At 43.5% G+C, this 288,358-nt stretch overlaps 4 protein-coding genes across 8 annotated transcripts; 2 read left to right on the top strand and 2 right to left on the bottom strand.

Moving 5' to 3' along the window:
* The first annotated feature begins 29,276 nt into the window (after positions 1-29,276).
* On the top strand, positions 29,277-152,421 carry ST6GAL1 (ST6 beta-galactoside alpha-2,6-sialyltransferase 1). 3 transcript variants are annotated; one of them, XM_079767403.1, is made up of 9 exons: positions 29,277-29,599; positions 57,615-57,747; positions 117,724-117,857; positions 119,192-119,259; positions 122,498-123,155; positions 131,653-131,750; positions 145,666-145,764; positions 146,853-147,027; positions 149,522-152,421. In XM_079767403.1, exons 5-9 carry the CDS (start codon positions 122,549-122,551, stop codon positions 149,761-149,763), a joined length of 1,221 nt encoding a protein of 406 aa, XP_079623529.1. In that variant the 5' UTR covers positions 29,277-29,599; positions 57,615-57,747; positions 117,724-117,857; positions 119,192-119,259; positions 122,498-122,548; the 3' UTR covers positions 149,764-152,421. The 3 variants fall into 3 exon arrangements, with proteins under 3 accessions (XP_079623529.1, XP_079623528.1, XP_079623530.1); XM_079767402.1 differs by lacking the exon at positions 119,192-119,259 and having other exon boundaries at positions 29,280-29,599; XM_079767404.1 differs by lacking the exons at positions 29,277-29,599; positions 119,192-119,259 and adding an exon at positions 30,008-30,162.
* On the bottom strand, positions 54,310-55,671 carry LOC307094379 (cytochrome b5-like). Its single transcript, XM_079763156.1, has 2 exons — positions 55,382-55,671; positions 54,310-54,956 (listed from the first exon to the last, which is right to left on the bottom strand). The coding sequence occupies exons 1-2, from the start codon at positions 55,667-55,669 to the stop codon at positions 54,840-54,842; spliced, it is 405 nt and encodes a 134-aa protein (XP_079619282.1). The 5' UTR covers positions 55,670-55,671; the 3' UTR covers positions 54,310-54,839.
* A 38,386-nt stretch (positions 152,422-190,807) lies between the features above and the next one.
* RTP1 (receptor transporter protein 1) lies at positions 190,808-193,305 on the top strand (the record flags this gene model as incomplete). Its single annotated transcript, XM_079763879.1, has 2 exons — positions 190,808-191,079; positions 192,786-193,305. 2 exons carry the CDS (start codon positions 190,808-190,810, stop codon positions 193,303-193,305), a joined length of 792 nt encoding a protein of 263 aa, XP_079620005.1.
* A 13,220-nt stretch (positions 193,306-206,525) lies between these two features.
* MASP1 (MBL associated serine protease 1) lies at positions 206,526-265,130 on the bottom strand (the record flags this gene model as incomplete). Of its 3 annotated transcripts, XM_079763324.1 has the most annotated exons (16): positions 206,526-206,716; positions 207,174-207,273; positions 209,919-209,986; positions 211,983-212,168; positions 213,017-213,130; positions 216,209-216,346; positions 225,618-225,692; positions 226,547-226,684; positions 232,865-232,943; positions 233,958-234,076; positions 235,160-235,307; positions 236,634-236,830; positions 238,948-239,079; positions 240,286-240,463; positions 258,627-258,858; positions 264,953-265,130. In XM_079763324.1, 16 exons carry the CDS (start codon positions 264,955-264,957, stop codon positions 206,526-206,528), a joined length of 2,100 nt encoding a protein of 699 aa, XP_079619450.1. The 3 variants fall into 3 exon arrangements, with proteins under 3 accessions (XP_079619450.1, XP_079619449.1, XP_079619448.1); XM_079763323.1 differs by lacking the exons at positions 206,526-206,716; positions 207,174-207,273; positions 209,919-209,986; ... (1 more) ...; positions 213,017-213,130; positions 216,209-216,346 and adding an exon at positions 218,925-221,351; XM_079763322.1 differs by lacking the exons at positions 206,526-206,716; positions 207,174-207,273; positions 209,919-209,986; ... (2 more) ...; positions 216,209-216,346; positions 264,953-265,130 and adding an exon at positions 218,925-221,351 and having other exon boundaries at positions 258,627-258,869.
* Positions 265,131-288,358: the final 23,228 nt, after the last annotated feature.

Below are 288,358 nucleotides of genomic sequence, written 5' to 3' on the forward strand. Positions count from 1 at the left end.
AAAATAGATCCAGAGACATAGAAGCATTGAATAGATCGTCCAACCTCAGAGGGAAGGCAATGGATGGGAGCAGGGAGATAAGAGATCAATCAAAGAACTTGAATGCATGCATATAAGCATAACCTCATGGACACAGACAATAGGGTGGTGAGGGCATGTGCTGGGGGGTGGAAATGGCCAGGGAGAGGTCAATGGGGGAAAAAGAAGACATATGTAATACTTTAAACAATAAAGAATTTTAAAAAATCTAATTGCAAATGTGAAAAAAAAAAGTGACTGAAAGGGTCAAGGAAACAGGGAAATCAAATCCTGACAGGAATAAGCTTTTGTTTCTTGTAAGTCAGACTAATTTTTTGAGGATTCTCCATACTGTTTTCCATAGTGGCTGCACCAATTTGCAATCCCACCAGCAGTGCATGAGGGTTCCCTTTTCTCCACATTCTCATCAACATTTGTTGTTAATGCTACCTAATAAAAGAGTAACATGCTAATTGACTGTACCTTCGAGACACCCACCAGCCAATCAGGAGTGAGTATGCAAATTAACCCAACAGGAATGGCGGGTTAATTTGCATACACAGGCGCCGAGCGGCTGGGGGTGGGGCAGGATGCTTGTATTGTCGCCATGGCTACTACGCAGGCGTTCCACACCACCCCAGCTACTTCCGGTCTCTGGGCAGGCGGCTCCGGGCCGGAGTGGAAAGTAACTGCTGGCAGCCAGGGGAAGGAAGTCCCATTCTTGCATGAATCTTTGTGCACTGGGCCTCTAGTTTATTGATAATAGTCATTCTGACAGGTGTGAGGTGATATCTTACTGTGGTTTTAATTTACATTTCTCTGGTGATTTGATGTATCATTAGTAAATATCTTCTCCCAATCGGTAGGTTGTCTGCATTTTGTTGATGGTTTCCTTTGCTGTGTAAAAACTTTTTAGTTTAGTGTACTCCCATTTGTTTATTTTTTCTTTTGTTTCCCTTGCCCGAGGAGATATATCAGAAAAAGTACTACTAAGAGCAATGTCAGAGAATTGACTGTCTATGTTTTCTTTTAGAAGTTGTATGGTTTCTAGTCTTATATTTAGGTCTTTAATCCATTTTGAGTTTATTCTTATATATAGTGTAATAAGGTGGTCTAATTTCATTTTTTTGTATGTATCTGTCCAGTTTTGCCAGCACCATTTATTGAATAGACTGTCTTTACCCCATTGTATATTTTATCTCCTTTGTCATATATTAATTGTTCATATAGGCATGGGTTTACTTCTAGACTCTCTATTTTGTTCCATTGATCTGTGTCTGTTTTTTAATTGTTGTTAATTCTCACCCAGGGATATTCTTTTCATTGATCCTTAGAGAGAGTGGAAGGGAGGTAATGAGGGGAGAGAGAGGAGAAACATCAGTGTGAGAGAGACACACATCAAGTGGTTGCCTCTGGCACACGCCCCAAGGGTGGTTGAACCTGAAACTCAGGTACTTGCCCTTGACCAGGAATTGAACTTGAGACCCTTTGGTGCACTGGGCAATGCTCCAACCACTGAGAAAAACTGACCAGGGCTATTTGTCAGAGTTTTGGGAGCTAGAAGTCTGAGATCAAGCTGTCACAGGTTTGGTTTATTCTGAGGTCACTCTTCTTGGTTTGTAGATGGCCATCTTTTCTTGATGTCTTCACCTGGTTTTTCTTTTGTGTCTGTCTGTGTCCCAATCACCTCTTTTTATGACATCAGTCATATTGGATTAGGACCCACCCCAATGACCTCATTTAACCTTAATTACCTGTTAAAGGTCCTATCTCCAAATGCAATCACATTCTGAGGTACTGGGGTTAGGGCTTCAATATATAAATTTGGCAGGGGTGGGGTGAGGAAGTGGGGAAATAACACAATTCAGTCCACAACAATAAGGTACACATGTACTATTTTCTATGCCTCTAGTAGGCTATATAGCCAATGGTGACCATCTTTGATTCTATGGGGCCTGGCTTGGGGAGGGGAGGACTGTTGGACCAGGAAAGAGGTAAGGAAAAAGACATATTTTGCATCCTTTTGTACCTTGTGAAGTATCCTATGCAGGTAATACCTATTTAAGAATGTAACTAGGTAAAAATAAAGGGAAAAATTGGAGTCTCACAATCTTTCATTTTTGTCTGCATTTTAAACATTCTTTTTTTTCTTTGCAGAAGATGAATCGTTTATGCATAAAAGCCTGAAAGATCTGCATCTTTTTGTATTTCTCTTGCCTAAGAAAGCTTTTGTTCTCTGTAATCCCTAGCAACAACCTGCTGAGACTTGTCCCACATAAACTATATAATCTATCTTTGAACATATTCCTTTACATCCACCATATAGAAGGGTGGTAGAAATTCCTCTCAAAGATCCCCTATCTTAAACAGTATAAGCCCTTTAAAGTCAGATCCTATCACTTCCCTGTTTAAAACCCTGCAAAGACTCCGGTTTCACTGAGAGCAGAAGCAAACTCTGCTACAAAGCCACACAGCCAATGTGTTCTGCTCCTTGTTCAATGTGACCCCTCTGTGCTCTCTGCCCCTTGCGCACTGGCCCAGACACCCTGGCTCCTGCTGCCCCTGAAGAGACGGCTCCAGAAACGCCTGCCTCAGCTCTGTGCTGCAGCTGTGGGGCTGCTCCTGCCAGAGCTCTGCTGCAGCTGTGGGAATGCTGGCTCCTAGATGTCCAGCAATCTTTACCTTTAAGATTTTGCTCCATGCCACTTCCTCAAGGACACTTACTAACCTTGGCCATTGTATTTACATTTGTAACCTGCTTCCCTTCCTCCACCCTGCTTACCCCCTCAGTTCTGATCCCCCTTAAGGCTCAACTCCTACGTTATTTTTCTGCAGCATTCACCATCTCCTAATATGCTGTATATTTTTATTGTCTGTCTTCTCCACTAGAATGTGAGCTTTAAAAAGGTAAGAATCTCTGCCTGTCTTGTTTACATGATATCTGTCACATAGCAGGTACTCAATAAGTATCTTGAATGAATGAATAAATAAAAGATGAGTAACAGTGTACCTTTCTTTGTGCCTGAGAAAAGAACCGAAACTGGAAAAGTCAGTGTTCATGTTGCCTGTCACTACTGGAACCAATAAGTAGAGACAAGGATTGAATCTTTATGGGCACTTTATTCAGAGAAGATGGCTAGAGACCTCTTATATCTCATCTCAAGCCAACCTTTTTATGAGAAGAAAATGTAGGTAAAGGGTTTGAAATTCAGGAAAAAGTAGGTAAGGGGTTTGGAATTTAGGGTAAAGGTAAATCAGATCTCAGTTCCTGGTAACCATAGTGTTTTACCTGCAATAATTACCAAGCCTACTGACAATATAACTAAAGCTAAAATTTTTTAACTTCTTGAGTTCCCCATCAGAACCTCTGTGACCCATGCCTCATTGCCCCTTCTCTCCCATTCTCCCCCTCTTCAGTGAAACACAAGCCGTTATTTATTATGCTGAACAAGCACAAGAGTAACCTCACCTCAAGCGTCAGGCCTCCTGCTAGGCACTTGACCTATTGTCGCTTTAATCCTTCTAACGCCTTGTGATGTGTGTATTAAAAATATGCTCATTTTACCAATAAACCTTATAAATAATAAGCAGTTAGCTCAGGGTTACCAATTTAGGAAGAGTCACAGGATTTTACACAGACTTTCTGGCATAAATTGAGACTTTTCTGAAAGTGCCTCTGTCCTTCCCTAATCTTCTCTCTCAGTCACTAACCTGCCCATCACCTTCCTGAAAATAAAGTCTGCTTTGCCCTTGAACAGGAATTCAATGAGTGAGGGTCTGATGGTTGACTGCGAGCTGTGCTCATCTCAGATCAATTTCATGATAGAATCATATTCCTGCTGGGCCCCTGGCAACATGTTGTCTCTACATTCTTAAGATGACACTCAAGGAGACTTATAGATAAACATAAAAATAACACCTCAACCCCCACTTCTAGTTTAATTCAAGTTTTCCTGGGCAAGGGCAAATCTGGTTAGTGTTAGCCCCAAATCTGAGTTAGAAAGAAGGTGTCCAAGGCTCAAGAAGGCCCCATCTTGTTAATGGTCAGTGCTCATAGTTTTAGGTTATTTCAGATGAGGGTGAAAAGTCAGATACAGTTGACAGATACAGATATAGACAGCAGAAAAATCTCCAACATATCTCTTGCCAGTAATGCTGTTATGCAACTTCTTTAGAAGTAAATTCACCTTCCTAATTATGAATGCCTGGGGCTACAGTTACAGATAAAGAGCATTTGCAAAGTCTAGAGTGTTTCCTGGATTATCAAATTCTGCAGAGGTGGGCAAGGCAGGCTGGAAGGTACAGGCTTAACTATGAAGACCTGAAGCTGGAGGGGAATGCAGGATGGCAGCCACGGAGATGCCTTGTCTAGACCGCCTTCTAAGGAGGCTTGCTACCCAGCTGTGGGACTGATCAGCAGACAGGCTCCAGTGCTCAGCTCTATCAAATTCTGCCTCAGCTGCAGAGTATCCTCACAGGTGGCCATGTCCTTTCTGGAGCATCCTGCATCCTGGAACTGAGGGAAGTGGAGGCACAAAGCCCTGGACTGCTGTGCCTGGTCTGAGACACTGACCGACAGCCCTGGCTTCAGAGCTCCCCATCACGCTCATGATTTATCAGGCCTGCATCACAGTTCAAGTTGTTCCTGGGCCTGATCCTGCTTCCTCCCTCTTCCTTTTATAGATGTTGATCCCTAATACACATAGTGCATCCCAAACTCTACTTCAGTGTCTGCTTCAGGAAAATCCAAGCTCAGACAATGGGTCAGGAGATGGGGAGTAGGACCCACAGTGGATCCTATAGAAGAGGGTCTCCATAGCAAAGGTTAGCCCACAGTTGGCCCTCGGGCTTGAGTATGGGATGTTCTAAGTGGTGGTCATGTTACTGGAAAGGGGACCTGGCCCTGAATGGGTCTGCCTAGGGTGGGGCGGTAGTATGTGGTTTCTTGACTTTGTGTAGGAAAGATTTTACAATATGAGTCCAGGTGATTTTGATACTCTTGTAATTAACCTACCTATTAATAACAGGAAAGGAGCAAGGGGAAGGCCAAATATTGTGGGCATGCTATTTGTGCAGCTTTGCCAGGAAGCTGGAGTTTGACACTTCCAGAAGCCTCTAGTCTACTCCCCACAGATCGCTGGGGGAAGGGGCTGGACAGGGGAAGAGAACAGGCGCATGCCCAGTAAAGTCTGAGTGAAACAGGAAAGGTACTTGCTTGTCAGTCGCACCTGGGAACAGGTCACTGGCCAGTGTAGGTGTGGCTACTGCAAGCACAGGAAGATTTGGAATATTTAATCCCTAAGCAAAGGAGTTTGTTCTCTTGGCTCCTGGTGCTCTTGGTTCATGCTCTCTTGGCTCTCACTCCCCTGCATTTGACCACATGGCCCACAGCCCTGTGGACCCCCGACACACTGGACAAATGGACTGCAACTAGCCTGATGCTGTACCGGACCCAATTCCAAGATGGAAAGGAAACTCTGGACACTGGCTTTGCTTCTAGCCCTGCTGAAGCCCCAGTTATACCTTTTCCAGGACTGAATTAAAGGAAATGAAACTTTAGAAACCTAGGGATGTAATTCTACACGAATAAAAATCACTCATGCTCCCATTTGAGTCTCAGAAAATTCGTTTTCTTGAGATATTTTAAGGACACCACCCCCAGCATTCAGTGGGGAAAGGGATATTCCACTTCCACCGATAGCAATTTTAGAGGATGTTTATCAAAGCTGGGGACAGCGAACCAGGAAGTGCCTAGGATAGAAGAAGCAACAGGATGGAGTAAGCGGGGAAATGAGCCAAGGCTGGGTTGCTTTGGCTCACTAAGAAATCAGAGAAAAGGGGGCCTTGGAGACAGGGTCAGGGGGTGTGGACGAAAAGAGGCAACATACTAAACTTTATAAGCTCAGGGAAGGCCTGCGTGGCAACCTTATAAACTCAGAGACCTAAAGCAACTACATAGATTGGTCTGAAATTAAACCTTTTTAACTAAAACTTTATGGTGGGTAGTCAGATTCGGTCCTAGGCTAGAATCTTCCCTGAAAAAACTCAATCTTTACCTTAATTTAGCCTGTCAATTGTCTTTTGCATTTATGGTAACATACCTTTGGAATGTCAAGGTAGCTTCCCTTTTTCCAGGTACAACCACCGCACCAGAGCAGAGACCGCAAATCTCCTCACTGTTATTGTTATCATGCTAATTGTTGACTGTTAACTATCTTATACCCACTTCTATAAAAGATGTACAGTATAAGTCTATCGTTTTACTTTTTATCCAATCCCAGACGTTTCCCTACTTCTGCTTTGCTTTCTCTCACCCCTCTAATCTATCATCAGTGGATTTCATGTTACCCACTTATGTCTCCTCTTTTTTATTGTAATGTGTAAAACAAGGTGCAAAACTGCCACTGTCAGGAGTATTTTTGCAATGCGTAGAGATTTTGCTTCCTGGCAATTGTCATCAGTTTGGTTCAAATAAACTCATAAAAATCCTCCTCAGGTTTGAACGTTCCTTACATTGACAGGGGCTAGCCCAGGACAAGCTGCCACTGCCCAGTGCTCCCTGATTGCAAGCCTCGGTGGGGCCCCTTAGAATTTAGGAGATGCATGCATGGGGAGGAAAAAGAGGAGGAAGGAGAAGGCCCCAGGAGGGAGAGCATACTGGGTCCTCCTTCCTAAAAGCTTTTAAGGGTGGAGAGCTTAGGAGAGGTCCCAGGGGAGGATCTCAATAGAATATTCATCAGCTTTCTAGGTGGGTCCTTTCAGGGTCTTGGTCTCCACTGATAGATTGGTTGGCACAATGGCAGAGTGTCATTATTCAATGCAGCTGGTCTGGATGTCAGCCATGGGGTTTTGCTGCTTTTCTGGGCCTGGAGCTTAAATACAACTGAGACCTAGATGTTATCTCCAGGGTGGAAAAGCCAGGGGAGGCAAGGTTACCCTGGGGGCGAGGTCCTTGTTTTCCCAGTTTTGTCCCTTGTTAGGCACCTGGAGCTTTTCATCCTGGTGACCTTCTGTATCTGACTGTAAATTGCTCAGCTAGTTTATTTTGCAGCTATCTATCTCAGTTTCCCTATTCCACTTGCCAAGGAATTTTCCTAGCTTCTTACTAATCTGCCTCAGGCAGAGCACTGCAATGGCACACAGATGTGCCAGCAGTGCCCTGAGCCCAAGAAGGTCTATCCAGAGGGAGACCTGCATCCTTACTCTGGGAGGACTCTTCACCATCACTCCAGGTGCAGACCCTTACCATTTTCTAGTCTTGACCTCTGTTAGGGTCGCTGAAGAAGGAACGCAGGAGGCCAAAAGTGGTAAGGGATCATAAATTTATTAGATCATCTGCAAACCAGATGGGCTGCCCAAAATGGCGTCAGCATCCAGGGACTGGGAGTCTGAGGTTTGAAAGGACTGTAGGCGGGCTTTTTCGATGGGAATTCTGTGGGCAGGTCCAGATCCTGGACAAGTCTGGAGAGGAAATGTAATGATGTTAGCAAATGGAATGTGGTCTAAGTGAAAAAGAATGTCGGCTGCAAAATGGTCTGAAGGTCAGTTTCCCAGGGGAGGGGGTATCGATTCAATTATTTGATCAGACCTAACAACCTCCCACCAGACTGATTCTTCTGAAACCCTTATATGATCGTGCCATTCTTTTCAAGTAAAACCCTTCAAAGACACCATGAAATTCAAGATCAGGCTAAATTAGTTCACCTAAATTATCTATCAGTGCCTTGAGATCTGGCCAGGTATGATTTTCTAAGCTCATGTCTTTGCAGCTCTGAGCTAAGCCAGCACCTACCCACTTCTCACCAGCTATCTGACAGGCTGAGAAGGGGTTTTCCTGTTTGTGGCTTTAGGCACCAGGGCCTACAATTGAAAATAACAGGTGGTAGTACTCCTCCCCTTCCTTCTAAAGACAGCTGCCAATTTAGGTACAGCTGCCTTCCTGGGGCTTATTAAGATGTGGCAGAACCAGCCCTGTTGCCCTTAGCAACCACCACAACCCCCACCCCTCACCCCAAGACTGGAGAAATAGGGGATTGTCAAAGGCAAATAGCAGAGTATCCTGCTGATGATGGTGAAGGTCAAGTGAAGGTTCCTTGTTGGCTCCTCCCCTTGGGAAGGCTGTGTGTTGTGCCCCTCACCCAGCAGAGTGGCAGACTGATGGGGGCAAGCGGTAGTGGGGTGGAGGCAGTTGAGCCAACCTGGATCTCCCATATGGGGGCCCTCAGAATAGTTCTCAGATGAGTGCACAACCGCCTCAGCACTTGGACATCTACCACACAGGGGACAAGTAGGCCAGCCAGCATTAGTCAGAGAAGCAGCAGTAACAGCAGACCAAATCACACAAGGGCTGGGTAGGGAGAGTGACATTGTCTCCTCTCCCCTCCCTCCTGGCCATATCTCACTGGAAGTGGTGCTCATCATCAGAAACCCAGCTCCAACCTGTATAAGTGAGTTTGAAGTTTTATTTTATTTATTTATTTATTTATTTATTTATTTATTTATTTATTTTATTTAATAAATCTTTATTGTTCAGATTATTACAATTGTTTCTCCTTTTTCCCCCCATATCTCCCCTCCACCCGGTTCCCACCTGCCCTCTGCCCTTACCTCCCCCCCGCTGTCCTCATCCATAGGTGTATGATTTTTGTCCAGTCTCTTCCCGTACCCCCCACACAGACACCCCTTTCCCCCTGAGAATTATCAATCCACTACCATTCTATGCCCCTGATTCTATTATATTCACCACTTTATTCTGTTCCTCAGATTTTTAATTCACTTGACTTTTAGATTCACTTGTTGATAGATATGTATTTGTTGTTCATAATTTTTATCTTTACTTTTTTCTTCTTTTTCCTCTTTTTAAAGAATACCTTTCAGCATTTCATATAATACTGGTTTGGTAGTGATGAACTCCTTTAGCTGTTTCTTATCTGTGAAGCTCTTTATCTTCCCTTCAATTCTGAATGATAACTTTGCTGGGTAGAATAATCTTGGGTGTAGGTTCTTGCTATTCATCACTTTGACTATTTCTTGCCACTCCCGTCTGACCTGCATAGTTTCTGTTGAGAAATCAGCTGTTAATCCTATGGGTGCTCCCTTGTAGGTAACTAACTGTTTTTCTCTTGCTGCTTGTAAGATTCTCTCGTTGTCTTTTGCCCTTGGCATTTTAATTATGATGTGTCTTGGTGTGGTCCTCTTTGGATTCCTTTTGTTTGGGGTTCTGTGTGCTTCCTGGACTTGTAAGTCTATTTCTTTCACCAGGTGGGGGAAGTTTTCTGTCATTATTTCTTCAAATAGGTTTTAAGTGTCTTGCTCTCTCTCTTCTTCTGGCACCCCCATAATTCTGATGTTGGTATGCTTGAAGTTGTCCTAGAGGCTTCTTACACTATCTTCAACTTTCTGAATTCTCTTCTCTTCTTGCTTCTCTGGAGGAGTGTCCTTTGCCTCTTTGTATTCCAAATCTTTGACTTGATTCTTGCGTTCCTCTAGTCTGCTGTTGGGTCTCTGTATAATATTTTTTATTTCAGTCAGTGTATGTTTAATTTCTAGTTGGTCCTTTTTTATATCCTCGAGGGTCTCATTAAATTTATCGGCCTTTTCCAGGAAATTCTTGAAAAACCTTATAACCGTGATTTTGAACTCTATGTCCAGTCATTTGTTCTCTCCCATTTCTTTCGTTTGTGATCTGTTTCCTTGTCTCCTCATTTTCGCTGCTTCCCTGAGTTGGTAGGGTAGCTTTGTGTACTAGGTGTCCTATTGGTTCAACGGGTCAGCCTCCCAGTTACCTGAGGTGGACACTCTTGGTGCACCCCTTTGTGGACTGTGTGTACAGCCTTGTTGTAGTTAAGTCTTGATTGTTGTTGGTGTCACTGGGAGGAATTGACCTCCAGGCCAATTGACTGTGAGGACCCGCTGTGTCTATAATGGAAGAATTGCTGTGTTGGAGACACGTTTATGGGGCAGGACTTGGTACAGTAGGGCTTTGGTGCTCACTGAGTCTGCCTTTTGAATGTGACCCTTATGAAAGTAGTTGAAATCTGGTGTCATCTCACACCGACCACTAGATACACTAGTTCTGGATCTCTAATGGGGTGCAGGTCAGCTACTGTCTGAGGCCACCCAGCAGGAGCTACAGCAAGAACTACAGTTTTCTCCTCTTTGCTTGGGGTTTGGCAGTTTTGGAGCAGTCTGAGTGGAGCTGCAGTTTATTTGGTTGAGCTTCCACAGAACAGGCCATTTATATGCAAGAGCCGCTGTGTGGAGCCTGGGTGGGTTTGTAGAATGTGCGGTGCGGGGCGGGATCTGAGGGTGTCACTAGGCTAGGGCATGGCAAACGGCAATCAGCTGTCTCTCCCTCTCCGCGTTTCCAAGTCCCTGCGTCCTGCGCTCCAGTGCAGTAAACAATGATTGCTGGGTGCACCTCTGCAAAAAAGTCACTCACTTTCCGACCCGATGGCCGAGAGTCCAGCTTCTCCCCGTAGGCGTCTGGGTCCCCCACATGTCCCCAGAAACTGGATTTCAGAGTGATCGGGAGCTTGTCTCCCTTCGGGTTGAAAAAAAGCCACGTGCCCAGTCGCCCGCCACCAGCCCGATTCGCGCCTCCGTACCTCAGCTTTTCAGCGTTTGTGCTCCTTTCTCTTTCCTTCTTAGTTGTAAAACTTCCACTCAGCCAGCTTTCTTGTGGTTCTGGGTGGTAGACATTTTGTCTTTTAGTTGTAGTTTTGAACTTGTTGTTTGAGGCGGCAGTTTAGTTGTTTACCTTTGCCGCCATCTTGGTTCCTCCCTGAGTTTGAAGTTTTAAACTACCTTTTAATAAACCCAGAAATAAGGGAATTTTAAGGTTTGAGGGGCAGGAAATGGGAGTCAGAGACCAAGACATGTTAAAGAGGAGGTTTATTCCGCACTAACGAGCAACATTCATTACAGAGGTGGTAGAGAAACCAGGATTAGAGGAGGGGGAGGAGAAGAAGGAGGGACCCAACCGGGCTGACACCTAGATGGAGAGAGTACAGCAACATGTGGAGCTGTGGAGACGCCTTTTGAGGGGAGGAATAGGAAGGGGTTGGGCCCAGGGCGGAATGGGAAGGGGTGGGCCCCAGGGCATTTGACACACGCTGATTGGTGGTTCAATGTCTCAGGGATGTCCCAATGGCAGATGCAAGTTACGTCATACTCCGCCCACCAGTTGGGGAGAGGGAGGATCTATCAGGAATGGGACAGAGATGAGGGAAGGGGATGGGCAAAAGTTCTCTTGTCTCTTAAAAGGGCACTAATCATAGGGGGCCTACCCTCATTCATGATCTCATTATTTCCCTAAAGCCCCACTTCTGAACTATCACATTGGGGGTTAAGAGGGGATTAGAGTTTCAACATAAAAATACTAAGAGGATACAAACTTTCAGTCTGGACCAGATAGTTTAGTTCCAAAGTCATTATCGGCTTGCCTTCTACACCCCACTGTCTACTGGGCACTTGAAAGTCCTATCTTCTGATCCTCTAGCCTTCTTGGAGGGACTTGTCCTGTGGTTTCTACCTCCCTTTTCTGATTTTGAATTTCTGTTCTCTGGCCTTCTTCTCACTCATCATGTAAATATGACTCTTCTAACTTCCACCAGATCTTAGGCTGGTTACTGTCGAGCAGCTCATGCCTGCTGCCTCCATGACTTTTCTTCTTTCTCTAGACGGCTTTTAGTTGGTCAATAATTGTCTCCCTCAGTTGTTAGTAGGGGTGGATTTATCTATCAGAATTTTCTGAGACTCAGATGGGAGGATACAATATAGTAGAAAGTTTTATTTCCATGGGATTACATCCCTGAGTTTCCAAGGTCCCATTTCCCTTTGTCCAGTCATAGAAGTGTAGCTGGGGCTTTAGCAGAGCTAAAATCAGAGTCAGTGCCCAGAATTTTCTTTCTATGTTGGAGCAGAATCCAATCCAGCATTAGACTAGCATAGTTTGTATTCCCTGACACAGTCTATCAGTTAATTGCATGTCAGGTCTGCAGGGCCACATGGCTATGGAGGAAACATGGGCAAAAGTAAGGAAGCCAAGAGAGAGACAAGAGCACAAGAGAACCAACAGTCACAAGAGAGAGACCTCCTTTGTTTAGGAGATTATGTATTCCCAAATTTTTGTGCACTTGCAGTTGCCATGCCCATTCTGGCCAATCATCTGTGTCCCCAGGTTTGACTGACAGGCAAGTAAGTACCTTCCCTATGTCACCCCATGATGAGTCTGTCTTCCCTTTGTTGGATTCCTTCCCCCAGTGTCTTTCAGGGAATATGCAGGTGGTTCCCTGGGGAGTGCAAAGTTGCAGCTTCCTGGTGAAGCTGCCCAAATGACATGCCTGTAATGTCTGGCTTCCCCCTTTGCTCCTTTCCTATTATTAATAACTAGCTAATTACAATGATATTATAGTGACTCCAATGATAGCTTATAGTATTTGCTGCTATTGATCCTTCCCTTCTTGAAAATTCTGTCTTGCTTCATTTTTGTGACATCCCTTTCTGCAAGGTTTCTCTTCTCCACGGACACTCTTTTTCTTATTCATAGATTAGTTTCTAGCTGGCTTTCTTGTTATACCTTAATGTTGGTATAACCCTGAACTCCATCCTGAGCACTCTTCTCAGGGCAGTTATCTCCCTTTGTGATACTATGCTTTCTTGGGCCTTCAATTGCTGTAGCTATGTGTAGTTAGAAATATTTATTTATTAAAAATTAAAACAGAAATTTTGAAATATTTACTTAAAATAACAGTAGATCAATCACATATTAACACAAATAAGATATTTTTATGAAACAACTCCATTTTCAAAACAAAACAAATTAATGAGAAGAATTGCATTGTTTTACATTTTTGCAAACCTTTTAAATGTCAGCTTAATATAAGACAGCTGGATGATCATATCTGCCTCTGCATTCAATCTCTTCCAAAATGTTATTTTGGTTGAAATATTTGGAGAAAACCCAACTTCACACTGATAATAGTTAGAAAAGGGAGGGTGTTTTTTTTGTTTTGTTTTTTTTTAACAGCCTTTTCAAATAATTGTATATTGCTTTTTTTGATACTACTCCAATGTACAATAAGTATTAGTTTCTTAAAGGTTAGTGGCAACTGAAACCTTATAGTGAACTTTTAATACTTTCTTATATGAAAACTAGAGGCCCAGTGCATGAAAATCATGCACGGGTAGGGTCCCTAGGCCTGGCCAGTGATCGGGGCCAATTGGGGCCTTCTGGCTGCCAGCTGGGGCCTTCCTTCCACGGCTGCTGGCCAGGGCCTTCCTTTGCTCTGCACACTCCCTGGTGGTCAGTGCACATCATAGTGAGTGATTGCATTCCCAGTCTCCCGGTCAAATTCCCAAGGGGACACTGCACATTAGACTTTATATATATAGATATATTGGTCTATTTTACAATTTGAATGGATCTTTTACACATACATTATTTTGTAAAATTATACACTGGATTTTTTGAAATATTGGTTCACTGAGTTATGTACATTTTTCAAATGTTGATGCATTTCCTTTCACAATCAAATAATCACATTTGTTGTTATCACCACTGTGATAGGGCTTCTGAAACAAAGCAGTACAAATGGGATGGCTTAAAAAAACAGAAATTTATTCTCTCACATATTTTAAGGCTAGATGTAAAAAAAATGAAGGTGTTGGCAGGGTTGGTTCCTTCTTGAGGCACTGAGGGAGAATGTGTTCCATGCCTGTCTCCCAGCATTTGGTGGTTGCACCAATCCTTGACATTTCTTAGTTTGTAGCTGCATCACTTTAATCTCTACCTCCACCTTCATATGGCCTCCTTTCATGTATGTTTCTGTGTCTGTTTACCCAAATCTCTCTCTCTCTTTTTTAAAACCTTACCTGAGGATATGTTTTTACTGATTTTAGAAATAGAGGAAGGTAGAGGGAGAGAGATAGGGAGAGGGAGAGAGAGAGAGAGAGAGAGAGAGAGAGAGAGAGAGAGAGAGAGAGAGAGAGAAACATCAATGTGAGAGAAAAACATTGATCAGTTGCCTCCCATATTCACCCTGACTGGGTATAGAACTCCTGACTGGAAAATGAACCCGCAACCTCTCAGTGTAAGGGACAATGCTCCAACCAATTGAGCCGCACCAGCCACGGCTACCCAGATATATATTGTTTAAATATATTTGTATTGATTTCAGAGAGAGAAAGGGAGAGGGAGAGATAGAAACATCAATGATGAGAGAGAATCATTGACTGGCTGCTTCCTGCATGCCCTTAGGCGACCCTGCTAGCAGTTCTCAACCTGTGGGTTGCAACCCACAGGTTGAGAACCGCTGCTGTAGAGCCCAAGACCATTGGAAAACACAGATATTTACATTATGATTCATTAACAGTAGCAAAATTACAGTTATGAAGTAGCAACGAAAATAATTTTATGGTTGGGGGTCACCACAACATGAGGAACTGTATTAAAGGGTCACAGCATTAGAAAGGTTGAGAACCACTGGACTAGAAGATATGAGTTTGCATCTCTGCTTCAAGGTATATAAACTTAAGCAAGTTTCTCATTTTCTTTTCTCAAAAATCTTTGTTTTTTACTAAAGTGGTAGACATTATTTAGAAAAGTACAAGGAAGAAAGCAACAAGTGACCTTCAAATCTCACCATCCTATATAATAAAAGGCCAGATCATAAGCGTAATGACCAGAATGATCACTCGACCAGTTGCTATGAGGTGGGGGGCCTGTGAGGGAAACCAGCTGGCTGGCAGCGGCAGCGGTGGCCAGGGACTGGCAAACGGGCAGAAAATGGTCCTGATTGCAGGCTAGGCCTAGGGACCCTAACCGCATATGATTTCTTGCGCTGGGCCTCTAGTTCAGAAATAAAAGTATTGGTGAGCATGATTATAGATTTTTCCAAGTAGTATATTAGAATGATACATGAAAATATAAAAAATTATAATCAGAGGATTATTCCATATTATATTGTTTAAAAATAAAAAAATATATAACAACAACAATTAGTAACCAGTGAAATTCAAGGGATTGCTGACATTCAAATGTTTCTTCACCACAAGGGATATTGAGATATTAGCAGTTCCTTTAAATCCTTCTAAAGCCTGAGACCAGCAGGCTGCATATTCACCCAAGGAGGCACTTTGCTTGGCTGCACACAGTTTATTTAAAGAAATAGAAGCTGAATGCCTTGATGGGGGCAGGGGTGCACACACTCTAATTTACAGGATACCTGCCCTTCCTTATTGTTTACTTCTGGCAATTTCTCATTCTCACTGAGCCATGAAAAAGAGGGGGTGAAGTACATGGGCTGGGAGACTGGATGTTTGGTTTTGAATTCTGATTCCTTAACTTGCTAGTTTTAGTTTAAAGTTTCTGTGTTTTATTTCCTCTTTCATAAAATGGGGTTAGTAATAAACTCTACTTCATGGGACTATTGAAGGGGTTAAATAAATTCATATGTGTAAAGAACTTAACCTTTTGCACTCGGATGTCGAGTGTGACTTGACACGGTTAGCATTAGAATAAAGGAATCGAGAAAAAAGCAAGCGAGTGCAAAGGGTTAAAGCAGTAAGTGTATGGCAAACACGCAGTAATATTTGCTTTTAGTATCTAGCTCCTGTGTAAGGTTATGGAAAAAATGAATTATAAAAACCATTAAGAGTTGGAGTTACTATGTTTCCAAAAACATCATATTTTATTTTTAGATACCACCAATTGATGGCTTACTAGAAAACATGAGACTAGCACTATTATACTTCTTCCAACTCCTTCTCCCCTCCTACCATTTTTTGTTGTTGATGTTGTTGGTCAGTATTATTTCTTTGTAAAGATCACGCATTCTTCTCCTATCATTTCTCCTTTTATTTAACTTTGCTTTGATATCTACATGGATTTGATGCTCACTACTGTGGGTTTTTGTTTTTTTTTTTCTCACTAGCATTTCTGAGCTTTTTTATTCTGATTCAACTCTTGATCAGGTGGAGCTTATGTTTTCAAGAAGGGCTCATGCATGCATGCTGCATTTCTTGAGTTCTTACATATTTGAGAATGTCTGCCTTTCGCATTTATACTTGAACTAGAGGCCCGGTGCACGAAATTCGTGCATGGAGTGGGGGTGTCCCTCAGCCCAGCCTGCACCCTCTCCAATCTGGGACCCCTTGAGGGACCCCTAAACGGGCAGTCGGACATTCCTCTCACAATCCAGGACTGCTGGCTCCCAACCGCTCGCCTGCCTGCCTTCCTGATTGCCCCTGCCAGCCTGATAACTCCTTAACCACTCCGCTGCCAGCCTGATTGATGCCTAACTGCTCCCCTGCCAGCCTGTTTGCCCCAAACTTCCCTCCTCTGCCGGCCTGGTCACCCCTAACTGCCCTCCTCTGCAGGGTTGATCGCCTCCAACTGCCCTCCCTTGAAGGCCTGGTCCCTCTAAACTGCCCTCCCTTGCAGGCCTGGTGCCTCCCAACTGCCCTCCCCTGCTGGCCATCTTGTGGTGGCCATCTTGTGTCCACATGGGGGCAGGATCTTTGACCACATGGGGGCAGCCATCTTGTGTGTTGGAGTGATGGTCAATCTGCATATTACTCTTTTATTAGATAGGATAGAGGCCTGGTGCACGGGTAGGGGCCAGCTGGTTTGCCCTGAAGGGTGTCCCGGATCAGGGTGGGGGTTCCCTTGGGGCGTGGGGTGGCCTGAGCGAGGGGCCTGTGGTGGTTTGCAGGCCAGCCATGCCCCCTGGTGACCCAAGTGGAGGCCCTGGTATCTAGAATTTATTTACCTTCTACAATTGAAACTTTGTAGCCTGGAGTGGAGCCAAGCCTCCTACTCGCTCCATGGCCAGCAGCCATTTCTTTTGGGGTTTGTGTACCTTCTATAATTGAAACTTTGTAGCCTTAGGCAGAGGCCTAGGCTGGCCAGGGTGTGTGGAAAGCTTTGCTTCTTCCATTGCTAGGGGAAACCTTTGCCTCCTGCTCTTTCCAGCTCCGTAGCTGCCGCCATTTCTGTTTGGATTTGTTTACTTTCTATAATTGAAACTTTGTAGCCTTGAGTGGAGGCTTAGGCTAGCAAAGGCAGGCAGAAAGCTTGGCTTCCTCTGTTGCCCGGGAAACCCAAACCTCCCTCCCGCTCTCTGTGGCTGTAGCCATCTTGGTTGGGTTTATTTGCATATTTGCTCCTGATTGGCTTGTGGGCGTGGCTTGTGGGTGTAGCGGAGTTAGGGTCAATTTGCATATTATACTTTTATTAGGTAGGATGACATATTAATGGGATGTAATATGTTGGAGACCCTTTAATCTAAGTGTCATTTTGCCACCTCATCCAGAAGTTCTCTTGTGCAAATGTCTTATTCTTTGAGCTTCAGATTTATATTCTGTAAAATGGGGTATAAATAGTCCCTTCTTTGTAGAGTTGTTGTAAGAGTTGAATGGGAAAGTGCAGGCAAAGCTTTTTAGCATAGTATTTGGCATTTAATAAGATTATTACCGTTATCTTTAGTGTCAGTATTGCATCCCTAACACATAGCCTGATATATAGTAGGAGGTAAATAATGATTGCTGAATAAAGGAATTAGATGCATGAATATGGAGAAGGAAGAGAATGAAAATAAGAAATAATGGAATTACAGAAAAACCAAGGAGGTACATCAAGGTTGGCATTTCCTCCTTGGACCTGGGTTCGTAACAAAAACTCAGGCCTGCAACCAGGTGGCTCTTCTCTCCAGCCAGGCTTCTATTACACAAGGTGTTCTCTCTAACTTGTGGTGATCCATTACGCAAGCTGCAGAATGAGACCAAGCCTTCAGAACTAGGTGAAGACTCCCCACATCCTCCTTTTTACACTTTTCAGGAAGCCCAAGGTAATTTTGGGGGATTCTGAAGCCTGAGGGGCACTCCCCTGAATTGTGAGCATTGGAGGAAATGCCTGGAAACTGCATGTGTTTGGAGCAGTATCAGAGACCAAACGAAGAGGCTTGGAAATGAAGGAGGCCCTTCATTGTCTAGACATGACAAGCATGTTAACGCCTTGACTTTAGGGAGGAATTATTCCTTACACTGGGGGGCCAAATTGCCAACCCTCAACTGGCAGGTACATGTTCCAAAATCATAACAGTGTTTACCAGGGCAAAGGGGTCGGGTGTGCAGGCATCAGCAGTGGCCATGCTTCCTTCCACTCGTGGTGTCTGTCAGTCACTCTGAGAGGTCTACAGTGTGGATGAGGTCCTAGGCCTGGGGTTCTTCTTCACTTGAGAAAAACACAAGAAGATTTAAAAAAATATTATTAATTAAACTGTACACCTAAAAATTGTTAAAATGGCAAAATTTACCATGATTAAAAATAAAAGTAATAAATAATACACGCCCATTGTAGACAATTTGAAAAATTAAGAAAGATTTAGAGAGCCTTCAATCCACAGGCCGATGCTCTATCCACTGAGCCGAACAGGCTAGGGCTGTGCTCACACTTTCTAAGTATGTTACATAGATGATCTCATTTCAGTACTATCTATGATTCACCTATGGGAAAGCTGAGGCACAGAGAGAGTAGGTTACTTGGCCAAGGTTGCCCAGCTATTCCCTGGGTGATCTGGGATTCAGAGTCCATTGATTGCATTAACAGTTATACAGGTTGCCCCAGCTTAACTGCTCTAGGGACTGGCAATGGATCATTAAACAAAGCAAGTACACCTCCTGGACTATGGAGCTTTTCTTGGAGCCAGAGCAGCCCTGCCTTGGCTCAATCCTGTTCCTAAGATTTCGCTCTCTCTATCCAAAGCCCTTTGTCCAAAATGTTAATAAACTTACTCTCACTTTCACCTGGACTTGCGTCTTAAAATCTTCCCTGCATGAGTCAAGAACCTGCACATCCCAAACAATGCTGGGGCAGTATTTACATGATGCCTGGTACTGCACTTAATAGCGCAGAGCTGATCTTTATTGTGATCCTTCAAGCACTATAGTAACCCCATTTCATAGACTTAAAAGAGTTAAGAGCCTTGCTCAAAGCCACCTGCCTAGTAAAAAGCAAGGCAGTGATCAAAGTCTGTTTTTCTTTGCCCCAAAGCCTGCTGAAACACCCTTACCACATTGAGTTAGCTACTCTCATTAGTTATTTAGGGAATGAAGAGGCCCATCACAGAGGCCTGGCCTTGTAGTTTTATTAAAGACCTTGGAGGGGATCCAAAAGGAAAATGTCAACTAATAGGAGTAAATCTATTTCCAGGACATGGATGAACCAGGAAAAACCCACACTTCCCTACCAATGTGACCCTGGGTCCAAATTTGTGGAATGGCTAAGTGAGGAGAAAAGGTTCTGAACTGATTCAATTAAAATCTCTTAATCTATTAAAGAAAATTTGTCCCTATTTGTGGATTTATTTACATAAAACAAAGGGTGTTTCTATTAAATGCCTAATATATTTATTTAAAAGAGCATAAACACCAAACCTCTCCTGGCCAGTGTGGCTCAGTGGTTGAGTGTTGACCTATGAACCAGGAGGTCACAGTTTGATTCCTGGTCACATGCCTGGATTGTGGGCTTGATCCCCAGTGTGGGGAATGCAGGAGGCAGTCAATCAATGATTCTCTCTCATCATTGATGTTTCTAATTCTCTCCTCCTTTCTTCTATAAAATCAATAAAAATATATTAAAAACAAACAAATCAAATCTCATTTAGTTATATATTTAATGAATGAAAAAATTAAGGTCTCAGAAATTCTGCAAGTATCTTTATTTATTTAATAATTCTTTATTGTTGAAAGTATTGCATGAAAATAATGAGCAGGTCCCCACTCCAGACCTTCAGCACCCTATTTTCTTTGTCCATGGGTTATGCATATATGCATACAAGGTCTTTGGTTGATTACCTCCCACACACCACTCTCCCCTACATTCCCTCTGAGATTCCACACTCTGTTCCATGCTTCCATGTCTTTGGATCCACTCCATTTATCAGTTTATTTTGTTACTTAGATTCCACATGTGGGTGCAATCATGTGATACTTGTCTTTCTCTGACTGACTTATTTTACTTAGCATGATATTCTCCAGGTCCCTCCATGCTGTCTCAAAGGGTAAGAAATTCTTCTTTTTATTGCAGCATAGTATTCCATGGTATAAATGTACCACAGCTTTTTTATTCACTTACCTACTGATGGGCACTTGGGCTGTTTCCAGATCTTAGCTATTGTAAATTACGCTGCTATGAACTTAGGGGTTCATACACTCTTTCTGATTGGTGTTTTGGTTTTCTTAGGATATAATCCTAGAAGTGGGATCACTGGGTCAAATGGCAGTTCCATATTTAATTTTTTTGAGGAAACTCCATATTGTTTTCCATAATGGTTGTACCAGTTTCTGCAAGTATCTTTAAAACTTTAGAGAAGGAAGAGATCATTTTGGACTCACAGCTTCCTGGAGAAGCTTAGGGTTGAACTAGACCTTAGAGGAGGAGTATGTTCATATAGGCAGAGTGAGAAGAAAGGGGTCATTTGAGAAGAATAAAAAAGCAGAAGTATGTCCTAGTGACAGAAATAATGGGGAGATGCATCAGGTGATCCTCACATTACTTTGTCTCCAAGTACAAACTGATGAGCATAGCGGTTAAAGAGTGGCTTTGAAGTCATACACATGTTAGTTCAGTCCCCTGCTCTGCCAATTACAAGACACCTGGCCTTTGTCCAGTTATTTAAACTTCTTAAGCCTCAGTTATTTATGTTCCAAATACAATTAATGATGCACACTTCACAGGGCCTTTGTGAGGATTAGCTATAGTATAGTTCAGTTCCTGGTTCAGTAATTTGAGGAAGTCATTATTATCTCTCACATCATTCTGGAATATCCAGATCATAATCTTAACACACTCTATTTTGCCTCAGTAGTCAATAACTGAGAATTACGATTTCTTCTAGCTCATGAGATCTAAGAAGCAGTAAGGCTGCAAGAACTTCACTCTTTGTGCCAAAAATGCTGGAGTGAAGGAAATGCCTTATCAGAGGCCCAGCCTCACACAAAGCTATCTCAGATGGGTGACTTCCTTCTTCACAGCAACAACAATAGCATTCCACCGGGCTTCTGGTCATTCCCCACAATCTCCCCTTATCGCTTTATATATTTTTCTTAGCCCTTTGAAGAGACAGGCTGAAAAGCCAGGCTAATAATCCCTGATCACTATGAAAAGTCAGAAAATAATGAGCAGGTCCCGATTCCTCTCAGGGGCCTCATTAGGTGAGGCTGGCCCACAGCAGTTTCTGTTGTGGTTTTTTTTTTTTTTTTTTTTTGTGTGTGTGTGTGTGTGTGTGTGTGTGTGTTTTAATCAAGTCTTCGTCTCTATATTTTCTGGCTGCCCTGTGGTCCCTTTATCAGCATTAACATCTGAGTCAGAAGATGTGGGCCTTAGTCCAAACTCTGTCACTTATTAGCAAGGGTTGGCAGGGTATTTGAGTGTCTAAGCCTTAGTTTATTTATCTATGAAAGAGAAATCAATTGAAAGATGTATAGGAAAGTGCCTTGAAAGTCTTCTAAATGAGTAACATATATTAAAGTGGGTAGATTAAAATCAAGCAGGTGCACTGTGACCTTTTTTCTTAACCCCACCATCAGAAGAGTCCCAGATTCTGCAAATACAAATCCATCCTGTGAAGTTCACTCTGAATGTGAACTTATGAACATTGCAGAAGTTCTTATTTTGGGCAAGGAAATGAGTTTCCTAGTACCCACCCTTCCTGTAAGTTTGAAAAGGGCATCCCAGAGAAACTGGTCAAAGAAATGTGATAGATGGCATCCCTTTGCTTCCTGGAATTACAGACCACTTGATGGACGCCCAAGCTGATTTGATGCAACCCTTTTAATGCAATGGCATATATTTCACACAAGTGCCTGTACTCTCCATCCCCAAATCCTCACACAAACACACATCAGACTTCTGCCTCAGCCAGCCTGTGTTTCTACCTTCTGGATGGAGTCATTCTGAGGACTCCAGGTTGTGGCCTTGTGATGTTCTGAGGCCTTTTTGGTTAGGGAGGTGCAGGCTGTTATCATAAGCCACCTATTTGCCAACTGAACTGGATGGTTGAGTGCTTTATGATATCACCAAGGAAGGCTGTACTAGATAATGCTGCATCATTCAGGGCCTATACCCTGCACAAAACCTTGCTAGTGCTCCCCAAATGCCTATCTTATTGCACACATACTTAGACTTTAGCAGAGCTGGTGACTGGTTAATTCAAATCACCAGTTTCCTCACCAGCTCCTGGTAGAGAAATGCAGGTTTCTCATGGGAAACTACCAAGGTTTTGTATTGTACCTTATACAGAGAGGGGTTGGAAAACTGAAGTAGCTTCCCAGGAGACATTTGAACCTTACGAACTAGTCTAGTGTTGGGGAAAAGTGGCCTTTTCCAAATGCTATTGACCAGCTCCTTGTGGTCAATTAACTATTGGCGATGTTAGCTAACAAGAAAGTGGCTAAGGTAGCAGCCATATTTCAGCTATCTACAGCTCGTAATCCTTAGGCAAAGGATCCCTCATTAAGGGCAGTCCCAGGAGAGAAGGCTCCCCTGGTCATGGAGTACCACATGCTCAGGATGGTTGGTGGCTTTTTACCCTGTGGATGAACTTCTCTGGGTCAACCTAGAAACAGCCTTAGAAGTAACCTAGTGATTTATGTACAAATCCTCCTGATCATCAACATTTCTTGGGGAATGTGTTAACAATTACAGATAGCCCTAGCTGGTTAGCTCAGCAGATAGAGTGTTGGCCTGTGGACTGAAGGGTACCGGATTCAATTCTGGTCAAGGGCACATGCCTGGGTTGTGGGCTTGATCCCCAGTAGGGGGTGTGCAGGAGGCAACCGATCAATGATTCTCTCTCATAATTGATGTTTCTATCTCTCTTCCCTCTCCCTTTCTCTCTGAAGTCAATAAAAATATATTTAAAAAAAACAACAATTACAGATAGCCAAGGTTGGAGCCTGGAACCACAAGGGGGAATAGAATTTATACTTTATATAAATTCTGCAGGTGATTCCAAAGGTGAGCCATATTTGCAAACAACTTATTTAGTCCAATTGACTTCATTTCATGAAGTAGTAAAGAGGAATTCCCTTGGCTGAGGTCTGCAAGCTGGACCGTGAGAGTTGGGCATAGAATTCAGGCCTGTTGACTCCTAGATTAGGGCACTGTGTGTTATGTGGCTTTCTTTCATGAAACATTAGCTCTCTTTGGGGGAGATATGTGTAAAATACATACGGGCAAAGGACAATAAAGAGTGGCATGATCCTTCAAATGTGTAAGTCACCAGAATCTTAATACTAGCCCTTAGCTTACTGTAATTAATCAAATGCCTTGGTTAATAATCCAGCTTTACTACTTATTACTTGTGTGACTCTGGTTGAGTCATTTACCTCTTAGTTTCCTATTTATAAAACATGACTAATAAAATTAATAGTATCTACCTAATAGAGTCATTGCAAGGGATCAATGACAGAATATTTGAAAAGTACTTGCTTGATGTAGTGCCTGACCTGGGACAAGTGTTCAGTAACTGTTAGCTATTATTTGTTGAGCATTAACTATGTGCCAGACATTATACTAAGAGCTTCATAGATGCCACCCCTAATGTGCACAACACTTCTGTGAAGCAGGCATTCTTTTTTTTTTTTAATGTGTTTTTATTGATTTCAGAGAGGAAGGGAGAGGGAGAGAAACATCAATAATGAGAATCATTGATCCGCTGCCTCCAGCATGCACCCCACTGGAGATCGAGCCCGCAACCCGGGCATGTGCCCTGACCAGGAATCAAACTGTGACCTCCTGGTTCATAGGTCGACGCTCAACCATTGAGCAACGCCAGTTGGGCAAGCAGGCATTCTTGATCAAGTCTTCCCGATGAGGAGAGAAAGGAGGACTGACTGAGTTTGTACCACTTGCTGTATTGGTCATTTGAAATTAGGCATTTTGTAACCTCTGTGCACATAGGTGATATGTAGAAATATGTGATGGTGAAATTATCTTTCTGGAGGCAACATTTTGAAATTTTTGAAAATCTTATTAAAGCTTCTTGAGATTGAAGCCTGTCCCTTGTGCATCTTGGTGTCTTCTATTCATCTTCATGATCCCTGACATAGTCTAGATCCTTTCTTCACCCATAATGTTCAGTTAATGTTTGTCAAATAGAATTAGAGATCATCTCTTCAAGTTGATCAGATGCCTCCTCCCTGGTCATTTATCCTTTCCTCCCTTCATGAGTGCAATGGATAGTTTATTGAAGGACTATTTATGCTAGTGGAAAAATTGAAAACAACCTTAATGTCCAGCTACAGGAGAATGGTTGAATAATTAATGATGCACTCATATATTGCTAATAGCTATCACTTACACTATACCATGTATTTGTTCTAAGCAATTTTAATGTGATTAACTCGTTTAATCTTTAGAACCATGTTGTGAAGTAGATACTACTATCCTCATTTTTCAGGTAAGAAAAAAGAGCCAGAGAGGCTAATTAATTTGTCCAATGTCACACAGCTTGAAGGTAGTAGTCAGTATTCAAACTCCAACAGCTTGATTCCAGAATCTGTTTTCTCAGCCACTGAACTAAACTGTCTCCCAGAGAGAAAATAAATGGTGTAATAAACCAATAGTAACTTGTCTCAGAGTAGTATTTCCTTTGCCTCTAATAAGGGCTGAAGTGAATGAATACAAATATAGAGAAAATGCTTATAATATACTCTAAATAGGGGAGAAAAGCAGGATATAACGTATATACATTATTATCTCAACTATGAAAAGTTCTAGAGAAATACACAGGAAATGAGAAAGAAAATAGTCCAAAAAGTAAATTCTGCTTGTGGCCAATTTTTCCACCTTACTTCTTTATACTTGTCTGACTTTTCTAAATTCCCTAAAGCAAACTTTATCAGTAAAATCAGTGGGGAAAACTACTAAACATAGATTTTTAAAAAAACATGAGACTGTATAGAAGCAAGTTTAGAACAAATACCAACTGGTATCAAACACTGGTTCTCCCTGCTGCACTAAGAAAAATCTGTTAATTACAAAGAAGTTTCATTGACCAACATCTTCTCTTATGCAAAGCCTGACCATTACTGCAGGTTATCAGATAGTCATTCTCAGGTCATGGACACACAGTAGGCAGCTTCCACTTTTGTTCTAATAGGTGTCCCTTGAGAGAAACCAATTTTTTGGATCTTTTTGAGATAATTTATTATAAGCATCTTTGATTCCTCAGAGTCCATTTACCCCTGTATTTCCTGCCATTCCTGGTGCATCTGGTCTCCTGGGCATAGCTTATGAGTTGTGCCCCCAGGCAGCAGGGCAGCAGTTTTGGCAGCTGCAGTCTGTGAAGTGTCAGTGACATTTGATAGGCTTATTTAGCCTTTTGCAGCCTTGGGGCCAGAAATGGCATTAAAAAAAAGGAGGCCTTGGTCTCAACACACAGCACAGTGCAACACTCACTAATAGAGTTTAAGCAATTCACTTTACCCCTAAGCCTCAGGATTTTTAGCTGTAAATGGGGATGATAAAGAACCTTACCTGCATGGATCAATGGTTGATCTTCGACCTATGAGCCAGGTGGTCACAGTTCGATTCCTGGTCATATTTCTATCTCTCTCTCCCTTCCTCTCTGAATCAATAAAAATATATTGTTTTACAAAAGAAATTTACCTACCTCACAGGTTATTGAGAGTCTGAAGAGGACTCAAGTGAAATAATGTATATGCAAGCCATTTGTAAATGGATTTATATTCTTGTGAATTCTCTTTATTTGTAGCTTCCCACTTTTTCACACCCTTTGGAGTCACTGAGAAAGTCTAATTAAAATGAATGGAAATGAACTTAATTAACATTAAAATCAAGGAGACTGTCTAGAGGGAAGAACCTTGATGGGAAGGGAGCTGGAGGAATATTGTGGGGGATTGAGGGATGTTGAGGAGACAGGGGTAGGAAAGTGAGAGGGTGACTGTCAGGAGTAGAACTTTGCAGAAAAGGATGCTGTAGGTGGGTGCTGTAAGTCTTGCTCATGATGTTTGGTGTAACACCATTTTGCCTCCTTAAGAAACCATCAGTAAAGCTTCTCTCATTTTTTCTTGGAGTGAGGTTTGTAGTCATCCCCCTGCCCCCATGCATTAGCATTAATCTCATGCTAAGATTGGCCTTAAGGCCAGAACAGGAAGAGCTCAAGATGACTTAAGTGCACTAGGGTTCTAGAATGATCCATCCTCCCCCAAGTGAGGATTGAATGAGAACATGCACATAGACTGCTTTGTACACAGTACTAGTAGATATTCAGTACATGGTGATTATTATTATTATGAACTGGAGAAATTTTGCTAATACACAAGTGATTTGATAATGGAAAGTTGGTTTTTCCTTGTATTTCCTAGGACAGGGCTGGACACTGAAGCTGATTGGGTGAAGGGCAGTCCAACCACACCTGTGCCCACACAATAGGTCCAGTTCTCTGACCTATCCTGATCACACCGTTGCTCATACCTTACTCTGAGGTCTTGGAGCCACCAGGACACTGCTTGCTCTACTAGAGTCTATGTGGCTGCCATGTGGTCCTACCATGAGGTCTGTGTCTAGTGTTAAGCCTCTGCCTTCTAGTATCCTCTCCTGCCCCCACTCCATGCTCCACTGGCCCATCTGTGCAGGGACAGTAGGAGCAGTCCCTGGGTGCTTAAATTAGAGATGCTGTTACTATATTTTTATTTTCTGACTTAGGTTCTATAGACTTAGCTGTCTCTAGGTATCTTTATTCTTGAAGCGGATAGCACTGAGGCCCAAGGTTGGACAATAGGTGCTGAAAGCATGCAGAGGAGAACTGGGAAGGTGATATAAGGGTTTTGATGAGCATCTATAGTGGAGTGAGAAGAAGGGTCTGAGAGGACACTTTCAATTGCCTGCACCTCATCCCCCCCCCCCCAAGACTTCAATAACACCTCCAATTAAAGAGTGCTATGAAAATGTTGTTGTGGGTAGGTTGTTGTACATTTACATTATAGAGTAGGGCATTATTTGTATTAGCCAGTACAGTGTCTAAAATGATGATGGAGAAACGCATTACCAAAAATATTATTTATGGGCAAAGACTGAGGTTGTGAGGGGCTGAGATAGTGTCCAGAGGGAAAGTAGGTATTTGTACTTCTTAAGGGGAAAAAAAACTTGTCAAGGCAGGAGCCCCAGAGACAATAGGTATGGAAGCCTCATAAATAGGCTAGGGAGGACAGAACTGTCCCCCAGTGAATGGTTCAGCCTCCTGCCTCTCACGTCTAGGTCAAACAGCCCCAACTGACCAGACAGCAAGCTTGAGGGAGCAGCCCCTAAATGGAATAGCCCACAGCTGCTCCCATCCCGGAAGCTTGCCGGGAGTACTCCTACTAGCCTGTTCTTCTTCCTCAGAGTCCCAGGAACTTCTGGGAGTTATCATGTCATCTGTGTTCATTTAAAATCTGCAAGTCAAGAATACACAATAAGCGTGTTCATTGCTTCCCCCATCATTTGGTTAGAGTGCTGATAAAGACAACTATGGAGTTAGGACTTCACAACATTCTACAAAATCCTCTCTGTTTCTGGTTCTTGACACAAAAGTGATACAGAAGAAGAAAATGATGAAGGCTTTCAATGAATGTCGAAGGGGGTTTGAATTTCGACTCTCCATTTCCGAGGTGACTTCAGTTTTTTCAACTATACAGTGGGGCTAAGGCCACCACCTACCTTATGATGAGGAGAGACAACATAATCAGCAGAGTGCTTTTGCTCTGAAGGGTAGGTATTATTTGGGTGTCCCCTTTTTTCATTCCCTCTGTCATTGCCATCCCTCCTATTATATTTCCGCCAATGGGCGCTTCCAAGTTGGTCTCTGCACTCCATGCTTGCAGTCTCTGCTTCTGCCATTCATTTTTCAGTATGCTGCTGGAGAAATTAGCGTGAAACACAAAGATGCATGTCATGCCCCTACACAAAATCTTTTAATAGCTTCCAATTTTTTTTCAGAATAAAGTCTAAAACCTCCCCAAATAGTCTTATGAGTTTGTCAGCTTCCACTCAATCACACCTACATTTTACTGTTGGGAGCACTTTCTGTATGCCAGATACTCAGCTAAGTGCTTCAGAGACGATTTCACATAATTCTGGAAACAGCATTGTCATTAATATCTCCATGTTACAGACGAGGAACGGGAGGCTCAGAGAGGCTAAGAAACTCACACCAACACACAGAGATTTGAATTCAGTCTGCTTGTCACTCTCCAACTGGAGCTCTTTGTACAGAGCAATAATGTTTCCACTGCAGCTGGGAGGGGCCAGAGACAACTGTAGGGGTCCAGGATCTGGGGAGGGAGGAAGCAGTGTTTGGAAGAGGGTATTGGGATGAGATGAGGATGCTACTGGTGGAGGGGAGTGGCCACCTTGATTTGGACAGAGTTCTGGGCCTGGGCTTCAAGCACGGGCAGAGTGTGTACCCCACCTCCTGTGTCCAGAGGACCTAGACTACCTTCCACTTTCCCGTCCCTCCTCCCCTGCCACACCACCTTCCCTCCAAGCTGAGTCAAGAGGGCGCTCTAGAGGCATCTGGGAGATGATTACGGCCTCAGGTGGTCACACCCTTTCTGCCTTAGCTTGCTCAGCATGCAGTTTCCTCTCGCTTTCCTCTAGCAGCCCCAGTGAAGGGAAGGAAACTGCTCCCTTCCTTCCGGACCCCCGTACCTGAGGCCGCTGGCCCACGGGCCTGCAGATACCTTGGAGTGGAAGTCTCACTGTGCGCGGGGATTCGCCCGCACCCCTTCCTTTCTGTCTAGAGCACCGAGTACGTGAGACGCTGGAAGTTGGGAGGTTCTTGCCTAACCCCGTGAAAGAGGTTTTGTTGCTTCATATTCTACATAAGAAGAAATAGAGGGGTAGAGAAGTTAAGTGACTTGCTCAGGGTCACGCAGTCAATCGGTAGCCCAGGCAGGATTATAGTCCCGTTTATTAGGATGAAAAGAGGGAGAGTGCTGGATTCAACCCTCAGGACCTGGGGTAGAGCCAGCATTTGGGGATCCTAGCCCCGCCGCGTTGCCCCTCCCCCTTGTTCAGGCCTGCCCTCCTGCCCTCCTCTGGAGGAGGCAGGGTCCCAGCATCACGCGGTACCCTAACCAGGCACCCCTAATCCTGAATCTTTGCTCTCTGGCGACCTCCGGAGGGCCAGATCGGTCTGGGGCTCCGCGTGGCGGGGAAACACAGTCTTCCTGACTATTTGCATAACGGAGACCGTTCGCTTCCCCGCCCCTCCACCACGCTCCTCTTCCCTTCCTCTCCAGTCCCCTCCACCCCTCATCCCCTGCCTCCCGCTCCCCTCCCCCCTGAAGACCCTCCTCCCTTTGGGGACTCCGGCGTGGGGCTCCCAGCCTCCGGCTCTCGCCTCCGGCCCTGGACAGAGTCCTGAGCACCTGGGGGAGGGGAGTCCTGGTTTGGGCCGGCCGGGGAAGACGCCTGGGGCACTGCCCAGCGCTAACAAAGGGAGCCAGCCGCCGGCCGGCTGGGGTGTGTGCAGGCGGAGCAGCCGCGGCTTCCACGCCGCCAGCACGCAGAGTGAGTAGGGGTGCCGCGGGGCACTGCGCAGCCCGGGGCGGGGGGCACCCCGGGGAGGAGGGATGCGTAGGGTTTAAGGAGGGAAGGGGAGCGGAGGCCGCCAGGCGCGCCCAGGGCGCAAGGAATCGGTGTCCAGCGCCGCCTCAGCCACCTTCGCTGCGGGCCGGCCACCTTGGGGCCGGGGGTGCCTGTGTTTTTGTCCCGGGAGAGGGACCGCCCTGGTTTCTCCCCCGCTCCATGATCGGGGGACCCACAACAAACCCACGTGCGCTCGGCCACCCGGAACCCTGCTTTCTCCACTGCACTGTCTGTAAGGAAGGGTGGGACGCCCTGCAGCGGCTGGGTTCCTTTCAGATCCCGCCTGGTAGGTTCAAAGACCAGGAAACTGAGCTTCCCGGCGGGGGTGGGGACACGGGCACCATAACAAACGCACGTGCGCCCAACCCAGGGCTGCCAACCTTGAGGAGCCGCCCCGCGGAACCCGGCCATTGTCTCAGCCACAGCACAGAGAGCAGCTCTGGGGGCGCCACTTGCTGGAGGAGGTCGACAAAGACGTTTAAGAGGTACCACCTGGGCATCAGCACAAACTGCCAGACTTAAAAGGGAAAAACGAAACAAGAAAGCAGCTACGAAAAGATTACCGCAGGCTGAGTCTGTCCCGGTGGTGGTGTATTACTTGACGTGATCCGGACAACCCCTCACTTCCACCTCACGGAGGTTTCTTAGAGATGGGGTTGAATTAAGGATCTATGGGTCCCCTCCCAAAAAAAGACCGTGCCTGGTACACCCTTGTCCCTGCGCTCTGGTGGGAGGTCGCGAGCACCTCTGCAGCCTGCGGGAAGAACGGTCCAATTTAAACAGCGCCCAGCGTGGTTTCATTTGCGCTTTGCTTTGTAGGTCCATGTGTCTAGCCTGCCCGGGTGTCATTGGCCCCTTTTGACTTGTTATGCATTTTTACTAGCAAGGCCAGCCGAGGCCTCCTGTACGAGGTGGGGGCGCTATTATTTTCAGTTCGATTAGAGTTTGAGAGGAATTCCGAGGTCGGAAAGAGAGGCCTCTCTGGTTTGTTTCGCTTACATGTGCTCAGCTCAGCTTTGCAGATTTTGGTTAATCAGAGCTGTTCAGGCAGCAGCAAGATGTTTGGGAGGGTGACTTGGCCTTTTAGGTGTTGGTGTTGGTGCAGGAGTAAACCCTGAAGATGGTGGGAGTGGGAATGTAGGCACCACTGCTTCAGTGTGCTTGCTGAGCCACCGGGTTGTGGCTTCACCTGGGCTAGTGCCGCTGGAGAGGGACCTGTCTCTGGGGAGAACTGGGGATCCTTCAGCCCCACACCACTTTCATTGAGAGTCTGGAGAGCATCCAGTGAGCCCTCTTATTTTATAGGTGGAAAACGGAGACCTGTTGAGTTCAGCCACTTGTCCAAGATTAAACCGAAATCAGGACAGAGACACAGGACTTGAGTATGGGTCTCCCAGCTCCCACAATGCACAAGGCCAGGCTGACAACTAAATGCAAAACTAGGATCCTGTGTTTGGCTTAAAAGGCAATGGCTTTAGGCAAAACAGAGTTAAACAAAGAAAGTAATTCAGATTGAAAGGTGCACCCTTCCATTATCCCTTTCAAGAGTTCTTTATTCATTGGAGAAAAGGATAGATTTAGTAATTCCTTATTCTTCATCTGGCCTTTCATAAGCTTAGTTATTTTTCTCTCCTGGCTGCCCCTCCTTTCAAATTGGAATAGGGCCAACTGTGGAGACTTAGATGTTTTGCCTCTCATCCCTGTGCCAGAAGGCCTTTGTTTGGGCATAAGCATGGGCTGTTGACACCAGCCCGGCTGGGAAGAAAGTATCTCTTAGAATGCTTCTCCAATGTTTTGTGGGAGAACAAAACATTGCTTTCATTGATTTTATTTAATTTAAAAATTTTATGAAAGTTCCATGTAAGTAGCTGCTTATTTTTGTCTTTGGCAGAGAAGAAGTTGGAAAACCCAAAAAACTTGGGAATCTGGGTTTCCCTAAAGCTAACATGCTGTTTTGCCCTGTCCCTGTTGTCTCCTGGCTATATTTGTTTATTTTCTTAGGGTTTCCAGGGTGTCTCATTTTCATGGTGATTCCACTGGACATAAGGAACTTCAGGAATCAGCTGGTCAGACCCTTTTATTTTTTAGATAGAAAAACTGAGGCCCAGAGAGGAGAAATTACTTGCCTAAAGACACTCAGCAAGGTGTCTGTTTTTACTGACTCTTTTTAAAAATCCTTACCCGAGGATGTGTTTATCTATTTTAGAGAGAGAGGAAGAGAGAGAGAAACATCAATTGTTTGTACAACCCCCCTTACCCCAGAAGGGGGATCAAACCCACAACCTAGGTTGTGCCCTGACCGGGAATGGAACCCACAGGCTTTTCTTGTATGGGGCGATGCGCCAACCAACTGAGCCACCTGGCCTGGGCTAGTGCCTCTCTTTGCATAAAGGAAACTGTTGCATCAAAGGAGTTTTGGTTGGTATGTCACAGTAAAGTCAAAGTTATGATGGTTGTTATAATAACAACCTTTAAGTAAGATAATGAATTCCTTAAGGATTCGAATAGGCTTTGGTTATTAAACAAAGCCATAGATCCCAATGGTAGATCTGGTGAGGTTATCATTGGGGATCAGTTTTCTTTAGTGTTTACTAAATGGTTCACTTTACTCTTGCTCTGGGCTCCCACAGACTCCTTTTCCCAGTAGGAAGCTGCTTTGAGTATAATCATAAAACAAAAGGCAGCAAAGACTCAGAAGAGAGAGACCCCACTTAGCCCTGTGCTACTGAACGTCTTGGGCCCTAGTTTCCTTCTTTGTGCAGTGGGGGTACCTTCTGCCCAGGTTCTAGTGAAGTGGAAGATGCTCAGGCCTTAGAGTCTGAGGAGCAGGCTTGGGTCATCCCTTCTCTCCCCAAGTGCCTTGAAAACCAGCAGGCTGCATCCACATTGTATAATGTGAGGGGAAGATAACGCATGTATCTCCTGTGGTTTTTGGGAGTATTAAGTCATGGGACTCATGTTTAGGACTCTTCAGACCTTTTGGCAGGCTTGGGTACCCCCCAGCTTTTTAAGTGGCAGAGAATGATGGGGGGCAAAATAGCCCCGGAGGGTAAGCCCAGTGCTCAAGGAGATCCTACCTAGTCACAAAGAGGTATGGATGTTTGCCAAACTGTTCAGTGGGCTTTGGGTAGTTGTGATGTGCGTGTGACTCTAAAGTAAATAAACTTAGTAAAAAACAAATCAAAAACAAAACCAGAACTTTCAGGCCCAAGTGAGTGAGACCTAGTCATTCCATTCATTCACTTCATATTTACTGACAAGCAGGTGGGTTGGGTGGGGGTGTCCTGTGCTGAGCCTGGAGTTATAAAGAACATGACCTATTCTCTACCCCACCACCCTTGCTCAGAACACATTTTGGTCATCCCTTAGAAATTGCCTTCAGAAAATAGAGCTCATTTATCTCAATATTGACCTGGGCTTAAGGGGTGGGGGGTCAGCGAGGGGGGAGGTTCCTCTTTCTTCATGAGTCAAACAAGAGCAGATGGTAAAATGAGAGAGTGGAAGAGGGAAGGCTTCAAAGAGAATGTGGCTTTCTACAAATGTGAGGATTGGTAGCATTAAAAAACGACAGCAATAAGTCATTAATGAAATTCATAGTAATCTTCTGGAACATTAGAGTCCTGAGATTTCGCTCAGACCTGATGTCAGTGATTTGTTCAATAAGAACTGAATGGGGGGGGGGGGGGGAGAGAAGCATTTTTCTTGCTTGTCTGCATGTATACTACACGTGTTCTGAGTCTGGTAGATGTACTTTTCATGGGTAACAGGAACATAGTTTCACATAAAATACTGAGACTGGTGGGTGTACTTTGCATGGGCTTATATGTAACAGTAACATAGTTTCACATTAAATACTGGGGTATTTAATGAATCCCCATATGCAATCACTTATCCACATCTTCTTTTCTAAATCATTACTTGAAGGGTCAGGTTAGCCTTCAGAATTAGTTTGGTGATTTAGATTTTGTTTATCATTCTTATTATAAGAACAAAGCATGTCCATTGAGGGCAATTTGGAAAAGTAGAAAAAAAGTATACAGAAACAGAAAAAAATTCCATTATTTAAAGACAATGACTGTTAACATTTGGCAATTTTCCTTCCGGTCTTCTTTTTATGGATTTGCTTTTCTCTAAATGGTTGAGAGCACATTGGATGTACTGTTATCTCTTATCTCTTGCTTTTCTTGCTTAACCTTTTCATATGTACATCAGAGTTTACAACTGCATTAAAGCTGTGCCTTTCATTCATCTCCAAGGTCAGGTGGCGGTATTTCATCTTTTCTTGTGGCTGAGTATTATTCTATTGCATGTAGGTAGCACATCTTCTTTATCTAATCATCTATTGAAGGACACTTTGGTTGTTTTCATGTCTTGGGCACCATGAGTAATGCTGCAGTGAACATAGGGGTGCATATATCTTTGTGAATAAATCTTTACAAATTTTTGAGTAGATACCTAGAAGAGGAATTGCTGGGTCATATGGTAACTTTATTCTTAATTTGTTGAAGACCCTCCATACCGTTTTCCATAGTGGCTGTACTAGTTTACATTCCCACCAGCAGAGAATGAGGGTTCCTTTATCTTCACAACCTCTCTAAAACTTGTTAAAACTTGTTGATAATAGCCATTTAGCAGGTGAGGTGTTATCTCACTGCAGTTTTGATTTGCATTTCTCTAATAGCTAGTGAGGTTGAGCCATTTGCATGTCTTCCTGGGAGAAGTGTCTGTTCAGGTCTTCTGCCCATTTTTAAATTGGACTAGAGGCCTGGGGCACGGATTCGTGCACTGGTGGGGTTCTTCAGCCTGGCCTGCATGGATCTGGCTGAAACCGGCTCTCTGACATCCTGTAAGGGGTCCTGGATTGCGAGAGGGCACAGGCCAGGCTGAGGGACCCCAATGGTGCATGATCAGGGCTGGGGAGGGACCGTGGGAGGGCTTCAGGGGGTGTCCGGCCCATCTCACCCAGTCCCAATTGGCTGGACCCCAGCAGCAAGCTAACCTACGGGTCAGAGCGTCTGCCCCCTGGTGGTCAGTGCGCATCATAGTGACTGGTCTAACGGTCAAAGGGTTGGACACTTAGCATATTAGGCTTTTATTATATAGGATTATTTGTTCATTTGGCAAACACAAGCCAACCATTTTTATTTTAGAAGAAGTCTTAAGTCTGAGGTGGAGGGGGAAGGGCTCTGCATATGGCCTTGGGTTCTAGTCCTGCCCTTGTGACCTCCAAAAATGTACTTTAACACCCCACTTTTCAGTTTTTATATGTGTTAAATATACAACTCTAGGGTCATTCATTCATTCATTTCTCACATATTCAAATGCCCATTCTAAGCCAAAGGTGCACAAAGACAGCTCAGAGTATGATGGAGGGTCAGGGTAATAAGAGACTAGTTCAGGATGCTGTGGACCCAGCAGAGGGCAGCTCCCACCCCTGGAGCAGCGGGAAGGAAGACTTCCTGGAGGAGGGCCACTACTGGGTAGTCAAACACTTGTTATTTTTTCCCGATTGTAATTGACTCTGAGATTAACATGTTTGTGAATGATCAGATAATTTCCAAAGGATAGAATCCTAAAGTTGGAATTACTGAGACACACTTTAAAGGGTATTAGCATTTAAAAAAACTTCAAAGGCTTAGCCCCAATCCTATATAATAAAAGCATAATATGCAAATCGACAGAATTGCGTAATGATCTGCTGAACAACCAGTCGCTATTATGCACGCTGACCACCAGGGGGCAGACACTCAACGCAAGAGCTGTCCCCTGGTGGTCAGTGTGCAAGTGCTGCTCAGCCAGAAGCCAGGCTCACAGCTGGCAAGTACAGTGACGGTGGTGGGAGCCTCAGCAGGCAGTAAGGAGTGGGGGCTGGACTGCAAGAGGGCACAGGCCGGGCTGAGGAACCCCCCACCCCCCCACCTACACCAGTGCACGAATCTCATGCACCAGGCCTCTAGTTACATATAAAGTACCAAAGTACCTAAGTGTTATATATATCTTGTGGGAACAGTAGAAATAAAAAGCACAAGTAATTTAGGATTTAATAAATGATCCTCGGTGTAGAATTGGGCAAGGTCCTTAAACTCACCTCCTTGTCTCACTGGGCCATTGTAAGGTTTAAATAAAATTATAGCTGAAGAGTCCACGATAGTGCCAGATACATAGGAAGTGCTCAGTAAATTGTTATAATTGGGATTTTTCACAAGTGGCAGAAACTTTTGGTCCTGATATTTTTCTTACCACAATAGCAGGCAGAAAGTTAATTAAAATGGAACCTCCTACCAGGTGACAAATTGAGAGAGAAATGATCACTCACATGATACATTTAAAAAGTCTGACTATGAAAAATTTCAAACATACAAAATGGTGTAATGAATCCCTATATACAGTTTATCCTCAAGAATTACCAAAACTCACGACAGATCTATAAAACTATACTCCACCCAGATTACTTTGAAGCACATTGTGATATCAGCTCAGTCATAAATATTTCACTGAGTCGCTTGATGTATATTTGAGGTATTGTACAGCTCCTGGAGCCTGTCTCTGCTCCCATATGGGACCCTATGTGTGTGTGTGTGTGTGTGTGTGTGTGTGTGTGTGTGTGTGAGAGAGAGAGAGAGAGAGAGAGAGAGAGAGAGCCAACCAATCTGAGAACTTCTTTTTAAAAAACATTTTTATTGACTTCAGAGAGAGAGAGAGATAGAGAGAGATAGAAACATTAATGATAAGACAGAGTGGCTGCCTCCTGCTGGGGATCTCCTAACTGGGGATTGAGTCTGAAACCCAGGTATGTGCCCTGACCTGGAATCCAACAGCAATCTCCTGGTTTAAAGGTCGACTCTCAACCACAGAGCCACACTAGCTGGACCCAACCTGAGATCTTCTTAAGTCAGTGATGGCGAACCTATGACACGCGTGTCAGCACTGACACGCGTAGCCATTTCTGATGACACGCGGCCGCTGAGGTGGCCGCATGCCGAGGATGAAACATTTGCTGCTCCTGAGGATGAAACATTTGCGAAATAATGTTTTTTCCTCAAAGTGACACACTACCCGAGTTATGCTCAGTTTTTTGGCAAAGTTTGACACACCAAGCTCAAAAGGTTGCCCATCACTGTCTTAAGTTTTACTGCTCAAGTGAGTTTTTCTGCCAGGTCCTGTGTCCCAAAGAGACAGGGTAGAGGGAGCACTGAATTTAGTCAGGAGACCTGATTTGCAAAAGGGCTCCACTCTAGTTGTAGGCTTTTGGCAAGTGACTTCTGAACTTTGAGCACATTTATAAAAATTTGGTGAGTATTGAATGAGGTAATCCATGTGATAGCCCAGCAGCTCCGCGTTAGTTGGGCATGAATCGGACTTGGAACCAGCCTCCTCTCCCTCAGAAGCAGACTGTCCACATGGAACTGAGCTCACAGGCTGATGGCCCCTCCTCACCAGGATGCATTCGGGTAGCGTTATCACAGGTCTCTCCATCCGAAGATGTGGTCATGGCTCAGATGAGTGCCTAGCATGCCAAGCACCCCAGATTTGCAAATCTCTCTCATTCCCTCTCACTCTGCCCCTTACCTCTGATTTATGGCTGAGGGCAAGGAAGCCCAGAGAAGGTAGGGCCCTGTCAACTGTGTCTTTCATCCATGGAAAGAGACAGGCTCTCCTGGCCCTCTCCAATTTGGATGAGTCTTGGTCTTGCCTAACTCACTGTTGCACCCAAGTAGGATTTTTTGACTCAACGAACAGAAAAATGTTGATTTGATTTAGTAATGAAATCAAAGCCCTCTCTTTAATCCACCAGGACTCTCATTATGTGAGGGCCTGCAATGTGACTTGTGTTCTCCTGCTGTCGCTCGCTGGCTGTGTGGCCTTGGGCAGGATGCATGCCACCCTGGGACTCAACTCTCAGCTCTTTAGGCCTTTCCAGCTCTGAGATCATCAAAAGGCAAAGGGTGAAAGATATAGGTCAGGGAGCTTCTTCACACACATAATAAATGAAATCTGTTTGCTTTCAGAATCTTCAAATCGGGTAAAAAATCACCCCCCCCACCTTTTGCCTTCATTCCCCCCAATCCCACTTCTTTCTGAAGTGACTGCTGTTTACAGTTAGTTGTGGGTCCTTTAGCCCCTTTGGCAAGCATTTATGTTGTATTCATGGTTATGAGCAGACACATTTTAAAAACTCAGTACATGAATTACATTATGACCGCCACTTTACAAACTTGCCCTTTTCACTTTATCAGAGATATTTACATATCAGTGTATACATATTATTTTTTTTTTCACAGCTGCATCACATTCTATATTATGGATGTGTTTGCTTCACCAGTCTTCTGTTGATGGACATTAGTCTATTTTCATAAAAATATATTTCTAAGTGTACTTAGACCTTGGCCCTACAGAACAATGGTTTTAAGTATCAGTGGCAAAACGAAGCCAGTCTATCAAGGTCTGGAAAGGGTGGCAAGAGAATGGGTGCATGCACCCTGAAGACCACACCCTGGAAATCTGGAATAAAGGGCTCCCAGGAAGTTACTAAGAGGCTGACTGTTTGGATGGAAGACTATTTTTGGAGACAGCCTGCCTGGTTGGGTGCCCTCGGCTGCCAGGGCAAGGAATCGAGCTGCGTCATCACTTCCTCCACTTTCCACTGTCTCTGGCACTTCCAAATTTGTTTCTATTCTCAGGGTCACTGGGGACCTACTGGGAGGACTGGAACTTGAGTGAGGGAGGAGAGAGAAGCCAAGAACAGGAGTATTTGATCTCAGGCTCTGGAGAAAGGACTGTGCCAGTTCTGCTCTACTCTGTCAGGTGGTGCATACCCATTTGGAGTGTTATGTGTCCCGGGGTCCCATAGAGATCATGATAAAATGAAGCATCCCAAAAATGGGCTTCTTAGAAGCTGAAGTTTCAGACACCATATTGGAGGTGGAATAAATGTGGAAACCGGGAGTTTCTAGCCTGCAGGAGATAAAGTAAGAGTCACTTCATGTGGAAGAAGGATTCAAGCCACATCAGAGTGGCTGCTGTGAAGGGAGAACCAGTCCAGGATGTGGGAGAAGTTGCAGAATGGCAGATAAGGGAGAACTTGCTCAGCTGAACTGTCTGACCATGGAACAAGCTATGTCACAAGGCAAAGGGCTTCCTGTCATGGGAGTATCCAACCAAAGTTGCAAGTGAATGTCTTTGCCCTCCAGAGGATTCCAGCTTTGCAGAAAGATTGACCTGAAATGCCCCTTCCAACTTTGAGAGTCTAGGACTCTCTATAGGGCAAGAAGCAGAAAGATGCAAAAATCAGCCTGAGTGGGTGGGACAAGTTATGCCCCATGTAACTGGAGTGCTTTCACCTGCTCTGGAAGGGTAAAACAAAATGGAAACCTTCAAAGGAGGCTCAAACATTGTTTCCCCTGGGTCTTGGCAAGCCTCCTCCTGTCTGTCCTTGGCTTCAACTCTTCTGGACTCTATATTCATAAATTATTTCCACAGGAATAAATATATCACATACACTTTAGATGACCAGGAAATCTGGCAACCAGAAAAGAACTACATGTCCCAGGAGGATAATTGTACATTTTTTCCCCTCTCATTACAGTCTTTCTAAATTTGCATCCATCTCCTGGTTTCCCTAGCACAGTGCTGAGATGCCACTCAACTTTAATTTTAGGATTTCTCTACCCTTTGCAGCCTCTGGGAGGGTCTCTGAGCTGGAGTTGATAGCACCCACCTTGTTGAATGCTTGTGCCTTGTTTTTCTGCGGATGAGGAAGAGCCTCTTGGACCAAGTCTTGGTGAGGGAAACATGGCAAGTTTACCATCTTCTGGCTTTTGCTGTGCGCCTGGGCCTGAGGAGGCACTGTGTGTGCTCTCTCATCCATTTCCCACGGCGATATTCGGTGAACTGATGTCATAGCTTCATTTGCAGTTGAGAAAACTAAGTTTCAGAGAAGTGTGATGTCTTAATTAAAGCTGAATGACGTCTCAGCACTGTGCTAGGGAAACCAGAAATATGGATGCAAATTTAGAGAACTACCCGAAGATTCACTGTTGCTAAGGAGTGAAGCTGGTATTGGGTGTAGTTCTTTCCTGTATCATGTTATATAGGTTTTCTCACTGCTAATAGTACTCAGTACTTTGCGTCTGAGAAGAGCTTTGTCCTTGAGTTTCACTGGGGGCTTGGCTGAATTCTTATAGGGATTATGGAAACTTTCTATCATTTCCCTAAGAACATATGAATGGAAAGAACACAATGGACAGTCACAGTCACAGGAATAGCAGGACATTTGAATCCAGCATACATTTGCGCATTTCCTTTTTTGGTAAGGGTTATTTGGATCAAGTTTGGTTTGCCCCCCTCCCCCTCCCTTTTTTTTGCGTGGCCTTTAAAACTCTGATACCCACTTGTCCTCATTATTTGGTTATGACTGGGAATTAACACTGGTAGTGAGCATGGCCACAGATTGGTGGGTATCACTGCTCAGCTACCTTTAAATGCCTTTGGTTTGTCAATGGAACTCAACATCAACATTGTTAAGGGTTTATCTGGCAGTTGTGCTCCTAGGCTCTTAAACAATTTCTTCTTTTGTAAAGTTTATTTAATATCATTTTGTTTATCAAATATTTATCAAGTGCCTATTATGTGCTAGGCATTGGGAATATTTACATAAACACATACACATCATAGATATGCACACACATACTCAGTGTGTTTAGTGGGGCCTTGCAAGTTAGTGGCGGATAAATTTCCTCTCTCACCCTCTTCCTCTCTTCTGAGTCCTTGCTTTGTTTATTTATTCCACAAATGTAGAGTGCGTGCGTAGCACAATGCTCATTTTTAGAACATAGACCCAAATATTCTCACAGCTCTGCTCTTTTTTTAGTATATGTGCTGCCAAAGCGAGCACAGCTCTGCTCTTCTAAGAGCTTAGTTGAAGGTGGGCATACAGATATTAATTATAATATAGTGTGTTAAATTATGATTTGGGTGTATGTAGAGATTGGGAAGAAGGTACAAGGAGTTTGGGAAAGCTTCCTGGAGGAGGTGATACCTAAGCTGGGTCTTACAGAGCAGTAGCTGTTAGCCTCTGGGCAAAGGGCTTTGAAGGAGAAGTGGGTGCAGGAGCAAAGATGTGGGGTGAAGAATGGCTTGTATGTGTGTGGAGATCACTAAAGGCTGATGTTCCTGGAGAGAAATACACAAGGCAGGAAGTGGTGAGGGATGAGACTGGAACCATTGCATACATTATCTAATATAATTTTCATAACTTCCCTATGTGGCATATACTATTATCATCTCCATTTAATAGATGAGGAAACAAAGGCGGAGGGAGGTTCGGAGATTTGTTCATTTAGACAGTGAGTGAGTTGAGTGAGTGAGTTGAGGTGCACGGACTTGAATGTATGCTTGCTTAGCGCCCCAGCAATGCCTGCAGAGGCAGGTTGGGAAGGTTAGGTTTGCTGGCTAAGGTGCTTGTTCCCTCTGTATTAATCTATTCAGGGTAATACTCTTGCTGAATCCTCTTTCAAAACACCTGGCTCATAGTGTTTTCCAACTTACAGTTAAATTGGAATGAGTGAGTCTGGTGTTGAAGCCTCTTCTGAGTCTTGGTTCTAGCATTTACACTCCTTTTAATTCAGAAAACCAGTAGTCCAGAAATCTTAAAAAAAAAAAAAAAGAAATAAAACCCCAAGCCTTTATGTGCCTAACCATGTATGATGGGAGAGGGAGAAGGTTCATCCATTTTCTTAAAAGTTCCAGGTTCATTTAATAGCCCAGGCGTTACCTGTAGATCCCTTAGTTCAGAGAAGCCCTTTAGGGACTGGAGAGGAAGCAATCAATGTGGGTTGGAAGAGTCTGGAGCAGGTAGGCCTTGAGCTGTCCCTTTAAGGAGGAGTAGGATCAGAAAGATGGAAGGCCTGACAATGAGTAAAAGTTATTCTGTCTGACCCAATGATAAATGGGATGCCTCTGGCTCATTCTCCCCATCCCCCAGGATAATTTCTGCATTGGAGTTGGCTCTTGTGTGGGAGAGGTAATAAGGGTATCCATTCATTCAAAATAAGGTTTATTGAAAACTAATCAATTGAGAGGACAAAGACAAGATGATGAAATAAAAAGGGCAATTACAGAGCTAAGAGATAAATTGATGATACAAACAACCTCTTTAGAGAAAAAGTTAATAAAGGAACAGCGTAGAATCAACTAAAAAGTAAATTTACTAATAGAGCAGGAAGGCTTGAAGAAAATTGCAGCATATGCTGAGAAAAAAAATTCATCAGAGAAAATCAGAGATTTAAAGGTTGTACCAGGATGATCCCTCAGAAGGGTAACTGGGGCATCTGTGGAAACACAGGCCACTTCTGCTTATGTTCCATTGACCAAAACATAGTTACATGGACCTACTTGGCTGCAAAGGAGGCTGGGAAACATCTCCAGCTGGGTGGCCTTGTGCCTTCTTAAAACTCAGGGTTTTTCCATTACCGAAAGGGAAATGAGCAAATGGATATTGGAAGCAATTCATCTCTGCCACAAGGAAAAAGTAATGTTGACCTCAGACTTGATCTGCAGCAGAAGAAAAACTTGAGAACACAGAGAAGAAATATTTAGAGTTCTGAGGGAAAGGCAGTGTGACTGAAGATTTTTACACTTAATTAAGTCACTCCTCAAGGATAAGGCAGCCAGCCATTCTCATACATGTAAGAACTCTAGAATTATAGCACATATGAGCCCTTCTTGGGAAAACCTACTTGATGATGAAAAAAATTAATCAAAAGCAAACTTAGGAAGGCTTGGTTAAAGGTGATTTGGTAAGCCCTTCATCTGCTCAAACAGAGCAAAGCTAAGCCAAGGTGGGCAGTAGAAATAGAATATGACAAAATAAAAAGAATGTAACAGAAATGGAGAGCTGGGGAGGAAGTGGGAGAACAGGTAAGTGCTAACTTTCCCTCTCATCCTGACTAAATAGGGTGTTAAAGTCATGACTCCAGCCTTTTATTATTATTATTATTATTATTATTATTATTATTATTATTATTTAACTTAGAAGCATCCTAAGGAAGTATTATCTTTTGGTGGAGAAATGTGTTAGAAGTGCAGCTTTTCCGTTATTTTTCTTTTCTGTAGAATTAACATAAAATAAAGTTTAAAGACAAAAAAAATAGTTATTTTAACCCTGGCCAGTGTGGTTCAGGTGGTTGAGCATCATCCCATGCACCGAAAGGTTGCCAGTTTGCTTCCCAGTCAGGGCACATGCCTGGGTCGTGGGCTCGATCCCTGTTAGGGTGAGTGCAGGAGGAGCTTATTGATGTTTCCCTCTCATACCAATGTATCTCTCTCTCTCTCTCTCTCTCTCTCTCTCTCTCTCTCTCTCTCTCTCTCTCTCTCTCCCCATTGATCTCTCCCTGGTTACTCCCACCCCCCAGCTCATGCCCTCACCCTCCTACTTTCTGTGTTCATTGATTATGCTTATATGCATGCATACAAGTCCTTTGGTTGATCTCTTACCTCCCTCCTTCCCACCCCTTTCTGCCTTCTCTCTGAGGTTTTTTTTTTTTTTTTAAATGTATATTTTACTGATTTTTTACAGAGAGGAAGGGAGTGGGATAGAGAGTTAGAAACATCGATGAGAGAGAAACATCGATCAGCTGCCTCTTGCACACCCCCCACTGGGGATGTGCCCGCAACCAAGGTACATGCCCTTGACCGGAATCGAACCTGGGACCCTTCAGTCCGCAGGCCGACGCTCTATCCACTGAGCCACACCGGCCAGGGCTCTCTCTGAAGTTTGACAGTCTGTTTGATGTTTCTGTGTCTCTGGATCTATTTTTGTTCATCAGTTTATGTTGTTTATTATATTCCACAAATGAGTGAGATCATGTGATATTTATCTTTCTCTGACTGGCTTATTTCACTTAGCATAATGCTCTCCAGGTCCATCTATTCTGTTGCGAATGGTAAGAGTTCTTTCTTTTTTACAGCAGCATAGTATTCCATTGTGTAGATGTACCACAGTTTTTTAATCCACTTATCTGCTGATGGGCACTTAGGCTGTTCATTCTTCTTTCATGCATTCTTCTATCCTTCACACTTCTATCCAGGTGAAAATGTAGGAAAATGGGAAGAATGATATTAACCTATTTTTTGTGGATGGAAGGATCTTAGTTGACATTTAGCTGTGTATAATTTTGTGCGATTTTTAAACAAATAATAAGCTGGTCTTATTTGAATAAGACCACTAAAGCTATTCTAAAATGCACTGTTAAATTCTAATACTCAGAGTGTGAAGAGCTGGGTGGAACTTTCATGGGGAAGTTGGCAAGTCAGTTATGTGAACATCAAAGTGTAGGCAGAACAAAACACTTTATGAATCAGATGAACAATTGGGTGTTGGGGCCAGAGGACAATGGGGCAGGTTTCACAAAGGAGACAGAGTTGAACTGAAAGTTGGAGGATGAGAAGAGTTCTGATAAGTTGAGAATGAAGAAAGGGCACTGGATCCACACACAAAGCCCAGAGGAGTGAAAGTATGCAGCATGTCTAGGTAGTGGGGAGTAATTCATTATGGTAGGAGCACAAGAGAATGAAAGAATAGCTACTGTTCATTAAGTGCCCACAGGTACCAGGTATGACACACACATATCTCTAGGCTGCCCAACAGCTTACAGAATGGGTATTATTAGCCCTATGATACAGATGAAAAACTGAAATTAAGAGAGAGAGATTTATCTGCCCAAAGTGCACAGTGAGAAGATTGTGATTTGAACCTCTGAGCTGCCTGTACTCCCAAGCCCACGGTTCTTCTTCTGTGCTATGACTTATAGTGCATGGGAGGCCTGAATTAGACAATGTGAGCACAAAGTATAAACATACAAATAAATGTAAAAAACTATTGTATAGGTTAATTCTTTATAGATAAATCTATTTTATATACTTACATACATGTGGACCTATGAAATATAAATATATTTTACATGTAGATTTTATAGGTAAATATAAAAGATTAAATTGTGGTTCAGACTCTGCTATCCAGTGACCCCAAGTTACTTGATCTGAACCCTAATTTCCTTATCTCTAAAGGGGATAATAATGGTAGGGCTGTCTACCCCCAGATTTGTTTTTGTGTTCAAATTAGATCATAGATGTGAAAAGTTGAGAAAGTATGAAAGAGCTACACAGAAGGGTTTGTTATTGCTGACGTACCAGCACTCCTTGCTCTTCTGTGAACTCACAGACATCTATTAAAGTGCCCACAGGTGTCTATAAAAACTCCCACAGTCATTGACTGGGTCCCTGTAGGCTTGCAACAAACAACTGGTTAACAGGCAGTTAACAGGCAAGAAGCTGTGCTCTCCTGACTCAGATAACCAGCTAGGGGCTGTGGTGGGAGGTATAAGGGAGGGAGGAGGCAAGCAGTTGGCCTGCTGGCCTGCCTTCCGGCTTGCTGGGAAAGTCTGGGTCAGAGAGTTGAGTTGGGATGGCTGTCAACAGCTTGGTGAGTTATACAGGCAGAGCAGGGTGTTCCAGACATGCCAGGCTACAGGGAGGAATGTCAGAGCTGCCAGGAAAGCAGGCCCTGCTATGTCTGTCTGGTAGAGGCTCATGGTCTAGAAAAGGGATGGGGGGGTGGGGTGGGCGGAGAAACAAAGGTGTCAGGGGGCTCTGGAGTAGTGTTTCTTCTCCAGGAGTACTGATGAGGACAAGGCAGGCCCTAGCCTCAATGACACTGGGCTCTGACACCACATCATATGGGGTGGACCAGCAGCCAGACCTCAGCACTGAGCTAGTGTGGCCTGAGGCAATTTACTTTTGCTCCAGGAAGGATCAGGATTGTTCTAGGGTCTGGGATGTGGCCTCACATGTTGCTGGAGTCCAAAAGTCCTGTTGTGTGTTGAGGTGGTGGGGGCGGTGGTTTTTGAGAGAGCCAACTTCTTACTTCTGCAATGATTGGTTCCTTCCTCATCTCAATGGTCTCTCTACTATGCCTAGACTGGCCTTCTAGCTCATTCACAGCTCAGGATAAGCCCCTCAACTCCATGACTTTATGACATACAAAAGGAAGAGAAGACCTTTATCTCTTGTACTGCACTCACTATGCTATATGAGGGTAGCTGTGTTAGACGATGGCCTTCTGATTGTCAGGACACTGACTGGGCTCTCTGATTGTCCTGGGCCCAGCACTGTGCCCAGCCCTTAGGAGGCCTCATGGAGTGAGCTCAGCTCTCCCGATCCACACTGTCTGCCCACTGAGACCAGGATGCACTCAGCCACCACTGGCCATGAGCTGGTGCTCTCTAGGTAAGGTGGGGCTGCAGGAGCCCATGGTGGGGAACACCTGGGGCTCTGGTGAGTCCTCCTGGCCCACAGGACAGTCCTTCTTCTACCTGTCACCTCTGGCCTTGAGTGAGAGACAAACAGCAAGATGCAATAGGGAATGTTCTCTGGGCTGATCCATGGAGCTGAGCCCTGGTGGGGAGTCAGGTTTGGGACCTTGCTCTTGTTTTTCTTATCCTATTGGGAGCCAGGGTCATGGGAGTGTATCCCAGGTGAGAGAGGGAGGAAGGCAGTGAAGGAGCTCTGACAAAGGCAGTTAGGCTGAATCATCATACATCTAAGCAGACCGCAGGGATTGCTTTTGTCAATTGTACCGTGTTGGGAGGAGGCTGGCCCAGGGCCTGAGCTGGGGGTGGTTCTTGACAGCATTAGTAAGAAATCCCCAGAAGATGCTTCTTGCTAGAGGGCTTGTGCTGGTTCCTTTTTTGCTCTACACAATAAACATCTTGTTCTGGCCTGTAAATTTGGAGGAAAGGAAAGAATGGGTAGGGAAGAGATGGCGAAAGTCACCGCCCCCCCACCTCCCGGAAATGCTTTCACTCTTGGAGAGTTCTACCCTTGTCTCCCAGACAGTTCAGGTGACTCCCAGAGGGAAGGCTGGGGGGCAACTCTGACTTTGCCATCACCATCTTCAGGGGCAACTTTCTGAGAGAGCCCTTGTCATATTGGGGAAAAAACACCATATGCTTTGCCACCAATAGACTTGGGTTTAATTTCGGATGTGGCACTTGCCAGCTGGGTGAACTTGGGAACTTCTCTGACCCTTGGTTTCTCATCTGTAATCTGTGTGGATCATTCCTACCCCATAGCAGTGTGTGAGTGCTAGCTAGTGCTTAACCCAGTACCGGCATGTAGTTAGCAATTTTTAATAAGTGGTAGTAATTTTTAATGTCATAGCACTTGTCGATGGTTATTCTCAGTTATTGGTCACCTAATGGGCCAGACACTCTGCTAGGCACTGTGGATATGGAGATACACAGGTCCAGCCTCTCCCTGGAGGGGCCTCCATCTAGGAGGAGAGATGAGCGTGTGTGATCGGGGCACAGATGCAAGGGAGCTGCACACATTGCTGCTGGAGCAAGAGGCAGGGGCAGGGTGGGGTCGGAGAAGAGGTGAGACCTCCACAGGAGGGGTTTGTAGGCAGTTAGGGTGGGAGGTGGGGAGAGCAGCAGGACCAGACAGGAGGTTCACACAAGGATTTGACATTAGATCCACCCGTTGTGGGAGGAGACAGGAGCTGACAGTAGGGGCTCCCCCAGCAGGTGAGCCCACAGGGCTTATGCCCTCTGCTGGTATTGGAGCTCACCCAGTTTGGCTCAGGATAGTCTGCAGACTTTCAAAGCCCAGAGGAGTGAAAGTATGCAGCATGTCTGGGTAGTGAGGGAAAGTTTATAGACAGAGGGGGGGAAAAACAACCCTCAAACTATCTATCCATACTAATAAAAGAGTAATATGCTAATTAGACTGGGAGACCTTCCAGAGACCTTCCGCATGTCCTTCCAGACAAAGCCAGGGGCTTGACCAGCCTGAAAACTGCCCCCAAACAGCCCTCAGCCCCTCACTCAGGCTGGCCATGCCCCCCCAGCAGGGACCTTCATCTCGATGGGGGCGTGGCCAACCTGCAAATTGCCCTCAGCCCCTTGCCCAGGCCACGCCCCCCAGTGGGGACCCTCACCCCAATGTGGGCATGGCCAGCCTGCAAAGGGCCATCAGCCCCTCATCCAGGCTGGCCATGCCCCCCAGCAGAGACCCCTACCCCAATGGGGGTGTGGCAGGCCTGCAAACAGGCTGGCACCGCCCCCAGTGGGGATCCCCACCCCGATGGGGGCGTGGTTGGCCTGCAAACTGCCCCAGCCTCTCACCCAGGCTGGCCCCGTCCCCCAAAGGGACCCCCACCCTGATCCAGAACCCCCTTTAGGGAAGACCAGCTGGCCCCCAACCGTGCACCAGGCCTCTATCTGTAAAAGTACAATATGCTAAATAGACTGGGAGACCTTCTGGGAGACCTTCTGGACATCCTTCCAGACAAAGCCATGGTGGCGGGGCTGAGGCATAAGCAGTTAGGGGCGATCAGGCCAGGAGGGGAGGGCAGTTGGGGGTGAGCAGGCTGGTAGGCGGGGCATTTGGGGATGAGCAGGCTGGAAGGGGGGGCAGTTGGGGACAATCAGGCTGGCAAGGGGGGGGGCAGTTGGGGGCGAGAAGGCTGGCAGGCAGAATGGTTAGGGGGATCAGGCAGGCAGGTGAGTGGTTAGGAGCCAGCAGTCCCGGTTGCGAGAGGGATGTCTGGACATCTCCCGAGGGGTCCCAGATTGGAGAGGGTGCAGGCCGGGCTGAGGGACACGCCCCCCCCACAAGTGTATGAATTTCATGCACTGGGCCACTACCCCTATCTAATAAAAGAGTAATATGCAAATTAACCATCACTTGAACACACAAGATGGCTTTCCCCATGTGGTCAAAGATGGCTGCCCCCATGTGGACACAGATGGCCACCACAAGATGGCCAGCAGAGGAGGACAGTTGGGAGGGGCCAGGCCTGCAAGGGAGGGCAGTTGTGGGCAATCAGGCCAGCAGAGGAGGGCAGCTGGGGGGGACCCAGGCCTGCAGGGGAGGGCAGTTGCGGGGGACCAGGCCTGCAGGGGAGGGCAGTTAGAGGTGACCAGGCCTGCAGGGGAGGGCAGTTAGGGGTGACTAGGCCTGCAGGGGAGGGCAGTTAGGGGCAATCAGGCTAGCAGAGGAGCAGTTAGGCATCAATCAGACTGGCAGGGGAGTGGTTAGAGGGTGATCAGGCTGGCAGGCAGAAGCAGTTAGGGGCAATCAGGAAGGCAGGCAGGAGAGCAGTTGGGAGCCAGCAGTTCTGGATTGTGAGAGGGATGTCCGACTGCCTGTTTAGGCCCGATCCTAATGGGGCAGGGGGATTTTGAAACCTATAGGGGAAAGTGTATAAAGATGAGCTGGGATCTTTATACACTTTCCTAATGGGATCGGGCCTAAACGGGCAGTTGGACATCCCTCTAGGGGTCCCAGATTGGAGAGGGTACAGGCAGGGCTGAGGGACACACACCCCCGTGCACGAATTTCATGCACCGGGCCTCTAGTATATATATAAAAGCCTAGTAAGCAAAAATGTCCCCTTGGGAGTTCAATTGCTTGCTATGACATGCACTGACCACCAGGGGGGCAGTGTGGACCGAAGCAAGGCCCCGGCCAGTGACCGGCAGCCACTAGGAACCCCACCCATGCACAAATTTCTTGCACTGGACCTCTAGTTACATATAAGAATAGAAATCTGATTCTACACTAACATTAGAATCTAGAAGACAATGAAGCCATACCTTTACAATTCTGAGATAAAATTATTTCCAACTGAGAATTTATATCTGGACAAATTATTAATTAAATGTAAGGGTGGAATACTGGCATTTTCAGACATGAAGAGTCTCAACTATTTTACCCCCCGCCCTCTCTATACATCCTTTCTGAGGAAGCTTCTGTAGGCATATTCCTCCAATGTTAGGGAATAAGCCAGTAGAAATGGATGTTCTCTTTAATAGAGAGCCACTAATTAGCTTGGGCTGTAGTAGGTAGACAGAAGGTTCTAGAATGGAGAAGATTATGCTAAGTGAAGTAAGCCAGTCAGAGAAAGACAAGTACCATGTTTGATTTTACTCATATGTAGAATTTAATGAACAAACTGAACTAATAAACAAAATAGAGACAGACTCAGAGAGCAGGCAGACAGTTCTGGTGGCGGGAGGTGGGGGTCAGGCTGTTGGGGGAAGGTAGAGGGATTGAGCAAAAAGAAAAAAGAAAGAACTCATGGACACGGACAACAGTGCGATGATTGTGGAGGGTGGAGGGGGGGTGGAGGTGGAAGTGGGTATAGAGGGGATAAATGGTGATGGAAAAATATAAAATAAAGAAATAAATCCTAAAAGAAAAGAAAAAAAAGAACTGTTGGAAAGTTGGCTGAATTAGTGAGAAGTACTGACAACTAAAGAATGTACAAGAGAGGAATTATCATAACATACCACATGGCTGAGCTGCAAACAATAATTTATCTGGTCATAATAATGTAACTTCTAGTGTTGACTCAATTAAAAAAAATGTTATTGTTACTGGACAGCCCATTGAGTTGGAGGGGTAGGGCTGTCCCCTGCTTGACTCTTGTCAATCAAGTGATTTCAGACAAGTGATAGCAGCGTTGAAGCAAAGCAAGCAAATTTATTAAGGAAGCAAAGCAAGCAAATTTATTAGAAATACACTTGGCCTAAAGCAAAAGCAGGCAACTCAGCGAGTCTGAGTGCTCTGCCTGGCAGGGTTTCAAGGGGGTTTTATACACTTTCCCCTATAGGTTTCAAAATCCCCCTGCCCAATATCTTGAGTAGCAGACTAGGATTCAAAGTCCCCTTCTACCTTGTTGTGGATGATCTCAGAATGTTTGTACATACATCTGGTCATCTTGTTTGGAAAGTCCTAAGTTGGCTTGCTAGCTTCTTTATTTAGTGGGTGAGGTTAACTCCTTTTTTTTTTCCCCATCCCCCCTTTCCTGCCCAAACAGTTATCTAGTCTACCTAACATTTCCCCCATCAAGTGATATCTGTCCTTGGGTTTAGCTGGCACAAGTGGCATTAATTGGGTCTTTGTTCTCTATTTTCCCAGGCCAGGGTGATTTAAGCTATGTATTCTCTGGTTAGGGAGGGAGGTATAAACCAGTTGCTCTCAAATGTCCTTGGTTGGGGAAGATAAGGTCTTTCGATTCACAAGCTAGTTGCAAGCTGCCCAAACTGTTTGGCCTTGTTTAATTTTCTTATCTTAGTTTCCCCTTTCCATTCACCCAGGAATTTTCCTAGCTTCTTACTATCTGCCACAGTACAGCTATATTAAAAGATGTGGCAAGTAGAAGAGGTATGTGGAATGGAGGTAAAAGAGCTAAGTCCTCATTTTCTGGTGTAGGAAGTTAATGAATAATACTTAACATTGAAAAAAAGAGTCATATAAGCAGGCTATTTAGGTACACTGAGGCAACTCTAGACATAGATAAGAGTTGACAGTTATTGCATTTGGGCAACAGAAATTAGGGGCGTGAATGGGTGGGGCAGGGCCTGAAATCATGTAGGTGTACTGCTTTGACTGAAAAAGGGGCTTAGTGTCTCTTCATATATCCAGATGGGCACCACAAGTAGGCACAATAGAAATTGATTGATTGTTTGCTGTAGAAAACATAGTAACAATACAAAGAAACAGTAGGGTAGTGCCCCTCCCATATTTTGCATAAGGCCGTGGCAGAAGCACTTCCTTTTTCTGGTTCTCTGAAAATAAATTCTTGTATCATTTCTCTTTTTGTCAGAACCTATGTATTCAGTGTTCAGCTCATCTTTAATTTCAGCTCTATTGAAAGAGCTTGGCTGCTAACACTGCCAGGAAGAAAGGCCTTGGGAGGAAGGCTAGTGTGGGATTCTGGCTTAGTCACTTATCAGTTTTATGTGTGGACTCCTTACGTAAGCCCTCTTTCCTCACCTGAAAATAGAGAATTCTTTTTGCCTCAGGATTGTGTAAAGAATAAGTGAATAATTTAGTACATAGAATGCTCTCCCCCCGCCCCCAATTTTAAAATTAAAAATATAAAGGAACACTGTGGTTACCCCTTGGACTAGGATAGGAGTCCTATGATGTTGGGTTTGGGCTCCACAGATGAACCATTCACATGGGGCAAGAGTTTAGGAAGGGGAGGGCAGGAAGTTTTCTGATTTTAGCAGAAGTTCTGACTGTACTTTGGGTATAGTGTCTTCTGATCTCACTGCAGAGCTCAGCAAATTTGCAGAGACCCAGATCTTGGAATGTTTCATGCACAAGAATCAATAAAAAGCTCTTAGCTAATTTAGCTTCCATCTCTAAACACAATCAGAACAACTGCTCACCTCCCAGATAATGTGGAATAATAATCCTAGGTTAACAGGTTATCTTTTACTCCAAGGCTCCTGTGTGCCTTTTGGTGATCACTCATTTAAGCCATGAACTTGGGGCCAGAGCCCTGCTCCTGTGACAAGCTAACCCATTCTCTGACTCAAAACCTAGCCCTTTAGCAATGGCCTGCTTGGAGGATTCTTACATCAGGGAATGCTAGATCGTGAAATCATTGGGGTGTATGTTCTTGGTTCATTTTCTGAACTTGTTTGGTTCTTGGAGGTCTCGGTAAATCCTAGTTCTGGTCTGTGGTCAGTGCCTCACACTCTGTACCCCTGAAGGAAACACCTGCGGGAGGCTCTAGGGAGTTAATGAGGCCAAGACAGCCTCTCCCTTATCAGCTCTCTTCCTCCTTAGAATTATCTTCTGATGCTTCTGGGTCTGACAGGGTGGAGGAGAAAGGAGATTAGCAGAGGAGCTGTCAGGGGCCGGAAGGTGGGGTGACAATGCCGGCAGGAGTGAGGGCAGCAGGGATAAAGCAGAAGACAGGCCCTGAACATGAGAAAAGAGGAAAGTAAAACTTGGCTGGTTAGGCCTTGGGAAAATAGGAGTGAAACCAGATCTAGATGTCAAGCCAGTAACCCTTGTGTAACAGGAGGGAGGTCAGGAAGCAGAAGACACACAGGATACAGTGGGATCGTGCATGAAATAGACACTTGAAACTGCCAAGACACCCAGGGTGCCTCAGGGAAAAAGGGGATGCAAGGGGACCCTGTAATCAGGAGGAGTTAATATCAACCACTTAACAGAAAAATATTATAATAGAAGAATCTAGTCTCTACAGCTCTGTTATTGTTTATTTCTCATGGTTTTGCAAAGTTACGCCTGCAGTCCAGAACTATCCCTTCCAGTTGCCTCATCTATCAAAGCCCAGGCACAACCTTTGGAAGGAAGGTTAAGAAAAAGGGCTTTGAGTAGATACAATGGATGGGCAAAGCCCTACCACAAAACCAAGCAGTGGCTCATGGGCGAGTGCCCTGTTCTCACGCACAGTCCCGTTAGCCTTCAGTGAGCCGGAGCTAGCTGGGACCCCAGAGCTGGTCTAAACCAAGCTTTTCAGATTTTTATTGAAGTGATTCAGGGCAAACTTACACAAATAAAACGTAGGAAGTACAGATAAGCCTCGCAGCCACTAGAAAGTCACCATGCATCTGGTTTCTCTGTGGCTGCACGGTTTCCTGTCTGCTTCACCCCAGGCCTCTGCCCTGTTCTCTTCATAGGCCAACTTCCTCTTCTTCTGCAGGTCCCCATAGCCCCATCACTTGATCTTGTGCATGGCATTTGCTTCTCTAGAGCCCTCACTACCTTTCCTTTAAGCTTTAGGGTCTGCCCGCAGCTCACTGTAGTCTTTTTTCATAGTTGCAATTTTGAAAGCCTCTGATTGGTCCAGCGTCCTTATTTATGGGTGAGTTGCTTTTAAATGAAAATTCCACCCTTTGACCATCAGGAGAGGCCCAAAGTGTAAGTGGGTGGGGTAGTGGTAGGTTGGACAGGTAAAGACTTGCTTATTTTAGTAGCATTAGAAGTCTGCAAGCCATCTTTTTTATTTTATTTTATTTTAATTTTATTTATTTATTTATTTATTTATTTATTTATTTATTTATTTATTTATTTATTTATTTTATTTCCAGGCATGCGTTTATTGAAATTTGAGTAAAAGATTCCCACATGATACGGCATCCTTCCTCACCCCCTAGATTTGCTCCAACTTTAACTTTCAGTGACAGAAGAGGCAAAGGGTGATACATGTCAATGGTTATAAAAATTTATGCTCTGTAGTAAAAAAAAAAAATTCCTTTCAATGTGTCAGTGGTTTCTGAAGAACCCCCACCTCTGTAGTCAGCTAGCTTGCCCATGTAAACTTTCACAGTCACAGCTAACTAGAGTACTGAGTGTCTACAGATTCATCCCCCAGCTTCCACTTTGAAAGACAAAAGGCATGGGGTGGAGAAAATAATCAAAGATGAGCCCCTCAGTCCTCAGAGCCGTGCTAGATCCACCAAGGCTCATCTCCAACAGCTCAATGCCTTTAAACATCAGATTCTAAATGTCCCATAATCTCTTTCAAATGTGTGTTTTTATGGATTAGAAAATCAGCATTTCCTTACAAGAATACATAAACAGTTTTGCCTTGAAAAACTATATAACTGAAAACTTTGGACTGATATTTTGGAGCTGAGAGAAGGGACAGCTGTAATGTCCTCTCATGGGTCTCAAGTTTGTTTTTTGTTGCTGGTATTTTTTAATCAAAACAGAGAAGAAGTTTCCACTTTCTCTTTTGATCATCTATTTCAGGTATAATAATTTTTAGAAATCCTTAGGCTCATATCCAGGACCTTTCTTAATTTCCTTGAGAAATAAATTAAATGGGAAACATGCAATACCAAGTTTTCAACTAGATATTCCCTTCCTCAAATCATACAAACCTTCACGTCATATGACCTTCATTTAATTAATACATTAAATGACTGCACTAGACAATCAGAGACTTGAAATATTAAAGACAATTACATCCCACATCGACAGGCACACAGGGTGGTATATTTGAAAAGCCAGGTGCATTTTTGAAAGATCATGCCTACAGTGAGTAAATCATGTAGTCGTGGGACGTTGAAAGGAAGTTGATGAAGAAGAAGGCACAATGCGAAAGTTCAAGGGTAGACAGAACAGAACAGTTCTTTTGGCTTGGCTTGTTTCTAACGTAGGAGGAAAGGGAAACAGGTGTATTAAAATTACTTTTCAGTATATGTGCTGCCGAAGCGAGCACTAAAATTACTTTTCAGGTGAAGGTTTCTGTTTGTCGAAGCAGCTAACACTGGCTTCTTTCTTCCTGATCCAAGGCAGCCTTTTCTTCCATCAGCTTCTATGGAGGTATTTAGTCTTCCGCCACGTAGAGGTGATAAATCAGGGCCACAACCAGTGCGGAGATGGTTGGGATCACCCAGTTGGTCCACCAGCTAGAATCTGAGTCAACCGTAGTAATGAGAGTTTCCTCACACTGTCATCCCAGAACCTCCAGAACAGGACTCCCTGTGTGCTGGGGTCTGTCACCGTTCCAGCCTGTCTACCTCCCAGCAGCTTCCGAGAGTTCTTATCAGACAGGGAAAGTGAACTGAGATGGCTCTGGAAAATGCACACTTCCCCAAACAACTGAATGACTAAGGCCTCGTGACTCAGATACTTTTCCAGGCTTGCAAACGTGTTAAGACGCATTCTTTTGAAATCCACACCAGCAAAAGCATTAGAATCGCAGAGGAAGGGAGCCATTAATAAGGCGGCAGCAGCATTTCATCTCTGCAGGGTCTCAAAGCGCAGAACAAAAAACCCGTTAGCAACACAAGCAGTGGTGTGCAGGTCTGCATTGAGGCGAAGCTCCACACAGCAGGTGCGTTGAAGCTGCCGCCGAAGGGCCGACACCATGGGCTTGGTTATCTTTGGTCTGTCATCTGGATGCAGCTCCCCGATGATGTATGTTTTGGACAATTCTCTAGCATCCATCGAGTGCCCAACATCCTCAAAGTTCTCAGTAGCATCCCCTCCGGCTTGTTCCCGTAAGACTTCTTCCCCACCAGGATGCTCCTCCAAAAATTTGGTCACATCATACACCTTGTGGTGCAGGATCAGCCAGGTGCTCTTGCTGTGGTTGTGCTTCTGGATCTCCTCCAGGGTGTAGTACTTGACGGCCTTGTCCGACGGCTCGGCCATTTCGGAACACAGGCGAGCTTCAGGGCCTGCAGACAGCAGGAGCCATGCTGGGCGTCTCTACAGGCCAGTGCCAGGAACTCCCACCGCCGTCCCGGAGGGCGCCTGGGGCGGGCCAAGCCATCTTCCAAAGAATTTAAGAAGCATTAATGGAAACTTCCCACCCCTCCCCCATTCCCTCATTAGTCTGGAGTGCTGGGTACATAGGGTGGAGTGGTAAGGGGGCTGGTCAGCTAGGAAGGAGCATGAGACTTGTCCCCAGGGTCTTTGCCTGGATCACAGGGCCACAGAAATCCATTCAGTCTGTTTAGACAGGTTTGGTGAATGATCCATCTCTCACTGAAGGTTTGGCCTGGATGGAGTAAAAGGAGGGAGGTGAGAGGCTGGCTAGAGAGGGGTGGGGAGTGGGGGCCTCCTTCCTGTTAAGGAGGCAGGTGGGTCGGCAGCCAGTAGTCCCCACACTCCCAGAGCACCTTGCTCCTGTTCCCCGGGGAAGGCTCTTTGCTGGCAGGCTCCCAGGTGGCCACCAGCTCAGCTGTGTTTGCAGGCAGAGGTCTCTTCCTGGCCTGGCTCACTCTCCCCATAGTGACTCTGGCCCTGGTGTTTTGTTAGCATCGATTATAAACAGGAGCAAAATGCTCAAATGCGGCAAGCAACTCTTTATTTTTCCATCTCACCTGATGCCTTAGTAGTTTGCTCTGATCTGCCCTGAATCTTTGTAAGACCTTGACATTTCCATGCCCTTAAATGGCTCACTTCAGCTTCTGTTTTATTTTACGTCAGCCCAGGATGACACTTGTTTCTCTGTCTCAGGATCTCTTGTTCCTGGACACCGCCCTTGTGTATTAACATTCCTTCTCTGTTCCTCAGTGGATTTCTCACTTTTTCCCTCCTTACCAATTCTTACTCATGTACCCTCCTCCCCAAGCTTGATTTGGGGAGCTCATGTTATCATCATGGATCTTTTCTTAAACTTGGGCTGGACTGAGTATGAGCAGGAAATATAAAAACCCAGACTCCTTGAAGCCCACACTCATTTCCACTAGAAATGTTACACATGAGAAATTTGGAAACTCTTTGATTCAGCAATTTGACTTCTAAGACTGTGTCTTATGAATATAACCATGACTTTCCCCCAGAGACTAAGTATTACAAAGCACTATTTGTAATTACCAAAAAAATGTTGGAAATGACTTAAATGTCCAGCCTTTTGGGGGTTGGGTTAAATTTACGGTACAGCCACATAAATTGTCTGGTTTTATTGCATCTTTATAAAAAATCTGGATAATAAAATAAAACCAGGAAGGGTGTGTTATCTGTAGTTATCTTGGGTGGGTGGAGAAAGAATGGATAACTTTTCTCCTCTTGTCTAAATTATATCTTTTAAAATTTCTAGAATGAACATAAACTTCTTGGAACAATGGCTTTAAAAACAAATGTTATCCACTCAGACAGCTATAATAATATATGGGTTGAAAATGCTCCCAAAATAAATTAGAAATGGAATTTACATTTGTAACATTATAAACAATATACGATAGCTCACAGGGAGACTTGAGCAACTTTGATGTATTTGTTGATTAAAATCAGTTGTCCACCACACCTTATCTAAACACAAAACTTGGGGTTTACCATTATTTTTCTTTCCAATAATAGCGAGTAAGTAGCATTAGGATTCAGTGACTGGAGTAGTTTGCTTTGCTTAATCTTCAGTTCACTGTGAAATTACTCAGCTCCAGAAGGGGGAGGTCTGGGTGAATAGATGGCCAGTTTGAACCCTGGGAAGGAGATTGGCCCCTTCAGGTGAGGCTGTTCTGGAAGGGCCTCTGACCTGGGAGGAGTGACCAGGGCTGGGAGTGGGGGGGGCAAGGGTGCTTACCCTCCTGCAAGTATTAGCATATGTACTTCTGGTGCTCCCTAGGCAACTTTGTTTGTTTCTTCTCTGCAGGCAAGGTAGAGCCCACTGTGCCACCTCCTCAACCAGCAGCCCAGTGGAAAGCAGCTATGGGTCCCAGCTGAAGTGAGCTGGCCTCCTTGACCCTGACCCAGCCCTGGTGCCACATCTCTGTCCCAGCGCTGAGGTAAGACCCCTTGGGGACGGAGAGGGCAGAATGCTTACAGTTGGGGTGGTGGTGGGGAGTGTGTGAAAGCCTCCTCCTCAAAGGCTCAGGAAAGAAGGAGCAGTTGTTCTGGGTTCAGTCAAACCATCTGCTTCCATCCCAGCCCATTGGGAGGAAAGGTCATTTGGTGGCCAAAGAGGCTGTGATTTTTCAGAGCAGATCTTTTAGAATCTTGACAGGGAGTTGAATTGACCCAATTGCTGGTGAAATGTGAACTCCAAAGGTAGTAAATTTATTCTCTAGGTAAAACTGCACCTGATTCAGGTGAATGCTTAACTTAAGTGCACCTGTTCTGTTCTGCAAGGGAAGTTGAACTCTTAGGAAATTCTCTCTCTCTCTCTCTCTCTCTCTCTCTCTCTCTCTCTCTCTCTCTCTCTCTCTCTTTCTCTCTCTCCCTTTCTCTCTCTCTCCAACCAAAGGGAAACAGAGTAACAGAAATTGTGTGTGGGAGGTTATTGCAAAACGTTCCACTAAGCTCACTAAAAAATGTCTTTAATTACCTATACATTTTCTGATTATAAAGGTAACGTGCTCATAGGACATTTGGAAAACTACTGATGTGGAAGAAATAACATGCCTGAAATCCTATTGCTGTGAACAGTCCTCCAAGTGGTTTTTATTAAGGTTACTTGTTAAGCCTCTATAGCATGTTGACGCCTCTCACATGGAGGTAGAGAGGTGAGGCAGAAAGAACACTCAGGAGCAGGAGAACTTGTTTCTAGTCTGGAGGCTCTTGAGAGCAGATTTTTAAATATTCAGAAATTTGGCAAACTGGTTGTTAAAAGATTGTTGGCCACTTGAAATTGGCCTTGGTGGGAAAATTTACACTGCGGACCTGAGCCAGTGCTGCAAACCAGGGCTGTTTTGTTCTGGAGATTCAGGTTACCAGCACATCTCTGGTACCAGAGCTTGCTCTACCACCAACAGGCTGGGTGGCATGGGCAAGTCATGTCACCAGTGCCTCCCTCCACTTCCCCTCCTGTGAACAGTAGGTGCACTATAAGCATTTGTTAAATGAATGAATGAGAGTGAGATTTCTGTTCTTGTTATCCCATAAGACAGTTGTGAGGGTCCCATAAGACAGTTGTGAGGGTTCTATAAGAGAGTGGAAATAAAACGCATTGCATTCTGTGAGGCTTCCTGCTTATGGACAGGGGGTTTAGTTGATTGGTAAACCTTTGGTTTATTTTAATTTTAATTTTTTTGTTAATCCTCACTCGAGGATATTTTTCCATTGATTTTTAGGGAGAGTGGAAGAGAGAGGGGAAGACAGAGAGAAACATCAATGTGAGGGAAACACATTGATTAGTTGCCTCCTGTATGAGCCCCGACCAGGGCCTGGGCTGCAGAGAAGCTTGCAGCCAAGGTACATGCCCTTGACCAGAATTGAACCCGGGGACCCTTTGGTCCTCAGGTGGATGCTCTATCTACTGAGCCAAACTGGCTAGGGCTGGTTTATTGAATGGAGAGAAGTCACTGGCATTTCCCCCCCGTTTGACTCTTGCTACTTGGGGGAATCTGTGAATTACTGACATCCTTTCATAAGCGCAGATGAAAACTCTCCATTTACTGACCAACATCTGGGGCAAATTTTCTTGCTGGAAAAATCAAGAAGTTGGTCAGAGAAGTGTGAACAGGAAGCCCCAGCGCTACCAGTTGTGAAAGCCAGGACTGAAATCAGAGCTTTTGACTCATAAGCTCTAAAGGGGGGAGGGGGAGGGCGGAGAGGTGGGGGTTAGAGGAGGGAGGAGGAGAAGGGGCACTTCCTGCCAAATGTGAAATTTAAACAAAAGCCTCTTTCTTCAAGGCCCTGCTGTCAGCAGATTAGAGCTAATTAAATTAGCATAATGGAGCCCCAGCTTCTGCCCTCTCCCTCTACTTTACCTCTTGGTTCCTTCTCTTCACCTCTTTCCTCCGTCCTGAAGGAGGGGATGAGAGAAGGTAAGGCATCAGTTAAGCATCAGTTGACTCTGTAGAGTTGTAGTTCAGAAAATGATAAAGGACCATAGAGGCTATCTGGTCCTACACTCTCATTTTAAGAAGCCAGGCCCCACAGCGGGTGATTTTCCTGCTTGAGGTGAAGGTCTGTGCTCCTGGGAGGCAGGGAACCAGGCTGGGAGGATGGGATGGGACACCACTCCGGAGGCCACTTGTTCACTGAGCCCTCACATAGGACTGGTAAGGGGGAATGGTGGATGGTCTCTGGGTGCCTCTATCCTTCTCAGTCCCTCTCCTGCACCTGCTTCCACAGCCCCAATGCACATCACGAGGTATCCCTCTGGAGTGCTGGAAATTAAGCCCCTTTCCTCAACAGGGGCCTGGTTTTCCAGGCCAGTGAAATCAGCTGAGATGATCTTATTCTGAGGACCTTTAGGTATGTGTATGGGGAAGGGAAGAGTGTTTAAGCTCATGATGGCTCCAGGCACTGTGCTTTGTGTTCTACCTGCATGATCTCATTTAATTCTGCAATGACCTAGCAAGGTAGGTATTTCTATCACTATGCGGCAGAAGTTTACATTGAGTCTTGCAGAGGTGAAGAGCCTGCCCAAGATTTCACAGTGGTAAGCAACAGAGATGTAGACTAAGCCTGTCTGTGACCTCCCGGCTCCTCAAAGTTAGTGAGCACTTTTTACAGCAAGCACTGGCCCACATGGATTGGAGTTCCCAGGCCAAGTTTCAACCAAGTAGGGCCCCTTTCCCCGAGGAACATCATTCCGTCTTTGAAGCTACCCGAACAGTTGCAGCTTAAAGTGCTTGGAGCTTTACAAAGGGCCACACTGTTCCTTCCCGTCTCAGTGGCTCTTCCGCATACGTAAGATAGCATCAGAGCTGGGAGCATCCAGCGTTTCCTTATTCAGGTGATGCCCCAGGAGTGAGGTGGCATGCTGGTGGCCTCACATCCCTCAGCCAGTTAGAAGCAGGGGCTTTCTCAGCCTCTGGACTCTCAGTGCTCTTTCCAGGGGAACATACTGAGGTGGATCTGTTTGGTTTTCCTCTGTATTTGGGTAAGAGATTATTCCTTTGGCAAGAGGGATTTAATTCAATTCATAGATATTTACTGAAAGCGTACTGTGTGCCTATCCAAATATCCCAGCCTGTTTGCGCAAGAAATTCTGGCTCATCCTTGGGTATACAGGTGTGACAAAGGGAGGAGCTCCCTACATCAAGATTGTATATGACATATACCATCCTGTAGCTACTCAGCTCCAATCTTTTGTAAGAATTCTAAAGGGGGAAATTATGTCTCAAATTGCTCTGTGTGTCCCAGGGTTCCCAGACTTCTGAAAATAGCTCAGTCTGCTAACTGGGGAACAGAGCAGCAAAAGGTGGATCAGGGTCTTTGGAAGACTCTTGCAGAGAGGTAGGGCCAAGGGAGGAGGCAGCATGGTAGAAGGAGTGAATGGGTAGGCACTGATAAGTCAGGTAGGTCTCCTTTCCAGCAGAACTGGGGTGGGTCGGGGAGCTGAGTGTATGGTTTTGTAGGCAATCAGGAATCTTTTCTATCAGTGGCACCTGATCAACTTCAGGAGAAAAATCTCCAATCAGTAGGGCACTCAGAATGTGAATCAGGCTTGAAAGGGTTCTTTGGAAAGCTTGTTGGTTGGCCTCCACATCTTACATCTGAGGAAATGGAGGCCTAGAAAGGGGAATGGTCTTGTCTATGACACAAGTGAAACTGAAGTCTACTCTTCTGAATGCCTGGTCAGGGTCCTTCACACCAAACCCTCTGGCTGCATAGGGAGGAATGTTCTAGGGAGCAGCTATAGCCTGCTTTCTGCTTTAGCTTGTCTGGCCCAGTCCCTGTGATGGGTTGGGTTTGGTTGTTAGAGGAATTTGTGGCAGTAGCAACCCAGTATGGAGAAGATGTCCTCTCAATAATGCCAGGGATCCTGGGCTTCTCAGCGAGCCAGCCCTTCACCCTCCTTCTTTCAGATCCTTCCTAAACTAGGACTTGCTTAGGCCAGGGGACTATCACCTATGGCTTCATTCTGAGAATTCACCCCTGTGGGAAGGCATCACAATACAGAGAACAGTGCCCCAGCATTGGAGACCTTTGATTGGTTTTGAGCTGGCTTGACCATAGCTGCAAGACTTCCTGGCCTTTCTTACCTGATCTGTACAATGGGCTGAACAATAACTACCTAGAGTGAAGATAATCATCCTAATATATAAAAACCCTGGGTCCATCACTTCCACAACAACCGGAGACTTGACCAACTGGAAGTCAGTCCTGCAGTCAGCGCTGGGTTGCCGTGGTGACCCAGCACTGACTGCTACGGCTGTAGGCACAGTGACCCAGCACTGACTGCTGAGGGGGCTGCGAATCAGGCCCAGAGAGAGGCCTGAGGAGAGAAGCAGGGTCTGATCTGTAGCCTGTGTGGCAGCTGTTGATCAGTACTTGCCTCTCTCTTTCTCTCTGTGCCGGGCCAGCAGCCACACCTCCATTTCTCTCCAGGCCTCCAACTGGGGTGCTGATCAGCCTCACCTTTCTGATCAGGCCCCATTGATAGGCCCAGAGACATTAACTGGCATAGAAACTGACCAATCAGAACCAAATCTGGGTGAACTGAAGGGAGCCAATGGCTGCCTAGGAGGCGGAGCTTTTAACGCTGACTGGCATAGAAACCGACCAATCAGAACCAAATTGGCTGACAAAGAGGGCAGTTGGGGGTGAGATCAGGCCGGCAGGGGAGCAATTAGGGGGTGATCAGGCTGGCAGGCAGAAGTGGTTAGGGGCAATCAGGCAGGCAGGCAGGCAAGTGGTTAGGAGCCAGCAGTCCTGGATTGTAAGAGGGATGTCTGACTGCCAGTTTAGGGACCGGGCCTAAGCCGGCATTCAGACATCCCTCGAGTGGTCCCAGATTGGAGAGGGTGCAGGCTGGGCTGAGGGACACCCCCCTCCACCCCAGAGCATGAATTTCATGCACCGAGCCTCTAGTTACTTATATAATGTTTTACCACAAATTAGATGACCATTAAATGGTACTCATTATTATTATTTTTTTTATATATCTCTACTGAAGTATAATTGACAAAAACCTATGGGTGTTTAAATTGTACAACTTGATGAGTTTTGACATTTGTATATACTCATGAAATTCTCCCCCAATCAAATTAATGAATATAACTACTACCCCCCAAAGTTTTCTCCATCACCTTATCCTTGCCTCCTGCCCCTCTCTATATGTCCTTGCCTCCCATGCCCAGGCTATCACTAATTTGCTTTCTATTATTATTGGTTACTTTGCATTTTCTAGAACTTTCTGTAAATAGCATAATTTAGTATGCACTCTTCTTACATCAGTATAATTCTACTGGTATTCACTCATGTTTTGTATATCAATAGTTCATTTCTTTGTTGCTGAATTGTATCCTATTGCACGGAAATACCACAATTTGTTTATCCATTCACCTATTCACAGACATAGGTGAATGGGTTGCTCACAGTTTTTTGGCTGTTGAAATAAAGCTACTATAAGCATGTGTGAAAACATTTTTGTGAGAACATATGCATTCTGCTCTCTTGGGTAAGTACCTACGAGTAGAATGGCTGGATCATATAGTAGGGTATGTTTAACATTTTAAGAAGCTGCCAACTTTCTTGCCAACACTTGATATAGTCAGTCTTTTTAAGTTTAGCTATTTAATAGGTGTGTGGTTCTCTTATTGTGGTTTTATTTGCATTTCCCCACAGATTAATGATGTTTATCATATTTTCATATCATATTTTTATTTGCCATCTGCATAGTTCCTTTGGTAAAATGTCTGTTCAGATCTTCTGTCCATTAAAAAAAAATTGGGTTGTTTTCTTATAATTGAGTTATGAGTACTTTATATATTCTACAGACTAGTGCTTTATTGGGAGATGCTTGCAAAGATATTTTCCAGTTCTGTAGCTTGCATGTGGTGGGTTAGGGTTAGGGTCACAATTCAGTTGAATAAGTACTATGCACAGGAAGTACGAAGGAAGGTCAGGAATCTTGAGTGAAGCCAGGGAAGCGTCTTAGAGGAGAAGGTGTGTGAATTGGGTCCTAAAGGAAATTATAAATTAGCTAGTTGGGGGAAGGACAATCTAGGTAGAAGTTTGTATGTGCAAAGGCATGGAGATACAGAATGTCAGGTGCATGCAAAATTGTAAATAATATGATTGGAGCACTGGGATTTGGGAGTAGAAGGGTGTGGACTAGAATCTCAGTTGCCCTACTTATTGGCTGTGCACCTCCTTAAAATATTTTTCTTTTATTTGCAAACATTACAGATTTACAGAAAGTTGCAAAGATACTACAGAGGTTTCTGGTACATCCTTTATTTCATTTCTTCCTGTTATATCATCTTACATAATTATAGTACAATATCAAAACCAGGAATCTGAAATTGGTAAAATGTGTGTATGGTCCTCTATATCATTTTCTCGAATGGGTAGATGAGTGGTGCTATCACTGCAATCAATACAGACTGTTCCATCACCTCAAACAACTTCCTCATGCCACCCCTTCATTGTCACACTGGCCTAGCCCCCACCCCTATTTTTCATTGGTATGATTTTGTCATTTTGAGAATGTTCTATAAATAGAATCATACACTATGCAATCTTCTGAGACTAGCTTGTTTTCACTTATCATAATGCACTTCATTCAGGTCCATCCAGGTAACTGAGAATATCAAGTTTGCTCCTTTCATTGCTGAGAGGTATTTCATGGTACAGATGGACCACCATTCCACTATTGACCCACTGAAAGACATTTTGGTTGTTTTCAGTTTTTGACTATTACAAATCAAGCTGCTATGAACAATCATGTGCATGTTTTTGTGTAGACATAAATTTTTGTTTTTCCAGCATAAAAACCCAGGAATGCAATTGCTAAGTTGTATGATAAGTATATTGCTAATTTTTAAAGACACTGCCAAACTCTTTCTACAGTGGCTGTACCACTTCACATTCCCACCAGCAATGTAAGAGAGATTTACTCTCTCCACTTCCTTGCCAGCATTTGGTGTTGATGAATATATATATATTCATCCTCACCCAAGGAATGAGGATATTTTTTGCATTAATTTTTAGAGAGTGGAAGGGCGGGGAATGGGGAGAGAGAGAGAAGAGAGAAACATTGTTGTAAGAGAGACACATCGATTGGTTGCATGTGCCCCAACTGGGACAGGGTTTGAACCTGCAACCCAGGTACATGCCCTTGACCGGAATCAAACCCAAGACTCTCCAGGGTGCAGGCCGACACTCTAATCACTGAGCAACGCCAGCCAGGGTGATGTGTTGTCATATTTTTATTTTGTTCTAATAGGTGGGCAGTGGTATCTCATTATGGTCTTAATTTGCATTTCTCTAATGACTAGTTGTGTGACTCTTACTTTTCTTGTCACTCAGGTCTGGCTGTGTGACTCTAGACCTCAGTCTGTACTTTTTAAATGTGAGAAGCAAGAAGAAATTCTTTCTTCTTCATTGTTTGGGTGGCCCCAGGAAAGTGATATTTTATAGAAATGTATATATATATATATATATTTCCCCATAGATGAGCCAACAACCTGTGCTGATTTTGTAATGTTCTGTGGGGTAAGTTCTCTCCACCCAGGCCCTTCCTGATTCCAGTGTTTCAACATCACAACCTTATAGAAGAAACTGCTAGAGTTGACCCAGGATGATTATTTTCTCAAGGTCAAGGGAAGTGTCTGAAGTGCCGAGGGAAGCTGCCATGACTGCAGGCCCTTTCTACACTCAGCATCTCCTGTTATCTCCACTTATAGATGGAGAGGCCCCTCTAATGCTGGAAAAAATAACAATGATAGCTAGCGATTACACTTATGTGCCAGGTACAAAGTGCTTTCTACATAGTAACTCATTTAATTCCCCCCAAAATCCCGAGTTAAATACTACTATCTCCAATTTGTGAAAAAAGGGAGAAAACTGAGGCACAGAGAGGTCTCTTAGTTAGTAATTGCTGAGTAAGTTGGGATTTGAAACCAGACGTTCTGACACTCAAATCTACCCTTTTAGTCCTTATGCTGTGATACCTCCGTGCTAGGGTGGATGGGACCTCATGTGGCGTGCACCCTGCTGTGAGAACAGGAAGGGCCTCAGGCTCCCCTCTTAGGAGCATGTGGGGGGAATGGGAGGGCTCACCATGGGTTCTCTGGGGCATCAGCATGTTGTGATGTTGAGACTGGAACCAGAGTAGGTGGGAAGTGCTTTCCCAGGGGAATGGGCTGCTCCTTGGAGGCCTGCACTGGGCATGGGCTGTCCCGGTGTGAGTGGGGCTCTGGCTCTGAAGACACAGTTCTGTTCTCTGAGCCTGGTGTGCACTCGGAACAGGCTTACACACACTGTGGGAAGAGACGAGGAGGAGGATGTAGTAGCCTTGACCTTGGAGGACAGCACATGACCACACTGGTCCCCAGACTCTCAATCACCTGCCTGTGCAGCAGCAGTAGTGACTTTCACCTTGCATGATCCCAGGGGGACTGAGAATAAGCTCAGAGCCAGACCTTACAAAGCTGTGCCTTCTTTTTTATTGCTTGGTTTTGAGTGTGCACATGATTAAGTCAGCTTATTATTCAACCAAACACAGGGCGCCATCATGCTGGTTTTGATCATTATACAGATTTTTCCTTTGTATTGTACTGTATTCTATTCTATTCTATTCTATTCTATTCTATTCTATTCTATTCTATTCTATTCTCTATTTTATATATTATATTTAAGAAGTTTTTATTGTGATAAAATAGACCTAGCATAAAATTTACCATGTTAACCATTTTTTAAAAAAATATATTTTTATTTATTTCAGAGAAGAAGGGAGAGGGATAGAGAGAGATAGAAACATCAATGAAGAGAGAGAAACATTGATCAGCTGCATGTCCCCTACTGGGGATTGAGCCCACAACCCGGGCATGTGCCCTTGACTAGAATTGAACCTGGGACCCTTCAATCCGTAGGCCGACGCTCTATCCACTGAGCCAAACCAGCTAGGGCCCATCTTAACCATTTTTAAGTGTACTGTTTAGTAGTGTTAAAATATATGTTCTCCAATGATCTGAACATTTTTCTTTTTGTTTTTTATTTATTTATATTTTTAAATAAATCTTTATTCTTCAGATTATTACAGTTGTTCCTCTTTTTTCCCCCATAGCTCCCCTCCACCTGGTTCCCACCCCACCCTCTGCCCTTACCTCCCCCCGGAACTGTCCTCATCTATAGGTGTACGATTTTTGTGCAGTCTCTTCCTGCACCCCCACACCCCTTTCCCCCCGAGAATTGTCAGTCCACTCCCTTTCTATGCCCCTGATTCTATTATATTCATCAGTTTATTCTGTTCATCAGATTTTTTATTCACTTGATTTTTAGATTCACTTGTTTATAGATATGTATTTGTTTTCATAATTTTTATCTTTACCTTTTTCTTCTTCTTCCTCTTCTTAAAGAATACCTTTCAGCATTTCATATAATACTGGTTTGGCAGTGATGAACTCCTTTAGCTCTTTCTTATCTGTGAAGCTTTTTATCTGACCTTCAATTCTGAATGATAGCTTTGCTGGGTAGAGTAATCTTGGTTGTAGGTTCTTGCTATTCATCACTTTGAACATTTCTTGCCACTCCCTTCTGGCCTGCATAATTTCTGTTGAGAAATCAGCTGACAGTCGTATGGGTACTCCCTTGTAGGTAACTAACTTTTTTTTTCTTGCTGCTTTTAATATTCTCTCTTTGTCTTTTGCCCTTGGCATTTTAATTATGATGTGTCTTGGTGTGGTCCTCTTTGGATTCCTTTTGTTTGGGGTTCTCTGTGCTTCCTGGACTTGTAAGTCTATTTCTTTCACCAGGTAGGGGAAGTTTTCTGTCATTATTTCTTCAAATAGGTTTTCAGTGTCTTGCTCTCTCTCTTCTTCTGGCACCCCCATAATTCGGGTGTTGGCACGCTTGAAGTTGTCCCAGAGGCTTCTTACACTATCTTCATATTTTTGGGTTCTTTTTTCATTTTGCTTTTCTGGTTGGATGTTTTTTGCTTCTTTGTATTTCAAATCTTTGACTTGATTCTTGCGATCCTCTAGTCTGCTGTTGGATCTCTGTATATTATTTTTTATTTCAGTCAGTGTATGCCAGTGATGGGCAACCTTTTGAGCTTGGTGTGTCACACTTCGCCAAAAAATTGAGCATAACTTGGGTAGTGTGTCACTTTGAGGAAAAAACATTATTTCGTAATATTTATAGTTTAAATAACATAAATGTATAATTGTTATATATAATTGTATTTAATAAACCAAAAACTAAATATTTAACTTACCTGCTTAGTGACTTCTTTGTTCATCCATCAGTCGGTTTCTTTTGTTGGTGTTGATATTATTTAGCTTGTGTGGGGTGCCGTGAACTAAGATAAGTGAGGGGAGGGGGAATCCTTTAACTAACCTGCCTATTAGTGACTTTTGTTGCTGAATTTCATTGGCTAAATCTTCAATTGAAGGTTGGTATTTTGTACACTTCAGGCCCAAGCAAGCGCTACTAACTTCATCTGTCAATCTGTTTCTTTTGTTGGTTTTGATATTATTTAACGCTGAGAATAAGGCCTCACAAAAGTATGTAGAGGGAAAAATTGTGAGTAAAGCCATTGCCATATTTTTCAGGGTGCTAAAAGTGTCTGGTAGTCGGTTCCAGGCACTCCAAATTTCCTGTTCGTAGTGGCACTCCTCTTGATTCTCCAAGCGGCACCTTTCCAGATTCTCAAGCTTTGACCTCAAGTCGACAAACACCTGAGCCCAGATACTGTCTTGAAATTCTGCAAGTTGCATCTCCAAATCATCAATTTGCATCCATTGGAAACCATTTAATTCCAAACCATTGTAGACTACTACATCAGGATACTTAATTATTTTCATGGTCTGTTCTAGACTTCTAAATTGACTAAATCTATCACTAAACTGGTCAAGTAACGAGTCTAAAACATGCTGGTACTTCATATGCAAGAGTTCCATTTCATTTTGTACAGCTCCACTGGCCTTCTCAAAATACTTTGTTACTTGAGGAAAATACTTATAAGTTTTAGTTTCTACATCTCGCTTGAAAATTTTAACTTTACTTTCGAAAGCTTTTATGTATCCAAACATAACGTCAATACTTTTGCCCAAACCTTGTAACTTTAATATGTAAGGTGCTGAAATATGTAAGGTTCCTGATTTACTTGTTGACACTGATACTAACTTTATCAACTCTTCTCTCATTGTGAGACCATCAGAATATCGACCAATAATGGCCAACTGAGCATGTGTTGTGACATCAGTAGTTTCATCAAGAGAGATCGAAAAATATTTACACTTCCTTATGTCTCTCTTTAATTGATGTACGTTAGTGTTGTCTCATTATTCGATCATTTATGATATTTCTACTGAGTGGTAACTCAGATACTCTCTTAATAATTGCATCTTTATTCTGCATATCGTGAAATAGAACTGGTGTACATCTTAGGAGAGTTTCTTTAATAAATTCTCCCTCACTGAGCGCTTTTCCATGCTGAGCTATAGAGTGAGCAATGCTCAAACTTGCAGATGTTAAATTTGTAGAGCCTTTCATAAATTTAAGGATGGAATTAGATTGGCTCTTCTAAAGGTGTAGCTACCTGGAAATGTATTCCTTCCTTTCATCCTCACTTTTTTCCAAGAGCTGGGAATGATTAGTTTCAAAATGTCTATTTATATTCCACGTTCTGCTTACTACCGTTTCAGTACATAGAACGCAAAATGATCTGCCATTTTTTTTCTATAAAGCCATACATCTCAGTCCATGTCTCTTGAAAGGGTCGGCCACTGCTACTACCACTTCCTTTACTTAACCTTAGTTTTTTATTTTTTAGTTCTCCATCAGGGGGGCAGTGACAGAAGATAGAATTATAGATAGCTTGTTAGGCCTGCAGGCAATTAGGGGTTAACTAGCCTAACTAACCACAAAATGGTGCATATAACTGTCTTTTAGGAAAGGGCAGGGTTAATAAGCAGAAATAGGGGTTAATAAGGATGCACAACAGTAATAGTGGTGAAATGGAGTCTCCACTATGGAGCAAGATGGTGTTCCTTATGTGAATTAAAATGGCTGCCGCTATTTCCAATGGCAGGAAATGCCACCCATAGCATGCCACAAACCCTCACCTCTCCCAGCCTCCCCCTCACTTATCTCAGTAATGATGGATTAGAAATCCATGACACCCCAGAACAGTAGATAATGGTTGCTGTGGTTAACTGTTATTTGGTTACTGGTAATGGCAGGGCCTCCAGAGATGCGTCCCTGGCTGCGTTCTGCGGCTCCCTGCTCTGCCGGCGGAAGTGAGGGCAAAGATCCTGGCTTAACCGGAAGTCCCAGAACTAGACGCTCTGTGCCGGACTTCTGTTGTTTTGGCCTACAGACCTCCGGCACAGAGTGTCTAATAGGGGAGGATGAAACATTTGCGACTAGAGTCTTGGAGTTAGCAAGACTCTAGTCGCAAATGTTTCATCCTCAGGAGCAGCAAATGTTTAATCCTAGGCATGCGGCCGCCTCAGCGGCCGCGTGTCATCAGAAATGGCTATGCGTGATGACTGGATCAGAAAACTGTGGTACATCTACACAATGGAATACTATGCTGCCATAAAAAAGAAGGAATTCTCATCATTTGCAGTAACATGGGAGGAATTGGAGAACATTATGTTAAGTGAAATAAGTCAGTCAATGAAAGAAAAATACCACATGATCTCACTCATTTATGGATAATAAAGAACATTATAAACTTGAACAAAAAGATAGATACAGAGACAGTAAAGCATCAAACAGACTCTCAAATTACAAGGGGAAGGTTAGGGAGAGGTGGGGGAGATAAGAGATCAATCAAAGGACTTGCATGCATGCATATAAGCATAACCAATGGATGCAAAACTCTGGGGGGTGGGGGCATATATGGGAGTGGGGTGTGGGGGGGGCAATGGTAAGATATGTACACATATAATACCTTAATAAAAAAAATTGAAAAAAAAGAAAGAAATGGCTATGCGTGTTAGTGCTGACATGCGTGTCATAGGTTCGCCATCACTGGTGTATGCTTAATTTCTAGTTGGTCGTTTTTCATATCCTTGAGGGTCTCACTAAATTTATCGGCAATTTCTAGAAGATTCTTGAAAAACCTTATAACCATGGTTTTGAACTCTATATCCAGTAGTTTGCTTTCCTCCATTTCTTTCATTTGTGACCTGTTTCTTTGTCTCCGCATTTTGGCTGCTTCTCTGAGTTGATAGAGTGGCTTTGTGTGCTAGGTGTCCTATAGGGCCCAGTGGCTCCACCTCCCCAATTACCTGAGGTGGACACTCTTGGTGCACCTCTTTGTGGGCTGTGTGCACAGTCTTGTTGTAGTTAAGCCTTGATTGTTGTTGGTATCACTGAGAGGAATTGACCTCCAGGCCAATTGGCTGTGAGGATCAGCTGTGTCTACAATGGGAGAACTTCTGTGCTGGAGACACCCTTATGGGGCAAGACTTGCTTCAGTGGGGCTTTGGTGCTCACTGAGTCTGCCCCCTGAGTGTGTCCCTTATGAATCTGAGGAGTTGTAATCTGGATGGTCCCACTCTGACCCCTGGGTACACTGGCTCTTGGATCTCCAAGGAGGTGCTAATTTAGCCTCTGCCTGAGGCCACCCAGCAGGAGTTATGGAGAGATCTGCAATTCCTCTTCTTTGTTTGGGGTGGAGGTGCCCAGATGAGGCCCAGCTATGAAGCAATGGAAGCTGCAGTGGAGCCTTGGGCCTTTTTTGGAAGTTCTGGGGCTCTCTGACCCAGCTGCAGTTTGTTCAGTAATTTTAGATTGCAAAGGGCCAGGCCATTCATATGCAAAAGCCTCTGTGCACAGCTTGGGTGGGGTCTCAGGAAATCAACAGGGCAGAGCAAACAGCAATGGCTGACCCTCAGCCCTGCCCTATGAGGCCCCTGGGTCTCAGTGTCCCTCAGTAATCGCTGCAAGCCCCTCTGAGAGAAAGCCGCCCTTGAGTTCTGCCTGATGCCAGACAGTCCACAGTCCAGTTTCTCCCTGTATGAGTCTGGGTCCCTAGAGTCTCGCCCAGAACTGGAGTTCAGAGTAATAGGGAGCTTGTGTCTCCCTCCTGATTGAAAAGACAACCGTGTACTCAGTTGTCAGCCCTTTCCGCGCGCATGCGGCTCTGTACCTCTGCACTTTACTTCCGCACCTCCTCTGAGTCTCAGTGTGCTTTTCTCTTTCCTTCTAGTTGTAGAATTTCCACTCAGCCTTCCTGTGGTTCTGGATGGTGTCCGTTTTGTCTTTTAGTTGTAGTTTTGAAGTGGTTGTGCAAGGCAGCAATTTCAGGTGTTTACCTATGCCGCCATCTTGGTTTCTGATCGATCTGAACATTTTTCATCTTGCAAAATGGAAACTGTTTTCACTAACAGTTTCCATTTTGCCACTTCCCTCTGGTCCTTGCAGTCACCATTCTGCTTTGAGGATATGCTTTTATTGATTTTTAGAGAGAACAGAAGAGAGAGAGAGAGAGAGAGAGAGAGAGAGAGAGAGAGAGAGAGAGAGATATGGATTGGTTGCCTCCTGTGTGTGCCCTGATGGGATTGAACCTTCAACCTAGGTATGTGCCCTGACTGGGATCAAACCTGAAACCTTTTGGTGTATGGGATGATGCTCCAATCAGCTGAACCACCTGGCTAGGGCTCATTATACAGATTTTAAAAAACAATTTTTTACTCCATGACATTAACTTGTTCTAAGTGTAAATTCAGGTTTTTTTTTTAAGTAAATTTACTGACTTGTGCAACTATCAGCACAGCTCAGTTTTAGAACATTTCCATTATTGGTGGGGTCATCCTTACATGGAAAAGGCAAGAAAATTACTTTTCATGAAAATGGTTCCATAATTATTTTTTCTGAAATTAGTTATCTGCTACCAGCAGGAGGATCTCATTGATTTAATTCACTTAGTATTTTCTGGGAGCCTGCTGGAGCCCACAGCTGGGCTAGGTGCAAAAGGGAATAAAGAGATAACCAGGTGGAGATGGCTACTTCCCTGCAGCTGACAAACTTCCTAATGCAGTGGTCAGCAAACTCATTAGTCAACAGAGCCAAATATCAACAGTACAATGATTGAAATTTCTTTTGAGAGCCGAAAACCGACTTCTGCGCATGGGCCATGTAGTTTCAATCGCACTGTACATGTGTGCCCGCACGTGGTATTTTGTGGAAGAGCCACACTCAAGGGGCCAAAGAGCCGCATGTGGCTCACGAGCCGCAGTTTGCCGACCACTGTCCTAATGTAACGTACTTGGGTGTCTGGGTCTCCTGGCAGCTGCTGTGCAGGTATTTGTTTTTTACTCTGTGGCTCTTAACTGAGTCCCTGGCAAGGGCCTTGCTTTTGCAATATAGGCATACTTCGTTTTAGTGTACTTTGCTTTATTGCATGTCACAGATGTGTTTTTTACAAATTGAAACATTCGCTTTCTTGTTGTGGTCTGGAACTGAACCTTCAATATCACTGAGGTATGCCTAAATTGGTATTGCACTGATGTTATTGGCTGAGTAGAAAGGGAAGTGTACTCTCCAACATCTGCAAACAGCTCTAGGCTTTGGCAAGCCTGGATGCAGATTAGGGAAGAGAAGAAAGTGGGTATGCTGTTAAAGGTACAAAGATTCAACAGGTTCAATTGGAGTGAGGGTGCACTGAGGGAGGAAAGAGCTCGAGCAAAAGCAGGACAGCAGGCCAGGGCAGATGCAGGGAGTGGTGGTGCAGTAGGTGGCATACAGCTTAGGGGCACATTTGCATGTGGTGGGTGTTGCTTGGAGGTGTGGGGGTGAGGAGGGAGCGCAGTCTTATGTACTAGATTGAGAAATTTGGACTTAGCGGAGCAAACATGGAAGACATCATTTAAGTCTCCCAGGAAGGGCATGATTATTCAGAGCTGGACTTGGGAGAGGAATTTTGCAGTGAGGAGAAAGAGGGAAGTAGGTACGGGTTAAGAGGGTACCATGAGGGTGCTAATATTAAAGTGACATGGACCTGACTTGGGCAGGAGCGGTGGGGAAAAGAAAGAAGTGTGTGGGAGAGAAGATTCTGCCAGGTGAGAGGAGAAAATCTCTCTGTTCTGATCCCTTCTCCTGGGGTTCATACCTGCCTTGCCCACCTGTCTGTTGCACTTCAACCAACTCCTCAAACTCAGCCTGTCAAAAGCTAGAATCAACGGCTCCCCTCCCCCATGCTTTTCCCTTTGCCTGGCATGCTTTTCTCTCCCCTCCATTTCTCTCTTTATCCCACTCCTCTTGCCAGGAGGAAAGAGGAGCCAGAAAGAAGCCGAGCACTGAACACTGTCCCCATGGAAGGCAGTGCCATGGGAGGCTGGTGAGAAATTTCCAGAGAGGGTGGCAGGTGGTGCCAAATGCCGAAGAGGTGAGTGAGGATGGGCACTGAAGAAGGGCTAGGGCAGTGGTCGGCAAACTCATTAGTCAACAGAGCCAAATATCAACAGTACAACGATTGAAATTTCTTTTGAGAGCCAATTTTTTTAAACTTAAACTTCTTCTAACGCCACTTCTTTAAAATAGACTCGCCCAGGCCATGGTATTTTGTGGAAGAGCCACACTCAAGGGACCAAAGAGCTGCATGTGGCTCGTGAGCCGCAGTTTGCCGACACAGGGCTAGGGACTCAGGGCTGGTACTAGCATGAGGCCAGGTGTCTTGGGTGCAACATTTAAGGAGGCCCTCACAGTACGAATGCCAACCTGTACTTGCACAAACCTGAGAGTGAGGGCCTCCTTAATTTTGCACCCTAGGTACCTTCCTTGCCTTACTAGTCTTGGGTTATGTGTCTGGAGAGAACTGGTAATTGGGAGGGGATGCTGGTGACCTTGGGGAAAGCATTAAATTGCAAAGGGCTAAGGACCAATGACTCTGGAACTGTTTCTTCAGTAGAAAGCCTCCCCAGGGAAGCTTCCTGAAGCTGCATGGGGGCACACTTGTCTCTCTCCTTACCCTGAGATAGCCTCTTAGGATTTCCACAGACTATCTAGGGTTTCTGGAGCACAGTTAGAAGACCACTGATCCAATTCAACCCCCCAGCTTACCACAGAGAATTTTGAGACCCAGAGAAGAATGTGACTTGTTCAAGGTCACACAGGAAGGTGTGACTTTAGAGGTCTTTTCCTTTCCTTTGATGTATTATCTTCAATTGTTTTACGTTCTTTTTTTGTCTCTCCCATCTTTTCCCCCCCTCACTATAAGAATTAGAAACAGAGTTGATACTTAAAGTTGTATCTGTATTCGAAGACCAATTCTCGAATTCTGAGAAGTCCATTTACTGGATGCTGCCTACATTACTTTAGGGCCATGGTCGGCAAATTGCGGCTCGCGAGCCACATGCGGCTCTTTGGCCCCTTGAGTGTGGCTCTTCCCCAAAATACCACTGCCTGGGCGAGTCTATTTTGAAGAAGTGGCGTTAGAAGAAGTTTAAGTTTAAAAAATTTGGCTCTCAAAAGAAACTTCAATTGTTGTACTGTTGATATTTGGCTCTGTTGACTAATGAGTTTGCCGACCACTGCTTTAGGGGATTTTACATAGATTATTTCAGTTATTTTTTATAAGAACCTTTCAAAGTACATGCCATTATCCCATTTTTCTGATGAAGAGACTGAGGATCAGAGAGAACATGTGACTTGTTTAGGTTTGCCCACTTACTAACTGGTGCTGCTGGATCTGAAACGCGTTTTCTTCCTCTATACCCCATGTTTGCTCAATCTTTCATATTGACTGGGTGCCATCGTGCCAGGCACCATATTTTGTGCTGATACAATATAAGCAAAGGAGACTAAAATCCTCCTGAGACCTACCCCACTTGTCCCCATGTCTGTGAGGGGGCTGGGCTTGCTCTTCATAGGTCTCTGGGCTGCCTGTGGTGGCTGCTGTGTTTTTGTTGTTGTTGTTGTTGCTGAGATGAAACCCACAGCCCAATTCATTCCTCAGTCACCAAGTCATATGGACTCCTTTCTCTCTGCCCCAGCTCTGAACCATTTCACTGAAATCTCCCGTAGGCAATACAGAAGTTTATGATGCAAGACGCATGCCCCCACATCCCCTCAAGCAGGTCTGATTCAGTTCCACGATTTAGCCCTGATAAAGTCAAGTATTTTGGCCTCCTCTGCCCCTAGCCCCAGTGAGAATTTGGACCCAGTGTTTTCACTTGTCACTTTAGACTGTTTGCCAGAGTTTGCGGAAAAAGGCCTGGATTATTAATGCTCTTGCCGGGAACAGCTGCGCCTTGCCAGGTTGTCATATGAGCCCTCTGAAAAGCCCTGAGCTGCAAGGCCCACACGCTCCCGGGCTCACTGGCTCAGGTGGGAAATGTGATCCTATCTGACAGAAACTGCAAACAGCTCAGGAGGACTGAAGGCAGCTTGGGAGGGGTTGATCAGGGTCTCACCAGGAATTCGCAACAGCAAAGTGAGCATCTGGGAGGCTGATTCCATCCTGGTGCTTCAGGGGGTCCCGCAATTTTCGAAGGGCTTTCTAATCTGCCGGCCCCCGCCCCCAAAGATAATAATAAGTTTAGTAATATTTAGAGATCCACTACTCCTTACACTGGGTGCTATGCCACTTGAAATACATGACAGGCATACCTCAGAGATATTTCAGGTTCCGTTCTAGACCACGGCAATAAAGTGAGTCTCCCAATAAAACAAATAGCAATAAAATGAGGAATGTCTATAGTTTAATTCTCAGAACAAGGTAAACAAGGCTTGTTACTTTGACTTAATGGATGAGTAAACAGCCTCTGAGAGATTAAGTGAATTACCCAAGGTTATGAAGGTAGAAAAGGGTGGAGGTGGGCTTTGAACCCAGGTCAATTGCATGCTCCTTTCAGGACATTGTAAGCCACCAGACACAGAGTAATATTTTCCTAGCTCACCTTCAGGTTATCCCTGCAACTGTCCTAACTCATTTGTCTCTCATCTTTACTTCTTCCCAATACTCTGCAAACCTGCTCTGGAGCCTGGTATTCCAGTGAGGACTTGACTAGAGTTCAAAATCCGCCAGGCTGGATGGTGAGGTGGATGGTGGTGCTACAGGCCAACCCAGGGATGAGGAAAGATGGTCTCTCACACCTTCTCCTCTAGCTCTGGCTCCACTTCACCTCTTCATGCTCCATCAAAGCTCCTTTTTAGCACCAGGAGCTCAACACTGAGTTTAGAGAAAATTATCTAATAATGTCACTGGTTTGTGTAGAAAACTTCTACCAGTCCCAGTTTCTTGCAGGATAAACTTGGACTAGAAACACTTATACCTGGACCAGACAATTCTGCTGAACCCCATTTCCCATCACTGCAGCTCTTACACCCTCACCCCTTAAAGCTTCTCACCATGCCCTGAGTACAGTAGGCCCACTTTCATGACTGAGCCTTTGAACTACTTTCTGTTGCACATGCCTTTTTCTGCCTGGCAGACTTTTGTTTATTCTTCCAAATCCAGGATGAACATTGTTTCTGACTTCTTCTAGCAGAGTTGATGCCACCTAGCCCTTAGATCTTAATGCCTTATGTGGATTTGCACCCACCAATTTATGGGTCTTTCTCTTCTTCTTAAGGCCTCAGGAGCAGGGATTGGGCACTATTTATTTCTGTAACACCTGTACTTGGGGCATATTTGTGCGAACAAATGAATGGGGGCTCATTAATAAAACTATGCATTAAGGTATGAATCACAGGTGATCCCACTTTAACTGAAATGCAATGTTGAGGGACTTCAGAGAAGGAGAGGTGATAGGCTAGGACTGTGGTGGTATTGATTGTTTGACAGCACTGTGCTGACGGCATTATTGCAAATGAGCCGAGAGAGAGAGAGAGAGAGAGAGAGAGAGAGAGAGAGAGAGAGAGAGAGAGAGGACTGAAGTAGTAACGCAATGCCTTAAAGCTGGGGAATGAAGCATGGCCTGCCCTACCTTCTAGGCCAGCCTCTCAAACTTTGTTCCTGCCCTGCCTCCCAGGAGAGGAGCTCCTTAGGGCATAGCTGGGTGCACACCTGTAGAAAGAGTGGGAATTGTGGATGATCCCAAAAGGAAGGGGAGAAGGGTAGCATGCAGGAGAAGTAGAAGCAGAAACAGGAGAAAGTCCAGGGCCAGCTTTCTTTCCTTACTGTAGTGCTGGGGGCACCTTGCTGGCCAGAGCTGCTGCCTGATGGCTGCTCCTGAGGATGCAATATGAGCTGGGTCCAAGCATGAATTTGGAGCCAGGACCTGGATATGTAGGTCATTCTGTACTACTGGGCCTCTTCCCACTTAATTATTCCTTCCCCTGGTATCAGCACTCAGGCCTTGGAGATAGTCAGATCTGAGTTTAAATCCTGGTCTCAAGCACTTTAATTGCTAATTGTGTAGCACTGAGCAAAAATAATAGGGATGCTATTTTTCTAGGGTCATTAGGATCAGTGATGATGACCATATTGACAGGACTTGTGCTATGTGGCTTATGGCATCGTATTTATTCCTCTATAGGTAGATGCTGTTATTGTGAATTTAATAGAAGTTAAATAAGTTGCCCAAGGTCACATAGTGAGTAAATGATGGACCCAAGTATGCTACATTGGGTCCACTATGCCACCAGTTCTCCAATTTGCCTGATCCTAAGAATCACCTGAGGCTTCTTGAAAGAGTAATTGCCAGGCTCAGTCTTAGGTTCTGATTCAGCCTGGTTGGTGTAGGGCCTGGGGAGCAGAAGATGTAAAGGCTACCTAGAATAATAGTAAAATCTGACAAGTTCAGAAAACACTATATTTTGCTTTTCTTGCCTCTAAGTTGTGGCTCCTGTTTGGCCCTCAGTAAATATTAGCAGTGAGTATTGTAATATAATTTTATTGAAAGGATATTTTATCATGCAAGATTTTTATCTTTTAAAAGTACATTAGTCTTGAACTAGATCTTAAAGGTAGAAGTCAGGGGAAGTAGATTCTGGACCAGTAAATCTACATTCTAAAACTAAACTCAAAACTATCTGCAAATGGAGTGAATTGCCTTCAAAGCTCTCTGTTGCTTGTGGTCAGGCAGTCAGTGACACCACATATGGGTTGTGCTGGTTCAGGGGTTAGTTTTTTTTTTTTTTTAATATATTTTATTGATTTTTTACAGAGAGGAAGGGTGAGAGATAGAGAGTTAGAAACATCGATGAGAGAGAAAAATTGATCAGCTGCTTCCTGCACACCTCCTACTGGGGTTGTGGCCGCAACCAATGTATATGCCCTTGACCGGAATCGAACCTGGGACCTTTCAGTCCACAGGCCGACGCTCTATCCACTGAGCCAAACCAGTTAGGGCGAGGGGGTGGGGTCAGTTATTTAAAGGCCCAGTGCCTGGCTATGCATGCATGCATGACTTGAGGAGGACTTCGGTATATTAAGGTTCCAGTGGAAGTGGAGTTGAGCCACTATGCAAAGTAAGGAAGGGAATGATGGTGGGCAGATATCTTTCTATCTCTTATCCATATTTCTTCCTTTTTCCTTAATATCCATCCTGTGAGCATATAAATTATAGAACATAGTCAGGGAATATTGTCCTATCAGAGCTTAGAGAAATACTTGACCCTTACCTTGGTTCATTGACCTTCTGTTTGCAACTTCAGCCTTATGACAAAACACAGCAAGCTTTCTTATAGACTAAGAGCAATCTATAAGGCTTTGCTAAAAGCTGAAGGAACCCTACTGAATTGCTGGTTGCAGGTTCGATTCCCAGCCCTAGTTGGGGCATGTGCATGGGAGGCAACCAATCAATGTGTCTCTCTCACATCGATGTCTCTCTCTCTCTCCCTTTTTCTCTTTTCTTCTCCCCCCTCTCCCTCCACCCCTCCCATTCTCTCAAAAAATCAATGGAAAAAATATCAAGGAAAAAATAAAAAGGAAACCTGCCTTAAGCCAGTCCTTCAGATCCTCCTCTTCCCATTCTCTGCCTCTCTGCTTTGTTTCCCTTATCATTTAGCATCTTCTGAGATACTAAATAATTTACTGATTTTATGTGTGTTTCTTGATCTTCCTCTGCTAGAATGTAAAGCTCTAAGGGCAGTGATCTTCATTTAGTTTATTTGCTGTTGTATCCTAAACACTAAGATTTATGCTAATGGTTACATTAAAAGGAGTGCATGTAGAGTAAAGTTTCTATATAGATGGACAGTTAAAAAAGATAGGGTGTGGAGTCTGGGGGAGATGCAGGAGGGGGCTGGATGCTTTCTGTGTGTTATGGAGTACAGAGTGAGTGGAACCTCTGCTGAGGCTGAACCCCTTGGGCGTGGGCATTTCAGGGCTGGCAGGAAGCTGGTCACAGAGGAGGCTGATGGGAGCGGGGAGGGATCTGGAAGGGTGCATCTCAGGTTTTAGGGAGATTTTTAAAGTAGAAATGTAATTGCAGTGTAATGAATTGGGCTGACTTCACTTGTTTGAGGAACAAATAGAAAATGGGGAATTCAAGGGACACTGTCATAAGGAAGGAGACATTAAGTTGTTGTTTGAGGAAGTTATTTGTTTTGAGGGTTTTTTTAGCTGTTAAAAAAATCATATTTTAGGTGTGTGTGTGTGTGTGGGGGTTGGGGTGCGGAAGTGACACAGTAAAGGGAACATTTTTTTTCCCTCTAGAGAGTAGAGTTAGAACCAGCAGGTGGAAGCTAAGGGGCCTGAGGAGGAGTTAAGTCTGATGTAAGTAAACAGTTTTTCATCATGAATATGGGCTGCCTTGGAAGAAGAAATGATCATTATTGCAGGTGTGAGAAGAGATGCTGGCTGGCCATTTTCTGTTACTATTGAGTGAAGAATTCATTCATTAGGTGGCAGGTTGGCCACCTGACTGTCCACTAAGGTCTTTTCTAACTGATGGTGTGCTGCTAGGCCTCAGAGAATGCTTAGACCCCACACATCGCGGACAAGGGAACCCGGATAACAATGTTGGTGGTCTGATGGGATGGGGCAGTGTAGAAGATTTGGGCTTTGGATGGAGAACTAATGATTGGAATCTTCTTGTCCTTACTTTAACATTGTTGATAGGTTCTGTGACTTTAAGAGAAATGATACATAATGAAACCAATTTTATCATATGCTAATTGATGTAAACAAGAGTTAAGTTCCTTTGGCATCTCAGCAATGTTATAATGAAATGATGTTATTTGAGAACCAGTTGTATTTTATTTTCTCTGCAATCAAAAAAAGTTAGAATCCCAAAGTGCCCACCAGGTATCACTTATTAAAATAGCATAACTACAGGGCACTTGAATTTGAGTATCTTCTCCCACAGGATCTCAGGAATCTTTAGTATCTACTGATGTCCTTCCGGCATTGTTCCAGCCATTCAAATCCTACCAGGTCTGAGTCCGGGTCCAACCCTATTTCTTCATAGGAAGCCTTTTCTTACCTATTCTTATCTGTGGGCATGGTCTTGTCTCTGTGTGCAGCAGACATAGGCTCTAGAGTTAGACAGGTTGGATTTAAATCCTAGCTCTACATGACCTTGGGGAAGGGGCTTAACTCTTCATGGAAAGATACTCATTTTTACCTACAAAGTGCAGGTGACTTGCATCTACCTTGCAGTGTTGTTGCGGTAATTGGGTAGAGATAAACTGCCTAGTGCAGCCGGATGCACAGTTCATGTTCAGACTGTGGGTGTTGATATACTGAGAACAGTTTCAGTATTTAACCATAAATATCTTTCAGCATTGTAAACATGGTACATGACCATGATCAAAAGCATCCACAACAAATACTTGAGGCCCACTTTTTCAGGAATACAAAGGCAAATTAAACATGGCCTTTGCCCTTAAGGTGCTCAGAGTCTATTATCTATCTAAGTCAGATGGTTCCCTCTGCTGGTCAGCACTTAGGAGGTGTATCCTTTGCTAACCCCCTCCAACACCACCCATCCCCTCTAATCCCTTCTGGATATGGTAGAGCATACGCTCCTGGGACAGAGCATGGCTGTTCCCCCATACCTGCTCCCCATGATGCCTGAAGCTATCATGGGCTGGGACTCTGACCCAAGTGTCTGCGTCTCCCACCACACCTAGCCTGGGGTGGGAGGCCCTTTGCAGGCACTTAATAAATACTTGCCCAAGAAATCGAAGTAGCTAGTTCATAAAGGAATTACTCTAAGGCCAAATTCCTTGTGGCCACTGCTAGGCTGGCCTTTGGCAGAGCACATTCTTTGTCACCTCACTTTCATGAACACCCAGTCTGACTCAATTATTAAGTTGCCATAATAAAACAATGGACTTGAGATTTAAAGAAAAAAAATGGTCTTATAGAATTTTTTATTTTTATTTTTAAGGAAGTAAAGGGATCTTCTTAAATAACTGCCTTCAGGGACTCATTTGCATGCAGGGTTAGCAGCATACTAAGAAGTGCTAGGCTTGGGGAGTGAGATTTGAATCTTGGTTCTGTTCCTTTCTAGCTGTGTGGCCTTTGCCAAGTCACTCAATTACTCTGACTTCAGCTTTCTCACTTGAAAAATAATCAACCCACGGAGTTATTCAGAAGACATAAGGTAAAATAGAAGGCACCTGGCAAAAATAGGGGCTCAGTAAGCTATACTTACAATAATGGTGAGGATAAGACAGTAACAACTGAATATGAGGCCCTCTGTGCTCCGTGTTACTGCATATAGGTAGACATGGCTATGCTTCCTCATCAAAGAGTGTCTTTGTGACCTGAACTACCCTGCATACTCTGTATCGGCCATGTATTTCTATGGTTTAAGATGTGATTATCTTCTTCCCCTAGATATTACCTCTACTACTAGAAGCCTTGGGTAGCTTCACCCCAGAGAAGCAGCAAATGGGCACAGAGTGGAATGTTAATTCAACTCTACCAACTTAGCACCTTTTTAAAAAGGGAGAGATTGAGCAAGTAAGAGAGTAATTGAAATACAGGCACTCAAGTTCAGTTTAAGGCTTGCACAGTGCAGGTGGGGGGATATGAATCAGGGATTCCTTCCATCTCTGCAGGGTGAGCCTCTTGACTGGATGTGAACTATTTGTCTTTTCCATGCTGCATGCAAGGTAATTAATTCTTGTACCCAGAAGAAGAACTCATAATCCCCAGGGCTGGAGGATAACACAGCTGTGTTGGACTCACTGAGTGAACTTTTGTGTGTGAACAGGGTTGTATAAACAGATGATATATTCTGTATTTTATGAATGATTAGAGGTAGGAGGCCCTACTGTTTAATTTTCTCTCATGCACTGCACATGATTATTCATGCAAAATAATATCTTACTTTAGTGGACTTCTAATTCAGCTGTTTGTTTTTTAATTTTATCTGTAGATATTTCAGTGTATGTTTAAAAGGCACTCTGTAAAAATAAAACTTAATTATAATACGCTATTATCACATTTAAACAATGAACAATTTCTTCATTTTATCAGATATGAAGTCAATATTAAAATTTCCCCAATTATTATAATATATATGTGTATATGTAGATATGTATCTACATACACATGTATGTATGTGTATGTACGAGTATATGCATACACACACTCACATGTATATATATATATATATATATATATATATATATATATATATATACTTTTAAAAACAGTTCGTTATTTTAAATATATTTTTAATTGATTTCAGAGAGGAAGGGAGAGGGAGAGAGAGATAGAAACATCAATGATGAGAGACAATAATTGTTTGGCTGCCTCCTGCATGCCCCCTCCTGGGGATCAAGCCACAACCTGGGTATATGCCCTGACTGGAAACTGAACCTTGACCTCCTGATTCTCAATCACTGAGCCATGTCGGCGGGGCTAAAAACAGTTTGTTTATTGAAATCAAGATTCAAATAAAGTCCCTACATTGCAATAAGTTTGCATAACTTTTAAAATTCTGAAAAGCTTTTAATCAATAGTTTCCCAAGGGAGGTGGATTTTGGCCTGGACACTGATTTTGTAACTAACCATTGGGTAAGGTGTGGCTCCGCTGGCCATGTACACACACCGAAGTGGCCACAGGCCCACAGATGCCATCTCTGCATAGGCACTTACCTGCTGCCATCGCTCACCGTCCCTCTCAGAAACACTCATTTTCTGATCTCTTGTCTTTTCATTCTTAAATGAAAATGTGGCCTGTAGAGATTGGTCTTTCAATATTTGAATACCAATCTGAAAAACAAGTTTAGCTGCAGAAATTCAACTTCAGATCTTCACCCAAGAAGCTTTGTGTATATGCTTTTCCTGGGCCATGCAGGTGGAACATTGTGTTTTGGTGAAGAGTTTGCAGTTTAGCTTAATTGGAAATAACCCAGAGCCTATTTAGGAATTAGGAAGTAAGAAGAAACATACTGTGAGGTAGAGAAGCCCACCCTGCCAACCACAGGATGGTGTAGCTTTTTGCTTTCCATGCTTATTGGCCTTGGGAGGAGGAAAATATAGTGTAGATGGTAAGGCGGTAATTCCTGGATAAAAATAGAAATAGGATGTTTTGAGACAGGGCTCCTGCTCTCATAAGCCGCTCTGTGCAAATAGCTGAGGTGTATGCAGTTGGCACAGGTGGTACTTAAACTCCTAAGAGCTTACTGTACACATCCCTGAGTGGACTTTGGGGTGAGCCGGGAAACCTAAAGTAGCAAAGGCAGGAAGGCAGTGGTGCTCCATCTGCAGGAAGAACTCTCAACCAGGGGTCTCTCATGATAAGATTCATAGTGTTAGATGGCACATTGTACATCATATGCTGATGTTTACTTTGGATTGAATGCTATAGCATTCCATGCTGGTTCATACCTTTTCTCCCATCTGTTTTGCAAAGGCCTCCCAGAGCCCTTCCTGTTGGCCATTTCATACATCTCCCTCACCACCACCTTTCTGCTTTTCCCAAGCAAGGTGCGCCCCCCTCCCTCTTGCTCCCTGGTGCATTTACACTTACTCAATTCCTCCATTATTTTTTTTGCAAGACCATCTCTACTATTGCATCTGGAGCTCCCTAAGCTTAATGCCTGGTGCACAGGTCACATTTAGTCTGTGAGGTGGTTTGAGGGGGTTTGCCTGCAGCACTCTGCTTTGGCTATGTTGGGGGGGGCGGCGTATTTGAGAAGGATGAGGTGTATTCTTGGGGAAACTTGTTTTTAGAGGCATGAGATCTGGAAAATAGTTAACAGTACAAAATGAAAGACAGAGAATATCAGAGGAGGCAGGCAGTGTAATTGGATAACCAAGGAGTCCAGGCTGCCTGTCACTACTTGAGCCAATTAAGCAGAGACAGGGTTGAATCATATATGAGTGTTTATTCCAATAATGCTGGCAGTACGGGAGAGCAGCAGGTCATCCACAAAAATCTGCTCTGCACCTCACCATAAGCCAGCTGCTTATGTTGGGTAGAAGGACAAAGATTACGTGGGGAAGTAGGAATTACAGGCAAGGGAAAGTAGGTATGTGATAATCATTACAGGTTACAAGGCATGCGGGCTGAAGGGGTGGTGAGGGGATGCAGGTGTCACAAGAGGGTGAGAGCAGATGCCTCCTGGACTAGATTGTTTCAGCCAAGAGGTTGCAAATCTTTCCATAATGATAGGCAGTTCTTGGGAAGGAGGATGGACTGCATTCTGATGTTAGCTCCCATGTCCCAGGGCATACAACTCTCAGCCATGTTAGAATGTGCTTTCTAATCAGAACAGAACCAACACAGTTAACAGAACATGATTAATATTTCTTATTATTGTAGCTGGTCCCCAACATTCTACGTCTGCCCCTAACAACAAGATTGTCCAGCTTCCTAACTGAGCAAAATATACTACTTAATCCTGGCCTGGATAGTCCTTTATAGTTTATTAAGCTTTTCATACCCATTCACTCATGCCACAAACAGGATATTATTATTCCCTGTTTTGTAAATGACAAAACTATGGCTCAGAGGAGTGAAATGACATGCTAGGGGCTTCCTAGTTAGTAATGGTAGGGCCAGGACTAGAGCCCATCTTCTGATTCTAAATCTAGTTTCCTTTCTACTCTTTGTCACATGTCTCAGATTGATAACTAGGGGCCCAGAAAGAGGAAGGGACTCACCTGGAATCGCAGGTATAAATTATAGACTTCAGACACTGTTGACAATGCCGAACACTCTAGATGGCCTGTGAATGGTAAGGGAAAAAATAGAGAAAGAACTAACATTGAGCAGTTAGTCTGTTCAATGGAAATAGAACACCAACCACAAAAGTGGGCTGCATGTGTAATTTGAAATTTTTATAATACATTAAGAAGCAAAAAAAAGCAGATGAGATTAATTTTAAGTGTTTTGTTTAACTCAGTGTATCAAAAATATTATTTCCTTTATCATGTAATCAATATAAAAATGATCTTACATTCTATTTTCCCCCATGAAATGTTCAAACTCTGGTGTGTATTTTACATGTACAGTACACCTCAGTATGGATTAGCCACATTACTAAGACTTGATAGCCACATGTGGTTCGTGGTTACTGTACTGGGCAGCACAGTTCTAAGTGTTTCATATTTCATTTATTTCAGCAATCACATGAATTCTGTATAACACTGCCTAATGGCTGAGGAAATGAAGCCCAGAGAAGTTAGGTAACTTGCTTGGGGTCACAAAACTGGAAAGTGACAAAGCTAGATTGTGACCCCGGTCTGTCCCTGGTCTTCCCACTCTGGTGCACTGCCAGTCTGGAGGAAGGGAGTGTGCTTGATGTGGACCTAGAAGGATGGTTGAATTGAATAGGTGGAAGTGAGCAGTGGCCTTGATGATGTGCTAACACTCCTGAAGGTTTCAGCTGCTGCAGTGTTGACAGTGTTCTGTGTGGTGGGGAAGGAGGCTCTGGGGCAAAGTAGGGGTAGCCAATTTCCAAACCATTGTTATGGTTCCTTCTGGGAGGTAGCAGGGAGATCAGAGTGTATTAAAGGGAACCATTGTCTTCAAACCCATATGCCAAAGTTCAGGAAGTTCTTTCACAAGACAAGAGCCTCTCATGGGACTTGAGGCCATTAATAATGCCTTCCTTTTAGAAGTTATGTGAAGATTTAGGTTGTAACACACAGAGAGAGGTCAGCTAGCCAGCCAGGGCCAGGTTGTGAGGCGCTTAGTAAATGTTTCCCCTCCCTAAGCGAAGGCAGGCGATCCTTTGGGGGAGGCCAGTTTTATTCCTTTCCAGGAAGACTCTGATAGTACTCTAAAAAACAATTGGTTCTACAATTTTATTTTATTCGCAAACATTGCAATAACAATAAAGATACACTTTTAAAATTTTGGCATTCTGACACAGTAGCCTTCAGTTTACAATGTATCCTTGCAATTATTGTCCATTTGTGAAAATAATCGTTTTTAATATGATTTAGTGTGGATGAAGTTGATTTTGTTTCTCCTCCTATCACGAACATTTTCCCATCAGCTGCCTCCTGCACACCTCCTACTGGGGATAGAGCCTGCAACCCAGTCATGTGCCCTGACTGGGAATTGAACTGTGACCTCCTGGTTCATAGGTCGATGCCTAACCAATGAGCCACACAGGCTAGGCCATTTCCCTATTTTTATAATGCATGCATATGCTAATGGCTTCGGAGGATATCACTGAATTCTGTATCAGAATTTATTTGTTCCCATAGCTAGATATTTAGGTTGTTTCAAAATTTCTTGACATTATATTTGATGCTACAGCCCAAAATCACATGCTTGTGTTTCTTTTCTATCTTTAACCCTGACCTCCTGGTTTTATGTTCAACCACTGAGCCACACTGGTTGGGCCTCAATTTAGTTTTATTTCCTGTCTGGCCCTGTAAGGAGGTGCAAGAAAGGTCTGCCTATTTGGCCACCATTTTCTCTCTAATAATTATATTCTTACTGAGCTCCTATTGTATGCAGAACAATGTACTGGGAGCTTTATAAATATTGTCGCAAGTTCACTATTTTCAGGATCTGTGTGAGTCCCCTACATCTTCTAAGAAGCCTGGCCACATACTGAAGTCAGCAGCGTGACATCTGATAGAAGGAGAATCTGAGAGGGCACCAAGAAATCTGAGTATCACTTTGGCTCTATCACAAACCAGTGATGTGGCCTTCTCTATGCCAGCGAGTCTCAGTTTTCTCATCCATAAAAATGGGGTGATGGAGTTTGATCAGGTGCTTTCTAAATTCCCTTCTGTTTCATACCCTCAATGGTCTACTCCAATTCAACCTGCTCTGTTCTTTGCCTGAGTTACTTTTGGATTGCAGGTCAGAATTATATAGTTTAGTAGCACTGTAGTTTCTGAGTGAGTCTTATCTCTTAGTGATACTCTGATCTCGCAGTGACAAAGACCATATCTTGTTCTCTTAAATCAGGGTGGGGAACGTCTGGTTTGAGGGCCATATAACGTCCCCAAAATCATTTGGTCTGGCCACCCCAATGCATTAGGGGTGAGTTAAATAAATGCTTGGCTAAATATAGCAGGCTAATTTTTAAGTTGGTCATTTTGTATGGCCCTTGAATGATGTTATAAATAACCAAATGGCCCTTGGCAGAGAAAAGGTTCCCTACCCAACTTAAATACTTCCTAAATCTGGGCCTGCCATTTTGGTGAAGTATAAGGCTGTTTCCCATGTGTGAGATCCTGAAACATCCTGGGTGCGCAAGTATTTATCCTGGGACAGTTATTTCCAAGCCTTGACTGTCAATCTTCCTGATATTAAAAACTGAGATTAGTTGTCAGGGCCACTTGCAAATAACTTGGACTTTAAATGTGATTATGTTCTACTCATTCATTATTTCCCTTTTTATTATTAGTACCTTTTGTGTCCAAAGACATCTTTGTTTACTGCACATTTATGAAGATATTCCTTTATATTTTTTTTCTAGGAGCATTATAGTTGAACTTTCACATAGAGTTCTAGGATCCACATCAAATTAATTGTATAGCGTGAAATTAAGGGCAAGGTTTTCTTTTTCTTTTTTTCATAGATATTGGGACAGTAGAACAAGTTATTAAACAGACTTTCCTTTCTCTACTGAGATTCATTGGTACTACTATAAAAAAGTAAGTTAGTATATATGTATGGGCCTATTTAGGGATTCTGTTCTTTTTCATTGGTCTATTTGTCTGTTCTTACACCAATAACACATTGTCTGGATTATTGTGCTTTTATAATAAGTTTGGCAATTTAAGTCCTTTATTTTATTTTATTTTAGTTTTGGTATCTTTTTTTAAATTTAGAAATTTAAAAAAGGCCTTTAATTTTGTTCCTCTAACATTGTCTTTGCTATTCTAGGTCCTTTGTATTTTCTTATAATTTTTAGATTTAACTTATTAATTTCTACAAAAAAGCCATTGGGAGTTTGATTGAGAATGCATTGAAGCTATAGATCAATGTAGTAGTCAGGGTTCTCCAGAGAAACACAACTTACACACACACACACACACACACACACACACACAGACACACACACACCAGTGTGACAATAGAGTGTGTTTGTGTATATACGTGTATGGTAGGAGGTAAGGAGGAAAGGAGGGAAGGAGGGGGAGAGAGAGGTTGAGAGACAGACAGACAGACAGAGATTTATTATAAGGAATTGGTTCACACAGTGGAAGCTAACAGGTCTTGAGGTCTTCAGTCAGCAAGTTGGAGATCCATGAGAGCCAGTGGTGTAGTTGCAGTTTGAATCTAAAGGCCTGAGAACCAGGAAAGCTAATGGTATAGTCATAGTCCAAATGCTGGCAGGCTTAAGACCAGGAAGAGCTGATGTTTCAGTTCAAGTACAAAGGTAGGGAAAAAGAAACTGATGTCCCAGCTCAAGGCAATCAAGTAGAAAGAGTTTCCCCTTACTCATAAGAGTTTTTGTTCTATTCAGGATTTCAACTGATTGGTTAAGGCCCACCCACATTCCAGAAGGCAAATTGCTTTATTCAGTCTACCAATTCAAATGTTAATCTTATCCAAAATTCCCTTACAGACATATCCAGAATAATGTTTGACCAAATATCTGGGCACCTGTGATAGAGTCAAGTTGACACATCCAATTTGCCATCACAATCAAGAATTGACATTTTCACTAAATTGAACCTTCTAATTCATGAATATAGTATATATTCATATAGTATAATATAGTTAGGTCTTTAATTTCTCTCAGTAAGATTTTATAGTTTTCAGTAAAATGTCTTGCCTGTCTTTAATTAATTAAATTTACTTCTTGGGCCCTAGCTGGTTTGGCTCAATGGATAGAATGTCAGCCTGTGGACTGAAAGGTTCCAGGTTCAATTTCGGTCAAGGACACATGCACGGGTTACAGGCTATATCCCCAGTAGGGGGCATGCAGAAGGCAGCCAATCAATGATTCTCTCTCATCATTGATCTTTCTATCTCTCCCTCTCTCTTTCTCTCTGAAATCAATAAATATATATTTTAAAAAATTTGCTTCTTGATATTTGATATTTTGTTATTGTAAGTTCTATTTAAGATATATTTTCCAGTTATTTTTGAACTTGTACTTTTAAAGAATACAGAACTTTTACTAGAAGGATAATTCCCAATCCATCATACAGCCGTGACGTTTAGGAACTACCATTCTGGACATAACCATAAACAATTACTAGAATATCCCTTATCACGGCCAAATAATTTCCCTCCTTTGGTCCTTGCAAGGGCTCTCAGAAAGAGGCAGGGAAACTTTCTGTTTTCATATAAGAAAGTTTGGCTCCAACGATATTATCTAAAAGTCCTATGACTGAGGTGGTGGAACCAGGTCCAGAACCCAGGACTTTCCTAAGAGAAAGGTCCTGCTCCTCATATCAAAGTCATTCTGAATAAATGTGGCCTTTTATAACTATTACTGAGACCACATCTCAAAGGAGCCTGGCTTTATGGAGAATCTCCTGCCTCTGGCCTCTGCAGACAGTGTAAAAGGAAGGGAAGTAGACAGCAGAGGGAGAAAAGTAGACTGAGATGACTATATATAAGACAGTAGAAGCGAGGAGGGAGAACAGGGTCAGTGTTAGCCTGTAGAGCACATTTGAGTCTATTAGGGATAGATGCCCTGATTTGGAAAGATGCCATTGTGCCAGGGCCAAATGCCTGCATGCCATGAATAACTTGTACAGTCGCATGGGACATCCCAGAGCAAAAACAGTAGATGCAGAAACCTTCATTATTCAGGAATTAAGAATGAAGAACCTCAATTAGTATTTTATATTTTTTCCTTTTGAAAAATTCACCAAAAGTACTTTCACGGTGATTCAAAGCTACAGGGAAGAGATTGTTTTTCTTTTCTTCCTGTTTGCAACCTTTCCACCTTCTATCCTTTCTCCTTTTCTCTTCCCTTTCCATTACTCAGCTCTTACTGAGAGAGAAATGCTGTGGCACCTGTCCCTGGGAACTTGTAAGTCTTACAGACTTCTTTGACTGTCACCAATAAGTAATATATTTTATATTATAGTTACTTTAAAAAAGTATTATTATTTTTTTAGAAATACATACTGAAATATTTATGACATGCTATTTGTAATTTCTTTCAAAATAATCTAGGAGGTATAGTAATGGGTAGTAATATAAATAAAATAAGATTGGCCATAGTTGATGATCATTGAATCTGAATCATAGGTTCATAGGAATTCATTATCGGTCATCTGTCTGTATCTATCTTTCTAATTACTTAAAACAGAAGTTTCATGAAACATGACCCACCCTTATGACATGCAATGAATTTTTCTATTTTCTTGACTAATTTAGTCCATTTTTAAAGGCAGGTAGTGATGCTCTAAATTGATTTTGAGATCCACTAACGTAAAGTAAAACATATTTTGAAAGACACCAGTGTAGTGAGAGAGAGGGGGACCTATAACATGTGATTACCACCCACCAGAGAGTGCTACTAGGGTGCCTACAGAGAGCTGTGGGACACAGGGAGGGAAGGACTAAGCACACAGGGACCTGAGAGTCTGGGAAAACTTTATAGAAGTTCTGGAGCAGTTTGCATGGAAGTTGAGGCATTTGTATATTTGCCAAGATGATAGGGAGAGAAATTTCAGCTCAATGTTGAGGGCAGTGGTGCAAGTGGGAAATGGTGAGGTGGGGTGGGTGAACCTTAGTTTAGTACAGCAGGAATGTGAGGACTGTGGGACAGCAGCAGCAGACGAGGTTACTGATAGCAAAAGTAGCTGTGAAAATCACAACAGCTTGATTGGATTTTATTCAATGTGTATCAGGAAGACATTGGAGGGTAAACTTAAAAATGACCCAATTTCATTTGCCTTTTACAAAGGCCAGCTATGTGCAGGCAGACCTGTCTACTCTGTATAGTCATGATCTAGAACACAAAACTCAAACCCAAAGGAGAGCAATTATCCTCCCATTCTGCCACATGGTTTCTTAACAGATCACACAGACACACAAATTGGGCTCTTTTAAGTATTTACTGAAACAAAAATCACGGTCACTTTCAGAGCCTAGTAGTAAGAGGTGGGCAGAGAGCCAAGCTGTTTGCTTATTCTTCTTCCCTCTGTAGGGTTCCTTCATCTGCAGAGTAAAATTATGGTAATAATTTTGGTTGATAATAATTGCTTACATTTCCAACATGGCCTTTTTCTAGGAGTTTACAACTTTTCACTCATTTAATCTTCACCACAATTCTATGTTTGAAGTGTTATTATTTTCATTTCATAGATGCAGACATTGAGGTTATAGAGGTAAATGAGTTGGATTGGGTTACACATCCAGCAGTTAGCAAAGCTGGGATTTAGGCAAAGTCCACTCTCTTAATCACCATGATGCTTCTTGGTTGAGTTTGACATCATTCCAGCCATGTTCTGAACCCAGATGTTTGAATAAAAATAGTCATGAAAAGATTTAGCTTTAAGTTGGAGTCTCAATATTGTCAAATTTGAATCATCCGTAGTTCAGAGGAAAAAGGAAGTTTTTCTAGCTGGGAGAAGAAGGATGGCTTCTTGGAAGGAAGTGGTGTTTGTTTGTTTATTAAATCCTTAGCTGAGGATATATTCCCATTGATTTTAGAGAGAGAGAGAGGGAGAGACATTGATGCAAGGGAGAAACATGAACTGGTTGCTTCCCATATACGCTCCGACCAGGGACTGAACATGCAGTTGGGGTATGTGCCCTGACCGGAAATCGACCTGCCACCTTTTGGTGTATGGAATGACACTCCAAATGGGTGAAATTTTGAGAAGTAAAAATTACTGAGAAGGAAGGTTGGCAATACCAGCCAAGAGAAGTAATTTTACTACAACCTCTCTCTACCACTGTTTACAACTAAAATTTGGACAGAATTAAAAAAGCAACTAGACGAGAACCTGAGAAGTAATAGCAGGCAGATAGGATACTGGAGTCAAAACTTGAATGATGACCCATAGTGGCTTTTGTCACATGGAATATCATAATTGTGTGGGAGGCTGAAACTCTGAGATAACCTGATCTTTTTAGCCAGAGGAACCAGGAAAAGGAGCTGGAAGCCAGACAGTAGGAAAAAGACACCCACTAAGTCTGTGTATGGACTGATGTAAGTCATGAGCACACTACAAGTTGTGCATATGTGGAACATATCCAAAGAAGCACAGCAAAGGTTTTGAGAACTTAGTTGTTATATGAATACATAAGTTCCAGATAAACCTATGAGTTGCCTATGTGACAGGCAGACCCAAATGGCCTATCAAAGGCTTTTAAATCAGTTAGCAGTTACAAAAGGTAAGGCAGAACTTTCAATTTGAACCTAAGTGGATTAATTATTTGCTAAACAAATGAACAAACAAACAAACAAAAAAATCAACATTTTTCAGAGATTTTAGCAGGGTCCAGAGTCCCACAATGTAATATTCAAAAATCCAGTATACAACCCAAGTTTACTTGTATAAAAAGAACCAGGAAAATCTGAACAATACTCAGAGGAAAAGACAGTATATTCCAACCCTGAGCTGAATCAGATGGTGCAATTATCAGACAGACTTAAAGTAACTATTATAACCATTCTCCATTCTTGAAATGAATGAAAAGATAGAAGCTCTTAGCAGAAAATAGAAACTATACAAATAACCAGATGGGCATGTTAGAACTGAAAAGACAACATCTGAAGTAATAAATTTACTGCATGGACTCAGTGACAGGAAAGAGATGACAGGGAAAAATGTCTGTGAATTTAAAGATAGATCAATAGAAATTTATAATATTTGTCAATATACTTTTGATATTTTAATTAAAAAATCTTCAATTACAGTTAACATTCAATATTATATTAGTTTCAGGTTGTAAATGTACTTTTTATTGGAAAAACAATGAAGAGTGTCTCAGGATACTGTAGGACAACATTAAAAATTGAAAAATTCCTGTTGTTAGAGTGCCATTCCAGAAGGTAAAAAGAAAGAGATTGGTATAGGAAAAATATTTGAATATAGAATGGCTGAAAATGTCCCAAATTTGGTGGAAGACATAAATTTACATATTAACGAATCTCAAACAGGATCAACTCAACAATTACTATATAGCCACTTCATAGTTAAATTGTTGAAAAACAAAGATAATATATATATGTTGAGAGCAGCCAGGGAAATATGGCACTTAGGCATTAGGGAATCCTATTCAAATAACTGCAGACTTCTCATCTAAACCAATGTAGGCTAAAGACGGTGGAACAACATCTTTACAATGATGAAAGAAAAAAAAAGTATTAACCCAAAATTTTATATCCAGAAAAAAAATCCGTCAAGAGTGAAGGCAAAATAAAGATATTCTCAGGTGAAGAAAAACCAAAAAACTTTGTTTACAGTAGACCTGCTCTTAAAGAAGTGCTAAAGGAAGTTTTTCAGGCTGATAGTTGATTCACATTAGTAAAAATACACACAAAAAAGCAAAAGTGACCCAAATTATATGTAATTTCATAGCAGAGAGCTAACAACAGACTACTGGCAATATTTTGCATATATTTCCTTCAAGTCATTTTTCTCTGAATAAGTATTTCTTTTTTAAAATTCTTTTCCCTCTCTCTCCCTCTCTTCCTTTCTCCCTCATTCCCTCTTTCTCTCTCTTTTTCTTTTTACCCCCTAAGATTATATAGCATATCTATATATATAAAAGACTAATATGCTAAGTGTCTGACTGGTCACTATGACATGCACTGATCACCAGGGGGCAGATGCTCAACACAGGAGCTGCCGTGATGTGCACTAGCCATTTACAGAGAAATGGCACTGTGGACCTGGCGCCCACAAAAGCAACACTTGGCTTCCCCCAAGTGGGACACAGGCCCCGCCACCACCCCAGAGTGACACCCCTCCAAATCGCAGCCGGTGCTGCTGAAACCCCATGGCACAAAATGTGGCCCACAGCCCAGCCCAGCCTGGAAACGGTGGCTGTAGGCACTGGGTAATGATGTCATGTAGCAATGCTCGGCTTCCTCTCCCTAGTGACTAGCCTCCTTGCAGTTTCTTCAGCCCAGGAACATGACTTGCTTTATAGCCAGGTGGAAACATTTTACACTTTAACCAAATGTCTGTGAAGCATTTTCCCGAGCCTCATCTCATTTGATCCTCACAGAAATCCTGGAGTAGGTAGATTGGAGACTTGGTGGAATCCTATTTTCTTTTCATTAGCCAAAAAATGGAGATTTAGAAAGCTTAGAAACCTGACCCCACTGAAAAGAAGTAAGAAATGGTGGACCTTGAAAATGACTTCAGGTTTTCTCATTACGCAGAATATAGTCAAACACTGCTGCAGTTAAATATGTCACCCTTTGTACTCCCTGCATGATCTACAATAATAATCTGCTTCAAGTTGATATTTACTGATGTGTTGCTGACAATTATCTGAAAGAGAAATTGGGGTGCTTCACTGGGCTGGAAAAAGTTTAGCTAAATCAGAAAGCAGGTCTAATTAAGCAATTAATCTATAAAAGGCTAAGTTGACTTGTGCATGTGTGATACATATAAAGCTCTCCCTGGCACCAATTGCACGTGTGCATTTTGATCTGTCATTGTCGATCATGAATTTGGTTGACACTTCTATTATGGAGAAAGGGCGAATGGCGATATTAAAATAGTTCTTCTAATTAATTTCCTTTCAATGTGCATGAATTTGTGCACCGGGTCACTAGTAGATATATAATATTCTTTATAAATCAATATTATATTATGAACACTTTCCTCTTTTGTTAAGAAAAAATAAATTATGTTTTAAAATTTTAGGTTTGATCATTGTATTTTAGTTGTATTTTTAAAAGTACCTTTTAGAGATTCATATTGGCAATGATGCAATGTGTGGATGCAATGATATGATGTCTGGGATTTGCTTAAAATACCCAAGTTGGGGGCTGGGTGGATATCAGTTAAATAAGATTGGCCATAAATTAATAATTGTTGATGCTAGTAATAGGTACATGATGATTCATTATACTATTTTCTAAATGTATGCAATTTATCATTAAAAAAGCTTTAAGAACTCTTTATAAATGTTACTTTTAATCACTTAATCATATTATATCCCGTGGACATCCCATAACATTTAACCATTCCTCTATTGTTGTGAATCAAGGTTGTTTTAGGGTATGCGTGGGCTGAGATGTCTTTTACAGCTTCTCTTGGTTATTTCCTTTTTGGAGATGGAATTACTAAGCTAACAGAGAATGGACATTTTTAATGTTTTGACACAGTTTGCCAAATTGCCTTTCAGAAGAGATGTTGCATGTTATTTTCACACAAGAGGTATATGAGAGTGCCCTTGTCAGCTCTTTATTATATATATTTTAACCTCTGTTAATTTTATGAGGGAGAAAGTGATATCCTGTTATTTTAGTGTGTATTTCTTTGATTTCCAATGACATTGAATCCCCAGCTTGCCACTGAATTGGTTCTCACCCTTTTGGGGAAGACCTAGGGGAGGAGAGTACAAGAAGAGAGATTTATTGCCTCCTTCTCACTCCCCATTTTGGAGATGAGAGGCAAAAGCAGATACAGGTAGCCCTGGGTTCAATCCCGCCTCTACCACTTACTAGTTACTGCCTTTGTACAACCTTTAGCTCTCTGAGACTCAGATGCTTTAATTGAAGAAATAGAGCAGTCATACTGTTCTCCACAAGTGAGAGGCAGTAGAGATTCACAGGGAAAAAGCATGATCCACAGTGGTCAATCGGATGGCGGGACTTTTCTTGCCTTGAGAAGCTGAGGATACTAAAGGACCTACTGCTCTGCTGCACAGAGGCAGCAAGTTGCTCAGAGCTGGGATCCTCCACCCTGCACAGGGAAGGCCGCCTGCAGGAATTACTGCTCACACTGGGTCACTGCCTCTTCACCTTTCATTCTTTGCTATCTCCCTGCTCCACGGTCTTTCAATCACTGCTGGGCAATGGAGGCAGCTAACACAAGTCAGGAAATCCATCTTGGGGGAATTAGGTGATTTTGGGGGGATAAATTCTGATTGCTAATAGTATTCATCTGATTCAGTGGAAATGCACTCTACAGTGCTTGGCTCAGAGGATCAGGGTGAACTTCAGGTGGGGTGTTGGTCAGTGTCTCACCATACCCTTTGGAGGAGAATTTAGACCTGGAGCATGATCTTTTCCAGGGAAGCCCAGCCCCATTCATTGCCCCTTCCCCTGGCCCCCCATCTTCCTCCCACTCTCACTCTATGTCCAGGACCAGAGCCCAAAACAGAGGAGGAGGTTGTGATTCTAAATAACCTGTCTGCTTGGATTCCAAGTGAAAACTCACAGTATTTTTTTTTTTTCTTCACTACTTTTGATTGGTAGGGAAGGAGGGTTGAAAGGTTGAGGGGGGTGGGTATCCTTTAGGTTATTAGAACATTTTTTGGCCCTGGCTCACAGGTGAGGCCAGGAAACCCTCCAACACTTTCTCAGCTCAGATAATGGGTACAGCTGACCGGAAAATAAGTATTTCTCTGGAAATTGAGATTGAGTGCCCAGGACTCTGCTGTCAGCCTGTCCTGGTCTTGCTCTAGGACCACCTCACTGATTGCCTGTTTTTCCCCAGGGCACATTCCAGGTGCAGGAGACATAAGGGTGGGGCTGGGAGTTTGGCCTATTTCCTAAAGTGAGGGAAAATCCAGAGAAAAGACAGCAGGCTTTATTGTAAGGATTTGGGTCTACTGACTTTTTCTGTCTGAGGCAGTGAGCCCCTGCTTTGGAAACGAGAGCCCAACTTCCCGGCACCTTCCCTGGGCTCTTGGGGGTGTACAAGCTCTGAGAGAATTGAACAATTTAGTGTTTTCATCTTAATGATCATAGAGAAATAATTGTTTTAACAGTTATAATTTTCCTCAATTCATTGTTGAATGACACTTCAATAGGAGAAATCTTAGTCTTAAGTGTTTGCCAAACAGGGTTTCTTTTTTCTCCTTCAGGTGGGAGGTGGTACTTGATCTACAGCTTTATTTCCGGTGGCTTTAACTGGTGATTAAGTTAAGGCACTGTCTTAAAGAAATGTAAAATAGTTGTTTCATGGCATAGCTTAAAAGCTCCTTCTCATTTATTATTTTCCTTACCAATCATTGCAACCCTGTGAAGTAAGGAGTATTAAGCCCCTTGCATTGGGAGGAAAGAGGCTCGGAGAGGATAAGTGACTTTCAAGTACACACAGTGATTAGGCTGGAGATCTTGGGACCTCATCCTTGTGCCCTGGCTTCAGGCTTCTCCAGAAGTTCAGCCTCCTCAGTCACAGCCCCTTGTCTCTGACTCCCTGGAGGGTCCCAAATTCTGGTTCTCTTTGCTGTGGAGCAGCGTGTGAAATTGTTAACACTGAAAGCACCAGGTATCGGTTTTGTTGAGATGAACATCAAGATTCTATGTTTAGCCAAAGGTAATTAATAACCCGTGAAACTCCTGAAAGTTCATCTCTTACTCTCAGAAACGAAGACTTCCTCCACCCACAGTGGCTAAGTCAGGTCCCAACCTCCTGTCCCTCCTACCCTAGCCACCAGGTCCAGGTTTACATGTCACAATTTCCTAAGCACCTGACACATACCGGACACTGCGTGATTGATCCTTTTAATCCTCACAGCAATCCTGATGAGGAAACGGAGGCCCCGAGGGCTCATGTCATTTGCCTAAGGTTAGACAGTGATGAATAATGAAACTGTGATCCAAATCTAGATTTGTCTGACTGGGGTCATGTGAAATTCAGCACTAGTCTTCCAAACCGGGCCTTGTTTGAACTGTCTTCCTCATCTCAGTCTTGATCTTCATCAGCACAGGGGGCTACACCAGCTTTTCTTGGCTTGTGGGTCTTAAGTCAAATCTGAATTAAAATCCTGGCTCTGCCACTTCACAGTGGGGCAAATCCTATAACCTCTCTGAGCCTCAGTTTCCTCACTTGTAAAATAGGTTAGACAGTTACATGTCCTATGGGTTATTTTAAAGATTAAACAGGTACATGAGCCAGTCCCTTAATGTGTGACACATAGTAGGTGCCTAAGAAGCAATGACTATTATTTGTTTATTGGGCACTTGCTTTCAGGGAGTGGAGAAGTGGGTGCTGTGAGCTTCAGAGAAGCGGGTGCCTCCTCTCTTACTGCTGAACTTGCACAACCTCCCCGCCTCCCCCCCCCCCCCCCCCCCCCCGCCCACTGGCTTGGCACTTCCCTGCCCTGCTCTGAAGCTTATTATCTGCTCTTCACTATGTAGCTAATAAACTCCAGACTCTTCCACCTGCTGTTCACCAGACCTGAGTCTCCTTTCAGCGTCAGCTTTGCACAACTGCTTGGGCTGACTGGAACCTCTCCCTGTGCCCCAGTGCCCTGTCTTCACCCACCTCCATGCCATTTCCCTCCCATCTTCCAGGTCCTTCCCATCATAAAAATTTCAAATCCCAGGCTGGATGTGGGCCCATCCTCCTGGTCTAAGATTCTTTTTTTCCCCTTTATTGATTAAAGTATTACATATGTGTCCTTATCTCCCCCCCCCGCCCCCCCCCCACACTCATGCTCTCACCCCCCCTGGTGTCTGTGTCTATTGGTTAGGCTTATATGCATGCATACAAGTCCTTTGGTTGATCTCTCCCCTTTTCCCCCACCCTCCCCTACCTTCCCTCTGAGGTTTGACTGTCTGATGGATGCTTCTCTGTCTCTGGATCTGTTTTTTTGTTCATCAGTTTATGTTGTTCATTATATTCCACAAATGAGTGAGATCATGTGATATTTATCTTTAACTGACTGGCTTATTTCACTTAGCATAGTGCTCTCCAGTTCCATCCATGCAGTTGCAAATGGTAAGAATTCCTTCTTTTTTTACAGCAGCGTAGTATTCCACTGTGTAGACATACCACAGTTTTTTAATCCACTCATCTGCTGATGGGCACTTAGGCTGTTTCCAAATCTTAGCTATGGTAAATTGTGCTGCTATGAACATACGGGTGCATATATCCTTTCTGATCGGTGTTTCTAGTTTCTTGGGATATATTCCTAGAAGTGGGATTACTGGGTCAAATGGGAGGTCCATTTTTAGTTTTTGGAGGAAAGTCCATACTGTTCTCCACAGTGGCTGCACCAGTCTGCATTCCCACCAGCAGTGCACAAGGGTTCCAGATTATTTAAAAAATATATAATATATTTTTATTGATTTCAGAGAGGAAGGGAGAGGGAGAGGGAGAGATAGAAACATCAATAATGAGAGAATCATTGATTTGCTATCTCCTGCATGCCCCACACTGGGGATTGAGCCTGCAACCCTGGCATATGCCTTGACTGGGAAATGAACTGCAGCCTCCTGGTTCACAGGTCGATGTTCCACCACTGAGCCATGCTGGCCAGGCCAAGGTCTAAGATTCTCGACCTTCTTTGAAAAGAAAAACATTCACGTCTGTGGCTAATCTTGGCCCTGGGAACATTGAAGTAACTAGATGATTCAGTTACTCAATGTCTAATGGGGAGAAACAGACAAAATAAATAGTGCATTAGGTATTTGGGTCTTGTCTGATTTCTTGTGGTATTTAAGACTTTGCATCTTGAGGGCAAGGGATGACAGTTACTTCTGGGTCTCTGTTCTGAGCCCACAGTAACCAGCATCTGGTTTGAATTGGTTGAGGTAAATGGATGTGGTCAAAAGGTAAGTTCACAGCTCTGCCATTTCCAGGCCAGCACTGATGAAGGTTTGGAGGGACAGTGGGGAGCCTAGGACAAGCTCTTTCCCTTCTGTAGCCTTCCATCTTCCCCTCCATCCTCCCAAGTCTGCATGTGATTGAGTCAGCATGCAGGATTTGGCACTTTTTGGATGACTTAACTATTGGGTTATAGGGAGGGGTGCACACTGGCTTTGGTAGCCAGACATTCCTGGGCAGGTCATAGCACCTTCTCCAGCCTCAGTTTCCTTCTCTCTCTCTCTTTTTTTTTTAATATATTTTATTGATTTTTTACAGAGAGGAAGGGAGAGGGATAGAGAGCTAGAAACATCGATGAGAGAGAAACATCGATCAGCTGCCTCCTGCACACCCCCACTGGGGATGTGCCCGCAACCAAGGTACATGCCCTTGACCGGAATCGAACCCGGGACCCTTCAGTCCGCAGGCCGACGCTCTATCCACTGAGCCAAACCGGTTTTGGCTCAGTTTCCTTCTCTATAGAATGTTGAAACAATAAATTCAAAGTTCTCCCATGAGAAAGTTCTCTTGGGATCTTTGAGAATTCTCAACATCCTCTTCATCATTGTGACCAAGATCTCGTTTACTGACAACAGCCCTAAGGTGAAGCATTTGTTCTCTTGACAGGCAAGAAACTAATACATGTGCCACCATTTCCCCAAATATGCAGTCATGCATAATTGGACGATTTAAGTGATTTCTGTCCTTCAGTGATTCTGTATATACAGGGCCATGGGCATTTGTAAATCTAGTACAAGATATTCATCACTGAGTATTATGGTGACATGGACTAGCAGTCTGTTTTCTTTGGGAGCTGTAGTTCATAAGCAGTTATTTCCATCACTTCCTGACACATGGAGGTTATAGAACCCCTGCACACTGGGTCGCAGCCTGGGGTGGGGGCGGGTGAGCTGTCATGCTCTATGGGACTGGCTTTCTAGTACACATACATCATTTTCATTCCTGAGCAAAATCAGTCTGCTTTATGTGTAGGACCTTTGGGACTCTTCCAAAATAGTCAACATCCTGAATGTTGACTCTGTAAATGCCTAAGGTCAACTGAAATGACAGCAGCCATGCAGGCTGCTGAAGGATTCAGTGAGATGGTATGTCGTGTCTAGCATTCCAAGAGTGTCCTGGGCTTGGAATTTCAAAACCCTTGGTTTCCTTGTTAACTGAAACCTTTGCTTCTGGGCATAGGTGGGCATGATTGAGGCTGAGAGAGTCACAGGTTTAACAAGATGACCTTGGGAGTACAGGCATTAAGAGCATGGTCCTTGGAGCCAGACAGTTTGGTTCAAGTCTTGGTGCTGCCATTTACTAGCAAAAATCCTTTAACTTCTTTAAGATTCAGCAGATAATGCAAAATGGAAATGATAACCATGCCAACCTTTGAGGATGGTGGTTAGGATTGAATGAACTACTATATGTGCAGTTTTAACATAGAGCCTGACACAGGAAGCCCCTAAAAATCACTCATGATGATTTCCCTCTCTTCTCCCTCTGTACATGGCTACATGCCAAGTAGGTACTCCATGTTCATTGATGATTTCAGTTCAAGTCTAAAATCATTTTCTTATTTACAAACTAACTACCTCCCACTCTCAACCACAAGCCCTGGCAGTGGGCGCCAGTTTGATATTGAGTGCCACCTGTATACCTTATGCTTGGCAGTGCTGAGAAGGAAACAGAGAAGAGATGTTGATGAACTCTATTCCCACTGAGTTCTGTCTGATTGGAAGAATAATATTCTCACACACAGCACCTGGAGGAGCATGGGAGAGAGTGTTTGCTCAGGCCAGGAGTGTGGTGGAAATCCACACAGGTAGAGGACTCTACCTCTGGAGAGTCTGGAAGCTTGCACCTTGGGTACACACTTGGATCCCTGAAGTGAAAGGGAGTAGTGGCAAGTAGGGAGGTTTGGGGGTGAGATTAAATAGTGAGTGCTGAGATCTGGCCTTTTATGAAGAATATCCAAAACTTCTACTGGTTAACATGCACCAATGAGTACCAAATAGGTACAGATATTAGTTGTTCTTTGTGTATACATCATGGGGAGGGGAAAATTCAAGAAAACCAGCCCGTGCTTTCTAAAAGGGAATGACCACAGAACAAGAGTGGAAATTGAGTGTGAGCCCTCATCTGGGATCTATCAGAGTACAGAACACTCCCCCAAAGAGGTTAATCGTGCTGCCTGTGCCACCTGGTGATCAAAGTCAAGATCACCTTAAGGAGCAGAGAAAGGTGAAAGGTGCACCTTGATGCAAGGGCTGTTAGCTCTCTCTCTAATAGTGTTGACTACTCTTGGTCTTATCACAGATGTGAATTATTCACATCTCCTCTTTGTTAGGAGCTCAGAATTGATGACAATTTGGTGTGAAATTTTCAAAGACCTGGATTGAATTTGAGGCCCTGCCAGCTCTTCAATAACTTATCTGGGCCATCATGAGGCAACAAGCTCACTGGGTTGTGGAAGAGTCTGTGTTAAGTAGGGATTGAATGCTTAGACCATGTGTTGACTCATCACCCATGGTGACTGGACTGGCATTGCCCCCTCTCCTTCCAGTAAAGTCTCTATTAATGTTTATTGATTCTGACTAATTAAATCAGAATATACCAAGGGTGATGTTTAGCATCCTACATTTTAAAAATGCTTTCTAGATGATGCTAATGCCAAGGTAAGATAGAGAAGTGGTGTTCTAAGTGGTTTCTTTTACCTACACTGACATTTATGGCTATAGGACTAGGAGTAGGGTCCACCTCTGTGAGGACAGACTTGATCAAACTTTTTCTCTTCTACATTCTCCCCCCTTTTCTCTTTGTATAGAGGCCCAGTTGGCCTTGGGCTGGTCCTAGAAAAGAGATCAATTTGCTAAGGTGAGAGAGATAAATAGTTGTCACTTTGGTGATTTTAACAGGAGTTCACTTCCATGATTCTGTCAAGAAACTCTGGCCCTGACTTCCTGATGGAAGGGTAGAATAAACAGCCCCTGGCATCATTTTCAGCCCAGGAGTTCCTGAAGGAAATTATTTTGAAAACAATATTAGCAGACATCATTGTCCTCCCAAAAGACAATTAAAATGGGATTGAAGATAGAGATGTAGGTCATCAGACCCTTGTTATCAGGATTTAAGAGAAAATTCTTCATTTTTGGTCTTTCCATAGAACTCTTTCCCTCCTGTGTTGTTTGCAGTTGTTCCTCCTTTGCCCTTCAGCCCTTGAGAACTCTGGGCAGCCTAATTTCCCTACCCAGCTATAACAGTTCTCCTGTTCTATCCTAGGGGTAGGGTATCTTTCTGATGTAACTGCTGCTGTGTCTTCAGCTGTTTGCTGCATGCTGAGATGATGAGTGGATAAAATTCCAATTTTACATTGTTGCTGCTCTGATTTTTAAGCCAGAATGGGAGCCAGATTCTTCCAGATAAGCTTAAAATGCCTCTGGTGGGTCACAGGAGTTACTCAATGTCTAATGGGGAGAAACAGACAAAATAAATAGTGCATTAGGTATTTGGGTCTTGTGACCCACCAGACACTTTCAGTTTGTTCAAAAAGCCAGATGGGAAAAGCACGTATATTCCCACAAACCTGCACAGGCTGAGGAAATCATCGTTTCTTTATATCATGCTGGACTTTTATCAACTGACTGGGATGACAATGACAATCTAATACTGGTCTGAAGTTCTTATTGGCAGCACTATATATATATTTTTTATAACAAATAACAACTGAAATTCTTAATTAAATTTGGCTGACAACATCTTTTAGAACCTGGGTATTATAGCAGGGGAAACAAATACAAAAGGTATTTGGTGTGGCTGAATTAAGGGAAGCATCTGTTTTTTCACTGTGCTAGTGAAATGTTGGGATGAGCAGAGAACTGTGTGGATGATAAAAAAATCTATAGCTGAGAATTTTCTGCAGATGTTCTTAGACCAGTAGAAACAAGTATTTAAGAAGTCCCTTCTAAGTGGCAGTATTAATTAGAGTAAAGCCAGCTGCCATAACAAATAGTCTCACTTCTTAATCACCTAAGCCCAGAAGTGACACATTATTTTTGTTCACATTTCATTGGTGATAACTAGTTATATTGTCCACCCAGATATAGTGTGTGTGTGTGTGTGTGTGTGTGTGTGTGTGTGTGTGTATGTATGAGTTCACACTTGCTGGAAAATGTAATCCCTGGGTGGGTTGCCACTTTCAACCAAAACTCTATATGGCATCTGCCATATAAAGAGCACATTTTTGGTGGAGCAGCCAGCCATCCCTGAAATGAGGAAATAATTATTACAGGATTAACTGGCAGCTCAGGTGACACAAATTAAGAGTTCACGATCTTAGAGAAAGTTCATGATCATTTTGGGCATTTCTGGAATCCAGGACACATGGACCATTTCTTGGAGGCACATGGTTAGCTGAGGTAGTCTCAGGGGGCTATCGTGTATCAAGGTCTTTAGGGACAGAAACTTCGGATCCTAAGGTATAGATGAGAATGAGGTTTGCACACTGAGAGGTTAAGAGGGTGGGGATCAAGGCAGAGTAAAGAGGAGTCGCCAAAAGGTCCAAGATGGTGTCTGGCAACTATAGTTGCCATGGTCAAGCAGATAGGCTCTCAGGAGACCTTATAAGGGCCCTGAGTAAGGGACATATGTTGGATAGCACGAGCAGCTTGCAAGTTAGAATAATCTGGCTCACTCTCTAGTTTGACCATTTTCAATGACATCTTGAGCAAATGGCTTAAATTCTTGGAACCTTGGAGTTTTATGGTTTATAAAAGAGAATTGTTAATACCCTACCCCATAGGGTGGTGGTAAGGATTCAATTTGGTAACATATATAAAATGCTAGCACCCAGTAAGAGCTCAGTAAATGGGCTCATGGGTCTTTTTCACCTAGATAGTTGTAATAGCTTCTTGAAAGGTCTATTTTTTCCTTCTAACCTCCCCCAACCTTCTGCACACCACAGTTGGTTCTCAATGCAGCAGCCAGAATAATCCCTTTCAAACATACATAGGCCAAGTCTTAGAGACCTTATACCAGCCTAAGGCCCTACAAGATCCTTGCTCCTAGTACTTCCCTGACCTCACCTCAGATTGCCCTTCTCCTTGCCCACTCTGTTCCAAGCCTCCATGATGTCCTTGAAACAGGCCAGACATAGTCTAGGGATTTTGCTGTTCCCTCCACCTATAACCCTATTCATTCAGAACTCTGCATGACCCCTCTTTTACATCTCTTCAATCTTTGCTCAAATGCCTTCTCCATCTTACCTGCTTTAATTTTCTGCAGAGCAATTATACCATTACACACATATTTATTTTGTTTTACCCTTTATTTACCTCCTCACTCGAAGGCAAATTCTGGCTGCTTTCTGCACTGCTGTGTCTCCAATTTGGATCACAGTGGACAATAAGCATTTGCTGAACGAATGAACTTATTTATGAGTAGTGGTGTTTGTTGTTTTTATAGGGACCACTGCAAAGTGGAGGAGCTCAGGCCTCTCTGTGCATTTTCCCCACTCCAACTCCCTTAGACAACCAGGACTTAGATCCTCTTAGGTATAAAAAAATTGGGAGAACCAGTGAACCTGAAACCGCTGAATTTTAACAAGTCTTGAAATCTAACACTCAGATTAGAGGAAACAGAGCTAAGAGGAGTAAGTTAATACTAAGAGGATTTCATCAGCCAGATTCAGAATAAATTACTTAGTTTCTTCAACAAATATATGTCATGAAAAAGAAAATTAAGGGAGTGGGGAACTGTTATAAATTAAGAGAGCGTTAAGAGCAGCATATCATGCAAACAAAATGTGTCCACCTTGTTTGAATCATCATTCAAAGAATTTGATGTAAAAGACATTTTTAATAGAATTGATAACAGTTTGAAAGTGAATTGGGTGAAGGGGTTCAATAAAAAGAGGAAAAAAAGAAAGTGAATTGGATATTAGGTGCTAATGCATTGTGGATGTGTGTGTGTGTGTGTGTGTGTGTGTGTGTATGTGTGTTTGTATTAATCTTTGGAGCTGAGTTATGAAAACAGGGAGGCTCATGATGTTATTCCCTATACCTTTGAAATGTTTAAAAAAATTAGCCTGGCTGGTGTGGTTCAGTGGTTGAGCTTCGACCTATGAACCAGGAGGTCATGGTTCAATTCTGGTCAGGACAAATGCCCAGGTTGCAGCTCAATCCCCAGTAAGGGGCGTGCAGGAGGCAGCAGATCAATGATTCTCTCTTATTGATGTTTCTATCTCTCTGAAATTAATAGAAATAAACTTTAAAAAATTTTTATTGAATTTATTGGGGGACATTGGTTAATAAAATTATACAGATTTCAGGTGTACAATTCTATAATACATTATCTGTATATTGTATTGTGTGTTCACCACCCCAAGTCAAGTTTCCATCAGCATTTACCCCTGCTTTACCTTCTCTATCCACCCCCACCCTCTTTTCTTCTGGTAATCACCATGCTATTGTCACTGTCTATGAGTTTTTTGTTTGTTTGTTTGTTTTGTTTAATCCGTCACCTTTTCCACCAAGCCCCACAACTCCCCTCCCCTCTGACAACTGTCAGTCTGTTCTCTATGTACTGTTTGTTGTTGTTAGTTTATTTTGTTCATTAGATTCCACATATGAGTGAAGTCAAAAGGTACTTGAATTTCTCTGACTGGCTTATTTCACTTGACATAATACTCTCCAGGTCCACCCATGCTGTCCCAAAGTATAAGATTTCCTTCTTCTTTATGGTTGAGTAGTAGTCTTTTGTGTAAAGGTACCACAGCCTTTTTACCCATCCCTATACCTTTTTGTATGTGTAAAAACTTCTGTAATACTACCTGAATTCTTTTTTAATGATGAGGAGGTGAAAGAGTTCCTCTTACCGAGGAGGAGGGAGGTCTATTTTCTTTTCTCTGGTATGAAGGAAAGAGGAGTGGCTGTGTGTGTGTGTATGTGTGTGCAGTATTTATTCAACCCTCCTGTTTGCTTCCTCCTCCTCAGTGTACCCTTGAGAAGTGGAGTGCAGAGTGGTCTCTAGTGTGGTAAGATTGGGCAGATGCCTGCTGGGGCTGGGGGTGGGCAGCATACAGAAAGGGAGCTGATGGGCTGTGAAATGCCTACTTTTGCCAGGCACCTGCAAAATAGGAAGGCAAATATTTCTATAAATATGCACCTGTTGAAGGTGTAGGTTGAAGACTAGCAAGTGGCTTGTAATTTCCCTCTGCAGTGGCTCTCTTAATCCTGAGTTTGGAGCTCTCCTTAGCCATTCAAAGTCATCGATTCTGGTCAGAAACCACTGAGTAGCTGCCCTATCTGCAGTGGGAACTCAATACCCCCTACAAAGTCCTGTTCTCCATGTTTTAGCAAACCTCAGGGAAGTGTACTCAGGCATGTCTGAGGACTTCATAATCTTCTCCATCAGTGCCTGTCTGGCTGGGAAAAGATCTAATCTCTACTCAGATACCCTTTTTGCCACCTGGGTCTGGAACAGCTGGGACAAGCAGGAATGAAAGCCCCTTTATCTTCAGGGCTTTGATCTAGGCAGGATTTCCCCCTCTGCACTGTTAGCCAGGCAGCTGGGCTTATCCTCAGGTAAACACTAGCAAACACAGCAAGGCAGGCACTTTGTAACTCTCTGGTGGCTTCCTTTCACTTGCTTCTCAGATTTGCCAACTACAAAGCAATAAAGTCCATCATTAAATTGTCACCACAATCCTGCAGAAACATATTTTAAAGTATTATTATCCATACTGTACAGATGAAGCACAGTTTTTACAGAAGTTGACAAACATAGAACTAACAGGTAGAAAAGTCAGGATATGAACCTGGGCTTGGAGATTACAGAGCCTGAACTTGTTCATCAAAGCCAAGGTTCTCCACCTATTGGTGGTGAAAAACTGGGTTTTCTTTCCCCACTTTCTCACACATCAATAGAATTAATGAAATAATAAAAAGAACAAGCCCCTATTTTAAAAGTTATTATTATATTCAGCAGGCATAAAATTACTCTTTCAAATTTCTATGGAAGTTGATTATACTGAATTTTTGTACTTTTCTCATCCTGGATCTTGATAAAGCTTTCTCAGACTAGCACTTTTGAGTAATATTATTCTAAGCTACCTGTTTCTCACAGAATGGTGTATAGTTGGGGCCACTTGCTTCAGAATCACCCTGGGGTGTTTGCTAAATGCAGATTTCTGAGCCCCATCTCCAAGGACTTGGGTCAGAATGACTGAGGTAGAATTCAGGAATCTGTGTTTAATAAGTCATTTTAATCATTCTGGTGTGCTCTAAGTCTGATCCTCATTGTTCTCTGGGCTGCTGCCACCCCTCTCAGGTCATGGATGACAGTGAATTGTGGAACGAGTACAGTGTTTTATTCTATGCCCCACCCTCACGCTACTGGTTTTTTTTTTTTTTTAAAAATAAGAACTTTCTTTCTGAGAAAACCTTCTTTCTGAACTCATTTTAGTGCACATCTCCAAAAGTGTATTGAGTGCAGACTACAGGCTGGGTGCTCACCATCAGTAAAGCGAATATAGATGGGACAAAGTAGAGAATGTAGGGGCACTTCTGTGTGTAGAGGTGGAGGAACCAGCAACAGACCACTGAGAAAGGGTGACCAGTTAAATGGAGAAAAACCAGGAGAGAGTAGACTTTGGAAACTAGGATGAGGAAGTGACCAACTGAATAAAATACTGTTGATGGGATGAATTAGATGAAGACTGAGAGCGTGGAGGCCGTGGAGGTCTTTGGTGATATAGACAAGAGTAGTTTCATGGGCAAGGGGAGTCCTGAAGGAGTGGGTTCATGTGAGAATGGGAAGAGGGAAATGGGAAATAGTGACTAGAGACAGCTCTTTTACTGTAAAGGGAAGAGAAAGGGCAGGAGCTGGTCAAGAGGTTTTGCAGGAGGAATGGAGAAATGGACTGTATTAAAAACTCATGCAGTGGCTAATTATGCGACTTTTAGAAAGTCATATATCTTTTTCAGTTAATTCCTTCAGTGAAACAGAAACAATTATCTACCATAACTTTTTCCTTCAAGCTCTTTCAAACTCTCCCCACTCCCAAAAAATGTTGTCTAAGAAGAGTCTGTGCATTACTCTTGCTTCTTACATAGCTTAATTGGAATACATTTTTTTTAAAAAATGACATATTTCTTATATTTGCTCTATTTTTTTGGTTGAAATATTTGAAAATAGATTTAATCTCTAACTGCTTCACATGTATAGGGTTTTAAAAAACATAACTACAAATATAATAATAATATCTAAAAAAGTAGCAAAGTGATTTCATAATATCATATACTATCAAATCTATATCCAAATATTACTATTTTTCCCAGTGGGTTTTGTTCAACGAGAAATTCAAGCAAGGTCTACATATTGCATATGATTGTTGTATCTCTCAAGCCATTTGTTTATCATATGCATTGACTTGTTGTCCTGTAGAATGCCCTGCTTTCAGAATTTGTCTGAAAACCTCTTTATGGTATCATTTAACTTGCTCTTTTCTGCTATATTTCCTGAAAACTGGGATTGATTATAAAGGCTTGATCTATATACTTAGTCTACATTTTGGTCAAGAATTTTCCATAGAAAGTGCTATGTATTTCCTATTGCCTCACATCTGAAAGCACACACTGTCTTAGGTGTCCCACTATCAGTGGTGGCTGCCTCAGTCAAGAGAGTTTCTTTTTTTTTTTTTTTCTAAGATAGGAAAAAATAATAGCATGTCTATATGCTGATGGACATGATCTTTGAGAGAGGAATACCTATTGATGCAGAAGAACAAAAGGAAAATTTTCAACAAGAATGTCCTGAAGTAGATAAGAGTACATAGGACATAGTGGACAAATGTTGGCTATTATAAGTATTGGATGCATCTAATTCATCCCTAGGAACAAAAGATCATTTGGGCATAAATGCAGGTAGGGTGGGTAGCTGAGTACAAAGGCATGTGTATGAAAGTTCTATTCCGGTAGCTTCATTTTTCTCCATGAATAAGGGGAAGGTGAGGATGAAGAGAGCTTTCATGGTGTGTGTGTGGGGCTCAGATAGTCCCCTAGGAGAGTGGCAGATGAATTGATTGGAAAAGTAGCACATGATTTCTGGGAAGCATTAAGTAGCTACTTGTAGTTAGTGACTGTGAACTTGAAGTGAAATCAGTAAGCATCACAGTGTGATTTTCTCCAGCCATGTTCAGCTACATGTTTGCAGGTGTGGAGTGGGACAGAGAGTTGGGTTTAACCAGGATTGGGGTTTATTCAACCATGTGATGAGAGAGCTCAATTTAACAACTGACCATGGAATTTAAGCTGGGTGGGAAGATAAGAGAGGATATAAAGGAAGTAAGAGGCATGAGAAGATCAGTTTACTCATTCCATTGTTGGGGTTGGGTATTAATTGGACTCAGCTGCAAAGACAGGAGTGGTGATTACAGAGGGTATGCCTGTAATCAAGACTACAGAAGGAGTATATTTTTTGTAAATGACAAGATCAGAGATATGGCCTTGGGAGTGAGGGGCTAAGGTCACAATCATTGGAATAGAGGAGATCAAAGAACTGAGAAACCAGGGGACTAGAATAATAATGCAGGTGGATGTTGATATCACCACAAATTCTGACAGAAATAGGGTTGGAGAGAATTATAGTGATGCAGGACCTAAAATATTCAAGGACCTGGGTAGAGAAGAGCCTGGCTAGACACAGGAGAACAGAGATAAATTTTAAAGGAGTTCTCAAACCTGCAAACAGATAAATGTCATGTAGTTTGATGAAAGGTAGACACAACAGTGGAGTTGTGTCAATCTCTGTGGGGCCAAGAAATGCTTCAGAGTCCAGGTGACACTTGAGCTGGTGTGGAGGTTGAGTAGGTGTGCCCCCATGTGAAAAAGGTAGGAAAGGATATTTTATACAGAGGGAACATTACGTGCAGGGCTACAAAGGCATGAAAGAGCATCGACATGTGGAGTGCCACAATTGAGTTACTCTGGGCAAATTATTCATCTTCCCTTCCTCGGTTTCCCCATTCGTAAAATGGGGATAGTAATGGTATCCACAGAGTAGGTGATGGTAAGAAGTGATGTGTATAATATTTGTCACAGGCCATATTGTATAATCTTTTGGGTATATTTTTACTTGATTATTTAAAAAAAAATCCTATGAGATAGGCTCTGTTTTCTTTAGTTCTGTTTTATAGATAAAGAAGTTGAGTGTTAGGGGGTTGAGTAACTTGCCCAAGGTATATAATGGTGAGAGGCAAGAGTGTGGACTCTTGGTCAGATCAGTCTAATTCTATGGCTCTTACTCAACCCCTAAGCCAGTGATGGGCAACCTTTTGAGCTTGGTGTGTCAAACTTCGCCAAAAAACTGAGCATAACTCGGGTAGTGTGTCACTTTGAGGAAAAAACATTATTTCGCAAATGTTTCATCCTCAGGAGCAGCAAATGTTTCATCCTCGTCAGCGGCCGCGTGTCATCAGAAATGGCTTATGTGTGTCAGTGCTGACACGCGTGTCATAGGTTCGCCATCACTGCCCTAAGCCATAGTTAGTGCTTAGCACTTGGTAGCTATTATTATCATGGTTACTAAAGTTTCTCACCCCGTGAGTTGAGGATTCTGTTATCACTTCTGCAGCTGGTTGAAGATCACCCCTACTATCTCATGAGCAGCAGTGACTATTTTTGGAAGGCCCTCATTACCTACAATAGATTTAGATTGATAGTTGCACTACTTTTGTATCAACTGGTTGATTTTTGGAAATCAAGAGTGGGGAGTGATTCTTATCTTCTCAGAGGGCAAGTTGTTCCAAGCAGATGCAGTTGATGTGAGGGAGAAAGATCTGGGTTTTCTGTACTCCTCTGATGTCTGTGCACTCAACCCAGACAAAAGTCTCATGCCCCAGCAGCTCACACCTTGAGGGGATGGCAGCGAACCAGTATTCATTGGCAAGAGGCATCATCCAAAGGGCAGGTGACTGCCCCAGTGTTTCCTGGGAGGCTGCTGAGAAAGAATCTTTTCTATTAATGATGCCTGAGGAAACAGAACTCTTAAGAGCTGGCAACTTTCCCTCCCTCCCTCCCACCATTCATTCATTCATTCATTCATTCACTCAACAAATTGTTATTAAATGTCTACTATGTGCCAAACACTCATTTGGGCACTGAAGATAGTAGTGAAGAAAGCTGATGAAGTTTCTGCTTATGGAATTACATTTTTTTGTAGGAGGAGACAAAGGTAACCAAATAAGGTGAATACATGCATCATTACAAACTCCCATGCCACAAAGGAAATTTACATGACACAAAAAGAAGGATAATGATCAAAAATATTTACTGATTCTGCCAGGAGGCTGCCAAGGAGTCAGTTCTCTGAATTCATAAGGAAAACCCCTGAAATTTTTGACAAAGAACAGAATGGCACCTCTAACTTTTGCCCTGTGAGTCATTCTTAGGGCCTGCCTGCCTGTTTCCTGGTTATGAAAAGCTGAAATTCCCCCAGCTTAAACCCCAGGCTTCCAGGAAGGATTTCCTTCTACTTCATGGGATAAAGCCAGTTTGTGGCCACCACAGCTTCCTCTTAGTTCTGTTAATGCTGCATCTCCCAGCACAGATTTCAAGGCCATTTCAATATTGTGTATCAAGTTGATGCACAAAGTTGAAGTGTATTTTCAATATTTTTTCTTTAGTTTTACTTTAATTACTCAATAGTTTTACTTTAATTACTCAAATAACATAATAAGAATAAAGGAAGTCAAACTGAAAGATGAGAATTTATCTCTTGTCAGTTTACTCATCAACAGTTGCCTGGTCTCAACCATGTACATTTTTTCTAGGTATTTGGATATGCATAACTTATTCATAATGGTAACATTTTCTGTTTCATTTTCTTTGTTATAATATTTAAGCATTTTCTTTCTCATTAGTACTTAAATTCATACAAAATTATACACACACACATACATATTCTATAACTAGAGGCTTGATGCACGGATTTTTGCAAGGGTGGAGTCCCTTGGCCTGGCCAGCTATTCGGGCCGATCAGGGCCATCTTGCCCAGTCCTGATCAGGGTCGATTGGGGCTGGCCGGGAGAGGGACCGCAGGAAGTTGTCTGTGGGAGAGCACTGACTACTAGGGGGCAGCTCCTGCATTGAGCATCTGCCCCCTGGTGGTCAATGCGCATCATAGCAACTGGTTAACTGGTGGTTTGGTGGTTCAGTTGCTTAGGCTTTTATATATAGACTAGAGGCCCGGTGCACGAAATTCATGCATGGTGGGGGGTGGAGGGTCCCCTCAGCCCAGCCTGCACCCTCTCTAAGCGGGAACCCTCAGGGGATGTCTGACTGCTGGTTTAGGCCCGATCACCAGCAGTTGGACATCCCTCTCACAATCCTGGACCACTGGCTCCTAATGGCTCACCTGCCTGTCTGCCTGATAGCCCCTAACTGCCCCACCCCCCACCAGCCTGATCACCTCACTCAGCCTGCTGTTCAGTTGTTTGGTCATCCCTTACTGCTCTCCCCTCCCCGCCCTCCCGCCCCCCCCCCAACCCCCCCCCCTCCGCCGACCTGGTCGCCCCATGCAGCCTGCTGTTCAGTCATTTGGTCATCTCTCACTAACCCCCTGCTGGCCTGGTCGCCTCTAACTGCCCCCTCTGCCTGCCTGGTTGCTCCTAACTGCCCCCCTTTCTGGCCTGGTCACCCCCAACTGCCCCCCCTACTGGCCTGGTCACCCCTCACTGCTCCCCCCCGCCAGCCTGGTTGCCCCCAACTGCACCCCCTCTGGCCTGGTAACCCCACACAGCCTGCTGTTCAGTCATTTGGTCGCCCCTCACTGCCCCCGCCTGCCAGCCTTGTCACCCCTTGAAGCCTGCTGGTCAGTTGTTTAGTTGTCTCTCACTAACCCCCCTGCCAGCCTGGTCGCCCTATGCAGTCTGCTGTTCAGTCGTTTGGTCACCCCTCACTACCCCTCCTGCCGGCCTGGTCGCCCCACACAGCCTGTTCGGTCATCCGTCCAGTTGTTTCGGTCATGATGGTCCCTGGCTTTTTATATATATGGACTAGAGGGTCGATGCATGAAATTCATGCAAGAGTAGGCCTTCCTTCTCCCAGCTGCTGGCACCAGCTTCCCTCTGGCACCTGGGACCCGAGCTTCCCTCGCAGCCCCAGCTTCATCTGGAAGGATGTCCGGTCTAATTAGCATATTACGCTTTTATTATTATAGACTAGAAGCCCGGTGCACGAAATTCGTGCACAGCGGGGGGTTGTCCCTCAGCCCAGCCTGTACCCTCTCCAATCTGGGACTCCTGGAGGGATGTCCGACTGCCCGTTTAGGCCCGATCCTGGTGGGATCGGGCCTAAACGGGCAGTCGGACATCCCTCTCACAATCCAGGACTGCTGGCTCCCAACTGCTCGCCTGCCTGCCTTCCTGATTGCCCCTAACCGCTTCTGCCTGCCAGCCTGATCACCCCCTAACCACTCCGCTGCCAGCCTGGTTGATGCTTAAGTGCTCCCCTGCCAGCCTGTTTGTCCCCAACTTCCCTCCTCTGCCAGCCTGGTCACCCCTAACTGCCCTCTCCTGCAGGGTTGATCACCTTCAACTGCCCTCCCTTGCAAGCCTGGTCCCTCTCAACTGCCCTCCCTTGCAGGCCCGGTCCCTCACAACTGCCCTCCCTTGCAGGCCGGGTGCCTCCCAACTGCCCTCTCCTGCTGGCCATCTTGTAGTGGCCATCTTGTATCCACATGGTGGAAGGATCTTTGACCACATGGGGGCAGCTATATTGTGTGTTGCAGTGATGATCAATCTGTATATTACTCTTTTATTAGATAGGATAGAGGCCTGGTGCACAGGTGGGGGCCAGCTGGTTTGCCCTGAAGGGTGTCACAGATAAGGGTGGGGGTTCCCTTGGGGTGTGGGACGGCCTGAGCGAGGGGCCTGTGGTGGTTTGCAGGCCGGCCATGCCCCCTGGCAACCCAAGGGGAGGCCCTGGTATCTGGAATTTATTTCCCTTCTACAATTGAAACTTTGTAGCCTGTGGCGGCAGCCATTTCTGGGGCGGCAGCCATTTCTGTGGCAGTTAATTCACCTTCTACAATTGAAACTTTGTAGCCTTAAGTGGGTGAGCCTGGCCAGGGTGTGTGGAAAGCTTTGCTTCCCCTGTTGCCGCCGGCAACCCTGGCCTGCTCTCTCAAGCTCCATTCTGCCGCCATTTGTTCGAATTTGTTTACCTTCTACTATTGAAACTTTGTAGCTTGAGTGGAGGCTTAGGCCTGTAACGGCTATGGAAAGCTTGGCTTGCTCTGTTACCTGGGAAACCTTGCTCTCTGTGGCTGTAGCCATCTTGGATTGGGGTTAATTTGCATACTCGCCCTGATTGGCTGGTGGGCGTGGCTTGGCTGGTGGGCATGGCTTATGTAGCGGAGTGATGGTTAATTTGCATATTACCATTTTATTAGAGAGGATGGTGGATGTACCATCATTTAATTATTTTCCTATTGCTGGGAGCTTAGTTGCTAACCTTAGATTTTTCACCATTATAAATAATTTTGAAATTGAAAACTATTTTTTTACATGTTCCTATTGCCTTATAAAACTCATTCTTTATGCCATTAATCCTCTTTCAGTCCTCAACACACTGAAAATTAGGAAGGAAATGATTTCATGTGAAGAAACCAAAATGTATAATCTTTTTCTTTGAATTATTTATTCAGTTTTATTTCCTAGAAGTATGACAATAGTCACAAGCTCTTAATTCTATGACCTGATTACTTTCTAAAAAGGTTAAATTCATTTCTACTACTTCTTTGAAATATTCCGATTTCATTACAATCTGTCCAGAAATGAGTATTATTATCATTTTGAAACTGGCTGGCTAATGTACATTCTGTGTATGTTATATATTTTAAATTTACAGTTGCCTCTTCTGGGTTAAGATTAATCATAATTTCATATGCTTGCTAATTGCATTTTCTATTTTGTGATTTGTCTGCCTGCTCATGTTGATTGCCTGTTTGAGAGGGTTTTACTGTATTAACCCTGTGCATACCTTGACTCTTGTTTTCCTTTTTATTACAGTATTTCTCATTGCATAGAAGTTGGGATTTTCATGCAACTGACTCTATTAGACTTTTCCTTGTTATTTTTTTAGATTCCACCAGAAAGAAGAAAGAGCTGACAAATATAAAATTGTTTTTAGCATTTAAAAATTATATTTTTATAACATTTTCCCCACTCTAAGAGTAATGCATTTACACTTTAGAAATTTGAAATATACAAAAAATGTGTAAAAAATGAAACCACATTATTCTACCATCCAGGTTTTTTTTTGTTTGTTTAGTTTTTGTTGTTTTTTTGTCCTTTTTCTTTCTCACATGCACATTTTAAAAATTGTATTTTTCTCTATTTGGGTAGTATATGATCTACTGCTTATGACCTATTTTTTATGTTAACATTACATAATTAAACTTTCACATTTCACTAAATATTCTTTGATAATAAACAATTTTTAAAAGTCTGTCTAGAGTTTATTTTGAGATGAACTAAATTCTCTCTCCCCCAAATTGCTATTTATATATCCCTAAACCAATGACTAAACAATCTGTTCTCAGATTTATCTGTGGTGTCTGCTTTACTTTTCTAGCATGTTCTTATCTAATATCAGTCTATTCCTAGGCTGTCTGTGCTGTTCATAGACCCAGGGCACTGCACCTGTAATAGGCTCTTGTCTCTCTTTTTTTCTGAGTCCTCAGGGCTTCCTGGATTGAGCCATAGCCTGGACCAGGGCCTCCAATGGAGACTAGCAGAAGTGCCTGCTATCTTGTTAATTTTTAACCCTGCCCTTGTTGGAAAACAGCTCGAACCGCCCCCCCCCCCCCTTTTTTTTTGTATTTGCAGATGTTTGTTCATCATTCTGAGAAAAATGAGCCTTGGCCTCCAGACCTAATAAAGCACATATCCCTCCCATGAAGAATAGTGCTAGATCCTGAGGACCCGGATCTCCTGCAGCCCCCAGGGATTACCCAGAGCAGGTAAGAAACACCCAGAGGTGTGGGCTCCAGAAGGCAGCAAAAGGGAACATCCCTGAATAAAAAATGGTGTGGTAGAGTGTACTGATAAGGGTCACAGGGTCTCAATGTTCAGCTACAGCTTTGCTGTTTCCTTCATGTGTTTGTTTTTGGTTGATTCAGTGAGGGGTGAGGATAGGTGGTTTGCCTCTGTCTATACTCTATAAACACAAGATTTGAAGTTATTCTGTAAATCTACTTGTGTGCCCAATCCTGCATTTGATGCCACGTGTGCAGTGATAGATAGCCGGGCAGGCGGCGGAACCTCAGTTTGGCTGGGATTTTCTTTCTGTTGGTTCAGTGTTGACTTGTTCTCTGTAGGTGATAACATGAGTGTCATTGTATTCTTCTAGAAGTCTGATGGGAGTTGTAAGGATTCATTGATACAGTCCCATCTGTTCAATAATCCTTTTGAGTGCCCCTTTTTTCTAGACACTGTGCTGGGTACTGGGTTTCAGAAATGATCCAGGAGGAGTTTCCCTCTGGCAGAGATCAGTGTGAAAAGCTAGCACTGGATGCCAGAGGACAGAGCAAGAAAGGTGCCAAAAGGGAGGTGGGCTCCACAGGAGGTCAGCAGCGGAAAGGTCATGCTGTCTGATGGCCAGACAAATGGAGTAGGGGAGAGAGTGCAGCAGTGTAAAGGCCTGGGAGATTAATAGATTGGGAAATTCAGACTTCGGTGTATTTTCCCAAATAGTTTGGGGAGAAAACATTTCCTACATTCTTCCTTTACTTTGGGCTGCTTAGATTAAACTTCTTCAGTCCCTATCTCTTTAGAACAGCTTGAGAGATGAGAAGGTCTTGAAACTCGAAGTGTCTATGTCGAGAAGCTTCAGCCGCTGGTGGACTTGGGGTCTCAACAGAGGGTGCTGTTTAAGAGGGCTGGGAGGTGTCAGATGAATTTCTTGAGGCCATGATAGGGCACAGATCCTAAAGGCTGAGGCTGTCTTAAAGTTGCAGGTCTGTGTTGTACCTAAAGGCTGAGGCTGTCTTAAAGTTGCAGGTCTGTGTTGTGCCTGGCTATGTGGCTGAATGCCTCTTTCTCGGGAAACTCAACTTTGGAGAGTAGGTGCTGGCAGGAAGCTGAACACGAGCCCTTTCTGAGTCTCCACTCTCCATACAGTGAATCAGGGCCTGCCTCCCTACCTTGTGTTTCATTTCACTCATCCACAGAAAAGTTAATTCCCAACTCCACTATTTCCAAATCACTCATGCCACATTGAAAATAATTTACATTTAAAAAAAAAATCTCAGTTTCTTCAGCTGTGCTAATAAAAATTTCCCTCCTTATCTCACAGGGCTATCCTGGGTCTCATAAGTATAACTACTGTGAAAGGGCTGCCTGAGTGGTAAACTGTGCACACAGGTAATGACTGCTGAGGTGCTGATGCTAAGGGTGGTTTCCTGTGATTGTCTGGCAGATTGAGTTGTCTCGCTAGTGACCCTGTTTGGTCAACACTGTCTTTTCACTGTCCTTTATCACAAACTTGAGGCCCAATGCACAAAATTCGTGCAAGAGTAGGCCTTCCTTCCCCCAGCTGCCAGCACCGGCTTCCCTCTGGGACCTGGGCTTCCCTCCAGCCACCAGCAGGCATCCGGAACCCGGGCTTCTCTTGCAGCCCCAGCTTCGTCTGGAAGGTCGTCCAGTGTAATTAGCATATTATACTTTTATTATTATAGATGCCTGTCCTTTTAGTGCAAATAAACGTTTAGAATCAGAGAGACCTGGGTTGGAATCCCGGTCTAACACTGATTAGTTATTGACTTTGGGAAAGCCCTCTGCTAAGCTTCAGTTTCTTGATTTCCTCAAATGGGGTATTTAATATCTACCCAACCTTTTTTTGGCCATGTCCCACCTAAGCATCTCTAAAATCCTGATGCCCCCTCCCTGTGATATATAATTCCTATTATTGAAAATGTGAACCCCTATTCACTTGGAGGAAGCCTAAAAGGCCATTAACTTGGCCTAAACAAGCTTCCAAAGAACATGGCATCCATGAAAGAGAAAAATAAAAGAACAAAAGGACAATTGAAGTACTAAGGAAGAAATCATTAAGAAATTGTTAAAAAATCCTATCTAATAATAGACAAATATGCAAATTGACCGCACCTTCGCTACGCCCAAGCCACGCCCACCAGCCAAGCCACGCCCACTAACCAATCAGGATGGATATGCAAATTACCCCAACAAAGATGGCGGCTAATTTGCCTATCAAGACAGCGTAGAAAGAAGCCAAGAGCTGCAGAAGGGAGCAAAGCTGCGCAGAAGCAAGCAAGCCAGGGGGAGGAGAAGGGAGGAGTGGAGGCGGGGCCGGGGGAGAAGGAAGTTGAGCAGGCGGGGCTGGGGGAGAAGGGAGGAGCGGAGGCGGGGCCGGGGAAGAAGGAAGGAGAGCGGGCTGGCGGAGAAGGCGGGGCGGGGGAGAAGGGAGGAGCGGAGGCGGGGCCGGGGAAGAAGGAAGGAGAGCGGGCTGGCGGAGAAGGCGGGGCGGGGGAGAAGGGAGGAGCGGAGGCGGGGCCGGGGGAGAAGGGAAAAGCAGGCGGGCTGGCGGAGAAGGCGGGCTGGGGGAGAAGGGAGGAGCAGGCGGGCTGGCAGAGAAGGCGGGCTGGGGGAGAAGGGAGGAGCAGAGGCGGGGCCGGGGGAGAAGGGAAAAGCAGGAGGGCTGGTGGAGAAGGCGGGCCGGGAGAGAAGGGAGGAGCGGAGGCGGGGTCGGGAGAGAAGGGAAAAGCAGGCGGGCTGGCGGAGAAGGCGGGCGGGGGGGGACAAGGGAGGAGAGCAGGCAGGGCAGGGTAGAGTGCAGCAGGAAACCCTATTGCAGGATTTTTCCTGCAACGGGAACGCTAGTAATAATATAAAGTGATGAAAAAATAGCAAAGTTTCAAAACATAATAGAGAACTGAAATGCATAAATATATCACACTATAATATTTATATACTGTATATGAGGCCCCTAGAACCATAAGAAATGCAAAAAAATTCACTGTTAATAACTCATTATCAAATTGCCCCCCTTAAAAATCAAATTGCCCCCTGTGGGGCATGTGCCCCACATTGGGTACTACTGATATACCCCATCGTGTTATGATAAAAATTAAATGAGAGATTGCAGGCACTTCTTAAATGCTACTTTCCCTTCTCTGGTTCTTCAGCTGTCAAAGTCATGTGATTGGCTGTGTTGGGGTTTGAGAAAATTGAGTTTCTTAGTTTTCTGATAATGTGACAAGCCCTCTCCATCATTTCTTGATTTCAAGTTTGAATTCTCTCTCTTTGTAGGGAAGGGATTGTAGATCTGTAGAGGGTTAGCCAAAGCCTGGGGGTGATTCCTTACGCTCATTATAGTAAATAAGCCCATTTAGTTAGGAATGAGTTTAATGTTTTTCAAAAGATACAGACACTGTTTGAGGTCAAAGTGCTTTCATCTTCTATTCAGTTACACAATAAATTCTGGGTAAGCAAAGTAGTTCTTTACCTAGATATAAAAGGGACTATTCAGGCTCTATTTTCTTAGTGAAATCAATTTCCCAGAACTTTCAGCAATTCTGTACAGGAAGCAGTAAAGAGGACATGGATTATGGAATCAAGTCCACTTGGATTTGGATCTTACTCAGCTTTGTGATCCTAGGCACCTCTCTTAACCTCTCAGAGCCTCAGATGGCTAATCTATAAAATGGAGATGAGAATACTGTGGCTAGTGATGGTCAGGGCCTCTGCAAGCTCAGGGGATGTCTTTATATTTGACTGTCATATATATATATATATATATATATATATATATATATATATATATATATATATATATATATATATATATAGCGTCCTTGCTGGAGTTGTATATCACAGTGGCCCTGGTTTATGGTGACTTTAAATAAAATAACATCTTGTGTGTTTAATTCATCTTTGTGTGCTTCATTTCCTGAATTGGTCACTTATCTGCTATCTTACCAAGATTTCCTATCCTTTACCATGAGGTCAGCCAGCTTCCCAACACTTGATAGCACTCTCACAAGGCACTCCATAAAACTGAGTGTTCTATCGTGAAGCTAACCCTAGCTCTTCTTCTCACTCAGGAGTCCAACACCACTTAGATGCATCACAAAGCTAAGGCACTGTCTGTGGCGAGAGATCTCTTTCTGGTAATTTTAGGATTCTGAGCCCCTGAGGATTTTAGAGAATTTGGGTTGTTGTGATTTAGACCAGTTAGCCTGCTCTTCCTTTTCTTCTAGTTTTTCAAGCATGCAGGCCTTTATCTAACAGGTAGTGTAATGCCCTAGGAACCTAATGATTCCTGAGATGGGATCCCTGACCTCAGGAAGTGCAGAGTGCAGTTGAGGAGCTAGACCAAGACAAGAGGAAACTAAGATTCAGAATGTAAAAAGAAATCACAGAGAACACAAACAGGAAGGGAGTGTCTGAGGACTGTTCTCTACATTCGAAAACCAAACTGAGAGGGATTTTTTTTCTTTTTTGACAGCTGCAGACCTGGTGGAATTCAAATTTTGTTACTCTAAATCCATTGCTCGGCCTGTCACCCTGCCTCTTGCCAGTCATACTTGTAGATTTTCTTTACATCATTTTTTTTTTTTTTGGCCTTGTCTTACTTTTTTAGGCTTGTTTTCCTGCTCAGAACAGAGTGGCTCCCTTGAATGTATCCTTCATTATGATTCACACCAACTTGAAGAAAAAATTCAGCTGCTGTGTGCTGGTCTTTCTCCTGTTTGCAGTCATCTGTATGTGGAAGGAGAAGAAGAAAGGGAGTTACGATGATTCCCTTAAATTGCAAACCAAGGAATTCCAGATGATGAGGGGTCTGGAAAAACTTGCCATGTGGTCTGGTTCCCAGCCTGCACTTTCAAGCAAAACCCAGGACCCCCACAGGGGCAGCCAGGCCCTTGGCAGTCCTAGGAATCCAGTCAAGACCAAGCTAGAGACCGTCTTTCAGGTGTGGAACAAAGACAGCTCTTCCAAAAACATTATCCCCAGGCTGCGGAAGATCTGGAGGAATTATCTGAACATGAACAAGTACAATGTGTCCTACAAGGGACCAGGGCCTGGCGTCAAGCTCAGCGCAGAGGCCCTGCGCTGCCACCTTCGGGACCAAGTGAACGTATCCATGGTAGAGGCCACAGATTTTCCCTTCAATACTTCTGAATGGGAGGGTTTCCTGCCCAAGGAGAACATTAGGACCAAGGCTGGGCCATGGGGCAGGTGTGCTGTCGTCTCATCAGCGGGATCTCTGAAGTCCTCTCAACTGGGCAAAGAAATAGGTGGGTTCTTTGGTGTTAAGATTGTTATGTGAACATGAGATTGTTACCTCATTTGGAGTAGCTGGGCACAGACAAGACTGGAGACTGTGGTAAGTCTCCGTGGACTAGCAGAACAGGCCCAGGTCAGTATTTTTTAATTACCGGTGAGCCAGAGGTGCCTCAGGGGCAGTTAAAAGGATGGGGATCCAGTCGCCTACATCTTTATCAATTAGAATAGCTTTATTTTTATCTGTTTTAAATATTGGTGTTCTGAAAATTTTATTTGAAAAGAGAGTTCTACTGATACAAAGAAGCAAAATGTTATAATTGACATTTAAAAATAATTGAAGGACAGATCTCTACTTCACCTTCAGGTTTTGAAATGTGTAGATCTCTTTTGGCTCTAACTACCTGAGTAATTTTAAGTTTTTCTGTTTGAAAAGAATAAATTAGAGCAGGAATTATTATTTTTCATAGTACCTGCCTGTCACCATGCATAGTTATTATAGCATTTATTGACTATATTCCCTATGATGTACTTTACATCCCCATGTTTATTTTGTAACTACCAATTTTTACTTCTTAATACCCTCATCTTTTTTACCCAGTTCCCTAATCCCATCTCATCTGGAAACCCTCAGTTTGTTCTCTGTATCTATGAGTCTGTTTCTGTTTTGTTTATTTTGTTTATTTTGTTCTTTAGATTTCACATATAACTAAAATCATATAGTATCTGTCTTCCTCTGTCTGACTTATTTCTCTTAGCATAACACCCTCTAGGTTGATCCATATTGTCACAAATGTTAAGATTTCATTTTTTTAATGACCAAGTAATATTCCATTGTATATATGTACCATATCTTCTTTATCCATCATCTGCTTTCATATCTTGGCTACTGTAAGTAATGCTGCAATGAATGTAGCAGTGCATATACCTTTTCACATTAGTATTTTGATTTTCTTTGTATAAATACCCGGAAGTAGAATTGCTGAGTCATTTTTAATTTTATAAGGACCCTCCATACTGTTTTTCATAGTGGCTGCACCAATTTGCAGTCTCACCAACAGTGCATAAGGGTCCCCTTTTCTCCACATCTTTGTCAACACTTACTCTTTGTTGATTTATTGATTGACATTCTGACAGGTGTGAGATGATATCTCCTGGTTTTAATTTGTATTTCTCTGATGATTATTGATGTTGAGCATCTTTTCATATATCTATTGATCATCTGTATGTTCTCTTTGGAGAAATGTCTATTCAGGTCCTCTGCCCATTTTCTAATTGGATTGGTTTTGTTTGTTTGTTTGTTTGTTTTTGGTGTTATATATTTTGGATATTAAACCCTTATTGGATGTATCATTTACAAATATCTTCCTCCAATCAATAGGTGTCTGTGATTTTTTTTATGGTTTCCTTTACTGTGCAAAAATTTTTTAGTTTCATGTAGATCCATTTGCTTATGTTTTCTTTTGTTTCCCTTGCCTGAGGAGATATATAAAAAATATTTGAAGAGCAAAGTCAGAGAGTTTACTGTTCATGTTTTCTTCTAGGATTTTTAAGGTTTCAAGTCTTACATTTAGGTCTTTAATTCATTTTGAGTTTACTCTTGTATATGGTATAAGAAGGTGGCCTTGTTTTATTTTTTGCATGTATTTGTCCAGTTTTCCCAACACCATTTATTGAATAGACTGTCTTTACCCCATTGTATATTTTTGCTTCCTTTGTCATAGATTAATTGACCATATAGGTATGGGTTCATTTCTGGGCACTCTATTCTATTCTGTTGATCAATGTGTCTGTTTTTATTCCAGTATCATGACATTTTGATTGCTATAGCCTTGAAAATGTAGTTTGATATCAGGTAGTGTGATACTTGTTCTTCTTTCTCAAGATTGCTGTAGCTATTCAAGGCCTTTTGTGGTTCCATATAAATTTTATAATTATTTGTTCTAGTTCTGTGAAAAATACCATTGGCATTTAAATATATAGATATATTTGATTTTTTACAGAGAGGAAGGGAGAGGGATAGAGAGTTAGAAACATCAATGAGAGAGAAACATCTATCAGCTGCCTCCCGCACACCCCCTACTGGGGATGTGCCAGCAACCAAGGTACATGCCCTTGACCAGAATCAAACCTGGGACCCTTCAGTCTGCAGGCCGACACTTTATCCACTGAGCCAAACTGGTTAGGGCACCATTGACATTTTGTTAGGGATTCCATTGAATCTATGGATTGCTTTATGATAATTCATTATTGGTGTATAAAAATGCAATCGATTTATGAATACTTATATTGTACCTTGCTACTTTACTGAATTCATTGATCAGTTTCAATAGTTTTTTAGTAGAATCTTTAGGCTTCTCTTTATATAGTTCTATGTCATCTGCAAATAATGATAGGAATTTTAAATTCCAGTACTGTGGACTACCTTCAGGGGGTTTATGAATCCCTAAAATGCTTGCAAATATATCTGTGGATAAGGTATGTATAGTGTGTGTGTAAGTCAATCTGTGCATTTTCTAGGAAAAAAGTCTATAGCTTTCAGTTGCTTCTCAGAGGGGTATGCAATCCCCAAAAAGATGAAAATAACTGGTTGGAATATATAAATTTGCTTTTCTTGAAATCCTTCATATTTAATAAAGATAGAAAGTCTATCCATCCTTGTAAATGTATAAAATACAGAGCTACAGGTTTATTCAAGACTTCGTAGTACCCTTATTTTGAGAGAATGTGTTTTCCATTATTGTGAAATGAATCAGGCTAAAGAAAACAACCACAGGAAGTGTTGCTCTCTTTCAGCCTCTGGAAGGTACTGGAGCAGGTGAGGTCATATGTCTCCTTTTTTATTTCTTGCATATGACTGCCAGGAAAAATGGTCTGAAACCAAGCACAGGTTCTCAAAAGGAAGAAAAGTAGACCCACATTGGATTCTCTAGAGCAGAAAGAAGTGATGAGATCACATTTTGTACCTCCCCAAATAGGCAGCACTTACTAATAAAAGCTGCCAAAATAACCAGCCCCACCTCGACTTTTGCTTTTTTGGTTTCTTTTGGACTGCATTCTCTAGAAACTACATGTGATTGGTTTTTGTTCATCAATAATGGAACTCAATCACTTTCTTTCGTCCCCATTTTTGCTCTATCATGGTAATATTTAGAACGTTCCAGGTGTTAGTTGATCCTTTTCTTCATGGCAAGTCATCAATGTCAGCCTGGCTGGGATTGTGTTGAAGTTTAAGGCAGAGTCTGATAATGTTTAGGAATCGGAACTGTGCTATTTATTTTTATGCACTCGTAAAAGTTTGGAGTGATTTAATGTTAATTAAAATAATCTGTTTCTATAGCCTGTAGTTATAATTTTAAATATGTATTACATGCCAGCACTTTGATCCTGAGACATAAAAAAAAATGCATGGTAGTCTTTAAATGTTCTGCCTTCAAAAGATATATCCTCTGGGCATTTAGTTTTTTAAGGAGTTCATTCATTTTTTTTTTTATTCATTCATGGATTTATCTACAATACTAAATAGGAACATAGACTATAAAGAGAAAAGGGAAAGGAAAGGCCTTTTGTTGAAGGCCTGTGAGTACCAGGCAGCATGCCAGGCCCAAAGCCTTTCCGCTATTCTTGGGATTTGCCTAGCTTGTTCCTAACTAATGAACATATCAGATGGTTTCAAATGACTTGCTCTTACAAATAGTACTGCTGACACGGTTTTGGAGTAGATAACATGTAACTACGCCTGCCCTCCCAAGGGGAAATAACCTCAGGAATGAGACTAGAAGACCAAAGTAAGATAAGTTTTATGGCTCTTTATATTGTCCATTGCAAAATTGTTTACCAGAGGGATTGTAATAATGTACTGTGTCTCCAGAAGTCCCACAAACCAGCCAAATGGGGGGGCTCAGTCACTTTTGATAGGTATACATGTAAAGTATTGTAGATTTGTTTGAATTTTAATTTCAAACAATAGCATATTTTTTAATGTTACAACCAATAAGAGTGATGCTTATTGTGCACCTGCTGTGTATCTAACATGCCTTGCTTGCTCTTTTCATCTTCCCAGCCATCCTGGGAGGTAGGTGTGATTATTGTTCCCATTTTACTGATGAGCTAAAGTGTCGATGCCTAAAGAGGTAATACAATTGGTTAGCAGCAGACTGGGACTTGAAACCCAGTCATTGACTCAAAGGCCCTCATACTTAGTCCTTCTGCTCTTGTGCCTCATAGTGACTGTAGCTTTATAATAAACATTGGTATGATGCATCCCTTGTCAGGTTAAGAAAAATCCCTTGATGTTCTTGCTTACTTGCTCTCCTAGAGGAAAAAAAAAAAGAGCATTCAAGTTGAGGCAAAAGCAAGAGAAGCAGAGACTCCAGGGGAAAAAGTACAGAGTGTATTACGGCATAACAGATAATCCTGTTTGGCTGGGATGGGGGTTCTCATGGGCTATAGAGGACTGAAGAATGAGGCCAGGATGATGGCCAGGGCTCAGCTCTTAGAGAATGTTGAATGTCATAATAAGGACTTTGGTTTTCATTTTTTTCTTTCTTAATTTTTTTTGGGATGTGTGTATGTTCATTTCTAAAGTCATGGAGAGACCTAGAAAGTTTTTGAACAAGTGACAGATGGGATAATGTGCATTTAGAGAGATTTCTCCCTTCTCTGAGTCCCCTTCTCTATGGGCAATGCTATATCATCTTTCCCTTATCAGAGACTATTTCCACATCCAGGTGAGATGGGTCAGGCCTGTTTGAGCAGTGGTAGTGGTAGTGGAAAAAGCAGGTCTGATTTGAGAGGCATCATAAGATAGAAGATATAGAACTTGGTGTCTAACTAGAAAAGCTAGATTGAGAGACAGGAGCTGGAGTTTCCAGCCTGGGAGCTGGCTATAACATATCATAGGGCAGCATGTTTCTGGTGAGGACAGGTTCTATCTCAGATGTGCTGAGTCTCAAGTGGATTTCTCTAGGTAGACATCTATGCAATTGGATATATGCTTTTGAGAAGAGTCAGATTTAGGGGTCATTTGTATTGAGGTGATAGTTGTAGTCCAGGAAAGAGGACTGATGAGAAAACCTAGAAAATAGTTTACATATAAAGGACAGGGCAAGAACAGGACCAGGCCATCCCCTCCCATTCTCTAACCCCCACCCACCCCTACCACCCTGAAAAACACCCCAAAGGCCAGTGAGAAGAACTGGAGGAAAACCAGGAATGGAACATGCCATGGAAGGCAGAGGGGTATGGCATTTGGGCAGATGAGTTCTTTGGCAGAGTGAGCCCTTACACTGAGTAGCTCAGAGAGCATGATTATTTATGTCAAGGCTCAGAAAATGTTTTCTGTACATGACCAGAGACAAAATATTTTTAGTTTTGAAATCATACAGTATTCTTCACAACTACTTGCCTCTGTTACAGTAATGCAAAAGCAACCATAGGCAATAGTAAATGAATAAGCCTGACTGGGTTCCAGTAAAATTTTACAGAAACAGAGGTCTGGTCATATTTGGCTGATGGGCCATAGTTGGCCACTGTGACCTACATATCTAATTTCCCTAACCAGAGTCTGAATGCAGTCTTCCACAAATCTTTCTATATATATAAAAGCCTAAGCGACCGTTTGACCGTTCAACCAGTAGCTATGATGTGCACTGACCGTCATGGGGCAGACGCTCAATGCACAGGCATGGAAACATGGAACAGACTGATGAGTCTCAGAGGGAAGGGGAGGGTGGGAAGAGATTAACCAAAAATCTTTTATGCATACTAGAGTCCTGGTGCACAGATTCTTGCTCTGTTGGGGTCCCTCAGCCTGGCCTGCAGGGATCAGGCCAAATCTGTGCACCAGGCCTCCAACATCCCCCAAGAGGTCCTGGATTGTGAGAGGGCGCACACCAGGCCAAGGGACTCCACCAGTGCATGGATCTGTGCACTGGGCCTCTAGTAGTTATAAAATTCATTAAGCTAATTTGAAAATATAAAAAATGTTTGGTCCAAATTGTAATAAAATTTCTTTTACCACAACTTACAGCTATTTGGAGTTACTATACCTGAAGGCAGTGAATTTTCATGTATTTATGAATTTATTAATGATCTGATTCTGTTAAATCTTCCAGGCAGTTATGTCCTGTGCATAATATGGTCACCAGCCAAATCCTTGCTCTCTTTGGGTCTTCACACTGCTGTGTCATCTGTTTGAAATGTACTTCCCCGGGCCCTTCTCAGGCCCAGCCAGACTTTGGGTCTCAGCTAGAGGCATTCCCTGAAACATCACCCTATCTGAAGGAGATTTCAAAGGGTTTCTGTTACACAGCTCAGTTTATTTGTGTCATAGTATTAATTACAATTGGTAATTATCTTGAGTACTGGTTGTTGTGCTTCTTTACTGTTTTTCTTCTTGCAGTAGATCATGAGATCTCTGCAGGCAAGGACTTTATCTTTCTTGCTCACAGCCATTGTCTTCAGCACTAGGACTATGTATTTATTGAAGGAACACAAATTCTCCCTTGTTATGGTGAGCACCAAGGACCTATTCTCAGCCTTCTGTACTCCTTTTGCTCTTCTAAATCCACTCTACTCTTTGTGTCTGACTCTGTGGCCTGGGAAATTAAAATTTGGCACTGTGTCAACTGGGCTTCCTCACACTCTGACTTTTATTTGGGGCTGGACAATATAGGTGCTGGTATGAAACTGAGAAGAAGGTGAGTGAGGTCAGGCTATCTGTCTCCTAGGGTCTCTCGTGGTAGAGTAACCACAGGCTGCTTCTTCCCCTTGACTGAAAGCCTCAGCCCTTTTCAAACAGCCCTCGCTGTCTCTAGGTCCTGCTTTTCCTCTTTCCCCTTCAGGGTCTAGAAATCAACAGGAAGAAGGAAAGATTGGTTGGGGTATTGATTCTTTTCTTGCTGGCAGGACATTAACAGTAGCTATATTTTGAAGTCCACAGTTCCCAACAGGTGGCCTACTGCTTCTCTTGCCATATTAGCTGTAGGGTTAGTAATGTTTTCTTGCTGTTGCCAACCCTGGGGTATTGCTCCATTCCTTGCTGATTTCCTTAAACTCTACAACTTTGTAAATAGTCCTTTTATTCAACACTCAATTAGTACTCAATTGAGTAATTCTTTCCTAGTGGGACCCTCAACTTACTCATTTATCACCTGTGAAACAGGAAAGTTGACTAAGTGAAATTTCTGATGGATCTGCATTTCTAGTATCATTACTACTAGTCACCTGTGAAACCAGGGATTGATTTTGACAAAACTTATTGCAATTGGAGTTGTGTAAAGATGTATCTCCTGTTCTGTTTGTAGTTCAGTGTGCCTGCTCTGTAAGCTGATAAAGAAAGTTTGGACTATGTACCTGTCATGCAACTTTCAAGTGCTTCTGATAAGATTCTGTCCAAGAATGGATGATAGGGTTGTTGTGAAAGAGAGGTCTAGATTCCTGAGGTTTTGCAAGAATGTTAGAATTGAAATAAAGGATGAGGCTTTCATCCCTTAATTCTGTGGGTATTCTTTCAGATCATCTTGTTTTGAGTTTCATGTCCACATTTACTCCCTTCCTCCTGATGCCACCTTTGTAGATAAACACCCAAAATAAACCCACATGCAGAGAAATAGAACCATGGAGGACTGGGCTGACCTCCAAATCTGTGCAGATTTCAGTGGTGAACCCAAACTTGCTTGATCAAGAACAGTTAAAATGAACTCTCATAGGATCACAGAGGCTTAGGGTTGGGATGAATTTTAAAAGTCATTAGTTCTCTCTCCCATGGAATTGGTCAATGTCAGTCAACTTTTTCAAGTCTTGCAAACTCTGCTTTAACAGCTGCATAGATGAGAGCCAGGGAATGAGTAAATTTTTTAAAGATGGTCTGTTTGATCTTGGCTAGATTTGGGACATTGTTTCTTAAAAAGAGCTTTTTGTGAGGGGAAAAAAAAGAGAAAATATGGGATTTAATTTAGTTCTTCTGTCCCTTCTCTGCCACCACCAGGTTTGTGACTTTTCCTGGGCTTCAGATTCCTAAATGGAACACTTAGGATGTAGTCTTGGATGCCATAGTGAATATTTCCCATTTGCTGGGCACTTGTACTAGTAGGTTAGACCAAACTTATGGTAGTGTCTTCATTTGTCTGACAGTGATAGAAGTGGCAATGCCAAAAGAGTATTTGGTTTTGCTCCTTTGGTAACTAGCATAATGATTTCACTGTACCCATTCACTTTTCCCCTGTGCCTAAACATACTGGTATTATTGAATGGATTTCAGGAATGCCATGATGTGGACTTCTTTAGTCCTTGTAGTGTCCAGGCAGACAGGTGGTCATCTCTGTCTATGAACTTTACCCAATTGCACCATAAGAAAATGATAATGTCTCCTGTGTACCACAGTGAGATAAAGATTGGGAAGTATTATTCTCTTGCATCTCCCCTTCCTTCTGCCCTCTCTCCCCCACAACTTTTCTCTTTCTGCATATTGCTGGTACTCATCACTTCTTATTTCCTTGTGGTTTACAGATGATCACGATGCAGTCCTGAGGTTTAATGGGGCACCTACAGCCAACTTTCAACAGGATGTGGGCATGAAAACCACCATTCGCCTGATGAACTCTCAGGTAAAATTTCTTCATGCAGGTCGAGTTGTTTTGATGAATAAATGAGACAATCCGTGCCAAGCAAGAAGTATCTGGCACATATGTCAGTAAATGTTAGCTACTCTAATATTTATGTGTGAGATGGGTATGGAGGATAGAATGGTGAGCAAACTGATTTGGACCTGTTTTAATCTACTAACTGATACAATCCAATAATCATACAAAGAAATTTAAAGTTGTAATTGAGAACCATAAAGGAGAGTGTCAAGATGCTAGCAGAGTCCATAAGAGGTAAATTTTCCCTAATCAAGGAAGTCAGGAAAAGTGAGGAGGAAGAGAAGGAGAAGACACTCCAGAACTTTTTAAGGAGAGGCAACAGCATAGGGAAGGTCATTTGGCTCTGAGAGGCAGAGAAAAAGGGCAATCACTGGAGAGTTGAGGGACCCAGGACCAGATTTTGTTACTTTAATTTTTTATATTGGAGAGAATTGAATATGTTTAACAGTCAATGGGAAGATAGTCACAAAAGGACACATATTGTATGATACCACTTATATGAAGTACCTAGAGCAGTCTATTCATAGAGATAGAAAGTAGGATGATGGTTTCCAGGGCTTGGGGGGAGGGAGGAATTATTGTTTAATGGGCACAGTTTCAGTTTGGAAAGATGAAAACATTTTGGAGATGGCTGGTGGTGCTGGTTATACAACAGTGTGACTGTAAATTTTATGTATATTTTACCACAATAAAAAAATTAACTCAATAAGGAGAAACTACTCAGTAGAGTGAGAAACTGATTATACTAAAAAGAGGAGAGAAGAAAGTGAAGGGGTAGAGGGGGTTGATCCAAAGCCCAGCCCAGGATTAACCCCAGCAGGAGGGAGTCTGAAGGAAAAAGAATGGGTAGGCAGCTTGTAGTGGAAGCATGAAAGGGCTTCTGTTTTCTCTGTAAAGTAAGATGTTAGGCCATGTTGGAGGGAGACTGAGGGGGAAAGAGGTTTCAGCAGAGGAGGCTTAAGCCAAGAAAGTTTGAGATTATCTTTGGGGAGAGTGGAAGAAGGAGTAAACTAGTAGAATTTCCCAGCCATGCTGGCTACACTGAAGTTGGAGAGCATGAATTCAGAGAGAAATCAAGCCCTGTTTGATCATGGGTGATGTGATTAGTAGGCAGCAGCAATAAAGAGAGGGAGCGTGGAGGAGCTCTGAAAATTCTCTCGGATTGGGGAGGCTGCCTGCTTCTTTGGCATTTCTCCACAGTGTTCAGTGAGAAACTAAATTTCCATCCTAAAAAGATTCTGGAACTTTATTTAAAGCCAAAGTAAGGCTTCCTGGGAAGTAAGAGACATACTTTGATCAAATTCCTCCTTCAGCACATTCTAGGTGAGAGACTGCAGTAAATTGCCTTATCTTTCTGAGCCTCAGTTCCCCTATTTGAAAAGGAGAAAAAGAGATGTTACCATGCAGGGTCTTTGTAGTAGCAAATGAGGTTACTAAACATGGAGCATTTCACTCAGAGGCTGGTGCGCAGCAGCAAGTGCTCCGAAAATGGTGTGAAGCTTGCCTGTGTCTTTTGGGAAATTACTGTGCCTTCCCACCTCCCAGGCAAATGAGCCTCTTGTCTCCCAGCAGAGATGAGCTCCAGGCTTGGGATCACTTGGGGACCATCCAGAAGAAGGGAGATAAGACTTCTGCTAAAAGAATAATTTTAAAGAAAAAAATAAGATCATGACTCTCATCCTATCTAATAAAAGAGTAATATGCAAATTGACCGTACCTCTGCCATACCCACAAGCCACGCCCACCAGCCAATCAGGAGCAAATATGCAAATTAACCCAACCAAGATGGCTGTGGCCACAGAGAGAGCGGGAGGGAGGCTTGGGTTTCCCCGGTGACGGATGAAGCCAAGCTTTCTGCCTGCCCTTGCCGGTCCAGGCCTCCACTCAATGCTACAAAGTTTCAATGATAGAAGATAAATAAATCCCAACAAAAATGGCGGCAGCCACAGAGCTGGAGAGAACAGGAGGCTAGAGTTGCCCCCGGCGATGGAGGAAGCCAAACTTCTGCAGCCCTTGGCCTCTGCTTAAGGCTACAAAGTTTTAATTATAGAAGATAAGTAAATCCCAGATACCAGGGCCTCTGCTTGGGTCACTGTGGGGCGTGGCCAGCCTGCAAACCGCCACAGGCCCCTCACCCAGGCCGCCCCACACCCCAAGGGAACCCCCACCCTGATCTGGGACACCCTTCAGGGCAAACCAGCTGGTCCCCACCCATGCACCAGGCCTCTATCCTATCTAATAAAAGAGTGATATGCAAATTGACCATCACTCCAACACACAAGATGGCTTCCCCCATGTGGTCAAAGATCCTGTCCCCATGTGGACACAAGATGGACATCACAAGATGGCCAGCAGGGGAGGGCAGTTGGGAGGGACCAGGCTTGCAAGGGAGGGCAGTTGTGGGCGATCAGGCCAGCAGGAGAAGGCAGTTGGGAGGGACCAGGCCTGCAAGGGAGGGCAGTTGGGGGCGATCAAGCCTGCAGGGGAGGGAAGTTAGGGGTGACCAGGCTGGCAGAGGAGGGAAGTTGAGGGGGACCAGGCCTGCAGGAAAGGGCAGTTGGGGGAACTGCAGGGGAGAGCAGTTGGGGGGCACAAGGCCTGCAGAGGAGGACAGTTGGGGGGGGGGCAAGGCCTGCAGGGGAGGGCAGTTAGGGGTAACCAGGCCCGCAGGGGAGGGCCGTTAGGGGCAAACAGGCTGGCAGGTGAGCAGTTAGGCAGCAATCAGGCTGGCAGGGGAGTGGTTAGAGGGTGATCAGGCTGGCAGGCAGAAACGGTTAGGGGCAATCAGGAAGGCAGGCAGGCGAGCAGTGGGAGCCAGCAGTCCTGGATTGTGAGAGGGATGTCCGACTGCCCGGAATCGAGCCTAAACGGGCAGTCGGACATTCCTCGAGGGGTCCCAGATTGGAGAGGGCGCAGGCTGGGCTGAAGGACAACCCCCCATGCACGAAATCGTGCACCGGACCTCTAGTATAGATATAAACATGAAAATAGGTTAAGCAGTCTATTTTATTCATATGAGAGAACCAGGCAGATGTAACCAATTCAGAGGAAAAGTCAAAATAGCTCAAAGGAATGAAACTTTTTTCTGTGAGGTGGGAAGGAGGAGGGGGGCAGTCAGTCAAAACTACTGGGCAAGATTGAGTGAGCATGTCTCTGGTTAACTGAAGTTTACAGAGTTGTAAAACAGCTTCCGGAGAGTCAGACTCTGATGAAGACAGGGCTGTGCTTTAGACAATGCATCATCTTTCACTGAGCATGGCATTCTTTCCCTACACCTGCAGATCGTTGTGTTCCCTCTGCCAAGGCTGAGAGGAGGTGACCATACTCAAGAAAGCCTTTTCCAGTCCTCCTCAGGCACACCCACCCTCCTTCCTCTCCTTCCATAGGTGGCCTACACCTCTGGCTGTTCCTTTAACACTTTTGTCCCAGGCAGCTCCATGACAGTGCTTCTTGTGATACTGATCTGTGGCTGACACCTTTCTTTCATTGTCCTTCCTCATTGTTTACCTTCTCTACCTTGTGTCCTGGTTGGTTGCCCTCCCGCTATTTTGTGTCTGTTTCTATGAATGAGCAAAGTGAGTCCCACCACTGCACACAGAGGGCAGCTGGCACCCAGAAGTCACTGGGGGAATAGCTGTTGCTTTGGTAAATGCTGCCTGGGAGCAGCTCATTCTCTCCCTACGTGGGGAGCTCCTCCTGACAGCAGCTCCCACCTCCCTCTCATGGCACAGGGCAGCCTTTTGTGCACCTGGGCTGAGACTGGGCAACGGAAAACAAAAGGTGGTTTTCTTATTGAGTAAATAGCTTTTTATAGAGAATGGGCTCATGCTGTGAAGTTTCAGCAGATCTATTCAGGCGTGCATGTGCCAGGCATCATTAGGAGAGTCAACAGGAAAACCATATATAGCTCACCATGTGTATTTAAATAAATTAGATTCTGACTTTAAGTGTAAAATGTTTCTTGAGATTCAGTTGAGTCCCTGCTGTGCCCAGTGGCTCCATGGGACAAGGCCCAGTGGCTTCCCTAGGTTGGGGAGAGAAGACCTAGGTCCTGTGTGTAGCCATAGTGTGTGCCGACTGGACTTTAACCAGACATTCACAGATCACTTAATGGGGCTTTTCTTGAAATAATAGCTGTTACTACTTATTAAATACTTCACTGTCTAAGAGTCCCTCCTTTCACAGTGAGAATCCTGCTTCTAACAACCTCAGCACATTTATTTATTTGCTCATATCTATAATACATCTAAAATGTTTTATAAATTGCTTCACACATCTCTACATAAAACATACCTGCTAAAGAGAGTTCAGGATTTGTTTGGAGTTCTCCTCTCATCCCACCCAAGACTGAGGTAACATGGCCAAATTATATGTACCTAAGTTACCTGGATTAGTCCTTCTATTTCTCTTCTCCAAAATTAATGAATTCATTTGAAATTCAATTGTATTCATTTTGTTTCAGTTTTAGATTTTTCTTTTCATCTGTCTTTTTAATATATGCAGAATATAACATGCTTCCAAAATTCAAAACTATTCTAAAAGGTATACTCAGAGAAGGGTGACCTCCTCCCAAATTCCTTCCACCCTGTACCACCACCACTTTGTACTGTTTTCTGATTTATTATTTTGTGTTTCTATTTGTAAAGACAAATTGATATTATACATTTTTTAAATTCCTCTTGTTTCTTACAGAAAATATAGTGGCCTCTATTCTTTACATTCTGTTTTCCCCCAATATATTCTGGAAATCCTATCAGTTCATAGAACTCTTTCTCATTCTTAATTATAGCTGAATAGTATTTCTTTATGGATAAGTTTCATAGCTTATTCTATCAATTTCTTTTGCTTGGCCATTAAGTACTTTCCAACATTTGCTTCTTTTAATACTTTATAGTTGCTTTTGATGACTTCCTGTGATGCAGGGTATAATTACAGGCACCTCTGATTTGGAGTGTGTGGGGGCTTTCAATTTGTGGTGCCCTTCTCCCTGTTAGAGCACCTCTTGTCCAGGTCCAATTTACCGTGTCAGGCCTTCCTTTAAGATTCAAAGCCTGACCACTTCTTTGTTCGTCTTCTTATAGCACTGACTCAATTTGCAACTCTGGCAAATTTTGCACATCTGGAAGCCAGAACACACACTTTGTTTTCTTATCACTTACCTTTTTTTTTTTTAATGTTTTTAATCTTTATTGTTGAGATTATTACAGATGTCCCTCTTTTTTCCTCCCATAGCTCCCTACCACCTGGTTCCCACCCCACCCCAGGCCCTTGCCACCCTATTGTCTATGTCCATAGGTACTGCATACATGCATATAAGATCTTGTCTAATCTGTTCCCGCATCCGCCCCCCCCCCCCCACATGCCCTTCCCTCTGAGAATCGTCAGTCTGTTCCATTTCCATGCCCCTGATTCTATTCCATTCACCAGTTTATTCTGTTCATCAGATTTCTTATTCATTTGATTTTTAGATTCACTTGTTGATAGATATTTATTTGTTGTCACTTTGTTGTTCATAATTTTTTATCTTTACATTTTTTTCTTCTTCCTCTTCTTAAAGAATACCCTTCAGCATTCCATATAATACTGGTTTGTTGGTAATGAACTCCTTTAGCTTTTTCTTGTCTCTGAAGCTCTTCATCTGACCTTCAATTCTAAATGATAGCTTTGCTAGGTAGAGTATTCTTGGTTGTAGGTTCTTGCTATTCATCATTTTGAATATTTCTTGCCACTCCCTTCTGGCCTGCATAGTTTCTGTTGAGAAATCAGCTGACAGTCATATGGGTACTCCCTTGTAGGTAACTAACTGTTTTTCTCTTGCTGCTTTTAATATTCTCTGTCTTTTGCTCTTGGCATTTTAATTATGATGTGTCTTGGTGTTGTCCTCTTTGGATTCCTTTTGTTTGGGGCTCTCTGTGCTTCCTGGGCTTGTAAGTCTATTTCTTTCACCAGACAGGGGAAGTTTTCTGTCATTATTTCTTCAAATAGGTTTTCAATATCTTGCTCTCTCTCTTCTTCTGGCACCCCCATAATTTGGATGTTGGTACACTTGAAGTTGTCCCAGAGGCTCCTTGCACTATCTTCTTATTTTTGGATTTTTTTTTCTTTTTGCTCTTCTGGTTGGGTGTTTTTTGCTTCCTCGTATTTCAAATCATTGAATTGATTCTTGGGATCCTCTACTGTACCGTGGAATCCCTGTATATTATTCTTTATTTTAGTCAGTAATTTCTGACTGGTCCTTTTCTATTTTTTGGCATTCTCACTAAGATCCTTGAAGATATCACTAAGTCCCTTGGAGGTTTCTAGAAGATTCTTGAGTAACCTTATAACTGTGGTTTTGAACTCTATATCCAATAGTTTGCTTTCCTCCATTTCTTTTATTTGTGACATGTTTCTTTGTCTCCACATTTTGGCTGCTTCCCTGTGCTTGTTTCTATGTATTGGGTAGCTACTAAGTCTCCTTGAGTTGATAGAGTGGCCTTGTGTGGTAGATGTCCTATAGGGCCCAGTGGCTCAGCCTCTCTAATCATCTGAGGTGGACACTCTTGGTGCAACCCTTTGTGGGCTGTGTGCACAGTCTTGTTGTAGTTGAGCCTTGATTGCTATTGGTATCACTGGGAGGAATTGACCTCCAGGCCAATTGGCTATAGGGACTGGCTGCAACTTCAGTGGGAGAGCTGCTGTACAGAAGACACCCTAATGGGGCAAGACTTGCTGCAGTGGGGATTTGGTGCTCACTGAGTCTGCCCCTTGAGTGTATCACTTATGGATGTGAAGAGTTATAATCTGGTATGATCTCACACTGACCACTGGGTACACTGGCTCTTGGATCTCCAAGGAGGTGCAAAGTCAGCTACTGCCTGGGACCACCCAGCAGGAGCTACAGAGAGATCTGCAGATTCCTCCTCTTTGTATCAGGTTTGGAAGTGCCCAGATGAGGCCCAACTGTGAAGCAAGGCAGGCTGGTGCTGGTGCCAGCCTTGGGCCTTTTATTGATAGCTTTGGGGCTCCTGACCCAGCTGCAGCTTGTTCGACACGTTTTATTTAGGCTGAGAAAGGACAGGCTATTCATATGCAAAAGCTGCTGCACACAGCTGGGGTGGGGTTGTAAATTGGATGGAGTGGGGTCTCAGAGAATCTCCAAGGCGGAGTGAACAGAAATGTCTGCCAGTCAGCCCTGCACCGGGGAGTTCCCAACAAGAGCACAATGACCGCTGATGGCTGTGAGTACCTCCATCTGGAAGAAAGCCACTCCTGCGTTCCTGCCCTGGTGCCAGACAATCCAGTTTCTCCCCATACCTGTCTGGGTCCCCCAGAGCCTTGCCCAGCACTGGAGCTCAGAGCAAGCAGGAGCTTGTAAATTCATTTCACGGTGCTGGCCTTTAAAGAGGAGCAGCTGTGTCTCTAGCAGCCTGTGTGTCACTCAACCCCAATCTGCACTGGTTTTTACAGCCCGTAGTTCTTACTGCTCATAGGGACTCCTTTCCCCAGCTCTGGAACCCTGGGCTAGGGGTCTGGTGTGGGTCTGGGACTCCTTGCTCCTCCAGGTGGCCTCCAAAGAGGCGATCTCCCTCCCAATTAAAAAAGCGGCATGTCCGGGTGCTGAACCAGCCCATTCTGCACCTCCACACCTCCTACCAGTCTCAGTGTGCTTTCGTCTTTATCTCTCTAGTTGTAGTACTTCCACTCAGTCAGTTTTCCTGTGGTTCTGGATGACAGTTGTTCTTTATTTTAGTTGTAATTTTGATGTGGTTGTGGGAGGCAGCAAGTACAGGCGTTTACCTATGCCGCCATCATGGTTCCTCCCCACTTACCTTTTTTTTTTTAAATATAGTTTATTGATTTTCCACAGAGAGGAAGAGAGAGGAATAGAGAGTCAGAAACATCGATGAGAGAGAAACATCGATCAGCTGCATCCTGCACACCCCCCACCGGGGATGTGCCCGCAACCAAGGCACATGCCCTTGACCGGAATCGAACCCGGGACCCTTGAGTCCGCAGGCCGACACTCTATCCACTGAGCCAAACCGGTCTCAGCCCACTTACCATTTTTTAATGAAAGCTGCCTCGCATGGTCAGAGAAGATCAGACAGACCTTGGTGGGCATCCCAGCTCCATCCTTACCTAGCTTTGTGATCTTGGGCAGTTATATAACCTCTTAGAACTTTCTTTTCATGCCTATTTGGGGCTAGGAACTATGAGGAATCAATGAAGAGACATGGACTTGGGCTGTTGTCTGAGTAATATAACCACTAAGTCTGGATTCTATAGTTAAGATATATCAATGTCTATGCATACACGCATGCCCAGAGAGCATATTAGTTTCTTAAGGCTGCTGTAGCAAAATACTACAGATGGGGTGGCTTAAACAACAGAGATTTATTTTTTCATAGTTCTGGGGACCAGAAATACAAGATTGAGGTGCCATCAAAATTGAGATCTTTTTCTGCCTGTGGATGACTGCCTTTTCTCAGTGTCTTCCATGGCCTTTCCTCTGTGTGCCTGGGTGTCTCTTCCTTTCCTTAAAAAGACATTAGTTTTATCAGTTTGGGCCTCATCCTTATGAGCTCATTTAGCCCTAATTACCTCACTGAGAACCCTGTCTCCAATATAGTCATATGGGGATTAGGGCTTCAGCATAAGAATTTGAGGGCTGGGGACACAAACCAGTCAAAAATGGAAAAAACAAAACAAAACAAAACAACATAGTCGCAGTAGTAAGATCTGAAGAATGCAATTATGGGTGATTATCATTTTCCTTTATATATATATATATATAGATAGATAGATAGATAGATAGATAGATAGATACGTGTGTATATTCTTGTATTTTCTAACTTTCTGCAGGCAGCATTTATTACTTTATGATTGGAAAAGTCACTTTAAACAGGTTGCTAAAATAGCAACACTCCATCTCCCTGGGGTAGCATTTTCCTGGCAGGTGTTCCTTGGGGACTTGTTTCTCTGGCAATGACTTTCTCTCCTCATCCAGAGGTCCCCAAGGATCCCTGAACTCAGGCCAGACTCTGCATGTGGGTGAGTACAGGCGCATTTGAGAGGAGCTATATTCTCTCCCAAGTCCTTTCTGCTGCACTTGAAAAAGTGACAGACTGAGATGTGCTCTAGGCACTGCTGGTCACCTGGGAAGGACCCTAGAGCAGTGGTCTCCAACTGGTGGTCTGCAGACCACTGGTGGTCCGTGAGGTCCGAAAGGTTGGTGACCACTGCCCTAGAGGATGGTAGTGTCCTATAAATGAAGGCATATGAGGTATGTAGAGGGGAAGTGACCGAAGACCACAGAGTGTGTTAGACTCAAAGCAGTCCCCCAATTCCCTGAGCATTTCGGAGGATTTTTTTTTTTTTTTTGGTATGGAACTCTTTGAATCTCACTCAGAGGGCTGCCAGAATTAATGTGGTAAGTTCAGAGCCATGTCTATTTAAGATTGAGGGGGGGGGGGGGGGGGGCTTGTGGCTTCACCCTTTTCTGTCCACCAGATCCCAGCCACTGCCACTTTCTGTTTCTCCTGGATAAAGCTAGAATTTATCTCTACCTCATCTTAGTTTCATGAATTACTTTTTCATTAGCCTTAAGTAGCTCAAGTAGCTCATTTCCCCTTTGGGTGCTGTGAGAACTGAGGGTGGCCCAGATCCTAATAGTGCGCTGGCTTGTTTGAATATCTTGTGGTTTGTGAAGGTAGCCTTATGGGAATAGAAAGAATACTTTAGAAGGAACTGACCTCTGGTCCTGGTTCTGCCTCAAACTCACCTTGAAGCCTCAGAAAGTCTCTCTTCTCTCTGGACCTTAGTTTTCCCATCTGAAAAGAAAGGATTTGGATCTAGTCCCTCAAAGATCTTCCTGCTGTGACAAACAACAACTCAAACAAAAGGCAAAATTCTTATAACACGTCCATAATCCTCATCACGTGCTTTCTCTGCAATTTCCTTGCAAGAGCTATGGTGTCCCATGCTACCCTCCTTGTATGAGGCAGTGTACTGTGTAGATTATAAGTGTGGATTCTGGGGCCAGTCAAAAGGGCTCTAATTCAGAGTCCCCTAAGTAACTTGCTAACTGGCTTGGGCAAGTTACTTAGTATCTATATTTCCTTGTTTATAAAAATGGGTATACTGCCCAGCTGATGTTGCTTAGTGCTTAAGCATTGACCCATGGACCAGGAGGTCATGGATCGATTCCAGGTCAAGGCACATGCCCAGGTTGCGGGCTTGATCCCCAGTAGGGGATGTGCAGGAGGCCACGGATCAATGATTCTCTCACATCATTGATGTTTCTATCTCTTACTCTCGCTCTCTCTCTCTCTCTCTCTCTCTCTCTCTCTCTCTCTGAAATCAATAAAAATATATTTTAAAAAATGGGCATATTAATAATTGACTTTAGAACTATCATGACAATGAACTGAGATAATATATGAAAATATCTGGCTTGGAATAAGCATCATTGAATGGTGTCTGTTGTTATCTGTGCTGTGAATACAATGTCCCCATGGAAAGAGGATGGTGCTTAAAGTTGGAAGATGTGGGTTCCATGCCTGTTTCCGATGGCCTGTCAGCTGTTGGACTCTAGGCCAGTTGTCTCGTCTGAACTTCAAACCCCCTACAGGCACATAGCATTGCTGTTATCCTTTATTGTAAAGGAGGAAACTTTGTGCTTTTCTCTTAAGATTTCTGAGGACAGAGGAGCCACAGATCCTGGGAAAGTCTCAGGGTGCCAGAAGTTGCTGCCACTGGCCTCTTGCTTTATATTCTAAGAAAATTGTTGGAGAGGGGCTATGGCAGAAGGAGACATTTTAAAAAATCCCAGTTATCTCTAATCCTCATGAGTACCATAAAGCACCTGGTGTCAGTGCTCTAAGCAGAGCTCAAGAAAAAACTTGTGCTTTCAACATGCCAGCTGTTTGGGGTGGGGTGGGGAGGTTAAGTGGGGGAGGGGGAGTGAAGTTGTAGAATTTTGTCTTAGAAGACATGAATGGGAGGGAGGCCTGCTGTCCCCTGGGCTTGCTGTCACCAGCTCAGTCTTGCTAAGCCCCATGTGCCAGGAGGCCTGCTCTGCCTTTGGACTGCAGCACCGAATGCCTGTGCTATGAGTACAATGTCCCCATGGAAAGAGGACAGCACTTAAAATTGGGAGATGTGAATTTCATTTCCATTTCCTATGGCCTCAGCTGTGGGACTTTAGGCCAGTTGCCTCATCTGTGAACTTCAAACCCCCTACAGGCACATAGCAATTGCTTTTCTTTCTATGTTCTCATTTTAGGAAATGGCTCGAGGTCCAGGAGTCACCTTTGACCCCCCCACCCCCACCCCTTTTCCTTCACTTTTAGCATCCAGTTAGTCTGCAAGCCTACAACTGACAGTTGTAACTATTCTTCATTCTTCTCCTACTTAGGCTACAGCTGCAGCTTATGTCTGTTCTCCTTTTCTCTAAAAGCTCTACTCCAGAAAACTAGACTATTCAGATCTGTCCTACTTGAAAGCCTTTATTGTTGCCATAATCTATAGTAGAAATTCTGAGCTCCCTTGCATGACCCCTGCTTAAATGTCTCTGGTCCCTTCCAGCTCTCCCAATGTATCCTAACCACAACTGGGTAGCCTGAAACTCCCTAACAAGCTCCTCGCTGAGAATTAGGTTGGGCTGCAAGTGACAGGAACACTCTGCCTACCACTTAACACTAGCTTAATAAGAGAAAAATGTATTTCTCTCTCATGTAAAAAAAAGAAGAAGTCCAGAGGTAGAGATTCTAGAGCTGGTGTGGGGTCCAGAGTGTCAGGAACCCAGGCTTCTACTACCCTGTGCAGCTATCCTACCATGTGACTTCTACTTCATGAGCCAACATGACTGCTCCATCCCCAGCCATCACACCCACTTTCAGCCAGCAAGGGGGAAGAAGGAACAAGGAAGGGCATAACCCTGCCTCTAAGGACATTTCCAGGAAGTCATACTTGCTTACACACCATTGGCCAGAATGTTTGCTTTAAGGGAAGCAGGGGAATTTTTATTTCAGGTAGCCATTATTTATTTTTTTCTATTCTTTTTATTTATTTTAAATTTAAATCCCCTCCCCCATTACAGTTTACATTCAGTATTTTCTAGTCTTTATTTTAGTTAACCATGTTTTGAGGTAACCATCTGAAGTGTTTGTTACCAAGGAAGAAAGAGAGAATGGATACTGGGTGACACCTAGCAGTCTCTGCCACACACTCTCACATCTGGAGATTTGTACACGTTGCTTCTTCTGTCCTGGACAGCCTCCCTCTCATCATCACACTCCCCTGGCTTGGCCTGTTCATATTTGTTCCTTAACACTCACCTTGTGGCCATCCTCGCCCTGGCACCCTGTACAACTGCACAATCCCTGGCCAAGGTGGGCCCACCACCCGTATTTCTTGCCTGAAAGATATACTGAGGACAGGATTATATTCGCCAGGCTTCCAGGGATTCCCTACATTTGGGGGAAGGTATGGAGGCGATGTAGCCAAATGACCTAAGGGGCTTGTGCATATTGCTGTTCTTTGGGTTGTACACAGACCATCTGCCCTCCCATAGCTGTTCATCAATGTCACTGCAGTGAGGTTAATTAGGTCTCCACCTTCATGATGGTGAGTGGTCCAGGGAAGGTGGGATTATTGTTGTGATTCTTGCTTTTATTTTCAGTCAGTTCTTGATTTGATTTCAGTGATGTGTTCCTCTCAGTTTCTACCTAAGCAGCATCATCTTCCACCTGCATTTTAAGGGGAATGTCTGACAGTTGATCTCATATCTCAGTTTTGGAGTTCTTAAGAGGGACCTGACTTATTTCACTGTAAACCTTTGGGGCCGCGTTTCTGTCTTTCTCATTTACTCCTGTACTCCATCTGATGAGTATGAAAGCCTAAGGAGATCACCCCACTTGCTCATGGTCACCAGATAAGTTAGGACAGAGCCAAGAATTGAGCTCAGGTCTTTTTGTATCCAACTCTGGTATCTTTCACTTGCCACCACACTTTTCTTATGTTGGTATGTAATTTAATTAACATTTTTGTGCATAATTTTCTCCCCAAATTTAGATTTGCTTAGGATAAATGCCAAAACAGTGAAATTACTGAGTCAAAGGGCATACATATTATTTTTTTAAGGAACTAAATGCATTTTGTAAAATTGATCTAGCACAGTTGTTGGGGAGTCTTATGATAAGTCACATTTTGCCCAGTGGGCTTTAACTATTGCTTGCAGGCCAGTCTGGAAGCTCGGGAACGTGGGGGAGGAGAGGAGCTGTGACTGGTCTTCAGCAGGTTATGTGTGAGCATCTCACCAGCATGGTGAGATTCTCGTGTGTAGAGGTGCATGTTTTTGTATATACCATGGCCTCTACACACAGACTGATGACTTCATTTGGTGTTCAGCTACAGACACAGCCCTCCATTCCAACTCAGCAGAAATCATTGGCCATGTGGGACTCATGAGAGGTGCTAAGTCTATCTCCATCACAATCTGTAAACACTGTATACTGGACTTTATAGGTGATTAAAAGGATTTCTAGGGACTATGTTAATTAAATGAGATCCTGACTTTAAAGCTCATCCCCTTGCCCCTCTTATGAGGTATAACTGCAAGGGACTATCCACAAGCCTTTTTCACCATACCCTCACCCAGTAATCTCCAAGTCTGAGTGCAACCCTCTCTGCTCTATGGCTGATTAATTATGACAGAATGCCCTTTGAGGACCACATAGTTTGGCATCTTTGCCTTCTTCTCACTGAAGTTAAGTGCTGCATGAAATCTTAGAAGCCTCGTGGGGCTTGGAGGTCTCAGGTGATCCTTGTGATGTGGGACAAATCGAACATTTACATGTCCATGTCCAGGTGACAGCTTGTCTGTTTCTTCCTGCAGTTGGTCACCACGGAACAGAACTTCCTCAAAGACAGTTTGTACAACGAGGGAATCCTGATTGTGTGGGACCCATCTGTTTACCATTCAGATATTCCCAAGGTAAGTGGGTGTCCCCCGGAAACAGGGATCGAGTCTCCTGTTTGCTAATAGCTTTTCCCGAGCTCCTGGCTGACCTGGGCCATCTGGGAGGACTGGCTGTGCCACCCCACTTTATCTGGACAGCAGTTCGGACATATTTCTGTCCTGCACCAGGGCTCCCCATGCTCTGGTCCGCATTGCCTTCTATTGGTCTCCTAATGATGGTTTGTTGCAGGAGGAACAGTGGCTCTTTTGCTATCTGTGTGGTGAGGTTACTCCTGACGAGCATCAGCAGGAATAGATAGTGGGTTATAGTCCTATAAATCGTGTCACCACCCTTGCCCCACACTTTCAATTTCCAGAATTCTCCTCATTTCACTCTCATAACAACATGAGGAAGTAGACAGAAGTGTGGTTTGCTTCCATTTACAGATGAGGAAACTGGAATGTGGAGAGGGAAAGTCACCTCTTTCAGGACTTGATTTCCTAAGCAAAGGGCCAGATCTGTAACATCAGCTCATTCAAGGGAAGAAGACGGGAGTGTCAGGCCTGCTGGACTCGGCCTCTCCAGAATGGCCCTCTCACTGTCATGCGTGGCAGTTGGCCTCTCTCTGACGTGGGCTGCAGTGGCCACAGGAGAATGGCTTTAGGAAGGACAGAGAACACGGCTCTTGGGACACTGAATTTGCAAGTTGGACGTAGCAATAGTTGGCAAGCTCTGGTGATCTTTCCCACCCCCACTGCCTCAGTTTCCACAGTTTTGCACTGATCTTTGCCCCCATAAAAATAAAAATGAGGGTGGGACTCGATGGTGCCAGGGGCCCCTTGCAGCACTGATATCATTCCCAGATTCTATGATCTTTAAATCTGAAGCTGTTCCAGGGTCACCATGCTCAAAATCCCCTGTGAGCACAAGCTACATGCTGGCTCCCCCTGCTAATGAGAGCTGTGATATGGAGGGAAGTCTGAAATTTTCTCTAATGGAGGGCCGTGCCTCAGGATTCTTCCTTGCTCCTTTTCTCCCCCCTCCTCCCCATGTCCCCAGTTGAGGATGACTGGTGGCACTGCATACTTCTCCCCTTGAGACAAATCATTTCCTTCTTTTTCAGTGGTACAAGAATCCTGACTACAGATTCTTTGATAACTACAAGAGCTATCGTAAACTGCATCCTGATCAGCCCTTTTACATCCTCAGACCCCAGATGCCCTGGGAGCTGTGGGACATCATTCAAGAAATCTCCCCAGAGGAGATTCAGCCAAACCCCCCGTCCTCTGGGATGCTTGGTGAGTCTATGTCTGGGAAAGACCTCTTGTGTTTGTTTATAGAGGAGATTAGCTTTCTCCTGGGGTCTCATTCGTTCATTCATTTGTTTACCAAATAATTACTGGGTTTTTGCTGGCTTTGTACACTATGCCAGTTTCCAGCTAAGTTACAGAGATTAATAAGATAGACTTCCTTTTTCTTTAGGATGTTCAGTGGGAGAGTTCAGTCAGGTGTCTGAGGTAGCATTCAATTTGCGAGAGGAGGAAGCGACCTATCCTAGTGGTGCCACAGGAGAGAGGACACTATCTAGGTGGACAGTCCAAGAGCTTTGAGGAGGAGTAGCTTTGCATCAGGCCTGTGAGAGGGGCAGATTTGGCAGGTGGATGTGGAGTGAAGCACAGACAAGAGGGGAGGTGGTAACACAGAGAGAACAGGGCTGGGACTCCATTGAGGAGAGCGAGACGCTGACATCAGCCATACCACTTAAACGTGTGCCAAAAAATTCAGGAACAAGATAGTATCTTAACACAATATCTTTTAAAAATCACAATGCAAAATTGTATGATGAATGAAATATCAAAATTTTAAATAAAGACAGGATGAATAATAATATGCTGAGCCATAGTGAAATCTGAAGATAAAGGAAGAATCAATAATACTTTATTTAAAATTTTAAAAATTGTTCATGCTAATTGTGGCCCTGAGAGAATGAGCAGTGAAGTTTGACTGGGTTTGGGAGCGATGAACAGAGCTGTGGGAGCTGATGTGGAGTGGGTTGGGAGGGGTGGCGGTCAGAGTACAGAGGGGCCCTGAATGCTGGCTATAGACTTTCTTCTTGGACTTTCTCCAGTTCCCTTGGCCTTTAGGGAATATCTGCCTTCCCTCCCTTTCACTTTTAGTTTAGCTGGACCATCGGCAATGTCCACAAGGTTCTAGGCTTGGTTATGTGCATGGGAAGGGAAGCTCCCTCCTCTGGGCCTCTGAGTGGGTTACTTACCACCAACGGCCCCCCAACCACTCACCATTGTGTCATTTGCCTTTCCACTTCCCCTATGAGACTGCAAACTCCCTCAAGGGTGGGGACTATGACCTCCCCTGTTACATTGCAAACTCCCTCAGGGTGGGGACTATGGTTGACTCATCTTTTGTGAGTCTGGCACAGGACAGCCCTGTGGAAAATGTTCCCTGAATAAATGAGCAAATAAGTTTTTAATATCAGAGGTACTTCTTATAGAAATAGACAAGGGCTCTTCCAGTTTCACATCTTCATATCTCTCTTCAACTTTTGAATGGGTGGATTTGGGGCTTATCCTGGAGCCCTTTGAGCAGGAATAGTTGGGGAAGCATTATGGGGAACATATTTCTCTACTGCCCTGCCTTTGCCCATGCTGTTCCCTCCACCACTAATCCTCCCCTCTTGGTCATCCCTCATGGCTATGGCCCCTGTCAGCCCCCACACCAGTGCTCTGGGAGGTTTACTTGAGCCCTCTCTTATAGGAAGTGCTCCATCCCATAATTTCTAGCACTCCTGCTGTGCCTACATCCCTTAGTTGCAGATGTATCTTTTCTCCCCCATTGGACCACGGGCAGCCAGAGGGCTTTCCGCATATCTGATTCTTTTGGAACAAAGTTGCTGCTAGCAGTTTATAGTTTTGCTGTTAGTGAGAACTGTTCCATCATAAAGTTTCCCTATATTTATGTTGACAAAAGGGGTCTTAGAGCCATGATCTTATTGTATCCTAACAATAATAATCTGGGTGGTAGGAGGTAGGTAGATAACCATGTTGAGGCAGATGAAGAACCTGAAGGACATGTCCTGCACGAGATGATTGAGCCAGGTGGGGACAGGTGTGGGTGGTAGCAGCAATCTCCTGCCTCTTGTTTGGTTTGCATCTCAGTTTCTGCACCGCCTCCCTGAGAGCACCAACGTGGCCCCACCTCCTCGTCTCTAATCCTTACCTGAGTGAGCAGAGCCCATCAACACAGACCATGGCATGCTCCTCTTCCATATTTATCTCCTCCCAGCTGAGGGAGGAAAAGTCTTCCCTCTCCACACTGTTTCCTGCAAGTACCATAAGAAACACCTTCTCCCAAATAGCACCATCTAAGAGGTTCCTTCGGGATATAAAAGTACTAGAAAGTATTATGTACATGTGATGGTACTGTCTTCTCAGTCGCCTTGTCCTCTCTTCACATAGCTCATTTAGATAGATAAATGCATTGACGATGGATGGAGTCCGTCAATCTGCTAATGTTTAGGGAGGACCTGCCATGCACCGGGTTCTGGCCTGCGTGCTAGGGATACAAACGTGCATCAGGCTCAGTGACCCGCAAGGAACAACCTGCCAGATTGGCTTACCAGAAGGACTTATGATGGGAATCATAAGAATAACTAGGAAATCCAGATAGACGTCTCCCCAAATTACGGGTCATAAGCTGTGGACTCACTGGGCAGAGCTCCGAGGAGCAGGGTGGGTTGTCGGGCAGGACTTAGCCTCTTGCTCCCCTCTGCAGGCATCATCATCATGATGACGCTGTGTGACCAGGTGGATATTTACGAGTTCCTGCCATCTAAACGCAAGACCGATGTGTGCCACTACTACCAGAAGTTCTTCGACAGTGCCTGCACGATGGGCGCCTACCACCCGCTCCTCTTTGAGAAGAATATGGTGAAGTACCTCAACCAGGGTGCAGACGAGGACATTTACCTGCTTGGAAAAGCCACACTGCCTGGCTTCCGGAGCATTCACTGCTGAGCATGGGCTCCCTGGCCGGGTGCCCTCACCCTCCTCCATTGGGCATTTATAGCCCATCTCTTGGCCACCCTGGGCCTGGGAAGACCATCTTTCCGAACAGCTCCTGCCTGCTCCTTGCACTCTAGGCCTTCCATCAGCAAGGGCCCTGGGGCTTCAGGAAACCAAGGGCGAGGGAACCAGGCCCAGCCTGCCCTATAGCCATAGAGGTGTGTGAGCCCAAAGCCCCCTGCCACACATGGGCACACACACCTAGCACTCTTTCCAGACAGAGTCTTCCCCTCCTTCCACACGGGTAAATGTAAGACCTACCTTTCCTACCAGGGCTGCCCAAACTGGGGGCTGGTTTTCTCACAAACCAGCACTCCATGTTGCTTGAAATCTGCACTTAGACATTGATTTCATGTTTGAAAGAAATTCTCCCAAATTATGATTATGTCTATAGGGTGGCTCTGGGGAAGGGAGTTGAGGGGGGCGGGGGGACAAGTAAGTGCTACAGGGTGTAGGAAACATGCTCGATTCCTCTGAAGGAAGTTGCTCCCAAGGTTCATGCCCTCGGGAGAGGCAGTGTCCTATCATTCAGGCTGTTTGGCTGGTCCCTTGGCCTGGGTGCCTATGTGCAAAGGGTCTTGATGAACCCACATTTCTTTCCATATGGAGATGGAGCTACAGGAATGTATAGTCTCCATCCTCAAGTTGCTCACAGTTCAGTGGGAAAGACAGACGAGTAGGATGCAGTGAGCTCAGTGGCCTGGGGGCCTGTAGAGAGGTTGACTTGCTGTTTGTCTGTCTGTCTGTCTGTGCACCCTGAGGATGAGGAGCACACACTGTGTCTGTGGGTCATAGAGGGCTTCACAGAGCGGGGGCCAAGGAATGGGTTTTAGAGAAAGAAGGGAAACATGTCAAGCAGATTTTGTCTGAGTCATTTGAGTTATGTTTTCCTTTCTGCCTTTATTACCCATATTTATTCTCTATGGTCTGCCTGAACTTTCAGGCTCAAATTATTTTTTGAGGAAAATCCCAATCCATGTGTGAGGCAGCGAGTGCAGCCCCATGGATGATACAAGAACATTGCCAAAACCCTTATTTCTCTAGGTTCAGCTTGGCCTGCCCTGAGCCTATCATACTATTTGGGTTTGTATTGTACACTGTATCCACCTCTTCCTTTTTAATGCTCACCCCAAACTTCCCTCTATCTATCATCTTGTTTTTCCCTTTAAAATGGCCCTCCCCCTCCCAGAATACTTCTAAGCATTTTCTCCTTTAAAAGTATCCTGACCTCAATGTCTTTGACCTTCATGGGCTTTCTGTGAAAGGTCTCTCAGGGAGTAGGGATATGGTTCCCGAGAACTTAAAGTTGCTCTCTGAGGTCAGAACCTTAGAGACCATAACTGATTTTCACAAGGTGAGCAAATGGCCTCCCCTGCTGCCTCTCTAGCAAGTGGTCAGGGGCAGTCTCCTATTTACTAGCCATGCCACCCTGGGCAAGTTTTCCTGTCTGAGCCTCTGTTTCCATATCTGTAAAATGGGCATGATGAACCTATTTCACAGTGCTGTTGTGAGGGTCACATGAAACACCTGCCCTGACTCTGTTCCTGGCACCTAAGAGGTGCTCAGTACATGAGAGTTTTCTTCCTTCCCTGACTAAGGACCTGCTCTGTGCTCACACCTGGACAGCATCCTGCTTTGAAGGAGGCCAGAGGTGGGGTCCTGTCCTTAGGAAATTAACTGTCCTGTCGGGAGACAACTACTACCCTGTTTAGAACAACCATGAGACTATCTGAGGCAGTGGAGGGGGCAGAACATGCTCCTACTCCTGCCTGCAGCCCACCCCAGGCCTGATTCTGCTTGAGAATGGGTGGAGGGAGCACTTCGGCCGCTAACTTCTGTGGAACTAGTCTTGCCTGCCTCCCGGGGCCCATAAATTCTTGGCTTGCTTTTCTTATTTGACTCACGCATTGCAACCTTTGAATCATGAACACTGAGTGCAGAGGAACGTGTCATTCCATCCTCAGGAGATAGATGTTGGTGTGGACACTGAGACTACACTGGGTAGATGCTAGCTCTTAGTTATTATTAATATAAGGGATCAAATTAATTTAAGTGTGATTCTGTGCTCTACATAGAAACTCTTGTAAAATGCACACACTGTTGATCTGGTGAGATGTTTAATATGTGTTACAGATAGTTTAAAAAATTGGAACGCCCCTTTCTCTAAGGGGTTCAGTCTCCCACAGTAATCATGAGGTCCTCTAATCCTTTCACCAATCAAATAGCTGTTGACATGATTTGGAGTTGAGGCATCTTCTAAAAAATGCCTAAGCTAATTTTGAATTATTCAAAGCTTATGTAAATTTTTAAATAAATGTGTTTTTTTTAAAAGTTTGTCCCTCTCTTCTTACTTGATAAGGGAACAACTGATTGTCACCTCTCATCTCCAAAGAGGACACGGCTGGAATCCTGAATCCCTAAATCTGCCCCCACTAGCCCCTCTGCAGTGCTCTAGGAAAAGGAATGGTCACTTATGTGTTAGGATAGCATCTGTGAGATACTGACTGATTTATTGATTTGTCTTTCTTTTGCTTTTGCTTGGATTCACATGACTAAGCTGTTGTTTGTGCAGCACCTTGGGAGAAAGCAAAATAAAAGGACGGTACTTACCTTGGTTTCCAAGAGTCTAAAACCTTTAAAGGAATGATGTCCTAAGGGAATAGCCAAAATGTTTGGATAAAGATCCCGAGGAGATGCAGGAATAAGGGGAGAAGGAATTCCATGCCTTTCCCTATGGGTTGAATATGTTCCTTTAATTTCATACGTTGAAGTCCTAATCTCCTGTGCCTCAGAATGTGAACTTACTTGGAAGTAGAATTATTGCAGAGGTAACTAGTTAAAATGACATCATACTGGAGTAGGGTGAGCCCCTAATCCAATGTGACTGGTGTCCTTATAGAAATTTGGGGATAGACATGCATGTAGGGAGATCGCCATGTGGAGACAGGCAGAGATCAGATCAGAGATTTGATCTCAAAGACCAAGAAGGCAATGATAAATGATAAAACCCACACATTCCAACCCACACAGGGGCTGGAATTACATAGACCTTTCAAAGGGAATTTTTAAGACTGGTTTGACAATACCTCTCCTACAAGCCAAAGATTGCCAGCAAGTCACCAGAAACTAGGGAAGAGGGGCATGGAAGATTCTCCCTCAGAGCCGTCAGCAGGAACCAACCCTGATGACACCTCCATCTCAGACTTCTAGCCTCCAGAACTGTAAGAAAATAAATTGCTGGGTTGAAGCCACCCGGTTTGTGGTATTTTGTTACAGCAGCCCTAGCAAGTACTCCTGCTTATAACTCCCCACCTACAATAGAGTCCCCTGGGTCTGGAAAGGATAGTGAAAGGGTTGTGGCTGTCTAAGGGCCTAGAGAGAGGGTCCTATGGCCAGCTCCCCAGCCAAAGCTCTGGGAATGACCTTCTTGGAGGATGTGGCTTCACAGGAATGGAAGTCCAGGCAGATGAGACCTGAGGCAGCCTTGAGGAGATTCCCTTCCTGATGAAGATCATGAATGAAGGACACCTGAGTAGCCAGATAACACCAAAGACTACTCCCGACCACTGCACCCAATTCCTTAGTGTTGTATGTTCTCCGGAACTCAGATGTAATGCCATATTGACTGAGATTGTTTTTCTGCCAGGATACCAGTAGAATGGAAGCTCAAAATAGAAATGACAGAAAAACAGATTTCAGTGAGTTTGGGAACTGAGATCTGTGCTTTCCAAATTACAGTGGCTCTAAATCTTTCTGTGGCGATGAAGTCTGTGCTTGTCTCTAATGACATCTCTGCTGTAGGGCAGCCTACAGGTGGGCCGGCCCAGCTGAACAAACAGTACCAGCTTGGAAGGCTCAGGTCCTGGCATCACCCGAAGTGCTCTCTGTGCTTCTTCAGATGTTTGTCTTTACCTCTTGCCAAAGAAAAATCGAGGGAGCCTTAGAGCAGGTGAGAAAAAGCTACATAAAGTTCATCACACTCCGAAGTCCACTTGCCAAAGGTCTGTCTGAAGGCACAGTTAGGTGAATGGAAAAGGAACAGTCATAGGCACAGGCACAAAAATGGCTGAGAGTCTGTTCCACTCAGCAGCTCAAGTTGAGACAAAGGCCTTGAGCCTTCACAAATCTCCATGGAAGGAGATCAAAAGGAAGGAGACCTGCTGTGTTCCTACATGAAAACCTCTTTTCCAAACAAGAAGCATCCCATTCTTGGAACATATCTCACAGGGAAAGTGTGGCCCTGGGCAGCACTTAGTAATAAAGTATTCAATGGAGAGTTCTAGGTGGAAGTAAAAACACAGAGGAGCCCTGAGCAGCCTCTTTCACAATAAAGCAATCCACCCATAGAAGATTATAATGCCCCAGGCAGTGCTTACCAAGAGCAGGGAGTTGGTGGTTTGGCGGGCGGTGACCATGCTGATCTCACTGTCTGTTATACTTGGCTAGCAGTGCGTAATCTCAGCCTTTCCCCGCTCCAGCTTCACGCATCTGAGTTATTTCTCATTAGACCATGGTAAATTCCATCAGAAGCCACATAGCAGTATTTCATGTTTACCAGCTGGAAGGATACCAGCGCGGCCAGCCCACAACTCAAGAGTGGTAACACTTTTAAAAATGATCCTTACGTTGAAGTTTCTGCTCTTGCCTAACTAAGCAACCTTTACTTAGGATAGACTCTGTAGGCCATCCCTGAAGTTCATTTTATACTCTTGGAATCTAATCCTGCCAGCTATGCCTTTGCATCCTCTTCTTGAAAACTTTAAAAAAGTATATTAAATGTGTTCTTCATCCATCTATCCATCCACCCAATCACTTGTTCATCCAACTGATAAATATTGGTGTACATACACTGTGCCCCATCCTGGTGTCACTTGATAGAGTTACAAAAATAATAATAATAGTGACAACTAGAGTGACATCACCAAGATGCAACATAGAAGACCCTGCCTCTGTACCCACACAAAGGTCAATAATTAGACAGCTAGCCACAAGCACAAACAGCTCCGAGAGAGCTCTGGAGTCCACTTAAGAAACCCTGTGGAACAAAGAGCCTGAGCATAACTGCACAAGAAGAGAAGGAAGACAGCTTCATTTTGCCTGCATCTTCCCATCTCATAAGCTGGCATTGCTCAGTGCCAAGAGGGTGCTTCCTAGCAAGAAAGAGCTCTCCTCACAGAAAAAAAAAGCAGGGTGAGTGACCAACTTCAGCTTTTCAGGGTGCCACACAGCATTGATGCGATGGATGAGGTCAAATTTCAGGTAGATTTATTGAGAGGCAGCAATTTTTTTTAAACCTACAATTACACTTGCTCATACCTCTGACATTCACCTCAGATACATTTCTGTGCACAAAGCAGTGATACTTCTATAAGGTAGAGCCTCCCATTCTATTTGAAGTCTAGGGAATTCCCTCCTAATACCATAGGAAGAGATGCGCTGACCTATTTGACACATTGGTAGAAAGAAAAACATATTCTTCCTCTGCACAGATGTAGTCTTGCACAATGGAGTGGTTTGGCAAGGGGATTATAGTAGAGTTTCAGTCCCCATTAACACTCTGGGCCAGATGTCTTTGGGCAACACTCAAAAAGCACAATCCCACAAGATAGCCCTGGGTCTCGGATCATGAATAGTTATTACCTTAAGACTTTTTTTTTTTTTAGTGGTTGACAAGTAAACATGCTTATCTCACAGTTTGTAATTACATTTGCAAGATTTCATATTTGCTCCCAGTCCAATAAGATCCATGAAGGTAGGGACTCTGTTTTTACTCATTCACTGAGTAAATTGCTAGTGCCTACTACAGTACCTGGCACATAGTAAGTAAGCTCTCATTATTTGTTCAAGTCTTTTCATAACTGTGGCTTCAATACTTTGGGAAAGAGCAAAAGGTGTACCTCATATCTCTCTGATGTGACTACTGTCCAAAAGTTTATCTATGGGAACTCCTAAAGAGAAGAGTGAAGATGACTGGCCATTTCAAAAACAGAAACTGCTAACTCTACTGCTGAAAGCCAGTTCCAGCATGTCATAATTGCAAGAGTTTTATCGAAAGGTTGATGGAACTTGGGGGCTCAACAAGGCCTGAGTCACATATGTTATCACCTGTTGGGAATGGCTAAAAGCATTTCCCCAAACCTGAAAAGGATTATTGTTTACTGCCAGACAGCTCAGGGCATCTTAATCTACATGTTATTGCCTCCTACTAGCCAAACACCTGAACATCCACAGGTAATTCCCCAATCTGACAATGGACTCTGTAGACTAACCCTGGCCTTTGAAGTGTATGTCTCCACCTTGCCTTAGGACAATTTGTGTTAATAAAAAGCAAGGGGTCCTGAGACAAGGAGATCTTAGCTCCTTTTAGCTAAGCTCCTCTGACCCCCAAATGCCTTTCAAAATTATATTTCGTCTCTGGACTCTTACTTAAGTTACACACAGCCTTTCTCCAGATTGCTGAACCCTTCTTAAAGCTGGAACAAGAACCCCGGCACTCTACTAGACAAGGTTACAATTACACTTGCTTCTGGATACAGTCTCATTTAGATAGATTAACAACATGAGTGACTAACACTGTGGCTGACCCTCTACTGATCCCTGTTTTTTCCAATCCTATTCTTGTCTCTTCCTCTAATCCATTTCCCATACAACAGCCAGGATGCAAATAAACCTAATGAAGGCATTTTCAGCTCAAAACCTTTCAACAGTTTCATTGCTTAGGAAAGAAGACAAAATCCTATCATAATTTACAATCCTGTGTGACTTAGCCTCTGCTAACTCTGCAAGCTCATCTAGAGCCATTCTCTTTGCTTTTTGTTCTCTGCCTTCACCCTTTCATGTCCTTAACTCTACAAGGCTCTTTGCTGCTCAGGGCCTTCACACATGCTGTTTCATCTTAACTACTTGCTCCCCCAACCACAATCATCACATACCTGACTATTTCCTCTCGTGTAGTTCTCAGTTAAATTGAGTTCTGAATGCAAATTGAATGCATAATGTAATGTGGATATCCCCACTTGCCCAGTAACTCCACTTCCACCTCTCAGCAGCCTATTCCTTCCTAGTCCTTGTCCCATTGTGTCCCATTCTATACATCTGTATGATCTGATTAGCCTCTCTCCACAGACTGTAATTCTATGAAGATCTGTCTGGCTCGTTGGTATAGTCTCGGCTATTACTCAGGGGTTTCGCATATAACTCAGATTGTAGTGTTTATTGAATACATGAAAGTACAGTGGGGTTTTTCTGTTTGTTTTGTTTTTTAATCCTCACCTGAGTATATTTTTTTCATTGATTTTCAGAGAGAATGGAAAGAAAGGGGGAGGGGAAGAGGGAGAGAAAGATGGATGTGAGATACACATAAATTGGTTGTCTACCCCGTGTGGTCCATGATGGAACCTGCAACCCAGGTAAGTGCCCTTGACAGGAATCAAACCCATGACCCTTTGGTGCACAGGCCAATGCTCTGACCACTGAGCCATGCCAGCCAGGGTGAAAGTAGTTTTTAAGGACCAGAGAGACATGAGATGGGGTTAGATAATATGAGGAAGTACAAGGAGGCAAGAAAGCACCCCAGCAACACAGCCAGGGCTTGTCATTCAGGCTCCACAGGCAGCTCAGGAGCAGAGCCGTAGCAGTCTGAGTCCTCTGGCTATGCTGGTGTCTCGGGGACAAAAGCAAGTGTCCCTTAGTGCCTGCTGTTCACTTTTTTAGAAACACTCTCCAGCTTCTCTTGTTAAATGTCCATCAAGAAGAACTTTTTCATTTTTTAAAAATTGTTCTTATAAAAAAGTTAATAGCTCACTGCAGAAAGATTAAATAAAAGCAATAGAACACTAAAAAATCTATCATCCAGTTATCTAGGAAAAAATGACAGCTTGATGTAACAGCCTTCCAGATAATGTATAGGTACACACAGAATCTATAACATGAAACATTTGTAGATACCATTTTATAACCACAATTCATCTAAGCAATATGTGATGACTTTGGAACTTTGTAAGTTGTTGCAATAACCTTTATATTTGTGATCTTAAATCCTCCAATGTTCCACTATTACAAATAATACAAAGCTAGAATAACTGGTCAACAATAAATAGGAATCTAAAAAGGAAGTAATTCATCTCCAAAAAACTTAAAATATAAAAATACACATTTAAAACAGGCTATATGTTGTAAAAACCATCTAATAGTACATTCAGATTACTCTTATTTTAAAAGCCAGTATTTCTGGATATTAATTTTTTTTAACCTAATTGTCAAAAATGGCCAACTTGCTGTCTACTGAATTGCTTTCAAATTGGATGGCACCACTCCACCATCTCAGACCTTCTGTTAATAAGAAATATCAAGTCCTGAACTTGAGGCAAAGAGGCACAATTGTTATTTTTATAAGGATTTGGATGCAAAAAAAGTCTAAGATTGAGATGCTGAGAGTAATTAAATTATGACGGCATAGTCCTACTGCAAACAATGTTAGATATGCAAGCAATACGGTGTATCGTGACAAAGGGATTGTCTTTTTTCCAACCCTAAGGTGGCAATAGTGAGCAAATATTACAGCAGGAAGCTGGCAGCCTGGTGACTCTCATGATCAAGAAAACGATAAACTGGCGCAGCCAGCGTGGTCATGGTTCAATTCCCAGTCAGGGCACATGCCCGGGTTGCGGGCTTGATCCCCAGTGTGGGGTGTGCAGAAGGCAGCCAATCAATGATTCTCTCTCATCACTGATGTTTCTATCTCTCTCCCTCTCCCTTTCTGAAATCAATAAAAATATATTTAAAAAAAGAAAAACAAAACAATGAACTGCATGCTGGCTGAGCACTGACCAGTATGTAGCTCCTGCGATTTCTACCTTAAACCCTTAAAACCCTTCTGCTTGCTCTGGAACTTCACAGCTGGTCTTTGGACATTACTCTGCCATCCTCCCATTAGTCAGCTGGCTTCCTGAACAAAGAAACCTTTCCTTTCGACTCAACATCTGTTTCTCAAGTGTTAGTTTTGGAGCAGTAAGCAGCTGAACTTGAGTTTTTCAATAACAATATTATCCATTAAATGTTTAGAACTTGACAGTAAATAAAGTTGGGGGCATTCCACATGCTATCCCAGACAGAAACCTTCCTAAGGATACGAGCACAAGCCACCTATACTTCCTAAATGTGGTGTTCCCTAGTTAAAGTCTTGGAAAATTTACATTTCATAGAAAGTGCCACAGAGTCTGTACCGGGCACATCTCTGCCTTCTGTGAGGCTTTCTGAAGTTGTGGGAGGCATTCACTGGAGCCCACTAGTAAATAGCAGAGCTCTCTGGAGTGGTTAAAGGTCATAAATATGCAGCCCTAGGAATCTTTTCACAAAGAGAGCTTTTTTACCAAAACCCTCCTGTACAAACAGAAGTTTTTTTCAAGGATATAATAGACATCCATGGATTTTTAATGTTTTGGGGAAAACCACAGTATGTTGAAGAAATTCTATGCATTAATAATTTATTTTTTAAGATTTCCCATTTCTGGTAATGATGGCTCAGGTTGTTTGTATCAGTCCTATAGCTAAAAACAACTAAAATATTGAATACAATATTTTTAAACACTCTCTTAAAAGCATCAAAGAGATGATAAAATAGTAAGGGATGATCAGACCAAAAGTAGAGTCAATCTAGAGAAGTAAAAAGTCTGAAGCCCCCTTTTCCCCGATAGCATTAGCTCATCTCAGAAAGTTAGAACCTCCATTTTCATGGCCTTTCAGGACACAGAAGGGAACAGAAAACAGAGTCCTGTGTCTGCAGAGTTGTGGAGTCTGAGAGGAAATCTTATACTACAACAATCTGGGTTCCAGGATACCAGAGTGAAGGTGAACAGGAACTGGAATGATCTGAAGAGAATGAAAAAAATACAAGGATCCCTGGGGTTGTCCAGGAAATGTCAAACTTTGAGCAGGTGGTACAGACTGGGTGTGCCCCCAGGTACCTGACAGAAGCAAATGCAAATACTCTTTGGAGCAAAGTGGTTTCATTCCAGGTCTCACAATTGTTCCTGTAAGATAACATTTCACATACCAGTAGAATGACTAGCACATAGTCAAGTATACCCAGAGACTTAGAGTCAGTGAATAAAACAGACAACAGCAGGAGGTCATCAGAAATTCTAGTGTAGAGCTCAGCATCTTTGTTTTAAAAGGTCACCTGGGCCATGTCGGTAGGAGGTAAAGTTTGAGAATCACTGCCTTGTAGTTTAATCACATAAATATGCATCCCACAGAAAAATGTGAAAGTGTATTAGGTTGGGGAAGGGCCCAAGAATTTGCATTTCTGACAAGTTTCCAGATGATGCTCATGCCAGACCATACTTAGAGAGACACTGGTATAAAAAAGGAATGACTATGCAGGTCAGACCTGTGGTCGCTTGTGGGGAGGAGAAGGGCTACAATTTGGAAGCAACATGCAGACATTTTCTGTAATGCTGGCAATTTTCAATTACTTAATCTTGGTGGTGATTACACAAGTGTAATCATTAAATTATATGGTTGTATTTTAAGGCATAATGAGATCACCAGTTGTCCTTTTACCGTTCAATCATGTAAGGCAGATGCATTGTACTAATCCTATCCACCGTCATCCCTCATTTATAATCAACCTTCAAAGTAAAAAGTGTAAAAGCTTGTAAAGTTCCAAGACATAACTTCCTTCACTTTAGTTCCTAGTGTAATTAGCTCGCAAAATAAAAGCTTTGAAAGTTAAGACACCACGCTAGCAAGCACCAGGTAACAACAAGCAGGGAAAGAGCAAAAGCATGGAGAGAGGTGCAGGTTCAAGGGCAGGCTAGAAGATGACAGTGGAACAAGAACATTGGGAAAATCCCTCCAGCCCACACCTTAAGCACAAGGTAACACTAGAGGAAAATGAAAGTAGTGGTGTACTGGAGGTGGAACAAAAACCCAGACACAGCGTAACTACTGATTAGACTAATTCACTACTCCACATTACTGACCTAGAAGAAGAAATATGCTTATTTTGAGGCATACATTCTCTATCTTTTTAAAAAAATTCTTACCCAAGAATATGTCTTTATTGATTTTAGAGAGAGAGAGGAAGGGGGAGAGAGAGAAACATTGATGTGAGAAAGAAACATCAGTCAGTTGCTTCCCATATGCTCGCCCACTGTGGGATGGAACCTGCAACCTAGGTATGTGCCTTGACTGGGAATCAAAACTGCAACCTTTTGGTGTATGGGATGATGCTCCAACCAACTGAGCCACTTGGCCAGGGACATTCTCTTTATCTTAATTTCTACTGTTTTACACAAGATGCCTGGCATTTAATAAAAAAATTGAGAACCATAGAAAAGGAAGAAAAACCAACCCACTGTCAAAATAAAAAGCAATCTCAGAAGTAACCTAAGTGTTGGAACTAGAAGAGAGGGAATTTAAAATAATTTTGATTAATATTAATCATATATAGTAATGGGTCTAGTGGAAAGACTGGATAACATAAATAAACAGACAAAATTTTGGCAGAGATAAAAATGATATATGTCAAATGGAAATGCTAGAAATAGAAAACATGGTAATAGATGAAGAATGCCTTCAACAGCTAATCAATATACTCGATACAGCTAAGAAAAGAGTCAATGAAATAGAAGACATGTTAACAGACATTACCCAAAGTAAAATACAAAGAGAAAAAGTGTAAAAAAAACACAAAAGAGTAATTAAAAAGTTGTAAAATAATCCTACCTAATAATAGACAAATATGCAAATTGACCGCACCTTCGCTACGCCCAAACCACGCCCACCAGCCAAGCCATGCCCACCAACCAATCAGGATGAGTATGCAAATTACCCCAACAAAGATGGCAGCTAATTTGCATATCAAGACAGCATAGAAAGAAGCCAAGAGCTGCAGAAGGGAGCAAAGCTGCAGAGAAGCAAGCAAGCCAGGGGGAGGAGAAGGGAGGAGCGGAGGCGGGGCTGGTGGAGAAGGGAGAAAAGCAGGCGGGCTGGCGGAGAAGGCGGGGCGGGGGACAAGGGAGGAGAGCAGGCAGGGTGGGGTAGAGTGCAGCAGGAAACCCTATTGCAGGATTTTTCCTGCAACGGGAACGCTAGTATTAAATAATATAACAAAAGTGTATTTGAAATTTCAGAAGAGAGAAATAGTAGAAGAAATATTTGAAGAAAGAATAGCTGAATAGTCCAAAAATAATGAAATACTCTACACCATGATCCAAAAAGCTTGTAGACAACATGGATGAACCTAGAGGGTATTATGGCAAGTGAAATAAGTCAGAGGAAGATAAACACTATATGATTTTACTTATATATGGAATCTTAAAAAAGTGAAATAAACAAACAAAACAGAAACACACTGATAGATACAGAGAACAAATTGATGGTTGCCAGATGGGAAGGGGTTGAGGGCTGGGTGGAAAGGTGAAGGGATTAAGAAACACAGATGGTCAGTTACAAAATAGTCATGGGGATGTAAAGTACAGCACAGAAAACATAATAATATGTAATAACTGTGTATGGTGGCAGGAGAGTACTTGACTGATTGCTTTGTAAGATATATAAAAGTTTAACCACTATGCTGTATTCCTGAAACTAATAATATTAAATGTCAGCTATAATTGAAAAAAAAATTTAAACAACCCAAAAGTCATAGATTCCTAAGCAGGATACATATCAAAAACACACATTGACACATCATATTCTAACTGCTGAAAAATCAAAGATAAAATCTTAAAGGTAGCCACAGAAAAAAAGACATTACAGAGAAACAAAGTTAAAAATTACAGCAGACTTAAAAACTACACAACCCAGAATACAGTGGAGTGTCATCTTTTTAAAAAAATATATATATATTATTGATTTTTTACAGAGAGGAAGGGAGAGAGATAGAAACATCGATCAGCTGCCTCCTGCACACCCCCTACTGGGGATGTGCCCTCAACCAAGGTACATGCCCTTGACTGGAATCGAACCGGGACCCTTCAGTCCGCAGGCCGATGCTCTACCCACTGAGCCAAACTGGTCAGGGCAAGGAGTGTCATCACTGAAAAAAATACTGTTGAGGTCATGGTTCAATTTTGGGTAAGGGCACATTCCCCGGTTGTGAGCTCCATTCCCAGTAAGGGGTGTGCAGGAGGCAGCTGATACATGATTCTCTCTCATCATTGATATTTCTATCTCTCTCTCCCTCTCCCTTCCTCTCTCAGAAATCAACAAAAACATATTTAAAAAATATGTTAACCCAGAATACCATATCCAGGAAAAAATACCTTTCAGATATGAAGGAAAAATAAACTTTAAGAGAGAGACAAAAAACAAAACAAACAAAAAAAAAACACACAGAAAAACAAACCAAGAAAATTTATTATCAGCAGACCTGCACTAAAATTAAGATTAAAAAAAGTTCCTCCAACAGAAAAAATAATCTCTCTAACCCTTCCTGCTTCCTCTAGTTTTTTGACTAGAGGTTTCATCAATCTCCTAGTTTCTCTGAAGAAAGAGTTTGCATTTCTGCTTCTGATTTTGCTGGTTGCTTTAGGTTGATCTCCAAGAAAAGGAAGACATGGACATCTTCCAACCAGAGATCCTCAAACTAAACTCTTCTCTTGCTGAGGTTTAGTCTATTGCAGTTTTCCTCTTTCAGCCATGAGAACTTGCTGGGGATTTTTGTTGATGCAGGAAGAGAAGAGTAGGTGGGGAAAGGTAGCCAATGAGGAATTTCCAAAGGTGGATATTTATCTTACTGAATATTTCCTTTTGGATATCTGGTATGGTGTCTTTTCCTTGACATTGGGCCTAGAGATGAGCCCTTTCAGCCATAGCCTGCTTCATAGCCTAACTAGATAAAGGATAATTTTCCCAGGTCCCCTGCATCATTCATGTTATCTCAGTCTTTGTTGTCTCCTTAGTTCCCATCTCATTTGTGAGCCACCTGAAAATTCCCTGCGATCAGAAATGAACTTGATACACCCCAGGCCTTCCTCCAAAAAATGGACTTCAATGTTTCCTACCTCCTGGAAACACCTGAAATGAAACCATACAAATACACTTGAAGGAAAAGTCTTGCCACTGCTGGTCCTGAAGAGATTACTGTGCCACAGAATCCTTTGGCTGCTTTTTAGGACAATGGATTTCCCTACATCAGACTCATTGTTGGCATCAGACCTATAAATATGCAAAATTAAAAAAAAAAATCTTTAGGGAACTACAGTGTTTCAAGTTCTTTACATACGTTATTGTATTTAATTGTCACAAAAATCACTGAAGTACTAGTATGCATTTTTGTTTTGCATTTGAGGAAACTAAGACCCAGACGTGATCAGAATTAGAAGACTAGTGGACAAAGCTCCTGTATCCTGTTTCTGACACAACGCTTTCTCTTTTGCTCTCCTCTTTTTTCTATTAATGTTACCCTTTTCTACTTCCTTCTTAGCACCACTGTTATCTATACTTTCCCGCCCTCTCAAATTCTTTCTCTCTGCGCTTGTTGTTTCTCTTGGCCTTTTGCCTCCCATTCTCATTTCCCCCTCTCATTTCACTACCACCTCTTCCTCTGTCTCCCTTCAGTGCTTTCTGACATTCTGATGTTGTCTTTCCTTTTTCTCTCCTTTCTTTATTCCCTTCTATCCAGGATTCTCCCTCCCCTTCCTCTTATTTCTCTCTCAGTCTCTCTGTTAGTCTCCTTCTTTCTTCTTTCTGACCTTCCTACCTTGACTTCCCCTAGTTTTTTCTCCCTCTCTGCTGTTCTATTCTTTAATCTTTCTGCCCAATACCTTTTCTTTTTGTTCTTCCTATCCTCTGTTTTTCCTGTTATTCTTTTCTCTTGACGCTGCCCCTTTGCTTCTCTCTTTTATCTTTTTATCTACAGATTACTCTCCTTCTATTTCTATCCCCAAGTCTCTGCTTCACTCTTTCTAAAGATTCCCTTTTTTCCACCTTTCTTTGCCATCCATTCTCTGTCCCTTCTTCCCTTCCTCCCTCCACCCTTTTGTCATTTATCACATTTATTACATTTTTTTTTCCCTTGCTGTCCACCCTCTGGTCTCCATTTTCTTTTCTTACTCTCTTCCCAGCTATGGCCCTGTTTCTGCCCCGGTTGCCCTAGTCCAGGAGAAGATGCTGGCCCCTCCCTCTCTCTGGCTATGGGTTTGTACTGCTGGGCCTTTTTTTCTGGCCTGGAGGCTCTTCCTCCCTTTGGGCAATGTTGAGAGGTCCCAGCTTGCAGGGGCAGGCATCACTTCCTTGAATTTTCCCGTTGAGACACCAGGGAAGTGCCATGGTAGAAGATGGAGCCTTATCAGGGGTGACACTTTCTAAAGGCAATTTTCTATTGTACTTGCGTCCTGGCCCTGAAGGCCCAGAATGGAAAATACCAAATGGCAAATTACCTGTGGTCTGGAGCTGTTAAGACTTTCACGTTCAACACAATCCATCAAGTATAAATCTTTAAAAAGACAAAACCAAACCAAACCAAAGAGCAGAAATGCCACTCCTGTAAGCATCTTCAGGGGGTCAGCTTCACCAATTGTTTGAGCTGGAACACCGTAAGCTCTAATTACACCAGGTTTTCACTTTCATGTGGGAAAACTGAGGACAATGTTACATGGTTTTAGGAGTTTCTAAAGCACAGATTTCCTAACACTTAACTCTCTGCCTGTCCCATGGACTCTTAAGTCTTGTTGGAATCACATGAGAGGAAACATTCCACAGTTACTAAAAGCATGGGCTGCAGAGTCCCAACCTGGGTAACATTTTGGTGCTGTGTGGTTTCAGTCAAGTTCTCTCTCTTTCTTTCTCTTTGTTAATCCTCACCCAAGGATTTTTCAACTGATTTTTATTTAGAGAGAATGGGAGGGGGAGAGACAGAGAGAAACATCAATGTGAGAGAGACACATTGATTGGTTGCCTCCTGCATGTGTCGGGGATGGAGTATGCAACTGAAGTATGTGCCCTTTGACTGGAATCAAACCCGCAACCCTTCAGTCTGCAGGCCGACGGTCTAACCACTGAATCAAAATGGCTGGGGCTGGTCAAGTTCTCTTTGAGCCTTGGTTTCCTCATCCTTTAAGTGGATGGGATCTACTATATAGGCAGTATTAGGATTAAATGAGATAATGCATAGTAAGCATTATACTTGTAGTATCTGTACACAGTGACTCAATAGAGCTTACCTACACCCTAACTGGTTTGGTTCAGTGGACAGAGCGTCAGTCTGTGGACTGAAGGGTCCCGGGTTCGATTTTGGTCAAGGGCACATGTGTGGGTTGTGGGCTCTATCCCCAGTGGGGGGTGTGCAGGAGGCAGCCAAGCAGTCCTTCTCTCTCATCATTGATGTTTCTATCTCTTTCCCTCTTCCTTCCTCTCTGAAATCAATAAAAATATATTAAAAAAATACTAGCTTACCTAGTATTATTAATTTATACAGGTTATTAATATTTTTGCATTGTGCTCTTTATCTCTCAAGAACTATTTTGTTACCTTACATTGTTTTGTATCTTATTACAGTTAATACTTTGTTTCATATCACAACTTCTTTGCTATCCTGTCTTTCTTTTGCCCGAACCCGCAGTGACCCTGGGCCTGCCCTTACCCTCAGCCCTCCTGCTCCACTTGGTAGATTTCTCAGGTTATGGCAGGGCTCTTACTCTTTTCTCAGGCCCTCTTTTTACATCTGACTGGTTGGTCAAGATGTTTCTCAATCTCATTTCATCTACACATTCCAGATTTCTGGTCTATTGATGACACTATTCCTTGTTGTCCAGGGCTGTTGCAGATGATTACTGCATATTATATACTTTTCTGTGTTTTCATGAAGTTTGGGTGGAAGGGGTGATAAGCGTGTGGACTCCAAAGTGCATCGTGGCAAGGACACCTTGGCAGAACCCCAGCTCCATAGGCCCAATGGGGTGGCAGTAGGTTTAAGCTTCTCATAGTTCTGATTCCAATAGAAGCTCCACTCCCAGCTCAGGGAAGCACATCCCCCTTTGGCTGCACCCCTCACAAAGCTCCTAATGGCCTGAGAGAGTACATGGGTTATCTCCCTGGTAGCACCTACACCCTCACTTCTTGGTCAATGTGACCTCTGATGGCTCGGGCCAAGGTTTGAGTTTTAACTAGAATTATTATTAGACTAGAGGCCTGGTGCATGAATTTGTGCACGGGTGGAGTCCCTTGGCCTGGCCAGCAATGAGGGCTGATCAGGGTTGGCCAGTCAGCGGGGGGAGGGACTGTGGGAGATTGGCCAACTGTGGGAGGTTGGCTGTGGAAGTGCACTGACCACCAGGGGGCAGCTCCTGCATTGAGTGACTGCCCCCTGGTGGTCAGTGTGTGTCATAGCCACCGTCCGGTTGAAACAGTCATTTGGGCTTTTATATATAGAGACTAGAGGCCCGGTGCATGAAATTCGTGCACTGGAGGAGGGGGTGTCCCTCAGCCCAGCCTGGACCCTCTCCAATCTGGGACCCCTCAGGGGATGTCTGACTGCTGGTTTAGGCCCGATCCTGCCTAAACCAGCAGTCGGACATCCCTCTCACAATCTGGAACTGCTGGATCCCAACTGCTTGCCTGCCTGCCTGCCTGATTGCCCCTAACCGCTTCTGCCTGCCAGCCTGATCACCCCCTAACAACTCCCCTGCCAGCCTGATCAACACTTAACTGCTCCCCTGCTGGCCCGATGGCCCCCAACTACCCTCCCCTGAAGGCCTGGTTGCCCCCCCCCCCAACTGCCCTCCCCTGCAGGCCTGGTTGCCCACAACTGCCCTCCCCTGCTTGCCTGATTGTCCACAACTGCCCTTCCCTGCCGGCCATCTTGTGACCACATGGGGTGGCCATCTTGTGTGATGGTCAATTTGCATATTACCTCTTTTTTTAAAAAAATTCTTTATTGATTAAGGTATTACATATGTGTCCTCATCCCCCCTTTAACCCCCCCAACCCCCCTTCACTCATGCCCTCACCCCCCTGTTGTCTGTGGTTAGGCTTATATGAATGCATACAAGTCCTTTGGTTGATCTCTCCCCCTAACCCCCTGCATATTACTTCTTTATTATATAGGACTAGTGGCCCAGTGCACAAAATTCGTGCACATTAAATGGGGATTAATTAGAGGAAATATTTTAATATTGTTATTTGCCCTTTATAATAGAAGTGTAAGACATGAAAGAAAATTAGTAAAATGTATATGAAAATCTTCCTCCTGTCAGAGTCTGGGGCGCACTGCAGGACCCAGAGTCAAGTCCCCACCCACCCGTGGCACCTCAAAATTGTGCGAGACCCAGCCCCAGCCAGCCCCACCCCTGTCAAGCCCCACGGGCAGGGGGCACAGCCTCAGGTCCCCTGGTCCGGTGCCAGGTGGGGGGTGCAGCCTCAGCTCCCCCGTCAAGCCCTGCCGGGTTGGGGATGTGGCCTCAGGTCCCCCATCAAGCCCTGCTGGGTAGGGGGCACAGCCTCAGTGCCTCTGTAAAGTCCTGCTTGGTAAGGGACACAGCCTCAGTTTCCCCTTTACGCCCCACTGGGCAAGGGGCGCAGCCTCAGGTTCCCCAGCCCAGCACTGGGTGGGGGGCACAGCCTCAGGTCCCCTGGTGCAGGGGTGGGGGGCATGGCTTGAGGTCCCCCAGCCCGGGGTGGGGGTTGCAGCCTGAGGTCCCCTGGCCCAGCACCGGGGTGGGTGGTTTACCTTGAGGTTCCTCATCAAGACCAGGTGGGGGGCGCAGGCTCAGGTCCCCTGTCCTGGCCCAGTGCCACACAGCCTCAGGTCCCTGCTGATTGCTCCTTAAGGCTCATTACAGGAACTCGGACTCTGCTGTGGGTGCAGCCATCTTGTGTTACAGAAACCCTGCCTCTGCTGTGGGCATAGCCATCTTGTGTTACAGAAACCCTGCCTCTGCTGTGGGCACAGCCATCTTTGTGATGATGTGATGGTCAATTTGCATATCCCCTCTTTATTAGATAGGATTCCTCGAGGAGAAAGGCCTTACACAACAAATCAGATCTGGATTCAGGTCACCAGAGTTGTGTTTTTAGATAAAGTTTCTGTGTGGGAAGGGCACAGCTTGGACAGGAGGAAGAGGCAGCGTTTATTTCACTCTGATTAGAAGTAAAAATAACAATATTTAGATATCAACTCTTAATAATACTGGAATTTTCCCAAGTCATAGAAACCTTTGTTGCAGAGAAAAGTGAGTAGTGATAAGGTGCTGAGGAGGTTAAGTAAAATCCCTGTTTAACTGGTTAATTTACCGGCTCATGGTATAATTTTGAGTGAACATCTTTCTCTGAGCAATGGGGTGGAACGTGCCCTAGCCTGTGCCACCTTTTCCCCCTCATGGACACTGTGGATATCTCCAGGGCATCAGCAGTGTGTCCAGCATGTTCCCTGAGGTCTAAGATTCCTGCCAAGTTACCAGGAATGCGGGGATGGGAGTGGGTAGGAGGAGGGAAAGTTATAAACCTGAAGGTAGTCAGGCAAAGAGAGAGTATTGGTAGAGTTTACATAAAAGTCTCCAATGGGATGGGAGTTGTGAAGTCTTGTGTTCATGCTTTGATGTGTGTTGGGGATCATCACCCCTGCTTGGGCCCCACTCCTGACTTTCTCAGCCCGGCCTGTCTTGTATAGATCTGCAGAAAAAGAACGCTTTGTTGACACCAAAGATCTTTGGCATCTTTCTTTGCCATTGTCATATTCTAGTTGTGGCCCACTGCAAAACATAGCCGCCCTGAGGGCTCAGGGTTGACTGCCCTGACCCCTTGTCCTTCTGCATTTTCTGATTGATACTCCCACCCAGGAACTCTGTGTCTTCATCGTTTAGACTTCTTCTGTCTTCAACCCTCTTCACCGTCTGTTTCTCCTATCATCTTTGATCTCTTTATTTTCGTCTTTCCTTAATGACCTTTGTTACTTATATATTCTCCCTCACACTATCTTCCTTTCAAAATTTCTTTATGGACTTCTCCTGTTTTTTTCTCTTTCTTCCCATCTCTTCCCCATATTCTCCCTTTTATCCCCTCTCTTAGTATCTCTCTTTTCTTCTTTTCTAACTCCAAGATTCTCTTTGCTACTGTATTTCTTAATCTCTATTTCTCTCTACCAGTCTCTGTGTGCTTCTCTCTTCTTGCTCACTTCCTTAACCACTTTCTTTTCCTTAAAAAACATTGTAATGTGAAATAGAAACATGTATACAAAGAAGAGCACAAACCATTAATGTAAACTTTAGCAAATTGTTATAAATTAGGAACCTATGTGACTTCTGCCAAGATGAAAAATAGGTTATTGCTAGGATCTGTAGCTTTTAGTATGTGCCGCCCTATGAGCCCTTTAATCCTCACACACCTCGCTTTTGTGACTTTTATTTCCTTGCTTTTCTTTATGTTTGATCACCTATGTATGCCTCCTAAACCATATAGCTTAGTATTCTCTGTATTTGAATGCAATCATACCAATATTCTTTTGTATCTTGCTTCTTTCACTAAACATTGTTTGTAAGATTAATCCATGTTGCTGCTTGTAGCTATAGTTCATTCATTTCCATTGCTGCCTACTTCTCATTGTATGGACATACTGAAAATTAGTCAATCTATTGAACGTCAAATTGTAGTGATCAGAGCACGGTACCCGTTTCACTTAAAAAAAAAATAAGAGTTGGATTTGCTGCCCCCTTGTGTTTTACAACAACTATAACAACATGATTTATGTATTTTTCTTACTCTTCAAGTGAACAAAAGGCTTCAAAAACCAGCTAGAGTTTCACCAAAACAGCTTTCTCAAATTACGAGTAGGGGCTGAGAAGACCACAGCTATCAGTTGTAAAGGACTCAACTGAGGGAGAGACTTTAATTACTAGCTCCAAGATCAGCTCTGATAAGGTTTGAGTCATCAGAACAGAAAGGAATTTGGCATAAATAGAATTGCCAAGATACAGTTGGGAGATGCTCAGGAACCTAAAAGAATGTTTTGTTTTTAAAATACATAGCTTTTACAATATTATTAATTCAGATACCAAACTCCACTCTGAAAGTAAGCTCGGGAAATTTATTTCAATGTGTATTCCATCCTTTTATCCAACTGATGTTTGAGTGCCAGACATTGTTCTGGGCACTAGAATATAAAACTAAACAAATACAGTAGACAAGTAAGCAAATAATTGTTGTTGTAGTTAGTGATAAGTATTAAAAAGAAGACAAACTAATAGTAAAGAAACAGAGGGCAATGGGTTGGTCCGTGGAAAGCCACTCAAAGAAGATGACATACAGAAATGTGAGTGAAATAAAGGAGCAAGCCATGTGAAAGTGAAGGGGAAGAGTGTAGGTAAAGGGAACTGAAAGGGTAAATGGGTTAAGGTGGGAAAGCCTTTGGTATGCTTAAAGAACAGCAAGAAGTTTAGTATGATAACAGCATAGGAGGGAGGCTGAGAGTAGCAAGAGATGAAATGAAGGGATAGGTAAGACATTGTAAGTGTGGTAGGAATTTTGGATTTGACTCTGAGAGTGATGGAAATCCATTGGAGAGTTTGAGCAGGAGAGTGGTGTGATCTAATTTACATTTAGAAATGATCACTCTGGCTGTTGGGTAGTGGAGGCAGGGTGGTAAAATAGAAAACTACTACAAAACCCCAGCAAGAAATGGGATAGTGTATGAAATGGTGGAGATTGTGAGAAGTGGTCATATTCAGGATGTATTTTGAAAATGAAGTCCATAAGACATGCTGATGTATTGGATATGTGGAATGAGGGAAATAGGGAGTCCAGGATGACTCCTGATTTGGGCTTAGTTGGTAGTGGAGGGGTGGAGGACAGAGTAGTCAGAGGGAGGGGTACATTTTTTAAATTCTATTAAGGTACATTAACTTTGAGATGTTTATTACTCATCCGAGTGAACATGTCCAGTGAACAGGTGCTACATAAGTCTGGGAGAGAGAGATTAGAACTAGAAGCATACATGTGGGAGTCACCATGGAATAAATGGAACTGAGTGAGATTATATATGAGTGGGTGTAGAAGAAAAGAAGGCTGAGGACTGAACACTGGGTCACTCATCATTTAGACAGCTGGAAAAGGGGGTGGGGCCAGCAAGGAGACTGAGCAGGTATGGCCTGTGCGATAGAAGGGAAACAAAGAGAGCTTAGTGTTCCAGAAGCCAATTTTTAATAGTAGTTAACAAAGAAAAGTAATAAACGCCCCCCCCCCCCCGCCAAATGCTATTAAGAGGTCAAGTAAGATGAGATTTGAGAACTGAACAATGAATTTTCCAAGATGGAAATCATTGATGACTTTGGCAAGAATGATCTTAATAGGGAGTGATGAAATAGAAGCTTGGTTGAGAAGGATTGAGTTAAGACCAGGAAGAAGAGATGTAGAGATTCCAAGTAAAGTTTTCAAGAAAAGCCTGGCTTTGTTAGCTGGTGAGATGGCATCTGGGTATCACCCACGGGGCAGATGCCCTGGGTAAGGAAAGGAGTAGACTTTGAGACAAGGGCTGGGACAGTAGGTGAAGGAGATAATTGCCCTCACCTCTTTTCAAAGAAATATTTTAAGATACACAATCAATCTTGTCCTAAAGTTACACACACACACACACACACACACACACACACACACACACACACGGCTGAAGGAATTAAGGGATGCGAGTGAAATGTAGTTTGGGATGACTCAGAGGAACAGAATTACTGTCTTCAAATATCTGAAGGACTGTTTTTCTAAAAAAAGAGGGATTAAAATTCTTTTATGAGCCTCCACATCCAGACAAAAACTAAAAAGACAGGGTTAGTATTAACAATTCAAAGCAAGAGAATTTTTGTCAGTCCTAAGAGTAGAGGAGGTTGCCTTGTGGAATGTGCCCCCATTATTAGAAGCAACCTGGCAGAGATGGGAGGCCTCTTGGTGGATATTCCAGACTCTGAGATGGCACCCAATGATTCCTGCCTCCTGATATTCATGCCCTCCATAATGACCTTAGACATGAATAGCGCTGACATATGCAAACAATACAATATTGTGGAAATGACAGTGTGGTTTCTGATCCTAGGCCATAAAAAACACTGTGGCTTCTATCTCATTCCCACTTGGATTACTCTTTTGGGGGGAAGCCAGTCACCATGTCAAAAGGATGCTCAGTAGCCTTCTGGACAAGAAACTAAGGCTTCCTGCTAAGAGCCAGCAACACGAACAAGCCATCTTGGAAGTGAAACCTCCAATCCCACTCAAACCTTCAGATGACTGCAGCCCTGGTCAATATCTTAACTGCAACCTTTGGGAGGTAATGAGCCAGAAAGAGTCAGCTGAGCTCTTTGCTAATTATATTATCTCACATAAACTGTGTGAAGTGATATCTATTGTTGTTAAGCCAAGAACTTTTAGGATAATGTGTTATGCATCAATAGATAGCTAACTGAATGCTATACAAGAAATTCACACATCATGGAACTTAGATCACTGGCTATAGGACACATACAGATTGTAGTTTGCTGAGCAAGATGCTCAATAGCAGAGGAGCCATGACTGAGAACCATGAAAGACGAGGTTCCCAGGGTTTGGAGGGAGTGGGAAGGAGTTCTTAGAAAGCCTGACTGACATCAGAAAGGGACTGACTGTACTCTCTGGAAAGCATACAGGGATATAGAGTCTATCTAGGTCTCTTTCTCCCCTTTCCACCCTCCATAGCCCTCAGCCTACTATTAAGGATAGGAAAGCTCTGGGTGGATTTGATGGAGGAAGATATATCACAAGCCCACAACTGAATCAGCTTGTTCACAATGCCAATGACAGGTGGACCCAGGAACTGACATGGGAAAATGTGGACAAGGTAGGTAACATTACTGGACTAACTTAAGGAGTTGGAGTAGCCTTATGCTGCTCTTCTCTTCAACCTTCTTCCTTCTCTTGTAAGAAAGCGCTGCTGAGGCTTTAAAATAACTTGAGACTTGGCAAAATACTGAATGCCCTTCAACTCTCTTCAGCCTCTTCTACCTTGTACAACATTTCTCATCTTCCTGTCCTTCATTTTCCCTCAAGTCCCCTCTTTGTTGAACTGTCTTGGTTTCATGCAAAGAACATTGTGCTTAGAGTAGTTCTGCTTTGTGGTAGCTCTGTGATCTTGGGAGTCACTTTACCTGTCAGGATGCCAGTTTCTTCACCTAAGGAAAGATCTGAGAAGGAAAGAGCATGATAAAAGACATGCTGTGGGCTTGGAGGTCATGTTTAGGAAGTGAAGAGTTTAGATCTGGCTTACCTCTCTAGCATTTCTTGGAAACGTCATCAATCATCCTGAAGTAAATATATCCTTGCTTCCAGATCACTGTTTTCTTTGTGCAGTCTTTGTATACATGGCATACTTCTCCAGATTAGTATTCATCATGACGGTTCATTGTATTTCAGTTTCAGCCACCCTGAAAGATGATTATTCTTTCCCTTTGTCACTTAGGGACCTTCTTTTTTATATATACCACCCAGTCTCTAATTCAGATCAGACTGTTCCATCTGAGTTATGTAAAAATTTGTCCACCTAGATTTGAATTCCATAGTGACTGATAAAATCTTCATTTTATTTTTAACAATAGCAAATATGGCTGGACAAAGTAATTTAGGTAAAGAGCATGTTCAACATGTTTCAAAAAGAGTTCAGTCTGGAAACCATTGTAAAATTGAGAGCACAGAGCATTTGAATCCTTGAAGAGGTCCCTTAATAATCCAGTCCTTTCCCTAGCTGGTTTGGCTCAGTGGATAGAGTGTCGGCCTGCAAACTGAAAGGTCCTAGGTTCGATTCTGGTCAAGGGCACATGCCTGGGTTGTGGGCTCGATCCCCAGCGGACGAAGAACAGAGAGCCATCCCCAGTCCAAAACACTTCAGATAAAAGGGAGGGAAATGTGCATGGCTGAGGTGGCTCAGTGGTTGAGCATCAACCTATGAACCAGGAAGTCACAGGTTCAATTCCAGGTCAAGGCACATGCCAGGGTTGCAGGCTCGATCCCCAGTAGGGGGCATGCAGGAGGCAGTCAATCAATGATTCTCTCTCATCATTAATGTTTCCATATCTCTCTCCCTCTCCCTTTCTCTCTGAAATAAATAAAAATATATTAAAAAAAAACCAACACTTGGCTGAGCTCTGGGCATTTCTGAGGGTCACAGACTCAAAGAACGAAAAGAGCTAGATGGTGAAGTGTGGGCCCAGGAGGTCAGTCACAGCCCCAGGGAAGCCTTCCTGGGTTTGTTGTGAATGTGTTGTTGAGGACGATGCTTTTTGAGGCACCACTCAGTGGCTCTCTAATGAAGACCCATAGGAGAGGTTTTGCTTAGGACTCAGCATCAGAAAGGGTGCTCTACCTGAAAGTCTTGTTTGTTTTTGCTGTACAGTCCCCAAGAACCTTCTCAATATTTCCATCTACCTTTTCACTTTGGTGGCTACAAACATGGAGCCAGTTTTGTGGCCAGCCCCATAACACCTGTATAGAAATACATGAAATTCATTTGTGAACAAACTTTAGTCCTGGATTCATTATTTAGAGTTCTACTCTTTTTTTTTTTACCCTTTGTTTATTTTTACTGATTATTTTTTTGCATGAAATTTTCAAACCTACTTAAAAGTAAAGAGAATAATACAACAAGCCTCCATACTAGTATATCTATCCCCCAGACTTAAATTATCAAGATTTTGCTATATTTGCATCATTTATTCCTTTTATGTTGTTGTTAATGGCTGGAGAATTTTGAAGCAAGTCCTAAATACCGTGCCATTTTACCCTTATATACTTCAGTGTGCATCTCTGAAAATTTTGGACAAGTACTTAAAAATTCACAATGACATTATCACACCTAACAAAATTCTTTTTAAAAAAAATATATTTTATTGATTTTTTACACAGAGGAAGGGAGAGGGATAGAGAGCTAGAAACATCGATGAGAGAGAATCATCGGCCAGCTGCCTCCTGCACACCCCCTACCAGGGATGTGCCCGCAGCCAATGTACATGCCCTTGACCAGAATCGAACCTGGTACCTTTCAGTCCGCAGATCGATGCTCTATCCATTGAGCCAAACCGGTTTCAGCACACCTAACAAAATTCTTAATTCCTCAAGACTCATCTAACTCAGTCCATAATCAAATCAAAGACATGTTATCTCAAATATGTTTTCATAGCCTATTTGATTTTATCAGTATCCATAGAAGGTCATACATCACGTTTGGTTGTACATATTAATTCTCTTTTAATTTATAACTAGTGGCCTGGTGCACAGATTTGTGCACATTGAAAGAAAATTAATTAGAAGAAATATTTTAATATTGCTATTCGCCCTTTAACTATAATAGAAGTGTCAACCAAATTCACGATTGACAATGACAGATGGAAACACACACATGCAATTGGTGCCAGCGAGATATGTATCACGCATGTGTGAGTCAATTTAGTTTTTTATATATATAGAATAAACTTGCTTAATTAGACATGCTTTTTGATATAGTTAAACTTTTTCCACCCCAACTTCTCTTTCAGGTAATTGTCAGCAACACAGCAGTAAATAACAACTTGAAGCAGATTATTATTATAGATCATGCAGGGAGAACAAAGGGTTCAGTCTGGAAACCATTGTGAAATATTTTAACTGCAACAGTGTTTGACTATATTCTGTGCAGTGAGAAAACCTGAAGTCATTTTCAAAGTCCACCATTTCTTACTTCTTTTCAGTCGGGTCAAGTTTCTAAGCTTTCAAAATATCCATTTTCTGGCCAATGAAAAGAAAATAGGATTCCACTGAGTCTCCTATCTACCTACTTCAGGACTTCTGTGAGGATCAAATGAGATGAGGCATGGAGAAAGACTTCACAGACATTTGGTTAAAGTGTAAAATGTTTCCACTTGGCTATAAAGCAAGTCGTGTTCCTGGGCTGAAGAAACTGCAAGAAGCCTAGTTGCTAGGGAGAGGAAGCCAGGCGTTGCTATGTGACGTCATTACCCCCCCCCGCACCCACAGCGACCGTTTCTGGGCTGGGCTGGGTTGTGGGCCACTTTTTCTGCCCTGGGGTCTCAGCAGCATTGGCTGAGATTTGGTGGGGTGTTGCTCCAGGGTGGTGGCAGGGCCTGTGTCCCACTTGGGAGAAGCCGAGTGTTGCTTTGTGGGTGCCAGGTCCAGGGTGCTGTTTCTCTGTAAATGACCAGGGTGTGTCATGGCTGCTCCTGCATTGAGTGTCTGCCCCCCTGGTGGTCAGTGTGCATCATAGCAACTGCTCAGATGATCAGACACTTAGCATATTAGCCTTATATATATACTAGGGGCCCGGTGCACGAAATTCGTGCACTGGGGGTGGGGGGTCCCTCATCCCAACCTGCCCCCTCTCACATACTGGGAGCCCTCAGGGGATGTCCTACTGACGGCTTAGGCCTGCGTCCCACAGGGAGCATACCTAAGCTGCAGTCTGGCCTCCCTTTGTGGGAGGCAACCGGGCTGATCAGGGGAAGGCACCAGCCCCATCACCCCACTGCTGCAGTCACTGTCAGTCACCGCAGCCACCAAGGTGTTTTCATCAACACCGACTCCAGTCCCTTCACCAAGAAAAAATGACAACTTTCTTTAGGCATTTTCAAGATGTTTCTTTCATAGAATATGGATTTCTTTATTTATTTTTTATCCTCACCTGAGGGTATGTTTCCAATGACTTTTAGAGAATGTGGAAGAGAAAGGAAAAGACAGAGAGAAACACTTTGATTGGTTGCCTCCTGCATGAGCCCTGATCTGGGCCGCGGCCACGGAGGAGCCTGAAACCTAGGTACATGCCTTTGATCAGAATCAAACCCAGACCCTGCTGTCTGCAGGCTGAGGCTCTATCCACTGAGTCAAACCGGCTAGGGCAGGATATGATATTTCTTAGCCCCTCCAGCAGCAGACCTTCGGTTTTTTCTCCAGAAGTGTGGTGGAAAAACCCTAGAACACCTTTTTGGATTCTTATTACCCAAGATACTAAGAATATTACCAGTGACATACAGGAAGCTTAGCCAATGTGCAGTCAGAAAAGGTGTTTCCTCTATAGTTCACACCAATGGAGGGCTGGTCCCTGCCCAGGCCTAAAGCCTCTGGCCGAAGCTTTAGGCCTGGGAAGGGGACCTCCAGCTCCTTCTGATCACCAGCTCAGCCCCTGCCCAGGCCTGCCCAGACCGAAAGCCTCTTAGGCAGGAGCAGGCCCCCAGCTCCCTACAATCAATCGCAGGGGGTCTGCTCCTGCCCAGGCCGAAAGAAGACCCCCAGCTCCCTGCCCAGGTGATCAATCGCAGGGGGTCCGCTGGTGTACTAGGCCGAAGCAATGCCCAGCTCCCTGGTATCGATTGCAGGGGGTCTGCTCGTGCACCAGGCCGAAGAAACCCCCAGCTCCCTGCAATCGATGGCAGGGAGTCCGCTCTTGCACCAGGCCAAAAGCCGCGCTGGCAGCTTTTGGCCTGGAGCCTTAGCGGACACCCAGCTCCCCGCCTCCGATGGCAGGGGTCAGCTCTGGGTGCCTATGTATGCAAATTACCCGCCATCTTGGTCGGGTTTATTTGCATACTCGCTCTGATTGGATGGTGGGCATGGCTTGGCTGGTGGATGGGACTGGTGGGCGGGGCTTAGGCGTAGCGAAGGTGCAGTCAATTTGCATATTACCATTTTATTAGATAGATAGATATTTTTCCTTTGCTATTTATTTATTTGAGGCAAAATCCTGTTTCTTTTATTTATTTATTTATTTAATCCTCATCTGAAGATATTTTTTTCCATTGATTTTCAGAGGGAGTGGAAAGGAGGGAGTGAAGGGAAGAAAGAGAGAGAAAAGGAGAGGGAGAGAGAGAGAGAAAAAAAGAGAGAGACGCATTGATGTCAGAGAGACACATCGATTGGTTGCCTCCTACACTTGCCCCTACTGGGGTTGGGGATTGAACATGAAACCCAGGTATGTGCCCTTGACAAGAATCAAAACCTCAACCCTTCAGTGCACAGGCCAACACTCTAACCATTGAGCCATGCCGATCAGGACAAAAATTCTTGTTTCTTATAGAATTTTCCACCTTTTGGACTTTGCTGATAGCATCCTGTGGTGTTATTTGAGACATTCCTCCATACCCTGTATTTTCTCTGGATTATCTATTCTAGAGGCTTGGTCTGATTAAGACTTAACTTTTTGATATGAGTATTTCATGGTTAGTGTTGTACCATGCCTCTGGCATTATATCAGGAGGTACAGAATGTCTAGCTGTCTTTCTTTTCATGATTGAGCCATCCTGTTTCCTCCTTTCCTAATAGGCAAAAATGTTCTTTTTTTTTTAAATCCTTCCATTTATTTTAAATATATGTAAATATTTATCTCCCATGCTTAGATAAAAGGTAGCAAGCTATATATACATTTCTGATCTTCAGTTGTTTTTTTCTTTTTTTAAGTTAGGAGTATACACTGGTGATTACTCTATAACAGCTTACAGAGACGACCCCATACCTTTGTTCAGCAACACAGTTCTCCCCTGGGAGGATGTTCCATATTTTATTCCTCTAGCACCCTACTGATCAGCATTTAGATTGTTTTCAGTCTTTGGTTACTGCAAATCGCATTGCAATGAACAGCTTTTTGTGTATACCATTTATATTGTTGCCAGTGTATTTTGGGCAATATATTTTTAAACATGAGATTGCTGTATTGAATGGAAATGCTATATTATTTCATTACATCTTTTTGGCTATTTTAAAGGATAGCACATATTTTTATATTTTACATATCTTTGAAAGCTACTTTACACTATTTTTCAAGAAAGTTGGGGCATACATTTATTTTATTATTATGATAATGCTTTATGAGACATCAAATAAAATAAATTTATGATTGTACCTTTATCATTTATATGCATAAGATTCTGTTGTAAAAATTTATTAATCAGGAATTATCCACATACTTTCTTCTCACTCCAGCCTGCCAAAGTGAACACAATAATGCCAGGTCACCCTTCCCCGACTCTCCCCGGTACTTCCCCATCCCTCACACTATAAAACAGAGAAAAATGACCTAGGGAGGAGGTAGAAGGGTGAGAAGTGAGGAAACCAAAGCCACAGAGGCTGGAGGTGGGCAACCTGGTGGAGAGATGGAGGTAGCCAATGGGAGGAGCCAGAGGGCACAGAGTTGAAAGCAGAGGGGAGAAACCGGAATATGAGAAATGTTGCTGCAGCTTGTGACTTTGAACCTTTTTTCTTCTCTAGGAAAAGCAAGTGAATAAATTTCCTCTTAATTATTTGTTTGGCTCTTGTCATATTCATCTGGAACATAACACATGTAGAGTTGGACCTGAGTGGACTACAGCGTCAAGACTTCATAATGTGAACACCTAATGCATTACAGTTAGTGCTAGTTTAAGATTTAATTTGGCTGTCAGTGTGAAGTCAGTTATGTATGAATTAATATATATGTACCAGCCTAGGTACTAAATGAAGCCCATCCACATACCTACAATGTAAGCATGTCTCTTTCTAATTATAAGACAAGACTGAGTCATACCAGATGTCCACTACATCCTAATGTTCAAATCCAGGTCTTCCGGAATGAAACTATATGAATCACTGGCAAAATTTCTAAAAAAGAAAAAAAACCCAACAACAACAAAATAGAAACAGAAAATAAAGGCTGACTCTACAAATAGCCAAGGTATTGGCTAAACAGAAACTTTTCAAGTGTGGTCGTCATCTGAAAAGAAACAGGTTGGGCTGCCCTTGGCCAAAAGCCCGAGGAGCATCCACTTTAACTCTGCACAGGATTCTCTCCTAGGAAAGGTGTCTGCTGGATTTGGTCCCTGGTGGCTTGAGGGTTGACTGGAAACCCATTCCCTGCGGGTGATGTAATCTCTATTTAGTTGATCGCTGAATCCTGGGCCTGAATTCAGGATTCTTTCCTCCAGAGAGGTTCTATTTGCAGTAGCTCGGGGAACTTACAGACCTACTTCCCACCAAAATGTGCAAAAACACACCAAGGACACAATTACCATAGCACTGGGGAAATAAAGATGGTGTGGACCATTTGCCAGCGTCTGGGAAATGTCCTACTAAGTGAGATGTGGGGATGTTCAAAATAAATCTTTCACTTTGAAACAGAATGACAAAGCTAGTCATGAGGATGTTGGAAAGCAAATTTGACATTCCCCTCCCTCCTGTCCCCTCTCCAGGCTATGTCAACCCTCTCCCCCCGCTTTAAGTCGCCATATCCACTGGACACAGCAATTCCCTGGGTGGGAGAAAGAGTCTGTGTTAGTTTCTTCCTGGCATAAGATATAAAAATAGCCAGGCAGAGAAGGAGCCTGGGGAGGGGCACTCAGGGGCTTAGGTTTCTGAAACAACTCTGTCCTTCCCTTCCTTCCCTGCATAAGCCTGTCGTGCCCACAGAAGTAACGGAGAACTAGTAAGTCAACAATTGTGTGTGTGTGTGTGTGTGTGTGTGTGTGTGTGTGTGTGTGTGTGTATGTATGTATGTGACAGGGGTACTGAGGAACTCAGGAGAGCCAGCAAGGAATGGGTTTCTATGTGGTTTGGAAGATAGAAAAAGAAAAAAGATTTTAGAGGGATAGTTGCTTTGGGAGGTGAGAAATGGATTGATGAAAAGTTAAGTTTAGGACACTTTGTTTTGTGTTATATAATGTAATTCCCCATCTAGCACTTCTCTGAAAGATGCCAATAAAATAGAAATTGTTTTTCAATGCCTTTTTGGATTTTGCTTCTTTTTGTTGTGGCTCTGTAATGAACGGCCATAAGGTGGTCCAATCTTGTCTCCTCTTCATAGTCACACAAATGGGCAGTGGGAGAAGTGAAAGGTTCCTTCCCAGCCTGGGTGAGCTGTTCCTGCTACGTGTCCACAGGACAGCCACCAGGCTCCGGGGTGATCTGCATGAGAGGAACCCATGCCACTGCCTGCTGGAAAATACTGAGCATCTTCTTTCAAATTTGAGCAAATAGGAAAACACACACAAACCAAACCAGATCGAGCCACGTTAAAATAAAAACCCAACCCAACTGCATTCTATAAAAACAAGCCACAGAAAAGCATAGGACTACTCTAAAGGTATAAAGGAAGTACAAACTTAAAGAGGGCACTATAGGAATTAAAATCATGCGTTAAGAATCTTCTTCCCTTCTTTTGTCTCCAGCTGTTTCTTCCTTTCTGTGGCTCCTTTATCTCTCTGAGTCTTTCACTGTTCCACACACTTCCTATCCTCTTTCATCCCCTCTACTTGCCCTCCCTCCCTTTTTTTCCTTCCTCTTCATCTTTCCCTATTTTCCCTTTGTCCCTTTCAGTTTATAGTCCCTACTAAGGATGACATGGTTGACATCATTAAATCTTCCCCTCATTCTCTATCCCGTGTCATGGAGGGTGTGTTAGGTTCTAATGTTCCAAATCCCCTCAGGCCCTGGGACTCCTGGGAAAGTTTCTCTTCCTTGCAGCTCCCTCCCTTTGACTTCATGTCTTACATCCCATTCCCTTGGTCCCATGTTCACTTGTTGAAGATTGTTAAGGAAGGCAAGATGCACCAAGTGTGTGGCAGCAGTGATGTCCTGTGTAGTTTAAGAATGCCCTTTAGAGTGAGTTTCCTGGAAACATGCTCTGAGCTGGAGAGTTGTATGCAGAATTTACTGAAAAGCACTCTCAAGGGTTGTACCTGCAGGGAGGTGAAGATAGCAGAATTGGCCAGTCAAGAAACTGTCATGCAATGTAGTTTCAGCTAAGACTCAGCTGATACTGTGGGGAGTTCTTCACAGAGATAGCCCATCAGAGTTGTCCCAATTTGCTTGTGAAGGGCAATTCCCAGTGAGCCATCAGCACTCCTAGTATTCCCAGCTAAGGAATGAAGGCATCTGCAGACAGGAGGAAATCAGGGTGGAGATCTGGCGTGATATCAGGAGATATACACAATATGGGTATTCTATCTTCACCCACACAATCATCTCCATTCTGCAGCCACAGTGATGAATGAGATAGAGGGAAATCAGATGTGGGTTTGGCCTTCATACAAAGTATGAAGAGATAATGACCCAAATAATAAAGGAATAAATAAAATATCAAGCAGGAGAGATATCCTCAGTAGAGAATCTAAGAAGGCTCCTTGGGGAGGTATCTTTGACCTGGTCATAAGATGAAGGCCAGTTTTGATATGTAGAGATGAGGGACAGAGCAACATGAATATAGAAAGTGGGAGACATTTTGAAATACTTTAAAGTCTGTTCAGGTCTTCAAGCTCCAGAGCATTGTGATTAAAGAAGTCCTGCCGAAACCAGTTTGGCTCAGTGGATAGAGCGTTGGCCTGCTGACTCAAGGGTCCCAGGTTCGATTCCGGTCAAGGGCATGTACCTTGGTTGCAGGCACATCCCCAGTAGGGGGTGTGCAAGAGGCAGCTGATCGATGTTTCTCTCTCATCGATGTTTCTAACTCTCTATCCCTCTCTCTTCCTCTCTGTAAAAAATCAATAAAATATATATTTTTTTTAAAAAAAAGAAGTCCTGATTTCCCAAAGTAAATGTCTTTTAAAGACTCGGGATAAAGTATAGAGTGAATCGAATGGAGTGGGACAGAAGTCCAAGGGATCTTACCCTGGAGATGTTTTCATGTGTTAATACATCAAAGATGGTAGGGAGCTTCAGGTGTGCAGGTGTTCCCTGGAGACCTCAGGACTTCAACATTCTGTATTTAATTAAAGTTTAGTCACAGGCCATTTTGGAGGCTTGTGCCTTGAGATGAGGGATGGGAAAGCTCTAAAGACTGTAATAGCTGCTGCCTTTAAGTATCTGAAGGGTGTTATAAAATGGGGTAGGGGTGCGGGTGGTATAACACAAAATTAACATGGGTCCAGAAGACAAACCCAAGATCACTGTAGGAATGAAACAGGAAAACAGATGACTCAACTCATTGAAACAGTTTGATAAAAGACGGTGTTTGTCAAAATCAGGCAGGTTATGAAGTAGTGAGTTGACTATAGGAGGAGATATTCAAGAAAAAGTTGGAAATGTGAACAAGGGTAGAGAGAATGTTCTTTCTTTGGGATTGGCAGTTGATCTATAATCTGCCAATCCCAAAGATCCAGCCCAGAGATGATATAATAATGACTAGATTTACTCAACATTTACTATGTACCAAATACTATCCTAAGTACTCTACACATATTATCTCATTTATTTTGTTCACTTTACATATAGGAATTTGAGACTTAGGGAGATTAGGTCATCAAGCCCATTGTCACCCAGCTAGGAAGAGGTGAAGCCAAGATTTGAATGCAGACAGACTGATTCCAGAATCCAGTCTTCATCTCTCATAGGACTGAACCTGTGCACAGCAGGTGTGACACTGAGACAGTCAGTAGGAAGAGCCCAGGAGTAACAGTGATGGACTCTAATGTGTTAGCAAATGCCCCCTCCACTTGATGAGTTACTTAGTTAGTAATCTATAAAATGTCTACAGATACTATTACCCAAGGGACACATCGCTGCCTCTTACCTCAGAGCGGGAGTGAGATAATCAAGCCCTTGACAATCTCTAAGTGGTAGGTTACTCAGCATGTGGAGAGTAAGTTTTCAGATGTGTTTCTTTGCTTCTGTTTTGTGGTTAAGGGGGACCAAGATTATGTGATGTCGTTTTCCTATCTGAGTGGAGGTTCCTGAAAGCAGGAAGTTCAGTCCTGTTTCTTGGGCTCAGAGATCCCTCCTCTCCTTCTGTAAATCAGCCTAGGTTCCCAGACAAGAGCACTGAGCCCTTGCTGTTCTGGCAAACACAGCCCTGCCCTTAAGAGGCTTGTGAACTATTAGAATTGTTATCATATCACAGGTCACTCATACTCAAAATAACTTGGTAAGTGTAAATCCCTCCTTTACCACCTGCCAAGTTGTTGAATCATTTCAAGGCTTATTTGAGTTACGAATGAAAGGCAGAAAAACAATATCTACCTTATAGGGTTGGTGTGAGGATAAAATGTGGACCTTTAACAAGGTGCCTGCTTGGCATATAGTAAGTGTTTACTAAATGCTAACAATTTTTATAAGTATGGGATGGAAAATGTGGGATGCTACAGAGAACATAGGAACTCCCTACCCCATCCCAGAATAGGGGAGTGAGCATATCAGGTTGGGTAAAATTGGGCACTGTGAAGATGGAAACAATGCATTTCAAATGGAAGAAACAGCAAGAAGAAAGAAAGGTAGAAAGCCAGGTCCTATTCTGGGAAAAGAAAGTCATTGGCTAGGTGGGTTAAGAAAGGGTAAGAGCTACGCTTGGCAAGTTACTCTGAAACCAACCACCATGCAGTGAGGAAGCCTAAGCAGGTAAGTTGAGAGGCCCAAGTGGAGCTATACCATAATAGTGAATAAGGCATTCTGAAAGTCCATGAATGGCTAAAGTATAGTGAAGAGGAAGGCAAACCTATATCCATAGTAATTGTCTACTTCAGTGAGAACAAAGCTCTGCTCCCCACTGAATTGAGTCCCTATCAAGGGTTTAGTGTTGATTTTTGCTAACAACATTTGGATGGACACTCAGCAGTGGACTTAGAAAATACCCTATTTACCATGGTAATATTCTGTGAAGCATTGCTTCTGACCAGGAGCTCATATATATATATATATATATATATATATATATATATATATATACACACACACACACACACAAAAGCCTAAGTGACCAAATGATGCGCACTGACTACCAGAGGTCAGATGCTCAATACAGGAGTTGCCCCCTGGTGGTCAGTGCAATCCCACAGCCAAACTCCTGCAGCTGGCCAACCTCCTGCAGTCCCTCCTCCTGGCCAGCCAGTCCCCCCAATGGGCCCTGATCACTGGCCAGGTCAAGGAACTCCACGTGTGCACAAATTTGTGCACCAGGCCTCTAGTTTTAATATATTTTTATTGATTTCAGAGAGGAAGGGAGAGGGAGAGAGAGATAGAAACATCAGTGATGAGAGAGAATCCTTGATCTGCCTCCTACACATTCCCTACTGGGTATTGAGCCTGCAACCCGGGCATGTGCCCTTGACTGGAAAGGAACCCGGGACCCTTCAGTCCACAGGCTGACACTCTATCCACTGAGTCAAACCAGCTAAGGCCAGGAGCTAATTTTAAAGCAAATTAAATCTGGCATTGAGCTCATCCTCATGGAACTCATTTGTCTCACCATATCCCCCGTTATCCTGAAGCATCTGGCCTGATTGAACAGCAGGATGGCCTTTGGAAGACTGGTATAGAGCCATCTAGGTGATGGCATTTTGCAGGGTTGTGTTAATGTTCTCTAGGATAAGCATATGTTTTGAATTAGCAACCAAGATTTGGTGCTGCTTTTCCCAGCTCCAGGAATGAAGAGGTAGAAAAACTCTCTCAAAATTACCTCTAAAATACATTAGTAATTTTTTTTTGTATTTTGTTTTATTCTTTGCTTCCTATCCCCACAACTTTGGACTCTGCTGGTTTAGAGGTCTTGGTTCCCAAGGGAGGAATGTTTCCACCAGGAACAAAACAATAGTTCCATTAAAGTGGAAGTTGAAACTACTACCTGGGCTCTTTGATCCCTAAACTAGTCGATCACGGAGGAGCTGACTGCTCAGGCTCAGCAAGTGTGGGTCATGTTGAGAAGGAAAATCCTCTGTTGTGGAATTGTTAGGCACATTTATATTTTTGGTTCTCTGGGCACTGAGTGTCAGTAGAAACTTCTAGTCATTGACCCAGCCCCCAAACATACTCCTCTCCCTTCCCAAATGTCCCTTAGGGTTTTAGAATTGCACCTATTGAGAATCACTTTTCATTACTGCATTATTTCAAGAGTGGCAATGTTTAAATGTTTATAGCATTTTGATAAACAGCAATAAAATAATAAGCTTTATAAAATATTTCTTATTGAGCCAAACAACAAATTAGAGACATGGTTTCCTTTCTTTAGGTTTTTTTTTTTTTTTTACCACTCTATTTTCTAGTTGGAATTTAGTTTTAAACCATTTTATGAATTTAAACTATTCATAGCATGCACTTTAAATTGGTCAAGGTGAGGCCATTGATATCTATCTAAACTGGCAATCTCAAAAGTGTACATTTCAGGGCATCAGAGTTCATTTGACAGAGAGCAAGTTGCAATATCATAGGATTATTTGTCTTGATAGAAATATTATTTTATTAGATAAAACATTCTGCTATATAGAAGGATGCTTTACATTGGCCTCTGCATAGCAAGCTCAGGCTTTAAGCTTAATTTGTGCCAATGGGGATTGCATCAGCTGGTTGCACACACACATGCACACACACAACTCCGGCAATTCTTACTTTCTGTGTTCTTGTTTTTCATCATAATGTTTATTGTAGCAACAGATGCAAAATACTTCTAGAGAATTTGTTCCTGGTGCTGGGTAATACACTTTGGCTTCAGGACAAGTTCGATACGCTTCTCTCAGCTTCACATACTTTCTGGGAATGTCCTCAGCTTCCATTCTCACCATGGCCCATGCTGCAACCTGAGACTCTCCCATCATACTTCTGAGGATGATTAAGTCACTTTACTTCTCTGGGCTTTACTTCTCAGTATTCTTGCTTTAATTCAGAGGCAAGAATACTTACTTGAAGACTAAAAAAATTAATGAACTTAAAATCCTTTCCAGTGTTAGCATTCAGTGGCTCTGATTTTTTTTAAAAAAATATGTTTTATTGATTTCAGAGAGAGGAAGGGAAATGAGAGAGAGATAGAAATATGGAAGAGAAAGAAACATTGATTGGCTGCCTCTTACACACCCCCTACTGGAGATTGAGCCCAAAACCTGGGCATGTGTCCTGACCAGGAATAGAATTGGAGACCTCCTGGTGCATGGGATGACGCCCAACCAACTGAGACACATCAGCCAGGCCAGTGGTTCTGATTTAATATCTGTCCGACTTACTGTGTCCAGTATAAAGCTAGTAAAGTGATACTTCTCCACTTTTTAACTATGTAGCAGCCCCCAAGGAGATAGACCCTGACTCCAGGCACTGCCTACAATGCTGCATTAGAAGCTGCCCTCCATCCAGTGGCTTCCGTCCTACCTCCTGCTCTCCAAGGATTCCAGTTTCTAAGTATAAAGCTCTTCAATCCACATATGGCCACAGTCAGAGGGGACCTCAGCGTTACCATCCACTCTAATTTTTCATTGAACCGATGGACAAACTGAGGCCAAGAGAAATGACTTGCTGAAGGTCATTGAGCCAGCCAGTATCAATGCTGAAATATATATTTACCAGAGGCCCCAGTGTACGAAATTTGTGCACTTGCGGGGCGGCGGGGCGGGGGGGGGGGGGATTTGTCCCTCAGCCTGGCCTGTGCCCTCTCACAGTCCGGGAGTCCTTGGGGGATATCCAACTGCCACATAGGTGGGAGAGGCTCCTGCCATCGCCGCTGCGCTCACCAGCAGTGAGCCCGGATTCTGGCTGAGTGGTGCTCCTCCTGTGGGAGCACACTGACCACCAGGGGACAGCTCCTGCATTGAACATCTGCCCCCCTGGTGGTCAGTGTGCCTCATAGTGACCGGTCGTTCCGTTGTTTGGTTGATTTGCATATTAGCCTTCTATTATATAGGATGTCTCCTGACTTCCAGTTCATTGCTCTTTCCTCTGAACCAGGGCACCTGACATCAAATGATTACGGCTTTGTAAGAATGGTGTACGTAGAGATGGCTTTATGCACTATATTTTCTTTGGTAAGATTTCACATTGAATTTTTCTTTCAGCTCCAAAATATTTACGCTGGACATCAGGAATCTGTGGACCTGTTGCTCCATAGGTTCAGCAGCAGAGGTGGTCTCTGTAGTAGGAACAGGGAGCCTGGCTGGTCAAATACACCTCATCCTCTTCCTGGGGGCTGTGGCCTCAGTGTGGCCTAGTGAACCATTTGCTGAACAAATATGAATTTCAATTCTCAGAGTATGAAATGACCATATCCAACTGATGAGAAAGTAGAAAGACATATATTCAGAGAATGTTTTTAGATTCCATGTGGGCAGTGCAGTAATTAAGCTGGGGCTTTGGAGTCAGTCATGTAGGTTCAAATCCCAGTTCCATTAACTATTAGCTGTGGAATTTTGGCAAGTTATCTAACCTCTCTGCTTAACTTACATATGTGCAAAATGGAGCTGCGATTCTTATTATTACCTAACTATAGAGGTTACTGGAATAAGATAAATTAATATGTATTATGCACTCACGACAATGATTGATACCTAGTAAGGACTATATGTTGCTGTTACTATACAGATTTAAAGTATATTCACCTAAAACACCAACAAATAGTTTGCCAGAATGAAATAATACACATTACATATATTAGCATATCTACCTAGCAAGATATAAGGGAATTACAAACAAAACAAAACAAAACACAACACCCCCCCCCCCAAAAAAAAAAAATGTCCCCCAGGCAAGTGATTCCAGAGATCCTGCTTTAATCACTATAGTTAACACTTCATAATTACCCATTGCTAAGATGAATAAGCTGAGGCTAAAATAGAGGACATTAAGGAGTCAAGCATTCATACAAAGGTAGGGCGAGCACTTGGAAGATGATCTTCAGTACCAGATGGGAGATTAAAACCTTTTTTCATCACTAAACTTCAGGACTTAAGGGCTGTCCATAGTCATATTGTTTGAAGAGCTTGCTCAGATTCTTCTAGCTACACAAAGCTTTTGCAGAGAGTAAAGGGATGTGTTTTTCAGCTGCAGGAAGCATTGTTTCTGATGCCTGGAATGCAGGTCCATGAGCTTCATCAGTAAGTTTTATACAAATAGGTAGCAAGAGTGTAATTGTGAGAGATTAATATAATGTATGCCCCCAAATAAAGGACTGGCTAGACAAGTTATGCTGAATCACATAACAGAACTTAGGTAGACTACAAGATAGAATATTATTAAGGACCTAGAAAAATACTCATGATATATTGTTATTTAAAAAATAGATCACAGAGTGGTATGTGGTATGTAGAATGTGTGTATATATTATATACACATACATGCATACACACATACATGTACAGACAATGGCAGGCAAGGTGTAAATATCATAATGTTAATGGTGATAATCTTGAGTATGGGTATTAGGAAGAGTCTTACTTTTGCCTTATTTTATCTTTATTTTCCAATTTTTCTAGAATAAACCTGTACGACATTTATAAAGGAAAAATAATTTATTGGAAACTAGCAGGAGAGGCACCTATAGTAAAGGCTGCTTTTTCCGTGGATATTGTGTTCCTCTTCTATAGTGAAGTTGAAAATCCTCTTTTCCGCTCCGCCCCGCTGATGCAATGGCTCCCACCTGTGTGCACAGGGCTGCTCTTGTAAATGTTGTCATAGCACAGATCCTGTTGCATTTTGGTGGGTGGGTACATACTCAGTTACAACCACCTGGAAGAGAGCCTGCCACATGGGTATGTTTGAAACGAATAAATTAATAAATTTGTAGGGGCTTAATTACTTGGATTTGGATAGGAGCTCTACCATGTATAAGCGAGGTAAGTCCCAGGTTCCCAACCTGTACAGCAGCAATAAAAACTGTGGGTCAAGATACCTCCACTAGTTTTTGTAAATGTCAAAGTCTTGGTCACAGGATGGGTGGAGGTACAGAGAGAGTTTATTATTATTGCTGCATCTATTAACAGGTTTAATCTTCTCATCCCTTATTTCTCTTAGGCTCCCTAAGGCATCATGGTTACCATAGCAGCCAGATGCTGATGATGTCTCCAGGGACAGCAAGGTGAAGCTGAGCTAGCTCACAGGTCCTCATCTCCGCATGCCCTTTGCAGGCCAGAGTGAGATGCTCTGAAGCTCAGCCTCCTTTCAGGACCCCCATTCTATCTTGGGTGACCTAGACACACAAATCCTGCATTCGCAGCCTCAGGGCCCTGAAACATCCTTCCAGAGACTTCCTTCTCCCCAAGCTCTATCTCTGGGGCCCTGCCGGGTTGCCTTGGAAACAGGTTCCATTGCGGACAAAGGAGGGAGCCAGGTCCTGCTTCCTCTGGTCCTGTAGATGAGGATTTTTAGACCGTGGAGACTGCGCTGCCCTACCCTGCACCTGCCCTCACTCTCCGTGTTCTCACTCAGGTGCAGCTTGCCCTCCCTCACCACTGACGAGACCATGTGTAAAAGCGTGACCACAGGTGAATGGAAGAAAGCCTTCTATGAGAAGATGGAGGTGGCAAAGCCGGCTGACAGCTGGGACCTCATTATAGACCCCAACCTCAAGCACAATGTGCTGGCCCCTGGCTGGAAGCAGTACCTGGAATTGCATGCCTCCGGCAGGTGAGTAGTCTCGTAAGGGTCCTGCAGGTAGCCACTGGGGCACCTCCCAGTAGAGACAGAGACATGGAGAAGCCAGGCACTAAGTAAGAGTCAGTCGCACTCTTGGGTCCATGTAGACTGGAGGCAGAGAAAGAGTCCTTAACTGGGAGTTGAGATACCTGAATTTGTTTCCCACTCTTCCACTGAGCACCTGTGTAACCTTTCTCCTCCAAGCCCAAGTTTCCCCTTCTAGAAAAGAGGTGGAATATATTCATTAGTTCTAAACTCTGGGATCTTGGGACAGTTCCATTTCACTCTCTTTAATTCAGATTGACTTAATATAAAATACTGAACACAAGAAGTGTGTAGAAACTGGGTCTACTCTTAGCTCTGTGGCCCTTGAGCAACTCAATTTCCATCTTGGACCTCACTTTCCCATTTGCAAAAGGAGAGGTTAGCCTAGATCCTTGTCTTGTGCTTCCTGGACCAGCAGCATCAAAATCACATGGAACCTGTTAAAGATGAAGAACTTGAACCCCATTCTAGACCTACTGAATCAGAATCTTCATTTCGATAAAGGCCCCTAGCTAGGTATGTGCAATAATATCTGAGATCACTTTCCATCACTCTTGTCCATGGGTCTATTATATCAAAACTTATCTTTGGGACATAAAATAGGGAGACTAAGTGGGCAGTCTGAGGGTCAGAAGCAAGGCCTTCCTTCCTGGCCTGGTTCAGTCTATTTAACTCAATTCAAGAAACTTCCACTGGGCACTTGCCATGTGCAGGGTACTGGCTCTGCGTCTAACTAGCTACATGTATGTGGATTGCTTTCTTATTCTCTCTGCCTCAGAATAAAACAAAGAGTTAATTGGATGATTTCTAAGGTTTTGACATTTTCTAATCCAAGTTTTGTAGTCTAGTCTGAGAGAGGGGAAAGAGTCCTCAAAGATATGAGTAAAAGAGAAGAGATGAGAATGAAAATGTGAAGGCTCCTCAATTGGCTGATGGAAGGGGTGCAAACAGCTGGGTATTTGCTGAGGGCACAAGAGGCTGGGCACTTCCTGGCAGAGCCCAGGAGCTTCTCTAAAGACTTGGAAGGCTTGCAGGGCTAAATGGAGAGGGCTGTGGCTCCTCCAGACAGTCTGGTGACCTGTGATCCCAGCTGCCCCCCGTGTGCTCATTCTGGGCCTGGATTGCCTGCACTTCCAGGCCTTGGGATGCATTAATCCTGTCTCTCACTGGAGGCTGATAAGTGATAATAGTATTATTTTCTCCTGACTTAGGTCTAGCCTTTTCACAGTCAATGTTGACAGGTAAGAATGTGTGGATAGATCATGTGATTCATATATCATGCAGTGTGCCTCCGATCATCTAGTGCCCTTGCATGTTTTACAGAGGAGGAAAGATGCCAGAGCCAAGGCCCAAGGGCAAGGCCTGAGGGCATTGGGATGGAGGGAGCTGAGGCCTCCACAAAGCACCGCGGAGGTGGGCCTGAGTGACTGGCAGAGCGTTGCTGGATGCCAGGTGCATCCAAGGAGTGTGCTCTGGGCCTAGCAGCACACACAAAGGGGCAGGCTGGGCAGCCACCTGGGGAAAGCTAATGACCCAAAGGATCACAAACACACCGTCTCCATGCTCTGCCTACTGACCCTCATTGACTTCCTGCAGCTGTTTCCCCTGTTTCCATTCCTTTCTTTCCTCCTACCTCTCTCCCATCCTCGCAGGTTCCACTGCTCCTGGTGCTGGCACACCTGGCAGTCGCCCCACGTGGTCATCCTCTTCCACATGTACCTGGACCGGGCCCAGCGCGCGGGCTCGGTGCGCATGCGCGTCTTCAAGCAGCTGTGCTACGAGTGTGGCACGGCTCATCTGGACGAGTCCAGCATGCTGGAGGAGAACATCGAGAGCCTGGTGGACAACCTCATCACCAGCCTGCGCGAGCAGTGCTACGGCGAGCGCGGTGGCCACTACCGCATCCATGTGGCCAGCCGCCAAGACAACAGGAGGCACCGCAGTGAGTTCTGCGAGGCCTGCCAGGAGGGCATCGTGCACTGGAAGCCCAGCCAGAAGCTGCTGGAGGAGGAGGCGGCCATCTACACTTTCAAGCCGGCACCTAGCCCCTCCAAACCGCAAGCTGAGACGGGTTCTGGCTCCAATTTCTGCTCTATCCCCTGGTGCTTGTTTTGGGCCACGGTCCTGCTGCTGATCATCTACCTGCAGTTCTCCTTCCGCAGCTCAGTCTAAGATTCCCTTGGTGGGCCCCAGGGAACTCTAGGGACCCAAGGCTAGGGGGCTAGTGGGAGGGGTGCAGAGAGACCTGGGTTGGGAGTGGGGTTAAGATCTAGCACTGGTGCTGCCATGGACTCAGCGGGTTCCCTGGACAGCTCACCCAGCTTTTCCATGTATAATATCATGGGTTTGGACTAGATCGTTGGTTTTTCAAAATGAAACCCACAAGGCCCCAAATTTCTGCATAGGTGACTTTTGGATTTGGAAGGTAGATTGTATGTCTGGGTCATCCTGGTCAAACCATGCATCCTCCTCCTCCTCCTGTTGCTTTAATCAGAACAGTTCCATCTTGGAGTTCCATTAAAAAATTTGTATATAAAAAAAGGCCAACTGCTTTTAAAAAAAAGTTTGAAAACTACAGGACTAAGTGATCTCCAAAGGCCTTTCCTCGGTGATGAGTGCATCTCTGTTTTCTTATACCCCCCCCCCCCCCCCCGCCATATCTCCCACATCTGGAGCTGCAGCCTTAAATTAGCCTCTGCCTAGTGTCTGAACCTCAACCATACATAGCTCTGCCTCCATGCACTCAGCAGAGGTTCCTTTAGAAGAGAGCGAGTTGGGCACTGGGTTGTCCTTTTGCTGCTGGGTCCACAGGGTCCCTTGTTTCTCTTCTTCAGGCTCCCAGCTCCCCTCCACTCAGGGCAAATTCTGGGGTCTACCTGGCTCAGAGGTATTGCTTGGGGTGGAGTCCCATAGAGCTGGGCATCTGGCCCAGTGTATTTGAACTGGCAGAGAGTTTAGGGGAGGTTTAGAAAGTAGAGTGTTAGAAGCAAGCACAAAATCCCTGAGAAACAAATATAATGAATTTCCATTATAACAAAGGGTTTTCAGAGGGGACCAAGTCTGACTGATTCTCAGAAGTTCTGATGGTTGGAACATAGGAGCAAGAGCCTGGTTTCCTTGGGCTCTTTGCTGAAATCTTCGTTGAGAAGTTTCACATTGGCCAAACATGAGCCCTCTCCCCCAAAATCAACTACCTACCTAGAACCACAGGGATGGGGGTCATTAGTAAGAGAGGAAGCATCAAAGATGTGCCCATACACAAGTGCATAGATATGTGGATCTTACATCTCTTTAAAGTGGGATGCACTATAGTTTGGAGTGAGAGGAGAGAAGACTTCTGATAACAAGGCTATGGAGTGGGGTGGGCGGGAGAGGCAGAAAGGAGAGGTGGGATGCCACCCTGCACTTTTGAGTTTCCTTGTTCAGCTCACCTCTCTTAATAACTTGACTCCATTATCCCCTCCCCCATTGATCCCCTTTATAATGGAAAATAATCACCATCTATAGTGGTGGAGGGAAGAGGTCCACTTATATAAAGATAGGATACATTAATAAAGATGGGTATCTTCAATCAGGCTTAGTAGTCATTAATGTGTGCTTCAGATTCACTGTACAGTCCCTGATCTGTAATGGGCTGTTGTATATCTTCCATCCACTCTCTCTCTTTTCTGGGGTCTCCACATAAGGCTTTATTTCCCTCCAGCTTCAAGGTTTGGGCCAATTGTGTCCATAGTCAAGAGGGATGCAGGAAGTCCTTGGTCAGGGAACCAGTATAAGGTCAGTCCTATTTCTGCCCTTGCTCTAGTTCTAGTAACTGGCTGGTGACTTTGCTTCAGTTACACAGCATTCATCCCTTTGTTCAGGCCACATATCCTGAGCACCTTCTATCTGGCAAGCCCTGAGTTGGGCGCTGGGATCCAATGGGCACTAAGGGGCAGGCCCTGTCTCTCAGAGATATTTGCTTACTACAAAAGTTCTCAGCCTTGTCTACACTTGAGAACTCCTGGGGAGCTTTTAAAGACATAACAGTGCCCAGCCTCCTCCTCAGACCATTAGAATCAGAATTTCTGGGCATGAGTCCTGAACATTTGGATTAGAATAAGACTCCCAGGTAACTCACCTGTGCTGTCTGGTACAATGCTTTCTGAGGAACAGGCTTTTGTTGGCACCTGGTCTTGTAATAATGAGCCCTGAGATTTTCTTAATGACCTGCCTTGGATTCTCTAGGACTAGGGCTCAGCTTTTTACTCCCACTCCCTACCCTGGGGACTTGATCTTTCCAGCTCCTGCCTTCAACCTTGGCTTTATCTTTCTCTGAAATTCTACATTATTTAATCGACCATCCTTGCCAGATGCTTATCAAATTTTGTTATAATTACTTGTCTATGACTATACTCCCTGCTAGAATGTGACTCCAATGTGGAAGTGATGTCCTTAGATCCCACTGCCAGATAGTGTCAGAGCGAGGATTCCAACCCTGACTTAGTTTTACTTTTAGTCCAGAACTCTTTCCTAAAGCATTAAGTCATCCTGCTCTGTAGGAAGATGTCTACAACCTATGGAGGCCCCTCTGTTTCCCTTATACTTGCTATAGATGGGGGTTCTAGGCTTGTTCACCAGCTTAGCCCTGTCTTGGCAAAGACTTCTCTGGGACAGTTCTTTCTTTGCACACATTGCCACTTGCCGCATAATGAACTTGTTAGAATGTACCCTAGGTGTTACAAATGAACTCCTCAGGGATGTTCCAGGATCCCAAACCTCACCCAGTGGAGTTTCTGTGCACTGGACTTGATGTTCCAGTTGAGAGGAGACCTACAGGCACTGAATTGTGGTTCTGGAGGCTGAAATACTCAGTGTGGGGTCAGCAAGAAGTGCTGCCTTGATCTACTTCCCTCAAACTCATAGGGAGTGGGGACCAGCCCAGTGGAGGAACTCTTCCTGGGGGTCAGGAACATTGAGAACCAAAAAAAATCACTAACTAAGGTCAATCAATTCCCAACAGATTAAGTCCATAGACCATCAGAGCTGTAAGACATATTAGAGATACTTGATATTGGGCCCTAATGTCATGGATAGGGAACTGAAGCCTAGAGAAGGTAAGAAACTTGAATGTCATGGTACAGCATGAAGTAAGGGAAGATCCTGAAATTCGGGGTTAAGAAACACTTGATCCCTGGCTCTCCTGCTTACCAGTTGTATGGCCTTAGGCAAGTTACTTAAGCTCTTCAGCCTCATTTTTTCCCTCATCAAAATGGGAACAATACTATCTGCCTTGGATGGCAATGGTAAGAAATAAATAATGCATTGTCTGTGGTATCACCTGATAAAGAGCACCTGCTCCTCCTCTCCTTCCCCTTTCCCTTTCAATCGACAGCCCCTCCCCATTTTGAGTCCTGAAAGGTTTTCTCTTTGTGAGTTTAAGCTCTGTTGGTAAATGCTTTAGGAAAAACCGAAAGGCAAGGGTTAATTACCCAGCACAAGGCTGAGACCTGGTCTATTTTAATATATGTAGAATCCCTTCTTTTCTTTTCCTCAATATATTTCAAAGCAAATACTTTATTTTCTAGCAGCATTGTAGCCCCTCTTCATTCTTTAAAGATAGATATTTTAAAAATCTCCCCAAACAGAAAACAGCAGTGATTTCTGGGCTTCACTCCACTGGCTGAAATACCCCAGAAGGAATTTAGTTCTTTTCCAAGTTCCATTCTGTTTCTCAGTAGGACTCCCAGCTAAGGAATTTCCTTTGGAGTCATTTTTGGCATTGTGTGGGTACTGCCACATGCAGAAGGGAAATGAAATCCTCCTGTTGTATGGCTATTTGATCACTGGACCTTCTAGGGAGGGTGAGTACGGCTAGTATAGGAGCTGGGCAACTTGGATTTCAGCCCTGGTTTAGCCATTATGAAGATATCTAGGCTGCTGACCTTGGGTGACTTAGTTCTTTCCCTCCTGAGTCTCAGTTTCCTCATTTGTAAAGAAAAGAGGGAAGGTGATCTGAAGGATCCCGGCTAGCTCTGACCTTGTCACAGATTGCTGCTTATTCCTATTTGTCCTTGAGCATTTAGGGTGGTGCCTTGACCCTGATTCCTCTAGTAGGTCATCTAGTTGTTACCCCAGGATTTTAGTTTGCTTAGGTTGGTTTGGAATTTGACCCTCTTAACTAAATAGCCACAACACCTTTCTTTCTTTTCCATCCTGGAAGCAAAAGATTTTATAAATCTTACTCTGACTAGACTTCTATAAAGATATTCATATTTTGAAAGGCAGTTACCTTGAGAGGTACTGCCTTATACAAGGACTTGGGTGGTAGTGATGGAATTTCAGTCTTAATCTCCTCATTTCTAAAATAAGCCCAATATTTTCACTTCTGTCTTAATAGGGTCATAGTAATATTATGAGGACATAATATATTACCTATTTTCAATATTAACTTATAATAAATGTTTATTGAGTATATATTATGTGTCAGGCATTGTTCTAGACTCTGGGGTTATAGTGAAATGCAAAGTGACTAAATCACTGACCTTATGGCTAGTAGAGGAGCTAGACAATAAACAATATAAGTAAGATGTGTGGTGTATTAGTGTTAAGTAGTAAGGAGAAAAATAAAGTAGGCAGAGGGGATAGGAAGAGCGGGGAATAGAATTACAATTTTAGATTGGGTAAGTAGGGAAGGTCTCACCAAGAAAGTGACATTTGAAAGAAGATGAAAGAACTGAGTAAGGGGAATGACATGTGCAAAGACCCTGAAGTAGGAGCAGATAGAATTTTCAACTGTGAGGAGGCCAATGTGGCTGAAGTGCGGTTCAGGCTTAATAGTCATGACTACTGTATGTGGCAATGGGGGTCAGAGTGGTAATGGGGGTTGGAGCATTGGTTTTTAATGAATGAGACAAGAAGCCACAGGAGGGTTTCAACCGTGGAATAATGAAAGAAGTGCATTCCAGGGTGGTGGCCTGTACTAGGGTGATAGCAACTAGAATTGAGTCAAGATCTATTTTAAAGATAAGCTGAGAGGATATGCTGATGACTCAGACATGGGGTCTGAGAGATAGAGAAATCAAAAAGGTCCCGAGTTTTTGGCCTGGGCAACTGGAAGAATAAATATAGTTACCACTTCCTGCGATGAAGAAGGCTGTGTAGGAAAATATTTGGGAGCACTATGAGGAGATTGGTTTTGGACATGTGAAGTTTGAGATGTGTTTTAGGCATTCTGTTGACATTAAAGGTGAGAAATACCAAGGTGGCAGTTGACTATTCACACTTGCAGTTCAGAGGAGAGTCCCAAACTAGAGATAAAATTGGAGTTATCAACATTTAGATAATAGTAAATGTCATGAGATTAGGTAGGGCTATTTATACAGAGCACTGGGGCTCTCCATGAAGACAGGTTGGAAAGAGGGAGAAACCCATAGAGAAACTGGAAACTTAGGCACAGAGAGCACGATTCACTTGAGCTTTCAGAGCCATTAGGCAGCTGAGCTTGGACTGGAGCCCAGGTCTTCAAAGTTGAGGTTCCGGGCTCTTTCCACTGGCCCAAAGCACCTTCTCTCTCATGGAACCAACTTACTCTTTGGACTAGAATTCTGTCCATGTCCCTTGCCTGGGACATGTGCTTTCATCAAGTCTGAGCAGAACATGGATTTTTGTCTCTGTTTTTCTCAGTGTGTTTGAAGTATTTAATAATTTTTAAATGCATTAAAATTGAAAGACTTAGTGGGAGGTCTAGACTTCCAACATGGATTTAGGCATTGGACATGCAAACTTAAGACCAAAGGAAGATGTTGTCAGTCTTGTTTAAAGGAAAGATTCTGTTGTCTTGGATCCCAGTGACAGGCCTGGGGCACGTGTGAGTGTTTAATGAGTGGGATTAAATAAGCCAGAAAGTCCCAGGAGATGGGTGAGATGGGCAAGATGGAATAATGTCACAGGATAAACAGCTCAAGGGGAGATGAGAGTCCTTACTTTCAAAGTAGGTCAGCATCTTCTGAGACTTGGGCCTGGACTGCATCGACACATACCCGTCAGGTCTCTGGAGCTTGCTCTGGTTAGTGCTGGCTTGTTGGTATGGACTGGGGATCACAACCTGTGACGTTGCAGAGGCCTCCACTGGGACTGGCAGATGTTGGTGGGGGAGATATGTTCCCACCCACATCGATCTGTTCATTAGTCAACATGCTCGCCTTGGGCACGATCCAGACTTGACATACCTTCTGGTCATAACACTATCTTGTCTTAATGCCCCATTCCTCAGAGGGAACTCCCTTGGAGCCTTGTGATCGGCCTCAGTGTTAAAAGGATCTTGGCTCTTTTTCCTGTGATCAGAAGCTAAATGCTGGGAACTGAGCCTGTGTTTTTGCATTTAAATGACATTTTTCTTATCTTCTTGGAAAAAAGGCCAACACATACCAGATGCAGGAGATGGTTACAAAGGCCTTGTTTGTTTCTTGTCAAGTTCAGAGAACCCAGTTCCTTTCTTTCTGGAGACAAGCATGGATGGCAGCAGCCACAGAAAGAGCAGGGGCCTGAAAACCATTACCAGCTTTGGGTTTGGGTCCCTGCCCTGTTTCCTCTCTACTTCTCTACTAATTCATCCTGAAGTGTTAGCAGAGGTTGGGAAACTGTTAAAACTGGCTTTTTAAAGGTCCAGCCCTAGGTTCGCAGAGCCACAGGAAGCAGATTCCTGTTCTCTTTCCACAGGCCTAACCTAGTTCAGGGCCAGCGGAGTCCCTTGCCTGATGTTCACAGGCCATCTTACATTTCCCTACCTTGTGCCTCTTCTCCTTCAGCTTACTCTGCACTAAGGCTTCACTTGATCATGTCTCTCCTTGGTCCCCAAACTTCAAATGTCTCCCCATTTCCAAAACCAAGCTGTGCATCCCAGGCTGAGACTTCAGATCTTCCCCAGGGTGTGCTTTTTCTCTCCCAATTTGTCTGGCTCTCCAGGGACACCAAGTCACTGTTTCCCCCAAACACTATTGTCTTTTTACCTCTCTTCTTTCACAAGTGCAATGCCCCATGCCTGGAATGCCTTCCCCTTCTTCAGGTTACACTGCGGAGTAAAAGAGACTTCTTTCCAGGAAAACAATGCAGACATTTCTGAGCGTGGGTGTAGCTGAGAGTCACATGGAAGTTCTGGATCATGGCTGAGAGCAGCAGGCGCCCACACCGTTGCTGCCTCTTACTAGCTGTGTGACTTAAATCAAAGACCCGAGCTTGGGTAATGGAGGCTGCCAACATTCTTTAGGGGTTACACACCAGCAGGGTCACCTAGAAATGTGGTTCTCAAAATGAATGCAACTTAGAATTATCTGGGGAACTTTAATCCTCCAACCCCAATGCTGACTGATTATATTTGAATCTCTGGGGACGGGACCCAGATATCAGTGTTTTTTGAAACTTCCCAGGTGACTCCTTGTGCAGCGCACTTTGAGAACCCTTGGTGCAGAACCAGTGCAGAAAGAGCTTGGGCTCCAGAGTCCATCAGAACTGGTTTCAAATCCTGATCCCTCCATCTCCTAACTGCGAGATCTTGGGTCACACCTTTTAAAAAAAAACACTTTTAATTTTAGAATTGTTTTGATTAACAGAAAAATTGTAAAGATGGTACATAAAGTTCCCATATAACCTGCATCCAGTCTCCCCTATTGTTAACATCTTTCATTAGTTTGGTACATTTATCACAGTTAATAAACCAATCTATAATAATAAAAGGGTAATATGCTAATTATACTGGATGAAACCAGGGCCGGAGGGAAGCCAGCTGGGGCTCTGGGTGCCTGCTGGCAGCTGGAGGAGGGAAGCCTGGGTCCCAGGTACTGCAGGGAAGCCGGTGCCGGCAGCCAGGGGAAGGAAGGCCTACTTTGGCATGAATTTTCGTGCATCGGGCCTCTAGTACTCATATCTTGTTCTTAACTGAAGTCCATACTTTCTTCTGATTTTCTTTGTTTTTACCTAATGTCCTTTTTCTGTTCCAGGAGGCCGTCTAGGGTATCATATCACATTTAGTCATCATGCCTCCTTAGCCTTTGCTTCAGTTTCCTAAGGCTGCCATAACAAAGCACCCCATACTGAATGGCTTAAAACAACAGAAATGCCTTATCTCACAATCTGGAGACTAGAGGTTTGAAATCAAAGTGCTGGCAGAGTCAGGCTCCCTCTGAAACCTGTAGGAAATAATCTTCCTTGCCTGACCCTAGTGTCTGGTGGTTGTCATCAGTTTCTTGGCATTCCTTGGTTTATAGATACAGGACTTGAATCTCTCCCTTGTTGTCACACGGTGCTCCCTCTTGTGTCTGCTTCTTGTGTCTCCTCTTCTTATGGGGACGCTGGTCATATTGGATTAATATGAACCAGATCATACTGCAGTATGATCTTGCCTTAACAAATTATATCTGCAAGGAACCCATTTCCTAATAAGGTCACATTTGGATGCATTGAAGATTAGGACTTCAACATATCTTTTGGGGCGATACAATTCAACCCCATTACAGGGTCCTCTTGGTTGTGTCAGCTTCTCCACTTTCCCTATTATTGATGCCCTGAACAATTTTGAGGAACATTGGTCAAGTATTTTTAGAATATCCCTCAAATGGGATTTTTCTGATATGTTTCTCATGATTAGACTGGGGTTATGAGATTTGGGGAGGAAGGAAAAAGCACAAAGATGCAGTGTCACTTTCACCACAGCCTATCAAGGCCACATACTATCAACAGGACTCATCACTGTTGATATTAACTGTGGACACCTGGCTAAGTAGTGTTCAGTCAGGTTTCTCCACTATAAGGTTATTCTTCCCCCTCCCCCATTTGCATATTGGACCCTTTGAAAGGAAGTCACTATATGCAGCCCACACTTAAGGGATGGAAAGTTATTCCAGCTCCTTTAGAGCAAATAATTTACATAAATTATTTGGCATTCTCCATGGGAGAGCCATCTATTCTCCCCATTTATTTATGTATTCAGAATTTATTCATATAAGTATGTACTCATGGATATTAACTTTATATTTTGGGTTATAATACAATATAATTTTATTTGTTTGGTTGCTCAAATTATTCCAGCTTTGGCCATTGGAGCTCTTCCAGTAGGCTCCTGCATCCCTTTGTCATCCCTCCATCATTGCACTTCCTTAAGTTCTAATCCAAGATGTTTTAGGCTCATTTTGTACGAGAAAAATACCCATACTAGAGCAGGGAACATTTCTTGCTCTAGTCCTGGATCAGCCATTTCTTCAAGGAGTTTCTTTTATTGGAGAAGAGTATTAGAAACAAAAATTTGAACACTATGTGTGTTTGTTGCTATGGAGTGTTGCTCTTTCTAGGCTGGGCCATATTTTCAGCCTTGCTGTGCTCCAGTTTGCTCACCTGTAAAGTGGGGATAATAATAGTACTAGTATATTCATCACAGGTTATTGGGAGGATTAAATTAGGGAATTGTGTAAGAGCTTAATGTAGTCTCTATCAGATAGTAAGTGATCAAAAATGTTAGTGATTATTTCCCATACAATTTTTTACATGTGAGCTAAGTTTAGTTGCCAAAGTTCTTTTCTATCTGCTCATTTTTCTAAACAACCCTCAGAGAAGGTTTCTCTGCTAGTAGTTTATAGATGGAGAAATTAAGTGGATAAGGGAGTCAACTTATGCTGCATTAGAACCTAAGTGTCTTAGTTTCAAGACCTATTCTAGACCCAGATGGGCCACCATCTCTGCCATCTGAGGGGTATGGATTTTACATCCTTGATTCTTGCCTACCTTTGTTTGAAGGACTTCTTGATGGTATTGATTCTTAGATATCTGTCACCAGAAAATATTAACTCATGGCAGAAAGGAAGTACTGTACTCCAATTTATAACAGGTCACTCATAGACACAGTACCATATTTTCTGAACCAAACAATTGAACACATGATCTGAAAAAAATTTTTTTTTCTATTCTGGGTATGGATGAAATCAAGATATGTAATTTGACGCTGAAAACTTGGCATCTTGAGATATACTGATAATTTACAGGAACAGTAGGACAAGGTATTTAATCAGAACTGACCGGCAAAACTTAAGACATGCTACTATATTGATAATATGATCTTATCATAGTCTCTCTTTTCATGGTACAGTGATCCTAATCAGACCCAGACAAATGTTAGATGAAATGTCAGTGCATGACAACAAACAAGCCAAATAGGATGCTTTGACTCAAGGCAGATGTTTATTGGAACAAATGTGTAGTCACCTACAAGAACAACAGCTTCTGTTGCTAATGAAATTGGCATGGTGCTTACTGAAAACAACAACCTTCATGGTATGAAATCATAGCTTTAGCTATAAAAAACTGTCTTCTAGGGAGGTGGGTTTTAGTTGCATAGAAGAGATCTTTGTGTTCATTTTGAAGTTGGAATGGGCTGCATTTGGAGGTAGTGAGTTTCCCATCTCCAGAAATGTTTAAGAAAGGGTCATGAAATTAGACAAGATGGTTCTTACAGACACTCTAATCCTTTGCCTCTGACTCTGTGAGAGATTTCAGGTTCTTGGACCTTGGCAGTAGTGCAGGGGCTGATACAGCCTTACGCAGCACAGTCAGACATCTGCTCACAATTAAGGGTGAAGTTGCAATTGGGAGAACAGATGGGATAAACTATGTCCAGCCATAAGTCAGTACAGATATCCCCACTTTTTGAAAGTTTGCTTTACCACACTTCGTTTTCACAAAAGACGTACATTAGCACCTGCTTCATAGAGAATTTTCACTTTTAAGAAAAAAAGGTTAAAAGCGAAATTAGCATTCAGCATTTGTTTTGCAGCAGCTGCTATAGAAGTAGCAAGAGTGGTCCCGCTAAGCTTCTTCTGGGAATCACACACAGCACCTCAGCATCTGGGCACCACAGCTCTGCACTGTGTCTGTGAGCATCCGTTACTTTACCTCCATTTATTTTATGCATCTGTTAGCAATATGTGTCCTAAGGCAATGGTTTCTTCACTTTACACTATTTTGACTTCTGAGGGTTTCATAGGAATGCTCTCCTTTTGATTAGTGGAGGGAAACCAGTATTTGTATACAAATCCTAAGGCCAAGTCCCATTGTTGTCTCACTTTAAAGAGAAAGTCCCTTTAATTGTTGGTCTGCTTCCAGAATCAGAACATTGGTCTACCAGACATGCCATTTTTGTGAAAGAAGATAGTGTAATCTGAGGAAAGCCTGAGGGGACATTTACTCTGTTCTCCTTCCACCTGGAAGGCCGCCCTGTCTCACCTGTGGAAGTGCCCACCCTCCTCAAGGTTCAGCTCCAGCACCATATCCTCTGGGATGCCTTCCTGATGCTTCCCCCTCCAATGTCTCCATGCTGCTCCCACACATCGCAGTGGGCGGGGTTCATTCTGATCATGGTGGTCACCTGTGTTTGCCAGTTCCCTCTGTTGGAGCTCCTGGAAGGTAGGAGGCATATTTCCCTCATCTCAGTAGTCTCTGGGGCAGTCAGCACAGTCTGGTACATGGGGACTGCCAGGCAGTACTGCGAGTCAGAGAAGTATGGAGTTTTGGAATGACTTAGGGCAATTCCAAACTTTGCATCACACTTCTTTTTTGGTGTATGAAATAGAGCTCCAGCTTGCTTGACAAATGTCTGCTGGAGTTGGATACTACTGTGATCTTCCCTTTATAGAATAAACTGCAAGGCACAGAGAGGTAGGAAGACCAGCACACAGAACCAGAAGTAGCTCAGCTGGCATGGTTCAGTGGTCAAGTGTCGACCTATGAACCAGGAGGTCATGGTTCAATTCCTGGTCAGGGCACATGCCCTGGTTGTGTGCTCGATCCCCAATGTGGGGTGTGCAGAAGGCAGCTGATCAATGATTCTCTCTCATCACTGATCTATCTCTCTTTCCCTCTGTCTTCCTCTCTGAAATCAATAAAAATATATTTTTTAAAAAAAGAACCTGAAGCAGGCTGTGAACTGCTGCTCCTGAGCATTCAGCATAGGACATAGTGTCCGTAAGTCTCATTCCTTGTATCTTCTTTCAGCAAGAGACTCTGAATGACTTTAGCAGCTGCAGAGCAGGTCAAGAACTGAAATCTCCCATGAAGACCAAAATTGATAGGACCAAACAGGGACTTGGGGCTTCTGATCCCCTGAAAGGCTTAAATCTCAGGTTCTGGAGGGGATGAGGTCTCTGGGAGCTTCCTGAGAGAGGAGTCGGCTCTCCAAGGGGATTCTGTGTGGGAAACACTTATGACCATGTGGGGCTAGGGTGTACAGGGTAAGGAACAGGGGTGAGGAATCAGAAGAAGGGCTGCATGGGGTAAGCTGTGGACACAGGGAGGGAGGGTTAAGGGGCCTGAGTCTAGTCTCTCAGGGCTGACCTTGTGCAGCTCAGGTTCTCAAGAAGGGAAGGAGGTTGGGGCCTAGAGCAGATGCTCTGCTTAGTAATAAGGGAAGATCCCTTGACTAACATTTTGGCTGAGCTATGTCTTTGGGAACCAGGGTTTGGTATTGCTGCAGCAGCAGTATTTTCTGTCAAAACTCTATTGAACCTTAAGGTAATTTTGACCTTTTGCTTACTTTGGCTTTAACTCATCAAGAAAAAAATGGTTCCACTGGATTGTCAGAGCTGGGAGGGTCCTTTGGGATGAGGGGGAGGGAATTCCTTAGAGCCACACAGAGAGCTAAGGGCAGAACTGGTTCTAGAAACTGGTGTCTGGCTTCTCTGTCAACCATTCCCAGTCGCCCTCCTTGCCCTGCTTCTCACAGGCACTCTCACAATTTGGTGTCTAGCTCATGCATTGCTGTGGGACATGCTATAGGACTAAGAACCTCTCTCTTTTACATTTTTAGGGGGGGACAGGGATTGGGGCTTGGAAAGGTGCATGGTAGCAAGGAAGCATAGGGCATTTGGGGGCAGATGAAAGAGATAGTTAAGATTGAGAGAAAGGGTACACACTAATCAGACCTAAGCCCCAGCCAGGATTTGTAAGAGAATTTTGCCTGCCTGGTAGACATACTCATATTTTGCTAAGTCATATTTACTGAATACTTACTTTATGCCTGCACTGTGCTAAGTGGTAAGTATATATAAATTAATTAGATTCTCATCAAACTTTTATGAGGTAGGTAAGGTATGCCATTTCCAGAATATGGACAAAGAAACTGAGGTTAAAAGGGGTCAAGTCACCTGTCCATTGTTGTAAAACTTGTAAGTGATGGAGGCTGGATTCAGCCCTGTGTTCTGATCACTCAGCTACTCTGCTTCTTAAAAGAGAGTGAAAAGGGGGCTGAGATGTCTCCATTATTGGCTAGGAATGGATGGGCTGAATGAGGCAGGTGAAGGGTGAAGGTGTCTTGCGTCAAGTAATTATCCTCTTCCGCTGACTGACCATGGACAGGTGGTGGAAAACTGAATTCAATTCTTCATACTGGTGACTCTCTGGATCCAGTTCTTGTTGCTGTAGACGTAGGAATATACTCCGTAGAGGTCCTTCTTTCCACAGTCCTTGCCCCAGGACACTGTGCCCACCAGGTACCACTGGCCTGTCTCTCTATCCAGGGTCACCATGGGACCTCCTGAGTCACCCGCACAGGCATCCTTCCCCCCTAAATATAAAAAAAGAGACGCAAGTCAAAGTAACCTGTCCCCTTCCCTAGCCCCAAATCCAGAGGAGCCTCTTTCTTCCCACCGCTAACTTGTAGTTCAGAGAATTGGACACGAGGGGGTGCAAGCAGATCATTTGACTCAAACATGGGCTCTGAGCAGTTCCAGGTAAGGCCTCCTCAGAGCTCAGAGATTTTAGAAAGTGCCAGTTAAGGATTCTTGTGTTTCATAGGTGAAAAGGTGAACTTGGAGAAGGGAGTAATGGAAATTTCTTAGCATTCTTCTCTCTGACATCATTTCTCTGGCAGAACCCTTCCTCTCATGAACTTCCTCCCCACCACCCCTTTCCTGTTTAGCCTACCAGACTCCCAGGTGTTCTGCCCTTCCATTCCTGGGCTCTGCACCACTTCAATGCATGAGCTAGACACCAAATTATTATATACAAGTCTCTTGACTTACCTTCCTTGAACCCAGCACAGATCATGTCTCTGGTCACTTTCTTCTTCAGTGGGGCATAGGCTTCCTGGCAGGTGTGGTGATCAACAATTGGGATTTCAATCTGAAATACAAGGCCATCATTGGTCCCCACTCCTGGCTGAGGAATCCTTGCTATTCTGACACCCCCTACAGCTGGCTGCGCCCCAGCTGGATGAGCTTGGAACTACCTTAGACATGGTCTCAGAAATTGCCCTATAGTGCAGGTGAAGAAATACTGAATGGAGAATCAGCAGATCCATGATCAGGTATAGTCTCAGTCATAAACTTGCTATGTGACCTTGGGAAAGTCATTTGCCCTCTTTGAGTTTCAGTTTTCTCATCTATAAACTGGTGATCATACTTGCCCAGCACATGCATTATTTCAAATATGGCACTGTATGCAAAATCTACGGTCAGTCTTCTTTCCCCCATTCCTACCATTACTGGCTGTGGGGCCTAAGGCATGTGGCTTAATCCCTGTTTTTCAGACCTCTGTGACTCTGTTTCCTCATCTGAACAATGGAAGTCACAATATTTGACATACTAACCACACAGACTGTGGTGGAAAACTGAATTCAGTTCAAAGAGGAGATGAATGAGTAGATAGATGATGCTCTGAAAACTATGAATGCTGTATAAATATTAGTACTGTAGGGTTACTGATGCTCACCTTGCAGAAAGCATTTACTTACATTCTCCCTCACTACAGTATGAGCTTCTAGACACTAGGTCTGTATCTTGTCCTTTTCTATCTTATGTAACTTGGAGCATAGTCAGTATGTGTGTGTGTGTGTGTGTGTGTGTGTGTGTGTGTGTGTGTGTGTATGTGTGTGTATTTATTTATATATATATTAGAGGGCCGATGCATGAAATTTGTGCAAGAGTAGGCCTTCTTCCCCCTGGCTGCCAGCACCGGCTTCCCTCCGGCACCCGGGATTCAGGCTTTCCTTGGGCCACCGGCAGGTAGCCGGAACTTGGGCTTCCCTCGCAGCCCCAGCTTCATCTGGAAGGTTGTCCGGTCTAATTAGCATATTATGCTTTTATTATTATAGATTTTGCATTGAGGTGATAAATTGATACCTGAAAGTAAGGTGTTGTTATTATCATTGCCCTTGATTCAGGTTGGAGCTAAATGTTAGCATAGATGTGTGGACTAAAACAAGGAAACCTATGAGTTTAGTTCAGCCAAACCAATAACTGAATGGGTCATATGGCCCCAAAATACAGCTTCTGTTGGCCTTTGCTGGGAAGGGACCAGAGGACATTCAGGTCGCTCTTGGGCCACGGCCTTCCGGGATAAGTGGGGAGAGGAAATCAGGGCAGGGCAGTTGTGAGCACATATCCTCAGAAAACTGTTAAGTGCCTGACTGGCCTTTATTTATTGTTTAGATGTTACTGCCTCTGGGAAGTCCTCCTGAGCCCCTAAGACAAGGTCATATCCCCCATTATACATTCAGGAGCATTCCACATTTCTCCATCATCACATTTATCACATTGGTAACTACTGTCTGTATTTCCCACTTGACTATCAGCCCAAGGAGTCCTGGAACCAGATCTGTCCTTTTATCCCTCAGCATACCTAGTAGCTAGTACAATGTCTAGTATGTGGGAGGCACCAAATGATCACCTGGGATTTAATGAACGAAGAGTGAATGGTTGCTGCAAATTTGAAAATTTAAAGTACTTAAAATAACATGTGTTGAAGGATTTAGAAACTAGCTGTGGCAGTCATAGAACCTGGTAATATCAGAGCCAGGCAGCTTTTGGAGGACATCAAGTGTTGTCCCTGACTTTGCAGCTTGAGATACTAAACTATAGTCTACAGAGGCAAATTACTTGTTTAAGACCACCCAGAAAGTTAGCAGGAGTTAGGACTAGGAGCCATGGTTCCTTACTTCTAGTTCACTGTTCTTTTATGTAATGACTAGAGGCCCAGTGCATGAAATTTGTGCACGGGGGAGAGGGGGTTCCTCAGCCCAGCCTGCACCCTCTTGCAATCTGGGACCACTGGCTCCTAACCACTCGCCTGCCTGCCTGCCTGCCTGATGACCCTTAACCACTCTGCCTGCCTGCCTCATCGCCCCTAACCACTTACTTGCCTGCCTGCCTGATCACCCCTAGCCACTCTGCCTGCCTGCCTGATCACCCCAAACCACTCTGCCTGCCTGCCTGATTGCCCCTAACCACCTCTGCCTTGGCCCCCGCTGCAGTGGCTTCATCCAGAAGGACGTCCGGAATGACCTCTGGAAGGTTGTTCAGCTGTTGGGTCTAATTAGCATATTACATTTTTATTAATAAGATGTGAATGTGAAATTCTAATTGCAACAGTTAAGTTTGTTATTGCAAGGACTGCAACTCTCAAGAGCCTATTCTTTGGCTCATTCTTGTTTAATCTGCTATGTGAGTCTTTATTCTGTACAGATGGACCATCCTTTCTGGTGTCCAAGCCTGCTATTATCTGCAAGAATTTCCATGAGCTGAGCCTTTAATAAGCTACAGAAACAGTCAACAATGTTTAGAGAATAGAGACCCATGACATGCATAACAAACAGATCAAGCTTGATGGGATTCAAAGTGTCAGTGAACTTTGATGTGTGTGCTCGCCTCTGGTGTCTTTCTCAACCACTCCCTGCTCCAGCCTCCAAGTCCCTAAGGGGAAACATGGATCAGGAAGGTCTCATGCAGGGCAGGGGTGTCACTCTCTGTAAGGCATAAGTTAAACTTTACCTCCATCAGGGTCTCTGGGAACCTTTGCAAGAACTGCTTCCCCCAGCCACTGACGATGACCATAGTCCCTGGAGGAGAGAATACACAGTGGGAGAAGAGAGGCTGTTTGTGGGCTTTTCAGAAGGTTGCATCTTGCAGTCCATCATCCTCTGCTTGAGGAGGAAGGGTTGAATTTGCCCCCTCAGAGAAAGCCAGCTTGGTGAGGAGGAAGACTGCTGGGTTAGAGGTAACCTGCAACAGAGGTCTAGGCATTTGTTTCTATGAATCATTAGCTGATTTGTTTAGTTATCTATTCTCTCCCACTCCCAACTAGCAGGCTCCATGACAGCAGTCATCTCATCTATCTTGTTCACTGCTGTATCCCTATGCCTGCAACAGTACTGGCACATAGTAGGTGCTCAATCAGTAATTGTGGAAAAATAAAAAGTCCAGCTTAGCCCTAACCAGTTTGGCTCAGTGGATAGAGTGTCGGCCTACGGATTGAAGGGTCCCAGGTTTGATTCTGGTCAAGGGCATGTACCTTGGTTGCGGGCACATCCCCAGTAGGGAGTGTACAGGAGGCAGTTGATTGATGTTTCTCTCTCACCAATGTTTCTAACTCTCTATCTGTCTCCCTTCCCCTCTGTAAAAAATCAATAAAATATATTATTTAAAAAAGTCCAGCTTAGTCCACAATATGCACGCTGCCTTTAGCAAGCTCTCACTCCTCCCTCCCATTATGAGCCTCAATTTCTTTATCCATAAAATGAAGAGGCTGGGCTTGATATTCTCTAACTCCTCCCCCCCCCACCCCCCAGCTCTGTTATTCTAGAAGTCTATGAAGTCGGCAAATCTCAGAGTGATGTGGAAGTGGATTAAATACTGATAGAGCACTTTTTCCTTATTTGAAGAAAAGCCTGGATCCTGAATACAGCACTGGGCTTTACATTGAAAAACCTGGATTCTAGGCCCCAGATCTGCTTCTTACAAGCTGGATCTTGAGTAAGTCACTTCACATGGCTGACCCTCAGTTTTCTCATCTGAAAAATGGGACTATAATACCACCTCACAAGACTTTTATAAGTGGTAAACAAGTTAATGAATGTAAAGCAACTATATATGGTAGGCGTGCCTTTCCCATTGGCTTACTCTACCTAATATTTCTCAAATTCCATTCAGCCATTTTTTATAACTTCTTTGAACTGAAGGAGTTTAGCTGTAACATGGCACCCCTGAACTTCTAACAGAATAAAAGGGAAGCTAACTGCCCTGGTGGGACTCTCACTCTGTGTTGGATACATTTGAATATAGTATTTCATTTAAATATAATGACCACCTCATGGGGTATTATCCTCAGTGTAGAGGCAAGGGACTTGAGGTTCAGCAACTTCCTCAAAGTCAGCCAGTTAAGAAATGTAGCATGGGGAGTGAGTCTATGCTGTGATAAATCTATTGTCCTTCAGTTCCAAACTTACCCTTCTATACTCTGCTTTGTAACCCTACAGATGAATTGGCACTTCTGCTTTTTCAGGGGGATCTTGAAAATAGGGGGCACTTTCAGGAAGGCTTGCTGTTACTGTTGACATCACCCCCCACCTCAGTGGTTTCTTACCCCAGCAGTGGTGCTTGGTTCCAGCTGTTTCCCTAATGGGGCCTCTTCCACACGAGTCAGAGTTCTTGCTCCACAGGGTCCCTGTCCAGGCTTCTAGGTTCTATAACTCCAACCTCTTCCCTTTGTCCCTCCAGCCCCAGGAGTAGTAGTTTCTTCCTGCAAGTACTATATTATCTCAGCATTCCCCTGTTACTTCTCTAGTTCTCCAGCACCTTATGTTAGATTCTCTCTGTAACAATAACTAGTCTCGTTTCTGTTTCCCCATCTGGACTCTGGCTGATATAGTACTTCCTATTAACTATGTGCCACCTAGGAACCAGCCTGACAGTTGTTTTAGGGAAGGCAGCTGAGGAATCATGCAGACATTGTCAGGTGGCTTCGTTGGCACCAGAGCCTCACCAACGCTGGAGAAGAAGTCTCTTTGGAGGCACCTGCTGTTCTGCAGAGGTGGGGCCAGGGATGGGGAGAGGTACCTTCCTCCGGGGTACTCTCTGGGAGACAGATGGGCATCACAAAGTCATTCAGCACTGGGCCCTTTGATAGCTCCACCAGAGCCACGTCGTTCTCAAATGTGTTGGGGTCATACTGGGGATGGAGAAAGATGTGTTTGACCCCGAGATGCTGTTCAGTCTCGTCTGACCGGTGTCTCCAATGTTTACCTGAGCAAAAAGAAGGCACATGAGGCATGGAGGCACAGAAGATAAGGTCACACTTTACTCCCTGTCAGCCCTCTGTCTCATCCAGTCCACGTTTCCAGCCTTAACTCTTTTATTCACCTTTTCCCAGCAATCCTGTCCTACCTGCTCTTCCCCATGTATTCTCATGGGCTTCCACTTCTGTCTTTCTTCATGGGCTGATCTCATTGCTTTATAATACTCATTCCAAAGTTCATCACCACATGTTCAAATCATATAAGCACCCTTCTGGATCATGTGCTGCCTCCTCCATGAAGCCTCTCCAATTCTTGAGTTTGATTTTTTTAGTTAGAAGTCTTTTCCCTATGAACTCCCATGACATTTTATCTGTTTTTCTCCTATAGAACTTATAGCTTTTTCTCTTATGCTAGGAGTCTCCATGCTTATATTTTATTCCTTTATTAGACTGTAAGCTCCTTATGGGCAGGAACTAGGTCTTAATTATGCTGTGTCCTTAGATCCTGGCATAGTGTCAGCAGGGAACTAAATTGAATCAGCTGGTGGTATTGGGGATGGAATTATATGTGTATGACTCACTTGAAAGCATGGATTCATAGAAGCCTGAAGTGTCTTTAGAATTTATCTAGATGGGTTCTTTATTTCCCCATTATAAAACTGAAGCCTAGACTTCAATGACTTGCTCATGGTCCCTGCACCTGAAAATCATTGCCTTGAGCTTAGACTCAAGTCCCTGGACTCCAGTCCCAGCTGGTTCTTCATCCCAGGGGTCCTGCCCTGATGAATGATTGAGTGGACACACCCCATTCCCAGAACCACAACTGGCTTCAGGAATCACCTTGCTCCTCACTCACCCATGATGATTTTGAAGTCAGAAGGGCTGAGCAGGTAAAAGTCGTGGAGGATTGGGTCCTCTGGATCAAGCGAATGGTGGAGGCAGTGAGCCGCCGTCAAAATCCAGTTGGAGCCTGACAACAGAATTGTGTACACACACTGCCCTGGACTGCCCCGACCTGTCTCGAGCTGAGGCCTTCAGATTACTCTAGGGCACTCTTCGCCATTGCATTTCAAAGCCTCAAGTCAGACACTAAAGTGAAGATGAGGAGTTGAATCTGCGGTTTTATCTGCCTATTCCAATCAAAGCTAAGGCTGAACATCTTTAACAGGGTTTCAGCGCCCCCTTAAACCCATAGGGTTGGTGAGCTCCAGACAGGCCAAAGTGGGTCCACAAAAAACCTTGTGCTCACCGGCTACTCCTCTGACCTTGTGGTCCCTGGCCCAGCGTCAACAACCCCATCTGGAAATGGCTTATAAATGCAGATTCTCAGGCTACCACCTCAGACCTACTGAAGCAGAATCTGCCTTCAGTAGGGAAATCTGGGAATGTTAACAAGATCCTCGAGTAATTCCTAGGCACACTGAGGCACTGAGGTTGTAAAAGCACTGACATATCATGCTGCTCCCCAACTGTGTATATGCATTAGAACCACCTGGGGAATTAAAAAAAAAAAATAGTACCTGGGCCTGAAGCCAGACCAGGTAAATTATGGGAGTATGGCCCAGGCACAAATATGTTTTAAAGTTCCCCAGATGATTCTACTGCCACCACTGCTCTGATCCTAACCTCTCATTTTATATATATGGTTCCTGAGGCTTGGAGGAAAGTAGGGATCTATAGGGTCACTCAGAAGGTTAGTAACAGGCCAGGGCCAGACCCTGGGTCTCCTGACCATCAGCTTAAAGCATGTCTTCTATCTCAGCTGTCTTTTCCCCTCAGTGGACCAGTTCCTGTCCTTTGTTTAATATAGGGTCAGGCTTTGGCTCATTCTTTAGGTGAAGCAGATGATAAACTCATAAGTAACTAAAACTAGAGGCATAACCAGAATGAGCCAAACAGAAAGAAAAGGCACCAGGGTTTTGGGGTGTGGATATCAGGTCAGAGTTCAGAGTTCCAGGCAGAGGTACCTTTTTGGAGCAGGTTCCAGGCTCTGCTTGGCCCTCTCAGGAGCAGCTATGTGCTCTGGCTGCTGGGTTCTAAATAGAGCTCGATGCAGGCCACTCTCTTTGTCTGGAGGAATTTTTGAGCTCTGTCCACAGCCAGGGACTGTTGACCAAATTTCCCATGTGGATAAAATGGGATGAGAGAGCCATCTCAGAGCAAGGCTCTGGAGCATTTAAACAAACCCAGGGGTGTGCAATGGGAAGTCCAGAGATGTGGCATTGCCTCCCAGCTCTGCAAATACTCTTGGAGTCCCCGAGCCATCGAAGTGGTGGTGCTTTCCTTCCTTCCTCTGTCCCTCAGCCCCTTTCCTGCATTCCCTCCCACCCTGTACTCCCTCTACAGAACTGAATACCAGGAGGAGGAGAGATATTCTAGATTAGGAGAGCTGTGCAGGGTGGAGCATGGGAGAACTCTAACATCGTGGTCGAGGATAGAGAAGCAGACTTCTAACATCTTCAAAACATAATATGGAATAAACACGCAGTAGATACAAATAAGCATTGGACATAATTGAACTTAAAATCTCCAGGCTCAAGAAAATGAATTTAATTTTTAAAACTGTGAGCACATAACCCATATCTCACTCACATTCTAACAAAACCAGCAATGTCTGATGAAGTGGTCTCATGCCTCCAGTCTCCCCACTGCTCCTCACCATTGCTCTGCTTCTTTTTTGACCCTTCCTTTACTTCTTGTTCCTCTCTGCTTTTCTGTCTTTCCTGATTTCTCCTCTCTCTGGGCTATCTCGTGCCCTACCAGCCTCTCTTCCTCTTGTCATATTTGTTTACTTTTATTTTCTCCTTTATCTGTCTCCAGTTCCTGCTCTCTTATTTTCCAGGTCTCTCTCATGTTCTCTATCTTTCTGTCCTCTCTTTGTCCTCTAGCTCTGTCTCTCTGTCCCTCTCCCTCCTTCTATCCCTTGGTCCTCTCCCCTGCCCATTACTCACAGGGCTGCCCCTGTCACCTGTAGTCACTCTCTGTGCCTCTTTCGGAGGCTTAATAGGGTGAGAACACTCACCTTTGTGTTTGTGGGAATGTAAGTATCAATTTATTGTAGAGGAGGGCTAATGCCTGGTTGCCATTTCACATATCCCAGGGTGTCTGACTGCAGCCCTGGTCCAGGCCTGGTACTTGGGGGGATCCCTGGTGGGGAGCTGTCCTCACCTGACTGAACCCTGGAGGAGGTGGGTCAGTAAGAGGTGAGGCCAGCAGCCCCAGGAGCTGTGTAGACAGATGTGAACCTATCCAGACCTTCTTCCTCTGTGATGGAATCAAGCCAGGCATTGGCCGCAGACTCCTTTTTCTTAGGATGTCAGAGCTGGAATGGACCTTAGGTCATCTGGACCCAATTGCGGCAGGAAGGTCTATCAGCCTTTCCTGTCCGGCTCTTGCTCCCACTCCCACCACATTTAATCCATTACAAAAGCCTGATGATTCTATTTCCCAATGCTTTTGAATCTGCCTCATTGCCATCCTCCTTCCTCTGCATCCCCTGTCCTCATTCTGAAGCTAATGACTTCCCTCTTGACTACTGCAATAGCTACCTCACTGAACCCTGACCTCCTGAGTCACCCTCCTTTTCAATCCACATAGCCTCTGGAGAACTTTCCAGAACATGCTTCTAAGTCTGCAATAGTGTTCAGGATAAAATATAAATTCCTAAGTAGGGCATTCAAGGCCTTCATAAGAAAGTTCCCTCACTTCTCCAGGGTGAATTTCCTGGTTTTCCCTGCTTCCATAGCCTTGGCACACCCTGCCTTTGAGTCATGTCTTGTAATTCATGTTTGAGGGGCTGACCCTCTGATCCTTCCAAGTACCAGAGACTGACCAGGACTCAGTAGGTATTTGCTGACTAAAGGAACCAGTTAGAACAGGAACACATATCTCTTGGCCCCAGCTAAGGGCCCTTTCTACAACACTATACTTTTTGGCCTGGCTACTGGTGTACACAGTGGTTCTCAATGAAGAAATGTTGATCAATCTACCTTTGCTCCCACACTGGTTCCTAACGCTGGGTTCCCCACCCCTTCCACCTTCTCCTTACCTATAAGGGAGCCTCCACAGAAGGGCTGCCCATTCGGGTGTGACAGCATGGCAATCCAGGGGGTGGTTCCCTTGTCAGCCGGGCGCCCATTGAAGATCCTGGCTATCAGATTCCTGGAGAACTTGGGGAGCCCACACACTGCGGCAGCCAGGGGAGAGGGAACATGTCACACTCTTGGCTCCATCCAGCCCTTTGCCAGAGCTACCAGCTCATTACTCTCTGTTAGGAACACCTGTTAATTTTTGATCTCCAAGCATCCATGGCCCCATTCAGTGACAGCATGCCAATTTTCCTCTGGGATCCACTCTTCCCCTATTCCCAGTCCATATATCCTGAGTTGGAATGATTTTATCTCTGGTTTTAGAGGTAGGAATGTGACCCAGACCTGACTAATTCATGCCTCTCATTCTCTGGTCACAGCAATTGCTCTGAGGTGGGACTATAACCTTGGGCCTGGCCAATGAAAGCCTGACTTGGAGGCTAAGGGGGGGAGAGAGAGAGAGGCGGGGAGAGAGAGAGAGAGAGAGAGAGAGAGAGATCTTTCTCTGTTGCTAAACTACTGGCTATAAGCCCAGATCTGCCAAAGATCACTTCATGGAGAGTCTGCTGAGATAATGTTACTAGTAGAGAAAAGTGGAACTAGAAGATGAGAAGTGAAGCAAGGGAGAGATTGTATCCTGATATTTGAAACCCTTGATCTAACCATACCTGAAGCCTTTTGGTATATACTTCAATTATTTGAGTCTATATTTCTCTTTCTCACTAAGCTAACCTCCTCTCCCTATTCCCAGAAGATACTCAAAACCCACTGGGTGGGAAGTGCCCCAACCATCCCTCACTCCATCTGCTTCCTCTGTAAACTTTCTTGTCTCCAGAATTAATTCTGGGCTTTGGATTTCCTCATTTCCAAATTCTTGAGGACCTGGCTTTATGGATTCTTATCCCCTTTCTGTATTTTGCAGCTCTCCTTTATCTATGCCTCCAAAACAGGGTCAGGCCTTCTCATCCTAAAATCAAATTTCTACTTTCCCTGCATCCCACTCATTTCAAAGTTTCTCCTATCCCTCCCTTCCATAGCCAAGCTTCTGGGGAGAAGAGGTGACAGTTTCTACATCCTTCCTTCTCCTTTGAGGTGAATTTGGAAGAAGCACCATGTCACAGTGTGCTCTCCACATAACCTTCATGACCCCTCAGTGTCTCAATATGTCACAACACACAGAGTCCAAATATCTAGAGCAGTGGTTCTCAACCTTTCTAATGCCGCGGCCCTTTAATACAATTCCTCATGTTGTGGTGACCCCCAACCATAAAATTATTTTCATTGCTACTTCATAACCAATTGGAGCAATCTGGTTCCCCCCTTGTAAATATCTGTGTTTTCCGATGGTCTTAGGCGACCCTGCTGGCAGTTCTCAACCAGGTTAAGAACCGCTGCTGTAGAGCCTAAGACCATCGGAAAACAGATATTTAAATTACGATTCATTAACAGTAGAAAAATTACAGTTATGAAGTAGCAACGAAAATAATTTTATGGTTGGGGGTCTCCACAACATGAGGAACTGTATTAAAGGGTCGCGGCATTAGAAAGGTTGAGAACCACTGATCTAGAGGAAAGTAAAAATCTGAAAGGTAATAGAACACATGACATGATAATCCTTGAAACCAGCTACATATAAAGTTTTACACATAGTTCAGGATTGTTTCAGTTCCCAATGGTGTAGAAAGCATGACATTGTCATTATAATACAAACTCCAAACCAAGGCACAGCATGAGTGCATCCCATGGCCAGCCCTCACTAACAGGCTAGCTTGTGCTACCCCCACACCCACATCTGCACTATTTCTATGCCTAGACACCAAGCCCTGCTGAACACACTGCTTAAATGTTTTAAAACTCCCTGCCCACACATCTGTGTTATCATAGCCCTAGGTTTGGTAGCTTTTCACCATTTTCCTCCAGAATGATTGCAGTAGCTTCCCAACCTGTTTCTGTAGCTCAGCAACCCCCCTCCCCATTCACAAGCTACTTTCCATACTATACTGCCCACCTTCAGACTTGCTGATTCAGAATTTCCCAGGGCGGACCCAGGAATCTGAATTTCTAACAAGCATCTCAGGTGATCATGATGTACCCCAAAGTACAGAGTGACTAGTTTCAGGACAGAGTACAAACATAGAATGGCTTCCAAGACTCTTTCCACTCTCCCTTAATCCCCACTGCTCTCAATCTATTCATGCACACTTTCCTGCTTGATCAAAGTCCATGCTTTCATCTCCCAGAACAACCTCTCTGCAAAGGTCCCCCAGACCCTCTTCAGCTGTATGGATTTCTTTTTTTTTTTTAAGTTCCCATAATACTGCAATCTACACTTCTCTTATGACACGTAACTCCTCTTGCCTGTGTGAGACCTAGAAGCACAGGACCTTGCCCTGCATGCTAGTTTGAGCTCTTTGAAGTCAAGGACTTAAAATAGTAGGCAATGCATTGAAGGAATGTGCAGCCTCTGAGAGGACCCATGTCAATAACCAACCCCACTCCTCATCACATTTCCTTAGATGATATCTAGGTGATAAACATTGTACCTTTTCTGTAATGGAAGAGATTTTGGCTTTATGAGGGGCAAGTTTCTTTTTAAAGAGTCACAAACAAACAAATAACAATAATCAAACCCCCAAATGAAGGCTATTGATTATCCACAGAGATTTTATTTCCACTTTAGATCCCTGACAGGAGACACAGAGTGCAGAGGCACCTTACAGAGTGGTGATCTTGTGATATAAGATATACAATATATAGCATTCTCTACATGCAGCGTTCATAGGCACAGGAGTGTGATTTCATGAACCCATTAGAAAAGTGGACACTTCCCAACTGTTCTCTTGGGAGTCCCTCTCATGGGCTTCTCTGGCCACCTGTCTCTGGTGGAAAAATCCCAGGAGGACTGTCAGTCCTGTGAAGGCCATGGAGAGGCTGCTGGCAATTGGAAGCACTGAGTGCTGGAGCTAGAAGGACTCTGAGGGAGACCCAATGCCTTCCTTTTACAGATGGGGAAAATGAGCCCCAAAAGGGAAAGTGATTTGTCAAAACTTGTACAGCCAGTGGGAGACAGAGTTGGGGCTGGAGCTTTGGACTCTTGGATCTCCGTCTCATTTCACTGCCTTTCACAGGTAAGTCTCTACTGCTCTTTACTCTGGCTCCTGGAAACTGGAGGAGTACATGCCTCTGAGCATCCATGCTGGTGGATTCTCTGCAGAGCTCAGATCATGGGCATGCTGGGCAACCTGGTAGGATGAGGTCACTCCTAATGTCCTTTGCCCACACTTCTTCTGTTTTCCTGCTCAGAAGCACAGCGGGGCACAGCATGGGCCTTCTTTTCTTCCAAGCAATCCAGATGAGTCTCCATGCCTAGGGCTGGGGCTCAGGCAACCTTTTCAGATGATACATTCCAAGGCTGGCAGGTTGCTTCATGCTTGTCTGGAGTACCCCATGTAGTCAGCTGGTATTTGAGAGTAGACATGTGGTCCAAAATGGCATGTTCTGAGTTGACAATAGGAATTTAAGAGGATTGGGGAGCCTCCCACTGCTTTTCTCCTCCCCAAGTCATCCAGACATCCCCAGCTTTCTCTTTGTCCCTTGAAGTCCCTTTAACAGATACCATAAAGACTAAGGCTTGGATTACAAGAAGCTTTTGGGAGAGAAATCTCGGGATAAGAGTACTGCAGGGATTTCATTAGGAGAGCAGGGCCTTAGGGTATAATATCCATCTCCCCAAACCTGAATGGGTTTCTCCTAGAGGAGGAACTAGACTTGTCTGTGCCCAGAGGATAGAGCTAGGAAAATATATGGACTTGGAGTTCAGTTCAATGTAAGGAAACATTTTCTAACAATCAGGTCCAGTTACAGCAACCATGGATTTGATAAGTGAATAGGAGTGAATAAGGCCACTGGGATAAAGCAGTCCTGGAGAGTAGTACTAGGACTGGCCCAGACTTCAAGCTCTTTTGTATTGCTGAGAACAGTGAGTCCTGGAGAGGGGAAGGGACTTGCCCAGGGCCATGGGCCCAGGTCTTTTGTGTAGAGACTCTCCTCTATACCACTCTGCTGCCTCTTAGGGTCCTGGGGTTGTCCCCAGAGGATGGGAGCAGCATGTTCCATTCCATTTGGTCTAGTGAGTAACATGGAGTATGCTGTCAGAAGTGTGGGGTCAGCCTCGCTTGGGCTGAGGCAGGGCAGGCAGGCCCTGAGGAGGCCTGTCAGCTCACCGTTCCACCTGGAGCTCCCCCAGACCTTGAGGAGAGCCCATTTGTTTCCACACCCAGTCCACATAGTTGGAGACCTTTGTGTAGACCCCATAGACCTGCTTGCTACCACATTCTTCAGGGCCTCCCCAGGACACTAGGCCTTGGGCCACCCAAGTCTGGCTGAAGTCATCAAGGATGACAAAGGCCCCACCACTATCTCCAAGGCATGTGTCCTTGCCACCCTCATAGTAGCCGGCACAGAACATGTTCTCTGTGACGCTGTAGTTGCCCAAGCGGGACTCATAGCTGGTTTTGCACTCTGCGTGTGGCACCACGGGTAACTTGACATACTGCAAGACATCTGACAAGGTCCGAGTGCCACTGCTGATGATCTCATCCACTGTCACATTAGGATTGGAGATGCCCCAGCCTGCCACCAGGCCTAGCATGTGGGGCGCTGGGCCTTTAGATTCGGGTCTTGGTAGGCAGATGGGCATGACGTGGGGTCCCAGTGGCACAGGTTCCTGCAGTTGTACCAGAGCTATGTCGTGGTTGTAGTTCTGGATGTTGAAGTCTGGGTGGAGCACCACTCGGGCAGCTGAGCTGTTGACAGCCCCCGATTTGTCCCTCATGTCGTGCAGGCCCAGGTAGACAGTGATGTGCTCCTTGGAGACCGGTGTCACTGTGTTGTCTCTGCGTTGGGAGCGCAGCACATGGGCTGCTGTGAGGATCCAGGACTCAGAGAGCAGGGCCCCACTCCCAAACCACTTGTCATTTGGCACTCTCGAGGTGTCCTCCACCACTATCAGGGCCTGCCATGGGAAAAGGCCGGGCTCGGCATTCCGGCCCCCGATGATCCTCTTGACCAGGTTTGGCAGGGTGCGGGAGGGCTGACCACACACTGTAAGAAGAAGGAGGGAGTGGGGACAAGAGACACACTGTGAAAAGGTCATCATGTGAAAAGAGCCACTAAGAGAAATTCACATCTCACCCACTGTAGATTTTGCCACCACGGGACCCTACTCAACATCATGGGCCACACTAGCCTAGAAGATCTCTGTGCTGGGTCATGTTTGGCCTAAGTTTTTCTAGCCTGGCTGAGCTATAGTCTGGACCTTCTGTAATCAGGGCCATCTATGGATCAGACCATTTCATGCATGAACCATCATCATCTTGAACCATTTCTAGCCAGGATCACTTTTGGGCTGGACCATCTTGAGCCTGGCCAGTCTCCAATATGATCACCTCTCCATTTTTTTTTTTTTTCTCTAGAAAGGCATCTCATATTCCAGAAGTAGTCCATACTGTGGGCACTTATAAAACTTCTGAAAACCACAGGTCATGGGCTTTGAGATATGAAAGAAACTAAAAGATGGAATAGTAAGTCACACGAAACACTGGACTGGGAGCCAAGACACCTGAGGCCTTGACCTGGCTTTTCTCTCCTATGTCCTGTAATGACTTTGGCTCAGTAAATTGCCCTCTTTAGATTTTAATTTTTGACCTGCTAAATGAGGCAGTTTAAGATGATCTCCAAGGATCTTTCAAATCCAAAATTCTTTTAATTTTTATTTTATTTGCCCTGGTCACCCCCATTTTATAGGTAAGTAAAACTCTCCAGAGGTTAAGTGACTATCCAAGGTCACATGGCTATTAAGATAAGTAGCAGGGGCTTAACTAGATTCTACAATCAATGTCTTGTCCTGTATTCCACAATGCCTCATTACATGTAAAGATCATGTGATGGGCCCTCTAACCTTTTCTTCTCTAGCATAAAGGACTCAATCTGAGAATGGATGCCCAGGGCATCTAAGGATAGAGAAAGGTGGCATAATCTACAAGCAATGATGCATGGGCCCTGTTCTGAGCCACCCATCATTGCACCCAGGAACCCTGTATACCTTCAGGGGAAGAAGAAAGGTCTGATCAAACTTCGTTCCTCTGAGTTGTACCCAAGGCATGCACATGCACCACCAGCCTCCTGCAGCCAAACACCTTTGGCTCATGAGCAGAGGGTCTTCAGGATCATGCCCCGCTGGCTAAGAACAAGTTCACATGAACCCTTCCCAGCATGGTTCTTAGGCCTGGGAGGTAAGCCTGGTGGGAGCATGGGCCTCTTCTTGGTTGCAAATGACCAGGCTACACTCCTTGGCCCTAGAAACTAGCAACAAAGACTAAAGAGCATTTGAGTGTTCTTGGCACCTTTGAGAAGTCAGGCATTTAGAAACCTAATGCTTTTCAGATGCGCTTCTTCCTGATGCCAAATGCTTCTTATTTATTCTTGAGTTACCCTGTTGTTCACCCCAGGCCAGATATGAGCTGGCCTTTGCTAACTCTCTGTGGTCTGGCCTTTCACAGTTGAAGGCCAGATTCTCAATTACAAGCAGCAGCCTACAAGGTGACAGCTCAAGGCAGGTCTGTGATGAGCCCTGCATAATGACTCAACTAGTGCCGAAAGGCCCTCATCTGGTAAAAGATGCCTGTGGCTTAGTCCAGGATCACAACAAAACCAGTGCTGACATGGCGCTTTTTTCCAACCAAGGTGTCAATGGCATAACCCTAAAATGTCAGAGTTGGAGTAGCTTGGAAAACAGCTAATTTACAGATGGAAAAACCAAGGTTCAGAAAAGGCAAGTGACATACTCAGTCAGTAGTGCCAGAGCCAGAAGTAGAGCCCATTTCTTATGACTCTAACTTCATTTTTTCTACAAAGACTGTTTTTCTTCTTGTTATGTTTTTCTGCTTTTAAGAGCTGGATAATGCAACAAGCCATTGATAAGGCTCATGGAAATAGGGTCATTCTTTCAACTGACACCATTCTACATCTAGTCCTTCCTGGGAGAAAGGAATCTTTTTGAAATATTATAGCCTTGCCCTAGCTGGTTTGGCTCAGGGGATAGAGTGTTGGCCTGTGGACTGAAGGGTTCCAGGTTCTATTCTGGTCAAGGGCACATGCGTACGTTGTGGACTCAATCCCCAGGAGATATGCAGAAGGCAGCCGATCAATGATTCTCTCTCATCATTGATGATTCTCTCTTTCTCTCTCCCTTCCTCTCTGAAATCAATAAAAATATATTTAAAAAAAGAGAAAAGAAATATTATAGCCTCAGCTATACTGCAGCCAGACTTGAGCCTTAGAAGACTGGAGGAACTAAGGGAGTGCTTTCAAAACAAAAATGTAATATTGGGTTCATGAGGATGGCATAAAATATAATCAGAATCAAGAAGTAGTCAGAATGCTGTGTTGACATCAAAAGTTTTGGGTTCACCTTCCAGCTCTGCCCCTAACTTTCTGTGGGTAGTTTTGTATAAATCATACTTCACTGATTCTTAGTTTTCTCATGTGCAAAATAAGGGGAAAATAATATTTGCTTAGCAGTTTTTGTGAAAAGGTGGATATTATGACACTTGGTGAAATTGTTTTTCTTTATTCTGTCTTGTTTCTGGGTTCAATCTCAGTGTTTTAGGAGGAGAGAATTTATAAATCTCTAGTCTGGTCCAATGATATACCATGATTCTGCCCAACATCAAGTGTTAAAATAATTTTATGACTCATTGTATCCAATGCTTTGTATAAATATAGAGGATGATGACCATAAAAGTTATAGAATGTCATGGATCACATGGGTTTGCTCCCTCACTTCTGAGGTATGGAATCCTAGTCCCAGGGATATTACTTACCAAAGGTCACAATTAGGAAATGACAATACCAGAACTAGGATTCAAGCCCCTGACTCCCAGCTCAGGGCCTCTTCTCCTTCCAGAGGTCATAACATGGCTGCCCAGGATGGAATCCATCTGCAGTGCTGTTTTCTTTGGCCCACATAGTATTTTAGCAAAGTAGAGATTTGAACTTCCAGTTTGTCACAGCTCTACCATTTACCATCTTCTCTGAGACTTCACCAACAGTGTAAAGTTGTGGGTGTCTTTCTGACTAAGCCTAAGCAAGTTTATGGGGATTAGTAGAGTGTAAATGGGTTGACCTTTCCCCTTTTTCACTTCCTCAAGAATCCTTTCTAAGCATAAAGCCCTCCTAAGTGAAGTCTTCCTAACCAACCCTCACCCCTCTACTCCCAGACAACCACAGGCACTGACTTCCTCCTTCTCTGGGATCTCATAGCTCCTCAGGGTTGGCCAAAACTGATTCCCAAATGCTGACACTTTCTTCAGTTCTTAAGGCTAATGGTAAACAACTCTGTAGCTTTTCCATTTTAATGACTATTCTAACATCTAGAAGCCTACTGAGTGATATTGAGGGTTACTAAAGTGTAAATAACACTATTTCCATCAAATAATAACACTACCTCCATCTCCCTAACATTCTGGTTCAGTAAAATACAGATGCTACACAACACTTCACCACACTCTGAAACTCTTACTGCTGGAGGAATGTTCAGACAGAATCAGGACTGCTTCTCAGTGCTGTCTTGAATGGTTTTGTCTTTCAATTACTGCTATTCTTGCCTTTTTTTTAAAGCATAAATTTCTGTTGTGAATATTAAATATAATTTTGTGGGTTATTTGTTTAACCCTACATTTAGGGCTATAATTTTCTACTAAATTGATTGCAATATACTAGTATACATATATACAACATGATTGTGATGCAAATCATCTATACTTTTAATGCTAACACAAGTATCCACAAAATATACCCTAGATCCATTGCTGCATATTGACTCCCTGCTACTACAGTCTTTTTTCATTTTAAAATGGGTCAGTAGGTGAGTTACAGGGAAGCAGCAGTCAGCAAGACTTGAACACATTGGTCTTTGAAATAACTTACTCTATCCTATAGTTATTTGTCTGATATTGTTTGTTTCCTCTACAGCATAGTGAGTGATTGAGGATGGGGTGTCCACTTTCTTGATTTTCCTGACACATACACACTGCATAGGCTAAAAAACCTGGTGTGAAGGGAGCAGAACAGAGAAAAGAGACAGAAAGGCTCCTGGGCTGATAGAACATGTGAATTTAGAAATATAGAGGCTAGTTAGTTTGAGAAGGTGTGAGGCTGGGTTTATCTGACCTTTGAACCTCTGAAGGTATCTTAAAAAGCAATCAAAGCATCATGCCCTCAACTTCCCCCTCCATTAACAGCCAGAATTCCTGTGGCCATAAGGCCTTGAATAGGAGACCTTGAAGCAGAGGACTTAGGGTGAGGTACCTGGCAGGCAGGTGGGCTGGCTTCTCCCCAGTACTTCATTCATCCAGACTCCTTGGGCAGAACAGGTATATATACCTGGGAGAGTGAGAAAAGATTGAAGAAAGGGGAGAAAATGGTCAATTTAAAGCACATGGAAAATGGATCTTGGTTCTTAATTCCTCTACTGTGGATCATTTTGAGTCTTCCAAATTGTTTTTCTAATGCCATTCCCTCTGAGCCAATCTTCTCTGCAACCTGAAGGCTCTTTCTAAAATGAGGATCTCACCATGTCCCTCCTCTGCTCAGTATCATCAATAGCTCCTCATTGCCCTCAAAAACAAATACCACACGCTTCAGCATGGTGTCTAAGGCTCTGTGCAATCTGACTCCTGCCTGTCTGGGGGCTGCTCCCTCCCCGCCCAGCCCTGCCTAGCTCCTGGCAGGCACTTATCATTAGTTACACAGGCCTTGGTTCACACAGTGCTCTTTGGCACACTTCCCCTTCCCTTCCTTCTCCACTTAACAAACCCTTTAATGAATCACACTTATGTCTACCATCTCATCTGCATCTTACAGTAGCTCTGTGAGCTCCATCACTACTCCCTTTTTAAAGTGAGAACTTGGGAGGCTCTAAGAAATTAGGAGAATTTTCTTAGTGCTAACCCTAACCCTAACCCCAAGTTTGGCAGAGGCAGAACTGATCAGCCCCATGTCCCTGAGGGTTCTTTCTCTGTGGGAGGCTGTGAATGTGGATGTGTGGATTACCATGTGGCCTAACTCTTGGCATGCAGGCCTGAGCCAGGGAGAGGCAAGGCATGTCTCCAAATGTTTTTCATTCCCAATCCTGCCAAACTGTGGCCAACTGATTGACTGTTTCAGCCCCCAACCTAACCCTGAAACCCAGAGGGTGTGTGAGGTGGGAGGGGGCTGGTTTAGCAAGCAGGGCTCACCTGTGATATTGTTATACATCTTATAGTAGGGCTGCTGGCAGGAGTATCTGATCTCAGATTTGTATGTGGTCAGGTTGTTCCTTGTGGAGAAGGTAACCAGCCCATGTTCCAGCTCTGCTGGGGCACCACAGTCTGCAACTGAGAAAGAAGAGAGTAAGATCCCTCAGTTATCTGTTGCTCTTCTTCTTGGGGCCATCTGGCATGTTGTGCACTGCACATAGCTTTGGTAAGTCATGTTATAGTCTGAGAATGATGCCCCAGGAGATTGTGGAGGGCACGAACTATGAAATTACCAGTGGCCTTGCTTTTGGGGTCTCTCCCATCTATTGTGTGGTCAACTCACCTAGCCTAATCTCAATTTCAGGGCAAGGGCAGGTCTGCTAAGATTTAAGCAGACCCATCTCTTCCCTACTAGGACTCTTTCCTTGACTTCCAGATCTATTGTACAATCCTCTTAGCCTCTTCTGCCCAAGCTTGAAGTCTGTGGCTCAGCAAGAAATCCTGGCTGAGAAGAACCAAAGGATATTCAATACTTCCAGACCCAACCACATGCTAAGAGCCATTAATGTGCTCATATTGGAGCTCAGCAAATAAATAAATAAATAAATAAATAAATAAATAAATAAATAAATAAAGGAAAACAGAAAGAAATGCAATAAAGCCCCACCCTACTGGCTCTCTGTATACACAAAAGTCAGGAGGTGGCAGTCAGGGTAGACCAACTTTTAGTCTTCACCTGCTTATTTTTTCCAATTATTGTTGGCTGGACATTGAGGTTGGCTATAGGATAAGACCAAAGATGCCTGCTCCTCGGGGGAGATTTCCAGTCCAACAAGGTCTCAGGCAAGTTTCCAGCAGGGATAGAGTCCATTATGAGTCTGCCAGGAGCCAGGTCAGAGGCTGAGGACCCAAATTGTCAATGTTTCTTCATGGGCTTCCATTAGGGAATGGTGCTCATTCCTAAGGAAATCCTAATCTTAGGTCTAACAACCTCTACCAGAGTTAAAGAATCACAGAGGAATCACAGAAGTTCACAGTTGCAAAGGACTGCTAAGGCAGGTGTCAAGAAGGTCAACTTTACAGATGAGCTCAGAGAAGAGACTTAACTGGTCTAAGGTCACACAGCGAGTTATGATCAGGGAACTAGACCTGACCTTAACTCAGTTTTTCTTAACTAAACCAAGCTGACAGTTCTGAAGGATCTATTTGCTAGTTGAAACTGCCTATAATCAGTATTAGCTGGGTAATGATGGATATTGATTGTCAAACTTCTGATAATTTCAGAGGACTGCATTCCAAGGCCCTGGTAGAATTTCCAGAGTTTTTCTCTTTCTGAATTTTACCTGCTCACCTTGGGAAACAGAAAGGGGACAATTTACCCCTGAGATGTTACTCAGATATTGTGACTTTTAAGTTTAGGACTCCAAATTCATCGGTTTGATTGAACTAACTCCAATACCCTCCAGGATGGAGCAGAGGATGAAGAATGGGAATAAATGTAGGTCCCTTCTACCCACAGGATGGCAAAAACCAGGAGAACTGATTAGTGTTTTGTTCTGGCATCTGCCCCCCCACCCCCCACCCCGGACAAATCATTCCCATTTGTCTTGATCACTCAAAGTAGACGTACTCATCTACTCTGTGAGGAGAGCATGTGCAGATCAGCACTAGGATGACAAGAGGTGATAATATTTATTATTGAAAGCTATCAACAGTTTTCAATGCATTTTCCTGCTGAGTCTCAAAGCACATCACATTTTTCTTACTTTTTTAGGAAATGCCATTGATTGGTGCCTGGATCTTGGTATGACTCTTGTCTCCCTTAACTTCAATCTAGCAGTTTCTTTTACCTAAGGTATCTTCAAGACCTGATACCTAATTCCAGGTGGAGGAATTCTAGGGTTGGTCTTAGACATGGTGAGATAGTCAAGCTATGTGACATAGCTAGAACTGGTGAGAAGTTGTCTGGGTGGAGGGCCTGCTTTCACATCACTCTAGAGAAGTAACTTTGCCCACTTGCTGAAGATGGGTCCTACAACCATATAGAGGAGGTGGTACATAGTGGAAAGTGGAAATCACTTCAGCTTGGGTAGAGTGAGCAGGAAAGGGGTATGCCTTCTCCCTAAGGCTATGGTGGCCTGGAGACAACTTCCCTCAAATGCCTTGAGCAGCTCTGACTGGTACCATTAAAGATGCTGTATCCAGACTGTGCTTCCTTAACTAGTCTGTCTTCTTTGCTTTAGGAAGAGTTTCATCCTTTTCTCTAAAGATTCCTCTAGCCACTTCTACACTCTTCTTCATTCCCTTGGCCTCCCTTTCTCATTCTCTGGAATGGGATGTACCACCCCATGTCTTTCTTGACATGCCATCTTGAGCATACTTTGCCACAATTTTGGGGCTTCTTAGAGAACTCAGAGTTGGCTCAACCCAGGGATGGCCCCCTCCCACTCAGCCTCACCTCCATCCTTCCCCTCCATGGACTTATGCTCCAGCATCACAGACCCCTTCCTGTGCCTCTTTCTCCCCTGCAATTTTCCCCACAAGGGAAACCCTGTGTATTCATGCCCTGGCCACCTCAAAGCCTTAAATGTGGCTTTTTCTTGAAAAACTTTCCTTATTCTTCTAACCAGATAGGGCTGATTCCATATTTCTCTTTGCAGAGCCTTTATTTATTGACCTCTCTCTGATGTATGCATCTTATGTTGCCTGTTATTACAATTATTTGGGCCCATTTCAAACCTTCTGCCTAAATTATAATTTCCTCTATCACACCAAGTACCATATCTATTATACTTTTTGGGCTTAAAAATATTAATTCAATTGTATTTAGTGACCATCCCATGTCCTGCCTTAGGGGCACCCCTGCCCTAGGCTGGCACTGAAGCCTCCAGACAGCTCCTTGTTCACCCTTGCAGGATTCTGCCCTCCTCCAGAGGCCATTTCCTCACCACACTGACTAGTAGTCACAATGCAATGCAAAGCTTCTCTGATATGTGTGTCCAGATTTTGTTCAGGCTGAAGCAGAGATTTCCAGTATGCTGGCTGCACTCCACAGCCCTTATCACTACTTACAATTGACCCTGGATTTCCCAGGGCACCCGAGCTGAGGGCTGCTGCTTTCAATGTGATCCCTATCTTTTGCAAAACTTTAATGAGTGAATTTTCAGAAATTCAAAACGTGTAAGCCCCAGAAGAAAGAACTCTCGATGATGGAATCTTAGCCCTGTGTTAGGTATAGGTGGAAGGGAAGCTTTTAGGCATGAAGATATATCTAGATTCCCTAAAAATCCAGGCTATATGAGTTATTCCTAGTTCCACCTACTCATGTTAAGAAAATAGCAACAAGTAAAAATATTAAAGTCATAAAGTCACAGGCATTCTGACCCATTTAAATTTGAAGTGTAGAGTGGTTTGGAAACCAGGGCCCACTTTGACCTGGTCAACCTAAGGCCATGGGATTGTGTATTATTAAATCTTGTGTTTCTAGGACCAAAGTCATTTTTCCTTTGAGAAGAATATGGTCCACTTAGAGGTGATAAATCTCCCATTGTCTTTTTTATTATTTTCTAGAGTAATGTTTGAATAATGGGTGAACCCTCAAAATGAAAATTGTTTTCATACAGGCAGGAGTTTCAGTTCTTTGAGACTGTGTTGCCTTGTTTAGCATCTTTTCTGATCCGCAAGACTGTGTTGCCTTGTTTAGCATCTTTTCTGATCCGCAATGAAATGGGGAATGGAGTGTTGGCAGGTTGGGGAGGGGTGGAGTAGCTCTGGGACCCGGGGTCTTGTGAGTGATCCATTCCTGGATGTCTGCAATGTGTGGGGTCCCGTCATTCACTGGGTCACTTGCTCTGACTTGAGTTCACTCTCCACATCCATTTCAGTTTCTGTCACCATGGTGAGGATCAAAGAGGGATCAGTGGGTCCAGAGAAAGGAAGCAGGGAGAGGAACGGAGAGAGAGAAAGAAGAGAAAGAGAAAAATTAGCAAGCAAAGCAGAAGCAGTTCATGCTGGAAATACAGAAATCACTGCACCAGAATTGATTAAGAATGCACAGTTTTGGTACAGTCAGTGTGAAGGACAGTTTGGGATTGTGGAATTTGTACCATTCAGAGAATTTGCACAGTCATAAATGCTGGCTCATGAAGAGTATAATATTCTGCACCGGAGTGAACTTTGCATTCACCTGACCTGGACCCTCATTTGACAGATGGCATTCAGAGTGGAACAGAACTTGTCAGGGGTTACTACAGCAAGGTGGTGGCAGGTCCCATAATTTTCACTTCCTGTTCTGGTGCAGGTTTCTTCACTGCACACACACTTCCTGTCAGTTCCCAACCCCTTTCTCACAATCTCTGGGGACTCTCAACTTCTCAGTCTTGTTCAATTTTGTGTCTCCCCTAGGACCTGGCACATACCTGGGACAGAGAGATGTTCAATAAATACCTACTCATGAATGAGCAGGGATATCCCAAGTGTTTAAACAGGGATTCTAATAGCCCCAAACCAGGCTGTGCTGGGAGAGCCAGGTCACATTAGGGAGACAAAAAATTCCTCTTTTCTGTGGCACAAAACGACAGGCATTCTTTTGTATACTAACAAAAATCACATAAAAGAGTACCATAAAATATAATAGTGCCTAACTCTACCAACACTTGTGTTACAATAAGAAGTGTGTGTTTCATCAGGGAAGAAAATTATTATCAAATTTTCCTACAAGTGTAAATGAGAGAAACCAAAACTTTTCCTAGTGAGGGAGTTGGGTAGGGGAAGAAATAATCTTTTATTGAGCTTTTTCTTATTCCTGGTGCTCCCCAGGTATGATATGTACATTAACACAGCTAGTCCTCAGAACAATCAAGAATGTAGGAAACTGAGGCAAAAAGAGTCTGAGTAAATTGCTTAGGGACCTGCAACTGCTTGAATCTGGATCTGAATCTAGAACTTTCTGACTTCAAAGCCACATTCCATCCTCTACACCCACATCCTCCTTTAGCCCCTCCTTCTCAACAGCCTCGTGCTTCGGTAGAACTCAGCCACAGCACCACACATAAGCCACATGCTGGAGGAGGCAGCAGATGTGTCTGCTGGCATTTAAGTTCCTCCATGTCTGGCTCGCTCTTGTCTTTTCCATCTGAGTTCCCTGTAGACCTCTGCCCAGGCATCCAGGAAATGTTGGTTGAAGCCATAAAAATCACCCCTTGCCCCTACCCTCTCCCCCCCCCCCCCTGCCCCCCACACATACATACTGGGCTCTGATCCAGCCACGTCGTCCTATAAAGAAAGGAAAATTTACAACAAGCACACACTGCTCCAAAGTTCTCCCTGGGATTTGCCTCAAGGGAGTCCCAGTTTGACAGTGTCCCGTTGGGGCAGTGGGAGTGGATCTGCCAGCCCAATGGATCTGAGCCATTTAGGAGATGGTGGGACAAGGACACCACTCCAAGTTTACATGAAGTCATGAACTAGGGGCAGGTGAGACTAATCCTAATTCTTGACTTCTCACCTCTCTGTTCTAAAGCAAATCCTCCTCCCCTTCCTTCCTGTCTCTTTTTCCTCCCTTTTCTGTCACTATAGATAAGTGTCCCAAAATTGTGGTCTTTATAAGTCTTGCATTGAAGTCACATGGGTAAGGGGAGAGGAGGGAGTGGCTGACACTTTGAATTTTTGCAAAGCTTACTAGGTCATTTATATGGAATACATTATGTTAGAACCACCAGGATATATTCTAGAATATTAAAATAGTTCAAAGTCTCTATTTTACAGTTGAGGAGGATCCTGTCCATGGTCATAGGGTGGGTTAGGAGCAGAGACAAGGCAAGAACTCTGAGTCCCAAGGTCATGCAGAACTGTGTCCCCTGCTTCACACACATCCACTGTGTTGACCCCACAGTCCTAAAGTATAAGCTGTCCCAGAAGACTTAGTGGATATGGCTGACAGCCACATGGACTGGCAAGGTCACTTGGCTCTGGGCACTGGGGCCAAAATAGTTTCCTGAATTAGCTATTTGAAACAGAGCTAGTTTTGAACCTGGAGACATGCTATTCCTGTAGCAAGTTTGGCAACCTGTCTGCAGGCAGAGGTAAAATCCATATTTAGAAAGCAAAGACCCACAAAAAGTTTCTTTTGGAATCCTATTGTTTTATTGCTAAAAGATACATACTTCTTTTGTCCAACTCTCATGTGTCTGCTGATCTCCTGCCCCCTTTCTTTTAAAGGGCACCTGCCAAGTGGTCCCCGCTGTGTGGTCTCTGCTCGAATCCCACTAGTGCTGGGGAGATCATGGTCTTTATAATAAACGGATTTTGTTTTCTTACTTTTACAAATGGGAATTTCGTTACTCCACGAGCCGTCCTTCAGGCACTCTATCTGGAATGTGTCCATCTCCACATTATCCTAGGAAGAAACATGAAGAAGATGTGGGGAGAAGGAAAACAGGTGGTGGTTTTTCAGCACAAGCAGCTCAAACTACAAATCTGGGTGTCCTAACCTGAGGTTTTCCAAACATAAGCCTTCAAGAGCAAGCTTAAAGATGAGGAAAAAGGTAGATGCTGAGTTCATATTCTCCATTCCTGCACTGGAAAGAGTCCTAGCGGTACCTATCTGCCACCTCTAAAAAGGGTGTGAGAAGGGGTTTGGGCAACTGTCTCTGAAGGGAAATCTATACTTTTTACTCCTTTTTCAGAGAAGTGGCTTTCAAACCTGAGCAAGCATCAGCATCCTGAAGGCACTTGCACAGATTGTGGGGCCCTGCCCCTGGAGATTCTGATTCAGTGGCTTTGACCTAGGGACCAAGCCTTTGCATTTTTAACAAGTGAGTTGATGCTACAGTGGGGATCCCACTTCGAGAACCATTCCTTCAGAGCACTGGTCCACTAGCTTGGCTCACATCAGACTCACCTGGGCAACGTAACAGAAAACCAGTCACTGGGTACTGCCCTAGAGATTCTGTTTTCATTGAGCTCAGGTGGGCCTAGGAGGGGACTTGGTTTTTTAAGTTAAGCAGGTGATTCCTAGGACAATCATGGTTTCAGAGGGTGGGCGAGTTAGCGATACCTATCTGCCACCTCTAAAATCCCTGTTTTCCATCCCCATTTCCCCCAATAAGCCTCAAATTTGTTAAGGTTGTTTGTCCTGATTGTAGGGATGAGTAGAGCTAGATTTTTGAAATTCAAACCAGCCCACACTCTGGTAAAAGACTTTTGTGCCACTTCTAGAAGTGAGAGTCTGGGAGACATGCTTTAAATTTTTAGAAGACTGAGACTTCTGGAGTGCTTTGGAGATTTATGGGGAATCTAGAAAATACTATGGTGGGACCATCACAAGCTATGGAAGCCCATCTATTCGGGGAAGCTCTCGAGAGAATTTCTCTAGCTTGGTGGTTCCCACTCCCCAGGCAGGACCCTGTACCTTCAGCACTTTGTAGCCTGTGTCACAGCTGATGAGCACCTGGTCTTTGAAGAAATATTTGGCTTGCAAGGGCTCAATTTTCCCTTGGACAGGAGGTTGTAGACCTGCACACTCCTTCCCTGGTGAAGGAATGGAAAAATAGGTGAGAAAACAAGGAAAAGTATGGCAGCCAGAGGCCAGTCCCTAGACTGCCAGGCATGATGGAGGTGGAGAAGACACAGGACTGGGTGTTAGGGGCCTGGACCTAATAAAACCTGAAGAAGACTTACTGGAACCTGAGCAGGTCCTTGGACCTCTCTTTTCTCATTTGTAAAATGAGGTGGTTAGCCAGATGATTTAATCAAAATGCAGGATTGGATAGCATATTAAGTGCCATTGGGTGCAAGCCTAGTCTGATGCTTTCTTGCTTTTTAATAACATCTTCCATTGTAGACATCAAACATCTATTTACATTTCTACAGTGACAGGGGAGCTCCATACTTCCCAAAGCTTCACCTTTCATACTGAATTCATCTGATTAAAGAAATAGTAGTTTCATATACAACTGAAATTTATACCATTCTAATATTTACTCATCAGGTGTAGTTTGCCCTCTTGGGGAACTCAGGATGACACCAATGGCTCTTTCTTCTCAAGACCATGCCTCAAAGTAATGGTCTGTGATCATATGCCTCTGAGCTCTCTTTTCAAAAGGCAAAATCAGACAGGATTCCCAGGCCTAGGGCTATCCCTGAAAATGTTTCCTGGACAAACTCTCTTTTGTTAACATTTGCTTCACTTTTCTCTGCAGAACCGGGCACTAAATTTGATAGTGCAGTCCAGGCCAGGATATTGGAGTCTATGAATTGAATTAGTCATGCCCAGCTGTGGTCTTGTCGCTGATGTCCACCCTCTTCTTTTTCAAGTTATTGCATATACCTTGGATCAAATGGCTCTATCAATATTTGGGCCGGGACTGGCTGCCTTGGGGTATTGGGAAATGAAACCCGTGGGCTTTGCCAGTCTAGGGGGAACAAAAAGAGCCAAACTGCCGTAATGGAACATTTTGAGCTACAGGCCCACACCAAAATTCCAGCCTCAGACTTAGAGAAGGATGGAGCTGGAAGGGATGGAGCTGGGACCATCTCCGAGGAGTCCCAGGCTGAAGCCTCCTCATCCCTCAGCCACTGCTCCATGAGGGCTGAGCACAATGACCAAGTTACCTGCTGCCTTGTATGAGAGCTTCCAGCCCCGGTTCTCGCCTGAATTGTCACTGCGGAATCGGATTGAGACATTGTGGGTCTGGGTATTGATAGGTTCTGGGGATTTCTCTCCACAGAAGGGTCCCAAGACTTTTGGCCCAACTTCAATCTGTGAGGGACAAGACAAAGAAAAAGGAGGTTCACATCAGAATAGCAGTGGCTGCTTCAGGGGCCACCTTTATACTGAGCCTGGGGTTTTCTGGAAGCCTTCATGTGAAACCTATTATTCACTAAATTTCTAGTGGGCGTTACCATTCACCAGATATTTCCATCTCCAGTCCCACAATTTACAATTTATAATAGCCTTGACAGTGGACTAGGCAGGCTAATAATCCTCTGCTCAAAGATGAACATATTATGCCTCAGAGAGGGACAGACCTTGTCCTGTGCAAAGCATAGAAAAGGCCTCTGCTCTCAAAAAACTTGCAGTCTAGTTGGGGGAGGATAATAAATATGTGCTTTTTGTTCCTAACTTATGTAGTAAAATCTATGTAACCTATAGAATTCATCATTAATATGATAGATAATAACTCTAAATAGGTGGCCAGGGAAGGCCTCCTTGAGTAGGTGATACTGGATTTGAGACATATAGGATGAATAGGAGCTTTTCATTGGAGGAGGAGGGTAGAATACTTTTCAGGTAGAGAACACAGTATATATGAAGGTCAAGGCCAACAGAGGGAGTGCCGTGGCATGAAGTTGAAAAGGCAGGCAAGGGCCACATTGTGCTGAGGAATTTATGTTTACTTCCAAGTATAACCTTGATCTAATCTGACTTTTATAAAGATCAGCCTGGATGCTATGGGAGAACAGGCTGTGTAGGGCAAGGGTGGAAGCTTTGCAGTTGACCAGGAAATAATGGGGTTTGGACTAGGATACGAGGGTGGGATGGAGGAAAGGGAATAGGTACTATTCACTGATCCATATTTTCCAACTCCTAGTCTTGGGTCTTTCCTATGCGTTTAACTCTCTTCCTTCCATCTCTGAGTATGAGAACTCCTTAAGCCTCATTTAGTGACATCTACAATCCTGGGTGATATCTTCATCTTGTCAGCCTTACTGTGGAGAGGGGGGAAAGTAAAGCCCCAAGTGATTAAACCTGGATAAGGCTCATGGCAGAGCTCCTGGAAACTATGTGTGGTAGGCAGAATTCTAAGGTGGTCCTCATGACCTTCACTCCAGGTGTTACTTCATGATGATGTTATGCTACATGGCAAAAGGGATTTTGTAGGTAGCCAAGTGGCTAGTTTTGGATCAGGGAAGATCCCTAGACTGGATCTGATTAAGCTGGTAGATGTTACTTTAAATAGTTGTTTTTTAGAAGACAGCTGTTTGGCCTCCTATCCTGGGAGAAGGTAGAGGGCAAGATTATCAATTTCCCCAATTCAGCAAGATTTTTCAGCATCACCAGAGGGAAGGTCCATTGCAGGCTTACCTTGATATAGTCATAGGGGCAAGACACCTCTGGATGGTCCTCAATGTCGAAAATGTCTTCAAACTGCAGGCTGATCATGAAACCTTCCTCCAGTCTGATCGCATAGAAGCATTCGGAGCTCTTAGGGTAAGGGTTGGGGAAGTCAGGGCTGGTGATCACGCCAGTCCTCTGGGTGAAGAGGTTGTCACTGCACTCCACTATGGGAAACATATCAGAGCAAAGTGACCTAACACACATGGCCACAGAAACTCCTTTCTTATCTGTTACTGTATGGTTCCACAGTGGTCCCAAGAGGCTAGCGGGAAAGGAATGCTTATCCCCCATCACAGATGGGAAAACTGAATTTCAGTGAGGGGAAAGTGATTTATCCAAGGTCACACACTAGTAATTTGCAGGGTCAAGACTCAAAGGCAATGAGTGTTATAAGCCTTCTCATCAGATTCTGTGGCATTGTGGGGAAGGAGGGAAGGACAGGGTTTAAGATGGAAACGTTTTGAGATGGAATGGTTGAGGTGGTGGTGTCTGGACTGCTTTTGTCCTGCTCTCCCCTCAGCCCAGAACTCCATTAGGTCTCTGCTCAAAGCCTGTTTTGATCCCTCATACACCCCCTCACCTCTGGCGCCTGGCTTTGCTTTGTTTCCCTTTATGCTGCTGACCACTACTTGCCACTATGTGATAGATTTGTTTGTGGATTCTCTTGCCCCCACTAGACTGTAAGTACCCTGAACTCAGGGATTCTTTGTCTCCACTTCATCTGCTGCACCAAGGACGCAACACCTGGCTGTGGCTTAGCTCTGCTGAGGTCCTTTTATTTGCTATTGGACCTTTGTCCTTGGGTTGACCTATCCTAGATGTAGGATGTCAATTCTTTTTAAGCACTAGCTCATCCTGCTCATTTGCATAAGAGTAAACTGTGTCCCAGAAAAGGGGGCATGACTAACTTGAAAGTCTACAACTCAGAGCTGGAGAGCAAGGTTTAGGTCGAGGTTACTTGAATTCCCATCTGTTTTCATTTTCTGTATCACACATTCTCATGGCAATGATATTGCCCCAAAGGGGGTTAAAATTAGTTCTTGGTTGGAAGAAGTCTTACCCTTTTTATGAATGATACATAATTAGGCATACAGTACATAAATAATATATACAGTGTATCTGTAGTATTAAAATTTCATGGGTAGGGGCAGATATTAAGAAGATTAGGAAGATAATGTTTTAAAAAGTTCCTGGAGGCACAGGTAAAAGTGAAAAAGAGATAAAGAAATCTTGCTTATTCTTAGCCTCCACTGAACTCAGGATATAGTAGATATTCAATAAAAACTTACTGAATGGAAACCATAGAAAATATAACCCTCGAGATGAAACGCCTGTATGTGCCTTTTCTCTACTGATGAATCATACAGGGGTTTTATTCAGAAGCAAGTAGAAGCTTTTGAAGGAGAAAAAAAAGAATTCTCATTTCCAGACGTGTCCTCCTCCAATGATCTTTCACTCAGCTTCCAAGGGATTTTTCTGAAACTCAGCTCCTTACCCTGCAGTCATACTAATCTATTGGTAATTCCCCAAACCATGCAAATTCTATTGGGCTTAGGCAGGTTTGCGGAAGCTGTTCTCTGCCTTTTCCTTATTCTTCTATGTCTGTCAGGGCCACCATTTCTGGAACATGTTTGCCCACACCCCAGGCAGACTCAGGTCTGATTGTGCTGTGGCCACACTACGTGTACAGCATTTACTACTTTTCACCATTTGCTTTGTGGCTGTTTCCCATTAGCCAGATGGTCCTCATGGAAAGTAGCTGACCCTTCTGCTTGTCCACCTCTGCCCAGCCCAGAGACTATGGCAGAATAGGCATGCTGATAAAAGATTAAAACAGAGAGAGCAAGAATGAGATGTTTTCTTGCTGTCTCTGTCTTTGCCTCTCTCCTCCCTCTTCTTTCCTTTGGACCAAGGTTCTCTTTATCACAGAGGAACTTAGGGGCTATGGAAGAGAACAAAAGGAACTTCTGGGGGAGGCCTAGATCATGGCTCAGAGAGAGGGGACTGGGAAAGTTTTTTTGTTTTTTTTTAGCAGACCAATTACCTGTAGAGGGAGAGGAGATAGGGAGAAAAGGGCAGAGATTCCTGCTGCCCAGGAAGAAAGATGGTCTATAGGCTAGGGCTGCTGGGCATTTCAACAGCATCAAACACGTGGTACCTAATGGCACAGATCTCTGACTTCATTTTTAATTGTTCCTACCGTCCTTCTTCTAAGCCTCCCTCATCTGATTGGAAAATGTGGCACACAATGGTGATGAATAGTATCATCCCTAGGCCTCACCTCTGCAGGTCCTGTTGTCCGTGTGGAGGATGTAGCCAAAGCGGCAGGAGCAGTAGTAGCCACCAATGTAGTTATGGCAGTAATGGTCGCAGGACAGCTCCTCATCCTCCTGCTCTGTGCACTCGTCCACATCTGTGGGGGCAGACACAGTCTCTCAGTCAGTCAATCCATGTGGGATGATGAAGACAACAGCTAACATTTATAGATCACTTAGTGTAGGCCAGGGGTCCTCAAACTTTTTAAACAGGGGGCCAGTTCACTGTCCCTCAGACCGTTGGAGGGACGGACTATAGTTTAAAAAAAAACTATGAACAAATTCCTATGCACACTGCACATATCTTATTTTGAAGTAAAAAAACAAAACGGCAAAAACACCTGCATGTGGCCCGCGGGCCGTAGTTTGAGGACGCCTGGTGTAGGCTATTCACTATGTTGTGAGATGCTGGCATTTCGTCATTTAATCCTCACATGAAGCCCAGAAGTAGCCAATGTTTCTGTTTACAGGAGGAAACTGGAACTCCGAAAGGTAAGAGACTTACCCAAGATTATAGAGAGCCAGGTTCAAACCCAAGCAACCTGACTTGTGGTGGTACCACTATCTTCTAAGAATAGTGAAAATAGTAAGCAGGACTGTTACTATTCCTATTCAACAGATGATAAGACTGAGAGACTTAGAGGCATTAAGTAACTGACTCCAAGTCACACAGATAGTAAGTGGTGGGGACAGCATGGGCTGGTCCCAGAGCATAGGCTCTTAACTTCTACTCCATTCTGCCTGTCTCTATGTTGCTTATAGGGGCCCAGCCTTGTCCTAAGCACTAGAAATATAAAGATAAAAAGATGTATGTTCTCAATCCAATTTAAAAATTTGGCTCAGCCATCATGGCTCAGTGGATGAACATAGACTTATGAACCAGAAGGTCACAGTTTGATTCCCAGTCAGGGTACATGTCTGGGTTGTGGGCTCAATCCCCAGTGTGGGACATGCAGGAGGCAGCTGATCAATGATTCTCTGTCATCATTTGATGTTTCTATCTCTCTCCCACTCTCCCTTCCTCTCTGAAATTAATAACAATGTGTTGTTGTTGTTTTTTAAAAAATTGAACATACATTTCCCCCAAAAGGATATATAAATGGCCAACAAGCATGTGTAAAGATGCTCCAGGTCACCAGTCAGCAGATGGATAGATATGTGATAGAGCAAATGCAGTAAGACATTCATGGTAGAATCTGTGTGGTGAGTATACAGGTGTTCATTGTAAAGAAGAGAGTACAAGGCACTTTTAATCTTTAGTGAGAAACGGAGACCTGGGGATGAGCCACCCACTTTTCACTTACCCACAGCCATGTAGTGGGCATCGAAGCCTGTGAATCGCTCCTCATCAGAGAAATCTGACTGGAAAGTGATGGACATGAAGGAACCAGGGGAGAGGATCATTTCCTGGCCAGGGGTATGCTCAGTGTCTGTGTTCTCACTGCCACAGAAGATTGCCAGCAACTGGTCTTCAGTTTCTACCTTTGAAGTCAAAGAGAAAGGGAACAAATGAGCAGCTTCGCAAATTAGCTTCTTCAGTAGAAAAGAGGGAGGGGCTTCCCAGGAGTAGACCAAGCAGCCTGGGAAATCCAAAGGGTAGGGATTAGGGATTATGGAATTTAAGGAAAGACACATTACAGCTTAAGTAAAAGTGGCCATCCGATCACTGTTTCATTCATTTTGTTTAGATCCATCGGAAGTAGCTTGATTTTTTTTCATTCCTGTTGACAACCAAATGGCTTTTTTGTTGTTGAAAATAACTCAATGTTAAAATTAAAAAAGAGTTAGATCACCTCACAGATGGATTTTATATGCAACAGAAACTTAGCACATTTCCAAAGAAAAGAAACTTTATATACAATATAAGTCATTCATTGAGCATTCAGTGTGGGCAAAATAGGTGATGGGGATGATGAGAGAAGAATAAAACATAGAGCTGTGCATGTTCCGACTGATGAAAACACACAGAGCTATTATTCAGTGTGACAGGTGGTTTAATGGAAACAAGCACTGGGGATGCACATAGAAGGAGGTGAAATATCCCCATTAGAATGTAAGCTCCAGGACAACAAGACTTTGTTTTCTTTACAGATGTGTCATCAGTGCATGGAACTGGACCTAGCACATAGCAGTTATTTGTTATCAAGATCTCAAAGAACAAGGCCCATTTGGAGAACAATGAGAAGCCAGGTAATCTGTGGAGATTATAGGCAATGCACTTAAAAAGATAGGTGATTTTTTATTTTATTTAATTAGATCATGGTTGACCTTGAATGCCATAATAATAAGTGAGTCTTAATTTTGTGAATAAAGGAAAGACATTGAAAACTGTTGAACAGGAAAGACATGTCATCAGAACTACATTTAATAGGTAGTCTTAATAATACCAAAACTACTGGGATCATCCAGAAATAGTATATTTTTGTGTATGTCTGTACTAAGACTCAGATGTAAAAATTGCCTATTTGCTAAAAGAATTAATTACATTGGAAGAGCCAGAGACCCAAGCAGAGATCTCAAACTGGTTGCCTAACAGTGATTGTGTGTGTTGACTTGGGAAGCACTGTATAGCAGCTGTTTGATATTATTTATTTGACCACAAATGCTTGGCCTACCCATGACTCTATTGTTTACACCTTTCCCCATTCTTGTAAGCCTGTATTTGTACTTGCAACTTCTAGACTGATTTTAGTCAAGATGCATAAGAAAATCTCTCACCAAGAATAGTTTCTGCTGCCTTTCAAAGTCATTAAAGGAAAGTTCTCAAAGGCTGCCTATCTCTAGTAGATTCTAATGAATTCATTGTTTTGTTCATTTAGTTTAGTATGCCAGAGTATCTTGACATTTGACACTTCTGTTTTGAAACTAATGATTTATTTATTTAAAATAAGTGGGAGTTTTAAAGAAAAACAATTTGCCCTGGCAACAAAACACAAGGACAATTAATCGCTAACTTTGGGAATTGAAGTGTAAACAGAAGATGAGATCATGGCTTTGCTATTTATTTCTTTTCTCTGCAGATACTAGCCAAACTTTACCAGACTTATTACTGTAGAATGTGCCTATATGCATGCAGCTGAAATGTCACTTCCTTGAACATCACAGCGGTTTGTTATCTGAGTTTTAAAGATAGCTGAAGTTTTACTTAATTATAATTTAAAAAAAGTAAAACATTTTTTGTTGTTGTAATACTTTTTAAAGTGCTTTATACAAAACGCTTCTTTCTTAGGTGAAACATGCCGACCCTTTGTTAGGATCCAGGGATTGTTATGAACATCAACCATCTTAGGGATATTGCATTGTGTAATGTTGCTTACCCTACCCATAGATCATCCCCAGACTACAGTGCCTTTGTAATTTTTATGTCTTATTTATGTACTGTTTTATTTCCTGTATCTTTATGAGTTTATTAGCTGAAATGTTATAAAATACAAACAAGTTAAACTGCTCTTCTTAGAACTCAATAAAAATAAGACTAAATAGGTTTGGAGTGAGGGCCTGGGAAAGGGCTTCTGCTATGAATGAGTAACTGCATGAGCTGGAGTGCCCTGTTTTGGTGTCCACTGCTTTGGAATAACAGAATCTGTAGTTAGAGGTCCTGACCCCTATTCCTGATCTACAATAAACTGTTATATGGTCAACTCCTCATTAGTTCTCGGTTATCCACCTAATAAAACAGGGGTTTGAAATAGTTGAGTTCTATGTTCTCTTCCAATTTTGATATACTAGTATTCTACCAAATATAATATCCATACATACAGATTCATTCATACATACTAGGAAATGGAAGCACGAGTTTCAACACACACATTGCTTCTTGCTAAAGAACCTGATGGACTTGTTTGTGGTCTGTAACCATATAATACATAAACAATTATCATGAATAGTGATGTCTTGAGCAGTAACACTCCCAGACACAGCAGCCTCCTTCCGGTAATTTGGTACCCCAAGGTCTTTGGGGTCTATAATGCCTGTAGCGTGGACACTTCTAAGTGAAACCAATCAGAAATAATTTGTAAGGAAGAGACCTAATGAAGATCTGTGATAAATAACTTACCTCCTCATATATTCCAGGCTTAGGGACCTTTTTGTGATGGCAGATAAAGTCATCACCTGCAGAGCCACACTATTTTAGAGAATAGGTAAGCATGCCCCAGATGAGACCCATGGGAAATCTGAGCCATATACACCTCTAGAAGCAGGAAAGAAAAGGCCCTGGGACTCTGGGAATTTAGCCTGCAGCTCAGAATAGAATCCTGGTTTATCAGAGGTGGGAGGGAGGGACCTTTCACAGATATTTCAATTGCCCTCCTTCTAGAGGAAACTGAGGTCTAGAGAGGGGAAATGACTTGCTTAAGAGTAGAGAGATAATCACAAGCATTTCCTGAAACCAATTTTGCTTTTGGAACTTTTCTGACCCTGGAGAAAGAAACCCAACAACCCAGAGTGCCCGTGACATAAGACATAGACACTTTGACAAACAACTTTTCTGGTTCAAGGGCCTCTTGAAATCCTATCTTGGGTGCATGAACTATCTCCCAGAGAGGATGTGGCTCAGTGAAAGTTCCAGCTATAACCTAAACAGAGGGGGTCACTGGCCCTAGTTAAGATTTGCAGCTGCTGCTATGAATTGTAATATTCTATAAAAATCATTTATTTCTGAGTACAGGTGGAAGATTGAGCCCTGGCTTTTGTTTGGACTGTCCCAGTTTAGGGCCATCATATTAACAACATGGAGGGAAATGCCTTATCACATGATGACACAAAATTCATAATAATAAGAACCAAGAATTATCTGGTTGGGGATCACAGACTCTTCATTTTTCTATATCTTATTATGGGTAATAATAGGCACTGTAGTCTGGGGATGATCTATGGGTAGGGTAAGCAACATTACACAATGCAATGTCCTTTCAGGCTATTGTTATTTAAGACACTAGCACATGGATGCATGTCCCCAACTTATTTTCTTTCAACTTAATTCAACAATTATTTGTAATCCAAGTGCTGTCTGGACTGTAATGTGGAGAATGCCAAAAATTACTTATTTGTTGCAAGAGTTTCATATGCAAATCCCCTGCTTCTGAGAATGTGAAATTTTGTAGGAGAATAAGTACTCAAATGTATATGTTTTAGGGCATTGTCAGGCTATAGTTATTGCAGTGAAAGATAGAAAGTTCTGGGAATTTAAAAAATGAAAAAAAATCATCCAGCTGAGGGGAATCAGAAAACATTTAGGAAGAAGAAGATGTTCTTTGAGCTGGGGACTGAAAGGTGAGCAGGTAGAGAGGTGAGGGGTAGTAGGGAGAGCATCCAAGCAGAAGGAATTGAACTTCCTGTCTTTCACTGCAGTAACTATAGCCTGACAATGCTCTAACGTGTACACATTTGAGTACTTATCTTATTCTGCTACTAAATTTCACATTCCCAGAAGCATGGGACTTGCATATGAAGCTCATGCAACAAATAAATATATTTTGGCATTCTCCACATTACAGTCCAGACAGAATTTGGAGGTATTCAGAGTCTCAACCACCCCTCCTTTTCAACCAACACCTGACATAGGAAAGGGGTTCTATTGAGGAAAGAAATCTGGAAGGAGAGATCTAAGGAAGAGAAGCCAGAGTCTGTTTTCTATGAATTTTCTACCTTAGTAGAAACAGCATAAAAAACTCCTAGGCAAAACCAGGGCAGGACAGCAGAAATTTTGGCCAAATTTCTGTAGAATGACAGATACAGCTGCTTTCCACATGCCCATAAAGTTATCAGAGTTTATAGACAGCTATCCATTGGTTCCTCGGGGCAATAGATGGAGAAGGTAGCTTGGGAGCAATTGTTCTCATTTTATAGATGAGAAACCTAAAACCCAGATGACCCAAATGAATCAGACAAGGTCATTATTTAGCAAGTGGTGGCTCTGGTCCACAATCGCACCATTCTGATTCCATAGCCAATGACACTCACGCTCCTATGAGGCATGAGACCAACCAACAAGGGCTGTCCTGCAGACCAAATGGCTAGAGGCTTTGCTTGTCATTACTCAAAAGCTACATCGTGGGCCCCTCTGATATCTTCTCTGGGCACTTGAAGAGCTTTACAGAGTTAATTTAGGCAGACATTTAGACTGTGCTTAGCCGAAACCAGTTTGGCTCAGTGGATAGAGTGTCGGCCTGCGGACTTAAGGGTCCCAGGTTCGATTCCGGTCAAGGGCATGTACCTTGGTTGCGGGCACATCCCCAGTAGGGGGTGTGCAAGAGGCAGCTGATCGATGTTTCTAACTCTCTATCCCTCTCTCTTCCTCTCTGTAAAAAATCAATAAAATATATTTTTAGAGTGTGCTTGATTGTCCTCTTGTCGATTATTTGATCTTGGAACTACATTTCCCAGGGTCTTCTTCCCTGTATAGTTCCAGGGTAGTGTTGGCCAAAAGAGGAACTTGTGTGAGTTTAGAATACAACAGTTTTTTACTCTCTGAAGGTTGTTTGTGATCAGATATAGAAATGAACAGATATAGATGTACCCAATAGGTTATAACTGGTCCTCACTCTCTTCAATTTGTATCCAGCTCTTCTTTTTAACTACTGGCTCTGATAACCAGCAAGCCTACCACCAGATGCTTGTAGGTGGACTGACAGGGGTGGTAGCTGCTCAGAGCCAACAGCTTCTCATAGGCTCTCCCATGGGCTCCTCCTTCACAGTCCCATGTTGGTTCCTTAGCTGGGCTTGCTTAATTCTTGGATTCCTCTGCAAATGCCATCATTTCCACCCATTACAGGGTTTTAGGAGAGCTGATTAGTGACCTTTCTGTGGTCCTCCAACTCTGTCTATGAGAAGCTGGGACCATCACTTTCCTAGTTGTTTTTATAATTGTATGAGCTCTAATGCCCATAAATAGTCACTATCTCACAATACTCACAGAGGCTCTGCTTTTCTGACTGCACTCTGGCAGATACTATTATTGGCATCAGGAGTAGGATGCTGCAGTAACCAAAACTAGAACATGTGGCTTTAGTTTGGCTACCAGTGAGGAAACTGCTTCAGGAGGCTTGACAAAAGGTGACCTGAGTCACATAATGGTGAAACAAGTGGCAAAATTTGCCTATGGCAATTAGAAGGTAGAAAAATATATAGTAATAAACTTGTGGGATCTGGCTGAGGCGATCTTATGTAGAATGTTGCAAGTGTCAATATGTGCTTCCAGCTGTATATGGCAAGGTACTTCAGGAAGAAGTAAGTCTTTGGTGTAAAAGCAGAAATTAGAGGAAATACAGAGGGTCCAGAACTAGCTGGGTTGGAAAATAAGACTATTTCTCATCTCTATACTAGCAAAATATTTTAAAAGCAAAAATGGCCTCAGGATAAAAATAATTTCAAAGTTCTGGCTGTAAGACCCTTCATTTAAATGTAGAAGACTTAAGGCAGTGCCTAGTGCTCTCTATTGGCTAGATCAAAGGACACTGAGGAATCTTAAGAACATTGTTCCATAGTACCCTAACATGCTCTTCAAAGGAGAGAAAGAGAGAGAGAGAGAGAGAGAGAGAGAGAGAGAGAGAGAGAGAGAGAGAGAGACCTATTTTGAAAAGAACTGTGGGTGTTGTTTTGGTCTAGAGTGGACTATATTTAAATATATGATGAGACACCCAAATTTTTTTAAAGAGAGATGTACCAACCAGCTTGAACTAGAAATGACTGAGACAATTCAAAATGAAAAGAGGACTCTAGACCTCAAGTTTCAACGAACAGGAAGTAGGTGGAAAGGTCTATTCAGCTACAAAATGTGCCATTTCTTATGAAAAAGGAAGAATGTCTCAGAGGGTGAAGCTGAGAAGCCAGAGGGCAGAGCCAAGAGCCACAGAGAGCAGTGGACTGGGGACCCACTCTCAGGGAGCAGCACTGGGCTGTTTGTTAATCACAACTGGTCTCTGGAGTCAGCAGCATGTGCCTGGCTAGATTTCAGATTACTATGGAGCAGTGACTATGATATGCCTCCCATTCCTCCCATTTTTCAATGGGAATTCTTTGTGGTTATCCTGTGCTGTGTCACCAAGACAAGAAGATATTTGGTTGGTGTAAGTGGATGGGTGAGGAGAGACAGAAGAATTCCTTGGTGTGGATGGAGTTCATGAAGACTTTGGGGGTTAGGGAACAGAGATAGATAATCAATGGGAGAGAGATTGAACGTTTGAGATAAGAATATATCTGCCTTATTTGTTTGTTTGTTTGTTTCTCAAGAGAATGAATTGATTGTGCATTGATTTCAATTTTTTAAGTTTCTTGTTTTTTTTTTGGATGTAACTCCTTATTGAGACTGAATCACGTGGGACCTCATCTTTATGAGTACACCAGTTATTAGATGTTTGGGAAATTACTTCAACTCTGTGTGGTAACTTGAATTGTATTCCCCAAAAAGATATGTTCAAGTCCTAACCCTTGGTCTTGACTTGATCTTATATGGAAATAGATCTTTGCCCGTGTAACTAAAATGACATCATACTGGATTAGGTTGGACCCTAACCCAATAACTGGTGTCCTTATAAGAAGAAGGAAACTTGAACACAGAGGGAAATACTATAAAGACAGAGGCAGAGACTGGAGATACTCTGCCATACCCAGGGAATGTCAAGGAGTACCGAAGCTAGAAGGGGCAAGGATGATTCTTCCCTGGAGCCTTTAGAGGAAGCACAGCCCTGCCAACACCTTGATTTCAGACTTCTAGCCTCCAGAACTATGAGAGAATAAACTTCTATTGTGACAAGCCACTTTGTTTATGGTAGTTTGTTACGCCAGCCCTAGGAAACTAATACACTCTGAATATAGGTTTTCTAATCTGTAAATAGTGCAAATGAGAGTATTTATAGCACAGGAATGTTATAAACATAACATGAGTTAATATATGTAAAGCATTTAGAAAAGTGCCTGAAATACAGTCAGAACTCAATAAATCAGTGAGAAGAACAGGACCACTGAGATCCAGCTCACTGAAGTGACAGCTTTCGGACTCCCAGCTAAGTGGAGTACCGGTGATTTCACTCAGTTGAAAAAGAATTAAGAGACTGGAACTGCCCCTGGATATGTTTTTGTTTCCAGGTTCCACTCCATTCCTAATCTCCCTGAAGCCATTGCACAGACTTCCCTTCTTATGAGATCCCTAAGTTCAGGCTGCTAGAGCAGAAAGGGAACCATGAGATCCCTCACAGCCCAGCATTACCCTTATCTAAGTGTGCACGTGTGCATGTGTGCACGTGTGCATGTGTGTGTGTGTATGTGTGTGTATACTGTATTTCAGAAGCTCTTTTTCTTAATAGCTTCCTTTTTAAAAAAATATATTTTTTATTGATTTCAGAAAGGAAATGAGAGGGAGAGAGAGATAGAAACATCAAGGATGAGAAAAATTACTGATACACTGCATCCTTCAGGCCTCACACTGGGGATCGAGCCCACACCCAGGCGTGTGCCCTTGCTGGGAATTGAACCGTGACCTCCTGGTTCATAGGTCAATGCTCAACCACTGAGCAACACCGGCTGAGCTGTATTTCAGAAGCTCTCGAAAGCCATGTAAGTAAAAATAGCACAGCTGGTGGGTCTAACATTCAAGACAGCCTCATTTGAGAAGGGCTGGAGGTTGGTGCTTTAGTCCTGGCCCAAGTCATGAGGCCATAAAAACAATAACAATAATAATATCAACAACAGTAATAGCAGTCATAATAGTCCCCTTTGTGTGACACTTTCCAGTTGGCAGGATACTTTCACCTTATTTCATTTGCTTGTGATGGCAGTCTTGTGATGGATGCACTTCAGGTAGACACTGTCATTCTGGGCCCAGAGAGGTGATGTGAGTCCCCAAGGCCACACATCCTGGGAGAAGCAGACCTGAGACAAACTCCAGATGCCCAGTCTTCCTGCCCTGGTTCAGTCATTGAAATCAGAGAACCACAGAATATCAGATCGAAAGGACATTAAAAAGGCTATCGAGTTTATCTCTTTCCTTTCTTAGATGGGGAAACTGAGACTCAGGGAAGTGAAGCAACTGGTTCAAAATCACGTGGCCCGCTAATGGCAGAGCCAGGATCAGGGCCCAGGTATACTGAGAATCCCAGCACAGTGTTCTTATTTACTTGTTAGTCAGAGTGAAAACCTGCTAACAGAGCCGGGGGAGCCCCTAACAGGGTATTGTGTGAATGCACCACGTACTGGCACAGTTAACACTGTGGGGGCCTGAGACACAGCTCCCTTACACTCATAGGTCCTTGGAGTCCAAGCCGCCTCCTGCAGCAAGGACTGCCCATTCGCAGGGAGGGCTCTGGACAGAAAAGGGGATGGTCTCCAAGCAGCATGAGCCTGGGAGAAGAAAAGAGCTGGCTGGGGAGGAGTGGCTGGGAGCCTGGGAAGCAGGCATCCTGCAGGTGGGAAACTGGCAGTGCCCACCGGCTCAGTGGGAGTAGATTGGAGGTAGGGGGGATGGGTGGAGGGAGAGTCTGGGAATCCAGGCTGGAAAGGCGGGCCAGGAAGGATTTACACTCTTGTTGGCCTGTGAATGGCTCAGAAGCCCCACCTGACCCCTTCAGTGACTGCAGGCCCATTCACATGCAAATCCCCAGGGAACTAGGAGGCTGCGCCCAGCAGTTGAGGACAGGAAAATTGCTGGAGGACTGCTAAAGACAAAGCCTCGCTGTGTTCTTCCTCCGCTGGGCTGCCTGGTTCAAGGTGAGTCACAGTCTGGACTGGAGTGAAAGTACTGATTAAGTAAGTGCTGAGTGGACAGAGGGGCCTGCCAGGGGCCAGTGTCACCCAGCAGTTCTAGGAATGTGTGAGCTGGTTTTGTCCTCTGCCACTGCCCAGGCCCCTGCCCCACCCTAGCCCAAATACACTGCCTCAAATTTTCCCATGCAGAGAGCTGGAAGAAGAACCAAACAGCCTGGGTTCTGGTCACTGACCTGCCACTCACTCATGTGTCATTTTAACCTTCCTGGGCAATGGTGTGCGGGGAGCCAGCTTGTACCAGCTTAATTATAGGAGCCAACGGCCAACTTTTCAACGTTTTTTTGTGACCCTGTTGTTAAATACAGCCGTCATGAAAAATCAAGTTTCATAAACTTACATATAAGTTATATATATCAAAACCAAATTATATAAAAACTCATCACCTACTAACTATTTTAGCATTTACTATTATCGATGCTCTTGAGATATTATGTCTAGTATATGAGTGGTGAGTGGTGGGCTATTGTGCATCTCTTCTTCCCTCCCAACCCAGATCCAGCTGTTAATCATTTACGAACACACACTATGTTCAGGCTGAGTTTTCACAAACATACAAGGTGGACATTAGTTCTGTCCTCTAAGAGTCAAGAGGTCAAATGAAAAAGTTGGTGTGAAAGCAGCTTGTCAAGTCTGCCACTGCCTGTCAGCATTTAGCAGGGACCCTATTTCCCAGCCCCCTGTGGCCAGCACCTCTCTCTTCATTTCCCATCCCTGTCTCTCTGCTCCAGACACACTGCCATCCCTGCTGTTCTTCAAACACACCCAGCCTTTGCACTGGCTGTTCTCTCCGATGGGAATGCTTTTCCCCAGAAAGCTGCATGGCTAACTTTCTCAGTTTCTTCAAGTCTTTGCTCAGATGTCACCCCTTCAATGAGGACTAACCTGACCAACATATTTCAATCATAACCCCCACCCTGGCTCACAGGGCCCCTCTTTACCCTGCTCTATTTCATTGCCTATCACCTTATGACTCACTATATAATGTACTTATGGATTACATCCAATGTTCATTGTCTGTTTCCCCCAGTGCAATGTCAGTACCCTGCGGGCAGGGATTTTTGTCTGTTTTAATTATTGCTATACCTCAAGCTCTGGTAAATAGTGGGCATTCAAGAAATACATGTGTCAAATAAATGGATATGTCCTGTTCCCTAACTTTTTCCTTTATGAATGAGCACACTAAAGTAAATTCAACTTCACTTTTTACTAAGACGTATCTGAGAGCTCTCGTGTACACAGATTTGCACACCAGGTGTGTCCATACCCCGGGGCACACCCCCTTCAAACTTCCCCACACTTGAGCACATTCTCTGCCCCAGCACTGCGACCTTCCTTCTGCTTTCCATCACCCATAGCCTGTGCTGTTTGCACTTCCTGCATAAAATAAGTTTGTTTTTCACACTTTTCTGAAGCTCATTTTCACCTTTTGATTCTCCTGAATCAGCTAGAATTGGTGTTTGGGAGTTGGTACCTCAGTAGTGAAAAAATTGCACCAGGGAGTACAATTAAAATTCACGAGAGACATTTATCCATTTCTCATTCTCTTTTCTTTCAGGATCCAAGGCCTCCTGTCCACTCCCACAGAATTAGCAGAGCTACTGCAGTAACTGGGGTCAGCCACAGCCTGAAGGTCGAGTAAACACAGAGCTTTGCACAGAAATTAGGGGCGGGGGTCAGAGCAGGGCCACAGAGGGACTCATCTCTCAGTTATGCAGCAGGATGCGAACTGACCAATGAGGCCTGGGGAAGTGGGCGGTGGACTGGGAGGTGCAGACCATCAGGACTGAAAGGGCTTGCAAAGGCCAGCTAGTCCAATTTTCTCACTGGACAAATGGGGAAACTGAGGACCAAAGCAGAGAGGCGACTTGCCCAATGTCTCAGCAGAAGTCAGTGGCTGATTTCTAGACCAGAGTCCTTTCCTTTATGCTCACCATCAAGAGACATATGCCTTTTTTGTTCTGCCCCAGGACTGTGCTCACTGCTGGGGAAAAACACGGACATGGGCCCTGAACTTATGAGGCTGATAGTCTAGTGGAATGACCTTGAGTTCACCACTAGAACTTGTGTACCACAAACAGATAAATTGAGCATTTCTCAGCTTTCATAGCTCAGACTCCATTTCCAATTATTATTTTGTAAAACATTTTTTCTCTCAAAATCAGGATAAAAGAGTTCTTTAACAAAATCTAGACAACACAGAATCCTCAAGGTTCTTTCATTTTACTAAATAACCCTGACAGTCAGTGTTGTCTTAGAAAAAAATGCATAGCCAGGAATCATATCAAGGTCCCTACCAGGATAAAGCTTGTTCTGAGAGGGACTGAGTGAAGATAAAAATCATGACTTGGAAGTAAGAAGACCAAGAATTGAGACTTGGCTTTCTATGGAGACTTGGACAAATCCATCTAAGTTTTTTTTTTTTTTTTGCTCAGTTTTCTTTTCTTTAAATTAGGTATAATACTCCCTGCTCTTCCTTTTCCATTAGAATAAAGTGAGGCAATAGTTTAGAATCTGCCATAAGTTCGTGTTGCTGCAGGTAAACACACATGAGAAATAGCCTCCTGCACTTATACAGGTCTTTCAAAGTACCTTTCTATAAATTGCCTGACAAGAGCAAGGTCATGGATAGCTAACTAGTGGTAGAGATGAGAAAACTGATATTTATTGAGCATCCACTGATACCAGCAGGCATTTTGTTACTCATACTATTGCCATCATTACCACTGTAATAATATTTATTGAGCAAATCACAGATGTCTAGGACATACATCATTAAAGCATTGATCTCATTTGGCATTCCCAAGAAGCCGATGAGATAGGCATTGTTATTATTATCCACATTTACAATAAGAGGTGGAAGCAGGGCCTGACCCCAGTTCTGATGGATTCTAAAGCCTGATTTTTGAACCCTTGAGCATGACTGCCTTTTACAGTGTTGATTCCACTTACAGCCATTATCTCATTTAAACCTTCCCACAACCTTTGAGAAAAGTACTGCATATCATTATAAACTTCTTTTTCTTTTACTGATGATAAAATCAATTCTTAGATTGAGAAGCTTAGGGAAATGCACTATTGAATTCTTATTTACCCTACAAGACTTATCTCAAGCATTAACTATTTCCAAAGCCTTTCCTGAGCACCCAGAAATGACCACTCCCCAACCTATATACTGCCTTATACTACATGTGTTAATTGCCTAGTTTTACTTTATTAATTATGTACTTGTCTCATAAGAATTCCTTGAGGACAGGTAATCATCTTTGTGGACCCTGCCTTTAGTGCAGTGTTCAGTTTATGGAAAGTTTTCAATGCTCAAGTGTGGGGGAGTTTCAATAAGATTCTTGGACTTCATTCCATAGATGGTGGGGAGACATTGAAAGATTTTGAGATGGCACAATCAAAGCAATGCTTTTCCTTTGGACACATATAGAGGGTGGAGTGGATGAGGAGAGACTGACAGCTGGTAGACATCTAGGAGGCTATTGCAATAGGCTAGGTGGGAAGAATAAGAATTGGAACTAAGTGGCTAACAGTGGAAAGAATGGAAGAAAAGCTGAATACATCAAGGATATAGAGTTAACAGAGAAACAGTGGTGTTACATCACATGAGCATTTAACAGATGCCAATTGAGCTATTTGCACTCAATGAGTAACAGAGAGAAGGGAATAAAAGCTGCATGCAGGTTTTTATTGTCTACCTTTCCAATGAACAGATGTCATGTAGTGAAGTTGAAAATAGGATGTGTGCATATGCTGTCCCTTTGGTGGTTCTGATTTCTAAGTATCTCCTTCAGTAACAATAGCTCCAGGGCTCCTTTCTAAGCACAAGTTGACCACTTCATCTGATGCTCAACCAAAGGAACTGTAATTTGTTGCATTTATGAGAAAAAAGTCCCTTCTGGATATAAGACAGTGCTCTACTATATTTAAGAGGTTGAATAAGTTTGACTATGGACAATGTTTGCCTTACATTGTACTTATATTACATTACACTTAAAAAAAAAAAAACCCTAAGCATCTGCAATATGGAACTCCATTGCCATTTATTTATTTATTTATTTTAAAGAAGAAAGAGACTGAAAATCTTGAGATATAAATTTTGGTCCCAGTGTGACCTTGGCCAATAAATTACCCTTCCCTAGGCTTTTATCATAATGATGATAGAATTGAACTATGATTTTTGAAGTCTTAGCTACATATATATGAGGGCTACATTGGCCTTAGAGACCATCTTGTTGAAGTTCCTATATTTCAGTGTCCCCCTCTAGAAGTAGTCACTTGCCCATGGTTTACCTAGTTAGAAGAGAAAGGCCACAAGAATCCAGGCCTACCGACTCCCTGGCCAGCATCTGTGCTCTGACCTCACCTGCAACATTAACCAGCTGTGATTTGTATGCCTCATCTGTGCACTGCAGGAATCCTCACATTGCAGACACATTCCAAGGAAGCAGATGCTGTTGTGCAGATGTGTATGCATTTTGAAGACCAAGGACTGCGGGAAATCAGGTCGGGGAGAAGAATTTCCTAAAATGGGAGCATCTGGACTGCAGCCTTGTGGTCCTGCTCTTCTGTAAGATACTGATATGCAGTGTCAGCAGTGTGGTCATCATCACCCTGATGGGTCAGGGTGGGAAGGGTGGTCTGTGGGTTTGGGCTATGCTGAAAAGGGTTCTTATGAACTTGTGGGTTCTTTAAACCCACTTCAAAGTCTACCAAGGCAATTTAGTCACAGAGTGATAAAGCCTCAAAACAGGGCATATTGTATGAGCATTTAACATCCCTGGATAGAAATCATCAAATGGAAATCAGTGATATTTAAAACTGCTTTAAAAAGGACAGCACTGGCATGATATGTTTACAAGTTTTCTTTAAATGACATGTCACTAAGGCATCCCCAGCAGACTGTAGGCTCTTAATGGAGTGCTTATGGCCATGGAACCTTGAGAAGTGGCCGTCATAACATACCATTATTGGTTTCTGGCATTATTCTAACCAGGAAATTAAGGGTTTGGTGGGATCATCTGGAAAGTTCTGGCAAGGAGAATTAGGATTAGAATTCTGGAATTTAAGGGACTTTAGTGATCATCTCATCTCACCCCTTCATGGACCAGATGAAAAAAAACACACAATAGAATTTTGGAGAGGATGTTGACTCATCCAGGGGTGGTGTGGCATGCTCATACTCATGCAGATGGAAAGCAAAGAGCCTCCTTCTCATTAGTAGCCAGGAAAGACACATATTCTGGGGTCGAAGGTTGGAGGGCAATTAGAAAAAGTGAATGGGTTTCAACTATATGTGGAAGGCTTTTGGGTTGGTGAGTTCAGCGGCCAGAGTACTAGCCTTGTCCCTGAATTATGAGCTTCAGTCACCTCTTCTGTCCAATGGAAACATAAGCAACAGTCAATAATTCCCAAAAGGTGTGAACTTCAGGGTGACCAAGGAGAATGAGTGAGCAGAGTGAGCTTCGGAGCCACCTTCACTCTGAGCAGCCCCACTTCTGTTTTCTCTATCGGCTGACTAGAAGATTTCTTAGAAGAAAACGTTCATTGGGACATAATATTTGAGAAACAACAAGTATTGCATGGGACTAGATGAGTGTCCAGAGGGCCTCAGCAGCCTGATATTCTGTGAGTTCTTGGCTCCAGGAGAGGAACTCTGCAAGGCATGTGTGGCCAAGGGCACAGGACCTGTCTCCATATGAGCACCAATTGTCAGCTGACCAGGGCACAGTGTCCTGCAAAGGAAGGCCTGCTCAGGCCTCATGGCTGCTGGAGCCTCTGCAGGGAGGCTAATGCTGGTCCTGGTTGGCATTCTAGAAGGGAGTCAGGTGGACAAATGCAAGTAGAGAAATGCGTCTTGCCCTCTCTGCCCAATGTGTTAATTCCTTCCTCCAAAGATTTAGAAAAATGTGTTTGGGTCAGAGCTTCAAGGACTGCAGGGCACTTCAGGTAGGCAGCTCAGTTTCTGCATTGTCTCAAGCAGACCGATCTTTAGTTACAAGTCTGATTTTGGAGCAAAGAGAGTATTACAAGATTTTCTTGTCCACTCCCAATCATTTGGAAATTAATGGCAGATATGGGACTAGAACAGGCATTTCCTGAAACCCAGGCAAGGACCCAAGATTATGCTGTCTTTCCAGAGGTTTAGTTCCATCTCCTTGGGCTTTCAGAAAGGTGTTTAACCTTCCTGGATGGAAACCATTAATCAATTTCCAACATATTCTCCAGCCAGAAAGGTCAAGCTTTGGGTAGAAATGTATTCCAGTGTCCTTAATTCATTGTCAGAAAGGTCTTCAGATTCTAATGTTGCCCTTGAACAGTACTTTGTCATTTTTCCCCCCTACAAAGCGCAGCTGATGTCAGCTCCTTAATCTGCTTTGCCAGGAGACTGAATTTATTTGGGGCAAAGGAATAAGTTAAATCCTCTATTGTGTGTTTATCATCTTGATAAAGGAGTCCTAACAAGGTCAAACCTGGCATCTGTCTGAATAAGAGGAAAACTTGTGAGAAATGATTGCTCAATGCATATCAACCAAGAATAAATTCTAGGGGTAGAGAAGGGGGAATAATGAAAATAAGTCATTGTTACAGTTAAAGAAAAAAAATCTGTAATTTTTATGGTTGTGAGGCTTCAGCTACCAATAAAAGCAAGTGTTCTCACTGAGAAAATTTCTAGATGGTTGGCATGTTTGAAAGTAGAGGAAAAAAGCAGTTAGGAAGTTCACATCTAGCTTTGTCTAAATCTATGGAACATACTGTCTTATTTAGCCAATGTTTGGTCACTTTCCTTCTGGTGACATTCACTTTCCAACCCAAACATTCAAGACTATCTTGGTTTTATGACCAGTATTAGTTGGGGAATTGGGCTGGGGGATTCTGCTAACCTAATGCCCCTACCCATAATCTATCTTCTCTTGGGGTTTGGTTCTGGCAGAGGCTAGATTATATCCTAAAGGACATAATTATCCAGTTTGTCAGAAATTTCAATTTAGGATGATGCACTGGGGTCTTGGTGAACAGCCCCTGCCTGAGAGGTTGGCTCCATTTGTCAGCCTCCCATTGTCATTACTCTTTTCCATCTTGTGCAGTGGCTATTTTCTGGGCTCATCTTTCTTTGTAAGGGACCAGATCTTTTGTATCCCTAAATTCTCATGGTCCCTAGCACAAAACATTCAAAGAGGGGCAGCATCCCCTAGAGCAGTGGTTCTCAAATGAGGAGATTTTGCCTCTCTGGGGGTATTGGCAAGATCTGGAGACATTTTTGGTGCTCAAAACTCAAGAGGGAAGTGCTATTGGCATCTAGTGAGTAGAAGCCAGGGACGATGTTAAAAATTGTATAATTCTCAAGACAGCTTTCCTCAACAATGAATGATCTGGCTCCAAATGTCAATATTTAGAAACTTTGCCATGGAGTAACAATTTTGGAAGCTTTTATAGTCACAAAACCTTTGTTGCAAGTAATATTTTTGATGCAGACCCAACATAAATGATAAGCAACATCCAGCAATTAAAATGAGTTTAAACAGGGTAGGAGTTCACAGCCCCACTTACCAGGCTCCCCCTGCTTCTAGTGGCCTTGTAACCCCCTGCAGCATCCTGGGGCTCAGTGGATCACAGCTTGTATAGCCAAAAAAGCATAGGATTGACAGTCACAACACATGGGTTTAGATCCTTGTTTTGCCACTTTCTAGCTATACAACTTTGGGTGAGTTGCTTTACCTTCTTGGATTTTTTCTTGGCCTATTAAATGGGATAGTAGTACCTGCCTCATAGGATTGTTTTAAAGGTTGAATAAGATTATAAGTGTAAAAGCACCTTGCAAACTCACTACTTTGTTGTTGATCAAACATCCTGGCTAATACAAGGCTAACTCTTGATGAATTATTGGTTCTGGAAAAATGAGTCTACAATAATCCTAACAATATGCTAAGTCTGCTCTAGAGTGGTTTGATGAAAACCTCTTCCAGGAAGTCAGAGAAAGTTTAGAAAGCAGGTTCTCATCTTTTCAAATCAGATACAACCTTAATAAACTCTATCTCTCAGAAGTACTCCAATCATATTTTTTCATTTAAATTAAAAAAGAAAGAAAAAATTTTAAATGAAAAAATATGATTGGAGTACTTCTAGAAAGAAAGAAAGAAAGAAGTTCTCCAACCTTTCTTAGCCTCACTTTTAAAGAACAGCTTCTCATCCATGGTCTTATTTGTGGGCTCTCTCTAAATTCCAGGGAATATTGTGTTGATTATTTCCTGTCCCTCATCCATGTGTTTTTTTCTTTACATTCCCCTCTAATAGTGACCCCCACCCTTGCCTATACCCTTTGCTGATAAAATACAAACTCCTTAGCATCACATTCAAGGCCCCTCAGAATCTCTTCCCAATCTAACCTTCCACTCTCACCTCCAACTGTCTGCTACTGGATGTCCTACACTCCCCAAAACACTTGATTATTACTTAGGGAACTAGGCAATGCCTTCTAGTGCCTCAGATTTTGACATACTTATGGATGTGTTTCAGTCTGATTAATGCTTATACTGGGGTCCCTCCCCTTTTCTGCTCTTGTGAATTAAAAGTGACCTTGGAGTAGAGGTGAGTGAAAACATTAAAGACTTTGAGAACAGAAATAAAAAGATGAAGCTGTGTTTGACTGAGTTACACTTTGCCAACCTCAGTTTTCTTCATGGTCCTTTCTCGGTTTGTGTACTCATCCTGCACCTAGAGTGCCACTCACACCTTCATGCATGTTGTAACCTGTGTGTCTCCCTCACTGGACTGTCAGCATGGGAGTAAGCACAACATCTAATTCACCTAGGCTTCCCCAACTCCCAGCAGATTCCCCGGTAGACATCCTGGCCCAGTTAGGGAATATCAGGGGTCTCACCTTCACATAGTCATATTCACAAAGATAGGAGGATTCCAAGTTGAAGTGCATGAAGTAAAGCTTGATCCGAAATCCTTCTGGAACAGTGATATTCCAAGTCACTCTTGAATCACTCGGGTAGGAGTCTGGATAGCCAGGCGACTGAATCTGGCCAAACATATTGTTAAGCTCCACAGTGTGGGCCAAAGCCTTCCACAAGGAGAAGCACAAAGCATGATAAAGAGGGAGCCACCTAAAAGACATAAATGGATCACCTTAAATTCATGGACACAGTTGCTCACCATTTAACTAAGTCAGCAGCCCAGAGATCAAGTTCTCAGCATATCTCAGCCACTGACTTCTGCCTTTATTCCTCCCCTGTGGGCCTTGCTTACCCAGTCTAGAATACAGAAAATGGTAACTCAGTGATTTCTAAGGTTTCTGTCAATTGTGCTCTTTTGAAGATTTGATAATGGTATTAAACTTTCCCAGCAAATACCACATTTGGGACTCTGACACACATAGTTTTTCTGTTGAAAATGTAAATTGCATAATCAGGTAAAAGTTGTTATCATTTCTTCAGCTCAACTTCATTTAAGAATCTTAACCTCTTCTGTTTTCTAAAATGTAATAGTAACATAGTAATCTTGGGATGAGATTTGTACTCAAGGATGGGATCTGCAGTACCTTATACAAATTTAACAAAATTAATCAAGATATGCAAAATTTTGAATTAAGAAAGACTCAGTAAAACATTTTTTTTCCCTCTTGGTAAGTGTTCTTATAAAATGATCAAAACCCTACAATTTATTTCCAGCTGTAGGAATAAAAAAGGATGACTATTAAAAGAGTTGGATAAAGGGCAAGGAAAACTCAATAAAACTTACAGAACACACCCAATGTGACTGATGCAATAGAGGCAGAATGTTCAAGGCTGGTTAAAACCCTCATGGTCAATCTACACCACACCAAGCATCTAATAGATTGATCCCTCCCCTACCCAAGCAAGACCTAAGGACCTTGAATTCAAACATCCTAAACTTGGCTCATCAACTTCCCCCATAAGTACTATTTATTCTGCTTCCCATGGTCAATTGATATAAACGTTCTTATATGGAATACTAGAGGCCCAGTGCATGAAATTCGTGCATGGGGGAGGGTTCCTCAGCCCAGCCTGCACCCTCTCGCAATCCAGGACCCCTCAAGGGATGTCTGACTGCCAGTTTAGGCCCAATCCTGTAGGGCCTAAACCACAGTCAGACATCCCTCTCACAATCCGGGACTGCTGGCTCCTAACCGCTGGCCTGACTGCCTGCCTGATTGCCCCTAACCACTCTGCCTGCCTGATGCCCCTAACTGCTCACCTGCCTGTCTCATTGCCCCTAACCACCTCTGTCTGCCTGTATGATCGACCCTAACCACTCTGCCTGCATGCCTCATCGTCCCCAACTGCTTGCCTGCCTGCCTGATCACCCCTAACCACTCTGCCTGCCTGCCTGATGCCCCTAACTGCCCATCTGCCTGCCTGATTGCCCCTAACCACCTCTGTCTGCTTGTATGATCGACCCTAACCACTCTGCCTGCATGCCTCATCGTCCCCAACTGCTTGCCTGCCTGCCTGATCACCCCTAACCACTCTGCCTGCCTGCCTGATGCCCCTAACTGCCCATCTGCCTGCCTGATTGCCCCTAACCACTCTGCCTGCCTGCCTCATTGCCCCTAACTGCTCATCTGCCTGCCTGATCACCCCTAACCACTCTGCCTGCCAGCCTGATTGCCCCTAAATGCTTGCCTGCCTGCTTGATTGCCCCTAACTGCCTCTGCCTCGGCCCCTGCCACTGTGGCTTCGTCTGGAAGGTCGTTCAGCTGTCCAGTCTAATTAGCATATCACACTTTTATTATTATAGATTGCTATTGCATCCTAAGTGGTCTCCCTGCCCCCATTTCATACTATTCAGCAATCTTCCTCCAAGGTTGATTTACTAATACACAGATGTTGACCATGCTGTGCCACTGTGCCTGCAGGGTAAAGCATCTGCTCCCGGGTTGGCTGATGATCCCTTTTTGATCTAGTGCTGATCTGCCTGTCCAACTTCATCTCAGTGCCAGCCATACTTTGGCATGCCATGCCCACCCATAACTCGGCCTTCTTCCATATGCCATAATCATTCCCACCTAATTGTCTTGTTTCTCCTCCATCATCCAGTTTAAAGCTTCCAATGCTATAGAGTATCTTTCACTCCATTGAACACATATCACACTGTACTGCTTTAGGGGAACAGCCCCTGAAGTTTGATGTATTGGGGTTCAAATCCCAATTTTTCTGCTTACTGGCCATGAAATCTTGGGTAATTAGTCTCTCTGAGCTCCAGTTTCCTCATATGAAAATGGGGATTATTATCTCTAATTAAAGAACTCACATGAGCATTCAAGGTTATGTATATAAAGGACCTGGTGTAGAGCCTAATATATAATCGATGATGACTGACTGACTGACTGACTGAATGAATGAATGAATGAATGAAATGGGGCCACAGTCTTATACAGCCCCAAAAGTCAATTCTGGGAAATTATACCAGCATTTTAGGATTAATAATTATATCTTTTCTAGTCAAAAAACTGTTTTTCCCAACCCTCTGTCCCATATGTACAGATGCATATATGTGTATATATGCATATGCATGAATTTTTGAATCTATATACATAGCTTTCTCATGATATTTACATAAAAGGTAAATAGGTAAGTGCAAATAGGAGTAGAAGGCTATCAGTAGGGTGCTAGCAGTGGTTATCACTGACGTGGGAATATGAGTGTTTTTAATTTTATTTTTGTGTATACAAAATGTTCAAATTTGTCTTGAAGGACCTATACTATCTTTTTTTCAATAAAAAGAAAACAATAAAATTACTTAAATTTTTTCCAAGGCCCTTACAATAGCAACATGTGAGATACAACTAAGGAAGCAAATTATTTTAATCCAATTGCCAGGGTCAACATTTTTTTAAACCAATCTGTTGGAGGAAGGGCCACAGAGGCAGAGAGAAGGAAAGCATTAGTTCAAGTCTCCATGATTTCATAGGAAAGCTGAGTCCAGAAACTCTCACTCACAGGGCCCAGGCAGCGCTACATTCAAGGGAGGAAATATACCCACGTCAGCAGGACAGGGAGTTCTGCTGCAGTGCTGCTTGGGAAGGGGAGAGTGCTGGTCCTGGGGCAGAAGAACTAGGTTTCAGTTCAGACTTTTACTTCAATTATCTGACCAATCTTGGGAAAGTCATGTTAGGTTTCTGTCTCTTCATCCAGTTGGTGATAATAATGACTTCCTACAGGGCTGCTTTCAGAAAAAAGGCGGTTGGAAAGTGCTTTGTTAACTGCTCAGCCCTAGGCAAACATTAGTTATGATTACTCCATCATGCTGCTTCCCGAAAAACAGGGGGGTTAGGAGTGAGCGTTGGCTCCCAAATCGGACTTCCCTGCAATAGCCACATCCAGATTGTGCAAGGCTCAAAGGTCAACTTTCTCTATGGCTGCTTTTTCCAGACCACATGGAGGAGACTCAGCCTCCTACTGCGGGGCTGTCAAGGGCCGGCTGCTGACAGCCCAGAAGCCCAGGACCATGTGGGGTAGACAACTGTTTAGTGTGGGAGGAAGGCCTGCGAAGCTTTCTGTTCTATTCTGTTTGCATCTCAAAACAGTTGAACATATGAAACAAATATCTTCTTGCACATAATGGGCTTGAGCATATGTTTGCTTGCTTTAGGGCCTGCAAATCAGGCTTTCATTCCCCATCACATTCTCTGAGTGTTTTTGGCTTCTTATACACCAGGCACCGGCTGTACAATTCCTGACACCTGCTATCTATATTCTAGCTAATCAAAAAAGTTGAGCTACATTTGCTTGAAATGTCAAAAGTAATGTCGAAAACTGGGATTTCAGAGGCTCCAGTGTGGGAGCAGGCCATCAGGAAGGATAAAAATGCCTGTGTAGATCAGTGATGGTGCAATGAGTAGTAATTTCTATCCTCTCCATTCACTCCCCTCACTTCAACCCACACTACATCCAGACTGTCTCTGAGTAGAAGAGTTGAAAGGGTCTGCATAGATCCCCTTGACAACACCCTTAGTTGACAGGTGATGAAAAGGATACCCAAAGAGGTGACATGTCATAGCCAATACCATATGGCGAATTAGCTTCAACAGAAGAAGGGAATAACCGAAGCTCACAGAGGAAGCTGGGTCCATGCCCATATGCCCAGGCATCTGGCCAAAGCAATTAATCCTGTGAAAAATAATTCAAAAACCCATGGCTTTATGTGAAAATTTTTGAAAAAGATACTAATACCAAAGCCCCTCCCCCAACAGATTCTAGTTTAATTGGTCTAGAGTGAGGGCCAGTCCTCAGCACTTTGAAGTATTACAGATGATGCTAATGTGCAGGAGGACTGGGAGATGCCAGTGTAGAATGTTACTTGATTGAGAGTCTGGTAGAATAAGGTAGAAAAAAAAATCCCAAGTCCTGGAGTTGAAGCCCAAAGACCCAAGTTTAAGTCTGAGCCTTCCAAATCATCCATGTGGCTTTGGGTAAATTGTTAACTGCTTTTATGGTCACTATTTCCATAAATCCTTACCTTATCCAAAAATCTGAAAACCAGAAGAGACAATGCCCATAAAAGGGTTTTTTAAAACTCTGAAGTGCCCTTCTATATGAGGCAAGACTTTTGGAAAACTTCTAGTGGAGCACTTTTCTGTAGTATTTGTGCTATTTCACAACTGAATGCAATTCAGCCAATATTTATTGAATGCCTAACAGGAAACAGATATTATGCTGAATACTGGGCATACAAATACAAAAAAATTCAATATCTTAAGAGACATTCAGTCTTGGAAGAGGAGGTGGGCATTTAAACAAGGAGATGTTACAAAGACAAGAAGAGATGTAGCCCCAGAGGACAGAGGATGCTTACTCTGGGGATGTTGGCTAGGGAAGAGGAGGTGATGTTTGAGTTGGCTGGAGCAATCGGGTCCCCTAGGTAGAAAATAAGGGGGAAGGATGTTCTGGGTTAAGAACTGGATAAACGCAAAGACACAGAACTGTTCATCAGCCCTGTAGTTTGGTATGACTGGGGCATTGGGGGTAGGGTGAGATTCAAACAGTGACAGATCAATCAAATTGTCATTGCATGTCGACATTCCTTTAGGAGAAAGGAATATGAAGTTAGATGGCAGATCTAAAATTACAATGTATTTAAAAAGAACAAATGTTCTTTTAAAAGAATTAACCTTAAAGACCCGATTACCTCTCTGAACCACAGGTAATTTGAGTTCAAAGAGTTAACAATCTGAAGCCCCTCATTGATCCCAGACCCAGAAAAGTTGCTAGGTGACTTTGCAAAAGAGAAACAAATAGAACACCCTTTTTTCAATGGAGAAGAAAATTAATGGGAAAAGAGAGGTTTAGGGACTTAACATCTGCAGTGTTTTTCTTTCCTTTCTTCTTCTTCCCTTTTTTTTTTTGTATTCTTAACTGCATTAACACTTATAAGTAGTAAAAATAATTACAGTGATAAGGTTTTGAGACTTGCAGAGGAAAACTTACAAGGAATGTATAGTAGGAAGGATCAACTAACTCAAACTATAGCTGAGGAATAAGAAATGTTGAAGAGCATAAAAACAATTAGAATTTCAAGTCCTGGGTTCAGAACCAAAGGCTCCTTTTAAAAAAATAAAATTGTGGTATCCTGTAAGAGCCATTTGGTGCTATTGGTATTCTGATTCATGCCACCAGCTGCCTCTGATTTCAGTCAGAAATTCAGAAATTTATAGAAAACTGTAAAACGAGGACAGGTTTTCAGTTTTCTAAATTGAGGTTTTAACTGGCCAACTTCTGAGGGTTTAAGAAACCACAGAGCTGAGCTGTGGGAAGCTGGTTTCTTTTCCGGTCAGAACAAATAAACACACAAACACACATCTAACTCACAAAGTGTTGGGAGAGGTAAACCAATGTTCTTTGCAGAGGAGGAAAACAAGAAACTGAGCTGTGGGCAGCAGGAGGAAAGTCTCATTCGCCAGCAGGCAGCACCCTGCGCTGGCAGAGGAGGAATCGGAGCCTCAGCAGCCCTGGGCAGGATTTGCACAGTCTCCCGTTTCAAGTTGCATGTCTCCGGAGTCCCAGGAAGGCGCCCATTCCAGTCTCCCTCTCAGAGCTCCAAGGATTGATAAGAAACCCTTTGTACCACCCACAGGACACAAAGGTGAGTCAGCCCAGAGACAAGGTCAGACCCTGCAGGGCTACTTGACACCTGGTCCCTGAAGGGACTCCCTTGCTCCATTCCTACCCTGGCACTCACCTCATTTTCCTGCCTTGGGTGCTCCTGGCTGCCTGGCCTTGGTCCCCCCGGCCTGAGTTGTCTGTGAGCTCGTCCCCGATGTGGTGTCAGCGATGCCTTATCTTTGTTCTGAGGTCCCTGTGTGTCTCTGGAATTGGCTGGCATTCTCCATTCAGGTCACGCCTTCCCCTGCCTGCAACAGATCCCCTCTCCCCCTCTTCCCCTCTCTCCCTCTGCCTTTTCCTCTCTCTCTCTCTCTCTCTCTCTCTCACTGTCTCTCTCCCCCCCTCCCTCTTACACACACTCAGAGGAACCTGACAGAACAGAATCTGTCTTCCTGAAGCGATCTGCTCCTCCAGTTCCCTTCTTTATCCTGCATGGCTGGCTCCAGTCCCTGAGAGAAAATAACTGAAATAAGTGAGTGGCTCAAATAGGTATTTGTGTCACCGTGTGTGTGTGTGTGTGTGTGTGTGTGTGTGTGTGTGTGTGTGTGTGTGAGAGAGAGAGAGAGAGAGAGAGAGAGAGAGAGAGAGAGAGAGAGAGGTGGGGGGGAGAGAGAGAGGGAGACTGTGTGTGAGTCTGTGTGAGTGTAGAGGGTGGAGGGGGACAAAGTCTAATTTCTCTTCAGTCTCCCTTGCCAGATGGCTATAGTTTTCTGCTCTTTTTCAGGACATTGGCAAAAGGACACCAACTAAACAGAAATAACCAACCAAGAAGGCAATTCTAACATCCACACTGGGAAAGAAAACAGATCCCTGGTCCCCAGGTCTGTGGGCAAACAGCACAGGTTTTCCTGTGAGCAGAGCCGCTGGCCGGGAATGTTTGGGAGCAGAGGCCCTGCAGTTGGCTCGATGTTCCCACTGAAACACAAAATTTGTGTTGTTTACCAACTCAGAGGGTGTAGAGGTCTAACACAGCCAGAGAGGATGGTCCACAGTCAGAAAGCCCTGCACCCCAGTGTAGGAAGAGCCAGGCCTGTATGCAGGTTTGTGGAGAAATCAGCACCAGATCTAAGCTGAGCTGAATAATAAGAGAGGTAACTCCCTTCACAACAATGACAACCAAATGGGCATAAAACCGAGATTTTTACTGAGAACCTTTTCTGCATTAGGCAGAGAGATGCACAAATGTCATCTTAGTTACTCCCACCAACTTGTGAGGGTCATACCATTATACTCATTTTACCAATGAGAAAACTGAGGCTCAGAGAGGCTGCATGACTTGCCAAGATTGCCAGCCCTTTGTTACTTCTTACTGCTACTACCACTAATAGTGACGTGTCAGGCCCTGTTCTAATAATGTGTTAATTCCCTCCAATCATCTTTGTACCTCAGCTAGGTAGGTAGTAATAGTGTCACCATTTTACAGGTGTTGACACTGCCCAGAGAGGTTAAGCAACTTACCCAAGGTCACACAGCTAGAAAGCAATGAGGAAAAAAATCTGAGCTCTAACTTATTATATTGTACTGCTTCTCAGTAATGTATTATAATGCATATGACAATACAAGTACACACAACATTCACAGAGAAACTCAATTTGAACTATTTTGAAAACAGTGCTAGACTCCAAACTTCTATCTAAGCCAGCTGTGCACTTTAGGCCCAATACGTAACATCTTTAAGTCTGTTTCCTTACCTAGAAAATGGGGTTGTTGCTATGAAACTTAAGTGGGATTATACTTACGGAGGGCTTTTTTAGCTAGCCAGTGGTGTACCTGAGAAAGGGCTACCACCATTTCTAACCAGGGGGGCACATGCATGCACTCCCAACTTTGTTTTGGCACATTCTAGGCAATGATGGCTTGAATCTCACTGAAATTCTCCTTGCTCCATTTTCTCTCTAGTTTCTCTATTTTAACACTTTCAAATGCCAGCTTTGCCAAGTCCGGCCTTATTAAGAGGCTGTGGTTAATAATGTAGGTGCAAGTACATGGGATGAGAGACTAGGCTTGTCCTCAGTCACTGTTTCAACGAAGTGTTGCTTTGTGTTTCAAGGCATAATAGAAACAACCCCTTAAAAGTCCCATTAAGAAGACTCACAGGGTCCTTGGACATCAAATAACTCTCACAAAACATTTAAATGATTTAAGTGTAAATGAAGCAGAAACACATGGACTACATTTCTCTTGGAATACACAAGGGTTTTAAAACTGAAGGAGAAAGAATTTGGCACAAGGCACACTGTGCTGTGCAGAGGGTCCTGCCCGTTAAAGACATTCCCTCCATTCATGCTGCAGCTGAGCCGGCCCTCTCCTAATTTAGGTACACACAGGGAAATGCAGTCATTTGTCCTGGGCGTGAAGGGGAGAGCTTGGGAGGGAAAGCCATAGCTTCTCCTCGTAAAGTGTCATAGAACAATTGAGCCTCCTGGAATGGTTTCCTGGCCATGATTTTTCAAGGCTGCCAGTGTTCAATGGGAGGCATTTGAAGTAAGTTCTAAGCCGAAGTTCTGCCAATATGCAGCAGATCTGATGTGTACCTCCCTGGGAGTGAGCCAAGGCTCGGATGAAGTCTGCATGAAAACAAGAATGTGTGGCTCAGGAGTGATCTGGGTGGGCTTCAGGGAAGCTTCCCATTGGGTTGGACTACATTGGTGATATTGTCCTGTGTTTTCAATAAAAACTCCCTGTGGTGTCATGAATAGATGGGGGAGTGGGAGCAATGGAAGGAAGTGGTCTGGAAGTAGTCTCAATATGGGTAGGCTAACTTGTATGTGACCTTGGGCAGGTCACCTAGGTTGTTGACTAGGGGAGGGGGAGGGAGGCATCAGTTTGCTCCACTGTGAAATCAGGGAGTTGGACTCTGCTGAGATCATGAACACATATGCATGTGGGCTGGAGGACTATGGGATGCTATTGCAGCTAAGAATATCTAAGAAACTGATAAATAGCCCCAAAGATCACAGCTAAGGATTAAAATTTGGGTTATTCAACACATTGACTTACAGAAGGTCAAGTGGATTGCTAATGACCTATAAAGCGAGTCAAAGAGTCCAAAGTGGTCCTCTAATCTCGACACTGGCTTTATCTGTTGCCATAATAGCATCCCATTAATCAGGGTTCAGAACAATAATTTTTAAGAAGCTTCAATTAGCTTTTTTTTTTTAAGTTTCACTAAAAAGTTTAAAATATGCATACAAGGAACTAATAGTGTGTTATTTAGGATCATGGAAGTATAGAATGGCAGATGTGGACTCAATACCCCCAGGTTATAGTCAGGGTAAAGGAGCAGAAAACTACTACAAAGAGGGTGAGTGGCACAGCATTCCTACCACTAGAAAGGACTTAGTTTACATGTTCTACTGAAGTATTTATTATATGCAACTCCTGAGGATGGAACCTTCTGGAATTCCATGAATGTGTTAGAAAATGTAAGGAATTTGGGCAATGGGTTTTTGTTGGCAAAGTCTTAAATCCAAGCTTCTTAAGAATATCTAAGAAACTGATAAATAGCCCCAAAGATCACAGCTTAGAATTAAAATTTGGGTTATTCAACAAAATGACTTATAGTATGCTGAAAGCCATCATTTCAGAGCCTACCAGACTATCAGAATCATCTGGGGAATTAAAAAAAAAAACAACCCAATACATTATTACATGTAATATTCCTATCTTTTTACAGATGACGACACAGGTTCAGAGAGACTAAGTGTGTCAGCAAGAGGACAACCAATATTTACAGCCCAGGCCTCCTGAACCCAAATTCAGGACACTTTCCCCTCATCTGAGAACTCCTGATCCTGCCTGTGGACTTTGAACACCCATGAGCCTTGTGGTCACGTAACAGGAAGAATTCAGGGAAGGAAAAATAGTTTCTACTAAATAAATAAACTGTTAAGCTCTTTTATAGGCTGAATTGTGTCCTCCAAAATGCATGTGTTGAAGCAAGCCCTAACCCCCAGTATCTCAGAACATGACTATTTAGAAATAGGGTCTTTAAAGAGGTGATTAAGTTAAAATGGGGTGTTAAGGTGGGACCAAATCTAATGTAATTGGTATCCTTATAAGATTAGGACAGACAGAAAAACAAACAAACAAACAAAAACATGTGAGGAGACAGCAAAAAGGTGGCCTTCTGTGAGCCAAGAAAAGATGGCTCAATAGAACACCTTAATCTTGAACTTCTTTAAAACATCTGCTAACACCTTGATCTTGAACTTCTAGTCTCCAAAACTGTGATAAAATAAATTTCTGCTGTTTGAGCTGCCCAATCTGCAGTATTTTGTTATGGCATCTTTAGCAAACTAATACAGGTTCTCTTACAGAAGGTTCCCCTAAAGCATGAAAGACATACTACCAGTGGTGTCAAGCTGGTTGCAGGTGCCAAACACATGGAATTAATCAACACTGGGTCAGTTAAAATTCTGTTTGGTAGGTAAAAAGAGAAACCTTGACTAATGCTGAAATATAGAGAATTTATTTTCTTTATATAGTAAAAAGTGAGGAGGTAGGTAGTTCTGGAGCAGCTACTCAGCATTGTTTTCTTTCTTTGTGCTCTGCCAGCTGTAGGAATTGGGCTTTTATTGTCATGCTTGTTACCTCATGGTTACAAAATGGCTGCAGTGACTCTAGATGTCATATCACTATCTAAGCAGAAAAAAAGAATGAAGAGGAAAAGGTAGCATTGGGGGACTTTTCTTAATGTCTCACAGGCCAGAGCTGGTTCCTACAGCCACCACTAACTTCGCGGGTTTTTCAGCTTATACAAAGGAAGCAGGCATTAAAGAGGATAGGGGTTGGAAGTGGGGATTGTATGAGTAGACTCTCAATGTCTGTCACCATCATATGCCAAAAAGAGTCCTGCCTTTTAAGTTTCTCCTTCACTCCTTATATTATAAAAAATAAAGTCTCAAGGTGGTATCATTATACCATGAATGCTATTTTCCCTTTTAACAAGGAAAGGCAGGTCTCAGGTTCAGAGTCTTGAGGATGCAATGGTATTTTGCTAGAATTTAACAATTTTTTATTCATTATCTTTATTTTTATATTTATGGCAGAACCATGTTTCCAAATATATGGATTCTAGTTAAAAAATAAATCTAGAGTTGATTTAAATAAAAGTTTTTTAAAAATAATAATTAGTTGGTATCTATGCATCTGAAAAAAAATTGTAAAGGTAAATGGCTACATGTTGGGAACATGAGTCTAGAGGGTGGAGTCACAGTGGAAGAGGACTGGCCTGTGAGTCAAGATGCCAGGAATGGAGGCCACATTTTGCCCAAACCCAATGTGAAGCCTTGAGCTTTCTGTCTGTCCTCCTGGGTTTGGAGTTTCTCATTTCAATGGTAATGTTGGACTAGGTATTTTGATTTATCTTTTGAAAGCACATTCCTACTCAAACACTTCATGGCATCTCTGTTTCAGTGTGTAGAACAATATCTGTCACACTACTATTGAGATGGGATTAAAATTTATAAGATCTCAAAGTAGTTTTAAAAAGAGGGTGACCATGGGAGCATGCTGGAAGAGGTTAATCTGGGTGAAGATTTTTTTTAATTAAAGAGGGTGATCTCTAAGATAAAACAGAAAAAGCTACACCCAAGAAGAATGCTTCTCTGTTATGACTCATTTTATTTAAAAAATAGCCAGTAAAGGCCATATATTATCATCTCTATTTTACATACTTGATTAATAATACTGCGATGAGGTAATTTAGTTCCAGAGGTGATATATGCATTGCCCAGGGTTGCATAGAAATTAGATGGTGGGGCTGAGACAATGAACTCAGATTTCCATACTCCCCTGCTCTTTTATATAAAGTTGCAGGCCACTCTATTTGAGACTAAGTGTTTTAAAAAGAAACTTACTTTTTAAGACACTTGTCTGGCCAACACAGCTTGGCTCCCTACCACAGAGTATTGTCAGATAAAGAGGTATGCTGAGGTGTTTTGACCTCTGCTGGGGAACAAATTCTTCATGCATTCTCAGCTGCCATTAGGCTTGTGGATTATAGAACCTCCTTTGGTCTCTATAAGAGGAGATACCTCACTCCTTTTCCCATCTCTCAGCCTAAATTGATTCCTATCCTCTTCCTTACTCTTCTCCAAGCCAGAATCTAAGTTTACCAGTGGGCAGTGAAAATGAGTCAACCACACATCAACTTCTGCTTTCTGCCTTATTTCATTCAGTGAGAAACAACTTGGAAGTGGCTTCTTTAAGACAATTCTGGCTCTCTTTGACCGTCTTTCTCATGCACCTGGACAAAGGGTGGGAGGAGAGGAGATTAAGATTTATACTAGCAGGAGGTGGGGATGTTCCACTTAAACGTCTGACCAAAGGCAGCCTTGTCATTTAACCAAGCTCTACTGAAGAGCTTGATTCTGTGAACCTGGTACTAGCCTAGCTGGTAACACAGGGTATCTGGTTTCCTGTTTGGTTGTTTCTCCTCATGGTAATTGTGGGGGAAGATGATGTATAAGAGGGAATCTTGGGGTCCTTAAGACCTTGAGACATACACCATTTGTTATGGGCTGAATTGTGCCTCCCTACCCCCATTCATATGATGAAGTCCTAAACCCTAGTATTTCAGATTATGACTATATTTGGATATAGGGTCTTTAAAAGGGGACTCTTATAGTGGTCCCTAATACAATATGACTGGTGTCTGCATAGGAGGAGGAGATTAGGACACAGATAATACAGAGGGATGACCATGTGAGGACACTTCAAGAAAGCAGCCATCTGTGAGCCCAGGAGAGAGGTCTCAAGAAAAACCAAATCTATCAACACCTTTATCTTAGACTTTTAGCCTCCAGAACGGTGAGAAAATAATTCCTGCAATTTAAACGACTTAGTGTATAGTATTTTGTTATGGACACCCTAAGAAATTAATACACCATACACACCTCTGTTGGATTTGCTCACCTAAATCCATTTTATGTCAATATAGCTATCCACTCCTATTTGGTCTCCTCTCTCCCAGAGGTTACTCAGATGCAAAGGCCACATAGATTAAGTAGATCTTAGTCAACCATGGACAGGGTTGACTAAGCCATAAGAAGCAAATGGAGAACTGGAGTAAGACAGTGTGGAGGACAGGACTCAGATCATAAAGAAGTCAGGTTCTCACTTCCCTAACTCCCTATGGCTGTTTCATGACCACTAATTTTCCATCCTCCTTCCAAGTTCCCCTACTCTTCTATCACTCTGGCATACCTTACTCATCTCTGTTAATGACCTTCCAACCTCTTGGTCCTATCTTTCATTCCCTTCATTAAAAGTTTAGGCACAGGGCACTATTGCTTACCTTTCCTTTCCAATTCCTCCTGACACCTTGAGTAATGTCATTCCTTGACCTCCTCATCTTCAATGATGACATCTTCCATTTCACCTTAGCCATATACTATACCCACAGCCACATCCATCTGTGAAATTTTTAAAAGATAAATCTTTATTGTTCAGATTATTACAGTTGTTTCTCTTCCCCCCCATAGCTCTCAACCACCCAATTCTCCCCCTGCCCTCTCCCCCCCGCCACTGTCCTCGTCCATAGGTGTAAGATTTTTGTCCAGTCTCTTCCCACACCCCCACACGCCATTCCCCCGAGAATTGTCAGTCCACTCCCTTTCTATGCCCCTGATTCTATTATGTTCACCAGTTTATTCTGTTCATCAGATTTTTTATTCACTTGATTTTTAGATTCACTTGTTGATAGATATGTAGTTGTTGTCATTTTGTTGTTCATAATTTTTATCTTTACCTTTTTCTTCTTCTTCCTCTTCTTAAAGAATAACCTTCAGCATTTCATATAATACTGGTTTGGCGGTGATGAACTCCTTTAGCTTTTTCTTATCTGTGAAGCTCTTTTTCTGACCTTCAATTCTAAATGATAGCTTTGCTGGGTAGAGTAATCTTGGTTGTAGGTTCTTGCTATTCATTACTTTGAATATTTCTTGCCACTCCCATCTGGCCTGCATAGTTTCTGTTGAGAAATCAGCTGACAGTCGTATGGGTGCTCCCTTGTAGGTAACTAACTGTTTTTCTCTTGCTGCTTTTAATATTCTCTCTTTGTCTTTTGCCCTTGGCATTTTAATTATGATGTGTCTTGGTGTGGTCCTCTTTGGATTCCTTTTGTTTGGGGTTCTCTGTGCTTCCTGGACTTGTAAGTCTATTTCTTTCACCAGGTAGGGGAGGTTTTCTGACATTATTTCTTCAGATAGGTTTTCAATATCTTGATCTCTCTCTTCTTCTGGCACCCCTTTAATTCAGATGTTGGTATGTTGAAGTTGTCCTAGAGGCTTCTTGCACTATCTTTTTTTTTTTTTTTGCATTTTAATTTCTTTATTGATTAAGGTATTACATATTTGTCCTCATCCCCCCATTACCTTCCCAATCCCGCCCCCCCACTCATGCCCTCACCTCCCTGTTGTCTGTGTCCACTGGTTAGGCATATATACGTGCATACAAGTCCTTTGGTTGATCTCTCCCCTTTACCTCCACCCTCCCCTACCTTCCTTCTGAGGTTTGGCAGTCTGATAGATGCTTCCCTGTCTCTGGATCTGTTTTTGTTCATCAGTTTATGTTGTTCATTATTTTCCAAAGATGAGTGAGATCACGTGATATTTATCTTTCTCTGACTGACTTATTTCACTTAGCATAATGCTCTCCAGTTCCATCCACGTTGTTGCAAATGGTAGGAATTCCTTCTTTTTTAGCACAGCATAGTATTTCATTGTGTAGATGTACCACAGTTTTTTAATCCACTCATCTGCTGATAAACACTTAAGCTGTTTCCAAATCTTAGCTATGGTAAATTGTGCTGCTATGAACAAAGGGGTGCATATATCCTTTCTGATTGATGTTTCTAGCTTCTTGGGATATATTCCTAGAAGTGGGATCACTGGGTCAAATGGGAGTTCCATTTTTAGTTTTTTGAGGAAACTCCATACTGTTTCCTTTGCTGTGCAAAAGCTTTTTATTTTGATGTAGTCCCATTTGTTTATTTTCTCTTTAGTTTCCATTGCCCTAGGAGCAGTATCAGTGAAGAAGTTCCTTTGGCAAAAGTCTGAGATTTTGCTGCTTGTGGATTCCTCTACTATTTTTATGGTTTCCCGTCTTATGTTTAAGTCTTTATCCATTTTGAGTTTATTTTTGTGTATGGTACAAGTTGCTGATCTAGTTTCATTTTTTTTTGTATGTATCTGTCCAATTTTCCCAAAACCATTTATTGAAGAGACTATCTTGACTCCATTGTATGTTCATGCCTCCTTTGTGGAATATTAATTGGGCATAGTGGTTTGGGTCGATTTCTGGGTTCTCTATTCTATTCCATTGATCTATATGTCTGTACTTGTGCCAGTACCAGGCTGTTTTGAGATCAGTGGCTTTGTAATACAGCTTGATAGCTGGTATTGAGAACCCACCTACTTTGTTCTTCTTTCTCAGGATTGCTGCAGCTATTTGGGGTCTTTTTTTATTCCCAACTAGAAGCCAGGTGCACGAGATTCGTGCATGGCGGGGGATTGTCCTTCAGCCCAGCCTGTACCCTTTCCAATCTGGGACTCCTGGAGGGATGTCCGACTGCCCGTTTAGGCCCGATCCCAGTAGGATCGGGTCTAAACGGGCAGTCGGACATCCCTCTCACAATCCAGGACTGCTGGCTCCCAACTGCTTGCCTGCCTGCCTTCCTGATTGCCCCTAACCGCTTCTGCCTGCCAGCCTGATCACCCCCTAACCACTCCGCTGCCAGCCTGGTTGATGCTTAACTGCTCCCCTGCCAGTCTGTTTGCCCCCAACTTCCCTCCTCTGCCAGCCTGGTCACCCCTAACTGCCCTCTCCTGCAGGGTTGATCACCTCCAACTGCCCTCCCTTGCGAGCCTGGTCCCTCTCAACTGCCCTCCCTTGCAGGCCTGGTCCCTCACAACTGCCCTCCCTTGCAGGCCAGGTGCCTCCCAACTGCCCTCTCCTGCTGGCCATCTTGTAGTGGCCATCTTGTGTCCACATGGGAGCAGGATCTTTGACCACATGGGGGCAGCTATATTGTGTGTTGCAGTGATGATCAATCTGTATATTACTCTTTTATTAGATAGGATAGAGGCCTGGTATAGGGGTGAGGGCCAGCTGGTTTGCCCTGAAGGGTGTCCCGGATCAGGGTGGGGTTCCCTTGGGGTGTGGGGTGGCCTGAGCGAGGGGCCTGTGGTGGTTTGCAGGCTAGCCACGCCCCCTGGCAACCAAGCAGAGGCCCTGGTATCTGGAATTTATTTTCCTTCTACAATTGAAACTTTGTAGCCTGGAGCAGAGCCAAGCCTGCTGCTCCCTCCGGGTGGCAGCCATTTCTGTGGCAGTTAATTCACCTTCTACAATTGAAACTTTGTAGCCTTAAGCGGGTGAGCCCTGGTAGGGTGTGCAGAAAGCTTTGCTTCCCCTGTTGCCGCCAGCAACCCTGGCCTGCTTTCTCAAGCTCCATTCTGCCGCCATTTGTTTGAATTTGTTTACCTTCTACAATTGAAACTTTGTAGCTTGAGTGGAGGTTTAGGCCTGCAACGGCTATAGAAAGCTTGGCTTGCTCTGTTACCTGGGAAACCTTGCTCTCTGTGGCTGTAGCCATCTTGGATGGGGTTAATTTGCATACTCGCCCTGATTGGCTGGTGGGCGTGGCTTGGCTGGTGGGCTTGGGTTATGTAGTGGAGTGATGGTTAATTTGCATATTACCATTTTATTAGAGAGGATGAATTTTTGGAGAGTTCATTCTAGGTCTGTGAAATATGCTGTTGGTATTTTAATGGGGATTGCATTGAATCTATAGATTGTTTTGGGTAGTATGGACATTTTGATGATGTTGATTCTACCAATCCATGAACACGGTATGTTCTTCCATCTGTTTGTCTTCTTCTATCTCTTTTTTCAGTGTCCTGTAGTTTTCCGCATATAGGTCTTTTACCTCCTTAGTTAAGTTTATTCCTAGGTATCTTAATTTTTTTGGGTGCGATGGTAAATGGGATTGCTTTTTTAGTCTATCTTTCTGTAAGTTCATTATTGGTGTATAGAAATGCCATAGATTTCTTGGCGTTAATTTTGTATCTGGATACTTTGCCAATTTCATTTATTAAGTCTAATATTTTTTTGATGGAGTCTTTAAGTTTTTCTATGTACAGTATCATGTCATCTGCAAATAAGTACAGTTTTACTTCTTCTTTTCCAATTTGGATGCCTTTTATTTCTTCTTCTTGTCTAATTGCAACAGTTAGTACTTCCAGTACTATGTCAAACAGGAGTGGTGAGAGTGGGCATCCCTGTCTTGTTCCTGTTCTTAGGGCAAATGGTTTTAGTTTTTGTCCATTGAGTGTGATGTTGGCTGTTGGTTTATCATATATGGCTTTTATGATGTTGAGGTATGATCCTTCTATTCCCACCTTGCTGAGAGTTTTTATCAAGAAAGGGTGTTGGATTTTACCAAATGCTTTTTCTGCATCAATTGATATGACTATGTGATTTTTCTCCCTCAATTTGTTTATTTGATATATCACGTTTATTGATTTGTGGATATTGTACCATCCTTGCATCCCCAGGATAAATCCTGCTTGGTCATGGTGTATGATCTTTCTGATGTACTGTTGGATCCGATTTGCTAGAATTTTGTTGAGAATTTTGGCATCTATGTTCATGAGGGATATTAGTCTGTAATTCTCTTTCATTGTGTTGTCTTTATCTGGTTTTGGTATTAGGGTGATGCTGGCTTCATAGAATGAGCTTGGAAGTGTTCCTTCCTCTTGAATTTTTTGAAATAGTCTGAGGAGGATAGGTTTTAGTTCTTCCTTGAATGTTTGGTGTAACTCTCCTGTGAAGCCATCTGGCCCTGGGCTTTTGTTTGCTGGAAGCTTTTTGATGACTGCTTCAATTTCTTCCATAGTTATCAGCCTATTGAGATTTTTAGAAGGTTGAGTTTCTAAAAATGATTGAGTTTGGAAGGTTGTATTGTTCTAAAAATGTGTCCATTTCCTCCAGGTTGTCTAGTTTGTTGGAATAGAGTTGTTCATAGTATTTTTTAACAATCCTTAGTATTTCTGTGGGGTCTGTTGTTATTTCGCCTCTATCATTTCTGATTTCATTTATTTGGGTCCTCTCTCTTTGCTTTTTGGTGAGCCTGGCTAGAGGTACATCAATCTTGTTTATCCTTTTAAAGAACCAGCTCTTGGTTTCATTGATCTTTTTTATTTATTTATTTTTGTCTATATGTCATTTATTTCTGCTCTGATCTTTATTATTTCCTTCCTTCTGCTCACTCTGGGCTTTTCTTGTTTCTCTCTTTCTAATTCTTTGAGTTGTAGAATTAGATGATTTACTACCATTTTTTCTTATTTTTTGAGGTAGGCCTGTAGAGCTATAAACTTCCCCCTCAGGACTGCTTTCATTGTGTCCCATAGGTTTTAGATTGTTGTGTTTTTATTGTCATTAGTTTCCAGGATGTTTTTAATTTCTTCTTTGATCTCATTGGTAACCCAATCTATATTTAATAACATGCTATTCAGCTTCCAAGTGTTTGAGTGTTTTGGATTGTTTTTATTGTAGTTTATTTCTAATATTATGCCATTGTTGTCTGAGAAGATGCTTGGTATTATTTCAATCTTCTTGAATTTGGGAAGACTTTGCTTATGACCCAATATGTGGTCTATTTTTGAAAATGTCCCATGTGCACTTGAGAAGAACGTATATTCCGCGGCTTTGGGGTGACATGTTCTGAAGATGTCAATTAAGTCCATCTGATTTAGTGAGTCATTTAGGATTGCTGTTTCTTTGCTGATTTTTTTGTTTAGAGGATTTATCCAGTGATGTCAGTGGTGTATTAAAGTCCCCTACTATTATTGTATTGTTGTCGATCTCTCCCTTGATATCTTCTAGGAGTTTTTTTATGTATTGGGTACATACATGTTTATCAGGATTATATACTCTTGTTGTATTGATCTCTTTAGTATTATGAAGTAGCCTTCCTTATCTCTTGTTATAGCCTTCACTTTGAGGTTTATTTTGTCAGATACAAGTATTGCTACTCCAGCTTTTTTTTTTTTTTTTCATTTCCATTTGCCTATAAGATATTTTTCCATCCCTTCACTTTCAGTGTGTGTGAGTCCCTTGTTCTGAGGTGGGTCTCTTGTAGATAGCATATATGGGTCATGTTTTTTATCCATTCAGCCACTCAATGTCTTTTGATTGGATCATTTAGTCTGTTTACGTTTAAAGTTATTATTGAAAGGTACTTGTAGCCATTTTTATTTTTTGAGCCTGTGTTCCTTCTTATATTTTTTATTTCTTCTTTTTACAGCATTCCCTTTAGCATTTCTTGCATTGCTGGCTTGGTAGTGATAAGCTCCCTTAGCCTTTTTTTTTTTTTTTTTTTTGTCTGCGAAGCTCCTGATTTCCCCTTCAATTTTGATTGATAGTCTTGCTGGATAGAGTATTCTTGGATTCAGTCCCTTGCTTTGCATCACTTTGTATATCTCCTTCCATTCCCTTCTAGCTTGATGTGTTTCTGTTGAGAAATCATTTGCTAATCTGATGGGGGATCCTTTGTAGGTTGCTCTCTGTCTCTCTCTTGCAGCCTTTAAGATTCTCTATTTTTCATTAACATTTGCCATTGTAATTATGGCATGTCTTGGTGTGGGTCTTTTGGGATCCATCTTGCTTGGGACTCTCTGTACTTGTGTAACTTTTTTCTTCCCCATATCAAGGAAGTTTTCTGTCATTATTTTTTCAAATAAAATTTCTAATCCTTGCTGATCTTCTTGTCCTTCTGGCAGCCCTATTATATATATGTTATTTCATTTTGCATTGTCTCAAAGCTCCCTTAGGCTCTCCTCCTGCTTTTTAATTTTTTCTCTAGTTGTTGTTCAGATTGGGCTTGTTTCTCTACTTTATCTTCTAATTCACTAATTCTGTCCTCTGCTTCTTCTAGTCTACTGTTGAAGCCTTCCATGGTGTTTTTTATTGTAGCTATATAGTTTTTCATTTCTTCCTGATTTTTGCATAGGTTGTTGATTTTCTCGTCCATCCGGTATATGAACTGTATGACCATTACTCTGAATTCTTTTTCTGTCATGTTGTATGCTTCTATTTCACTTATTTCCTTTCTTGGAGATTCCTCCTTTTCTTTCCTCTGGGGATTGTTTCATTGTCTCCCCATTCTTACTATCACCAGAAGGTTCATATGTCAAGTTGCAGGGGCCTGGCTGTGTGCAGTGGGAGTTTTGCACCCCCCAAGTGTCACTGAAGAGCTCTGACACCAAGACATGCGGCTGCTATGGGTTGGTGGGAGCCATGCTCGCCCCAGGTCAGAGTTACAGGCACTTAGTGTGGCCTCATGTGCGCACCTAGAATCAGGGACCCTGCCTGCGCCATGCTGAAACAGAGAACCCCTTGGTGTGTGCCAAAAATCAAAGTCCCCTATTGCGTGTCAGGAGTCAGAGGCTCCCTGTGTCCACATCGAGAATCAAGTATCAGAGTCTCTGTTGGTTGGTGCAGCCTCGCACCGAGAATCAGGGTCCCTGTGTGCTCATGCACCAAGAATTGGAGTCGCTGGCTCTTAGTGTGAATGTACTGGGAATCAGGGATCCCAGGCGCACGCAATGAGAAACAGAGTCTAGTCACTGGTGCTCATTGCTGCCTCTTGCATGGAGATTCAGGGTCCCCGATCTACTTGGGAGACCAGGTTGCACAGTCGCACTGTGTCAGCAGGAGGTCCACTCCTGCACTGTGGAAAACAGCCTTTTGTGTGCGCTTGCCCTGAATCAAAGTCAGGAGGCACTGCTGCTCAGTGTGGGTGTGGGGCCTGGTCATGCAGGTGTGCACTGTGGAAAACAAACTCCCCATGTCCATGCACCCAGGCTCAAATTCAGTGCTGCCCTCTGTGTGGGCATGGGGTCTGATCGTGGGAAATAAACTCCCTGGGTTTGTGCCCTCAGGCTCAAATTCAGCACTGTCTCCCTGTGTGGGCGCGGGATCTGGTCACAGAAAACAATCTCCCCAAGGTTGCGTACCTAGGCTCAAATTCAGCACAGCCTCCCTGCCTGGGTGCGGAGCCTGGGCGAGGGAAACAAACTCCCCGAGTTTGCACGTCCAGGCTCAAATTCAGCTCTGTCTCCCTGCCCTGTGTGGGTATGGGATCTGGTCGCAGAAAAAAACCAGATGTTGCCAAGGATGTGCACCTAGGCTCAAATTCAGCACAGTCTCGCTGCCTGGGGGTGGAATCTGGTCGCGGGAAACAAACTTCCCGTGTCGGACACCAAGGCTCAAAGTCAAGTAGAGCTGCCACTGCTGTGTGTGTGCAGAAAGCCTGATAGTGCGGCCGGGGTCTGGTAGTTCCTATGCTGCTGCTGCAGGGCCAGCAGGGAGGGGGATTGGCTTTGTGACTCAGAAATCTGCAGCCAGGGTGCCTGGAGTCTTGGTGTCCCTGGGTCTGCAGGTGTGGTCGCAGGTCATTTACCAGAGTGGCTGTAGGGTCCCGGTTTGCTACTGAGAGCAGACTGGGTGGTGGCAAGGCTAGGATCCTAGTCTCAAGCAGTTCTGTTCTTTAAGATGGCGTGATCTCTGTGCTGCTGGTGTTTGTGGTGGCAGCGGGGTTTTGCCATCTAAGACTGCCTAGATTGGCAGCCCCTTGGAAGACCTGCAGGATCTAACTGTCCCTATTTCATTCACACACACACACACACACACACACACACACACACACACACATCCACACACTCCTCTATCACTCCCTCACTGTCTCACACACTCTCCCTCCCTACTTTCTTGCTGATCACCATCTTTTCAAGTCTCTCTTTAGTTTTCTCCCTTGCACTATCTTAATATTTTTGGATTCTTTTCTCGTTTTGCTTTTCCAGTTGGGTGTTTTGTGCTTCTTTGTATCTCAAATCTTTGACTTGATTCTTGGGATCCTCTAGTCTGCTGTTGGATCTCTGTATATTATTCTTTATTTCAGTCAGTGTATGCTTAATTTCTAATTGGTCCTTTCTCATATCCTTGAGGGTCTCACTATATTTCTCAGAGGTTTCTAGAAGATTCTTGAGTAACCTTATAACCATGGTTTTGAACTCTATATCCAGTAGTTTGCTTTCCTCCATTTCTTTCATTTGTGACCTGTTTTTTTGTCTCTGCATTTTGGCTGCTTCCCTATGTTGATAGAGTGACTTTGTGTGCCAGGTGTCGTATAGGGCCCAGTGGCTCAGCTTCCCTAATTACCTCTTGGTGCACCCCTTTGTGGGCTGTGTGCACAGTCTTGTAGTTAAGCCTTGATTGCTGTTGGTATCACTGGGAGGAATTGACCTCCAGGCCAATTGGCTGTGAGGACTAGTTGTGTCCACAATGGGAGAACTTCTGTGCTGGAGACACCCTTATGGGGCAGGACTTGCTTCAGTGGGGCTTTGGCGCTCACTTAGTCTGCCCCCTGTGTGTGTCTCTTATGAATGTGATGAGTTGTAATCTGGATGGTCTCACTCTGACCACTGGGTACACTGGCTCTTGGATCTCCAAGGAGGTGAAAAGTCAGCCACTGCCTGAGGCCACCCAGCAGGAGCTACAGAGAGATCTGCAGATTCCTCTTCTTTGTTTGGGGTTTGGAGGTGCCCAGATGAGGCCCAGCTGTGAAGCAATGCTAGCTGCTGTGGAGCCTTGGGCCTTCTTTTGGAAGTTCTGGGGCTCTCTGAACCAGCTACAGTTTGTTTAGTTTTAGTTTGCAAAAGGCCAGGCCATTGATATGCAAAAGCCCCTGCGCACAGCTTGGGTGGGGTTGTAAATTGGGTGGGGCAGGGTCTCTGGGAATCACCAGGGCAGAGCAAACAGCAATGGCTGCCCATCAGACCTGCCCTGAAGAGGACTCCAGGTTTCTGTATCCCGCAGCACCATGCAGGAACAATGATCGCTGCAAGCACCTCTGAGAGAAAGCCACCCTCGCGTTCTGGCCCGATGCCAGAGAGTACAGTTTCTCTCCATATGAGTCTGGGTCCCCAGAGTCTCACCCAGAACCGGAGTTCAGAGCAGTCAGGAACTTATATCTCCCTCCTGATTGAAAAAGACAACAGCGTACCCAGTTGCCAGCCCCTTTCACGAGCACCTCGGTATCTCCAAACTTCCACACCTCCGCACCTCCTACCAGACTCAATGCGCTTTTCTCTTTCCTTCTAGTTGTAGAATGTCCACTCAGTCAGCCTTCCCATGGTTCTGGATGATATTAGTTTTGTCTTTTAGTTGTAGATTTGATGTAGTTGTGTGTGGCAGCAAGTTCAGATGTTTACCTATGCTGCCATCTTGGTTGTCCCATCTATGAAATTTTAAGCTCATATTACCCCATTCTTTGACCACCTAGGTTTTCTGCTCCTTCACTAATCCTACATCTAGACTTCAACCTCACCAAGACATCCAGTCATTTGACATCACTCCATTTTCTTCCAGTTGATCAGATCCTCTTGGCTTTACATATTTTCTGAATCCCACGACCAACCACCAGCACTCCTTAGTAGATTTTTCTTTCTTTACCTGTTTCTCAGCTCTCTTCAGAGGAATGGTACTTTATCTTTCTGGTGAATCATTGAGAATCTAATGAAAGCTAGATTTTCTTGGTCTGGAATACCCCCCAATAAAGCTTCATAGTTTACTCCCTTCAGTTCTTTCTAAATGTCACATTTTCAGTGAAGTCCTACCTGACCACTCTGTTCTATTAATTCTATCCCCACACACAGTTGCTATAGTCATATCCTGTTTTATTTTTCTTCATCACATTCATTACTGCCTAAAATACTATTTATTTTAATTATTTACTCATTTGTTGCTTCCTTTCCAAACTTCAGAATAACTCAATCTCCAAGTTAACAAGGATTTTTATATATTTTTTTTGCTTACTTTGTATTCCTTGTACCATGAATAGTGTGTTTCACTTGCATATAGTAAGACCTTAATAAACATTTGTGAAATGGGCCTTCTTCCAAGAAAAATGTAAATATGCACATATTCTTAAAACTTGGCATATAACTTCAGGGGCTTGATGGCCCTCCTGAGGCCAGAAAGCTCAGAAGCTCAGCTTTAACCATTCTTTCTGAGTATTTCTCATATACTCTACCAGTATAGTTTTAAATACTGTTATATACTGATCACTTACAAATCTATTTCTTTAACCTAAAATCTCTTCATAATTCCTCACCCACAAATCAAATGTCTATTCCCACCTCCATCCGAAGGTTATAATACACAGAGGTCGTTATCTTTCATTCCCAAGTTGCTCATTCTCCTGTACCAACCCTGTCTATGAATCACCATCAAGTCAGAAACTAAAGCCAGATTATTTGACTGTCATCCTGATTTATGTTTTCTCTTTCTTCTCATATGCCATCAATCAATGTCTTCTTGTTTACATATAAGTATCAATCAAATCCATTGTCATGCATATCTTCCATTCTCCATGCCCTTGCATTAGTGGAGGGCTTCACTAGTTCTCACTGGATTATTTCAACAACCTCTTAGTTAGTTTCAACACCTTTAGTCCCACTCTAATAACAATACAAGTCTTATTAGTTCTTTCCCTTTGCCAAACTTTCCAGAGTGCTCCTTTGCTTACAGAATAAAATAGAAATGTCTCAGAATAGTATTTGAACCCTGACTCATGTTGACATGAGACTGAAGTAGCCTGCAGTGCTGAGCCAACATATGGAGAACAGCTGTCCTGAAGAGTTGCCTGGTGCCATGGCCAACTTTGTATTAATTTAAAAAAATAAAACACAAAACTATTGTGAAGCCACTGAGCTTTTGGTATTGTTTGTTACTGCAGATAACCTAGCCTATCCTGACCGACACCCTACTGTGATATGAGACTTCTCTTTTACCTCCATATTCTCCCCCACAACTGGCACACTTTGACATACTCACACTTCAGTGTGTAGAGCTAGTACCAAACTTGTGTATTCCAGATTCCATCATGCTCCCTCATACCTGCATGCACTTACATACTTGGTCCTCTTGGTCTTTAATGGTATCCTCTTCCTCATCTGTCAGTAAAACTTCCTCTCATTTAATCCTTGAAACCTTGCTTAAGTGTCAATTTCCCTGGGAAATCTTCCCTGGTCACCCAACATAGAAGTAAATACTACCTCTTTTCTTACACATACTTTAAATTATTGCCTGTGTGAAATTATAGAGCAAATTTTTGTCTACTTGTGTTATTTTTTCACTACGATATTTCAAGGACCTGAACAATATTTTTTTACTTTGGAATCAATAAGTGCTTTTGACCCAGACATTTAAATAATTTTTAAAAAGTTGTGTCATCATCAAGACAGATAAATACACAACTGAATCAATAATTACAAGTTGTGATGAGTGCTGGGTAGGAAAAGGACAAAGTCCTATGAGAGAGACTAATAGAAGGGCCTAATTTATACAAAGTGGTCAGCAAAGTCATAGTGGTTGGTATTTTTTTTTTCAATTTTTTTATTAAGGTATTATATGTGTACATATCTTACCATTGCATAGTGGTTGGTATTTAAGTTGACTAGAATGAGTACAAGTAAGCTAGTGAAGAGCTGATGTTTTCAAATGGTGGGCTATATTACCTGGATTTCAACACATGTGGAAATTCCCCATTTCTATATCCAATTCATAGAAATAACAAAAAAGATATTCAAATGAAATTAATAAAAGAATGAATAGCTGTACTCAGAATCAGGAAAGGAATTATCTGTGGATGAGAAAATAGGCAGGTCTGTAAAAGGACAGTAGATGACCCATCCTGACCATGTAGGAAGCCTTCAGGGTCCCACTGGGAAGCTGGAAGCTGATGAGGCTATAGTATAAAGTTTCTTGGGAAGGAGGAGGAACCACCCACAGGAAGGTTTTCAAACCAGAATTAACAAATGTATATTTTAAAGCCTATATATGGATAAGGGGTAATAAGCTCAATAAAAGAAGAATTTCATGGAAAAAAATAGAGTTAGTAGAACCATAGGAACAGGAATTTAAAGTAAGCTATCTCAGAAAGCTAAAGGAGGAATATCAACTCTATAACAAGAAGAGGAGAAAGATTGAAAACAAGAACAGGTTAAAATGCAAAAGGAAGCAATTAAACAATTAGTGAAATTAAAACAACAAATTTTCTCTTATAAATTATAATTTATTAAACATGATTATGTTAAATGTAATTATTGACATTAAAAATAAAATGCAAACATAAGCATGAATAATTAAATGGCCCCTATGAAGAATTAATTAATTGTTTGGAAAATTAAGCTGAGGAATTTCCTCAGATAAAGAGATCAGAAGTATAAAAAAATAAAAGAAGTATAAATTCAGAAGGTACTTCATATATCTAATAACGTTTTAATTAAAAACTAAATAAAGAGAAGGGAAAGGAAGTGATATTTGAAAAAAAAATTGATCTCAGTTTTTCAATAATTGAGAAAAGAGATGAATTCTCAGACTGAAAGGATATACCAAGCCCCAAGTGGGATGCATACATAAAATTATACCTAGATTCCTCATATTAGTGAGATTTTAGCATATTAAGGATAAAATTAAAATCTTAAAAATTGCCAAAGAGAAAGAATGAAAATTAGGTTAACATTTAGATTTCTTACCAGCCTCTGGAAAGAAGAGGGGAATGGAATAGAGAATATCTCATGTGCAAAAGGAAAATACTTTTAAACCTATCATTCTGCATGCAAATGATTGCATAAGTGAAGTTGAAATAAAGACATATTCAGACTCTAAAAGCTTATTCAGAAGGAGTTACTGGGGGATGTTAGAGATGGTTAGTGTTGGTGAAATTGTGAAGGAATGGGCAAACTCATGCAATGCATGTGGGAGTATAAAGTGGCATAAACACTTGAACGGCAAACTGGGGGTATTAATAAATTAAAAATGCACACATCTGACAAATCAGGAAACTTACTTCAAGATATCTGTCTTAGAGAAACACCTGCGCAAGCATGTTCACTGTAGTATTCTTTGTCAAGGTGAAAAAATGGGCCTCAGTAAAGTAATGGCTAAATATAACATATACATACTATGAAACATGGAGAACCAGGTAGAAGGAATGAGAAAGATCTATAAGCATCAACATGGACTTACCTCCATGACTTATTGTTGAGTGAAATGGGCAGGTTAAAGAATGATATTTACCTTAGGATAACATTTATTTAGTAATTAAAAAAACACACTAGGTTTACCCAACAGTACATATTTAATACATATTCTGTATAATAAAGAGGTAATATGCAAACTGACCATCATGCCCTCACACAAGATGGCCACCCCCATGTGGTCACAAGATGGCTGCCACAAGATGGCCAGCAGGGGAGGGCAGTTAGGGGTGACCAGGCCAGCAGGGGAGGGCAGTTGGGGGCTACTAGGCCAGTAGTGGAGGGTAGTTGGGGAAAACTGGGCCTGCAGGGAAGGGAGGGCAGTTGGGGACCACCAGGCCAGCAGGGCAGGACAGTTGGGGGCAACCGGGTTGGCAGGGGAGGGCAGTTGGGGGAAATCAGGCCAGCAGGGGAGCAGTTAGGCATTGATCAGGCTGGCAGGGGAGTGGTTAGGGGGTGATCAGGCTGGCAGGCAGAAGTGGTTAGGGGCAATCAGGCAGGCAGGAAGGTGAGCGGTTCGGAGCCAGCAGTCCCAGATTATGAGAAGGATGTCCAACTGCCAGTTTAGGCCCAATACCTGTAGGATTGGACCTAAACCAGCAGTCAGACATCCCATGAGGGCTCTCAGATTGGAGAGGGTTCAGGCTGGGCTGAGGTACACCCCCCCTCAGTGCACGAATTTCATGCACCGGGCCTCTAGTCATAAATATTTTGTATGTATTTTCCACATGTCATAGAAGAAAGAGTGGAAAGGGATATATCAAACATAACCAGTTACTTGCCTGGAGGGTGTCACTGAGAGAAGCTTTATTTGTATCTATAACAAGGTGAAGTCTTTAGTACCTGCCCTTGTAGACCATGGTCAGGGGTATTTAATCTTAGGGGCAGCACAAGCCAATTTACAATTATAAAAGATCTCTCTGGGTGTTGTGAGGAGAATGGATTTGAAGAAGGGGAGGCAGGGAGGCCAGTTGGGAGGCTGTTGCAGTAGTTAGGAGCAGGGTCCCTTCATCCATCAGGCATAGTGGATACAGTGAAAATGTTTAATTTTAATTACTTTTAAACTCAGAATAAAACCCATAAAATAACAATAAATATATAACAACGAATTCAGCCTGGATCATATTTGCTTCTATACCAATGCAGCACTAAAATATAATTTTAATTTTATTTTTTATGGGTGAAGGGATCCATAAAGGCAAAAGTGCCTGGAGCCCATGAAAGTCATAGAACAGCCCTGATTAGGAAGGAGAAGCTCAGATGGATTGAAGTGGTGACAGTGGGTATGGAGCCAAGTGGACAGAGGCAAAATATAATTTATAAGAAGAAAAGCCTGAACCTGGGCATAAATTCAGAGTGAGGAATGAGGGAGATGGAGGAAGTAAAGATAACTTCCAGAATCCTGACTTAAGATGGTATTGACATCACTTACTGAAAAGGGGAACAGGGTTGGAAGGTAAGCAGCAATTATGCTAAGTGAAATAAGCCAGTCAGAGAAAGACAAGTATCACATGATCTCACCCATATGTGGAATCTAAAGGACAAAATAAAACTGATGAACAGAGTGGATTCAGAGACATGGAAGCATGGAACAGAGTGCAGAATCTCAGAGGGATGGTGGGGGATGGTGGGTGGATGGGAGCTAGTCAACCAAAGACCTTGTATGAATACTAATATATGCATAACCCATGGACACAAACAATAGTGTGCTGAAGGAGGGGGGTAATGGGGAAAAAAGGAGTACATCTGTATTACTTTCAATAATAAAATAAATTAAGAAAAAAGAATGTAAGGAGCCTGCATGCCAGGCTAGATGTGGAAAATTTATCACTGATCCAGAACCTTGAAAGGATTGAGGACCGTTGCATTTTTAGGCAATGGGGAGACAGAAACGATTTTTAAGTGGAGATTAGCATGATCAGATTGTGTTTTTAAAAATTCATGTGTCATAGTAGTGTGGGCAATGGAACTGAGTTGGTGGGAAGCTGGAGAATAACCAGGGAGCTAACAATACCTAAGTCCCAGGCCTCCTGATTCTCATGCCACTCTCAGGCACAGGAAAAATGTAATGAAACTGAAGCAGTTTGGAAAAGAGCAGGGAAGACCTCCTGCCTAGACCCAGTCCAGAGTGGGTCTTGGCTGAAGCTTGGGGCATGTGGAGCACATGGGCCTCGTGGTTGGCAATGTTCTTGGGCCAAACCACAGGGAAAATTTAAACACTTCAGTTGTCGAAAGATGGCGACCGGCAGGAAGGTAGGGAGAGAGAGAGTGTGAGTGAGGAACCCATAGAGGAGAGTGTAGATGTGTGTGGTGTGTGTGTGTGTATGAGATAGGGTCAGTTAGATTCTGCAGGTCTTCCAAGGGGCTCCCGA

This window comes from Cnephaeus nilssonii (assembly GCF_951640355.1).
Source record: "Cnephaeus nilssonii genome assembly, chromosome: 3".
NCBI classification, from domain to species: domain Eukaryota; kingdom Metazoa; phylum Chordata; class Mammalia; order Chiroptera; family Vespertilionidae; genus Cnephaeus; species Cnephaeus nilssonii.

What these genes read in the sequence shown, in the direction of transcription:
- ST6GAL1 (XM_079767403.1), top strand. Translation starts at nt 122,549, where the DNA reads ATGATTCACACCAACTTGAAGAAAAAATTCAGCTGCTGTGTGCTGGTC. An exon ending in TCAACTGGGCAAAGAAATAG is followed by an intron (nt 123,156 to 131,652) that starts GTGGGTTCTTTG and finishes TGTGGTTTACAG; the next exon opens with ATGATCACGATGCAGTCCTG. An exon ending in CCCGTCCTCTGGGATGCTTG is followed by an intron (nt 147,028 to 149,521) that starts GTGAGTCTATGT and finishes TCCCCTCTGCAG; the next exon opens with GCATCATCATCATGATGACG.
- LOC307094379 (XM_079763156.1), bottom strand. Translation starts at nt 55,669, where the DNA reads ATGGCCGAGCCGTCGGACAAGGCCGTCAAGTACTACACCCTGGAGGAG. An exon ending in CAAAGATAACCAAGCCCATG is followed by an intron (nt 54,957 to 55,381) that starts GTGTCGGCCCTT and finishes TGACAGTGTGAG; the next exon opens with GAAACTCTCATTACTACGGT.